Below are 288,358 nucleotides of genomic sequence, written 5' to 3' on the forward strand. Positions count from 1 at the left end.
GAACCTCACAAACTGTTGTAACCGCTTACCGGGGGTCCCGTGGAAGCCGCCAAGGCCACGAGCCATTGGACCACTACTCCCAGCAACCCTTGTGGCGAGCATGACGCCACAGCACTAGAGAGGTGCCAGGAGGTGCTCAAAAGGCACTTGGAGCCCCAGGGGGAGCGGGTGCTCTTAAATTTTCTGCTACTAAGCCTGCAAGCCTGAACCTCACAAACTGTTGTTGCCGCTTATCGGGGGTCCTGTGGAAGCCGCCACCACCACGAGTCACTGGACCACTACGCCCAGCAACCCTTGCGGCGCGCATGACGCCACCGCGCTAGAGAGGCACCAGGAGGCGCTCAAAAGGCACTTGGAGCCCCAGCGGGAGCTCTTAAATTTTCTGCTACTAAGCCTGCAAGCCTGAACCTCATGAACTGTTGTTGCCGCTTACCGGGGGTCCCGTGTAAGCCGCCACCGCCACAAGTCACTGGACCACTACTCCCAGCAACCCTTGCGGCCCGCATGACACCACCGCGCTAGAGAGGCGCCAGGAGGCGCTCAAAAAGCACTTGGAGCCCTGCGTCGCGGGATGCGCATGGGCGATGCCGGTAGAAGCCCGGGACAAAGGTTGGCCGTCTTAGGCCGTCAATGGCCGAAGGAGGCCGGGCTCTCTCTCTTGGCCCCTTGCGTTTGAAAGATAAAAGTGGCGAATATCCTTGCTGGAACCTGTCCTCCAAAATATCATTTCCCGGCTTACTACTTTTGCTAAATGCTATTGACTCTGGACTGTGCTGGAACATATTAAGATTATTGCCACAAATTGGGTTAATTAACTATAACTGTTTTAGACACCCCCTTTAAACAAACTGATTGTACAGATAGAGCAGATTTGACAATACTTAAGATTTTGGAGGATTTCTTTACGGTTGAATTTTTGTTGATACAAGCCCTGTTTATATTTCTGCTGGAGTAGTACTGGGGGGGGGGGGGGGGGGGGGGGAATAGGAATTAATATTGCGCTGTAATAATCACAATTTGTTGAGGTTGTCTAAGAATTTTCTGGGAATTGGCTTAGTAATTATAGTAGGAAAAATAAATAACCATGAGCAAGCGAAAGGGTGCTGCTGGCACACTTGATCACTTTATAAGAGCAGAATCAGTATTATGACATGACAATGAACTAGCACAAAGAAGGTTATCACTTGACCCCTCGAAACTCCAAACCCAAAGGCAATCTGGTACATTCTTGCCAATGAATGCCTTACAATTAAATGTGGACAGTGGAATTGAAATCTCCCATCCGATTTTATGCAATCCCGTAATAGAGCCAACTCAAATTATAAAGGGTGCTCCAGACGCAAATACATCAGGGACCCCTGGGATATCCACACGATTAAGGGCCCAAAAATTTGTGGGATCGGCGAAAGAGAAAACCAAGAGTTTGCAGAGAGGAAAAAGACTTAGTGAAAAGAAAGGGAAAACGGTGATAAGAAGCAAAGGTGAAACCAATGTGTCAGGAAACGATGAGGTCACGTGTAGATCATTTGGGGTGCAAACAGATGAGGATAATTTCTCTAACTTAGGAAAAGAGGACGATGCAGCTAGAGTTATAGAACAAATGGTGGTGGATATTTTCAAAGGTGCCATGGATTCAGTTCAGACCCAAATAAATGAATGTATGGATGCTAAAATGAGGGCTATGGACAGCAAAATCGACCAGTTAAATCTGACCATAGCGCAATTAGGAGCCATGATTGGGATGGAGGCAGAATAATAGAAGAAGGGGCCAGACTACTAGCAGATCTTAGAATAACAAGTAAGGAAAGTAAGGAAGTCCGCGGAAACAATCAAATCCCTAAGCAACTTAGAATGGAACCGAAAAATAGTGCTGGGACGGGGAGAGAAGCAGAAGAGTCAGGGTACAAAGAATTGCAGAGGAAGACTAGCACTCGTGCTGAGAATAGAACAACCCAAGCGGGAAGAGATAATCCTATGGAAGTAGTATAAAGTCCAAAAGGGACTGATTTGATACCAAACTCTGATGTTTTGAATCTACCACCCGCTACATGCCCCTATGTCCTAGTACTAGCTGGTGTACCAGTCCTGAGAATAGACCAAATTGAATCATAGTCTAATCTTAGGAACAAAGCAGTAGAGTGGCTCTCCAAGCATAAAAAGTTTAATCCACACAAAATGAATGAAATCCTGATGGTGCGCAGGGTAGGGTGGGTGGGGAATTCCCCTAAGAATATACTAGGAGATTGTATTGTTATAAATTGTAGGCACCCACATACAATTTGTAACTTGTTGGGAGCACATGAAGAGACATCAATACAGAATACTAGTATTTGTGCCCTACCATTAGGCTTTTTTAAAATAAATCTGTTGATCTAGGAAGAAGCAACAACCCTGTTAACTTCACATTTCCTGCGACTTTTAATAGGTTCCAAGAGTTATCATCATTAGAGGCGGTTGATTGACTTCAATCACCAAAAGATATATTAAAAGGAATCCAGAATGTATATATGGAGAAGAAATTAGGGAGAGGAGACAATGTACTATCCAACAGTTATTGCGAAGAAATGGAAGTAGGTGAAGAATGTGGTGTGAGAGGAACTACATTATTGACTGTGAGAGCAAGTGAAACAAGTGAGAATACACAAGCAAGGGGGGATAAAGACACAGGTATTATGCTAAGGGATGGGCCAGCGAAAGTCATATGTTCCAAGGGGTCTGCAGTATTAAAAATAATCTCATGGAATATTGTAGTTCTTGGAAGGAATGTTAGCGACCCTGAGTGGAATGATTATATTGAAGGGAGTGACATTTGTATGTTACAGGAGTCATGGGCTTTGCAGATTCCACACAGGGTAGGTTACAAAACTTTCTTTGCGGCTGCAGTTCCATCCGTAATAGGAAGGCCCTCTGGGGGCCTAGTCATTTGGGTTAAAAGTGACCCTAGATATTAGAGTCATGCAATTATGCATTGGCTCATTAGATATACTTGGACTAAAAATAGCAAGCAGACAGGAGGATACTGCACCTATATAACATTTATAATAGACCTTGCCCGGCTTCTAAGGCGTCTGTAATCATAGAAAAATTAGACTCCATTCTAAATTCACTTGAAACAGATATAAGAGTAGTCATAGGTGGTGATCTCAACTGTAACTATGAACCGATGACAGGGCTTGGAAACATCTTAGAAGATGAAGATATCGCTAATAAGATCCCCATAATGTAGAATCAAAAAATGGTTCTGTGTACTACTAGCGCTCCAAATTATGAGAGTAATGATTGGACATGGCCTGAGGGCATGCAATGGACGCTTGCCATCAGATCTATCTAAGGCCCCAACCTTCTGTAGAAGTAAGTCCCAGAGTAAAATTGATTATGTCATTTTATCTTTTGACATCTGGCCGTATGCAGCAGATTTAAATATTATCCCAAGAGTAGAGAGTGATCACCGTCCGCTTGAGTTTGATTTCCATAATAGACTGTTGCTCAGTTCAACCGAGAGCAACAGTGTAACCCATGTGAATACAGATGACATTCTAGTTAGCAATAACCGTTGCTCAGTTAAATGGGCATATATGATGGAACATGGTGAAATACTGGCAAGTGTGAACAATACATTTGCAAATACCTTTTGTAGATATGTGATCACACTAGAGGAAAGGAAAATATATTTACATAAGGGGTTCTTTAAAGAACTTATCCCGCTGGTAACAAGAATGCCTAAAAGGATCGGCAGAGATGGAAATCTTCAATTGGCAGGGAAAGCTTGGTATAATAAGGACTGTCGAATAGCTAAGACGGTGTTAGTACATGCTATAAAAACAGTGATACGCTGTTAGTTAAGGAAGCTAGATTCAAATATAAGAGAGTACTGAGGAAATAGAAATTTTACATGGTCAATGTGTCCCCTGCTTGTACCCCACGTTTAGTGTATGTACATGTCACCCATGCATTTTCCCTCTCATGCCTGTGATAATGATGCCTCTGCATTTCCGTCTCACATTAGAATGTCAGTTACCAAGCCTTCCATGAAAGAAACGTTAATTCTGCACTGAGGCCTATGTTGCCAATGTATTGAATGGTGCACGTTTAAAAGTCGAGATGAACCCGTTTTGTGGCCCAGCCTGAGCCAGTTTCTGAATTCAGGTTCCTTGCCCCCAGACACTCTGAAAGCTGCAGCTCAGCTACGTATCCCTGACCTCTCGCATACTTCTGGCTCAGCCGAGAGGGGCCCAGCCCGGGGTGCCTAGACAGTATTTTGCACACAGTTATCTGCTTGCTCCACAGAAACACATTTCTGCCTAGTGAGGAAGGTAAACAGAACCCGACTGCAGAGATAGGGCCTAGCCTTTCTGTCTCCGTTTAAGTGATATACAGAGCTTGTATCCATAGAAAGCCTATGGCCCCCACGCAATGCACGAAGAAATATATGCACACACTGGCTCTTAGTGATGAGCAACCTTTGCTTGAGCGACCTTTTACTTCAGATAATACATCCCCGGATCCAAGATATCAGATAATACCAGACGAGCAGGTCGTTCTGACACTGAAGGTCTCTCTACTAGATCGAAAGTCAGCTTCCCCCAGTTACACGTTAGTTGCACGTCATGACCAAGATGCGCACACAAGTAGGGTAAATGTTCCAGCTGGCCATGCAGACCCCCTCCATGTATCCACCCACCTATGACTCACCTATGACTCCTCAAGTGAACGCTCACATGTACGCCCTCTTGCACTCCCATATGCTCTTATCTCTCTCTTTCTCTTGCTCTGCCTGGAGCGCTCCTCCTTCTCTATGCAATCTAATGTATATTCCATGTATAAATATTGTACTCGGTGAATAAAGTTCAGAAGACCCTTCCTGAACCTTAGTGGTGATGGAACCCGATTCTCCCTTAACTTGAGTTACTGAAATAAAGCCCTTTTGAATTGGACACCACAGACTCTGCCTCTCATTATATGCATGACCCATTGTTTAAGTATAGAAATTCCGACAGGGTAATATTTTATTTACCACATAATTATGGCGCCCGAATAGGGACAAGTCCCCCTCCCCACGCGCCGGTGATGTAGGTCCAGCCCTTGCCCCCTTCTACAGCCGTGACGGACTTCACAGTGTACACGCCAGCGGGATTTCCTGCTTACTCCCTCAGGCCCACGGAGGAGACGGACTGCGACCAGGCATCCACACGAGGCGGTGAAGATCGCGGATCATCCCAACCAGAGCCCAAGCCGTGAGAGAGCAAGGTCCGAGGTTTCCAGAGGCCCACCTGTTCCGAGGCGCATGCGCAGCAGTATCGAGTTCACGCAGTATCGAGTTTTCCGAGGCCTTCAAGTTCTGCTTCCCGGTGAGTACCATTATTGGGAACGCATAAAGTTCAAGACGGGTTCATTTATTTGAGCCCGGTAAAGACGTGTCTGTTCCCACAGGCACGGTAAAGACGTGTCTCTTTACGAGACCGGTATGGCTGTACTGTATTCCAGTGCATAAAGTTAACAGTTTTCAAGTTCATGTTTTTTTCCCCATGTATCAGTTAGAATGTATCTGTTTTGATGTTTTAGTGTTGTAGTGTGAATGGTTGTTTCAGTCAGTCTATTTTGGTGTATATTGGGTTTTCGTTAAGTTAGTTTCAACATGCCACTGTTTTCGAAATTACGTCAGATAGGGACCAGGAAAGGGATCCTCGAAGAGTCAGTTCCCGTCCCGCCTAGAGACACACCTGGTCATTTTATGTATAATAAACATGGGCTAGATGCCATATTGTTTTTAGACTTGTGGGTAGATTACACGAAGGATTTAGAGGAGAAGTACAGATGGCCTGCCTCAGGAACATGGGATTCTGAATGCATTATGAAAGTAGAGGAAGCGCTATGGAAAAGGAAAGTAAGACCGTCCCAGAAAGATGCCATTGAGTTATGGCGTAAAGAAGCGCATAGGAGAGCAGAGAAAGAATTCCACCAAGCAGAGAGAAGTAAACAAGCAGCGGAAAAAGCCAAAGAAAAAGAACTGCGGGAGGAGGCAGAACAGGCCGATAGAGAAAGAAATGCCCTTGTTGCTGGTATTTATCCCGTCCTTTCAGAAGAACTAGCTAAAGGGACCCCCTCAGAAATACTCCGTAGGTCGCATACGCCACCACCAGTACCCTTTAGAGTACGTAGAACAAAGCTGACAGCCTCGGAGGCTTTTATTTCCTCCTATCTAGAAGAGCCCGCACCGGACTATGTAAACGCACAATTCCCTCCGCCCCCACCACAGGATCAGCTTTTACAGCTTCAACTTCCGCAGGTCGTGAAAGACGACGTAGGTCCCGGGGCAGTGGGAGGGGGGCCACCGACAACGCCACGAACACCGCCAACGACACGAACACCGCTAGGGCTAGGACCACCACGAACGCCACAAATGACATCAACACCATTTAAGTATGTAGGTGTAACAGTTCCACGTTGTATATACGATCCAGTACCAGGAGAGGGTTCAATGCTCGTGTTTTCACTAAGATTAAGACATGCCGCCGACTATCTGGTCACATTACCAGACATGAAGGAACACCTAGATAAAATATACCATTTCATTAGAACGGGGGAGGGACCTGAGTGTATAGAAAAGGCCATGGACCACAGGAAGGTGGAGGTTAAGAACTTCATTCTACGTTTTATGATTAACTGTCTGATCAGGGAACAAGACCAACCAGACAAAGATGTAAAGAAAGGGCTGATGGATTGGAGTGACAACATAGCTGCCGGTCGGCATGATAGACTAGGACAGACAGAAATTATGTACAAGAAAATACGAAAGGAGATCTTAGAAATACACCGTGAAGAGTCTGACGGGAAGTATGAGTCATCATTGGAAGATCTTGAGCCAGAAACGGAGGAAAAGGACAAAATTAATTACGTAGGCAAAGCACAACAGTTTGACAGGCCCAAGTGTCTCGACTACCATTAACAGGGACATTCTATAAAAGAAAGATATTCCCTTGAAAATCTATTCCAAGCTACTGAAAAAGCACTGAAACGACGGGTAGAGAGTGAGAGACCGCACACCCCACACGAACAGGAATTGGTCCGGTAAGCCGTCCAGTGGGTGTCCAATTCTAACATATATAGCAATGACATAGTGGCCCAGACTTTCTTGAGCCTTCCGCCGAACGAACAGCGTTTGGCTGGTATTTACATGGTTCAACATTTAATAACGTTGTACGAGAGTCAATATTCTGATCCTGGTCACTTGTATAAATTACTGGACGATATACTTCTAGAAAGATGGACAGGCCTAGGTACTGACTTAATTAATGTCATTCTGGACCAACGACATAAGTACTTAACTTCTCTGACCACATGCATGCTTCCCGCCCCACACCACGACAGAAAGAACTTATACATAGACGGACAGAACCCCCTACGAGAGGTACATCCCGTCAAAAATGCAGTGGGTGACCTTCAGCGAGTGTATGTTTACACACCCTTGACGAAATTAGAAATACTGGAAATGAAAAAGATGCTGCCCTGCCATGATAAAGACCCGGGGGGGTTTCACCGAGAATTAAAAGACATTCTCCGCATAGGGGATTACACGTACGCTGACATTATAAAACTATTGAAAGTACTGTTGCCTGCTGGTATTTATGAAAAGCTTAAGGAAAAAGACTGGGAGGTGGGAGAGAAAAAGATAAATTGGACAGAATTGGAAACAGAGGATAAAGCCAGACTCCCTGGTGTTGGTCTTGGGGAAAAAGCTAAAGCACTACCTGAACTCCTGAAACAGGTTTTGCCGAGATTATTGATTACTAAAAAGGAAGATTGGGATGCTATTTCAGCCTGTAAACAGAAACAAGACGAGGACACAAGTGATTTCTATTCTAGCTTCGAGAAATGTTTTTCTATTAATAGTGGTCTTAAGCCCAGTAGCGAGTCATATCCGCATCTTTTCGTGAGCAAATTAGTAGAGAATTCCTTACCCCAAATAAAGAATAGAGTACTGAAGGTTGAGAGTACTTGGCAAGCAAATAGCACATTCCCAAATGTTGCAAATGTTACAATATCACCAGAACAGAATTAGAGATGAGCAGGATCATGAAAAGAGACGCATGAAAGAGACGAAAATGAAAGTGCTGGTTGCCCAATCGGTACCAACAAACGTGAACAAAAATGGCAAAAATACCACGACACCTGTCAAAGGGAACTGTAATTATTGCAAGCAACCAGGTCACTATGTAAATGAATGTGCTGTCCTGAAACACAATATAGCTACAGGCAAGACAAAGGAACGACCGCATCCTCCTAGGCAGAATAGCACCCCACAGAACACGCAACAGACAGTAGCAAATTTTCCACCTCCACCACCACCTGTTACTGCCCCGACACAAATGTATCAGTACACGCAGTCAGACTATCCAGAATACCAACAGTTCTCATGAAACAGCCTAGAGAGGGAAGTTGGCTTGCCCCTTATCGAGGTTCCTGTCGATCAAGAGGGTCCTTATTTATTTATTTATTTATTTTTAATATTTATAAAGCGCAGCATTTACCCGTGGGCGTCTTGGCGCTAATGAACCAGTTATTTGAGACAAACTGTAAGCGAAGGAAGTGATCATTGAGTGAACAGCCAGGTTTTCAAAAGTTTACGGAATTGGAGAAGAGTGGGACTTTGCCTGATGTTTAGAGGTAGGGTGTTCCAGAGCTTGGGGGCGGCCACCAAAAAACGCCGGTCGCCCCAGGTGACAGTTTTAGTGCGGGGGATGACCAGTTGATTGAGAGTAGCCGATCGTAAGGCTCTAGTGGGTTTGTGTTGTTGTAGTTGTTCTTTTAAAAAGTGAGGTCCTTGATTGTTAAGTGTTTTAAACACAATACAGAGGGATTTGAAGTGGATTCTTTTTCGCACAGTGAGCCAGTGAAAATCCTTTATGTTATTAGAAATAGGTTCATATTTTGTTTTGCCAGAGAGCAGACGTGCTGCCGCGTTTTGAATAGTCTGCAGTTTGGTGATTACTCTGGATAGAGCGTTGAGGAAGAGACCATTACAATAGTCCAGGGATGAGAGGACAAGAGAGGTGACCAGTGTTTTGATGGCTGAGTCAGGAAGAAAAGGGCGTATTTTCCTGATCATCTTTAGTTTCAGGTGTGCTGTGGACACCGTTTTGTTGGCATGGTCCATGAAATTTAGACCCTCGTCGAAGATGATACCAAGGTTCCTGACTTTGGCAGTTGGGGTAGGAGGGGTACCGAAGGTCTCTGGCCACCAACTTGATGGCCAGGCTGGCGAGAGCGGTCCGAAAATGAGTACCTCGGTTTTTTCAGAATTTAATTTAAGGCAGTTGGTAGCCATCCATTCTCCTATGTCTAAAAGCCCTTTCTTGAATTTTTCAGCCACTTGATCTCCATCCCCTTTGATTGCCAACACTAGTTGGGTATCATCGGCGTAAGAGGTTAGGCTCATCCCGTGTGCTTTGATGGTTTTAGCAAGGTCCGACACATAGATATTAAAAAGTGTCGGACTCATGGATGAGCCTTGAGGTACTCCACATGGAGCGGAGAGTTGGGCCGATTGGAAGGGTCCTAAGATGACAGCCTGCGTTCTTTTGGCAAGGAAGGACGCAATTAAGTCTTTGGCAGTGTGGCAGATGCCAAATCCCTCGACACGGTCGACCAAGATGGTATGGTTGACCGTGTCCAAAGCTGCTGATAAGTCCAGCATAACTAGAATGGCTGTGCCTCCTTGGTCCCTGATTACCCTGTTGTTGTCAGCAGCCTTAATTAAGGCTGTCTCTGTCCCATGGTATTTACTGAATCCAAATTGCGTGTTGTCCAGGAGATGATGTTTTTCGATGAATTCGGAAATCTGGGTATTCATGGTTTTTTCAATCACCTTCGCCATGAAAGGGAGGCTCGCGATGGGACGGTAGTTTTTTAGCTCGCTTTTATCCAGGGATGGTTTTTTTAACAGGGGTTTTAGGAGAGTATTTTTAAGGGGATCTGGGTAATTACCTGATAGGAGAATGGAATTGCAAACCTGAGTGAGTACTGGTATGATAGAGTCCATTACCGGCAGGAGTAATGAGAGTGGGCAAGTGTCCAGGGGTGATCCTGATTTGATGGTGGACAATGTGGTTTTTATTTGGTCGTGGGTGACTGGTTGGAAGCTGGGGAACATGTTAGCTGGGGGTAGGGTGGGGGGGTTGACTGTCCTCAAAGGTGAGTTAGCGGAGAAAGCCTGGTAGATATCGTCTACTTTGGTGAAGAAAAAGGAGGCTAGAGAATCACATAAAAGTTGCGATGGGGGAGGAGTGAGGTCGGGGGAGTTGCCTGATAGTACTTTAGTGATTTGGAACAATAATCTACTAGAATTTTTAGCTTTCTCGATTTGATCACTGTAATAGTCTTTTTTAGCTTTCGCTATCATGGCTTTGTAAAGTGCCAGGGCTTCCTTATAAGCTGTTTTACTGGCTGTGTCATAATATTTTCTCCATAATCTTTCCTTATTACGATTGATTTGTTTTTGTGCCCTTAGTTTCTCATTGTACCAGGGGGCAGTTGGTTTAGATCTATTTCTGGATAGTTCTTTGGTAGGGGCTGACTGGTTTGTAGCCTGGCCCAACCAGGTATAAAATTGCTGAAGAGCTAAATTGGGTTCTGTGGACAGCGTTGGACGGGTGTGTTCCAGTATTAGTTTCAGGTCGTCCTGGTTAATATTTTTCCAATCTTTGAAGGATTGTTTGGGCATGAGATGAGGTTTGTTACAGCAATGATTGTTGGTGGTTATAGTTGCAAAAATTGCATAATGGTCTGTCCAAGGCATAGGTAAGATGTTAGTTATTTGCAAGCCTTCTAAATTAGAAAATATGGGGTCCAGGATGTGGCCCGCTTGGTGGATGGAGGACGTGACACGTTGTTTTAGCCCTAGGGTTTCTAGATCGGAAATGAGGGCGACTGAGTCAGTTAAGTGACTTAGATCTAAGTGAAAATTTAGGTCGCCTAGAACCGTAAAGGCACTTTCCGTGGCTACTGATTCCATCATGGTGTTAATACTGGATAAGAATGCCGTTTTAGATCCTGGAGGGCGGTATATCAGATTATGTACATAGTCGTGTATTGGGAAAGGACAGAAAATTTCTGATTGACACAGGGGCAAGCAGAACTACAATCAGCCATGACGAGGTTCCAGGGGCACCCCTTTCAGGCTCACAGAATGTTTCCCTGGGATTTTCAGGAAAGCCTATTGTTAACGAAGTATCGAAACCAGTTTCCCTAGGAGTTGGTCCATTGTCACATACTACAGACTTGCTACTTACTAAATCATGTCCAGAAAACTTGATTGGTATAAAGACATTGAAAGAACTAGGAGCAGTTACATGTTGTTCTCCGGAAGGAGTACGACTATTCTTACGTGATTTTAAGGGACATTATGTGTTGAAGGATTTTGACCACAGACTCCAGAATGTACCACAGCACCTATGGGCACAAGGTCTGACTGACGTGGGTTACATGCACATTACACCACACCGTGTCACTCTCAAAATAGGAGTAGTACTACCACGTATCCGACAATACAAGTTACCACCTGATGCCGTAGTAGCCTTACTGAAAATTGTTGACGAACTCATTGCACAAGGGGTGGTAGTGGAGACTGACTCGAATGTATGTAATTCACCTGTCATCCCTATTCTTAAACGAACAGACCCTGATGCACCACCAGTTTACAGACTAGTTGTGGACCTTCGAGAATTGAACAAATGTGTAGTCCCTCAATACCCAGTGGTCCCAGACATTTCTTCATTACTGACTGCTATTGATTCTGAGGCAACGTTCTTTACTGTTATTGACTTGAAACATGCCTTTTTCAGTGTCCCAATTCATCCAGATAGTCAGTACCTTTTCAGATTCAGTTTAAATGGACGCAGCTTTAAATTTACGAGAGCTCCCCAAGGTTTTACAGAGAGTCCTAGCATTTACAGCCAAGCATTAAAAAGACAGCTGGACAGTATTCATATGCCTACCAACACTGCACTGCTCCAGTATGTACACGACATCCTAATCACAGCACGATCAGAACCAGAATGCGAAAATGCATCACTGACAGTCTTACACTTTCTGGCAGACAAGGGGCACAAAGTGTCCCCTTCGAAGTTGCAATTCTGTGCACAGCAAGTGGTGTACCTTGGACACTTGCTGTCCAAGAGGGGAAGACAGCTGACACAAGAACGTATTCTGTTAATTGCTAATCTTTCACAGCCTAAGACACAAAAGGAAGTACGGGCCTTCATTGGCCTCACTTCATATTGTAGACAATGGATTCCACAGTATGCCTATCTAGCCAAACCACTCATACAGTTGACAACACAGGAGGCAGCGTCTTTGACGGTCCTCCCTTAGACACAAGAACACACTTTGGCATTTGAAGAATTAAAAAGAGCCTTATGTCAAGCACCAGTTTTAGCGACTCCTTGTTACAGCAAACCTTTTATGCTTTTTGTCACTGAACGAGATGGAACAGCACTATCTGTCCTTACACAAGATCAAGCAGGAAAACACAAGCCTTGCACTTATTTTTCTAGTACACTGGATCCAGTGGCCCAGGCTCTGCCTGCGTGCCTGAAATCAGTTGCAGCAACAGCCCTAGCCATATGACAGAGTGACTCCATTGTGCTGGGACATCCCCTGACAGTCCAGGTACCACATGCAGTGGAAGTTCTCTTGAACAGGACACAGACACAGCACTTGACTGTAGCGAGACTGACAGGATATGAACTGACGTTATTTCAGCCACACATAGAGATCAGACGATGCAATATTCTCAATCCTGCTACACTTTTGCCCTCAAGTACAGTAGACACTGCACCACATAACTGTGTGGAAATAATGACTACAGTAACGAAACCAAGACAAGACCTGACAGATATTGCACTGCCAGACCCTGACCTGACACTTTATGTAGATGGTTCATGCATGAGAACAAGCACAGGAGAGTTAGTGGCCGCATATGCCGTGACCACTGATACTGAAGTCATAGAGACACAAAGAATAGACACACTGTCAGCACAAGCAGCAGAGCTCATCGCTCTGACACAAGCCTGCATAAGAGCCAAGAAATTGAAAGTGAACATTTATACAAATTCACAGTATGCATTCGGTGTTGTTCATGATTTCGGAGTGTTATGGAGAGAGAGAGGTTTCCTGACCTCTCATGGGGCTAAAATTCAGCACGGTCCGCTTATTCAGGCTCTGTTAGAAGCAATACATTTGCCTACAGCCATAACCATCCTGAAATGCAAAGCACACACCAAAGTTACAGACACCATTTCCCAGGGCAATGACCTGGCAGACCGAACTGCTAAACTTACAGCCCAGACACCGACAGACATGACAAAGACAGAAGTACCATTACCGACTAAAAGCATGACAGTCAGGGATCCTTCACAAGATGTACTCGACATACAGACACATGCCACTCCAGACGAAATAAAGAAATGGACTGAAAAAGGAGGGGTCCAGACTGACCAAGGTTGGATGACTAAAGGCAAAGCTACATGGTTTCTCCCAGACTCTATGGTACAAGTCATCATAAACACAGCACATAGTCCAGCACACTTAGGAGAAAAAGCAATGCTAGACAGCTTACAGAATATCTGGTTTAACAAGCACCTACGTGCAGCAGCGAAACAGAAAGTACGTACCTGTATGATCTGTTGCCAGTTCAATCCAGGCAAAGGCATTCTGGAGGAACAAGGTGGATTTCATCCTCCTGACCATCCTTTTGAAGTCCTCCAGATGGATTATATCGAAATGGACAGATGTAGAGGTTACAAGTATGTCCTGGTAGTTGTATGTGCACTATCTAGATGGACAGAAGCGTACCCAGTCCCAGATTATACTGCTGTGACCACCGCCAGGCAATTGGTGCGTGAGTTTTTTCCCAGGTATGGATTGCCCCGTGTCGTGTACTCAGATAATGGTCAGCCATTTTCCTCTGAATTAATGAAACAAGTGTCCCTTCTGTTAGGATACCAGTGGAAATTTCATTGTGTACGACACCCTGAAGCAGCCGGACTTGTCGAGCGCCATAATCAGACACTTAAGACGAAATTAGCAAAGGTCTGTGCAGAAAAAGGCGTGGATTGGATGGTAGCCTTGCCGGTTGCCCTCTTTTACATGCGTATGGTAGCTCATTCCAGAACAGGCCTATCTCCTTATGAAGTGGTTTTCGGTAGACCACCGAACATGTGGGGTACGCCTATGCCTAAGAAAATAACTGATGTTGACAGTAACATGCTGACAGATTACCTGGCTTCCTTGATGTCTGCACTACTCTCTTGTCGTTCACAGGTTGCCGCCGCCTTCCCTGACAACACTCAAGTGAAGGAGCACACCATCGTCCCTGGTGATCACGTGTATGTTCAGAATTTTGATCGATCAAGCCCCCTCGAGCCGCGCTGGAAGACACCAAAATTAGTACTGCTCACCACGAGGACTGCCGTCAAAGTCGAAGGACGTAAAGGCTGGCTTCACGCCCAACACTGCAAGAAATTCTTTGGAGATTCCGGAACTTTGATCAAAACTAAAGACAGTGCCGATAGTACTGACTCTAAGCCCCTTTTGCTAGAAAAGACTCTGCAACAAGAATACAGGTCCAAGTTACGGTCTAGTAAGTCAGACAGCGTTTAATTGTTTAAGTCCACTAGGTGGTGAATCGGTTAGACAGGTTCCTGACATGTATAAGATCGTAGACCAGAATAGCAAAAAGAGCAGAATGAAAGAGAAATACTGCAAGATATTACGCAGTAGATGTATAGTAACTCTGATTTTTATGTCTCTTCTGAGTATAACTATAATATGTATCAGCTTGACACTACATGTTTTCTTTCCTCCTATTGCCTCACGAATACACTCTTTCTTTAATGACACTGTAGCGCATACATTCAGTGATCTGCCTCCCCATGAACTGTCATATCGACTAGCCCTGCGCAACAATACTTTTATTCGGATGTTGCACCGTTCTCATCAAACAAGCAATGCGACAAATTGTTGGGTATGTGGCCAACTCCCACCTTTTCAAAAGACGAAGGGAGTACTGCCCTTCTTCCCTTTTCCGTTCTCCCACAATGGTTCGTGCGGAGCATGGTTTGCCTTAATGTCATCACTAGACAGAAAGTCCACAGTTTCCCAGGGCAATTGGATATGGGGAGATTTGAATAAAGTAATGAATGAGGCATGTTTCCCAGACGAAGACGGACTTCCACAAAGGAAGGGGACCGATCTAGAAAATGAAAAGTACGAGCAAGGAAATGCTTCCCTTAACTTCATGATATTGAATGTTCTGCCCAAGCAAAATGTAGGTCCACCGTTTATAAGAGTTCTACCAGTAAAAGGTGATTTGTGCGTCAGAAAGAAAGGATCGGTACATTTGGGACACAGTGAAAGTAATACTGTAGTCGAGTTTAATGATCAAGGAAAGTCTTCCTTCAACACATCTCGCCATTCCTATTTTATTTGCGGTCAGACAGCCTAAGCACATCTGCCCTTAGACTGGGGTGGAACATGCTATATATCGTTCCTTCTGCCCCCTGTCTTTCTAGCCCCATCCCATTATCATCGAGATTCACGACTAGAGCATGTTAGACACCGGAGAGAGACCGATTCCTCCGTGATTGATCAGACAGAGACAGCTTGGGAGCAATATACAGATTTCAATAGAGGATTCTTTTTTTTCATAGGTCCCGCCCAAAACAGTAAACTCATACGCAGGTTAACAAGAACTCTAGAAGCAGTAGTGAATGAGACTGCATCTGTCCTGGCTAACTTGACCGAGGAGCAGTCTGCCATGCGACTTGTTGTTCTTCAGAATCGACTTGTTCTTGACGTCATCCTGGCAGATAGGGGCGGGGCTTGTAGAGTGATCGGCTCCAGTTGTTGCGTGTTTATTCCTAATAACGCGCCATCCGTGTATGCAGCAATAACAAGGCTCCAAGATTGCTCACGAGATACATCAAGACCCAGGCACATGGACTTGGTCCGGTTGGCTCTGGAGTGTAATATCGGCATGGGGATGGAAAGTATTGTCGTTCCTAGGAATGATACTGCTTATGATATTCAGCTGCTGTCTCTGTCTGCAATGTGGCCCGGTGATTTGCGGCCTGTGTGCCACTGCCTGTATTCCCCATCCACGTATACGAAAGAAAAAAGACAAACAAATGATGCTGTATGATCAGATATAACATAACATAACATAACATGTGTATTTGTAAAGCGCACGTTCACCCAGAGGTTTCTTGGCGCTGAATAACAGAATATACGGTCTCATGAATATAGATGTGTCCTGAAGGGCACAGTAGGGGACAAGGAGGGAATGAGGAAATAGAAATTTTACATGGTCAATGTGTCCCCTGCTTGTACCCCACGTTTAGTGTATGTACATGTCACCCATGCATTTTCCCTCTCATGCCTGTGATAATGATGCCTCTGCATTTCCGTCTCACATTAAAATGTCAGTTACCAAGCCTTCCATGAAAGAAACGTTAATTCTGCACTGAGGCCTATGTTGCCAATGTATTGAATGGTGCGCGTTTAAAAGTCGAGATGAACCCGTTTTGTGGCCCAGCCTGAGCCAGTTTCTGAATTCAGGTTCCTTGCCCCAGACACTCTGAAAGCTGCAGCTCAGCTACGTATCCCTGACCTCTCGCATACTTCTGGCTCAGCCGAGAGGGGCCCAGCCCGGGGTGCCAAGACAGTATTTTGCACACAGTTATCTGCTTGCTCCACAGAAACACATTCCTGCCTAGTGAGGAAGGTAAACAGAACCCAACTGCAGAGATAGGGCCTAGCCTTTCTGTCTCCGTTTAAGTGATATACAGAGCTTGCATCCATAGAAAGCCTATGGCCCCCACGCAATGCACGAAGAAATATATGCACACACTGGCTCTTAGTGATGAGCAACCTTTGCTTGAGCGACCTTTTACTTCAGATAATACATTCCCGGATCCAAGATATCAGATAATACCAGACGAGCAGGTCGTTCTGACACTGAAGGTCTCTCTACTAGATCGAATGTCAGCTTCCCCCAGCTTCCCCCAGTTACACGTTAGTTGCACGTCATGACCAAGATGCGCACACAAGTAGGGTAAAGGTTCCAGCTGGCCATGCAGACCCCCTCCATGTATCCACCCACCTATGACTCACCTATGACTCCTCAAGTGAACGCCCACATGTACGCCCTCTTGCACTCCCATATGCTCTTATCTCTCTCTTTCTCTTGCTCTGCCTGGAGCGCTCCTCCTTCTCTATGCAATGCAATGTATATTCCATGTATAAATATTGTACTCTGTGAATAAAGTTCAGAAGACCCTTCCTGAACCTTAGTGGTGATGGAACCCGATTCTCCCTTAACTCGAGTTACTGAAATAATAAAGCCCTTTTGAATTGGACACCACGGACTCTGCCTCTCATTATATGCATGACCCATTGTTTAAGTATAGAAATTCCGACAGGGTAATTTTATTTACCACATAATTGTACAAGAACAGGCCAAGGCTTTATGGGACGAAGAGATTCGGTCTGACCTTCTTATTGCTTCTAGGAACAATGACCAAATGTTATTTTGGAGATTAGTAGCAAAAGGAAACAGGAAAGAAAAGGGATTTAGGGATGTTTATCTAGATGAGATTACCTGGATCAAGCATTTTACTAAGTTGTATGGCGCACCAGAGGACGATGTGACTATTTCAGATGATGAGTTAGTGCTAAGTCAAAACGAAGGTAAATTCGATTTTGACCTGCAAGAAGCGATATTGGCAATTGACCAAGTTAAAAATGGGAAGGCCCCTGGACTGGATAGAACCCCAGGGGATTTATACAAGCATGAAACTAGTGTCTGGGGCCCCTATATTAACTGTCTGTGTAATGCTGTAGCTGCTGGTGTAGATTTTCCGGATACATGGAGGGGGGTGGAAATTCTCACAATTTTTAAAAAGGGGGATAGGAGTGATCCTGCTAACTATCCCCCCATTAGTTTAATAGACATTTTACAGAAGATTTACGCAAGGCATGTTTTAAACCGTATTAATATTTGGATCGAGGAAAAAGAGGTTCTTACAAAATTCCAGGCAGGGTTTAGAGCCAAAATAAGTACCATAGATCAGGTCCTAAGGTTTTCCTGCTTGTGTTGCAAGTATGTTAATATAAGAAAGGGTCATTTATACATAGCCTTTGTAGATCTTAGGGCTGCGTTTGATCTTATTCCTCGAAAATTGTTGTGGAAAACACTCAATTGCCTAGGACTACCAGCAAACCTTGAGAGCAGATCGTGAGGTTACACGAAAATAATTATGCTAAGGTTAGGTGAGGTCCGCGCGGCAAATTAACAAGGCAAATCCCAATAAAGAGGGGAGTTCGCCAAGGCTGCGTGTTGGCGCTTACATTATTTTCTTTGTTCGTCAACGATATTCCATCTTTTCTGGAGGGCTGTAAAAATGATGCACCAAAATTGAGGGAAGAAAGAATACCAGCCCTCCTTTTCGCTGGCGACACTATACGTATATCGCAAACACCCAAGGGATTGCAATGTTTATTGAATACATTCCAAACATATTGCAGCGAAAAAGGACTTGAGATCAATACAAAAAAGACTAAGTATATGGCTATAAACCCTCACAAAACATTTAGGGAAAATGTGGTTTTAAATGGTCATAAATTGGAACATGCTAAGAATTTTAGCTACTTGGGTGTTTCCCTGGACTCTAAATTATCTTGGAAAACCCAAATTGAAAAAAGTAAAATGATACTAGCACAAAACATGTTACCGATTATGAAAAGGCATGGAAATAGTCTTAGCCAAGCAGTTTCGCCAGCACTAGAGGTATTTAAGTTTAAAGCCCAATCAGCAGCTTTGTATGGAGCTGAATTATGAGAGCCCTCGTGTAAAAAGATTTTTGAGGTTGGTGAAAAGAAATTTTACAGAGCGCTACTAAGACTACCTGTTCGTACACCACTAATACCAGTTATTCTTGACCTGAATATAAAACGTACCGACCACCATGCGATTTTGAGACCACTAATACTCTGAGTTAGACTTTTGTCGACACCCGAGTTGTCAGATTACAAGGATGGTTTAAAAGAAATTATGGAACTGGACAACAATAATAGTATTATATGGCTCAATCATGTTTGTCACAGAATAAAGTCCTCTTTGGACCAATTATAAGCAGTCAAACACACTTACATTTATCACCATACTAATCAGTACATTCTTTCAAATTTGAGCAACACTAAAGATGATCCGAAAATAGTAAGAAATCATAAACAAGTACACAATTTATTATACTAAAAAACTTTTACATTAAAAAAGGATAAACAATATATACTAATACAGTATATGCAGGATATTGTATTTTTATATTCTTGCAGATGTTCCTTATATTGTAGGAATGTAAAAAAATGTTATCCTGATGAAGGTGTTGGCTTGGAATTTAATTTGCCAAAACCGAAACGTGTCGATGCCCTTGTGTATTGGGATATACTAAATCATTGGACTGTACAACGTTTCCAATTTGATAGATATACTTACAAAATTGGAATATGATTTACTGTAATTGAATCACAGTATCCCTTTCCATCTTTTAACCATTGTGTTGTTTTTGTTCCCACTCTGTGATTATTACCTGCATATACTGTATTAGTATATATTGTTTATCCTTTTTTAATGTAAAAGTTTTTTAGTATAATAAATTGTGTACTTTTTTATGATTTCTGACTATTTTCGCATCATCTTTAGTGTTGCTCAAATTTGAAAGAATGTACTGATTAGTATGGTGATAAATATAAGTGTGTTTGACTGCTTATAATTGGTCCAAAGGGGACTTCATTCTGTGACATATTGTCTTTTGGAACCCTACCCCTTTGGCGTTTTGGGTCCCTCTCTTGAATTAGAGGTCAATCATGTTTGTAATTGGTTAAAAGAGATCGATCTGTCACACTTTTGGGATGATCCGTCAACATTAACCCAAAATGAAAAAAATATGTTAGAGTTAACATTTTGGGCACACATGGATCGTGGTAGGTTAAATGAAATAGGGAATGGATCACTAACAAGCAAGTTTCTTTTGTTTAAAGATAGTGCTCGCTTTGAATATTTCTTAGATGAAGTACATCCACCTCTTGCTAAAACACTATATATGAAATATAGATATGGAGTCTTGATGACTAATACAAGTATAGCAAGGTGGTCAAATGACAGTAAAGATCAGTGCACTTTATGCACTTGCAAGGTTAAAGAGGATGACCTGCATATTCAGTTTTTTTGTTCTGCTTATGCAGTCCCTAGGAAAAGATGGATTAGACCACTTTGTCTAAATTTAGGTGTGAGATCTTGTAGAGGTGCAGAAAGGATTTTAAAGACTGATACCAGTCAGGTCATTATTTTTGGTATTAGTAGGTTCCTTTTAGCCACAAATTTTTTAAGAGCTAAATTAGGTCTCAAATTGTAGTGAAGCGCTGTTTGAGACACAAAAGCTGTATTATGGAATGACAATGTAATTTGTACTATTAATGAATTCAAATGTGTATATATATAAATATTTGATCAGTTCATATGATGGATTGTTCAGAATACTCATGGGCTCAATCACAAATATTATATGTTTTTATTATTATAAATGCCTTTCTTAACTATTTATATAAACAATTTTAATGATAAACGCCCTGAAAATTTTCCCTCGAAAATAGCCACTGGACTGCACTTTACCCTATTAGATACCTTGTAATAATGTTATTTAATGTTTGATGTATTGGAATATGCTGCTTTTATGTATCTTTTATGGTACTAATGTATCGAAATAAAGATTATGAATGAATAATAATTTAAAATACATTTCGATAAGCATCTTGTAACTTAATATAATGGTCTTTAGTTAAAATTACAGCTGTGTAATATAAAAATACAAATAGGAATAGATCTTCAACATTGGACCATATAAAAGCTTTCTATTTCTGCCCGGACTGCATTGATAACAAATCAGTACTTTTAGTAGAAATAGGATATTTCTGTGTAGCGATTATTATAGGTCCTGTGGGGCCTCAAGACTAAAACGCATAGTCTTTTTGTAATTCTGGGCTATTTCTTAGTTGCTTGTTTGCATTATCCAGAAATTCTACAAGTTTGGTTATCACTTGTCGCTGTGCATTGTTTGATAAGTGGCTGATGGCCGATGGTAATGTCCGTAACCCCTCATTAGTCCACAGGTGCCGAAGACAGACATGCCAACGCTCCCGATTTCAAGGCTAGTCTCCCGCCTCCCGATTCCTGCAAGCAAAAACCCGATGCCAGGGGGTTTCAGCTGACAGGGCTTGGTTTTGTGTAAAGTGCCAATTCTTCCAGCAATAGTCAGAGTGGCCATGCAGGGGCTCTAGAAGGGGTGAAAAACCAACAAAGCGTCATTAACAAGGGAATGGTCTTTTAAAGACCTGTGAAGTATTGAGGGGGAAGGCGGGTTGTGTGTGTGCACAGGAAGCTATTTTAGCCCAGGCTGTCACACGGGGGTGGGGGAGCAGGAGCATGCACTGCCAGCAACCTGCCTGGCCAGTGCACAACACTTGCATCACCCTCTCTCTGCCTGCCATTGCGCACCATGCTTCTGAAAGGTATGAAAAACACGTGCATTTGTGTTTCAAATGCCAAATCCTGAAGCAGCACACTTCCAAAGCCCATACATGCCAGTAATCCGATTCAAGGCCCCATTCTCCCGATTTAAAAAAAAAAATCTCTCTCTTTGCTCTTCTGAAATGTTGGCATGTATGCGAAGAAGTGTTCTGCGATCTTCAAGGAGGATAAGGCATATGGAGCAGGTGGGTTATTGATTCCTGAGATTGTCCACTTAATAAACATGTTTTAGACTCGGTTTTCGCTGTCCACGGAGGAGATACTTCTAATGACGAAAAGGAGCCCATCCGGTACTGCGGGTATTTCGTTTTGTAATAAGGTGAAAATAGTTCCATGATATATTTTTTTGGACCTTTTCTATCATAACTGCTGAGAAGCAGGTGGGGATGTTCTCTTGTTGTAGCAAATGCCTTGTGATCAGATTCAAAAGATGTAATTTTTACTTTTCTGTTCAGAGCTGTTTTGAACTGTGGGTGCGGTAGTTTTACATTCTATAGCTCCAACGAGCCTGTTTGCTCCAGTGCTTCAAAGAGGGCGTGTGCGCGTACACAGTAGGCGCATGCTATTTCGAGGCAGGTATAAAATGTCAGTGATCCTTGCTCAGCTATCCATGTAGAGTGCAGATATTTTATTATGCAGGCCTGTGTGATCAGTTGGTCCCTTAATGCAAATTTCATCCCGATCTGGGCTGGCAAGGCATTACATGGTTATTTAAATAGCGTTCTGAAAAGGGCACTCTGCGCGTTATTTAAAAAAGCCCCCATTTTCCCCAGGTAGGCCTCTGATCCATATGATAATGTTGGCACTAATTTGGCCAAAACTTTTTCCAACTGTGATTCAAAGCACATTTTTTTGGCTCAAAATTGTTCGAAAGGCACATGGCAATGAAACTAGTTTTGGTTAATGAATTTAGATGTAGTTGGTAGCCTCCTTTGTCGTCTGGCCAGCATCCCATATATTTATATTTGTTCACGGTGGTCAGGCGGTGGTTGTTAAGCTACCAGTGGTAGTGTTTTTTTCTTTTTCTGGCCTAAGATAACTATATTGTTTTTATTGTTATTAATTTTCATCTTGTTTGCCTGGCAAGGTGTGTCTAAGAGATCTAGCAATCTTTGTAACATTACCAGCACTTGGCTTAGCAGGACGACATTGTCTGCATATAGCAGAGAAGAGATGTGTTGGTTAGCTAATATTGGGGCATGACTGTTTGCATGGTTTAGTGCAGGAGCCAAGTCGCTCATGTATAGGTTAAACCCTGTTTGACGCCTTGTTCCATGCTAAGACCGCGGTGTGTGATCCTAATTTTACTCTGGCCCATGTATTGGAGTAGAGCAGCAGAATGCCTTGTAATAGTGGATCTAGGATTTTCCAGGCTATAAGTTTGGACCATAGTAGACGACTATTAACTTGGTCAAAAGCTTTACTGTAGTCTATGAAGCAGCAGTACAGCTCTTCTTTCTTCTGTATTTGTCTGGTTGCGAGCATCCTTATGGCCACCAGGTTGTCTATGGTGCCGGGCCATGTTCTAAAGCCGGTTTGGGTAAAGGGAAGCAGGTTGTTTGTTTTTGCCCAATCTTGTAAATCCTCGAGTAGTAACAAGGCAAAATATTTTGCCTCATTGTCCAGTAGTGCAATGTGTTGATAACTGTCTGGGAGCGACATAGGGCCTTTTGGGATGAAGAATCAAGCCTTGCCAGGATGGTGAAATCATGTGATTAACTATGCATCTCTTGAATAGATTTTCCAGTATACCTGACCAGAAATTGATGTTGTGTTGGTAGACTGAAGCTGGGATGTCGTTGGGGCCTGGCGTACTGTCTGCTCAACATTTTTGAATTAATGTTGCTATTCTGCTGGCGTCAATGGTTATTGCTTATTGATGATGTTTGGCCACAACTGGCATTGAGATAAGCGGTGTAGAGTTTTGTTTGCTTGAGATTGACAATTGATTGGGTATTATAGATGTAGCTTTATATAGTGTGGAAAATTGCTTTTTCCAATTTTCTGCAGTGACGTTATTCCCATTTGTCGCAGTTGCAATTGAGCCACTGTTCAATCCATCTATAATTATCCAGAAATGTCTTGCATTTTTCTTCCGACATGACATGAACAATTCGGTATGGAGCGATACTTCATAGTCTTGTTTGGCTTGCTGGATTTGTTTTTTTATGTTGGCAACGCAGGGTTTCAACCTCAACGGGTAAGTTGAGATTTGTTTGCGTTTTAAGAGATCAACCCTTTTTGTTCACAGTCTTTTTTAATATCCTAAGCTTTTTTTGTGTACCAGGGTTTAGTGTTCGTGAGCTTTACAGGAGCAGTGCCTTGTTGGCTGGTGGCCAGGGTGGTGAGCAGCTCTTGCACTAGCATTTCCCAGTCTATGATGGTGTTGATAAAAGGCCTCCCCTGTGTTTTCCAGTTGTCGTACTTTGTGACCGCTTCGGTGCTTCATTTAATCCGTCTCCAGTTATATTGTGCTTCTTTTGAGCCTATCACTGTTAGTATTGAATTGGAATTGATTGAGGTTCGCAATAACCAAAACTGTGGCATGTGATCACTTTCACAGCGCAACTGGATGGAGTAAGTTTGAATGGAGCTGAAGAGAGTAACAGAACTAAAGGTGTAATCCAACACTGCTGACCTTTTCAGGCAGTGGCGAGTAGGGCAGGTAGGCTGGTTTTCTAGAAAGCATCTGTTCAATTCTCGCAACAACAAGGCCTCTAGGGCGGCAAGTAGGGTATACCCCAGAGAGTCTGCTCTTTCCGGTCGTCAGACTTGTGAAGGAATCAGCCACTGAATGTCTGCTTTTTTTTTCTGCAATGCTTCAATGGGGATTCTGTAACAGAATTAAGTTGAAGTCTCCAGTTAGCAGGAAATGGGCATTTGTTTAATTGTGTTTAATGTCCATTACCAGTTGTTCTATTTTCTTCACACACTGCTGTTTCTCTGCAGCTGATGAATGTATGTAGGTGTTTATTAAGAATAAGTTGCAGATTGTATACTTGTGTTACATTTTTTGATTTCCACACATAGTAAGTATTCATGGCCCATGACGTGCTCCCTGCCTTTAAAATCCCATGGGGCTGAAAGAAAAATTCAAGGGCCCCCGTTGCGTGGCCCTTGTGTATGATCTAGTTGCGGGGGAATAAATCTTGCAGTATCCTTCTATTAATGTCTCCTTCTCTCGTCACAACTCCTGAATACATATAATATTGTGCAAAGTTAAAAAGGCCATTGTCTCTGGATCGCTTAGAAGGTTTTCGGGGCCTGCTGCATTCCAGGAGACTACGAATATTGCTGAGCTCTTTGTCTCCTTATCCGGAGTTTGCTTTATTGCAGGCTCTAGTTGCATGACACTGATATTTTGAGCTGGCCAGTGTTTGCACAAGCAAGCCCCAGTTCTCTGCGTTTCTAGCAACTGATGCTTGTTTGTGGTTAGACTGTCTTGACATTGATGAACCTTTTCTCGTTTGATAGGTAACAGAGAGAAGTCGGGGTTGTGTTCCTTATTCACAAATGCTGCCAGGTAGCGAGCTTTGTTTAGAATTGAGATCAAAATACCCCATTCTTCAAGTATCTTTTGATTTTCACAGATGGTTTTTGCTGCTGCACAGGAGACTCATGTTACTGCCATTGCCTATTTGTCTACTAAGAAGTCTGACAGGACAAAATGAATCAATATGATGTCTTTGGATTTCAGGTGGCAGAGTTTTGAGTGTGCTGCTAATGAATGAGTTACTTACCTTCGGTAACGATGTATTTGGTAGAGACATAGTCTAGCCACAGGTTCCTTAACTTAGCGACTATATATACCGGCGTCAGACTGGAGCCGGAAAGCTTTCTGCTGCAGCACCGGGGGGCGGCACTGCACGACTCCGCCCCGACGTCGTCCATGGACATGATGTAAGCGGAGCCATATATGCCCCTCCCAGCGCGCTGACGTCAGTTTTCTTCAACTTTTCCGCGTCACAACGCGGACCCACCAACAAAAACTGTGAGAACATGGGAACAGTGTGCAAAAACACATGGTTTAATGTATTGAGAAGAGAATGAGAACTGTTAAATGCTTCCTTTCTTCAGAAGAACCTTAGGCTTGTTTAATTAACAATGTTTTATGATAAGAACTTATAACAAGCAATTTTGGGCAGGGGTTCTTCCAGTAAATCAGATTGCATTTAACTTCAGACAAAACATTTAGGAGAGGAGCAGTTCTCTGGAGTGACACAGGTAAAAAGGCACACATTAGAGAGAGTAAGTTCTGTAATTAAAACGTTAGGAGAGGTAAGTGTTTGTGCTTCTCTTGCAGGTTCTTCCCTAAATTTGGGATCACATTTAAGAGTAGAGCAAACCTGACAGATTGAAGTGCCCACCTCTTAATTGAGGATTATAGATCCCCTCCTGGACAGTATGGCGGAAGGTTTAGAATTAAAGTCCTTAACCAACATCTCAATAGTATGCAGGAACAATTAAATAACACCATAGAAGAAAACAAGTCTTTGAGGGAGGGAGTTAGGAGATCCAGTCGAGATTCCATCCAAACAAGACATAAATTAGATGAGTTGGTGGCGTCAGGTTCAGTTTTTAAAGAACACCAGTCTTTGCCTAGTAACTCATCCTCCTCTAACATTTCCACTCAAGTCATTCATGCTATCTTGCCGATCATTCCTCTGGCGCCTCCAGAGAGATTTGGTGGACACCTCCACAAGGCGCATATCTTTTTGACGCAGTGTTCCTTGCACTTTTTGTGTCGTCCTGTGGTTTTTGCTGAGGACCAATCTAAAGTGGCATTTATTCTGTCAGATCTGATTGGTGATGCAGCAGCCTGGTCAATGTCTCTGGTAACTCAAAATGATCCTGTTTTGTATAATTTTGAAAATTTTTAAGTCAAATTTTCCAGGATATTTGATTGGTGCTCCGCCTTCCAAGCAACAGATGAGTTACTTGAGCTTGATCAAGGGAATAGAGATCTTGTTAGATATTTAGCGCATTTCAATAAACTGATTGTTGAAACAAATTGGCCAGAGGAGAAAAGAGCTGCAATTTTCTACAGAGGGTTAAGAGATGAGCTCAAGGTTGCCTTAGCCCAAATTCCCGAAGATCCACCGAAGTCTTGGAACTTATTGATTTAGTGTTACAACTGGATCACAGATTGAGTGAACATGGTAATGAGAGAAGAAAAGATTTCGCCCTCGGCCTCCTCATTTTGAGCGGGTGAAACCGGAACATCACAAGGTTTTAGAAGGTGTATCCTCAGAAGAGCCTAAGCAGATTGGATCTGTCAGGGGCCCTTTGACCAAGGAAGAAAAGGCACGTCAAAGAAGTGGTCAGGTTTGTTTGAGCTGTGGATCAGCAGGGCATTTCGTAAAAGAATGTCCCAAAAAGCCTAAAATGTCTCTGCAGGGAAAAGGTTGGCTTAACCCGTAGAAGGAGTTGCACAGGTGGAAGCAACGGTAAAGTCAGCTCCAGAACCTCAACAGATAGTGAATACTCTGCAATCTGCTGCTCCTCATTTGGTGGTCTCTTTCACTGTAAGATTTTGCAGTATGGAGATAAGAAAGGTCTACCTAATGACCGATTCTGGGGCCACCGGGAACTTTTGCGACATCAGATATGCTCGGCAGAATGGCATTAAGTTTGTAGAAAAGCAGCTTTTGGAGGCAGTCTGAGCAGTGGACGGAACAAATCTATCCTCAGGCCCTCAGGAGTAGGTTAAGTTAACAAGTTTAAATGGTCACACTGAATTGATAACGTTCAATTTGATTGATGCACCCCATTTTCAGTTAATTCTTGGCCTTCTTGGTTAACTGAACTGATTCAATAAGAAGGAAGCAGAAAAGGCCAGTTTCTTCTCCCCTATTTTTTATTCCAAAGAAGGATGGTGATCTTCACACTTGCATTGATTACAGAGCTTTGAATCAAGTAACAGTAAGAAATCATTTCCCTCTTCCCCTGATTTCTGTGTTGCTGGACCAAGTAAAGAATGCCAAGGTGGGTACGAAATTGGATCTGCGGGGAGCATATAATTTGATAAGAGTGGCTCCCAGTGATGAACGGAAGACGGCATATTGAACCCGCTATGGATTATTTGAATACCAAGTAATGCCGTACGGGTTATGCAACACCCCAGCCACTTTTCAGCATTTTATGAATGATGTCTTAGGAGAATTCTTGGATAGAGTGACTGTCTTTTACATAGATGACATCTTGATTTTCTCGAATAGTGTGGAGGAACATGCTCTTCATGTGAGAGTCACCCGAACAAAATTGCTGGAAAATCACCTCTATGTGAAGTTAGAGAAGTGTGCATTTCACGTAGAAAAGGTTGAATTTCTAGGTTTCATGCTTTCTCCTGAGGGAGTCAGTATGGATTCCGCTAAATTTAAGGCAGTTCAAGAGTGGCCTTCTCCCAAAAATGTGAAGGAGATCCAAAGCTAGGATTCCTAGGATTTTCAAATTTCTATAGACGGTTCTTTCCCGACTTTTACCACAAGGTGACCCTCATTACTTGTCTCCTGAAGAAGGGAGTGAAATTCATCTGGGGTACGGAGGCTGAAGAAGCCTTCCAATTTAAAAAAAAAATTCTTTACTCAGGCCCTGGTCTTACTGTACCCAAGAACTGATGATCCATTCTATGTAGAGGCAGATGCCTCGAACATAGCAATTGGGAGAATTTTGTCTCAGCGACATCCAAACAAAGCCCAGTTGCATCCTGTAGCTTAATACTCCAGGAAGTTGACCCTGCCAGAGTGTAATTATTCCGTTGCAATAAGAAATTGTTGGCGGTAAAATGCGCATTTTTAGAATGGCGACATTACTTGATGGGAGCCAAGCACAAGGTCACTGTGTTTACAGACCATTGAAATTTACAATTTCTCAATTCTGCTAACACCCTAAGTGCCAGACAACTGCGATGGTCCTTGTTTTTTGCAGACTTTAGTTTTGTGATAACTTTTCGGCCTGGTGCGAGTAACGCTAAAACAGATGCACTCTCAAGAATCAACGCGAACTTCCAAGAAGCTTCTAGGGAGTCACAATCCATAATTCCGGAAGAAAAAATCATGTAAGCCACCAACAGTTCACACTTCTCAGCTGAAATTAAGGAGGCTATGACAATCTGCAAAATGATTCAATGGACCCAAGAAGAAGAAGGTAGAGAAATCAAGAATGGCCTTCCGTACAAAGACGATCGTCTATTCCTTCCAACAAAAGAGCTCCAAGAAAAGGCCTTGAGATCTTGCCATGATGACTTGCTAGCAGGTCATAAAGGAATCCACAAGACAGTTGAATTAGTGGAAAGGAACTTTTGGTGGCCAGGAATGAGACCACAGATACAACAGTTTGTGACCACATGCGAGCAGTGTTTAAAAGGGAAATCAGACCGAAGGGCCCCACAAGGGTTGTTGATGCCAATGCCATCTCTACCACACCCTTGGCACATGGTTTCCATGGATCTGATTGTTGATCTTCCCCCAAGTCAAGGGTTTACTACAATTTTAGTGATGGTTGATGCATTTTCCAAGATGGCACATTTTCTTTCGCTAAAAAGAATCCCCAACGCACCTCAATTGGCTCAATTGTCTTCCCAACACATAGTAAGGTTACATGGAGTTCCCAAGGTTTTGGTTTCAGACCGAGGCTCACACAATTTATTTTACACTTTTGGAGAGCCTTCACTAAAAGGCTAGGAATTTATGCCCGCTATTCCACTAGTTTCCATCCAGAGACCGATGGCCAGAGAGAGAGGGTCAACCAAGACATAGAACAGTATCTACTGCTTTATCTATTTGATCAAAGGGCAGAGCGGTCAGAATTAGTTTGTCAGCAGAATTTGCCTATAATAATGCTGAACAATCCTCCACGAAGAACTCCCCTTTCTATTTAAATTATGGTAGGGACCCAAATTTAATACTAGAAAAGGAAGAAAGTCCAGTCCCTGCAGTTGAAGAGTTTGTGAAAGAAGTGCAGAATTCCTTAACACGAATTAGAGAGAATTTAACTAAGGCAAAGGCTACCTATAAAACTCAAGCTGATAGGAGAAGGAGAGTCTATCCAGTTTTTAACCCGGGAGATAAAGTGTGGCTCTCTACAAAAAACCTCAGATTAAAAGAAAATCATACATTTCAACCTCGATTTATTGGCCCTTTTCAGGCAGACAAGATGCTAAATCGAGTAACAGTCAAAATCCATGTACCTTCCTATCTTAAAGTGCACCCAACATTCCATGCTTCGTTGCTTAAGAAGAGTCCACCGAACTTTAGAATCCATGTATCTCCGAAACCAATCTTAGTAGATGCTGCAGAAGAATTTGAAGAGCACAAAATTTTAGACTCAACTTATAGGAAAGGAAAATTGCACTATCTGATCGATTGGAAGAACTTCGGTCCAGAAGAGGGATCTTGGGAGCCTTACACCAACATTCATGCTTCAAGACTCATACGAGAATTCCACAAAGCCAACCTAACAAAACCAAGGTTGGGGGAATGTTTTTTGGTGGGGGGGTACTGTCAGGAACCCCCTAATTGGCTCCAGTAACCGCGCAGGAAATATGTTTATACCCCTGTAAAATTACCTACTGTCAAGTACCCGCGTTGGAGAAGACTAAGTCCTTGTTGGAGAGTCTTTCTTCGCTCTGTTATGCACGAACTGAAATGCTCCGTTACTGATGGACAAAACTCGACTGCACCCATCTTCTGTAGAGATGCGCAGTCTAGTAGCGCTTCCCAGAGACACTTCTGAACTGTTAAAGCGCCTGCGCGATTATCACGCGGCGCACTTTAACTGAAGAGAAACTCCTGACAGGAGCGTTTTTCACTTTAAGCTTCATGTCAGAGTGAAAATTCAAGGAGAACTTTGATTACGTTGCAGTTAGCTGTTCTGAAGGAAAGTAGAAAAGGCTATTTATTTTATTCTTGTGACACTGTTTCTAACTCAAAGTTAATATTCCCTTAGCAGAAAATTACCACAGTAGAAGTACTGGAAGAACGTTTTTTCCTTTTGGGTAACCTGGAGCGAGAGAAAGTGAAGAACCTTTTTCAAGGAAGTAGCTTCTGCGAAGAGAAGAACTCCGAACCGCAAGTAAGCGTGTTCTGTAAACCTTCACTGCCCCATAGTCAAGAGGTTCTTTAGTTCAGTGGGTGAAGAATTTGTCTTCCCTCGCGCTCTTAAGGCTAAAGGTTAATCAATAAAGGCGCAACAAACTTTGAGGCAAGACTGTTATCATAAGCGCTGAGCTTTGGAAAAGACATTCCTTGCAAAAAGTTAACAACAAATTATTTACCAGTTTCAAATGGTTTAATGTCTTGAGAAGAGAATCTGAATTGTTGAATGCTTCCTTTCTTCAGAAGAACCTAATGCTTGTTTAATTAACAATGTTTTATGATAAGAACTTATAACAAGCAATTTTGGTCAGGGGTTCTTCCAGTAAATAAGATTGCATTTAACTTCAGACAAAACATTTAGGAGAGGAGCACTTCTCTGGAGTGACACATGTACAAAAGTACACAGAGAGACAGAGAGGGAGAGAGAGTAAGTTCTGTAATTAGAACATTAGGGGGCACATGCATCAATATTGCTTTTTGCGATTCCTTAATTGCGAAAAATAAGGAATCGCAATTAAGGAATTGCAAACTGCAATGCATCAAGAAATTGCTAAAAAAAATTGCGATTTCTTAAAATTCCTTAATTGCGATTCTCTAATTGAGAATCGCAATTAAGGAATACCTCCCCATCCATTGCCCATAGGAATGAATGTGAAGACATTCTTAATTTGCGATTCTCCATTAAAGAATCACAAATGGGTGCAGGGGTGTCCAAAGGACACCCTGTTGCACCCCTGAAATCTGCCTATAAGTACATCTTGCACACACACATGACCCAAGGGCATGTGTGTGTGTGTAAAATGGAACTTTGAAAAATGAACTTTAGTGCATTTTTCAAAGTTTTCGCAAATTACCATGAAGGTCAACTTCATGGTAATTTGCTCCCCTTATTTGCGAATTCGCAAATGTTTTAAGCTTGAAGCATTGCAATTAAGGAATCTCAATTTGAGATTCCTTAAATGCAATCGCAATTTAAGAAATCTCAATTTTGCGATTTCTTAAATTGCGAAATAGGAAAAAAATGGTGATGCATCCCAAAAATTTAAATTGCATTAGCAAACGGCCGAATTTTGCAATTCGCACCATTTGCGAATGCAATTTACAATGATGCATGTGCCCCTTAGAAGAGGTAATTTGTGTGCTTCTCTTGCAGGTTCTTCCCTATATTTGGAGAGGAGCCAGCATCAAGAGGCAGTCTCTCTTGTTTTGTCTTCCACTTCCCCTTTCCCCCGGCCTGAAGTTGGTGACCGTTGTTATAACCTGTCGCAGGCTTCGGCAGGAGGGATTTGGGGCAAGTTCATCTGCTCCTGAGGGGATCGCATTCAAGAGTAGAGCAAATCAGACATGGGGTGGGCTGGGAAGACCCACTGGGCCGTGTCCCGTCGGCGTCGCATCGTCTCTGGAACCAGAGTCGATGCACAGAGCCGGCGCAGAGAAAGAATCCGTTGGAGAAGACCCGACATGAGTGTCCTCCAACTGTTTGGGACCCAAAGGAGCTCCAGGGAGAGGTCGGGACCCAAAGTACGACTGGAGCGCAATAGAATAAAACTCCATTTGGGCATGTCTCGTGCCAACCCCTGGAGAGGGAGGGTATGGAAGAAGCGACTGCCGGGTGCCCTTACCTGGCATGGAGCAAGAGGAGTGGGCGCCAGCAGTACGTGCATGGGAGGAAGACCTCCATGCTTGCGCTTACCTGCCTTCAAACGACGTTTGCGGGAACTACCTCTGGAACGAGCCCGGTCTGGTGAGGGAGAGCAGTGACGCAAAGGTGCTGGACCAGACAGCAGTGCAGCCAGCAGTTTCATACGGCGCTCTCTCAGGGACTGGGGCTTCATCCTCTGACAGGCGTCGCACTCTTTGCAGTCGTGGTGCACGCCGAGGCACCACATACAGATGAGGTGTGGGTCAGTGCCAGACATCCGACGCGCACAGGCTTCACAAGCCTTAAAACCTGAAGGCATTGCACACTGTTCCGGCAACAACAAAGGTGTCGAAAAGGCCTAAAAACCAGGCAAAGGAACTGCTGGTTTTCCAGGATCCACGTCGGGACAAAGAAAAAGAAAAAACTGACGTCAGTGCGCCGGTAGGGGCATATATGGCTCCGCTGACGTCATGTTCGTGGACGACGTCTGGGCAGAGTCGTGCGGCGCAACCTCCCGGCGCGCAGAGGTGCTGCTGTGGAAAGTTTACCGAATCCAGTCTAACGCCTGGGGATATGGTAATGTAAGGAATCTGCGGCCTGACGTCTCTATCAGATAGTTTTGTTATGCTGTCTTGGTTCAAAATATCGCCATTTCCTTGTGAGACTTAGTGAGGATGCCATATTGTTGTTCGTGCCTGAACTTCTTGTTCAATCATGTATTGAGATGAGCCAAGGTATATATTATTGTTATGAGTTCTTATAGTTGTACTTGATGTAATCTCCTTCTATTCTGGTTTGAATGTGCAGAATGAGGATCTCTGTTGATACTTTTTATTTTCTGTGTAAAGATCATTTTTTGTCTTTTACCGCTGCTTTGCCGCCTACGGCCTGGAGGGTGGCCTGGGACTTTCTGGAGGCGGCCATCCCCATGCTTTATTGGGGGGGGGGGGGGGGGGGGGGGAGGTGACACTGTCTAAATCCGGACTGGTGTATATATGTTTGCTCTATTCTCATTGTTGTCCGATTTTCATCTGCCAGTTTTTTTGGGCAGTGTATTTGTTGAAGACCTGATACCTGATAAGATTAACTGTTCTTTGCATGCTGGTTGGTGGTGCTGATCTCTAGAGTCGCTGAGGGTGAGTTATCAATGGAGTTTTGCCCTGTGGGCGTTTCCTGTAAGTGTCTAATATCATTGCCCATGTTGTGTCTTGCTATTACTTGACCTGCTTTTTGTTCTGTTTATTAAGACGCTTCTTATTTCGGTTTGATAATTTAACTGATAGGGGGTGACACGAAATGTCCGGGAAGGCGAAGGATTTCAGTGAAGTATTCAGATCCCTTGTGTTCTTTTCTCCTGGTCTCATGAGATCGTTGTTATTCGAGTTTGGGAGTTCAATATTACCCTATGATGGATGAATCTCTGCATTCACTACCATGATGTTCTTCTGAGGGAATGAGTTACTGCAAGTGGTGTGATTTTTTTTTGTAGACAACACAGTTAAAGGCTGACTGAACGGGTACCATATTAATGAATACATACTTCATTTAAGGTTCAGGAGCGAACAACCTGCATCTTGGAACACGTTTTATTTTTTTTTAATTATGAGAACCCCGTTCCCAACAGATCTTGGGAAATTCTAGCCACGTCTGGGCCAGCCTCGCAGTAGGCAAACAGTAGGAAGATGGGGGAAGAGTTGACTACTTACTAGGTAACTTTTCCCTTGAGTGTGAGCATCAGAAATAAGACAAATCTCAATTGGAAATCTTATGCTCATGAAAGACTGTTTTTTTCCCACTTAAGTCTTTGACATCCCTGAGGACTCAAACGTTGAGCAGGAACAGCATGTTCCTCCCTTCTTGTGCTCAGTGACATACAACTTCGCCTCGCCTTGAACGAAGATTGTTAGGTGGGTCTGTAACAGACATTTGCTTCCTGCAGTCGCAGCATAGATTGACGCATGTGGTCTGTGAACGGGGGTGGGAAAAAACACTGGGGTCAAAAAGACACGGCCCAAAAAAAAGTAGAGCTTTGAATACACATTAAAAAGAAGTATAACAAGTTACTTACCTTTGGTTACTTTCTTTCTGATTGTTACTCTAGCCTCAGATTCCTCTCTTTAGAACAGTGTTTTCTAAACTGTGGGTCGCAAGCCCATTTATGGGGGTTCATGAAAGTCCAAGCAATAAATAAAGATGCCTTTACATTCTGTACTTATCTTGTAACATTTGCTGTGCTTCAAAGACAGAGGTCAAATTTCAGGCTATGTCTTCTGACAAACTGCTGCTTATTTTTTTTAACACGGGGATTAGTGTTTTTAAACTCCTCTCACTGCATTCAGAGAAAGTAAAGTGAATTATGTGCCAGTCTAGCTGGGGAACAGAGAGTGTGAGAGGAAACGCTGTAGGCTGTAATCTTTCTAGCACATAACAAAATATAAATACCTGTAAATGAGGTGTACACATTCAGCAGGTAGGAAAGCAGAAATAAAGTAAATTTTTTTAATTCTGAAGTGTGATGGAAAGCAAGATTTTAATAGGATTAAACAAATCAACACCCTTCAATTGGCAATGCACAGATGATAAATATTCACTGATACCCGATTTCCACACCTCACTTATATGCAATATAGGTTTATCTGTAAAACTGTATGCCTGTGCAATTTAGTGGAAATTTCAATGAAAAATGTGCTGGCTGTAAATGACAGTGCGCGGCCACACAATGCTTTAGCTATATTAAACAAATCGCCCACCTCATTTCTATTAAAGCTAGGTGGGTTGTGGAAGTTTGTTGTTCTAAAAAGTGGGTCTTAGTTTTAAGAAATGGTTAGTGGGTCTTAAAAGAATGGGAAGCACTGCTTTAGAAAATCCATACATTTTTATAGTAGCACTTCCACATGCTAGTAGTTGCATAGTGAAGATCTGTACCACCTTAAAAATGTATGGAGTTGAGCCGCATATAAGCATCACCCCTGTGCGTTGACATCAATTTAATCAACACCTTACTTCTACGTGGATCGTTGAACAATATGCCAGGATAGTGTGTTAGATTTTAGCTTGGGGCCCCTTTTTTTTGCAACACATTTTATTGGCTTTATGAAGATAAACCACCACAGTGAAACATAGCAGCAAGTAACTAGAACAATGGCACAGTCCATTTCCCCAGCCTTCTCTCACTCCCCCTCACAGGACCCTTCCCTCCTGAGCTCCCACTGCAAGCTCTCCATTCTGAGATAACTTCCATCAGCCATTCTATGGTGGTGGTTGGCCAAGTCCTGGGCCGTAAATTCCTCTATAATCTGTCCGTCTCCTCCAGTTCTTCGCCTGCTTCTGGGAGAACCCCCTAGCCTTGTACACTGCAAGTTCCCTACTCATAAACCAGTTAAGACCCTTACTCTACTGCTCTACAGAGGGAGAGTCACAAGCTTTCCAAGCAGGTGCAATATCCTGTTTGGCCACGGTAAGGCCCAGATGTAGCACAAGTAGGATGTATTGATCTTCGTCTAAGTCTGTCGTGATGAGAAGGGCTAACTTCGGATCAAATGGGACAGCTATCCCAAAACCCACCCATACGCATACGCAGGGTCATCTTGTACACCATAACACCATTCGTTTTGGACCATGAGGTGTGGGGCCATGTAGTACGATTCAATGTCCGCTGCAGCAATACCCCCATTGTAATTAAAATGTAAACACTTCGCTAGGGCTATACATGCGTGTTCATAATTCCACAAAAAACTACGGAGCCTAGACTGTACCGGACAAAAGAAGGGATGTGGCAGGGCATAGGTGCTGTTTTCTAGTTGGTACAGGAAGGGGGGAGAGTCACCATCTTAAATATGGCTAATCGGCCCATAAGAGACAGTGGAAGTATTGACCACATCTTGAGATCTCCTTGCATTGAGTCCATCTGATATTATGCTCCCATGCCGTGGACGCATCCATGGTGACATAAACCCCCAGATACCGAAAGCCCTAAGCGGCCTTAGTAAGGTCAGGTTCCTAACTCAGGTTTTAGGTGTGGGTGGGGATCGCAAACAGTAGATTTGGCCAAGTTAATAAAAAGACCCGTCTTTTCCTCAAGATTTGGAACATATGAAGAGCCCTGGGGCCTGTGGTCTCTGGGTCTGTCAGAGAAACATAAACATCATCCGTTTAAAGATCTATCCTATCCGAAACTCCACTCAAACGCCCAAATCTGAGCATCAATATGGAACCACTAAGCCAACTGCTCCATTGCGATGGCAGAACGGATAGGGGACAGGGGGCATCCTTGCCCCGTTTGCCTCTGGATGGCAAACTGCTCTGTCATCACAGAGCCCACCTAGACACAGACAGTGAGATTAGTAAGATTAGTTTAGATTAGAGAGTAGATTAGATTAGAGAGTAAGTAAGATTAGCGTATACCAATCGCATGTAAGCGGCAGCAAAAATTAAGGTGGCTTAGAGGGATATACAAGTGTGACCAGCCCGCCGAACCGAAGGCCTTCTCTATAACCGGTAGGAGAACTGCCACCGACACCCCCCAGGCAGTCAGAGAGGGCTAGAGCATTATACAGCCATCTGATGGTGTGTCTAGTGGCCTACCCTGGCATGAATCCGACGTGATCTGGGTGGACTAATAAGGAGATCACAGTGGTCAATCTGTTTGCCAGTGCCTTAGCTATGATTTTAACCACTGTATTTAGGAGGGGGATAGGATGATATGAGGAACAAATAACCGGGAGAACCCCTGGTTTGTGAATTATTATTATTTCAAACCTGCGGACATCAAGGGGCAACAGCACTTTTTACACCGCTTCTGTTAGCACTAGTGCTATGAATTCCGCCGGGAAGCTATTGAGGCCAGGCGTTTTCCTAGAATTTTTACATAAGGCCACCGAGAGTTCCTCTGCTGTCAGATCCCCCTTTAGCATTTGCCTCTCCGTTCCAGCTGGGAATATAATTCAGAGTAGCAATGTGGAAAGCGCTGGCCGATGTCTGCTCCCCACTAACCGTCCTGTTCTGTCAGGCATAGGATCGGTGTACGCTTGCGTAGATTGGAACAAAGGCAGTGGAGCAGTTTACTCGTCTTGTCTTCCCACTGATAAACATCTTCAAATAAGTGCTTCAGGATCTCTTGAGCATCAGCCAACTACCTTATCAACCCTAGGTCAGGATCTACTAAGCAACGGCCCCTAGGACTACTATGTGGGACTCAAGATCGCTAATCATTTGTTGTTTCCTACCTGTTGTCCAGCTGATAATGACCCCTCCGAGTGGGGCTTTGAAGGCCCACTATCAGAGCCAGGAGACTCCACAGAGTGTTTGTTTTGGATGTAATATGTGCCAATGGCCTCACCTATGTATGTGGAGCATGTAACGTCCCAGTGTCCAGGGGGATAGCCACCAGCTCAACCTGGGTCTGTGGCGTCTGGATAAAATGTGTAAGGCCATCATGCTGTGTACGTCTGCCTTGGGCAGAAGAAAAAAGTCAAGACAGGATGAGGAGTTATGTGCTTTAGAGTAGAATGCATACCATTTTTCCCACATATGCAACTGTCACCATATATCAACCAAGTCCATTGCCTCTCTAAAGGTCGCTATCAATGCTCACCTGGCGGAAGCATGGTGCCCCCCTGGTATCTGTCCATACAGGTGTCCATCACCCTGTTCCAGTATCCCCCCATTATGGTGAGCCCTCCTGGAAGATCCCCACCATCAGTCCTGTTATCGCCTCTAAAAAGAAGCAGTAAGAATGGTGTGGTGCGTAAACATTTACTAATGTCAACAGTTCCCCATTATTTGAAACATATCTGTCCCGTTGATCTGTCTATTCTTTTGAGACCAAACAGGAAAGACTCCCCTGGAACAGAACAGCCCCCCCCCACCAGCTCCTGACAAACTCATCATATGCCGGTCTGTACCCCTAAAGGTCCAGGTAAAGAGTGTTATTCTCCACCAAATGAGTTACTTGAAGGAAAGGATATCTGCCTGCAATCACTTTGCAGCCCTAAAGACCGCTGTAAGTTTGATCGTATCCAGGAGGTCATTAACATTCCAAGTTACTAAGTATAACTGGTCTGTTGGGATGTTTGTATCATGAGGAACGTGAAATCAGCTCCCATTTTAGTATCCAAAGGGTCCCACGACTGTTTGATAGCAACAATAATCATATTGATCCAGTAGCCTGCACTCTACCACCGTCCTCCACAGCCACACCTGCCCTTGCCGTATGGTGGGTAAACTTGTCCAGCATTCCTTGTTTGCCCCGTAGGGACACCTTATCTTTGACCATGGTTAACACCGGGTTATGTGGCAGATTTCTCCCCTATCCAATGTGACCCACCAGCCCCTGGGGAGACCCAGAGCGGCACGAGCAGCTACGACAGGGTGGTTGAGCAAGAGGGGCTCGACAGAAGTCCTCAATTTGCGGTCCCACTGCTCCACATTATGGTCCACAGCACAAACTGCACCCTATTTAGCACCCCCACACCCAAACAGAAGGTCCCCCTGGAGAGATGCATACAAGTGTACAGACCACAGCCAATCACCACAGGCTCAGAAGGCACCACTAGGCACCGATCTAGAAGCCTTCTCCTCCCTCTTCCGAAGGTTCCTCAAATCAGCACCGTTGGGATACTCAGAGCTCCAGAAAGTTTCCCTGGAGTTCCTCTCTTGCACTAGGGCTGTCTCTGGCTCACCTCTTGCTCTAGGCCTTGCCCGTCACACAGGCCGTCACACAGGCCCCAGCAGCTCAACACACTGCACCAGGCTAGTCCTCCCCAGGAGGCCGGTGCTGTCCCAAACCAAACTTCCTCCGGTTCTCTGTACTAGATCCTCGGCCGCAGGCCGCAGACTATTAAGTAGAACCCCACCCCTGTTGCTAAGACAGGAGGTCCTCCTGATATGGTAGGATGATTGGAGAGCAACTGCTCAGTAGCTCTGGGTACCACGGCCACTGTGTCAGTCTGGGGCAATTAAAACAACGTGTGCTTGGTCTGTCTTGATCTTACTCAGAACTTGAGGCAGGAGAGAGAGCAGTGGAAACACATAAAAAAGTCCTTCATTTCATTCCAATTGAATGTATCTCAAAGCAAATGCATTCAATGAAAATCCACTGCGCCATACAGTCGACACTTCATATTTGATTGTGGAAGACAAATAGCCAGGGAGAACCCCACTTGTCGAAGATGCTCTGAGCAGCTTTCGAATGCAGATGCCACTCGTAGTCCGCCAGATGTCTGCTCTGGTATTCAGAGACCATGCTAGGTGACTGGCTACCAGGAAGAGGCCTAGCTGCTCAAACCACTTTCAGAGGCATAGTACCTCCTGGCAACAAATGCAGGCTCTAACTCCTTCAGCAGGTGTGTTTAAGAGTATCTGTACCAGCCTCGCTCTGATGGATGTCAGGACGACTTTTAGGGACAGATGGCTTGCCCAAAGCTCCAGAAGACAAACATGGAGTTGCTTTTTTGCTGATAACCATTCCGCAACAGGGACATCTGCCACAACCATGAAGTCTGGGTGGGGAAGGGACAGCGGCATACCGGGCCAGGATGACATTTGTTTATCACCGGGCCAGGGTGATATTTGTTTACCACCACAGAAGATGCAGAGGAGTCTCATGCAAGATCTGGATGAGTTGGGAGGCAGCCCTGATGTTGGTCCCACTATATCATAAGGTTACACTGCAGGACCTGCATATGCCATCTTGTGTTTGGGACAAGGAGGATGCACAAGAGTCCAAGAAGCCTTTCAGCTATACCCACCAAAAAACCAGGATTGAGTAAGAGATGTCTCAGATCTGCAATTTTAAGGATGCTATCTGCGGGGGTGGTACAAAAGGGGGTGGTGGTGATGGACGGAGCATCCGAATCAATCAAACACTCACACCCAGTCAAAAGATCTGGGTTTAATCCATCACCGTTCTTTAGCCCACTCTGCCACCCCAGTTCAGACATGGCTATAAGCAAATCAGTCTGACCCTGTGCCTCATGGGAACAGTCCAGCCCAAACTGCCAAGCCATGTCTTCCCTGGACCGGAAACAAGCTTCCGAGGACCAGTTTCTGGCATTCCAGCCGTCTTCAGCCCGGCTTGCTTGAATCCAGTGGCAAAGTGAGCAAGGGACTCACGTCTGAGCATACCCCGCCACACTCATGGCGGCCAAAAGCGGTACAAAAGGGGGTGGTGATGGACGGAGCATCTGAACCAATCAAACACTCACACCCAGTCAACAGATCTGGGTTTAATCCATCACCATTCTTTAGCCCACTCTGCCACCCCAGTTCACACATGGCCATATGCACTCAGTCTGACCCTGTGCCTCATGGGAACAGTCCAGCCCGAACTGCCAAGCCATGCCTTCCCTGGACCGGATTCAAGCTTCCTAGGACCGGTTTCTGGCATTACAGCAGTCTTCAACCAGGCTTGCTTGAATCCACATGCGCAGTCTCGCTGGCGAGATTTAATGATTTAGAGGGCTTTCATTCAAGGGCCTGAAGCCCCGCCCCTCTTTCCCATTGGCCGGCGTCACCGTTTATGCTAAACGGTGGCCAGCCATTGGGAAAGAACTTTTCATGACGACAACGACTTTTCTCTTTCACAGACGGTCCACTTGGATGGGCTCGTCTGCCTTCCTTCTGCCGTGAAAGGTTTCTTATCTTTATGGGGCCATGTGTTTCAAACACATGGCCCCATAAAGACAAAAAAGCTTTCACGACGGAGGAAAGTGAAAGCGGCCATGCTTGTTTTGTAGTTATCTCTCTCCGTAGCCATGATGGCAAAGCGGTAAACAGGAATCAGTTTTTAGTGGCATTGCCTCTCCCCAGACAAATATTACCAGCTTTACTGGGTGTTCACGCTGACCATGTATGGGGCAAGATATTGAATTTCACCAGAAATGTTTTGCATTTTTGTCGGTGAGCCCCTAAATCAGACTTTCGATTGGTTTATGAGCCCAGTTGTAGCTTCTGGACAGCTCATATTACACTCGGCTTAAGCACGCCCCGCTGCTCCTCCTCCTCCCTCACTCACTCACACGGACGGACACTGCCGTCATGCACAAGTGATTGCCCCTCCCCCTGCTGCTGAGGCCCGGCTGGAACCCCTTCCCTCTGGAATCTCAGTGCACTGCACACCCCGCCCGGCGGGGACGCATGGGCGGAGCAGCCGGGAGCTGGGATGGGACCGAGGAGGGAACCGCAGAAACAGCAGACGAGGCACGAGGAGGGCACAGACTGTCTGCAGGGAAGGGCTCGGCTCCAGACCCAGCTCTGTGACCCGCACGCTGTGCTTGGACTTATTTGCAGGTTGCATTTCACTTAAACAAGCTGCTGTCGTTGGGTGATAGACACTAGTGACCTAGGTAATGGAGGATTAGACCTCAGTGAGGTGGAGTAGGCACCAGTGGGCTGCATAGCGGACACCACGGAACTACAGCTGTTGCCAAACCACAGGCAGCAGTGGACTTCAGAGACCTGCCCCTCTTCTCTCTTCCTTATCTGGCTCCTCTAATTTTCAGTGTCTTTTTTTCTTCATGTATGCCCCTTCACCAATCTGTTCCTTCAGTTCTCGCGCTCACTTTCTGCCCCATCAACTTCACTTCCACAATCTTGCTACATCCTCTCTTTCGTAGGCCTCATCCGTATCCATTTTCTTTCTCTTGATTACTACCAGTACCCCCCTTCCCCCACCCTGTATGTTCTCTGCTTCTATCACTCCCGTTTCTGCCATATTTTCGGTGCCCAGATCTCACTCTGCCCTTCCTCTCCCTGTCTGACTCTAAACAAATTCACCCCTTCCAGCTGGCGGCTCGCTTCCTTTCTCGATCAAGTTATGGAGCGTCTTTCCCTACTTCCATTTTGCGCCCTCTTTCTCTTGTCGGATTTTTACCTACCCCAGTGGTTTAAATGGAAATACTGCAGTGTCAGTACTGCTCAGTACCTGCCCATTTAAAGCACTTGGCCCTACCCAGCAGGTAACTGCGGCTTTCCAGGGAGATGCTGTCCGACACCCCAAGTGACGTAGCTCACTAACACCCCTAACTTGTCTCTCAGGCAGCTTACTTTACCTACCTGCCAAGGTGTGTGTTTGTCATTTTTCATGCGCAGAATCTATTCTTAAACTCGCCTGACTGGCGGGTCATAGTTTTGCATTTTCTTGTGCTGAGTAAACTGGCTTTAACAACATTGGATGCAATTTACGTCACATTGTATCTCACTGCTTGCTAAGTCCATGCTATGCGCTGTTCGGAACGGCAACGTTGTTTGTTTTTTAGGGTTTATTTGCTTGAGTTTGAGCCCAAACTACTCCTGATTCGCTGCTACAGTTTTATGGTTCACACCTTTTCAAACGTACTCCTTAATTGGGGCTTGTGTCTCTCCAGTAACTGCTTTTGAGCTCCCCACTTTGTCTGATTACTGACAGTGATGTTGGTGTACATATCTTAACAGTCAAGCGCCGATTTGGATACTGCTTTGCATGCTGCATGTTGTAGTATATATTTTATTGTTAGCACTCTAATTTTTTTAACTTGGTAAGTTGTCTTTATTGATTTTCTGGATCCCTCTGCTGTTGTCTGTATATGGTTTTTACTTTTGAAAATGTCCCTTTATCGTGGTGGTGTGTCGTTCAGATTCTTAAGATTGTTAGAGAGTCTTCTATCGTTTTGTCTTTTTTTGTGTGCTCTTTTGATTCACCGATTTTTGACTGCGTGCCGCCACATGGCCTGAACCATTCAGTCGATGTAGTTCAGACATTTCGTTAGGGTTATTGGTCACTGTTTGCAATCTCAAAGTTAGATATGCTTCTTATCGCACGAGGCTTGCTTCGAAATCTCCGCCTCTTGGATTTGGTAACATCACACTGAGTACTGTCCATTGAAAGTCTTTTTTTGTATGTTCCATAGTAATGCAATTATTGACAAGGGGTGCACCAACAGTTTTTATTTTGATGCAAGATTTATGTTGTATATTCAGTCTCATTTCTTGATTTATTTTTTCGTATGGGCAGATAATTTCATACATTACATTTTTGTCTTGCATTTCGAGAAACAGGTGTCTCCATTCTATATGTTCATTTTGAAACAAACATTTGCAATGCAATAGGTCTCGCAGTTACACGAGTTAAAGCTATTGGCAATGTAAATGACAATGCCTTTTATTTACATTTTTAAAACGAAAACAAATATAAAAGGCATTGTTATTTGAAAAGTCAATAGCTCAAACTTGTGTAAATACGAGACCTATTGCATTGTAAATGCTTGTTTTTTATTGCTGAGGACATGACTTTTGTCACACAGCTAAACATGTCTGCATAGGCAGAAAAAATACAGAGAAATGATGGGACGATTTCTGGATCCCGTGATCCATGCTATGTGGATTTGTATAGCACATTAACCACCTGAGAAAGTATCCAGACGCTTGGGCAAGGTGAAGAGCCAGGACTTCAGCTTCTTGCATAACTCAGTAAACGAGAAGTAGGCTCTGATGTGTAGGGGGAGGTAGTTACATGTCCAGGGTACGTTGTAGGAGAATAAGCAGCCTTCAATTTTGCTTTTGCGGATGCAGGGCATGTCTGCGAGTGAGGGGAGCATATGGGTCTGGTGGATTGGTAAGAGTGTATACGGTTGTTCAGGTATTCTGGCCCCGTATTGTGTAGGGATTTGCATGTGTGCATGTTCCATGAGGTGCAGTAAAAGATATAACAGTTGTAAGCTGGAACCTCCATGGACGCAACTGGTTGCTCCTTGAAACAGTGTCACCTAGCACAGGTCATGGGAGCTTGTGAAATTGTCCCAGACCAAGCTGAACAAGCAATGGCATAGCCAATAGGTCTCACCTTTGGGACTGCATAAGTGTTTAACCGTGTATAGTTTTATAGATCCGTGTATTTTTGTATAGTGCGACCCGAAGAGTAAGAGCATTTACATGGGCACTAGTTACACAAGGTCACATTAATTTTGTTAGATAGGGTAGATTATGTGATTTGCCCAAAATCACAGGAGGTTGAGCTGACTGCGAGACTCGAACCGGGTTCCCCAGCTTCTAGATGGAACGTTCTACCTATTATGCCACATCCTCTCAATGCACCTTCACATGCTCTATTCTGTAGGCTTGTTTAAAAAGCATACTACATTTAAAAGTCTGGCCTATGTACTGCCTCTGAAGTTTCAGATGCTCTTATGGACATGCAAATATCCTCACTGCAGTGAGTGTGGATGCAACAGATTGGGTGATCTATAAGGGCCTGCTAAGAGAATTTGCAGCTCAAAGCTTCTCAGGGTTAGGTTAGTATCACTGTTAGGTTAGCGCTCCTTAAGGTCTTCTGAGAGCATGCAGCAAGAGACTTATGGTGGTTAGAGGGCAGGATGAGGTTAGCTGTCAAAAGGCATATGCCTTTCTAGGATTGCCTGTGGTCTGGCATGACTAACTCAAGGCTGGCACAGGTATAGGCCGGATTCTTTAGAGGTGGCTGAGGTAATGAGAGAGCCAGATCAGACAGTACCTTCGAGACAGTCTATGATGGTGAGCTGAAGACTGGGTGCAGGCTGAGGGATTCTCTCAGGCCAGTAGTTAGATACATAGATAGACGGTGTGCTCAGGAGGGGTGACAGAAGATCTGATGACAGAGAAACAATGTACTAGCCTCTGCCTTCATCTTGCCACTTGAACATTTTGCTGGAGACAAGAAGACATAGCGTATGTGCACACAGAGGGGCAGAATGGCTCCATTGACGCCAATTGGCCCAATCTGCTTTTTAACAATGTTGGGGTTGACTTCCGGGATACATGGGAGCTTGAGGGATTGCTGTCTACACTGTATTATTTGTTGTACTTTACATCTAACATGTGGAAAGCGGTGCTGCGTGCATATTTAAACTGCTCTCAGAATTTAGACATGAACACATACCCCATGAATTCTAAAGCTCTACTGGTTGTGTTTAATGTCCACCATTAATGTTACCAAGTTATGTAACATGAGGGCTACCCTTCCACCTTGCCAATTTTCTCAAAGTGAAAGGGGCACATGAAAAATTGAAATCCACTGGTGTAGGGTGTATGGAAGGGGTACTGGCATGGTGTCCTAATAATTGTATGGGGAAAATTTACTCCAGCTTCTTATCAATGGAACACCCAACTGGAACATAGCGACTAGATAACAAAATATTTGGGGAGGGGGAGCATTTGCACTGTGCATTGCAGCAGTAGCGAGAGCGTGTACAGAGGTCTTTGGACTTCCAACACGTAAGATATAAATCTGAGTTTAGCATAGTGTGTGCCGCCCAACTTGTATTCTGCGGTTTCTGAATTGCATCCATATATAGGAAGCAACAAGTAACATCATACCTACAACAAGTCACAATTATTGAGTTCTGTTTGTACTGCAGTTGCCAGATTTGTATCTGTAGAGCTGAACTCAGCACTCGGTCGGTCATCTCGTTGTTACATGTTTTGCAGCCCCTGTGATAAAACTGCGCAGTGCGATTCGGAGGTTAGCACGCGCCCTTCGACCTCGCAGGCTGTTGATTGTGAGTTATTGTAATGGACAGCACTAGTGTCTCGATATCAAATGATTATTGCTCTGCGAGCACCCGGCAATCCACCATGCAGACAGCCGGCCGAGAGAGGAGAGGCGGGAGAGCGCCGACGCCGAGCCTCAGCACCCCCCCCCCCCAAGGAGGTAATCTAGGTGAAGGACAAGACTGTTGGGGAATGGCCCATTCATCTTGTGTTGCGCTCGCGGGCTCTTGGAGGGAGCCGGAGCGAGACTGCGGATAATGCCAGGTCAGTCAGGGGAGCTCACCTCTGACAAGATAGTGGTGGCTCAGCTTTCACTTCGGAAATTAATGAAAATGTTCAGAGTTAATCAAAGAATGGGAGGGGGGGATTGGGGGCGGGGCGAGGAGGGAGCGTGTGAAGAGGGGACGGAGAACAATTGCACCTCTGCTTCAATATACATGTCCTTGGTCTAGAGACGGAAAAGGGTTTTCAACGTAAGGACTTCCAAGTCTGACCTCCCTCGCCACGAGGCTAGGTGTCGTGAGGGGTCCCTTCAGAAGCCATAGCTTTGCACTCCGCCACCCCAATTGACCGTAAATATAGATAGAGACCCTGTTTTATATCCATGATATGTTAAGAAACCTTAAAGGATAAAGTAACATCTCAAACTGGCACACATGAGTTTACAAGGATTCCATAGCATCAAAATGTAAAGAAAATTACTACTGTGATCGATTCCACGATCGGCAGTCTTCACTTTCGAAGCACTGCACTCGTGCTTGTGGCAGCGTCCACCTTGCGGGAGCGAGCAGCGGCCATATGTTTGTAATTAATGTGGCCGCGCCGCTGCTCACTCCCGTAAGGTGGATGCCACCACAAGCACGAGTGCAGTGCTTCGAAAGTGAAGATTGATGGCTAAAGGAGGCCCTCCTAGTGCAACGCATGCGTGCTGCCTAGGCGAGACCTAAAAATGGTTAGGAAACATGACAAAGACTCTTAAGAAATGATCATCACAAAAGGCTATTCCTGCTGTAAAGTATCCCTATTCCACACAATTTAAATCGGTTTTATTATCAGGATGGCTTCATTGACCTACCACAACAAGCATTGGAATAGCCAATAGGCCTCGCCTTTGGGACCTTATAAGTGTTTAGCCATGCAGCAAATTTTCCTGGGTGTTGTGCAGCCAGGAACTGTAGAGTACCAGTACGGTTAGATAACAGTGCATGCAGGGGGGGAAGCTAAGCCCACTTGTTGAGTACCCGTATGGTTAGATAACAGTGCATGGACGGGTAGCGAAGAGAACACAGACACGGAACCATACATCAGGCCCATTGGGCCTCTTTTCATAGATGGACAGGCAGGCTTTGATTGATTGATTGATAGATAGATAGATAGATAGATAGATAGATAGATAGATAGATAGATAGATAGATAGATAGATAGATAGATAGATAGATAGGTTTATCCGACACTCCTAAAATTGGGACAATCAATGTATCCACTACTATTCAAAACACTAGAATAAATGAAGATGGCTCAAGACAATAGTTCAAACTTAACACAACTAGAGAAAGGAAGCACATATTACTAATCTACAACCTATTTACCACTAACCTTGGATTCCGGAGTAGCGTGCTAATCACTGCAAAGCGCTTCAACACCTCGTCTGCGGTAGTGGCGATATATAAGTACAATTTACATATTTTTGGTTGGGTTGGTTGAGGTGAAGGGGGCAGCCTTTGATAAGCAGAGACAGTCCGGGCTAACGCGGGTCATCAGCTCACATTAAGGGAGCAGGGTGTGGATTCCAGCCTCCAAGCCAGATACAATAAAGTGATCTCCTTATATGGTAACGCTTTCTTTCGTTCTTTCGCGGTAGAATACAGTTGCAGAGCTTCTTTGAGCACCTCTTGGGAAGGGCTGGGCGGAGTGTTGTGTGTATTTACCACAGTCATGCCAGACAAGCAGCGCCAAAACAGGATGCTGCAGGGAAAGGGGAGAGCGCTGGAAAAAGTCACCACTGCAGGAGCAGTAAAAATGTAAATGTTAGTTTGTTCAAAATTGCAAATCTCCGAAAGTTCTTCAACGATTGCTTTGAAATTTTGACAACGTTGGATTCGAATACGCGCATGTTTTTATATACACAAAGTTGGATTCCAATACGCACGTGTCGAATACGCACATGTTTTTAATCGACAGCCCGAACAGACACATAAAAATGTCAATGTTAGTTTGTTCAAAATTGCAAATCTCCGAAAGTTCTTCACCCATTGCTTAGAAATTTCTCCACAAAGACCCAATTTATCAGGATTTTCTCTGCTGTGCGCCACTACGCCTTCCTTTGGATTTTTCTACTGTTTTTGCATTTTTCTGATTAATGAAATTTTCAAAATAAAACAGCTTACACAGGTAATCGTGCTGCCCGTGCTCCTGCTGTGGTAAGCAGCTCTGTGCAGGGCAGGCATACGACATTATGGAGCGTAGTGGGGAACATGTTGAGGGTCACGGATTTGTGAACATGACCAGTGCATTAGATAACAGGTACTCAAGTAATGAGTGCTGGCACTTTGAACCTGAAAGCAAGAGTGTCCCACCTCGCAGAAGGGGTTCAAGATGTGCAATGGGACTGGGAGATGATCAGCACTTCTCAGTAGGAAACACGCACTCTGGTAGAGTGAGTATCTGCATTTGTAATAACAAACAGGCACTCTTGGCTAATGAGTACCAGTACGTTCTAGAAGCAAAGTGTTTTCTAATGATTGACAAGGTTCCAAGATTCATACTACTGGAAACTAATTCTTTGCAAATACGTTACTTGTGAAACAACATTTGAAATAATAATAAAAAAGCATCTAACATATAGAAGCAAGCCCTCGGCTGAAAATGAAGGCGAGGTTGTTTTGGAAAGAGTCTTGTGCTGAAAAGAGAGCCGCACTCATAAAATGGGCGCTGCAAGAGCATTGAAAGCTGCTTGGCAGTACATAAAAAAAAATATGAACAAGCGTGAGGGAGCGTAGCGCGGCCGCGAAAGAAGACAAATGCACTCGTGCCTGTGCTGGCATCCGCAAGCAGTGGCGGCGTGAGAGCCATATGTTTTCAATTAAATGAGCAGACCGAAGGCTAAAGGCCCTCCTAGAGCAGCGCATGCACGCTGCCTAGGCGAGACCTATAAAGGCGGTCATTTAATCGTATTTCAATGATTTAAAGTTTGTCCAAAAGTTGAATATGCTCTACACTTACTTTCTCTGCAGTCTCAAGTAATTGGTCATTAGTTTGTTGGTTGTGTTAACTGTGTCAGTCACTTAACTGAGCACTTAAATTTGTTAGACTTCAGAACAAACTGGATTCGTCAAGGATGCAGTCAAAAAGTTTTTCTTGCCACAAATGCCAATAATCTTAAAGTCTATTACAGGGAGATCCACAGCACCAATTCATACTTGCCGCTATGCAGCTTTTGTTTTCTGGTGCCACTGTTACAATTTGGTTGTGGATTTACCACTGCAGGGGATAATCCACAACAGAATTGCGACTGTTCATATACAAGCCTTTATAGTTCTGCTCTTCACTTGACTTTAGGCAGTGTCAAAACTGTGCCTTTTCTAGCTCCAGATAATCTAGAGGCAACATAAATGAATACAAATAACTGGTGTGTGATTCCATCAATACATGTATTAAGCTTTTACTTTTTATCTCTTCCATATGACTTCTATATCCCTTGTTGCGCTTTGAATGGACAATGCTGTCAGTCTCCTCAAAGAAACATACTGAAATCCAAACAGTGTGGTATAAATCCCTCTCAAAGCTCGTATGAAAGAAAAGACTAAGTCAAAAGTATCCTTTAGTTGATCAAAAGCTGGTGATTCCTGCTATGTACAAACAATGTGTTAATCTATTTCATCCGTTTTTTTCATGAAGAAGCCAGACATTAAAAGTTGTCATTTTGTTGGCGTCGATTCTCCAGATACCAAGCACTTGGACTGAAATATTTGTAAAACATGGTGCATGTGGTTTCTTTGTCGACATTTTCCAGCCCTGAATTAGCACAGACACAAACGAGAGGGCGTGCTTACTTCAATCGACACACAAGTCACAATGAAGAATTCACTGGTACTGCTTCTTTCAAACTAGTTTACATGTTTTGGCTGCCTTTTCATCACAGCCAAAAAATCAGACACTGCAAACCATTACAATAACAAATGGAGCAGAAGCCTATGCACACTTGGTGCCAACGACTGCACTAGAAGCCAACTCTTTATAGACCAACCTTTCAATCCTTCTCTATGTGGTGCAGGTAGTGGTGGACAGAGTTTAACTGACTCTTAGAGTACTAGGCGCTACCATTACAGAGTGACAATGCCCAGATCTACATCCCATATGTAGGAGTAGGATTGATCCCCTATACAACGATATATTCAGTCGCAATATTATAGAACTGGGAAATTTTCCAGAAACCATGATTTCACCACGAGATAATGACTTATTACATCTTTTCATTTGCAGGGGAATGTTGTGTGCAAATGGTAGAGTATCCAAAGATCGTCCAGACTAACAAAACTCTGTATTAATGAAAAACAATGTTACCTGATTCAGCATGTTTTCATTGGAAAACAGAAAAGCATTTACTACTGCTGTTCAATTATCAGTAAAAAAAAAAAAGAATTCAAGAAATTAAAGTGCTGTCTAATTTTAAAATCTAGTCTGAAGATAAGATCAAAGGTAGTGCAATGCCTAAAACTAAAAGTAAAGCTTTCCAAGTGGCAATTAGCCTGAATATGATTAAGAGTTGCATATGTTTTGATGAAGTGCAGACTGCTAAAAAGTCAGATAAAGAAAACGAGAAGACTATCAAATACTACTAAGAAACGCAGAAACTACTCCAATTCTTGAAACAGACTATTAAGAGGGTAAACAAAAATTAGAAATTGTACGATAATAACTTTTCAAAAGTGTGTGATGTGATCGCAACAAAACATTTTGGAACTTCCGGCCACTAATGCAGCATGGCTTGGGAAATGTGAATGATAGGGTGCGGTATATTGTTGGGGATGAAACGTGAGTGGAATACCTCGAGAAGATGTAGTCAAACTGGTATTGAGACACCCCAGAGGTAAATGGAGATTATCTCTCAGTTCTCATTGGAGTCTGTAAAGAAAACAAGTGTGTCTTCAAAACTCGGCCAGTCACTATAATCTACCAGGCATCATAATTCAAACAAATTCAGACTAGTAGACCACGCTCTACTTTTTGGTGATTCTAAGAAAACTAAAAAACAGGGATCTTCCCTGAAAGCTGAAGATTATAAACGCCATATTTAAAGAAGATGAAGAGACTGCACCTCAAAACTATAAATTGATCAAACTGCTCGATATGGTGAGAAATTCCTCTCCAAAATAATCCTGGCGGCTTTGAAATAGTGGAGAGCAACTGAATATATAATCCAGATTTAACAGGGAGGCTTCAAGGAGGGACATTCTACACTAGGTGGTCTCTGCTATCTTTTTTGGGCCACAGCTAGGAAAACCATTGAACAAAAGGATAAACCATTTTGTTACTTTGTGGTCTTCCGTACGGCTTTTGACTTGGTGGATTATAATGCCTTGAGGGAAATGTTAATGAAATTCTAAATCCCAAGTATCTTATCTAATATCTTGCAAGAGTTGCACAGAGGGAACTGGACAAGAGTAGAACGCGATTAGGAGTGGGACACCTCACATAAAATAACCATTAAGTATGGGTTGAGACAGGGATTTGTGTTTACCCTATTATTATTTTCGATCTATCAGATCTTCCATCACAGTTAGCAGGAACGGTGAGCTCCAGTCTCAAAATGGGTGTCTCACAATTCCCATCTCCTCGATTCAGATGATGTTTGTTATGGACAAGACACATATTTATCTCAAGAGGAAATTAGTAGAGTTTGATAAGTATTGTACTAGGAACAAATTGACAAATATGGATAAAAAAACAAAGGTTATAGTTGTTGGGAAAGAAAAGCCGAATTATTAATGGTTACTTGGAGATACAAGTTCAGAAACATTACATATCTACAGAAGTGGTTTTGTAAAAAAATGCAGTGGAATGAACATATAATCAGTAATTGCTTGTGGACTTACTTCTATGTTTGGCCCTAACCAATTTAGTAAAAAGGATGGTGGTCCATCATTAAGACAAGTTTTCCCTTACTCGACAATTACACAGCCACAATTTTATACAGTGAAGCAATAATAGGCCGAGTGGTAAATAGGAATTGGATTGAATGGAAGGAAAGTGTTCAAATAATCTGTTATGCCTCCCAAATTATTCAATGATTAAGGCTATAAGAATAAAAAACAATCTAACAGCATGGACTTAACCACTTGGATGCTAGGCGTTTTCCCGCTGTGTGCTGGAAAATGCCATTTTAGTGGCACCATGACGAGCTCAGCTCGTCATCAGCACACGACCCCCGTGGGTGATGACGAGCTGAGCTCGTCATCAGCATTGAAGGGGTTAAGTTGCACCAATGAAATATAATTTTAGAGAAGGATGGAAAATGATGTAAATCAACATTTTGCCTTCCTCTGAAAATATAAGATAGTGAACAAAAGTGGGAGCAAAAAGGTTTACATGATGCATGGAAGATGCCATACAATTGAAAAATAAAAACCTAAGTAATGGTATTAAATCAGAGCTGCGATTGTTGACAAAAATACCTTTTTTGGGAAAATGATTAGTTATTTGAGAGCTAAAATATCATTGTAGAACCGGTCGGATTCTTGGCACAGTACCAATACCTGGATATGAGGCAGGATGTGTTGAGGTTGAGAATAGGGTTGAATACTTTCCATTCATGCTCAAAGATAAAGACAACATTTTCGAGTCATAACTCCGGAAGCCGTCATGGCACACAGTGCTCGTGTGCTGATGACAGCTCCCGGGCGTCATGACCGCACCCACGATCGGAATGTGCCGCAGAATCGCGGCTGTGCCCAAGGGGTTAAACCACTATTCCAAGATGGAGGATGCATCAGCAGAAATATATTCACTGAAAAAAAACACAAAGATTTCAGGGACGTTATAGTAAGGTTGATGTTTTACCCACACAAAATTAAAGACTCAGGGCCTAAAGTAACTTAACGGCCAAACTAGTTTCTTCAGGTAAGTAAAATTAGAACTTCTGAATTTCTATGTTTTGTGTGGGTAAACCGTAATCTCCCCCTAACCAGAGTGACTTTCTATTTTTTTCTAATGTAAACGAATACATAATTACTGCACATTAATTCAACCCTGTGGTTGTTGGACGTAGGCCAACCCCTCCATATGCATACAAACCCATGGCCTTTGGGCGAGTGAGGTGGGGATATGGTGTGAGGTTTTCCACCTCCCAAATGGGCTTCGGATCTGCAGATCTTTGATTCGCGCCCTCAAAATATTTTTGGGGCTATTTCTTGCCCCCTCAATTCATCTTATGAGGTCAGGATACCTGTATGCTACCCATGAATCCCTCGCATGTTTTATTTATTTATTTACATAATTTTTATAGCGCAACAAATACCCTGGGGTGTCTCGGCGCTGTGGAGCTACTGGGGTCAGTCATCCTCTTACTGGTTAAATAACCACGTTTTTAAGAGCCTGCGGAAGCTCATCAGGTTCGGGGCAGTTTTGATGGAATGTGGCAAAAGATTCCAAAGTTTTGGGGTAGCCACCAGGAAACGTCTATCTCCCCAGGTGGCCGTTCTTGTACGTGGCACGGTGAGGAGGCTGGTATTGGCCGATCTTAATTGCCGTCTAGGAGTATACGGCTGAAAAGCTTCAGTCAGGAACCTGGGTCCTATGCCGTGTACTGCCTTATATGCAATGCAGAGGGCCTTGAATTTAATGCGGCTCTCAACTCTCAGCCAGTGGAGTTGACGAATGGCAAGAGTGGTGGAGTTGCGGCGAGGAATGCTCAGGAGAATCCTGGCGGCCGCATTCTGGATGGATTGCAGCTTTGTTATGACACGCTTCTGGGTGTGAAGAAAGAGTGTTTCCGTAATCCATTTTGGAGAAGACTAAGGTAGAGACCAAAGTCTTCCCAGCTGAAGGAGGGAGATAAGGCAGCAGCTTCTTTATCTTTTTCAGAATAAAGAATGAAGACGACACAACCTTGTTTGTATGGAGGTCAAAAACCAACTTGCTGTCAAAAATGACTCCCAGGTTTCTGGCTTTTTCCACTGGAACAGGTGGATGGCCGAGCTTTTCCGGCCACCAGCTAGAAGACCATTCTGGAGAGAGTTTTCCAAAGGTCATAACCTCGGTCTTGTCCGAGTTGAGCCTAAGACAATTGGAGGCCATCCAGGTACTGACCTCAAGCATAGCTCTCTGGAAATTGGCTGCCACAGTGCAGCCGTCCTTGTGGATACCCAGGACCAGCTGGGTATCATCTTCATAAGATGTAAGCCGTACTCCATGTGCCTTTATTACCCTCGCTAAGTCCGCAACATAGATGTTAAATAGCATGGGACTTAGCGAGGAACCTTGTGGAACTCCACAGGGGAGTGCAGAAATGGGAGAGTAGAAATCTCCCAGCCTTACTGTCTGGGTACGGTCTGCCAGGAAGGATGAAATGAGATCCTTGGCCAGACTGCTTATGCCCAGAGCTGTGACACGGTCGACTAGGGTGGCATGGTCGACCGTGTCAAAGGCCGCTGACAAATCCAAAAGGATGAGGACAGCCGCCCCTCCCTGATCCATAATCGCCCTGATCTCGTCAGAGGCCTTTATCAGGGCGGTCTCTGTCCCATGCCCTTTCCTAAAGCCAAACTGCATTTCATCGAGAAGTTGGTGGGTCTCAACGAACTCTGAAAGCTGTCTATTCATCATGGATTTGCATACTTTGGCGGGAAAGGGCAGACACGCAATGGGTCTATAGCTGGCGACGGCTGTGGGGTCTAGGGAGGGTTTTTTCAGAAGGGGTTTTATAACAGCCTTCTTCCATATACTAGGAAATTGGCCTGTCTGAAATGCAGTGTTGCAGATCTCCATAAGGGGGCGTGAGATCACTTCTGTGAGTTTTTGCATCACAGAAGGAGGGCAGGGGTCCAGAGGGGAACCCGATTTAATGGAGGAGATGAGAGTGATAACGTCATCATGTGAGGCAGGTGAAAAACACGAAAAAGAGTCATAATTATGATGAGAAGGTACTTCTTTCACAATACCGCCTCTGTGTTCAGTTTTGATATCACCCTCAAATGAAGCATATATATCTGCCACCTTTGTGGTAAAGAAGGTGGATAAATCATTACAAAAGGTCTGTGAGGGCTCAACCCCAGGGCCAGAGGGGGGGGTGGACAGAGTCGTGACAACGGAGAACAGCTCTCTGGCAGAGTTGGCAGCGGTTTCAATTTGTGCAGAAAAGAAGACCGTTTTTCGAGCCACAATCGCCTTTTTGTAAGTCATAAGGGCATCTTTATAAATTTGTCTAGCTATGGGGCAGTAAGCTTTCCTCCAGCGCCTTTCTAGATTCCTACAGTGTTGGCGGTGAAGTCTTAAATCTTCATTATACCAGGCAGCCGAAGGAGATGCTCTATTAGGTCTCATGAGTTTCTCTGGGGCCACTAGATCGGCGGCACTTCGGATCCAATCTTGGAAATCTATAGCTGATAATGCTGAAGAATTTCCTCCCTGAGGATGGGAGGAGGCAAGGGAATCTAGCATCTGAGAAATGTCAGCGTTTTTCCAAGCACGCGTCCCCACCCTAGTTCGGGGTCTGGGAAGTGAAGAACGTACGGCCCGCATATTTTGCTGAAATATAATAGCCCTGTGGTCTGACCACATGATGGGAATAATGTCCAGCACAGAGATGTCAGGATCATTGGTGAACAGACCATCAAGGGTATGTCCAGCTTGATGTGTAATGCCCTTAACTAATTGGTGAAGTCCTAGATTAGAGAGGTCAGTAGTTAGTTGAATTGTATCAGAATTATCCTTCTCTTCCAAATGAAAATTAAAATCTCCAAGTATCGTATAATTTTCTGAACCGACGACGTTATCATTCAGGTCAGAGAGAGTGGAGAGAAAGGCGTTAGGAGGGCCAGGGGGACGGTATAATATTATACCCTTTAGGGCTTGCTTGGGGTTAATGCTAATAGCAAAGGCAGCAGACTCACAATTAGCAGAGTTTATAGGGTCGAGTGTGGTACGGTATTTGTCCTTGTAGATAATTGCAAGGCCACCACCTCTTCCTATGGGCCTATCATGTCTAGCGACGCTATATCCGTCCGGGATAGCGTCGCAAAAATCCGGGCCTGAGCCGGCATCTGCCCATGTCTCAGTGGCAAATAGTAAATCTAGTCTAGATGTGGATCCACGTCCCTAAATATCTATAAGAAAAAAACTCCCAAACTACTGAATGGATTAATATCAAATTACAAAGAGGTTGTTTTCTGGACCAACATCTACCTTTCGGCCTAATTTGATGTAATCTCGTTCGGCGGTTCCGGATATAGCAGCGTCTAAAAATTGCAAAAGCCCCATAGACACTGCATAGGGAAAAATGTAGCTTTGGGCTCTCCCAAAGTAATAACAAGCATTACCAGTGAAATAGGTCTCCCATTTCTTTAGAGTTAGAGCTAATGGTGTTGCACATGTAAATGTTTTTTACTTAAGAGTTTTGAGTGGATGTATGTGATGGCAATTGTTTTTTTAAATGAATCTAAAAGAAAGTGCATTGGGGTGTGTCCAAGATGGCGACGGTGTCGCATCTCTTGGAGCTCCGCCAGACTTCAGAGCCCGAGTCAGCAGCCTACTGCGGCTTGTGGCTCGCAGGAGACATTTTGCAGCATGGAGCTAGCCGTGGTCCACGGCTACAGCAGGGGGTGGGGGAGGGGAAGGGGTGATCGGACTTCCAAGGCCTCCTACTATACAGGTTTGAGCACTGAGGCCTCCACCCAACCCCCAATGATCTAGACTGAGCCCAGGCAGAGATCGCATTGGGCTCTCTGAGAACTACCTGATTGGAGGGAGTGGGGACAGACTTTGGTGCTAGCTGCATCTTTCCTCTATTCTACGCACTTAGACCTACTTCAATGGCCTCGCACCAGGCTTACCACTACCCAACCCCGGTGTTACTTTAACTCCAAATCTTCAGGCGAGCTCCCCGGCGCACGGCCTTCTGCGGCCCTTTGGTGGTGGGCCGGACAGCCTCCCATTGGTGGTGCATTGGGAGTAGAAATCAACACCCCTCTTCTCTTTCCTTCCCCTCGGGTGGAGAGGGGGTCGACAGTGGATACCAGCCTGCCTGCGTCGGCCTGCTTAGCTGAGTCCTTGGAGATGGGCTTCTGGAGGAGTGTGCCGGCCTCCCTGCGGTGGGAGACGCTAACTTAGGAGAAAATGTCCACACATCGCCAAATAAAGAAGGACCTCTCGGTAAAGGATATGTTCGCCCGCTCGGGCATGAAGAAAGCAGACGCAACAAGGGGGAATGAAGAATGGGGGAGGACTCAGAGGGCCAGTGGTGGAGAGGGGAGCTGAGAGGAACCCCCGCTCACTCAGGCGGCTGTTCGATACCCTCCGAAATGATTTTGGAGCTCAAGCGCAATATTGTCCTGGACATAAAGGGGATTAGGCAGGATGTTGCAGTTCTCGACCAAAGGATGGATTTGCTGTAGTGGAATCAAGATGCCTGAGAGCAGGAGGTAGAGGCCCACTGCAGGGAGCTTCTGGAACTCCAAGATCAGAACTCTAACTACGCTATCCAATAGAAGACTTCGAGAATCGTTCTAGTGGTTATAATATACGTATTAAGGGGGTTCCAGCATGAGCCATCTCATCTGACTTGGAAGGATTCATGATCCGCCTTTTCAAACATGTGACACCTTCTCTGCAGGATCAGGAGATTTTCTTGGATCGTACACACTGGGCTGGGAGGCCGCCGACCGCGCCAGGCCAACCCTAAGACATCCTTACGTGCCTGCACTACCACAGACAGGAGGCGGCAATAATGGCGGCGACAAGGGACATGAGATATATTGACTTTGAGGGAATCAAGGTTGGACTGTTCCAAGATCTGGGCCCGACAACCTTTCAGAGACTTAGGGCCCTGAAACCCCTAACCGACCTGCTCTGAGCTTAGAACATTCAATACTGGGGTCACCCCTTTCAGCAACAATTTCTGTGGAAGGATGAGACCCGGTCGATTCTCACTTTGGCAGAGGCCTCTGCCTTGCCAGAAATGCCAGAATTGCCACAAGCTGCTCCGCTGGGATCTCAATCCTGTGATCTTTCGGACGAGAGGCAGTGGCCACGGCGATCAAACAGACGGGGCCGAAAACACCAGCGACAGAAGCAGGCAGCCGCAATTGCTCACAAGGCGTTTTCCGGGCCTAAATCTGGCGACCATTGAAAGATCAAGGGATTACTTTTCAGATACCTCAAGGCAACTAACGTCCTTTCCCCATGTGAGAATTGAGGTGCTTTAGCGCAGCGGACTCCCATTACTCAGTTTTTGGGTTATTCCATTCTGGCAGAGCTCAATGACCCACCCAACCCAACTTTCTCAGGCACACCCTGCAGAGACACAGAGCCCAAATTGTTGAGTGAACTGACTCCCGGGAGGGAGAAGTTGTTGGACTTCTTGTTTTTGCTATGTTATTTGAATATGTTTATGGTTGCACTCTCCTCCTTTCACCCCATATTATTTATCCTTGCCCCGTTCAGTGGGGGAGTAGGTGGGGGCGGGTCGCTTGCGTGAACATGCAGCAAGGTATGTAGTTACTAAACATGGTGTCTGTGCTCAGTCTTAACGTTCAGGGCTTAAATTCCCCAGCAAAGCGGCTTGCAATACTTTTGTTCCTCAACGATGCCAAATGAGACATATGCATGCTGCAGGAAAATCACCTACTCCAGCCAGATTGGTGGCGGATGGTTCGACCAATACTTTTCATCAGGCCCCGATAAGAAAGCTGGAGTTGCCATCCTGATCGCCACACATTTTGCGAGGAAGGTGGAGGGGGTCATGGTGGACATCCCGGGTCGGGTTTTGCATTGCACATACAGATACAGAGTATTCGGTACACAGTGGCTATTATTTAAGCCCCCAACGATCAGCAGGAATAATTTATCTGGGACGCCCTGGGCCACATACTTTCTACTCCGGACAGCAAGATGGGAGTGGGGGGTGACTTTAATGTTATCATGGATAGCCAACGGGCCAAGTCTCACTCCTAGACAGGGCAGGACAGGAGCCTCAACATGGGCATTAAGGACTGGCTGATTGAAGCTGGCCTCATTGATATTTGGAGGCATTTGCACCCCACAGAGGTAGACTACACATTCTACTCGGCAGCCCACAGCACATATACCCAAATCGATTACTTTTAGTCATCAATGGAGCGCACGCCGCTAGCCCCTTCTCCGGATCGCCCCTCGGGACTCTGGTACTTGTAGTTCTTTAGTGGATCACCCAGGTGGATGCAAGTCGGTACTTGTAGGACTGATGAATCTCTAGACCCGATACATGTCCCGGGTTTTAGGATCTCGCCCGAGACATGTCTCGGGTTTCGGGATGACTTTCCTCATCAGTAGAGAAAGATCATTAGGGGTGGAAGAGAAGGCCGCCACACAACAGTCAAAGGCCTCGATGCCAGAACCGGCACGCAGGTGCGTCGTCCAAGAGCCCGTAGGCCAAAAGCTCAAGGGAGCCATATTGTGTTTAGTCATCAATGGAGCGCACACTGCTAGCCCCTCCACCGGTGTCCAGAGTTGGCCTGCAACTTTGCATTTATACTTCGGAACTTTTGAAATGCGCACTCGCTTACAAGAAACTGCATTTACTGTGATGCTCCTGGGGTTACCCGCTGGTTGGTGGAGTGGTGTGCGACCTATCGAACCCTACTTAAATATGGCTCCCTCGAGCCTTTGAGCTGACCTACACTCTGCTGATGAAGGACAATAATCCTGAAACACCGGTGTCCAGAGTTGGCCTGCAACTTTGCATTTATACTTCGGAACTTTTGAAATGCGCACTCGCTTACAAGAAACTGCATTTATCGTGATTCTCCTGGGGTTACCCGCTGGTTGGTGGAGTGGTGTACGACCTATCGAACCCTACCCAAATCGATTACTGTCTTACAAAAGCTACTACCACTGCAGATACGGAGGGGAATTCTATAAAACCTTTGATCCCCACCTAGCGCCTATACTCACTCGACTATACAATTTATTTGATACACAGGGAATATTGCCAGATTCGATGAATCAGGCCTTCATCACTGTAATTTCCAAGCCAGGTAAAGACCCCAAGCAATGGGCATCTTACCGCCAGATTTCATTGCTGAATGTAGATGCAAAAATCTTTACCAGCGTGCTGGCGCCATATGTTCAAGGGATCAGACCCCGACCAAGCCTGTTTTATTCCTGAACGTGGGTGCAGCCATAATACTAGGAGGCTATGTCATCTCATGGATAAAACACAACGCTCTCTGACACTGGCGATAATGGTAATGATTGATGCCTAGAAGGCATTCGATTGCATGCATTGGTCATATCTTTATCGGGTAGTACCAAATAACCTGAGGACAATGGCGGTGGCGGCTTGCGAAGGGGATAAGAAATCTCGGATTCTTCAAAACGCATTGGCACTTTAAAGATACATCGTATTTTGGAGACGATTGTGACATTCACATAGCCATTGAAAAATATTTAAAAAGGTGGCGTCCCCTCCACACCTTTATGAAGAACAAGTTAAACTTAAAGACTGCATACAGCCGCCCCCTGCCTTACTTTGACTTCTTATACACCTCACAGCATACAGCTATCCTAATCACTTTAAGAATAAGTAATTGAAATCTGGTTCCATCGTTTTCGGCAAAACACCAGATCGTGTGACAGGGCATTGCAATCCTGTAGAAGTACCACTACATCCACGTTTGTCTCTCAGAAAGATTCGCACTCCAGGTTTAGAGTTCCTATACCGCACTGTATCTGACTGGTCCTGAAGAAGGTGGTCCGTACTCCTGTGCTTTCCACCGAAACGCGTCAACCATCTCCCTTTTTCTAAATCTAATGACTTTGGTCACCAATTGGACATCAGACTCAATGCTATAGGATATATTTTTTGTTGTTTTTGTGATGGAATGGATGTTTAGGAAGAATGTATGTGTTGTGTGTGTGCGGCTCTTTACCTGATTTGTGCACAATTAATTGATTTATTGTTCATATGAATCTGTACAACTAAAGACATATTTGCATAGTTTCATCGTGGTGAACATTTCTCCAAAGCCTCCGTGAGGAATGTATATATTTTTATAAGTGTTATATTTGTTAAATGATAAAAAGAAAAAAAAGACTTTTTTACTGATAAATGAAATAAAATGAGAAAAAATGTACATTTTGTGTAGACATTGTTGGTGTATGCCCTGTGTTTGAGATATAATTCCCAAAAGTACCTATAGGTCAAGAGGGAGCGTTTTCCAGTTGTCATATCTTTATCGGGTGCCTAGGCCCCCGATTTCGAGGCTGGGTACAGGCGTGTTTGCGTGAACGGTATTCAATACGCCCCCTTCCCTATCGAGCGGGGAAACAGACGGAAGGGGTCCCCCCCATCTGCCTTTCTTTTTGTGCTTTACATGGAGCCCTTGGCGAAGAGTACACAGGGAAATGCAAGGATGACCGGGATTAAGATGGGAGGGAGAGCGCATAAGATTATGCTATCCGGAGATGACATACTCTTGACTCTTACGGATTCAGTTCAATCCTTGCCAGCAGCCATGACGGAATTCATGGAATTTGGATGTGCATTGGTCTTCAAACTTAATACGCAGAAGTCTGATCTTAGACTTGAAGTTGCAGGAACCAGAGCAAGCACTTCTTTAGGCACAATTTCTGCTCCTCTGGGCGACTGTGGGAGTCCCATACCTGGGCTTACAAATCTTCCCGACAATCAAAGCCACAGTAGACCACAATTATGGGAACCAATTAGCAATGGCCCGTTCAGATCTTACTAAACGAAAGCAGCTAACCTTATCGTGGCTAGGGAGGCTTGCGGTGGTTAAAGTGCACTACTCCCCAAGGTGTTTTATGTAATGCAAACCTTACCCATTAGGCCTCCCCCACAAGCTTTAGATCAATTGCAGAACATGATTTTGGACTTTATTTGGAAAGGCAAACGGGCGAGAATGTCCAGATCTCGGGCCTTCATTGCAGTGGCAGAGGAGGGTCCCTAACATTAGCAAATACTACCAGGCCACACAAGTGCGTTACATGGTGGAGAGGTCCCACACACTCACCGAAAAGCACTGGTGCTTTATAGAAGTGTTAACAAAAAGAGGGAACAAGATAAGGGTTTTAAAGGTCCAGCATACAGGCCCTGGTACATGTAACAAAGTATGCTGTTCCTGAGGGGGGTTGACAAGTCATTGGGGCAAGATCCAACAGGTTGCTACCAAGAGGGAGGAAAAGGGAATCCTTCCTTTCGGAATTAGGGCCCTCACACTCCCAGCCCGCTGGGTATCATGCTTTATCATTGGGCATGCTCCTTGACAGGTCAGCGCTGCAATACCTGACGGGCTGCAATACCCGACGGGCACCCTCAGTGGGGGCTCTCTGGCAGAGATCTTTTATTCCTTGCCGTTAGGTGAGGTGTGTGTAAGGGGCCCTAGAGTGTACAAGTGCAGTGACGTGGGTTCTCAAAGACCAAGTGAATTAAAACAGGGAAATGGGAGAATCAGGAAAACTAATAATAATCCGGTCTCCCACCCGGATTAAAATAAGTGAAGGTGACTGTATATAGTGATGTTATAGGCAGCTGCACTAGAATTTATTCAGTGAACAGGTTTCTTGCCCTAATAGTCCAAAAAAGGATCAGGCCGCAATTCTTCAGGACCTAAATTGAGAGTTAGGCTCCACACTAAATTACTGGTAGTGGGGTGTAGTAACCTAGTTATTACCAGTATAGTCGCACCAGTGGTGTGTGGTGTCCGTTGGAGCAGTAGCAATCTAAAATCTAAGACTGGCCCCATAGGATAGCGGCAGAGATCGGACACGTTGAGTTAACGTATGTCGTCGGCTCACGCCCACTCGGCGGAGGACCTACCCTGTAGTGCCGGTTCTGGCCCACTTGGCGGGACCTCTCCCCAAGGCCTTGTCAGCCCCCCTCAGGAGCTTTATATATCAAGCCATCGCGGAATACACATATGAATGGTACCGTGGCTGCCCAAGCCCGGCAGACCAGTGGGAATATACATATCACCGGTCACAAGAGCGACAATGGGCATCTGGGACAGGAAACAGTTGAAGCACAACCTCTCCACTCCGATCTCCCTGCAGACCCCGTTTATAGGCATCTGGAATTCCCAAGGCGCTGCAGGGTTCCGGTTTCAAGGTATGGCAGGACGCCAACTACAAACGAGTGGAAGACTTATTTGACACAGACGGGCTCATGGGCTTTGCCCAACTACAGACACTACCCACTCCCAAATTCAGCAAAATGGCAATATATAGCGGTGGCGCATTGCGTCACTCGTCCATGGATCCAGCCCCATGCGGGTAGACCCCTACTACCCTGTGAAAAATGGCTTATCACGAGGAGCTCCTACAAGAAGCTGCTCCCAGACATATATCCATTCTTGACACAACCTGTGAGTCTATTGCAGTCACCCGCAAGGGCTAAATGGGAAGAAGAATGTGAACACCCCTTCTCTGACAAGGAATGGATTGATATCTTACACCAAGCCCAAAGTTCCGCCCTTAATACTACTAGCAAGAAAATGCTACTCAAAATAGCCCATTATTGGTACTATACACCGGCAAGTTTGGCCAAGTGGAACCCGAGAGAGAGTGGGCTATGTTTGCGACAATGCCGTCAACAGGGCACACTTATGTATCTTCTTTGGCAAAGCCCCAAAACAGAGGAGTTCTGGACAGAGGTTCTGGATGCTATTAACATGACATTCGACACGGACATACCCAGATTCCCCAGTTACACACTATTGGGCCTCCCAACCCGCTTACATACCCACTGAAATTACCCAGGGGTAAAGTATGAACATAATAAGCAGCTCTTCTAGTCAGATGGGGGACCAACAAGGTACCCACGCATCAAGACTGGCTGCTTAAAGTATGGGAAGTCTTAGGGATGGAAAAGCTGACAGCTGTGGTCACTCAACAGCTACCACGGTACGACAAGATGTGGCAACCTTGTATAACCTATTTGGCGGATGAATTCCGCGAGTTGTCTTGTCCCCAATACCTGTAGATTCTGCGCTGGACAGCCCCTAACACACTCCCGCACAACTAGTCCGCAGATACATGTAAGAAGCAGAGACATATTCGACAGACAAGGCTCCCTTGGGTGATCCGCCCTCCATGCCTCCCTTTATCTACCAGCTTCCCTTTTACCCCCTGTTCAATGTTATTCTGTGTTACATTTTTCTTTTCTTTCTCAGTTCCATCATCATGGTACATGCATTCAAAAGTCGCAACCACCGGCCACTGGTTGTAGGTGGTTGTCTTTGTTATAACTTTTTGTCAGCTTTTAAAATCAATAAAAAAAATTAAACATAAAAGGAAGTGCGTTGATCTTGGGATCTAGTGGATATGGCATGTCCTGGGAAACAGTCAAACAATCCTGGATTCCCTTTTGCAAATTGATACTATGCAGTGAAGGACTTGACGTGAATGCTCTATTATATAAAGGGAAATACCAATTATGGACATATTGAGTCCAGGAGAACTTTAGTCACCTTATTTTACTCATGGGTATTTAAAAACGTTAAACAGCACGATGGTGCTAACCTCATCAGGTTTCTAATACCACGTTGGGCGGTTGCCATGAATCTGGTGGAATGCCCGCCATAGATCCACAGCGATCAGAAAAGAGAAAACCACCACTTGTAACCGGTAGGTCTGTGGTTGGCACCAAGAGTGCAAGCAAAACACTTCCAGATTGCTTTAAGTCCCTGTATGTATGGTGGTCCATCCTAATATTTATCAAGTGTGAAGGAATAGGTTTGTGAATGTAAGACATTCCATCCTAATGAAGATGCACCAAGTTAGTTTGAGGGTGTAAAATTGCACAGATGGCCCGTAATAGGGATGGACAGTGAGGATGTAAGAACCAGGATCTAAGCAGGCCCATCCTAATGGAGATGTAGACAGTGTCAGGGCTTAAGTGCCTGGACGGAAGGCTGTTTATCCTAAAGACTATGTTCAAGTTCAAGTTTAAAATTTGTATAGCGCACTACTCACCCAGAGGGTCTCAAGGCGCTTGAGGGAGGGGAGGTACTTTACTTATCGAATATCCAAGTTTTTAGTTGTTTCCTGAAGGAGAGGTGATTCTGTGTAAGGCGGAGGTGGACGGGGAGAGAATTCCAGGTCTTGGCCGCTAAGTAGAAGGATCTTCTCACCATGGTGGATCTTTGGATGCAGGGAATAGTGGCGAGGGCTTGATTGGACGATCGTAGTTGGCGGGTGGGGGTGTAAAAGGACAGGCGAGTGTTAAGGTATTCGGGTCCTAGGTCGTAGAGGGCTTTGTGTGCGTGGGTGAGGAGGCGGAACGTTATTCTCTTGTTGACGAGGAGCCAGTGGAGGTCTTTCAGGTGACCGGAAATGTGAGCTTGTCGGGGGATGTCTAGGATGAGTCTGGCTGATGAGTTTTGGATGCGTTGGAGTTTTTTCTGTATTTTGGCTGTGGCTCCGGCGTAAAGGGTGTTTCCGTAGTCCAGTGGGCTTGTGACCAGTGCATGGGTGACCGTCTTTCTTGTTTCGGTGGGGATCCAACTGAAGATTTTTTTGAGCATGCGTAGGATGTTGAAGCATGATGATTAGACAGCGTTGGCTTGTCTGGTCATCGAGAGGGAGGAGTCAAGGATGAAGCCCAGGTTACGTGCGTGGTCTGTTGGTATGGGTGCGTTTCCCAGGGCCGGTGGCCACCTTGAGTCGTCCCAGGCGGAGGGGGATGGTCCTAGGATGAGGAATTCCGTTTTGTCCAAGTTCAGTTTTAGACGGCTGTTCTTCAAACACTCGGCTACTTCTTTCATCCCTTCGTGTAGGTTGGTTTTGGCGGTGTTTGGGTCTTTGGTGAGGGAGAGGATCAGTTGGGTGTCGTCTGCGTAGGAGAAGTGTGGCTCAGGGGTTAGAGGCGGCAGACCTGGAGCTTGAGTTCGGCCCTGGACCAGGGTTCAATTCCCCGCCTCGGCAGGTCTTGGGCTCAATAATTCCACGGACTCGATAATTCTCGCTCCGGTGCCTCCTCGACTCACGGGTTCACACTCTGCAACTCTGGGCAATAGCTTGCTTAATCTCCACATCGGCCCCTCGCGGTGGGATGCCTGGCTTTAACCTTGTGGATACCCTGCCAGGGTTATCTCACAGGGGAATACCAGGACGGGTTCCCTAAGCAAGCGCGAAGATGCCCCAGGGTAAGTCATGCGCTATATAAGCTCTATACATTTACATTTACAGATGATGTTGAGGTTGTGTTGGCGCGCAATGGATGCGAGGGGACTCATGTATACATTGAAGAGGGTGGGACTGACTGATGATCCATGATCCTTGTGGTACACCGCAGATGACTTCGGTGGCTTCTGAGGTGAAAGGGGGGAGGCGGACTCTCTGGGTTCTTCCGGCGAGGAACGAGATGATCCAGTCCAGTGCTCTTCCTTGTATCCAGACGTTGCTGAGGGGTTGTATAAGGGTGCTATGACAGACTGTGTTGAAGGCTGCGGAGAGGTCAAGTAGGATGAGGGCAGCTGTTTCTCCGTTGTCCAGTAGAGTTCGAATGTCGTCTGTTGCTGCGATGAGGGCGGTCTCGATGCTGTGTTTGGCTCGGAAGCCGGACTGTGAAGGGTCGAGGGATTTGTTGGATTCGAGGAAGGCGGCGAGCTGACGGTTGACTGTTTTCTCAATGACTTTGGCAGGGAATGGGAGGAGCGAAATGGGGCGGTAGTTCTTAAGTTCGGTGGGGTCTGCTGTGGGTTTCTTCAGGAGGGCGCTGAGTTCGGCATGTTTCCAGCTTTCCGGGAAGGTAGCGGTTGATGACGTCTCAGAGATGGGGTGCGATAATGGAGTCTGCTTTGTTGAAAATGTGGTGGGGACATGGGTCGGTTGGCGATCCTGAGTGGATGGAGTTCATCAGGCGGATGGTGTCTTCAGTGGTGATTGGGTTCCAAGCGCAAAGGTTGTTGGAGGGGGGTTTTAGTTCGGAGGTGGGTGGGGTGGACTGGTCTCCAAAGCTGTTATGAATGTCAGCGATTTTGTTGTGGATGAACGAGGCTAGAGAGTCGCAGAGGTCTTGGGAGGGAGTGATGTCGTTGGTGCCGGCGGTGGGGTTGGTAAACTCTTTGACGATGTTGAAAAGTTCTTTGCTGTTGTGGGCGTTGTTGTCGAGTCGATCCTTGAATGCTGACTTCTTGGTGGATCGGATCAGTTGGTGGTGTTTGCGGGTGGCGTTCTTGAAGGAGGCCAGGTTGTCAGTGGTTGGGTTTTTTCGCCAGGCTTTCGAGGGTGCGACTGATCTTCTTGGATTTCTTAAGGTCATCATTGAACCAGGGGTCTTTTTTGCTGCCTTGCTTGATTTGATTGTTTTTCAAGGGTGCTAATTCGTCAGCGCTGTGGGTGATCCATTGTGTGAGGTTGGTGGCTGCTTGGTTTGGGTCCGATGATTTGGCAGGAGGGTTTTGGTGAAGCGATGTGAAGAGCTGGTCGGTGGTAATTTTGTTCCAGTTTCTGCGGGGAATTGGTTGTGGGTCGTAGTCTTTTTGTAGTTGAAGTGAACGCAGCTGTGGTCCGTCCAATGGAGAGCTGTGGTGTGATTAAAGGAGATGTGCTTGCTGGAGGTGAAGATAGGGTCGAGCGTGTGCCCGGCATAGTGGGTGGGGGTGTCAACAAGTTGTTTGAGTCCGAGATTGGCGAGGTTGTCCAGAAGGGTGGTGGTGTTGCTGTTGTTCTTTTCCAGGTGGAAGTTGAGGTCTCCCAGTAGAATGTAGTCCTCGGAGGGGAGGGCGTGTGGGCTGATGAAGTCAGTGATGTCTTCGCTGAATTGTGTGCGGGGTCCTGGTGGCCTGTAGATGAGGGTGCCTCTGAGTGGGGTCTTGGGGTCGGTGTGGATCTGGAAGTGAAGGTGTTCGTCGGCTGCGAGGTTGTCGTCGGAACTGGTTGTGATGCAGATGGTGTTCTTATGGACGATGGCGATGCCTCCTCCTGTTTGGTTGATGTGGTCCTTTCGGATGATCCTGTAGCCGTCCGGGATGGCTATGGCGATGTCGGGCGTTGATGAGGCGTTCATCCAGGTTTCTGTAAGAAAGGCGACGTCTGGAGATGTGGTGTCAAGTAGGTTCCAAAGTTCAATGGCATGTCTGTGGACCGAGCGGGTGTTGAGCAGGATGCACTTCAGGTGGTTAGTGTCGGAGCTCTGTTTGGAGTTTGTGGATTTGGTGAGGGTCCTGATGCAGTCGAACTTGCAGGAGTGGCAGGTGAAGGGTCCATGGGAGTGTCCTGGGGCGGCTTGGTAGCAGTTTGGGAGTCGACCGGGGTTAAGTGCTGAGAGGGTTGCGGCATCGTACGTTATGCGAGTGGAGTGGATTTTGCGGGGGCCAGGGGGTCTGGCGCTGGGCGCGGACGGGCATAGACAGGCTTACCTTTGGCGCACCTTCGGCGCGCATGGGGCGCGTCCGCTGCACGTGAACGCTGCGCGTCCGCTGCACGTGAACGCTGCGCGTCCGCTGCGCGTGAACGCTGCGCATAAGCTGTTCTGACATAAGTGGATAGTGGGGGGGCGGAGCGAGGGAGGGGCAGCTGGGAGGCGGGAGCGGGGTGGAGAGGCGGGCTGGGAGGCACAACAACAAGATGGCAGCAAAAACAAAAGCAAACAGGAAGAGATTGGGGCACGAGCAGGGATAGGGCTATGATGTGGGCAGAGGCGCAGGCACAGATTAAATGAGTAAGCAATGCGAACTTGCAAAAGCGCTCAGATGACTAATATGCACACAATCAAATATACGCGATGTGGGCTATGCAAAATAGCGTTACGCTATAATCAGGCAATGCTGCAATTCTAAATAATCAAAGCGGAGCAGTCGGTAATGGGAGCAATAGCAAAGCAGAGCACAATAGCGTAAGTAATGGGAGCAATTGCGGTGAGGCGCTACGATACCAGCTGGAGCCAGGGAGCGTGGGGAGCGACCGCTTCTGAAGGAGTGTGCTCCTCTACCGTCAGACCATCTCTTTGAATGTGTGAGTAATGGGAATAATGTGCCTTAATCCCACATCCGACAAGGTGGTCCTAATATTATCCTGCCCTCCAATACAAGAGCCCGAACTCTCTCATCCCAGTCCATAGTCTGCTACACTTGTCGCCCCTTCCATGAGGACTGCGTGGGATGATTACAATTAAGAATTCACTGATGCCGCTGCCGGAAACAGAGGTAATTATGGCAGTCCTGGGGGGACCTCAGAGAGCCGGGCTGTGGGCCAGTTACGTGGCAGCCTGAGGTGGGAAGCCTGAAAATGACAGGCAACTGGCGATAGCGGGTGAGTGAGAATATAGGCTGGACAGTGAGACCCAAGCTTCCCATTTACAAGGAGGAGTGAGACATGAAACTGTGAGGGGGTGAAGGGAGGCGGAGTAGGGTAGAGGGCTAGGGGGGCAGCAGGAAGAGAGCAAAAGAATGATTGACTGACAATGGAGGGAGTGTTAAGGAAAGATGGAGAAACAGTAGAAGAATAAAGTGAGGGAAATCTGAGAGCGAGGGAAGGAGAGAACATTTGAGAAGGAGACAGGGAGACCATGAAAGAGAAAGAGTAGAAGGGGCAAAAAAGGACAACAAAGAAAGAAGGAGACAGAGCAGGGCAGGAGATACAGCAATCGTTATAAAGAGAGAAAGTTAGAGACCGAGAGAAGAGGGGAGAGAGAGTAGGAGAACAGAAAGGAGAATACAAAGAAACATTAAAGTGTATTGCATGTGTCACACAGTCACAAGAGTAGGTTCATTCACCCACTAATTTAGCTCACCAGCCCCATGTTGGAGTGATTCTTTGTTGTGCTGCCCGTAATGGTTAAGTGTTACACAAACAAATGATGGACGGAATGCTGAATAAATCATACATTCACCCCCAGTCAAAAGTGCCCTTCATCAGCCAGGCTAGCTTGAATCCAGTGGCATAGTGAGCAAGTGGACCACATCTGGGCATACCCATCCCCCTTAGGGTGAAAAGTGTTACGTAACCAAATGATGGACAGAATGCTGAATAAATGATACATTCACCCCCAGCCTGTAATGGTTATGCAATGTGCAGCTATAACCCTGGGCGTCAATTGGTTAGATAAAAGGTATATGGCGTAACAGACAGAGCTGCAGATGGTCACTGGGGAACCAGGTTCGAGTCTTGGTGTCAGCGCCACGTTCTATGATTCTATCCAAATCACTTAATCTCCCCCATGCCTGCAATGCAGCTGGTCCTTATTTGAAGTGCTCCAATACCTTCAGTTGATATATACAAAACTGCAACAAAAACAGCCAAATCTCTTCAGTGGTGGGCAGCTGTACTAATATCATCCGACAGCTACGGAAATTAGTGCCTATCATTTCCCAATCTATGCTACGTTCCATCGTCGCAGCTACTGTGATTTCACGCATAGATTATGGAAATGCCCTCTACCTTGGCCTACCAAAAACCTTGATAAATAGGCTACAGGTGGTGATGAATGATGCCGCTCGTCTTATCTTCAGACAGCCAAGACACACTAAAGCATCCCCCCTGATACAAAGCCTCCACTGGCTCCCTATTAAGGAGCGAGTGGAATTTAAAAATCTGTGCATCGCCCATAAAGCCATCTATGGCATGGCACCTGCTTACATCAAAGATCGCCTGGCAATGTATAGCCCAAAGAGAGCTCTTAGGTCCTCAGACTCTCAGCTATTAGTCTGCCCTCGGTACAAACTTGCCACCAAGGGCGGTAGAGCCTTTTCGGTGCTGGTTCCGCATTTATGGAACACACTACCTGAGCCACTACGAAAGGAAGGAAACCTCCTACGTTTCAGAAAGGGGCTGAAAACGCTGTTGTTCAGGAGAGCCCTGTGAGCCACGTAGGCTTGTGGATGCCCTCTGTACTGTCAAAGTTGTTGTTTACCATCGATTCCCGAGCGCTTAGAGGCCTGTAGGTGATTGAGCGCGCTACAAATCAAAAAATAACAAAAAATAGATGAAAAAACTAAAGTAGCACTTCATTGACAAATTCTGTAAAGTGGTGCTAATGTGCAACATGACGCCGGGTCATAGTGTGCATTAAGGGGGGGGTCCGAAACTTTTCTAAAGGAAATGAGAAGCAAACTTAACATATGCACAAAGTATATCAAAGTTCCCAGCAAAAATATCAAAATTTACTCCAGCTAATCTGAGCGCAGTGAAGTCGGAACATCGTAATGCAGTGACAAGAGCAGTGCAAAGAAAACCAGGAATGACGGCAATGACTAGAGGGAGGGCATTTGTCTAAGCAAGGAGACACAAGACTATTAAAATCTAGACTAGCTAATCTGAGCGCAGTGAGGTGGAAACATAAGAACAAACATAACCATAGAGAATGCAGTGGCATAACAGCTGCAAAGAAAACCAGCAAGGACGGGCAGCAATAATGGGAGGGAGGGGGTGTGCCTGTGAGCGAGGAGGCAACAGATGGCCAACCAAAAGAAACAATCTGATGTCCCGGAGGGAACCAAGCACCCATAGGCGAGGCAGATGGACACTATTGACAAACCACAGTAATTTCCAAAAGGCAGGCCAGCCAACCAACCAGAAGTGCTAGGTGGAGCTTAAAGCCCATATTCTGAATACAACATGTCTCGGGGAGACTGCGCAAGCGCTGCCTAGGTAAGACCTAAAAATAGTTCAGTAGGACTAGGAAGGTAGGGAGCAACAGAATGCCACTGAGCAACTCGGAGTAGAGGTACATAATCTGAGAAGGAGCTAGGCGTGGTATGTGGGGTTGGTGGTAACACTTAAAGCAATATATCACAAACATGACAGGTAGAGTTGGGGGGTGAACCAGATGAACTGGGTAATGAAGCAAAGCAACACAGACAACTGGTGTTTGTTGGGGGTAGGCAGCAGGGAGGTAAGCAGCACACTGGCAAGAAATCACATACACTGACAATGCAAAAAAAAAACAAAAAAAAAAAACACGCATTTCCTAGCATACACACTGTGAAAGGATACAAGTCATACAATTAATGGTAAAGAAGCTATGCTCCCAGGGAATGACAAACTAAAGAGGAAGGCAAGCCATTTAATAGGAAACAACTGTCAAGAAAACCAACCAATTATAAGTCATTGGCTAACCTAAAGACACCTTTACTTAATGATCATGTAACACAACAGGTCTTTTGACTAGAGCGATCTGTCAATGAAACCTAAATAAGAATTTGTGTAAGTAATGATACTCACAAGTGCATGACTATTTTGTTTTCAGACACTAGAGGAGAGTGTAAAGCAGACCATGCCAATCGACAACAGAGGTGCAAAACCACAGTCATTTACAGGAATGCCAAAATAATTCAGGTTGAGGTGCACATTAATTCAAAGAGAATTTACCACTATTTATGTGCAGTGTTTCTGCTGCACCCTACAGTAGGTTTACTTGGCACAACATTGACACTGCTTGGTGGAATAGCACCATCCAAGCAGCAATACCCTCAAACTATGAGGACTACATTACAATCTAAGAAGGACGGACAATGTCTGAAAATTCTTAATATCGACAGATATTGGTTTTTGTACGCCTGTAAAGGCAAGTGGCTTAGGACTAGATTTTGAGGCATTACAGGCAGGTACCCATACCAATTTTTATGGAGCACTATAAATGACCTGCAGGGCCGATCTGTATACATGCAAGGTGTCCCCTTTTTAACAAATCACCTTTACTAGTGTATCTTAAGTAATCTTTCCATGTAGGCACAAGATACACCATGCTCTTACCACTGCCCCCTCTGAACCACATTGTGTGATACTCTGGCAATGTTTTTTTTTCCGGTGGCCTACCGTCCCTGTTATGCCTAACTTGGATAAAGGTTAACTCCTTGTACCAAGCAATACAACAGTTTCAATGCGTTTAAGGTTTTAATGTTGATATACAGTACTAGGCTGACCAGTATTTTAATGGTAGTGTAATGGGGCCGAAAAAAGCCTCCAGGGGCTCATATGGCATTGTGAAAGTTACAAAAATCGGGACTATTTGGGACAAGTGCCTGGTTTAGGGGAGTTTGAGGCCAGAACATTCTTTGCCTTTAAGACCTGAAGTTACCACGCTCTATTTCCTGGGAAATCCAGGGGACTACTATTTTACGCCAGCTGTGGAAAGAGGACTCTCCTCTTTGGCTTCTAGTAACCTGATAAAGTTGCAAAGGAATACTTGGCAATATACAAAAAAATCATATATAATCCTTTAGCAATATAGGGAAAAACCATATGAAGTCCAGCGATGTGTGGAATACAGTGCTTTTGGGGACATTGGGTGGCTGAAATGAAACATTATGCCTGGTGATCAATACAGAAGACTGCCTACAAACCTGCAAAAATTCACTCCAGATATTCTTTCCTATTTCCTTCTCCCTTGTTCATGGGTGCTGTTGAATTAACGTGCAGCAGAATAGATCTTCACACAGCTGAATTTAGGTTAAAAAAACAGCCCAGGTAGGCCCAATGAGGTGCAAAGAGCTTAATACAACCACCAGATTAAAAAACAAAGGGCCATAGAAAGTAGAGCACCAGGGAGATGAGTCTGATGGGCAGACTTGGAGTCAACTAGGTGAAGGGAGCAAGCAGTAGGGGTGAGAGGAGCTCAAGGGTCAGGCTTCAAAATGCATGATTGATGCATTGGGAGCAAAGCACAAAAAGTACTAAGTGGGATACTTCAGGCAAAGTAGACATTAAAACGTCTTCCCCCGGTGAAAAATGTGGATGTCTCGGTGTTGGGCAATGTCAATTCCCACACCCCTGGAAACTGTTTAGAGTTCATACAGTGAGAGGGGAAAACAATGTTCTACAATAGCAACTGGTAAAAATCAAGCATAAGTAAACAAATAGGTTCACAAAAGCTCTTTGTAAATTAAACATCTGGGTAGTAAAATCTGATAAATCTACAATAAACACTTCATGTAGGTTGCAAGACAGACCACACACAAAGGAGAATGTCAATAACTTAATAGTTTATTAGTCAGTCAACAATATTACAAATATTTAAAAATTACTTAATATAAATAGTTGGCAGCAAACTATTCCATTACAGAGTTAAATTACCAGTACAACAGACAGACTGGAGATTTAGACACCTGGAAGTTAACAGTAAAACAAATTAAATAGTTAACCAAAAAGTGTAAGCTGTGGGCGATCACCTAGTGTCCATAAAAGCATGGGTACTCTGTATTTACTTTTTCATTTAGAAAAAAATAAAAAACTACTTTAACACCCCATAAGGAATATAAAATTAAAATCAACATAAGTTGCATATCAAAGAACCATGTATAATTACAATCCAAACACTCTGTAAACCACTTGTGCGATTCTATACAGAAACTCTGAAGTAGAAACTAGTTGCTTTATTACAAAGATTTTAGCTCCAAAAATAATTCAACATGAAATAAACTTTAGCAATTAGCATCATAAAATTATATTTTTCCACATAAAAATACAAAATAATATTAATGACAATATGAAAAATTATTTCAAATATTTTACTATTAAAATCAAAAACAAAATCGAAATAAAAAACACAAACACAAAATAGAAATATGCATGAAAAAGTCTCTCCTTTTGTTAGCAAAACACTATCCAAAATAACTACAATCATTTACATCAGTACAAAGATTTCTGGATTTAAAAAATATTTGCAATGACAAAAGGGGTAATCTTTTCTGACAGTAAAAAAATGACACCGTGGATAAAATCTGCAAAATATGCAATGAAAAAAATAAATTTGCATTAAAAAGGTTTTACACTGTTATTTTTTTTTATACAAACATTAGAAACAGTATTGCACATCACAACACAGAATCGAGGTTAGTCAGCCTTCCAAAATGTGTTATATTCAAGTTTTCTAGCATCTTTGAGGAGAGGCTTTATGCAGCCAGATGCAAAAGGGATTAAATATCAAGTGTTTTCCATACACAAATATATAAATGCTAAATGTTTCCTTCTTAACAAATAAATGCGGATCTTTTAAAGTTTTTTCTCCCTCTACTGTCATACTTTCGGGCAGCAATATGCACATCAGGGAACAGAAGTGAAGCATTAAATTACAAAAATACAATTGAAATCAAGTAGCAATCTCCTACAAAAATAGTAAAATAAATATGATTTGTAAATTAAAAAAATCCAATACAGTGTTCAACAATTAGAACATAAGAACTTGGTACAAACACATACCGAATACAGGGTTACTATAACAGTTGTCTTCAGTTGCTCTTGACAAATGAAATGACGAGAAAAATTTAACTTTTACCCATGCCAAACAATATCTTTATGTGCTATGTTTCTTCTTCCTTTTTAATGTTTTTTTAAAAGGGGATGTGAATGTCAACACTTCCATTTAATTGTACTTTCAAATTCTTAGTTTAAATTCAATGTACTTCAACACCTCTAGTTTTTAATTTTTAAAATATTGAACAGAAAAATATTTAATTAAAAAATTACTTTGAGTTAAATATTTAAATTATTAACACTTTCTTCCTAAGTCCAAAAATTGAGGTATAGCAAAGGAGATGTCATCAGTCAAAAAAAGTGTGCCTTTAAAATAGCTGACTGTTGAAAGAATCACGGATACAAAAATAGTGCATAACAAATGTCAAAATGGATTAAGGGATTGGCAGGGTTAAGATTAGAAAACAACGCTCCAGCAAATGTGGAGGATTAGGTTAATTAACAAGGAGACAGGCTTGACAAATAAATTAGAAAATAGCTATTCTTAAAACAGCATAAACGTTAAACATTAAAACCTTTAACCACAACCACATTAAAAACAGCAGTCAGACATGAACCACAATGTACAGTACAAAAAAAGCACACTGTTGACAACCAATATAAGATCAACACTTTGCTTACAAGAAGGATTGTCACAAGGGACTGTGAAAAGTGGTAACCTTGTACTTGTATTTGTTTAGACTCCTACTTCTGCACTGTGTGCTATGGTTGCAGAACAAATCCATTTAATAACTTAACTTTGGGGGCTAGTTGCATAAAACCTATACTGAGCAGATTAAACACCTCACTGCTTACGGTAGGTCTTCAGTGTTCATGAAGACATTAAGCAAATATAGCAAGCAAGGTCATTACTTCATAAAAGAAATACAAGATTACTATTTAGGATGTTCAAGTAACAATTTTCATGTAACAGTGACAACAGTTTGACAGAAGGCAACAATGTGCACGGGACAGACATGCAAACATCTTCCAAGCCAATTTTCACTGTTAAATGTATATTTTGTTGGATATGCAACTAGCCATCTGTATTAATATACACTGTCTCCATTTTGACTTCTTTTGTTTTCTCTAAAGCATTTTGCAATCTTATGCAAGCAAATTTTAATGTATTAAATAGTTTCACGTTTGGTGACTGGTTAGCAGTGTGCTGGCCATCTTTGGTTTGTAGAGGAAATCTTAACCATGACATTTAAAGGGTTTATATTTACTTCCTTCTGCTTCAATTCAAGCTCTTTTTTCAAATGTGTATCTATACTACATCACTCAACATGAATTATAACTGCACACCACAAACAATTGCACAGGGATTACAATAGTACATCCAGTCTGCATTAATCGAATTCCACTACCGACCAGGTCACACAATGGCTGCACTTACTAATCTAAAACGAATTTGCATATTGTACACATGTAGGACAGCTTTTTAACTTGAGTCACAATAATGCATGCAAGTATGCGGTTCGTAACAAATTGTAATTTGCTCATGCTACCTACTTTTATATAGCTTTGTTGAGCATTTGCAATAACTTACCCTCTGGTTAGTTAGTTAATATTTATAGTGCATGCATATGGTATAGGTAAGTAAACATGCAAGTTTCTTCACATTCTAAAACTATGGCAGTTTATGCCATATTGTGCTGCCTGCATTTTAACTACAATGCAGGGTCTTAAACGTTTTCAATCCCGTATTAATAGGTGGCATCAAACACCTATATAGCAGCAAAGCTAATACAGCTTGTGATTAAAAATGTTTAAAAATAGCTAATAAATCAGATTATCTTGAGGTATTCTATCTTGCAAGTCAAAATGGAGAGCAAAAATCAACCCTATTTTTTTGTTTATGTATACACTGAATATAGCGACAATAAAAATAAGTTTTGTAGCAGACATATTCCATCTCTATTATTTTGCTACCTTTGGTAAATAACTGGGGCAGATCTTGAATTAAAAACCCATGTTTAGAAATAAGTGCACGCTTCACCCACTAAATATAGCAGCAGACTGTGCCCCTATGCAAAACATTCTCATATCTAATTTTAACATTACATATAAAAATAACTTGGAAAAAATACAAAAGAAAATTTTATTTTAACATGAAAATATCACAAAAATTAGAAAGCCTGAGATGTGGGGTTTTGGTGAAAAACAAGAGGCTTGTAGTGTTTTGGCTGCTGATAAAGATGCATGTATTGATAGCTGGGGTGAAAAGCAGAAGAATGCACTTATTTCTTCTGCATGTCAGTATCTTCAAACAATAAGCCACATGCACCACTTTTTCCTTTCGTATCTGCTGGGGCATTATAATCAGTTCCAACGGAAATGGATTTGTCGAGGCCGGTCAGCACCTTCCTTTACCAATGGCTTATGGAATTCCCGTCCAGCACGTGAATGGATATTTGCCCAGCAAAACTCACAGTAATACTGCAGGCAAGTAACATTGGCACAGAAGAAAGGAGCAAATTTTCCACCGCACCGTGTACCCTGGCATTCATCACACATCTGATCATCCAGCACATATGGCTTCACCTCCACCTATTAAAAAAGAAAAAGATGCAACATTTACCATGACTGATGTCATTATTTCATCATTTAACACTACTAAATAATAATATGGTGGGTTTCCATTGTTCTTAGCGTAAGCCTGAGAGTCAACAATTCATTATCTCACAAAACAATCATTCTTATTCCGCTAGCTTGTACCCCTTTCAGTCATATTCATGGACTAGCATACTCTTTTAGCGTCTGTCCCAGAGAGACACCAGACATGATTACAGATTCAGAAAGGGCCCTTATATTTGGACAGTGACAATTTATTTTACCAACTAGGTTTGCGGGGAGAACATCAGAAGATGTAACTCCAAATTTAGATGAAAAATATCCATTTGGTAAGAAACAGCATTGTCTTGTCCTTCTGGAAAATAGCTGATTTTCTAGAGAGGACTGCATTAAAAAAAAATCAGTCACATTGTAGGTTGTCTAACTGGCAGACGTATGTGCAAGATCTCACAGTAACAAATCATAATCACATTTTGCAAGCAAACCGTCTTGGGGACAAGGAGTGTCTGTAATTTGCCAAACACAACATGGAACATTTGTATGTTGAGTAAACTCCGAAACAAAGTATTTATGAGGTGAACAAAAATACATGGTTAATTGTTGTAAAGCCCAATTCCAGCCACTTAATCTTTTAGTGTTTCGAATTGGTCTCATTTGACTGCTGAAACAGTCACAAATCCTACAGATTCCAGGCAAGCACAATTACTCCAGAAACAAGGGACTATGGTACACTTATGTGGAGCACTGACTGAGCTGAACTCCTTTCTGAACATGACACGTTGATACTGAAGCACAAACCAGATCACAGTCCACATAGATTTATCATGTCCCTCCTGATATCTTTCTACTAATACAATGGCCGACCAGTTGGTGGTATGCGGTTATCAGCACGCTTTGTACTTCACAGCAACTACTTAATTCCTGCTCTCATTAGAATTAGGAATGCTACCTTTGGTTTCGGGACAATTTTCAGCCTCCTAGAACAGGGACACAGTCAAGCAAAACTTTTCAGATTCCCAAGGAGAAGGAATTTTTCCAGGCTTAATAGTATCTGTTAAAAAGGAGACGGGTGGCACCAGAAAACTGGAACAAGTCACAAAGAAACAAAAAACGTGGCAGCTGCCCATGCAACATATGAATTGTGAGTCAAACACGATTTGTGGGACTGTCAAAGCGCAACCCATGTACTGTCAACCAAGACTTGAGGGATGGTGTATGCTTTCTCAGTAAACACCTTCCATGCTGAAACTTACTTTGAAAAACTAATCAACGTGACTATTTGGACTAATGGTGTGTTTACAGTATCAACATGTTACAATTTAGGATCGTGAATTTTTTGATTCACAAACATGCCCTTTGTTGGTAGGAGAGTCTAAGGGGACAGTGTAAGCACCATACTGATTTGTAAAAATAATTTCAAATGTGTGTTTTGCTACCCTAACTGTACCGCTGAGGATGTGCGATCTTGTAAATCACTGCTGCCAGCAACTTTGACACCTCGTCCTTTCTGAATATTGCAGTATTTACCAATACTACTACCTTTTTGTATAGAGCTTAAATAAGGTAACATAGCTTCGATATATAAAGCGACACAGTTTGAGAAACAAGGAAGCATATGATATTCTACTCTCCTCACATAGCGAGCAAAATACATTAAATGTTGCTTCAAGTACAGAAAATAATATAACTTGTGCAGTTTCCGGTTGGTGCATGAAGCTATCTAGCTAAAGATAACTAAGGAAGGTTGTGACTAGAAGGTAGTCATTGACTGCATTATGTGAAGTCTTTTGTACCACATCGTCACACCAACGAGTTATCACAGCTTATGCTGCTGTGTTGTACGGTGCAATCAGTCAAATTCTAATGTGCTAGTCAGGTCTGCAGGCATCTTCAAAATTCAAGCCTACCTATTTTTATATGTTGAGAAAAGCTGCAAAAAAAGAGTAGCCTATACCCTATGCAAGCAATCATCCAAACTAGACTGAACGGAACTAGAGATTAAGGGGTCCATTAGGATGGCGGGCGGATTTCCCCCGCCAGGTTGGCGGTAGCCACCACCAGCCTGGCGAGGGGCAATCTGCCCGCCATCCTTTCCTGTATTCCTCCAGCCATATTAGGACCACGGTGGAAGAAAACACCGCCCACCACTTTTCCGCCCCGGTCGCCTTGCGGCCGGGGCGGAAAATGTTTAATATGGTGGCGGTGTCTATTAGACACCGCCAGCCATATAACGATGCAAGAGTGCAATGCCTTGCCGTAGCGGCAATGCGGCCATGGAAAGGCAGGCGGTCTTCACTCTGGGGGCCCCCTGCGGGCCCCCAGAGTGAAGGTGAGTGGGGGGGTGCACACGGAGGCCTGCCGTATTGCAAATGAAAATGCTGTGATGTATTGTCAGCATTGTGGCGGGCGGTGCAGAGAGCACCACCTGCCACAATGCTGAGAATACAGTATGTGCCCGCCACTGTGGCGGGCACATCCTAATGGCACCCCCGGGACCCCCGCCCTTAAGGCAGGCGGTCCCATTTTCCGCCAACCTAATGAGGCCCTAAGTAAGAAGAAGAATTACTGATGCTTAGATTTTATAATGATCAATCAACACATTATTATGAAAAAGCACAAGACTAATAAGCAGGGCTTTAAACTGGGAGACAGTGAAGGGAAGACAATGTAGAGTAGATGTGTCCATATTTTCTTTTGTTGGAATTAGGACAGCAACATTTTACACTGTTATAATGGATTTTCCTGGGCAATCTGGGGATGTCAAAGTGTTTCTATAGTGAAAGAGGAAGAAAACTAAGGACTGTTGGAATGGACCTGGCCAAGTAAAAAAAAAATATTGGGTGTTCACTGAGCAGTTTAAGATGGAAAAAACGAGCTCAGATTTGAACCTCCATGAATGGGCGAGCCTTTAAAAAAGCTAGGATTTCAAGATACCTGCAAATTTAAGGCAGTAGCCCCAGCAATTGTAATATATATAGCACTTACTACCCTCGACGAGGCATTGATTAGATTTGCGAAGAGTAGCACGCTACTCCAGAACCCGAGATTAGATTTAAATAGTTAGCAGATTACTAATATGTGCTTCCATTTTTCCCTTGTGGATTAGTTGCGATAGGTTTGTAAAGTTCATGCATTTGTGGGCTCATGAATTCCGTAATGTTTTGAGTAGGAACAGAATTATCACATTCCTAAATAACAGATTTCAGAAATCTGTAAAGCCGCCATAAGGAGATCAACACCCCTTTACCAGACATTATTTAGATTCAGATTTGTGTGCTGATGAACAAGCAGGTCAAGCCTCATTAAGGAATCATTTTGCATAATGAATAGAAATTTCTGCATTTTGTTCTTGTTGGCGGCAAAGTTTTGTGGTGGAATAAGCTTGCTCTTTTCAGTGCTTATGACCATTGATGAGGATCATGTGGAAGAGAAGGAAAGCTTTCTTGCTTGTAATCATAGTTGTATTCTATGGTAATCCTCAAACTTATAAGCAAGTAGGCCTGGGTGTTAAATTCCGTTCCGCTAGCGGAATTTGGGTAATTACGCGTTCCGCGGAGAACACGAAATTGCCCAAAATTCTGTGTTCCGCGACTTCTTGAAATTGCTTGCTTGTTCACGTTCTCAAAATGCGTGTTCACGAGAGATTTCCCTCCCGAGCAAGCAAACAGCGATTGCGAACAGGAAAAAAGCATCGCAAACAAGCAATTACTCGTGTTCCCGGAATTTCTACGTGTTTGCAGAGATTTTTTACTGTTTCGCAAAGATTGCGTAACGCAATTACGCAAATTCTGCCCACCCCTATAAGCAACCAACCCACCTCCCTGGAAAGGGGCAAAGAACAGCATTTTCTATAAAGGCTTGCATTCCTTACCACTGTACAAATGCGTGTGTATATATTTTTTTTCTCCAGGATCTTACATGTGGGCACGTCAATTTAGTGCTTACGACTGTCTATGAGAATCCCCTGGAATAGATCATGGATGTCATGAATGCTCCTCTAGGCATTTTGTGAGCCCACAAAGTGCTAACTTGAGGCCAAACAGTAGTATTTTTCATTGGTATTGGGGGGCACCTATGCTAAACTGTACTTTCATACCTTTGATGCTGTGAATGAATATGTAGCTGAAAGTACGCGCCCTTTCATTTGGTAGACACCCAGAAGTCTTTGCGTCTTACAGGCAGTCTCCACGCGAAACTGTGCTGTATCCATGCTTATTAATATCGTCAATGTGTGCAGGTTCACAATATAGCATAATTTCCTTATTTTTTTCAGAATTGAAAAAACACTGACTAGGAGTGTCATTGGGTTTTGTGAACTATCATAGGTGGATATTCTGGGCTGGTAAAGCAAATACATATAAGTAATGCTCCTTCCTTATAGGTTTTGATAGCAATTGGATGGGATTAATGCAGGACTGGATAGCAAGCCCACCCATCGCCCGATCAGTATGGGGAATACGGATAGCAAGCTGCCCAGGGAGTCACGCCACCTGGGCCAGATACTGTCCTCGTGCTGGATGATGCACTTTTGCCACAGTGCTGGTCGAAGGCTCCAGTTAGTCTTCCATGTAGGGATGAGTACTGAATAGTAGCCCAGTCGAAATTTGCAACATTTTCTAGACAATATCCATGTACTTATTTATTTTTTAAAGTAAGAATATGGACATTTGTAATCTGAACAGTTCAGTTTGAGCGCTGATTTACATTAACATGCTGTTTGACATCTCGTTCTGGGGCTCCACCAGATGGCCTGCCAAACTGTGACCCACATGCTGTTTGAACAGGTGTTGCCTATCATAAACATGTCTAGCACTCTGTACTGGACCGGACCGCCAACCAGCAGTGTATTACTTGAGAGCCAAGCATATCTTCAAAGAAAAGTGCCCATTAGCTGGGCAAAAAAACACAAAAAATTCTTCCTACAAAGACTCCACCAGGTTTGCCTGTTCCACAATATCATCATAGAACTTTTCCAAGAAGGTCTTGCAGTGTAGCTTGACATGATAGTTAAATTTGCAATAGCAATACATTTTGCCACAAGTACTGCAATTCTTTTCCCCACTGGGAAACTACTACTGTGTGCTCAACTCTGAATTACGCAAATAGCATCACTTGCCACAGACTGTCATAGGTACCAGTGTTGACAAAAAAGGACCAGTGCCTAGCACCAGAAACCACCGGCTCAAACTGAGCACTGAGGGCGCCAGCAAAGGTATCTGGTTTCCAAACAGGTCTACCATACAGCCTGTTAGAGCTACTGAACTACCTCTACTAAACATTGTTGCCTCAGTAAGAGATCTTCCGCAACATGAATTTAAGCAATCCATCCATTACTTTTTGTATATTTCAGTGTGTCGCCCTAAAGTGGGATGGGTACACACTGTGCCACTGGAACCAAGCTGTACCTGGCTGATTGGTAAAAATATTGGCCCGGGGAAGACCTGGCCTGGCAGTTTGGGCTGGACTGTTCCACTGCAGCAGGGTCTAGACTGATTTGTATATGGCTAGGTCCAAACTGATTGAGCATGGTATGCAAAATTTCAATCGACTGGGATATGGTGCAGAGTAATTACCAATGACTGAGATTAATTCAAGCATTTCATCCATCACTTTTTGTATATTTCAAAAAATCTTCCGGCCAGCAGCATCAATCTTTCTACTATCCTGACCAGAGGGCTATGACCTCTTAGATGTTGAAGCACACTTTAACATTTTACAGACTACAGATCGGAATCTAGATGCAAGTACTTACTACAGTGGTTTGTATTTTTCAGAATTTCTTTGTCACCTGCTGCCACCAAAATAACACAGTTTCTTCTGTGAACTCCGCTAAGCTACAGACTAAATGCAAAAGATATCTAGGAGCAGATTTCAATAGGCGTCATGGAGGTATGCATTTGAACGATGAAGGTTTTAATAAGAAGGAGAGGCTGCAAAGGAACCTGAAGCGAGACCTCATAGAAGGTCTTGCAGGCAAATGTGTCACTGCTACAAAAGAAAGGATAACCTAGATGGAGGATGTGAAGCTATTCATGGTGCTAATGAACTTATGTTGAATGCCTCAATATCTAGCGTTTCGACAGAGTGCACTTAGTTAATGGTCACAATGCAGACTTGGGCATTTAAGGTCTCAAAGCTCACAAAGGTTAAGCAATTGCTCGAGGAAGGCTTCATCAGCCTGGATTTAGGCCCAAATCTCTGTACTGGGGTGAATGTATGACATTGTTCTGCATTCTGTCCATCAACTGTGGTTTTAGCATTTGTCACCCCGAGTGGGATGGGTTTGCTCAGACGCGAGTCCCATGCTCTCCACACCACTGGATTCAAGCAAGCCAGGCTGAAGACAGCTGGAATGCCAGAAACCGGTCCTCAGAGGTTTGTTTCCAGTCCAGGGAAGGCATGGCTTGGCAGTTCGGGCTGGACTGTTCCCATGAGGCACAGGGTCAGACTGATTTGCCTATGGCCATGTCTGAACTGGGGTGGTGTGGAGTGCAAAAAAACGATGGATTTAGGCCCAGATCTCTGTACTGGGGTGAATGTATGACATTGTTCTGCATTCTGTCCAACTGTGGTTTTTGCATTCATCAGCAGTGGCTTATGCCATGTATATGATGGTATAGGGGCGTACCAAGCAAAGTGTAAAAACTGCATCCAATGGGATACATGGATAAGATACTTACCTGTAATCTTAGTTCTCTTCCAGGGGTATCCTCATCATAGTCATAAGCACTGAATATTCGCGCACATGTGCGGGGACCCCAGAAATAATAAAAAGGTTTATGTGGAAACCAAGTATGCACAGATACATATATATATATATATATATTTCCCATATCAATGCAGCCCCCAATGGAGGCTAAACAATGTAGTTGCATATATAAAACACTTGCATTTTCTAATATATAAAAGACACACAAGGGCAATTATCACTTAAACTCTGTCTTTTAATAAGTAAAATACTCCTAACAGGCAAAAATTGGCAATAGAAGACATTGTTAGCCCACAGGCTGCATTGCTATGCCTGAGCAGCACTAAGATTTCACTAAATGGAATAAAGCATTGCAACTAAGAAGATATTGGATTCAGCCTTTTCTTTCTGCGAGGTGAGGTATATAATTTTTTATATTTTCCGAGGTACCCTTGCATGGGCGGAAATATTCAGTTCTTGGGACTATGGAAAAGGATACCCTGTACGAGCAATATGAACCAATCAGTCCCAGATATGCATATTAACAAGGTACCCATGGTGGTTCCAAAAAGCAAACAAAGCTTGATCCATTACTAGAGCTACCAATGGAGTGCAGGGTAAAATTGCAATAAAAAGAACTTTACAGTCACTTCCCACAACACAGATCTCTCCCTCCCTGCACTCTACGACAAGCAATTTCAGATTTGGGAGCAACAAGTGTATGAGAGTGGAGGACTTATTTGGCAAAAAAGGAGTTATGAAGTTTGTGAACATACAAAAAAAAAAGGACTTCCCTGTAATCCTAGTTCTCTTCTAGTGGTATACAAATCAAAGTCATAAGCAGTATATTATCCCTGCCCAAGTGCAGGATCCCAGAGCAAATATATGAACAATAGTTATTTACCTGTAATCTGTGGTTCTCCAGTATTGGTGTCTTTCATAGATTCACAAGCCTGAATCATTCCCCGTGGGAGTCCCACGGTACATAAAAAAAGCAATAAATATGCCCATAATAACCGAAAAACCTTGGTGACATAAAACCAGGTAGTTAAGTAGCTCAAAGCTACCAAGAAAAAAGTTCCTCAGCTATGACTATCATAGTCATTAGTCCTAACTGCAGCCAATTAGGCGACAGCACCCACCAGAATGTTCTCCTCAGAGGCTCAGGCACTCAGATTTTCTCGCACAAGAGTATATCAAAGAGATGAGAGAGAAACAAGCCTCTGAGGGGAGGTGGGCGGGTTGCATGTGAATCTATGAAAGACACCAATACTGGAGAACCACAGATTACAGGTAAGTAACTATTGTTCTTCTTCAGTATTTGGGTGTCTTTCATAGATTCACATGCCTGAATCAGAGTAGATAGTAGTACCCAAATAATTCTAGGAAGACGCTATTTGCAACATAAACCTGCATATAGAAAGCATATGCAATCACATACTAAGAATGCTATAATATGCATAAATACATGTAAGCTTGCAACCACATGAGAATGCTACTATATATTAGGCATGATAATAAGCGTCTGAGAAGCAGTACAGAGGAGGAGGGAAAAACAGAGGCTCACCTTATTTGAAAAGATTGCGAAGAACCGCTTGTCCCACTGACGTATCAGCATTGCTGCCAGCCTTCAAACAGTAGTGCTTGGTAAAAGTGTGTCTGCTGGACCAAGTCGCTGCTCTGCAGATTTGCTGAAGAGGAACACCAGCAAAAAGAGCAGTCGAGGAAGAAACCGCCCTAGTAGAGTGCGCTCTTGGAGTTGTCTGCAAAGGTATTCCAGCTTGTTGATGGCAAAAGTCAATAGCGGCAGAAATCCAGCGAGCTCTGGTCTGTTTAGACACTGCATGTCCTTTCCGTATTCTTCCGTAGGCACCAAACAATTGATCTGTTTTACGAATGGTAGAGGTCCTTTGCAAATAGAATTTAAGAGAACTTCTGATGTCAAGGGTATGCAACGCTTTTTCTGCAGGGGATAGCGGATTAGGAAAAAAGGTTTTTACGATGACTGGTTCGTTAAAGTGAAAGTCTGAAGGTACCTTCGGCATTAAACTGGGATTTGTGCGTAGCACCACAGAAGTGGAAGTGAACTGCAGAAAAGGTGAATTTATGGTGAAAGCTTGAATGTCGCCGACTCTTCTAGTTGAAGTCAAGGCCAGTAGTAGAGCTACCTTCCAGGAAAGAAATTTGAAATCCACTCTATAAATAGGTTCAAAGGGGTGCCGCATGAGCTGCGCTAGTACCACATTGAGATGCCAGGATGGAGGTGGACGACGGACTGGAGGAAACATTCGAAATAGCCCTTTAAAAAATTGTTGTATTATCCTTGACTAATCGAGAGAATTGGAACCATCTTGTCAGGACCTTAAAATAGCCGCCAAAAAGACCTTTAAGGTTGAATGGGAAAGGCTTGATCTTGCTAAATGTAAGATAAAAGGTAAAATCTGCTCAGGTGTTGCGTGACTAGGGTGAACATTGGCAGATTGACACCATATGCAGAATCTTTTCCATTTAAGTCTGTATGTCTTTATCGTGGCAGGCGCTCGAGCGTAATCCAAAACTTCCTTGCAATCCGCAGGGATATTTAGATGAGCGAATTCAAGATGCTCAGGCAGCTAATTTCAGAGATGCAGGGTCCGGATGGCAAATTTGACTGTTCTGAATGGACAGGAGGTTCGGTATTGGTCGAAACTGAATGGGATCGCATTCTGATAGGAGGAGAAGTTCGGTGAACCAGAACTGACGAGGCCACCTGGGAGTAATGAGAATTAGGCGACAAGGTTCTCTTCATCTTCCAGAGAACTCTGGGAACCAAAGGTATCAGAGGAAAAGCGTAGGCATATATTTGAGAACAGTTCATCGAAAACTCATTCCCTTGAGATTCCTTGTGGGGAAGCCAGCTTGCAAAGAATAGGCAATTGGTGCAACGATTGGTCACAAAGAGGTCTAGATCGGGATGACCCCACTCTTGGAAATCTCGATCCACCGTCGGTTGATGCAGTTCCCATTCGTGAGTGGATACCTTGGACCTGCTGAGGGAATCCGCCAGAACATTAGAAACTCCCGGCACGTGAACTGCCGACCGATTGATCCTGTGCCGTATTGCCCCATCCCAGATTTCTTGGGTTTCTTGAGAAAGAATAGCCGATCTCGTTCCTCCCTGCTTGTTCAAGTAATGCATACTTGTAGTATTGTCTGTCCCAATCAGTACTGTGGCTTCTAGAATGACTGTTCGAAATGATTTCAGGGCTAAGAAGATGGCTCAGAGTTCCAGCCAGTTGATATGCCACTTCAGTTGTTGAGGACTCCCTTTTCCACTGACCGTTAGCCCTTTAAGATGTGCTCCCCAACCCTCGAGGGACGCATCTGTGGTGATTGTAAAATGTGACGTTTCTTGAAGGAATGTACATCCCTTCTCTACATTCTTCTTTTGAGTCCACCAGAGGAAGGCTTCTCGCATCCGAGGAGTGACCTGAATGAGATAGTCGAAAGATCCTGAGATCTGTAACCATTGTTTGTTGAGTTCCTCTTGTAGGGGCCTCATCCTGGAGGTTGCAGTTGGATATTAAGGGGATGCAAGAAGAAATCATTCCTAGAAAGGACTTGAACTGTTGAACTAAAACTGACTTTCTTGATCTTAACTTGTGAGCTAGCTTGCAGATCTTTTGCTGCCTTTCGTTTGAGAAATAGCCTGAATCAGTTGCGTATCCAATGTTGCCCATAAAAACGTTTGCCTTTGTGAAGGAACCAGAAGAGATTTGTCGAGGTTGATAGAGAGACCCAGCAACTGAAATAAAGACAGACATCTCTGGACATGTGTCTGGAAGTACGCATCTTAAAAAGGTAGAGGGTGGACATGTGATCCCCAGCCGACAGAAGTTGTAGAATTTCTTGAAGCGTTAACATCCGAAAGGACAATTTCTTTAGGTATTTGTTGAGGGAGAGAAGATCGAGAATGGGACGCCATTCTCCCAATTTTTTCTTTATCAGGAAAAACTTTGAATAAAATCCTGTTCCTCTGCAATTGAGGCACTTTTTCGATTGCTCCTTTTTGTATCATCAAATTTTTCTGGGAAAACAGCTCTTTGAGATGATCTGGAGGTGGGCCTCTTGGGGGAAAATTTGGAGAACTTTTTGAATTCTAGAGCATGGCCTTTGGATACGATGTCTAGGACCCACTTGTCCGATGTCATTGAGGACCAATTTGAGTAAAATTGTGAGATTCTTCCTCCAACCTTTACACGGGACTGCGGTAGAAGAGGTGACAGGTGGTGGTTTTCATTGCTACTTATTTGAATCTCTTCCATGGTAGGATGGCTTCCTTTTATTTTGCAAATAGGAAGTGTTGCGTTGGCCATACGATTGCTGTCCTTGTGACTGGTATCGCTGATTACCTTGATACAACTGGTAGGATTTCTGTTGGCTGTAGCTCCCTCGATTGGAGAACGATCCAAGTCCTTTTGCACCCCGAAAGGGCTGCTTACAAAATTGCAAAGTACCGAGAGATCTGGCCGTTTCCGTGTTTTTCTTGATTGTTTGTAGGGCTTCTTCTACGTGTTTTGCCGAACAAAGCCTCTCCATCAAACGGTATGTAGATTATCTTTGCCCTTACCTCCCGGCGAAAAGATGTAGCCTTTAACCAGCCTTGCCTACACAGAACTATATATATAACAAGGGGTGGTGAGGGACAGAGTCTCTGAATTAAGCAGAAAACTCACCCAGTCAAGAGATCAGGGCTAGATCCAACACCGTTTTTTAGCTCACTGCACCATCCCAGTTTCAGAACTTGGCTGTATGCAAATTAGTCTGTTCCTGTCCCAGTGCATGATGGGAACAGGGCAAACCAAACTACAAAAGCCAATTCTTACACTGGGAAGGAAACAAGCTCCCGGGGACCGGTTTCTGGCATTACAGCCGTCTTCGGCCCGGTTTGTTTGAATCCTGATGGTGCAATGAGCAAGGGACTCACATCTGAGTATACCCTTCCACGCTTAGGGTGGACAAAAATATATATATAACAAGGGGTGGTGAGGGACTGGGTAAGAGTGGTCTGTTTAACTCAGACACTCTGTTCATCACCACCCTCTTTTCTAAATCGTTTTTGGCCACTATAGGTGTGGCAGGGTATACTCAGACATGAGTCCCTTTCTCACTGCTCCATCAGGATTCAAGCAAGCCGGGCCGAAAAAGGCTGAAATGCCAGAAACCGGTCCCTGGTAGCTTGTCTCCTTTCTGGTGAAGAATTGGCTTGGTAGTTTAGTCTGCCCTGTTCCCATGATGCACTGGGCCAGGGACAGACTGATTTGCATATAGCCAGGTTCTGAGCTGGGATGGGGCAGTGAGATAAATAACGGTGATGGATCAAGCCCTGATCTTTGGACTGGGTAAGAGTGGTCTGTTTAACTCAGACACTCTGTTCATCACCACCCCCTTTTCTAAATTGCCTACACAGAACAGCAGCACACGGCTAGCTGTCTGAAACCTGTGGATGCGACATCTACGACCGAATCAATAATCTCCGCAGAGATACGTTCCACTTCCTGTAAAATTGTCAGAGCTTCAGCCTTTGAAGGTTCTAGTAACATTTCGATATACAGTGAAATGTCTGACCACATTTGTCGGTCGTACCGACCCAGGATGGCTAGTGAATTGCCCACATGGACTGTTGTCGCTGCCATGGTGGAGACTTTTTACCCAATTGAGACCAACTGTCTGCCGTCCCTGACAGGAGGGGTTGTGATTGGAGAAGATGGATTCCGAGCCCGTCTTTGAGCAGCTTGCACGATTATGGAGTCAGCCTTTGGGTGCCCTATGAGGCATGCCGGAGAATTGTCAGGCGCTTTATACTTCTTGTCCAGCCGGGGCAAGACGTGAGAGAGACAGGAGTTGACATTACCTTCAATCCCTCCTTCCATATAAAGTCTAAAATGGGGATCGTCCGTATCTGCCTCCTTGGCTGATCTTTAAAATCATACAGGAAGCATTCTTCCTTCTTAGTCTCTATGGGAATAAGGAATCTTTGAGCTGCTCTCTTCCATGAGGAGGTGGAAGCCTCCAATATCCACCGGAGGAGAATCAGCAGGAGCTGGAGTTGAAGGAGAAGGGGTTTGAATTTGGTACTCATCCCACTCCGACATAAGAGATCTTTCATCTACTTCACCCTTCTCCCTATCATCACCCGATGAATGTGCTTCAGAAGAATGATGTGATGAAAACAGTGAAGATGGTCTAGGAGACCAGAATGCTGAGGTGGAAGCTTGAGCAACAGGTGTAGGTGGCACAGACTCTGCCGATTCAGAAGGCAGGAACCGGCCGTAATAGTCGTCTAGCATATGTTGGAGATTGTTCAGTAAAGCTATAGGCATCTGAGATGAAGGTATATTATCCGGAGGTAGGGCCACAGGTTCAGGAGAAGGTTACTCATCTTGATCATCCTCCTGATACTTAATGAACAATTCTGAAGGGCTTCTAGCTGTTCGAAACCTGTCATCCACCTCAGAGTCCTCTTCACTTTCATCTGAATCCAGTAGTTTTCAGGAACCTGTAGAGGTACCTTATGTGGAGAAAGATGCAATGGAGATAGGGGTTCTATCATAGAATCAAGTCTCTGCAATAAAGAAGGTATCGTCGTAGACGGTGTAGATGTTATAACCGTAGACACTGACCAGACTTGCAGCTCGGTACAAGAGGACAATTACAGAGTCGACGCGAGAGCCGTCAACTGGGCCGTCGATGATGGGACTACAACCAAAGGCGAAACAGTCGACAAGTAAGTTTCCATCTACGTAGTTGTCCGCGGCGACGATGAGGGCTTCATTGACGAGGTAGTCTTAGTCGAAGATACAGTTGCCGATGACGATTTAGTTCTCGGCGACGAGCTTGCCGTCGACGAGGAAGCCGTTGATGAGGCAACCTTCGAGGATGAGGTGGTCGTAGACGAGGCAGTCAACGAGATTCTTCTAGTCTTAGTCGTCGATGGGACATCGACAATAGATACGGTCTCTCTCATCGTCGAGATGGGTCTTACAGAGAACGGGGATGGTGCTGACGACATGATCATTTGAGGCTTCGGGGATGAGGTCAATGTCGATGTAGCTGTTGCGTCTACGGAAATCTTAGTCGACAAAGGAGTCGTCGACGATGGGGTCTTCTTCTGAGGGAGAATCTTCTCAGAAGTTAGCTTAGAAGGTAAGGTTTTTACTGCCTTTCTCTGGGGCGTGGAAGGCAAATGCTTCCCAGTAGCAGGTGGAGTAGCCTTTTTGAAGTGGAAGGCCCTTCAGAACCTTTTGAGGGTTGTGGTTTTCTCAACACCTTGGCCCCAGGAGAAGAAAAAACCTCCTCAGCAGCCCTCTTCCTAGACACAGATGACCCAGAGGCAATACTTCCCACTTCAGAAACGGGATTGTCCTGGTCTTTAAGCTTCTGTAGCCACAGAAGTAGACTGTCCTCTGTTTCTGAGGGAAGGTCCTACATATCTTGCAGTCTCTCACCTGGTGATCCAGGTATAGGCAGCAGATGCATTTCTTGTGGGGGATCTTCAGAGAAAAGCCGGAGCTTACCACAAAATTCACGAGGCCTGAATAAAGATTTCTTTGAAGAAGACATCCAAAGTGTAGAAATTCCTGAAGAATTGAGAAAAACTGAGCAGAGCTCAGGGAGACTCCCTTCACACGACGTGCAGTAGAAAACCTGAGAGCCTGAGACTCTGAGGAGAACATTCTGGTGGGTGCAGTCGCCCGATTGGCTGCAGTTTGGACTATGTATAATGACTACGATAGTCATATGTGGAACTTTCTTCTTGGTAGTTTTGGGCTACTTTAATGTTACCAAGGTTTTTTGGTTATTATGGGCATATTTATTGCTTTTTTATGTACCGTGGGACTCCCACTCCGACAACGGGGAATGATTCAGGCATGTGAATCTATGAAAGAGACCCCAATACTGGAGAAGTATAAATATACATACATATACAGGTGTATGCTTTTATGATAAATTAGCTATAATTTACAACACCATACACCTAAATATGTATGTTTAGCTACATATATGTCCATATGCAGCCTCATCCAAGAATCTAAAACAATAGGGTAACCAGCCAAAAATTACATCAAGTATATCTGTGAAACAATAAGTCTCAGAAGTGCACGTAATAGAGATTATACACTGTAAAAGTGATATACCAGAAAACTCTTTATTTACCAAAATAAAGAAAGATAGATATTTGCAGGCAGTTTAGCCCATAGGCTGCATAAGAATAACTGTCTTCGTACAGAAAAGACATCTGGCACCTTGCCTTTAAGGCTTACAAGAATCTGAGCACTTTGCCTTTAAGAACCTCAGAGCACTCTGCTCCCAGCATGTCCCACAGGCGAAATTTAGATCGGTTCTTTTTTGTAAAGGCGTAGTAAAGTTAAAAACAACTAGCACTCACATTGCTCGTCCGGGGACGCAGGAGGGATGCTTATGACTTTGAGGAGTATACCTTGGAAGAGAACTAGGATTACAGCTAAGTAACTTATCCTTCTCTTCGAGGAGATACTCATCAATAGTCATTAGCAGTGAATAGGAAGCCCATACCCACACTTCGCAGACGAGCAATCCAGAAACTAGTACTAAACAGACCATAATATTTTTGATAAACCGACTATCAACCAAATAAATTTCTCAAGGATGCCCAACCTACTTGAGCAGCATCTGCCAGAGTATCTGAATCCAAGCAGTAATGGCGAGAGAAAGTATGAAAAGACCGCCATGTAGCTGCTTTACAGATTTCTGCAATAGGAATGTTCCTTAGCAGGGCTGTAGTAGAGGCTTTTCCTCTGGTCGAATGTGCTTTAGGCTTTCCCGGAAGAGTTTTATTAGCCAACTGATAAGCCAAAGAAATACAGGAGACTATACATAATTTACAAACAGTCTATCTGTCTCTCTTATATGTTTTGTCTTGTCCAGATACAATTTCAACATTCTTAAGATCTAAGGAGTGCAAAGCCAGGTTAGGGAAAAAAGTAGGTGAAGTGATTCCCTGATCAATGTGAAAATCTGAAACCACTTTTGGCAGGAAATTAGGATGAAATCTAAGAACCATCCTATTTGAATGGAAAACAGTGTAGGGCTCCAGCTCCCAAGGAGGAGATGGTGCTCATACTGGTGGATATAACTTTTTTAGCCCCTCCAGAAAGTCCTTCACCACTGGCATCTTGAAAAAGGAACCCTGCATAGGAGACTTCATATATGCCGTAATTGCAGCTAAGTGAACTTTAATAGATGTGAACTGTAAGCCTGACTTAGCTAGATACAAAGGATAAGGCAGAATGACTTGCTCCGGTCCTTTAACTGGGTCATGACCATTATTCAAGCACCATATGGAGAAACGCTTCCACTTGAAAGCGTAGGAAGCTCTGGTAGAAGGTCTCTTAGCTTCTCCACTGTAAGTCCAAGTGCCCTTATTGCAGGACTTCAGGAGCCATGCCGTCAGCCTGAGTGAAGAGAGGTTGAGGTGAAACACTCTCCCTTGGTTCTTGGACAGCAGGTCCGGACGGCAAGGCAACCTCCATTGTGGGACCTCGGAGAGTTGTAGAAGGTCCAGGTACCGCCATTTGCGCGGCCACTCCGGAGCGATCAGCATCATCCTGGAGTTGGTCTTGTAGAACTTGGTGATCACTGCCGGAATGAGAGGTAGCGGAGGAAAAGCATAGAGTAGGCTTGGAGACCAGCTTATCAACAGAGCATTCCCGCTTGAACCTGGTTGGTGAAACCTGGATGCGTAGACGGGGCATTTGGCGTTTGTTGCGTCTGCGAACAAATCTATGTCCGGAATGCCCCATCTTTGAAAGATGTCTTGAGCTACCTCGTTGTGTAGCACCCAGTTGTGCGCTTCTACGAACTCTCTGCTGAAAAAGTCAGCCTGGACGTTTAGAACACCTGGCACATGGACCGCCATGATGGTCAGGTTTCTCGTCAGTAACCACTTCCAGATGGTTAGCACCTCCTGAGAAAGAATTCTGGATCTGGTTCCTCCCTGCTTGTTCAGATAAAACATTGTCGTGGTGTTGTCTGTCTGAATCAGAAGAGAACTGGACTGAAGAGACGGGAAGACCGACTTGAGGGCTAGATGTACGGCCCTCAATTCCAGTAAGTTGATATGATAGCCCTTCCCTATTTCTGACCATAGACCCTGCACTTGAAGGTGATCCATGTGAACACCCCAACCTTGTAGGGATGTCTCTGTTACTATGGTCTGAGTTGAAGTCTCTTGAAGGAAGGGAACACTTTTTATCAGATTCGATCTTTGTCCACCAACTGATTGAGTCTCTGGCAGACTCAAGAAGAGTGATGCGATCCTCCCAACCGCCGGAGGCCTGAACCCATTGGTCCTCCAGAGATTGTTGTAGGGGACGCAGGTGCAAGGGGGCATTGGGGACTATGAATATGCAGGAAGCCATGGACCCCAGGAGAGAGGATACTGGTCTTACTGTCGGGTAGAGTGACTGTAGGAGATGCTGGCACTCATCTTGATCAATGAAAATCGTGTTGATCCTAGGTATTGAATGTTCTGAGTAGGGTTGAGAATTGATTTTTTTAAATTGACTCAGGCCCAGCTTGTCCAGTAGTTGGAGACTGAAGTTGAGATGCTTCTGAAGGAGGGATGGAGAACTCTTCAGAAGTCAGTCGTCCAGATAAGGGGGAATGAAGATTCTTTGCCTGCTAAGAAAGGCCGCCAACATTGCCATGCACTTTGAAAAAGTCTGTGGAGCTGACTTGAGTCAGAACGGCAGAACTCTGAATGGATAGGGACGCCGAGCAATTTGAAAACTGACAAACTTCCGATGTTTTCTGGACACTGGAATGTGAAAATAGGCGTCCTGTAGATCTATGGAGCACAACCAGCCTCCTTGACGCAGATGAGGGAATATCTGCTGCAGAGAAAGCATCCAAAACCTTTCCTTGCGGATATGTACGTTCAGGATACACAGGTCCAGAATTGGTCTGTACTCCTCTGAAGGACCTCTTTTTTCGACCAGGAAATAGCGAGAGTATGTTCCCTGGCGCTTTGTTGAACCCGAACATACTCTATGGCTTTCTTTAGCAGAAGATTTTTTACTTCCTCTTGTTAAACAGGATGACACAGGTAGATTCCTCCTCTTGGAGCATTAGTGGTGGTGGACTCTTAAAACCAAGATGTAAATGTGGATTATTATTTAGTAGATATCCATTCATGACAATATTGAACACCCATTTGTCATTGGTTGTTTCCACTCCTCCAGATGACCAGTGATACTTTCTCCTACCGGAGTGGAAAACGTGTTTAGAGGAAGCACTCCCTCATTATTTCGGTGGCTGCTTTGAGGTAGGGATCTGCAGCTTATTATTTCCTCTCCCTGGTCTTCCTTGGTGAAAATGAGACCGCTGCTGCTGCTGATGACCCTGTGACGACATTGCGAAGTTTGACCCCTCTGCTGGAATGGTCGTTTATCGCAGGAGCGAAAAAGTCTACGAAATTCCTTCCTCTTCTCCAGCCCTACTGCTTTCACTGTGTCCAGTTCCGCTTTCATCTTCGCCATCTCATCATCTGCATGGGGCCCGAAGAGGGAAGACCCATTGAATGGCAAGTTAGAGATCTTCTGCTGAACCTCAGGCTCATGGCCAGTACACCAGAGCCACGCAGAACGCCTTGAACAGATACCATGCGAGTACCCGTGTGCAGCCAGATCAGCTAAGTCAGCCGAGGCACTAATGATCTGATTTAAAACAAGACCTCCCTCTTGAAGTATTTCGCGGAAACCTTGCTGGTCTTGGGGTGCTACGTGCCGCACTAGCAAACAGCTGACACCTTGTGAAGCTCTCGCCTCCCGGCGAATTAACTCCAGAAAGTATCCTTCTAATTGGCACCCCCGGGGACTCCTGCCACCAGCGATCGATAAACATGCCCAGCAAGACTCACCTGGCCGATTTTCAGCCTGATCGGAGATGCGCTGCGCCTGCAAATCACCTGGCACTTTTCAGCAGGGACTGCCGACGGAGCCTGCCCTGTGTGGCCGCCGGACCTGGGGACTGCACGAGCCCGCAGCGCCACAAGTGGGTGCATGCCTTGACCGAGACAGGCCTCAGCGCCGGGAACTGGCGCGGCTGGTCGCGCCTTGGCCCCCGTGACCGCAGCCGCACCATCTGTGGACCCCCTCCCGAGCTCGGGGGAGGCACACCGGGCTGGTGGTAAGCGGGGGGGGGGGGAGCGTCCCGTTGCCCCCACGAGGAATTAAGACCGGGATCACTGTAGCAGGCCCTGGGCACTTGAATGCCTGGTTCGCCCCTGCCTCCCGTCCCACTGCCGGAATCTGAGCTCCAACGTTGAGCTGTGGAGGCCACTTTTGGCAGGCCTGTGACTGGAGTCCTCCTGGTAACTGGGACGGAGTAAAGACATCAGCTTACCCATATTCTACCCGACCGGTGGTGGATACTCGCTGCGCAGAAGGCCTGCCTGCTTTATTAAATCCAGAGAAGCCCCCCCCCCCCAGGAAGGGGGTTCACCGTCCGGCGACCTGCCCCCCCCTGCAGTCCCTGCAATATTCCTGCTTACTAAGGGACCTCCCGCACTGACGGCCCACAGCGAGCTGCGGCCCACTTTTTGTACTTTGGACGTGGTGAGTAGCCACCACAGCACCGAGCGAACGTCGCTGGAGAGGGACCGCGTAGCGGAGGAGTAGCTTTGTGTGGCACCAAGCGCCTCTGCGCCCTATTTCCCCTACTGCGGGGCTACCATCCTCCCGCATCGAGGGATATTCATCAGACCTGGCCGGACGCCACCATGGGCAAGTCAGATGCCCGCCAGCCCAAACTCACCTTTGAGGTCCCCAAACGACTCACCAGGACGGGGCAAGAGCCATCCACACAAATGGACAGCAATGGGCCACTTGGGGCCCCAGCGAACAGCCCCATGAGATCCAGGACATTTTGCGGGAGGTCTGCCAGGGATTTGCCACAATTGCGGACAAGTTGTCATCTCAAATGGATGCTATAGTCATAGAGCGCATAACAGAGGCGGAGCGACGTATATCAGACTCTGATGATGCGACTGCCAGACACACCTCACAACTTGATACGGAGTCATAGCATCTAAGAACGAGGATTTAGAAGCGAGAAGCCGACGGAATATACGCATCTTAGGCATTCCGGAATCGACCAACACCGGACGCATGGAGGACTAGGTCGAGAAAATGCTGCTGGCTGCGGTGGGGACTGAAGCCTTCTCCCCCCAATTTATTGTTGAACGAGCGCATAGATCATTAGGCCCTAGGCCCAAACCAGGAACTGCACCGAGGCCTATAATTACTAGACTCTTAAACTACAGGGACCGAGACGTGGCGTTGCGAGCAGCACGCAGCAAGCAGTCGCTGTCCTATGAGGGAAATTCCTTCACTATGTTTCCAGACTTCACACCAATGGTCCAAGAAGAGCGGCGTAAATTCCTGGTTGTCAAAGCGAAGCTGCGCAAGGCCCAAATTGACTATGCCCTCCTTTACCCAGCACGACTGAGAGTCACTCATCAGGGTCGGCAACACTTCTTTACAAAGCCACAACAGGTAGACGAGTTCCTCAAACACCTCAGGCAATCAGCACGCGCTGAAGAAGGAGAAGCAGAAGGCCAGCAGTCGCTGATGGATGGCGAAGAGAGGGAAGAACAGTAATGCACCTTGGACTGTGAATATCCTAAGGTTGTATCGTGGTAACGGAGTATTGCCGAATAAGCTAGGGATTAATGCTATTTGAACTGTGTGTAATTATGGGCTGGCGTCCCCTGGACAGCTGGACGCCGACTCGCCGGGCCCCCCTGAATGCTCGTTGGGGTTGCAACGTTGCTGCACCTGGCTCTGAGAGCTAGGGGTGCGTTGTGGTGCCGCCTGCATTTACCCCCACAGAGAATTCCCCCCCAATACCTTGCCAATAATTATGGTGAGGGATGTTCTTCTTTCTTGTTTGGATGAATGGGCGGGAGGGCTGGGTGGGTGAATCATGCTGGCGTGTTGGGGTTGCTTTAGTGGGATGGGGGAGGGGCTGGGAAGGGGAACGGGACGTTGAGAGTTTGTATTATGGTTACTACCAGCATTTGTGAGACAAAGACATGCATGATGTTTCTCGGGCAAATTGGAGCACAGCACATACTAATTCGTGATATGCTTCGGCACAGAACACGAAGGGTTGGCACGGCGCCGCACGGTTGGATTTATCAATCACATGTCTCCATGGCTAGTAGCCCGGGTGAGCAATTTAATGTTCTCACATGGAATGTCCGGGGGCTGGGGGATCCCAGAAAGAAAAGGCAGATATTATCGTACCTAGACAGGCACCACACCCATATAGCGATGCTACAAGAAACGCACTTCTCGCCTCTATAAAAACTACCACATTCGCGTCCCGATGAGCCATGCATAGGGTTTTCCCCTCATATTCGACTTATGCTAGGGGTACAGCCATATCAATCAAGAAAAAAGTGGCATTCCAACTGGTGGGATCGGTTGGTGATGACCAGGGACGGTACTGCATGATCTGGGGGCGTCTAGGTCTGGAATCTGTTACACTGGTATGCTGCTATGGACCTAATGTAGATGCCCCAGATTTCTTCTCTTCCTTGTGGGAGGCGGTGCGACAGGTTGGATCCAATCACATTATATGGGGAGATGACTTTAATGTAACAAATACTCCGGCCCTAGATAGGTCACACCCTGCCCGCATCATCGCACTAAGGCAAGCTCCACACTCGCGGACATCATTGGGGATAATCACTTGTTGGATGCGTGGAGGCATCTGCACCCCAAGGGCAGGGAAGGTACACACTTCACGGCTTACGCTGCCACCTGGGCACGACTAGACCTTTGGCTTGTGTCCCGGGGGCTGGGCCCCGCAATTTGTAAAGCGCGACACCTGGCTAGGACTTCCTCTGATCATGCCTCTGTTTGGCTTGCTTTCTCATATGCAGATTTTAGTCCGCCGCGTAGCGCCTCAATACACGCATGCATGCTCTCCAATACAGTCTTCCAAGAAGAGCTGCGTGAGGAGGTGCAGGATTTCTTTACAGGAATCAAAGGATCGGTGCAAAGCGTAGAAACTATATGGGAAGCTTTTACGGTTACCATTAGGGGGTTCTGCATTTCTAAGGGGTCGGGAGTACTCAAAGACATTCTCGCCACACTCTCCAGGCTAGAGCGCGAGTTGCAAACACTAGAGGCTCAATTATCCTGCGCGCCGGATTGTGAGACACAAGAAAAATGTAGGTCCAAGCTTAATGAATAGTTAGAAGAGGCACAGAGGGAAACACGCTTTCGGGGCAAACACTGGCAAGCTCGCCGCTATGGAGAGGGGGGACCACCCTGGTTAAAACTTTAGCAGATGTAATCTGGAAACCACGTTACTCTAACTATGTGATAGAGATGGAGAGGCCAGATGGATCGCGCTGCTGCGACACTGCGATTATACTTGACGGCTTCACTAGCCATTATGAAGCCCTATACACCACTTCTGGCACCCAAGACCTAGCTCTTGATGACTACCTGGGAGATGTAGCCCATTGGGAATTCCTATATGCACAGTTTGAACTGGACGAAATGCGCTAGGCCATAATGGGCCTTCAATCCAGCAAAGCCACAAGAATGGATGGCATACCTATTGAGTGTTATAAAACTTATATCGATGTGCAAGTCCCTATCCTTTGGGAAGTCTATGAAGAGTCACTAAACGTTGGCACTCTTCGCCCCCCTCCATGAGGGAAGCACTCATTATTTAATTGCTGAAACAAGACAAACCGGCCCATATATGTGGCTCATATCGGCCACTCTCACTTCTTAATTATGATGTTAAAATCTTAGCTAAACTCATCGCTAACCAAGTGAGTCTTTTGTTGGGACATCTGATATTATCGGACCAGTCGGGGTTTGGCTCGGGCAGATCTACCTCCCATAACTTGAGAACCCTTTTTACACTGATGCATAACGTTGCCCCTGAACTGCCACTGGCTGCGATTTTTTTAGGCGCAACGAAGGCCGTTGAATGGAGGTATATTTTCGGTATAATGAAGCGCATGGGCTTCCCACCTCTGTTCTTATCTTGGATCCGCCTTTTGTATCATCAACCAGGAGCTAAGATACTAATCAATGGCCAGCTGTTCCAGACATTCTTGATCACAAGGGGTACACAACAAGGGTGCCCATTGTCCCCGCTGTTTGCCCTGGCGACTGAACCATTGGCGGCGCGGCTTCGTCAACACCACAATGATATGGGCCTGCAATGCAACATGAGACAAATATTGATCTCTATGTATGCTGATGACATTACACTTTACGTGCAAGATCCACAACATAACTTGAACACCCTAATGAGAGAATTTATTGTATTCGGCCGCCTGTCCGGGGTCCGGATCAATTGGGGGGGGGGGGGGGGGGGGAGTCTTGTCTCTTCCCACTGACGGACGCGGTGGCGCGATTTCCCTTGGACTATCCACTGGAATGGTGCGAGGAGGAATTACGATACTTAGGGATTGGAATCACCAGGAACAATGAAGAGCTTACGAGACTCAACTACTGGGTGGCGCTGTCTCTTATCACTGACAAAGTTGAACCTTCCCAGCAGAGGCAGTTCTCCTCAGATTTTCCCAGCACAAGTGAGAAGGACATATCCCTAATAGAGAACTGCTCTGCCGGGGAGGAGGGTGGGTACATGTGAATCTATGAAAGATACCAATACTGGATAACCGTAGTTACAGGTAAGTAACTGGTTTTCTTATCCAGTATTGGGGTATCTTTCAGAGATTCACATGCCTGAATCAGAATAGCAAGCAGTAAACCTATACATGTCGTTTGCGGAAGGTAGGAGACAAATCTTAATTCTACATATCCCCCACTCATCCGGAAGGTTATAGAGCACTAGAAATGTAAATATACATAAATGCTGAAACCTTTGAAATGAAATAATTATATTCAGAAAACATACTTCATATTAAAAACAGCACTTGACAATCAAAACATTATAGTGGATTATGTTATACTCTTATGTAGGACCTTGGAAGTCTAACCTTAATGAAGATGTTGCAGCACAGCTTGACCCACTGCTGTATCGTCCTGTGATGCTGGTTGCAAGCAGTAATGCTTTGTAAATGTATGAACATTCTTTCATGTGGCAGCTCGGCAAATGTCCTCCAGTGTGACACCAGCAAATAGGGCTGTCTATGTCGACATCATTCTGGTGGAATGCGCTTTCACCTTTCTGACTAAAGGCTTATTAGCTTTTTCGTGACAGAATTGTATTAATGAAGATAACCATCTGGCTATTGTTGCTTTCGTCACGGCTTGCCCCAATGTGACTTGACCATAAGCAATAAATAATTGGTTAGATTTTCTGACGATTGAACTTTAGACAACGTTTCACATCAAGAGAGTGCAGGGCCTTCTCTGCCGGGGTGACTGGATCCGGGAAAAAAGTCTTTAACTTTACCGGCTGGTTTAAATGAAATTGAGACGGCACTTTGGGAATGAATATTGGATTTGTCTTAAAGTGACAGTCTTTAGAGAAATGAAGGAACGGTTCTGAAATCGTGAAAGCCTGAATTTCACTAACCCTCCGGGCTGAAGTGAGAGCTAGTAAAATAGCCACTTTCCAGGTTAAAAACTTCAGTTCAGTTCTGTGAATAGGCTCAAAAGGTCTCCTCATTAATAGACAAAACGACATTGAGATCCCATTCAGGGGGTGGTGGTCAAATTGGAGGAAAGGCTCGAAACAATCCTTTCAGAAATTGCTTTATCAGTGAGGAAGAACATAGTGATGGCTTGTTCGAACTTCTCCTGAATCTGGATATAGCGGCAAGATGCACTTTGATAGAAGAGAATACTAGACCTGCCTTGGCTAGTGATAGCAAGTAAGGAAGGATATCCTTAGGTGGAGCCTGAAGCGTATGAATATTATTTGCTTCACACCAACAACAGAAGCGTTTCCATTTAAAACGGTACGTTCTGATAGTGCTCCGAGTACGGGCTTGAGACAGAATTTCTCTACAGTCTTGAGAAATGTTGAGATTCTTAAACTCTAAGAAGTCAGGAGCCAGGCGTGCAAGTCAAGCGATTGTGGATCCGGGTGTAGAATCTGGCCCCCTTCTCTTGTCAACATTGAAAGTGTCGGCTTGAGACGAATTGGAGGCTGCTGAGACAGCAGGAGCAGTTCTTGGAACCAGTACTGCCTCAGCCAGCGAGGAGCAATGAGGAGAAGAGTGCAGTGTTCCCTCTGCATCTTTTGAAGAATCCTCAGTATTAAAACGGTATTGAGGGAAAAGCGTATGCATAGATTCCTGACCATCTCATGGACAGGGCATTCCCTCTTAATCCCCGTTCAGGAAATCTGCTGGCGTAATGATGGCATTTGCTGTTCTGTTGCGTCGCAAACAGATACAGAGTTGGCGTGCCCAACCTTTGAAAGACTCTGTTCACCTGTTCTTGTTCCAGCTCCCATTTGTGGCAACTTGCGAAAGATCTGCTGAGGATGTCGGCTAGGGAGTTTTGAACCCCCTTGACATGCTCCGCTCTGAGGGTTATGCCATGTTGTATAACCCACTCCCACATCTCTTGAGCTTCCTGTGATAGGGAGAGAGAGTCCTCGTCCCCCCTTGCTGGCTTGTTGATGTAAAACATGCTGGTGGTATTGTCCGTACGCACCAGCACTGAGGAATTTGCAATTCTCGGAAGGAATGCTTGCAGAGAAAGGAAAATGGCTCTTAATTCTAGACTGTTGATGCGTTTCTGCCAATATTGATGAGACCATCGGCCTTGAATTTGAAGGTCCTGGAGGTGACCTCCCCATCCTTCCATAGATGCGTCCGTGGTCAGGATAAACTCCGGAATGGTTAGAAGGAACGTGAGACCTGGAGACAGGTTGCTTCCTTTTGACCACCATTAGAGAGCATGTCTCATTCTGGATATTACCTTGATGTAATCGTCGAAAGACCCTCCATTTTGACGCCATTGTCGGTGCAACTCTTCTTGCAGCGGCCTCATCCAGAGTCTTGCAAATGGGACTAAGCGGATCGCTGAAGAGCACATCCCCAGAAGAGATGCAAACATTCATCTTAACATGTTGAGATTAGTCTTGCCAGTCTTTGAAGTCTGTTCTGCCGTTCTGAGACAAGAACGCCTTGCACTGTTGGGTGTCCAATAAAGCTCCCAGAAAGATAAATATTTGGAGTGGGTGCAACTGTGACTTCTGTGCATTGAGAGTGAGCCCTAGATTTGAGAATAGACGAAGGCAACTTTTGACAGATTGTCTTGTAGTCTGTTTTGATGGTCCTTTGAGCAGCCAGACGTAGAGGTATGGGAAGACCTGTATTGCCCGAGACCTCAGAGCTGCAGAAACTGGGGCTAAACATTTTGTGAATATTCTTGGTGCCGATGTCAGCCCGAATGGGAGCACCTTGAATTGAAAGTGGACGCCAGTCACCGTGAACCGTAAGCATTTGCGATGTTTGGGGTGTATAGGGATATGGAAGTAAGCATCTTCCAAGTCCAGAGAAGCCATAAAGTCCCCTTCGTTGAGGCAACTGAGCAAATCTGTCAACGTCACCATGCGAAAACTCTGCTTCTTTGAGAATTTGTTGAGTCTGCGCAAATCCAGAATCGGGCGCCACTCTCCCAACTTTTTCTTTATGAGAACCGAGAGTAGAATCCTTTTCCTTTTTGCTAGATTGGAACCTTCTCTATTGGATTCTTGCAAAACATGTGTAAGGCTTCTTTGAACAGTAAGTGAAGACGAGGGGGAGGGGGGCCCTTGGGCGGGGTCGTAGGTGGTTTCTTTAAGAATTCCAGAGTGTGTCCTTTTTCCACCAGGTTTAGGACCCATTGATCTGATGTGATGTTCCGCCATTGTTGGGAAAAGGAGCATATCTTCGCGCCCACAGGGAGGGGAGAATGTTGGACTGGCGTCCGGCAGAGCTCATTGACGTTTGTTGGAATCTCGGCCTTGATTATTTGATCTTCGTCTTCCGCCCCGATGAGAGAAATTACTGGAAGTAGATTGCCTGTATGAAGATTGGTAATACGGCTGTTTATACTGAGAATGGTATTGCCTGTTTTTTTGATTGTGGTAATTTCCCCTAGAAGAAAAACCACGACCCCGTGCTACTCTAAAAAAGCCTCTCTTATATTGCAGGGTACCAAGTGATTTCGCGGTGTCGGGATCAGTCTTAATAGCAAGTAGGGAGTCATCTATGTGCTTACCGAAGAGAGTCCCCATCGTAAGCCATATCAAGGATTTTTGTTTGCACGTCCGGTCTGAAGGAGGTTGCTCCGAGCCAACCATGGCGTCTGAGGACCGCAGCACCCGCTAACTGTCTAAAGTTAGTATTTGCAATGTCCAGGGCGCAATCAATTATCTCTGATGCAGCCCTCTCCGCTTCAAGCACTATCTTACGTGCTTCCTGTTGACGGTCTTCTGGTATCAAATCTATGAACTCCGACAAATCTGACCACATCTGTCGGTCATAGAGGGCAAGAATTGCAAGAGAATTTGCTGCCTTGATGGAAGATGCAGCATTGGTGGAGAACTTCTTCCCTATTAAATGCAATCTTCTGCCCTCTTTATCTGGTGGCGTAGAGATTGGAGTGGATGGATTCTTGGACCTCTGTTGCGCAGCTTGCGAGATTACAGAGTCCGGACGCGGGTGGCCCACCAGACAAGATGGAGTTTCTGGTGGTGCTCTATACTTCTTTTCAATACGAGGAAGGACTGCAGGATTAGAAGCCGGCGCCTTTATAATCTTAAAACCTTCCTTCCAAATGAAATCTATGATAGGTATAGCCCTGGTGATTTTCCCATACACCTCTTTAAACTTGTGCAAAAAAACAGTCTGACTTCTCAATAGAAACTGGCAGCTCAAATCTTGCATTTATTGTGAAAGCCGCCAATGTCCTCAGGTGGAGAGTCAGAGGGTTGCGGCCAAGGAGGCAAAGGCATGGGGATTATGTACTCATCCCACGGATGTCCAGTTGTGTCGTCATGAGGCAGCTCGCCTTCCTCTCTTCCAACTTCTTCCAAAGAGGAAGTATTCTGATCCTCTTGTGGTGTGGGGTCTACAGTGTGTCTTGGCGACACTGGAACCTGCGGTGGTGGAGGCATAGGTACATCCGCCGGTACAGAAGGTACGGTTGGAGTGGGCTGTGTAGGTAGGAACCTCTGGCGATAGTCCGCCAACATGGCCTGTAGGTCCTGAATCAAAGAAGGGGGTAGAGGACTGGTCTCCTCAACGCGCATGGGATGCGTCTAAGTACTCCGACAACGTCATTCCGGCGCTAACGACGCCGACGACTGACGCGGAGCTGCGGACGACTCCTACCGACGCGCAGGGGTATTGCTACGCAAAAAAATTCCGGATCCAGTCTGACGCCTGGGGATATTCTAAGGTAAGGAATCTATCACTAACGTGTCTCTTTCAGATGTGGAGCTCTAGATGGTGCCTATAAAAAGGTGTAGACAACTCCTCTTGATAGAAATGCTCCTGAATATCTTCTTCATCCTCTTCCTGATATTGTATCCATAATTCTGATGGATGGCGAGCAATCCCAAAGGGACCTTCTTCGTCTCCATCCTCCTCATCAGATTCCTCCTCTTCAGCATATGTTTCCAAAATGTGCAATGGCAGAAGCAGAGAAATATTAGCATAGTCCTGCCTATGATAGGTTTTCAACTGAAAATGAGTGTATGCCACAGGTGAAGCATGAGACACTGGAGGTAAAGCAGGCCAGGCTCTTGCAGGTGGAGTTTTGGAAATGACGGGACTCTTTGTTGATTTAGGCGTCTTAATCAGATGTGCTGAAGGCGGCTGGATTGTCGTCGACAGAACCGCTGTCGACGGTGTTACAGCCGGTTGACTTCTCGTCGACGAGACCTCCGTCGACGGAGCTGTCGTCGACGGGACTGTCGTCGACGGGCTCTTCTTCAAAGATCCAGTCGTCGAAAGGCTCTTAGTCGACGAGTTCTTAGACGTCGACGGGGCTTTCGTCGACGATGACTTCGTTGACGATGGAACGGTCATCGATGATTTGGGTAAAATTGAAGAAATGTCCTTAGACCCAGAAGATTTCTTTGAAGAAACCTTGGCTGACACAATAGGTGATGTTATAGCAGAAGTAGACACCGTAGTAGAAGAGCTTGAGGTGGTAGAAGTCACAGAGACTGTGTGAGAAGACACCAGTGAAACAGTTTTTGCCTGGGCTTTACTCACAGTTTTAGACGCTGAAGATCCTGAAGGGGGAGCCTCCCCAACCCAGTGCAGGCCGTAATACATCCAAAAGAAAGGAGCACCCACGATTGAAGGCCTCACACGGACGTGACTTATGTAACTTCTTTATACGCAGGTAGCACACCAATAGTCTCGTAGCGCACAGCTTCAATCGTGGTTGTCCTTTCTTTTGGATGTATTATGGCCTGCACCGGGTCGGGAAGGCTCTCCCGCATAAGAACGGGTCCAGTGCTGCAGTCACTCAAAGCGGCAACGACGGAACGACGGAACAACGTGCGACAGTTCGTGAGGAACAACAAAGCATGCCAACAGCCCCACAAGTTGCCCAGCGACCCACTGTGGTTTGTTTAAATTTGGGAAGGAGATGGTATAGCGGCACCCCAAAGGGGCTTTGTGTGGGGAGAACTGCAAGAACCATGATGCACTTTGAGCAAACGCCCAGTGGGCAGGACATTACTAACGTACTTAACAAGCAAGACGTGCCCGTTTCTCTTCTAGCAGCCGTGTCAGTGAGCAAGGGCGAAGATGCCTGAAACGTTTGACGGATTTGTGGCTGTTTAAAACTAAGCTGTGCGCTACGAGACTATTGGTGTGCTGCCTGCGAATAAAGTTCTATAAGTCACGTCAGTGTGACAGTGTGAGTCTTCAATCGTCGGTGCTCCTTTCTTTTGGAGATGGAGAATATATATATATATATATATATATATATATATATATATATATATATATATATATATATATATATATATCACACGAAAAAGACTGAGCCCACAGCTTCTGTATCACTTCATGCTGAGACTTTATTGCTCTGATTAGCGTGGCAGCAGGAACAACTATAACACCTTACGCGTTTCAGCGCACAGCGCCTTGTTCACAGGTAAGTTGGATTAAATATTGTGTCCAAGTGGTCATGTGATCTACGTTTCCGACCACGATTTCCAGAATGCATTATTATTCAAATTCTCAGTTGGGCTTGACTTCGTATTTATATACTGCATTAGTAGCGTTATATAATATAACGCTACTAATGCAGTATATAAATATAAATATATATAAATATTTGCTCCGAAATATATATTACCTACTAGCGGTCGCCAGTAGGTATATATAGTTAGGACCTAGTTAACATAGGAAATCCCCAACATTCTATTAGGAATACCTTTGGTGCCGATTGAGGAATCTGTCTGCGTGTAATGTTCCTTAAATTTGCTCATCTAGGCTCCGCTCCTTCCCTGAGAGTTTCGGGGGGATTCGTCAAGCAGGGGCCGAGAAAAAAGGGGGGTCCCAAAACGTGTTTTCCCCATGTTAATTTCCATAGGGACCTTTAGACACGGCTACAGCCCGAACGGCTGAATGGAATTACACCAAACTTGGCAAAATGGTAGGTCCTGGTATGCAGATGTGCCTTTGCTTTGTTTGGTGAAAATCCCTCCAGTAGTTCTTGAGAAAATTTAATTTTAAGTTTTTCAAATGGCAATTTCTATGGGACCTTTAGACACGGCTATAGCCCGAACGGCTGAACGGAATTACACCAAACTTAGCAAAATGGTAGGGACAGGTATGCAGTAGTGCCTTTTCTTTATTTGGTGAAAATCCCTCCAGTAGTTGTTGAGAAAATTGAATTTGAGCAAATTACATATCTATATGCGCTCAACATTCTATTGGGAATAACTTTAGTGCCGATTGAGGAATCTGCGTGTAATTTTCAAGAATTTTGCCCAGCTCCGCTCCGCTCCTTCCCTGAAAGTTTCGGGGGGATTTGTCAAGCGGGGGCCGAAAGGGGGTCCCAAAACGGGGTTTCCCCATGTTAATTTCCATAGGGACCTTTAGACACGGCTACAGCCCGAACGGCTGAATGGAATTACACCAAACTTGGCAAAATGGTAGGGCCTGGTATGCACATGTGCCTTTGCTATGTTTGGTGAAAATCTCCCCAGTAGTTCTTAAGAAAATTGAATTTGAAATTTTTCAAATGGCATTTTCTATGGGACCTTCAGACACTGCTACAGCCCGAACGGCTAAAAGGAATTACACCAAACTTGGCAAAATGGTAGGGACAGGTATGCAGTAGTGCCTTTTCTATATTTGGTGAAAATCCATCCAGTAGTTGTTGAGAAAATTGAATTTGAGCAAATTATATATCTATATGCGCTCACCGTACGCGCACCGTACCCTTACGTGCGCGAGCGAGTTTCTGATTGGCTGGCAGTCGACTGTCAACATTCCAAACTGTCCAAATCAGGAAGTGTTGGCCACCATCTTGTTTTTCAGGAGAACTGAGGCACAAGAGAGCCCAAAATAAGAGTGGAAAACACGAAAAGGGGGCAGGGCAGAGACCCCCCCAAACCTCTAGCCATTCTCATGGGGTCCCAGAAGGAACCCAAGGGGAAAAAAAAAAAAAAAAAAAAAGGAAAAAATAGAGGGGTACGCACACTGTACTCGTACCGTGCGCGTACCCCGCGATTTAAAAAAATTATAATAATTTTTTTTTTTGCACTTGGTGGTCCTTCTGTGACACCCTGGGAAGGGCTAGGGCTCAGGGGGTCTCTACCCTGCCTCCTTTTCACATTTTCCACTCTTTTTTTGTGCTCTTCTGCCTCACTTCTCCTGAGAAACAAGATGGCTGCTCAGGTGGTCCCAGAAGGATAACATATATAAACGTTATCCGCTAATAGAATTAGCATTTTCAAAACCTTTGAAATTTATTGCAAAAAAAATATAGGTTTCACGCCCGATATAGTTAGGAATTAGCATTTAAAAAACCTTGCAAATTCACTTAAAAAACCATAGGTTTCAGGCCTTATATAGTTAGGAATTAGCATTTTAAAAACCTTGCAAATTCACTTAAAAAACCATAGGTTTCAGGCCTTATATAGTTAGGAATTGGCATTTAAAAAACCATTGAAATTGCTCCTATATAGTTAGTTGTACTAACTATATTTCGCGCACCCGCAATCCACTGCTGATGTCACATATTCCATCATTCATGACATGGTCAGTGACATCACTGATGACATCACTGATGATATCACTCATGACATCACATTTGACATTACTGATCACATCACTGATGATATCATTCATGTGATAATACGATGCACCTCCTCACACTCTAATATAACCTTTGATACACCCAGTGTTAAATACAGACTACCATTCTTGAAACCATTGACACACCAATACCAGTTACTACATACGCACTCACTGATTCCTAGGTCTACACACACATTCACTCATTCACCCATAGAATCACTCATACATACATTCACTTATCAATACATCACTATCATATGCACTCATACACCTATACAGACACTCACACACTGCCACTCATCCATGGAGTTACCTAGTCAGTCATGCAAAGAATCAATCACACTTCCATTTCCTCAACTATACAGTTATACACACACAACACCTTACTTATTCAAACATATACTAACACATACCTACTCTCTTATACAATCACTGATACAAGTACACAATGATCCATACAGCCACTCGCACATTCACTGGCTCTCATGTATAGTCATTTATATATGCCAATTCTCACATGCACTGTGTTTTACATATGTACTTACTTGGACATGTAGCACTGAGATATCCATTCACTCACCAACACACCCATGCACACAGTCAACCACCCATATAGCTGTTTCCACATGTACTCTTGAACTCATACACCTAGTGAATCAACTGCTCACACATCTATGCACAGAGTCACACACCTCCCAGCCACCCACACACACAGTCTCCCATTCAAATACTTTGGCAACCAATCAATAACCCATATAGCCACTCATATAGCTACTGATCAACACATGCAGCAGCTTACACAACAACAGACATACTGATGCACACATTCAGACAGTTAGTCACTAACCCATGCATTTAGTAAGACACAATTAATCACTCACTCATACAGTCAGTCACGCACCTAGTAAATCCTTCATCCAGACACTTCTACATCCACTCATTCTTCAATATGTAAAACATATTTAAACTTTACAGAAACATACAGTCACTGGATGATGGCATCAGTGATATCATCAGTGATGTCAAATGAGAGGTCATCAGTGATGGCATCAGTGATGTCACTGACCATGTCATGAATGATGTAATATGTGACATCATCAGCAGTGGACTGCGGGTGCGCGAAATATAGTTAGTACAGCTAACCATATAGGAGCAATTTCAATGGTTTTTTAAATGCTAATTCCTAACTATATAAGGCCTGAAACCTATGTTTTTTAAGTGAATATATATATATATATATATATATATATATATATATATATATATATATATATATATATATATATATATATATATGCTATTTGCTCCAAGATCCCGCACGTGGGCAGGGATAATTCACTGCTTATGACTATTGAGGAGTATCCCCTGGAAGAGAACTCCTAAGTTATTCCTGCAGCGCAATTGCTCCAATTCAATCAGATTACATGCTGGGTGCTACAGCCCAAAATTTAACAGATGGCAAGCAGACACCTAACTAAATATGAACAGTGGCTTTTCCTCCACGTGAAAGACCAAAGCTAACTTCAGAGATGAACGCATTCTTTATATTCCAGCCTAGAGAAGAGAAAGTCAGAAATAAAATGGGAAACTGTGATTAGGAGAGCACTAACAGGAGATGAATGGAAAGAGATAAGCGTCTAAGCACACAACACTGCCATTACTGCATCAAAAAGAGACACTAAGTAGAATAGCCAGAATCCGTATTACACACCAGAAAAACAAAGTGGCACACATGCGACCCAGAGAAGAGCACAGATGGCACACTAATTCACATATTACTGCAATGTCCAAAGTTGCAGAGATGCTAGAGCGAGGTCCTAAACACTATTCAAGAAATTTCCTAGACTAACAAGCCCAGATTCTTGGTATGTATTATTCTGAGAGGGGCCTGTAAGCAAATGCCCATTACACTATAGGAGAAGTAAGCTCATGTCTTTAGCATTGTGCTGAGTGAAACTATTCATCACAAGATTATGAAAGAAAGCAAACTTCCCAACATGAGAGTTATTATACAGAATCTGAAACTATTTGGGCATGGAAAAAATCATGGCCACAACAGAGCAAACAACATTATAGTATAAGAAGATATAGACACCATTTCAGAACTACCTATTGACTAAGGAAGAACTAGAACAACAACAAAAATATTGGGAACAGACAGAGAGAAAAACGGCCAACGACAACAGACAGAAATAACTTTTGTGGCAGAAGAAAGCACCCAAACCAAGACATGTAGAATTAAGTGAAAACTGGGTGTCTGCTTGGGAGGCAGGTATGACGCACGCTGGGTTAACTAGAACAGGTTACACTTGCTGTCCGGTGGCTGTGGGCAAACTTGGTTGCAATTCTATTGTCTATAAACTATCATTTTCAGCACAAGAAAAATAACCTAAAGCATAAATTAAACATACTTACTCGTTTATCAATATCGCCATGCTGAAGTTGAACGAACCGAGCACTAATGGCAGCAATATAACTTTGCTGATTGGAGAAAGCAACGCGGCCAGCACCTTTCGGATATTTCAGCTCTGGATCCGTATCAATTCCTGCATAGCAAACTCCACCATAGAGGCGATCCATAATCATAGCCAATTCCACTATAAAAGCGAAACAAACATACAAGATTTTGGTATATACAGAAAGTCTGTCAAAAAGAAAATATACGTTTCAAATTCTAATCAAATATTTTTTAGACATCAATCCAAATATGCGATTTATTCATTTTAAAATAAAATTTCAAACCTGAATCAATTTAAATTTTGCAAACAGATTTCCAACATGATCATGCACATTCTAATTTCGCAGCAAGTTTTCATCATGGGTTGATCACTTACCTGGTGCACTGTACAAAATAAAAATGCTCAATTCATCTACGACCTTGAAATTCATGACTAAACTTTCAAAACAATGCAGTTAGATCACAAGCAACTGCATGTAGTCTTAACTGAGATCTAACACTAGGTATCTTTAGCAGACAGAAAGCGGAAAAGTGAAAGGTTAGGAGGAAAGTAAGATAGACCACAATAGAAGCTAAAAAAAGGGAATATACAGCTAGAGTCCAGGAGAATCACGCTCAGTGTAAGAAGAGCAATAGATGAATATATGACATGGTAGACCCAATACAAAGTCACTCATCTCTATCAGAGTGCAAGGGAAAACTATGGTGAGAGCACAAGCTGCACAGCGGTGACCTCTGATGACTGCGGTGCATCCTGTGTGGAGATATGTATGGAAAAATGCACCAAGTCTAACGTTTATGGCCATCAATGAAGTTCATGTGATGCAAAATGTAATTCTTCTTTGCTGTGCAAAGTAGGATATGTATTCTTCACCATGACTTTAAAATGGATGCTTTTGTCACGCAAGATATGAATGTCAGTGCAGATAGCATCAATCCAAAACAATACAATCTGCTTTGCACCAAACTTCAAATTAAGTACTCAACTGTAAAGAGTCTTTCAACATCCAAAGACATTCAAAACTCAGATCAATTTCAGAAATTAGATGGCACAGCAGGTGACTTCGATGGAATGTAGGCCATCAACAGCGATTTTGTCAAGGATGCCCGCCACATTACAAGTCCTCCATAGCCTTGAAAGAGGAAAAGGGATATGTCAGCCCGGTTGTGGAGCTCACAACTCCTCTCGTCTGGTCATTAAATCTAGAGTCCACTTGTGCAAGATTTTGATCCTTTCAGCCCAATATATTCAGTCGGTCTCCTGCATACATTATATTGTAATTCTGTCCTTTACGCAAAGATGGTCAGGTAAACACTACACAAAAAGGAGGGTAGACCGTCAACCAATTTATTGTCTGGGTAGCATTCCACCTTTTGAGAAGGCAACTGTGGAACGTCCCAGGCAAAAAGTGAAAGTGTACCAGAAAGATGGCATAAACCATTGTGAAAGAATAAACATGAAATGTCAAACAAAGACTCAGAAACATCATTAATTCGCAGAAAGACTTGGAAACGTCAACTCTGCTGCACGGTGGAGTGTTGGGGCTTTCGGCACCCTTAAAGTGATAAGGCACTTTTTCTGCATGTTGTACTCCTTGCCTAGAATAATTCACTTCAACTCTCCCACCCCCCACCCCCCCTCCCGTCCCCCACCTCACAATTTAAAGGAAATTTGTACAGTAAACTGCTATGGCGTTTTAAAACCATTTTGTTTTCATAGATAGGTATCTTTGCTGTACGTGTGCGAGATCAATTGAAAGCGAATGCTGTGCATTTTTTAGTATTCAGTTTCTTTTATTTTTAGGTTTGAGGTTTAGGTCTGTCCATTACAACCACTAGCTTTCTGCCACCATCCTCTTTCAGACATTGGCATGAGACTTTGTCTTGACTCAGCTGAGTGGAGTATTCATATTTCATCTAATGCTATTATCTGTTTTGTTGTATCCTTCTATATCTTATCAAGTGCTTGCATTGAACTGCCAGAGGGGCTACTTTACAACTAGTCTTCTCTACGGTTCTGCTGACTGCCTATCCTGTGTCTCACTCTAAAGTGCGGACGCTGCAAGCATTATTACATTAAATACAGATGTATTGGTTTTGCCAATGCATGTTAAAAGTTATGTTTGGAGATCCTGTGCATGCGTGGTGCAAATAACGGTCTTTGAATATTAATGAGGATTCCTTGATAGAGGGGACATACTTACTAGCTAGGGTTATAAATGTAATAGTGGACTGGCTTGTGCTTATATAAAACTGCTGAGATGAACACTTTTAATTTTAATAAAGACTTGGAGTGTGACTTATGATACTCAGACTACTAGTGGGGCGGAATCTGAATGTCGCATAGGGTGAAAGGTGAAGTACCGCCATCAAGAGGGGAGTGGGACTCTAACATGCCTGTTACAAAAATTAGAGGCCGAACCTCGAGCCTCTGTGTATCAGAAGCAAACGGCCTCAACCCAGACAGTTGGACCAAGTATCTCCTGCATGCCCCGTAGCACTCTGAACAGGGTACTTACTGACAACATAGTGTTAGAAGGTCTAAAATGTCAACACTACAGATTTAAGTAACAAAATAAGCAGTCTTGGAGGAGGCTCACACTGAATGGGGCTGAGGCACTTAGGGGTCTAGTGTGGGAAGCTTCACCCATGGGAATGTATGCAATACCATCCTGGAGGGAAAAACATTCAAACTCAGAATTCCTATAGATACTAATAGTAATGTGAGAGGACTGAATGAAAACCTAATTTTCAAGCGGATTATATGGGATATGTGGGGGTCATATCTGGTGATTTTAAGTGGGACAGCTCAATCCTTGTCTAATGAAAGACTGAAGTTCCTTGGTAATCAGAAGAGACATACCACTGTATCAAAAGCAACATAAAAAAGGACTGTATCAAACTTGAATAAAAATAGGAAAGTCTAAGAACGCTTAACACAAGAAAGGGATCAGAGGAGAAATACAAAACTATCCAAAGTGCAATAGAATGAAGAAGGCTGGGTTGTACTGAAGGAAAAAAGTAATCTTACTTGCATCCAGAGTTTCTCTGGCTGTTCCCTGGACATCCAAAAGCAAAAGTTATTTACCTGCAATCGGTTCTTGTGATTCTCTGAATCGATGAAAGCTAGATTATTCCTGTATCTGCACAGGATTCACAGCACAAGCGAGAGAAAACATTAAATGAAAATGCAACTGCCCGAGCCAATTATTCGTAAACTTATTTAATTTGCAAACATATCTAAATCAGTCAAAACACAGCTATATTAAACAAAAGGTAGATGGAACCTCCGAATAGGTTGCAGAAAAACAAAAACACACATATACACACACTTAAAAGTTAAATAAGATGCCAGTCTTTTCATCATGTAGTGTGGGTTAAATGTCTGCTTTGATCCTAGTCTGAGAGGCATGAGTAATGTACTGATTTCAGAGACGCTCCTTTTAATATCCCAGTGACTGATACTAGATGATAAACTGCACCAATTACATAATGGATCAGAAGAACTCATATTTAGACCCAGGTCTATGAGTTGACTCAGATTTGACTGGAGTTCCAACTGAAGCTTTTCTGCAGACATTCCCCAACCAGCTGTCGAGGGATAAATGAAGATTCCCATTCATTTATTGTCACCATACTAAGGACCAACACTTAAAGAATAATTAATTTGCTGATTTAAGGCCAAATGGTAAGAACTTGTACTAGTAGGGTCAATTTCATATCCAAAATCTATCTCTGGAACGTCCTGTGATACTTAGAATCTGATGTGATATGCATCGTGAAGGACAATGGATGCCATTTTGGCTCCATGATGGTGCAGGAAGATCTAATAGATGGCCCACACCCTGCATTTTTGTTTCATCCACCATTGGGTTATTTCAAGTATAAGACCAGCCCCTACTATAGGCCAGAGTTTCTTTTAACTCACAAAGTACCTGGATTACACATCCTTGTGGTTTTGGTACATCACATTCTCCTGTCAAAGGCATTTAACTCCATGAATCATGTGCTCAAGAGCAACATCTTAGGGGATAGGTTGGGTGGAAATCAGAACTTGTGTGAATTCTTGACAATATCAAGCACCAAACTTCCAATTTTTTCCTCTCCTGCTCCACTGCCTCCCATTCACTGTGTGCTTTGTGGTGGTGGCAGGATGGAGGAGGCAAAGCTTAGAGGTGGATGGGGCATTCTGACCTGCACACGTCAGTTAGGACTCTCTACCTGCAAGGGTTTGATAATACTTTGGAAGCAGTTTTTCACACTGCAATTGCTGCTGTATCTTCCACTACGCGAGATAGAAGCGGTGTTTACCACTGCAGTACCCTTTCAATTGGACCTTGAGAGTGTTTGTTTATCTCAAGGCCAACCTTAAATTAAGGTTTCAGTTTGTCTTCAAGCATTACATTTTTTAATCTACAAGTGTACCAAACTCTCCACAATCTTTTGTAACACCTTTGAAGAGACAGCTGTGAGCAAATGCTTCAGTGAAGGGAAATAAATGACGTGAATTATCAGGTTTGCAGATTCCTATAAAGCAATATAAAAAATCATATCTTCCTTCCTGGCATACTTCAACTTACGGTATTTCTCCTTTGAAAGGTCAGCATATTAATGACTTATACAACTTGGTTGTAGCTTCCTTAGAGGAAAATGTTGCTAACAATACTCATCAAAAGTGGCAATCTAGCACACTTTTCCTGGAGAATTCATCTTTTTGCTTTCCTTTTCCAAAAGAAAAGTAAAATGTAGATCCCAGAGCATTTTATTGTTGTAGTAAAAAAAAAAAAAAAAGAAAAAATCCTAAAGCGTGTTCTCTTGTACATATGCTTTTGAATGTTTTTTAAAAAATGTTCTGGCTGTCCTACACATGTACAGAGATTCTATTGTTACGAGATGGCCACTTCACCAAGTTAGTAAACGTTTTGGTTTACCACAACAGCCAGAGAGTAAAAAGTAGAACTTCCTCTCTATCAACAGTTTGGTGCATATGTTTTCTTTAAGCTCATCTACCCCCAAGTCTGTTCAATAAATACACTTAAGAATCCAAAAAGAAATTTATATTTACCTGCTCTTAATGGCCTTGGGACACCTCCAACAAAGATAGTTTTTCTTGGATCAAGAGGTTGTGAACCATCCATTACAAAGTCGCTATCACTCAGATTCCAAGGACGAATTTGAACCTGTTAAATAAAAAAACACGAATGGACCTCATCCACTTATAAAAACTGTGCCTCAACTGGCTGTTCACTGAACTTTTAAGCACAACAGATGACAATATTTAAAATTTCTAGATAGTCCTACCAATCATTAATTCACAGCAATGACACAGTCACACTGCAACTTCAAGTAGACTAGGGGTCACCAACCTTTCCTGTAATAAAAGCTACTTATAAATCAGTGGAAATCATCCCGAGCTACCAACATTATTAGTGTGGTAATCCTGACCACAAACAAGATTATATTAGTGGCCACCATCTGCAAGATTACCAGCACTACTGAGTGCACCATGGGTAATACATAACAGTGATGCCCCTGGTACCAAAGAAATAATGTTAGCAATGCGTGTCCCCAAAACCATATGATTGATCACTGCAATATCAGCTTTAAATATATTTCCTGGAAATTCAACTTTTTCGCCATTCATCAGCTTATGAGTTCTGGAGAAAAAATAAAAAAGCATTTGTCTTGCTTACTCACTTTCCTATTTTGGCATGCATATGTAAATTCAGCCAATGAAAAACTAATTTAGTTGGCTGTGTTGCTGAAGGAGAGCTAATTATAGGCTGCAGGAAAAGCTACCAATAGCTCACAAGCCACTCGTTGGAGAAGGCTGAAATAAACTATCAACCAAAGACATTTACAGAGAATCAAGGCAGCACTGTCCTTCTACATTTTCCCTAGAGTTTGACTACTGTAATTATTACCACAAGACTTGGTTATGGATGACAAACCATGCATCTCAAAGGTCTAGCTAGGCTTCAGAAAGTTAAAGTACTTATTTGGAATCTTGGTTCTCCATCAATATTATCTGTAATATAATTAAACTGAGCGGTATTAATTCAGAAAGTAAAAAAGGTAGCTATTACGATCATTGGCAGAATTTTTACATTTATAAGTGAGCTTTTGGGATTTTAACTAAGTCCTTTTTTGTAATAATGTTTCACCAGTTATCCCTACAATTGCAACTTCAGAAAATACACCCCTCTTTGCAGACATTTCTCCAGTGGTAAATGGTATTTTAAGGTAGAAGCATCCCCCGAATCCAGATTTTGTTAACCAAGACTTTGGATTTTGCAACCATGAGTTGGAATCATCTTTTTAGTACCGATTTCTTCAAAATGGTGCATGAATCACGCTGAGAATATCCCCACCCATTGACGAGATCCCAGAAACAAATAGTTGAAAAAGACACACAAAAAATGGCCCTGCTATTATAAAGACAACAAATGGTGGTCTTTATCACCATTAGAACTACAAAAAGAATCGTAAGGACATCTCTCCATATCCTATAAATGCAATTCTCTGAAAAAGACCAGAGTTGCAGCCAATAATTTTTTGCTGTTAGGATGGCACTACTAACATTTACATCAGCGAGGACTCCATTATTTCCTTGCCCTGCAAGTCTTTTAGATGTATGCATTTATAAAAGTGAAGCCCAAACTAAGCTTTGCTAGGTAACATAAGTCAAGACAGTACTTTGTCTCCAAAGAGCTTGCTCTAAGATAGCCTTTCTGAGCGGTCGGCCTCTGCATTAAGTGTCTCAGGCTTCTCCAATTAAAGGTAACAGGCTTCACAAAATCTTTGATGATACACAGTTTGACTCTGCTAAAGTTTACAGGTTCAGGCTCAAATTCAGATTAACATATCAACCTTAAACTCTAAATGTTTTTACTCACTGGTTTGTCTTTGATAGTAGGGCTAGAAACACAAAGATACAGCTTCCCATCTTCCTCAATACAAGCGTCAATCAGAACCTGCACAGAACTCTCCTCTTGAAACAGAAGAAACGCATAACCTGTGGCAATCAAAACAAAGAAAATTGTTTTTGAAACAGACACGAATTTCACACTTAGTTATACCCCAAACATTTAGAAATAGCGAATGAATTCGCATAACATACCTTGTACACATCTTTCGAAAACGAAGCAAGCCAGTTTACCAAGGAAACCAACTATGCAGTTCTAGTTACTCCATATATTTCAGAACACCAATATCTCTATATAGGAGGCTGGCTTAGTAAATATAGTACACACATATGCAAGTGGTGCACCTGCACTAATCCAGGCAACCCATATGCTGATTTTAGTGTTCTTCAATAACCATAGAAAGCTCTCAATGTTGTAGCTGTGGAGAGCAGCCTTCAGGCTCATCTTGAATGAGTGTTAAACAGCTTGTTTTACCAGTTCGCTGTAGTGCAAGCAAGTTAAATGAAAAAGAACCACACAGTGTTCATATAAAAATACTTCTATATATTATACAACACTTACGAACACATTAGTATATCTCCTACCCAGAGATATCAACACAATACACAAGAATACTTCAAAGGCAGGTAAGTAGCACACAATACAGTGGTATCCAGTGGGAGACCAAACCATACACCAAAATAATGGAATGCGAACTGCAAAGGGGAACAGGACTTGGACCAGAGGACCCAAAGGAGCCAGGGACACAAGGAACCATCCTATGTAGGTACCCAGGAAGCCCACGGAAGCTGTGGGCAGAGTGGTAGAGCAGCTGTGTGCCCAATGGAAGTCAACGGAGACATCAGGGTTGCTGTTTTGCAACAGAGAGGCCCTTCTCAGAAGAGCCCAATAATTCCCTTGGAGGACAGCAGGTTAGAGAGCTACCCCACCTGTGGATGTCCCAGCATCCAGGTTACCTACACCAAGGAAAGCCAGGTACAAAGGGATGAAGAGACATCGTAAACCTCTGTAAATGAAAATGGAAGACTTGGATGAAAATACCTCTGGAGAAGACGACGAAGAAGTCCAGTGGAATCCAAGGGTGGATTCTGGAAGTGAAGAAACTTCAAGCAGAGGGGACAGTCTATGCCATTCGAAGTGACCAGGAGGCACGAAGACACAATGCCCACAGGTGTCGGGAGGTTCAGAAGATTTGACTAACCTTGTTGCTGCAGCTGTGAGGACCAGGAAATGTTGAGGAAGACCAGGAGCCATGCACAGGCTGTCCCACGTCAGATGTTTGTGAGTAGGTGGTCAGTGCCCGGCGGGAGCACCAACAAGCCATGGTAGCCGCAACTGGTGTGGAAGACGAAAAAGGAGCAGCACTGGGACCAGCAAGGTCCAAGTGACTCAACAACAGCGGGAGAGTCAGAGCAGGCCCAAGCAAGCGTTGGAGCGTAGAATACCCTCAGGAGGACACCAAGGCCGAAGGCTCAGGAGTCGCAAGATAATATATAAAATAATGTTAGCAATGCGTGTCCCCAAAACCATATGATTGATCACTGAAATATCAGCTTTAAATACATTTCCTGGAAATTCAACTTTTTCGCCATTCATCAGCTTATGAGTTCTGGAGAAAAAATAAAAAAGCATTTGTCTTGCTTACTCACTTTCCTATTTTGGCATGCATATGTAAATTCAGCCAAGGAAAAACTAACTTAGTGGGCTGTGTTGCTGAAGGAGAGCTAATTATAGGCTGCAGGAAAAGCTACCAATAGCTCACAAGCCACTCGTTGGAGAAGGCTGAAATAAACTATCAACCAAAGACATTTACAGAGAATCAAGGCAGCACTGTCCTTCTACATTTTCCCTAGAGTTTGACTACTGTAATTATTACCGCAAGACTTGGTTATGGATGACAAACCATGCATCTCAAAGGTCTAGCTAGGCTTCAGAAAGTTAAAGTACTTATTTGGAATCTTGGTTCTCCATCAATATTATCTGTAATATAATTAAACTGAGCGGTATTAATTCAGAAAGTAAAAAATGTAGCTATTACGATCATTGGCAGAATTTTTACATTTATAAGTGAGTAGTCAGGAGGACACCAAGGCCGAAGGCTCAGGAGTCGCAAGAGGACCTTGAGCAGCTTAAAGATGAAGGCCAACAGTGCAGAGGATGTGGTGAAAACGCTGATCTTGGAGTGAAGAGATGCTGGAGGATAGAGCTTCTTGTTGCCCGAAGACTTCTAGATTGCAGAGCCAACAAGCCTTGGCAAAGGCAAGTTGACAGTGCACAGGGGGTTTGGTCCCAGCAGTTCGGATGAGGAATGCTGTCCTCAAAATTGCAGAGAGGACAGGGCAGGCCTCGAGAGAGTTGCAGAACCACACCTGTGTTGCTGAGCCTCAGGAGGTCCGTAGGTGCCTGCAGAGTCAGGTCGGGGAGTGACTTCTTCACTCCAAGGGAGATTTCTTCGGGTGCCCTTGATGACCACAGGTCTGTTAAAGAACCTGGCAGAAGCACAGACAACCAAGAGCAGCAGGAGTCTTTCTTGGTGCAGTCTCTGTTCCAGGCGAAGTTCAATGAAGTCCAAGTGTCCAGATGGTCGAAGAGCGATGTATTTTTAGGTTGGAGTCTTGTTGCACGACGAATCTTGGGACCCACCTGCAGGTAAGCCCTTAAGTACCCCAAGGAAAGGGTTGGAACAACTCTGGTGTCCCTCCCAGGAGGTGCTGGATAGATGGGAGGATATTCCAATGTCCTTTGTCCAGTTTCACGCCAGAGCGGGAGCCAAGGGCTCCATGAACTGTCTCAAACTGAAGTATGAAAGGAGGACACCAAATGTGCCCTCAAAGCAGTCTGGTGCCGCTGGAAAGCGCCCCACTCCAGTTCAATACACTAAGTCCTGTCTGGGAGGGGTCACACCTCCCTATAACAGGAAACCTATTGTTCCACCTTCCCCTGGTCAAGCTCAGCAGCAGAAGGGAAGAATCGGATATGTGGTCAGCAGCAGCACTGGCTTACTGTCAGACCCTCCCCTGAAAGTCTGTTACTGGGAGTACAGGTAGTACCCAAGGGAGCCCCCAGTAGATGGGATCATACTTCCAACACTGGAATCAGTGTTGGGATATGACTAGGTTTGGTGCAGCTACTATATAGTTCGACATCTTGTAATGACTGATGTCCACTATATGCATTGCAATGGCTGACCGCACTTCAAAGCCTGGCAAATCAACTCAAGGGTATGTAGGGGTGTCCTGCTCATGCAGGGACACCCTCACACTTCTAATCAAGCACCCTACCCTCAGAGTTGAAGAGCCTGCCATATGGGGTGACCTAGATTTTAAGTGCAGTGACCTCAGATAAGGAAACTATCTGTTGTGAGAGGTGCAAGCACCAACTCAGGCTGCAATGGTAGGCCTGTAGTCAGTTTAAGTGAACTCCCATGGGTGGCAAAATACATGCTGCAGCCCATGGGAGACCCCTGGTGTACCTATGCCCTGGGTACCTTAGTACTATATACTAGGGACTTACAAGGGTACACCACTAGCCAATTGTGGATGCACTAAAGTACTTACCATGGTCAATATAGGGGAGAAAGCCCAGTGAATGGGGTCCTGATTAACAGGATCCCAGTTAGAGGAGGTCAAAAAACACAGACAATAGGCAAAAAGTGGAGGTAACCATGCTAGAAGCATCCTACTTTCCAACACTCTTCAAATAAAGATTAAAACCAGAAAGGTCAAAGTTTTTAAACTACAAAAGACAGCAAGAGTGTGTAAGATTAATCAAAGAATTCAATCCACAAAAGGACATTCAAATATTCATTGAGGCCAGCAATCAAGTGTGGCACTTCAGTATTTAGCCAACAGGTTTACTAATTTCAATAATTTGTAGTTCCTTACAACAATGGAAAAGCACGAGGTCCCAAAAAGTAATGTTTTCATCCCGCTCTGAACCTCAAGACTCATGGAAATTTATTTGGGCTGGAACCTACCTTGAAATATGTTTTTGTCCTCTTATATTAGCAATCAGAATTAATTTTATGTAGACTTGTTTAAAAGAAAGATGAAAAACACACACATCACACATCGGGCTTATCGGATCTAGGCTAGACTATGCCAATGCCCTTTTCTTAGGCCTTCCGGATTACTTGATCAGCGCTTGCAGGTGGCACAGAACTCTGCAGCCCGGGCAATCTTTGGTCTGCACAGACGAACACGGGCTTCTGAGCTGCTGCAGACGCTTCATTGGCTACCGATCCGGAAGCGGATTGTTTTCAAATCCCTGACGCTGGTGCACAAGGCTCTGTTTGGCTCAGGCGCAGGATATTTGAAGAAAAGATTGGCTTTCTATTGCCCTGCTCGCTCATTGCGTTCGGAATCCCTTTTCACTGCTGTGGTTCCACGCGTGAGGAAGGCCCGTATTGGGGGGCGCTCTTTCAGCCTCAAGGCCTCCCAGCTGTGGAACTCGCTTCCACTGGCACTCCGTAGCACTCCCAATTTGCTTCAATTCAGGAAGAATTTGAAGACTTGGCTTTTTAATCATTCTGTTTAGGTGGGCTTTTTTTTCTTTCACTTTTGGGTTCTGTTTTTCTTGTTATGTTGATTATACACTGTAGCTGCCTGTGGAAAGCGCCGGGACACTCTTTTAGAGTAGCCGAGCGCTATAAAAATGCACTTTAACATAACATAACATAACAACTGGTCCTCTCAAGCAGGCCAAAAGCTCATTCACCCAAAGGAAAGGCAGGCATGGTGCCTGGATGAGGAATCTTACCATTAGTATATATATTTAAAGGACAGTCACTGGTGGGCCAATATAGACAGTAGTGACTGGTGAAGGTATGTACAGACTTCAGAGTTGACTTAAGTGTGGGTCACACTTTTTTGAGAAGCCTTTTTGGCTAAATTTCTAAGAAAAGTTGTTTGCATTTTGGAGATTTTCCTTTCTCCCTCATGGCAATGCCAGGGATGAATACAGAGTGGCTTGTCTCTCTATTATAAGTAAAGCCGTAAAATAGCTTCTTGTGTTCCTGGTTCTGAATCAATATTTTTTATTAAAATCATACACAACTCACCCATCTGTTCAGCGTGTCAACCATTGAACGAGGGGATTAAATTAGAAAATTCTCTAAAATCGGCCTAATTCTTCATAAGGAACCAACTCTCTAGCAAACAATAATGAGTTTCCATCTCCAGTGATGACTAGCAATGAGGCTTAAAACAATGTGGTGCTTTTTTAGCTTGTTTTCTAAGCAATTTGTTTTTTTTGTGCCCAGAAAGCATGTTAGTTTACAGCTGCTGTAATGTAGTTTTGTGTAGGGTATATTTTTTTCAGTCATCTGAAGAAACATTTGGAATCTTTGCGCTAGAGCAGTGGTTCTTAACCTTTTGATTTCTGTGGACACCCTCAGTCATTTCTGGAACCCTGAACCCTCCACTGAATCATTATTGTAATCCGGGGACTCCCTTTAAAAAATTACTGGAAGACTGGGACCGCGGCTAAGTATTTGGATGATTTGAACCTCAAAGCAATACAAAATCGAGAAACAAGGATTTATGAAACAAATACACAAATGATTAAATATTTTATTCAATTCCCAAATATATAGAAGAATAAAAAAAATCGGAAATCATGGGAAGGTTGGAGCTTTTCCAAGATTAATTGAGGCCACTCATTATCCATAATTTATTTGGTTTGTTGCATTTGCACTGCTCCCACCATCAATCGGAGGATACTAACTTAATTTTTAGCTCAAAATTCAAATTCTGTCGCATTTATATTTTAAGAAATATAATTTTACATTTTGCTTATTTATATACACTTAATCAGTTACTAATATTTAATTTCCTACGCAGTCATCGTCTCCGTCGCCTGCATTACAGGCTTAGAATCACTGCTCTAGTGGGCTCCTATCAGTAAAGGGAAAGCTATACGTTAAAGAAGAAAAAAAAAAAAAAAGGATGAAAGTATTCCTTGGCCCTCCCACATAGCAAGAACAATTGTTACTTACCTGTAAACAGGTGGCTCTCCAGTATTGGTGTCTTTCATAGATTCACATGCTTGAATATTCCCAGTCGTCGAAGTGGAAGTCCCACGGTAAATAAAATAGCAATAATGCTAAATATAATAATTTATATAATAAATATATGTACATATAATACATGGTAAAGAATAGAAAACATAATAGGAATCTCAAAAAACCATTCTTACATAGGAATGCATGTTAAAGAGAAAAAACTACTGTAACACATTAGTATCATTATGTTAGTCCAAATTACAGTTAATCAGGCGTCCGCACCCTCTAGAACCTTCACCTCAGAAGCTCAAGCCCTCAGATTTGCGTAGCACAAGTAATAAAGAGCGCATGAGGAGAAGAGAGCCTCTGAGGGGAGGAGGGTGGGTTGCATGTGAATCTATGAAAGACACCAATACTGGAGAACCACCTGTTTACAGGTAAGTAACAATTGTTCTTCTCCAGTATTAGGGGTGTCTTTCATAGATTCACATGCGTGAATAGAATAGAAAGCAGTAACCTCCAAGAACTGAGATTGCAAGGCAAATAAATGGAAGAAACCAAGACAGTATCAGAATAATACAGTCATGTAACATCATAGCAATCACAGTAAAACATCAAGGAGGGGGGAAGAGAGGCTCACCTTATTGAAACAGATGGCGAAGCACTGCCTGTCCCACTGCGGTATCCGCTTCATTGATGGCCTCTAAACAGTAATGCTTTGTGAAAGTGTGCCTGCTGGACCATATCGCTGCACGGCAAATCTGATGAAGAGGCACACCAGCAAACAAGGCGGTGGATGAAGACATCGCCCTCGTAGAATGAGCCCTCACTGAAGACTGCAATGGTTTACCAGCTCATGGTGGCAGAAGGCAATGGCTGAGGAAAGCCATCGAGCAATAGTTGGCTTGGAAACAGGATGTCCATTACGGAAACGTCGGCAGTTCTGGCAATATAAAATTTAAGGCATCGTTTGATGCTCCGCCGGAGACTTTGGGTCCGGAAAGAAAGTTTTAAGGAACACAGGCTCATTCAAATGAAAGTCTGTCGCTACTTCAGGTAGGAAAGAGGGGTTGGTGCGGATCGCCACTCCGTTAGGCCTGAACTGGAGGTAAGGAGGCTTGATAGTGAAAGCGTGCAGGTCACTCACGTGGCGAGATGAGGTCAAAGCCAAAAGAAACGCAACCTTCCAAGTGAGGAATTGGATATCCGATTTATGGATAGGCTCAAATGGTGACTTCATAAGTTGGGATAGTACAACATTGAGGTGCCACGATGGAGAAGGGCGCCGAACAGTGGGAACTTGCGGAAAAGTCCTTTGAAAAATTGTCGTATGATTCTGGACGAGCAGAGGGAAGAAGAGCCATCATGTCTGAAGCGAGATATAGCATCTAAGAAGACTCTCAGGGTAGAATGAGAGAGTCCTGACTGAGCAAGGTTTAAGAAGAATGGAAGAAGCTGCTCTGGAGTGGAATGAATGGGATGGACATTGGCTGAGACACCAATGGCAGAATCTCTTCCACTTGAGTTTATTAGTCTTGATGGTAGACAGAGCCCTAGCTTGAGCCAGGATGTCTCTGCATTCCTGAGATAAGTTCAAATCTGCGAATTCAAGGTACTCAGGTTCCATGCCCACAATTGCAGTATGGAGGGATCCGGATGGCACACTAGGCCTCTATCCATTGATAGTAGGTCTGGACGAGGGCGCAGAGGAATGGGCTCGCATTGGGACAACAGAAGCAGTTCTGAAAACCATGCCTGCCTGGGCCACCGAGGTGCGATCAGCAAGATGTGGCAAGGTTGTCTCCGCATCTTCCACAGCCCCCGCGGTATTAATGGAATCGGCGGAAAATCGTAAGCGAATAGATCGCACCAGTCTATCAAAAGGGCATTCCCGAACGACCCGGGGTGGGGATGCCAACTTGCATAAGACGGGCATTTCCGATTCTCCGGTGTTGCAAAGAGGTCTAGATCTGGGTGACCCCACTGGTGAAAGACAAGATCTAGAGTCTGCTGATGTAGTTCCCATTCGTGCGTTGAGGAAGTGGACCTGCTTAGAGAGTCTGCCAAAATGTTGGACACGCCCGGAAGGTGGACGGCTGTCTGGGTGATCTGGTGGCGGAGAGCCCAATCCCAGATCGACTGGGCCAAGTGAGACAGATGAGGAGACTTGGTTCCCCCCTGTTTGTTCACGTAGTGCATACTGGTGGTATTGTCCGTTTGGATTAGCACTGACTCCCCGTGAACTACCGGGAGGAATGACTTGAGCGCTAGGAAGATCGCCATCAACTCCAGCCTGTTGATATGCCACTTGCGCTGGGGCGGAGTCCACTTGCCCTTGATGGATAGGCCCTGGAGATGAGAGCCCCACCCCTCCAGGGAGGCGTCTGTCGTCAGCGTGAGATCTGGTGCGTGAACGAGAAAGGACGTTCCCATTTCCAGATTTGAAAGTTGCGCCCACCAAAGCAAGCTCTTTCTCATGCAGGGTGTCACTGCGACAAGGTCGTTGAAGGACCCGTAGACCTGAAGCCATTGTAAGTCCAGTTCTTCCTGAATGGTACGAGCGCGCAACCTGCAATTTGGGATCAGTGCGATGCACGATTAAGCCATTCCCAAGAATGACTTGAACGTCCAAACAGAAATGGACTGTTTTCTTCGAATGAGGGTGACCAGACGAAGGATCTTGTGACGTCGCTCGTGGGAGACGAACGCTTTGGAGAGCTTCGTATCTAGGATCGCTCCCAGGAAGGATCTGGTCTGCAGAGGTGCAAACTGCGACTTTGACGTTGATGGTTAACCCCAGGGACTGAAACACCTGCTGGCAAAGGCGAGTGTCCTGATGTAGCTGATGGTGGGATTGAGACTTCAGAAGGCAATCGTCCAGATATGGAAAGATTTGCACGCCTTGGAGACGCAAGTGAGCCACCACAGGAGCCAGTACCTTCGTGAACACCCGAGGGGCTGAACGCAGCCCGAAGGGTAGTACTTTGAACTGAAAGTGCATTGGTCCCACCTTGAAACGCAGGTACTGGCGTTGTTGTTGGATAATAGGGACATGAAAATATGCGTCCTGAAGGTCTATGGTGGTCATGTAATCCTCGTTGGATAGAAGACGAAAGATTTCCTATAACGTCAGCATGCGGAACGATTGGGACTTTAGGAACTAGTTGAGAGCCCTCAGATCCAGAATGGGTCTCCAATCCCGGTCTTCTTGAGTAGGAGTAAGAATCGAGAGTAAAACCCCTCTCCTCTTTGATGTTTCGGAACCACTTCAACTGCACCTTTTAACACAAGAAGACGAACCTGATGGTAAAGCTCTTCGAGGTGCGGAGGAGGTGGGCCACGAGGAGGCGTGCATGGAGGAATCTCTACGAACTCTAGGGTATGACCCCGTCGTACAATGTCCAACACCCATCGGTCCGAGGTGATCGAGGACCACTGAGAGTAAAACGGAGAGATTCGACCTCCAACATTTTAATGGGAAAAGTCATTGGCGTTTAGAGTTGGATCCCCGGTAAGAGGACTTTCCTCTGTTAGGCCTGGAAGACTGCTGGCGAGATTGCTGAGTGGGCGTGTAACGTTGGCCGCTCTGATTGTATGAGCTGTATTGCTGCCCACCTCGAACGTTGGAAGAAGTGCCGCGTCCGCGCGCACCTCGAAAGGACTGCTTCCGAAATTGAAACGTGCCCAAAGACTTTGCCGTGTCGGTGTCCTTCTTAATGGACTCTAGGGCCTCATCAATATGAGAACTGAATAGTGATTCTGGATTGGACTTCCTGCCGGAAGGATGTGGATTTTAGCCAACCTGGTCATCAGAGTGCAGCCGCACTTGCAAGCAGACAGAATCCTGTATTAGCCACATCGACTGCACAGTCGATCATTTCTTCTGACGTTCTCTGTCCATCTCGCCCAGACAGATGTAGAAGCCATCGCAGTAATGAGCTTAATTCCTTCCAAACAAAATCGATGATGGGAATCGTGTGTGTTTGTTTATAAGGTTTGTCTTTAAAATCATAAAGAAAACAATCCTCCTCACGTTGTGATCTTGGTAATTCAACGCAGAGCTGCTTTATCCATTAAAAGATGGAAACTGGCGATATCCACAGGAGGTGAATCTCCAGAGTTTCCTGGCTGAGGTGAGGGTGTTTGTGCACGATAATATCCGGGTCACCTGCCTCATCCGAATTGTCAGGGACTTCTCCGTCCTCACGCTCTGGAACCGCCTCAACATCCGCATCCTGTGGATAGACTGTGGTATGGATTCTAACAGAAGTTTGGACCTGCGACGAAGTTGCGGGTGGTAACACAGGTGGCAGAGAAGGTGGTGGCAGCACCACAGCAGCCGGCGATGGCGCCGGTGTACTCTGCGGCGTAGCTGGGAAACGGCGGTTATAATCATCCAGCATATGTTGGAGATTTGAGATCAAAGTTAAAGGAATGGTGGCCATAGGGACTTGAACCAGCTGTTCCTCAGACTGAGACTGTTGATCACCGTCACCTTCGTCTGAATCCGAGTCTTGACACTTAATTATTAAGTCAGATGGACTTTGTGCCGCTCCAAAGGTATCCCCTTCTTGTTCTGAGTCAGTGAAAGGCTCAGATGTAGTGGCAAAAATTGGAGAAGGTGGTTGAGGCTCAGGATCAGAGAGCTGGTGACACGGAATCTTCTCGCGACGATGAGAAGATTCTGAAGTCTTCATAGGTACTAACAGCAGCGAGGCAAAGGAAGTCAGTGCCGCCGTCGACGGTGCCGTCGTCGATAACGCCGATGATACTGGCTTGCTCGTCGACGAAGATGGTTTTGGAGAAATCATCGTCGACTGAATCATCTTCAGGGCCACCGTCGATCAGCTGTAGACGAGGCCGTCGACGTAGCGATAGTCGACGCCAGTGTAGCCTCCGTAGACGGAGTCTTAGTCGCCGAGGCTTTGTTCGACATTGTCTTCGTCGAGGATTCTTTCTTCTTAGTCGACGAGGAAATGGGAATCCGACGGAACTGGCTTGGAAGGCAAGGCAACCCTCGTTGACGTGGAAGCTGTCGACGAGATAGTCGTCGATGAAGAAAAAGCTGATGAGGTGGTCAGCGTCGTCGAGGATGTAGCCAATGCTGTTCTCGTCTGAGCGCTCGTCGACGCTCCCATCGACGGCGGAACTTTAAGAGGCGTGGAAACCCCTCGAGAGGCAGCAGAAGACGCCTGAGAGCCAGGTCTCGTGGGCGTAAAAGTGGTATAAGTGGCTGAAGACGCCACAGAAGCTAGAGACAAGGCCAACTTTATCTTTTTGAGGAAAGGAGATGGAACATCCTGTAAACTACCACGTTTAGATGCTGCTGAAGAAAGTCCAGAATGAAAACTTTCTGCGTCTGACAGGGCTGAATCCTTGTCTTTTAGACATTGAAGCCAAAGGAGAAGGCGGCCTTCCCGGTCCTTCAGAGCCCTAGTAGAAAAAGTTCTACAGAACTTGCAGCTGCTAGCCTCATGATCAGGGTATAAACAGTATATACACTTCTGATGGGGGTCCTTTTCAAAAAGGCGTAGCTTCCCACAAGAAGAGCAGGGTCTAAATAAAGACTTCTTACTTGACATGTTGTGAAAAACACTGGAAATAGAGGAGTAGAGGTGAAAAACTGAGCAGAGCTCAGGGAGACTCCCTTCACACGACGTGCGGTAGAAAATCTGAGGGCTTGAGCTTCTGAGGAGAAGGTTCTAGAGGGTGCTAACGCCTGATTGGCTGTAATTTGGACTAACATAATGACACCAATGTGTTACAGTAGTTTTTTTCTCTTTACCATGCATTCCTATGTAAGAATGGTTTTTTGAGATTCCTATTATGTTTTCTATTCTTTACCATGTATTATATGTACATATATTTATTATATATATTATTATATTTAGCATTATTGCTATTTTATTTACCGTGGGACTCCCACTTCGACGACGGGGAATATTCAAGCATGTGAATCCCACTTCGACGACGGGGAATATTCAAACATGTGAATCTATGAAAGACACCCCTAATACTGGAGAACAATTATTCTAATGCTTATTACGATCGAGTAAGAGTCTACAGTGCAGAACTAGATTAATTATTTTTTAAAGACCCCCCTGCCCCCAACGAGAATATCAGACTCAAGAGAAGTGAGATTTTAATCAAAATGAAAGGCGTGATTGACATCTGTAATACCAAGCAGCTGGTAGAGGTCCTAAGGTGAGAGAGACAATGCTACCTTAGCCATGAAAATGTCGACTACGTTATCACAGAGTATCTGTGAGGGAGCAGTAACAGAATTGGGTGCAAGAGTGAGGAGTGAGGGTCAGGTAATTAGGCATTTTATGAACTCACAGTATACCTGATAATTTGATTTTTCAGGCCTCCTTCGCAGACTAAGACCATTAATATGGTTCCATCTCAATTTTTAATCTGCTAAGGCACCATACACCATGCCACTATTTTCCCAGCAATATGTTGTTCACCCCCTTTTGTGAAGGAGTGCCTTCAATCAAATGTCAAATTAGACATTCAGTTTGGTCGGTGTTCCATAGGTTGTAAGTACCAATGTAATGCTTAGCCTTCCATAGTGCAAAAAGATTTGCATACAGCGGGGTCTAAACTGGGGTGACATGGTGAGCAAAAGAACAATGGATTTAACTCAGATCTCTTAACTGGGGTGAATGTATGATTCATTCAGCATTCCATCCATCATTTGTTTGCGTAGCACATTTGGCCTTTCATAGTGGCACAAGGTAAAGAGTATGCTAGAATGGTCAGACAGATGTAAGAAATAAGCTACTTATTGGTAGCTACAGTTATCTAGCACTGGTATGTTCCACGCATTCACATGTTCAAATCATTCAACGCCTTAATGGTGGGAATCCCTGGCAACTTTACACAGCAGTAAACTGCTAAAATGGAAACCGTCCAGCAACAGTGTTAGTTAAGTAGTACACCCACCTCAATTGAAACAACCTAAACTACAGCCAATGAGGTGGCGGTGTTGAACTCTACTCACCCCCACCCCCCCCACAATGGATCAGATTGCATAACACAAGTATGAAGGTGGCACATGATATACAGTGAGCATCTAACAGGGAGTGGGGGATGTATATGGATCTATGAAATACCCTACTGCTGGAAAACTATCCGGTAGCTAATCATGGAATCTCATCTACTCGCATGCTTGAATCAGAAAAGCAAGCAGTACACTTCTAAATAAAGCAGACAAACCGAAGTCGAGTCAGTCGAAAGATCTTTGCATTTTCTAGATCACCGCAGATGCATCACTTTCTACATGACAAGACTAAAGACTTCTGATCAAATGCACGTTTCTTTTGGCCACTGAGACATGAATGGTCCATTATCTAAGCATTTAATTGCCCTTGGCTGTCAGCCGGCTTTACTTTTTACCACAGTAAATCTCAGCACCCGTTTCAAGAAGATAACTGTGCTTCTAAGAGTAGCATAAAGATTGTGGGTGCTCTCTGAGCAGGAGTGCCTCAGACATTTGCCACGCCATCACATCAAAGAGCAGACATGATTTTACCAAGATCTTTTGTGTGCAATTGACACTTAAAAGAGGGGTAAAAAAGGAATTTAAGTGAAAATACAATGAGACTTTGGGCATGAACTTAGGTTGGGAGTGCAACATGACCTTGACAAAGGAGGTATGGCTCTTTTATGGTGAATGCTTGGAGATTTGAAACTTTCTTTGCTGAACTGAGAGGCAGTAACAGTCCATGAGATGCATTCATAGTCTACAGAAAGTTCTCAGTCGATGACAATTTAGGAGGTCCGTGCCTTTTAGACACCTCTGACAAAGGCTTGATCTCGTCCTTGGAGGAGGTGGATGGAGGATCTTCGGAGGTAAATTCCAGTTGAAGAAGCACCACAGACTTCCTTTTTGCATAACTTTTGCAAGATGTCTGCAAAAGCACCACTTACTGAATCATCTACAGACAAGGAGGTATTCCCTTTGGAAGGGGGAATCTCTTCTACAGAGCCAACTTCCCTATCCTGTGCTTAAGTGTTTTGGTTGGCAGGGTGGGGGTGATGAGGGGGTTGGTGGTGGAAAGGGCGCGAGGTGAAGAGGTCTTCAAGTTTGACTCCTTGTGAGAAGGATAAAAAGAAATACAGCAATTGGACGGGTCAGCTGTATAAATCTTCAGGACTTGAGATCTATTTTTCTTTCACTACCATGGTGACACTTAGGAGAGTTCTACTGGGACAGATGAAAAAACATGAAAACCCCTTAAATATAACTTCTTTTTGGAAGTTGAAGTCAGGGCTGGCTCTAGGGAGGACTAAGTAAAAGTCAATATGCAAAAAATGTAAGGCCAAATATAGCGGTGCTCCACTCTGAGACTTCCTCAAACACGATGTGCAGTAGAAATCGGAGCTATGGTAGTGCTGTGAAGTTTGGGTTGTTTCCAAATACATGGATGCGTAGCAAAACAGGTTATTGGGGTTTTAGCCATTTTAACAATATTTTCTGCTATTTAACATTGCTTGGATTTCCACTCTTGAGACATTGAATGATTCAAGCACATTAATCTAATAAAGATCCAGTGTTGGAGGAAAAAAAGCTACTTCCACCAAGCTCACAAGAATTGCTAGAATGCTGGTAAGATATCAAAACTGAGCACCAGGTTATTCCCTCAGAAAACATTAACAGTAATAATTTATCAAGAAAACTACCTTTGGGGGGGAAGTAGGACTTGCTTTCTGCTTTATGTGGCCAATCAACGACCAGAGGGCCAAATCGCCTGAAGCTGGCAGTAATTTCATCTGAAAATGGAAAGCATACACAAAACATTTAACAATGAAACACTTTCAAACATTAGATTTATACAAGAACAAAAAACATAATTATGAATTCTAAACTGGAATGTAAATTTTTTATTTTTGCCCCGTTTACAATAAACTTAAGTTGGTTGTAAAGCTTGAATCTAGGAGCGCTACCACAAATATTAGAATACATACTTAATAGTACCACTGGTTTCTAGTCTTTGTGCTCTAGCTTTTAAAACTTTGTTTTGAAACCAGTCTTACTCCTAAAATTTATAACATCTTTTTAAACCAATTTCATGTCTGTAAAGCTTTTCAGGCTAATCACCTCTTTTATTTTCTCCATATTTGGAGCCTCAGTAAACTGCATATGAATGTCACATTCCACCATGCATTCCCTAACCTAATTGTCTAGGGTGGGTATTCTGCCAAGAATCCCCTACTTGGTGATCTAAATCCCCATTCCCTGAAGGCAAGGTATGTATGTCCCCTTACTGGTCACAGGTTGAACATTCCTCCTCGTAGAGGGTGAACAGGAGAACAGGAATCAGCTAAGTTGGACCGCAGACGATGGAGATGACCTCGCAATGACCGCAGATTGCTCCCCTCAGAGCACGGAAATGCATGTGTATTTAAACGAGTATTCATACTCCAGTATCGAGGCTTCAGCAGAGCTGACATTTATTGCCTCCATGCTAGCGCCGTCGCCTTATGGACAAATAATAAACAAGATTTGCACCATGTATGTTCAGGCCTTGTACCGATATATGTCAAATGGCAGTGTTTCTCCCTGAGCCTAACCTAGCCATGTGATAGTCCCTTTAAAAAGGATTTTATTTCAGGGTTTTCTAGTTAGGAGTAGTTTGTTTTTAGATTGTAAAGAAAACCAATTCAGATGTGTGGTTAGTAGGTGCAACTAAAACAAACGTGGTTTAGGATCCGGTTCACAGGTGTGACGACTTCGTGTTTATGACTATCAATGATAATCCAGTAATGGAGTTATCAATGCATGAAAGTTTTCTAGGCTCACAACACAAGTCCAGTGTGCATGGATTGCTGAAGATAACTTAGTGCATATCATTCAAGGTTTGAAGCCCATAACATACAGCTTAGGGATAACAATTAAAATATTTGAAGGGAGAAGTGAGAAAAGCATTACGTTTGGGAAAATAAATGTGAATTATGTTCAAAAAAGGTTGCTTTCACTTAAGAGAGCAAGTCGGATTAAATACATATTTAAACTTAATAAAAATCTACTTCTTCGCATCCGATGTTTCTGAATATTGGGTTGCACCATCCACCTCTCACTGCACATCCAGTATGCATATTTAGAACTTAATCCAAATCCCATAAATCGGATGAAGAGCAATATATACAAGATACATGAAGGGAAAAAAAAAATTTCAGCAGAATCCTCCCACTAGAGCAAATGAGGTAGAAATAAATCCTATCGCAACAAAAAGTGAAACAATTCTGAGAAAATGTATGTGATTCAGAGCAGTTAAAGGCCGAACTGGTTTGATGACATGTTATGCAAATTTGTAGAGTGCAATATCACCGGTATCCTGGCGATAAGCAGGAGTGAGCATAACTACACCTAGGGTCGAACAGTGCTACTCAAATAGCAAGATTTTCAGTTTCCAGCTGATTTCACAAGGTGAGGAGGAGGTCCTTCTGTGTAGTGGCATGTACTTCCACACTTGAGTGATGTAGGAGAAGGATTGACCTCCAGATCTGGTTTTCCATATGTGTAGCATTTGTTTAAGTAAGAGTCCAGACGAATGGAGCGGTCTGGAAGGTTTGTGAAAGCAGATACGATTGAGGTATGTTTAGCCAATGTTATGTAGTGTCTTGAAAGTGTGGCTGAGGAGTTTGAATTCGGCTTGTTTGCGAACGGGGAGCAGGTGGAGCGCCTGGTGTAATGCAAGTGCAGTGTAAAAGGATAAATTACTTACCTGTAATCCTAGTTCTCTTCCAGGGGTATACTCATCAATAGTCATAAGCACTGAATAGTCCCGCCCACATGCAGGGACCCCAGAGCAAATTAAATATATATATATATATATATATATATATATATATATATATATATATATATACGGCTCCAGTCGCCGAGTCACAACCACCGCAGCACCAAATCGAAGAGTGCGTCGTCGTCAAGGACTGACTCGACCAAGTCCTTATGTATAAAGCAATCCTCTACCCACAAGCACAGGAAGACGACGCCATGTTCTGCTTTTGTCAAAAAAGTTTTATTTTACAAGTCGGCTGCTGGGACGCGTTTCGCCTGTTCACCAGGCTTGTTCACTTAGTGTCCACTTCGACGACTGGAAATATTGAAGCATGTGAATCTATGAAAGACACCAATACTGGAGAACCACCTGTTTACAGGTAAGCAACAATTGTTCTTCTCCAGTATTAGGGTGTCTTTCATAGATTCACATGCTTGAATAGAATAGTGAGCAGAAGTAGTCGGCCTTAGGCTCGAATCAGCCATGCATAGCATGAAAAAACTCAAAGGCATGATGTAGTCATGAAAGTAATAACAATAGCCATAGAAAACCATAAAGGCGGAGGGACGACAGAGGCTTACCTTAGTTAAAAAGATTGCGAAGCACCGCTTGCCCCACTGCCGTATCAGCTTTGTTGATTGCCTCCAGGCAGTAATGCCTCGTGAAAGTGTGCCTGCTGAACTATGCGGCTGCTCGGCAAATTCGATGGAGCGGTAAGCCGGCAAACAGGGCAGTAGACTATGACATAGCCCTGATGGAATGACCTCTCACTGAAGTTTGAAGAGGCTTGCCGGCTTTCTGATGGCAGAAGGAAATTGCTGAAGAAATCCAGAGTGCAATAGTTGGCTTAGTAACAGGACATCCTTTGCGCATTAGTCCGTAGGCAATGAACAGTTGATCGGACATGCGAAAGGGTGCAGTCCTGTTGATGTAAAATTTAAGGCATCTTTTAATGTCCAGTGAATGTAAGCGTTGCTCTGCCGCAGATTGAGGATTAGCAAAGAAGGTTCATTAATGTGAAAATCAGTGGGCACCTTAGGCACAAACGCTGGGTTGGTGCGAAGTACAACACAGTCAGATTTGAATTGGAGGAAAGGAGGCTTAAGGGTGAATGCGGGAATATCAATCGCGCGTCGTGAGGAGGTCAAAGCAAGGAGAAGGGCCACCTTCCAGGTCAGAAATTTTAAATCCGCTTTGTGGATAGGTTCGAATGGCGCATTCATTAACTGTGCCAACACAACATTGAGATGCCAGGTAGGAGGAGGACGCCGAATGGGCGGGAACTTCCTGAGTAGTCCTTTGAAAAATTGGCGAATGACTCTGGAAGAGCAGAGCGAGGAGGAGCCATCCTGACAGAAACGAGAAATTGCCGCCAAGAAAACTCAAAGTGGAATGGGAAAGTCCTGATTGAGCCAGTTGTAAAAAGAATGGCAGCAGCTGAGCTGGAATGGAATGAACGGGATGGATGTTGGCAGCTGTGCACCAGTGACAGAATCTCTTCCACTTTAGTTTGTAAGTCTTAACAGTAGACTGAGCTCTCGCAATGGCAAGAATGTCCCTGCATTCTGGCGAAATATTCAAATGGGCAAATTCAAGGTGCTCAGGTTCCAAGCCGATAATTTGAGAGAGGAGGGGTTCGGATGACAAATCTGCCCCTTGTCCATCGTGAGGAGATCCGCTCGAGGATGAAGGAGGATGGGCTCGCACTGTGAGAGGAGCAGCAACTCCGAGAACCACGCTTGTCGACGCCATCTGGGAACGATCAGGAGAATGTGGCACAGCTGTCTCCGCATTTTCCACAACACTCGAGGCACCAGCAGAATCGGAGGAAAGGCGTAGGCGAATAGATCGCACCAGTTCATCAAAAGGGCATTCCCGCACGATCCGTGGTGGGGATGCCAACTTGCGTAAGATGGGCATTTTCTGGTTCTCTGGGGTTCCAAAGAGATCCAAGGACGGACGACCTCATAGTCGAAAGACTGAGTCGAGAGTTGGCTGATGTAACTCCCACTCGTGGGTCGAAGACGCGGACCTGCTGAGGGAATCCGCTAGAATGTTGGAGATGCCGGGCAAGTGAACTGCAGTCAGGGTAATGTGGTGACGAAGTGCCCAATCCCAGATCATCTGAGACAGCCGAGACAGGAGAGGAGATTTGGTGCCTCCCTGCTGGTTGACATAGTGCATACTGGTGGTATTGTCAGTTTGGTTAAGCACCGATTCCCCTGGATCAGAAGATGGAACTATTTGAGTGCCAGAAAGATGGCCATCAATTCCAGCCTGTTGATGTGCCAAGAGCGTTGAGACAGAGTCCACTTGCTATTTATGGACAGCCCCTGACGGTGCGCGCCCCATCCGTCCAAGGAAGCGTCCGTGGTCAGAATGAGTTCTGGAGCGGTGGTGAGAAAAGAAGTCCCTGCAGCAATGTTGGACGGTTGCGCCCACCACTTGAGAGCCGCCCTCATGCAAGCGGTTACTCTGACCAGGTCGTTGAAAGAGCCGGTGACCTGACGCCACTCTTTGTCCAATTCCTCCTGGACAGGGCGACTCTTTAGCCGGCAATTTGGGATCAGAGAGATGCAGGAGGACGCCATCCCCACAAAGGACTTCAATATCCAGACTGAAACGGACTGTCTTGAACAAATAAGAGTCACCAGGCGGAGAATCCTAAGCTGACGGACGTGAGACACGAATGCCTTGGCTAGTGACGTATCCAGAGTGGCGCCTAGAAAGTTTCTGCAGGGAGATGGGTCGACCAGAAACTTCTCAGCATTGATGGAAAGATGGAGGGAGCGAAATACGTCCCGACAGAGTTGAGTGTCCAGAGACAGCTGGCTGCAGGATTGCGTTTGGAGGAGGCAATCGTCCAAGTATGGAAACATTTGGAAGCCCTGCAGACGTAGGTAAGCCACCACTGGAGCCAAGACTTTTGTGAAGACACTAGGGGCGGAGCGTAGGCCGAAGGGCAACACTCTGAACTGAAAGTCTCTTCATCCCACCTGGAAGCGCAAGTACTTCCGATGCCGTGGAACAATTGGCACATGAAAGTTGGCCGATGGTGGTCATGAAGTCGTTCTTGGAGAGAAGATGCACGATCTCCACGAACGTTAGCATGCGGAAGGATAGGCACTTCAGATACTTGTTTAGTGCTCGTAAATCCAGGATTGGACGCCAATCGCCTGTCTTCTTGAGGATAAGGAAAAAACGGGAATAGAAACCCATCCCCTCTGAGACTTGGGAACCACTTCAATGGCACCTTTTTGGATCATAATACGAATTTGCTGGAAAAGTTCCTTGAGGTGTGCTGGAGGCGGACCAGTTGGAGGAGTGTGAGGTGGAAATTTGACGAACTCCAGGGCATGGCCCTTTGATACAATATCCAGTACCCAACGGTCCAAGGTGATGGAGGACCATTGTGAAAAGAACAGGGAGATTCGACCTCCAACTTTGAGCGGGGAAGGCAAGTCATGGTCTTTTGGAAGCGGATCCTCTATAGGAAGACTTCCCTCAATAGGATTTGGAAGATTGGACACCCAGAATCGCCTTGAGACTTTCCCCCTGCTGGATCTGGCCACTGTCGAACGCCTCCTCATAAACCTTAAGTCAGGCTCACCCTTGGATGTGGCCCCACCGTCCGCTCTTAAAAAGGTACTGGGACGGTATGTCTCGCCATAATGCATGTCATCAATACCTCTCTGGAGACGGGAGTAGTGCCTCCCACCTGGAAGTTGGCCAAAGTCAAGGCTCTTCTGAAAAAACCTAACCTTGACCCCGATGACCTAGCCAACTACAGGCCTATCTCCTTACTACCAGGACTCAGCAAGATAGCCGAAAACATGTGAACCATGTTTTATCGTCTTTCATAGAGACCACAGGAGCCCTCCACCCCTCCCAGACGGGATTCAGAGCCAGGCAGGGGACAGAGACCGCGCTGGTGGAGGCGACCAGGAGCATCGTTGATGCTGAAGGCTGCGCTGCGGTGGTCCTGCTCTTAGGGGTGCCGTAGTGGTAAGGGGGAGACCGCAGAGTGCGATGCTGCCATATTCTATTCGCGGGAGGACTAGTGCTAGTACTGCAGTTTGGAAGTCTTTAGCTGGGAGGAAGGGCTTGAGTTTCCTCAAGGTATTGATTTGGAAGTTTGCTCCCTTAGTTGCTTTGCTGATATGTTGCTGCATGTTGAGATTAGTGTCAAGTGTTATGCCTAGAGATTTAGCGGAGTCCACGATGGTGGGTTGGACATTGAGTGCGGTTAGGTGTTTAAGCCAAGTTTGGGTGGTAGAGATCTTTGCTGGAGGTGCGATCAAAAGGAACTCTGTTTTCAGAGCATTGAGTTTGAGGTGATTATCGGCAAGCCAGGATTGGGTGCTTCTGACCGTTGAGTTCAGGAGCAGAATGTCTTTGGGGGATTGTAGTTTGAGATAGAGTTGGGTGTCGTCGGCGTACATGTGAAAGAGAACATTGGATGATTGTAGTAGCGTGGTGAGAGGTTCCATAACTAGGTTGAACAGAGTCGGGGATAGAGAGGATACTTGGGGGACGCCTAGCGATACAGGTATTGGCAAGGACATCATGTTGTTGCTCTTGAATTTCTGCGATTTGAGGGCTCTTTTCAGTCCATCAGTCACAGCTTCTTTCCGTGCTTTTTCAAGTGACAAAGCTTTTGACTTTAGCCCCTCACTGACACCATAGCCCACGTCTTCATGGTATGAACCATCCTTCAGCTGGACTTTCACAAAAGCACAGACCCCAACGTAGAACTTGCCGTTGTTAAGGTCCACAAAATCAACTCTAGATCATTAATCATGATTTATGTTTCTTTACTATTTCAAATGTAAAAGATTTACAATGCAATTGTGGCATATTTGAGCCTAGTAATGTTTTTAGGTTTCATACATGTATATATATATATATGTATATTAGCTATAGAGATATATATACACACATATAATGTGTTATTGCTCTGGGGTCCCCGCATGTGGGCAGGACTATTCCGTGTTTATGACTATTGAGGAGTATCCCCTCGAAGAGAAGGTTGAGAGGGATTCTGGCTTCGGAGTTCTGAATGGTCTAAAACCTTGCAGTTAGTTTTGGTGATCCTAGCATAAAGGTGTTCCTGTAGTCTAGCTTGTGCATGACGGTTTTCCAGGTGCTAATTAGGAGCCTTTTGAAAATATTTCTCAGCATTATCTTGAGGCTCATCGTGTGGATGCTGGGGATGGGTGTCGGTCTTCGCTCTGCTGGACAGCAGGTGGAGTCTCACAGTGGTGCGCTCTTCCTGAAGACCACCATGCTGGGGTTGTCGGTGTTCAGTTTTAAATAGCTGGTCTTAATCCAGTGGGGTAATTCAGTCATGCAGGCATGGTTTTTTGCTGTCTGTGTGGAACACCTTGTTGTGAGAGCAGATGATGCTGGGTCCAGGCATTCCATGTGTTGAGGTGGAATTGGCTCAGGGAGAATCCATGCATTACTCTGCAAATGATGTCACATGTGTCCGAGGTGAACATTATGGTATTCTGAGAAGAGTCTTGATGATTTTCTCCAAGACCTGCCCATGGATGTTAGTAGGGAGAGCGTTCAAGGGACCGCTGAGGGTTTCTATAGCAATGGGAGGACAGTTACCTGCTTCCAAGCATCTGTGAAGTTTACAGAAGAGAAGGAATTCAGATTTGGTGTGAACTGGTGTTGATGAATTGTAGTCCTCTGGAGTAGGCATGATGTGGGGGCACAGGTACAATGGGGCCCCTGAGCGGATAGACTTCATAGTGGCAGCGTTTTTTTATGGGGTGATAACCGGCCATGTGGTGACTGAGTGCCACAATTTCTCTAGAGGGTCATATCAATCAATCAATCATTTATGAAGCGCACTACATACCAGGAAGGGTCTCAAGGCGCTTAGGGGGGGGAGGTGGGGGAGGGGCGAGGGGTACAGATCGAACAGCCAGGTCTTGAGTATCCTCCTAAAAGTCAGCAGGTCTTGGGTCTGTCGTAGGCTCAGTGGGAGGGTGTTCCATGTCTTGATGGCGGGGTGGGAGAAGGATCTCCCACCGGTGTTTGTTCTTCGGAAGCGCGGGGCGGTGGCGAGTGAGAGGTCGGCGGAGCGTAGCTGGCGTTTGGGGACGTAGAAGGAGAGCCATCTGTTTAGGTAGGCTGGGCCGGTCTTGTGGAGTGCCTTGTGTGTGTGGGTGAGGAGCCTAAAGGATATCCTCTTGTTGACGGGGAGCCAGTGCAGGTTTCTCAGATGGGGGTGATGTGACCGTGGCGTGGTACGTCGAGGATCAGTCGTGCCGAGGCGTTTTGGATGAGTTGTAGTCCTTTGATAAGCTTGGTCCGGGCTCCCGTGTAGTGGGCATTTCCGTAGTCGAGTCTGCTGCCGACGAGGGCCTGGATGACTGTCTTTCTTGTATTCGTCGGGATCCATCTGTAGATCTTGCGGAGCATGCAGAGGGTGTTGAAGCAGAAGGAGACTGCATTGACTTGCTTGGTCATTGAGAGTGTTGAGTCGAGGATGATTCCCAGGTTGCGTGCATGTTCGGTGGGTGTCGGGGCTGTCCCCAGTGTAGTCTGCCTCCAGGAGTCATTCCAGGCTGAAGGGTCGGAGCCAAGGATGAGGACCTCCGTCTTGTCAGAGTTCAGCTTCAGACGGCTGGTCTTCATACAGTCAGCGACGGCCTTCATTCCTTTGTGGAGGTTGGCTTTGGCAGTGATGGGTCCCTTGGTGAGGGAGAGGATCAGCGGAGTGTCGTCGGCGTAGGAGATTATATTGAGGTCGTGCTGTCGGGCTACGTGTGCGAGCGGGGCCAGGTAAATTTTGAACAGTGTCAGGCAGAGGGAGGATCCCTGGGGTACGCCGCAGATGATCTCTGAAGCTTTGGAACGGAATGGCGGGAGGCGGACTCTCTGGGTTCTGCCAGAGAGGAAGGAGGTGGTCCAATCCAGAGCCTTGTCTCGGATCCCTGCGGTGTGGAGGCGTGCGCGTAGTGTACGGTGGCAGACTGTGTCGAAGGCGGCGGAGAGGTCTACGAGGATGAGTGCTGCGGTCTCGCTGTTGTCCAGCAGGGTCCTGATGTCATCTGTGGCAGCGATGAGGGCAGCCTTGGTGCTGTGGTTGCTGCAGAACCCTGAATGGGAAGGGTCCAGGATTCTGTTTTCTTCGAGGTATCGGGTTAGCTGTCTGTTGGCAGTTCTCGATGACCTTGACCGTGGCCTTGGCAGAGAGATGGGCCGGAAGTTCTTGAGGTCTCTTGGGTCTGCCTTAGGTGTTTTGAGTAGGGAGTTGATCTCTGGGTGTTACCAGATCTCTGGGAAGGTCGCAGTCTCGAGGGAGATATTTATTATGTTGGGCAGGTGGGGTGCGATGGAGCTGCTTCCTCTGTTGAAGACGTGGTGCGGGGAGGGGTCTGACGGAGAGCCGGAGTAGATTGTGCGCATGGTCTTGATGGTGTCATTGATGCTCATGCTGGCCCAGGCTAGCAGGTGGTCTTGGTCGATGGTGTGCGGAGGGTCTGTTGTGTTGCTGTCTGTTGTGTTGCTGTCTGTTGGGGCTGTCTTGGTGTTGAAGCTGTCGTGGATGTCTGCTATCTTGCAGTAGAAGAAGGAGGCGAAGGATCCGCACAGGGCTTCCAAAGGCGGGATGCCGGTGTTGGAACGTTCCTTCATGATGTTGAAGAGCTCTAGCTATTGTGTGGGTGTTGTCGAGGAGGTCTTTGAAGGAGGTCCTCTTGGCCGCCCTGATGAGGTGGTGGTTGCAGATGGCATCCTTTTGTGCTGCGTGACTGTCCGGAGTTTGTTCACTGTGCCATTTTTTCTCTAGTTTCCGGCAGGCTTGCTTGGAGTCTAGGAGTTCTGGAGAGAACCAGCTGGCCCTCGGGGAGGGAGGGGAGTGGGGGAGTTCTTCAGCTGGGCGAGGGTGTTGGGGCAGTCCTCGATCCAGCGTCTGAGGCTGTGGGCAGCGACGTTGGTGTGTTGGAGGGTGGGCTGAGAGCAAGGTTTGCGTGTAGTTGGTCTTCGGTGATTTTGCTCCAGCAGCGGCGGGGGATCGGTTGGATGCGGTAGTGTGTGGTGTGCTTCTGGAAGGCGAAGTGAATGCAGCGGTGGTCGGCCCAGAGGAGTTCGGTGGTGTGGCTGACAGACGTGCAGGCTTGAGGAGAAGACTGGGTCGAGCATGTGGTCGGCGGAGTGGGTGGGCGTTGTGAAGAGTTGCTTCAGTCCGAGGTTATCGATCAGGGTTGTGGAGTTGTTGTAGTTGTTCTCAAGGTGGAAATGCATGTGTTCGGCGGTGCTGAGCGCGTCGTCGGTGCTAGTTGAGACCCTGATGCTGTTCTTGTGGACGATGGCGATTCCTCTTCTGACTCCGTTGGTGCAGTCTCTGCGGTGATCTTGTAGCTGTCTGGGATGGCTACGGCGATGTCGGGTGCGGAGGAGTTGTTAAACCAGGTTTCTGTCAGGAAGGCGACGTCCGGGGATGTTGTGTCGAGCAGGTCCCAGAGCTAGACGGCATGCTTGCGTGCGGAGCGGGTGTTCAGTAGTATGCATCGGAGGTGGTTGGGGTCTTTCTTGGCTGGTGGTTCGTCGGCTCGGAGGCTGGTGTAGCTACGGTTCCAGCAGGGGATGGGGCCGTGTGTGCACGTTTCGGGGAGGCCTTGAAACAGGTCTGTCTCCGTCCGGAGTTGAAAGCGTGAGGAGTGCTGGCGTCGTAGTGGTGGCGGTCGTCGTGTCATGTGCGGGTGCCAGGGGTTCTGGCACTGGACACGGTCTAGGCGCGGACGGGCTTGCCTTAGGCGAGCCAGAGGCGCGGCCCACAACGACCGGCATATATGGGGAGGTGGGAGGGAAGAGCAGCTGGGAGGCGGGGGCAGCTAATGGGCAGTGGGCCGTCAGGGGGGCGGGCCACAGGGGAGAGAGACAACGAAGGTAACAGAAGGTAAAACGGGCACAAAATCGAGGGAAAAACGAGTGGCAAAAAGGCAAAAGGGCACAAAAAACGAGTGGAACAGAGGGAAAAAAGGGGAACAAAAACAAGGGAAAAATGAGTGGCACAGAGGGCAGATACAAAACTTTTATAAATATAAAAAGAAATTACAAAAGGGCACAAAAAAACGAGTGGAACAGAGGGTAATAGGGCACAAAAAACGAGTTGAACAGAAGCAAATGGGACACAAAAACCAGGGAAAAACGAGTGGCACAGAGGGCAAAAGGGCACAGAAATACCGGAAAAACTAGCGGCACAGAGGCAAAATACAGAACACTGAAATACAGGGGCAGCTAAGAACAGAAGGCAGAACGGGAAGAGAGGCACGGGGGCAGCGAGGGGAACAGAAGGGAAAACCAGGCAGAGACACGTGGGCAGCTAGAGGTACAGAAGGAAAGACCAGGCGGAGAGAGCACGGGACAGAGAGGGGAACAGAGGGAAGAAAAAGGGGCACGGACCATGTACAGGCAGCGGGGGAAGACAGACAACAGCCGTCCCAGACACAGCAATGAAAATACAGGCAATACAATAAAAGCAATAAAACGGAGGATGAACAAACCTACCTACGGCCTACCACTGGGCACCAGGGATGAGGCGCAGTTGGTAGCCTGCGGGTGGTGGAGGGCCTCGGACTTCCTCAGCAGCGGCAGCTGAGGCAGGGAGACACAGGCATTGCTGTGCGGAGGGGGGGTGGGGGGGCTACCTGGTGGGGTCAAGGGTTATGGCTTGGCATCAGCAGAAATATAGGAATACAGCAGTCTGAAAGCCAGAGCATCTGTTTAGACGAGACCTGTGACTAGCACCTAGAAAACAAGGCTACCATCCAAACTGAGAAATGTACGGCAATATACATATTTAGGTTCCGATTAGAGTTTATTTAAAATTCCTAACTTGTGGAAATGAATAGGCTACCTAAAGTAGCACTGAGAAAGAAGATCTACAAATATTCAATATCTCTTCTATCACTATAAACTCAAAGAAGAAAAGGCATTAGCAAAGACAAGTCTTGCCTTTGGGACCTAGTGGCTTCGCAAATGCCTTTAGGAGGTAATGTAGAGCATCGGCAAGCATTTGCATGGCAAAATTAAAAAAGTGAGTAATGACGCTGCTGCGTCATTTTGACAGCATATCCATGAGTAAAGATGTATGCAAGCGTGAGTCATACAGGCACGCCACGCCCACAAAATGATGCAGAACCATATTTTTTTATTTACAGATTCAGGATGAATCATTAGATTAAAAAACACAAAAAAGCAGTAGTATGAAGGTGCTTTTTTAATTTTTTATTTAAAGCAGCGATGCTGGCAGCAATTACGAACAGTATCACACACATCACCCTTGAAATGGTAGTTTTATATCAATTTCCAGCGCTGTTAAACATTTTGCCCACTAAGAGAATCAAAATATTTAAATGTGCCACTTCGAACATGATGTGCAATAAGAGGGGTTCCTAAATTGAGAAAGGTGTAAATGTGTTTTAGAATACGGCATTGGCATTACTGCAGTGCATTTCGGGTTGAAACCTGTGTTATTGCAATTTATAAATCTAATATATTTGTCGGTGTATCACACTTCTACCAAAAAGGTGTTATATTTAGTCATGTGTTTACACATGAAAATCAGGATGTCAGGTTAACGTGCTAGAGACAGCATCTAATCGTACTCTTCTCGGCAACCATGGTCTAGTCTCGCAAAAAAAAAAAAACAACAACAAAAAAAACAGCTGACTGGCAACATTTCGGCGTTTATAAATGAAGGACACAACAGTAACTGGCAATCAACAAAGAATCCTGCAATACAAGTCTACCCTTTACATAGTCATACCACAGGTAAAATGCAAAGTCAGAAAACAAGATGACATGACATCACAAAATTCAGTAACCAACACCCCAAAAGGACATACACGCACACCTCTCCCAAAGCACTGGAGGAGCTGCAGTTCCACTTTAAGTTATCCTAAACTTTATTTCTGTTACACCAAACGTATACTGTAAAGTTCTTTAACTTTTATTTAATACACGTTTTGCTATTTTATCAGTAATAACATAAAAAGTGCTAGGCTTCATTCCCAGAACTGATGAGCCAATGTATTCATTTGCAAGTGTGAGACCAGACCGACATTTCATTTTCCATAGTCTCTATAGTCCAGAGTAATGAACATGAGATCACTGGTACATATGAGAACCCCTTCGCTTGAACTTGCATTGGGATACATTTTAAAGAGTTTGTTCTGTATTTAAGTGTATTATTATCTTGTATTTTGTAGGGCCTTTATTGCAGAGTTTACATTTACAAGTTTGTAAATCAACATTTTAGGTACCAGGTTTTGTTTTCCATTGACTTTCAGATTCTCACCTTCGTCTATATCCGGTGGCAGACCACCCACAAACACTTTGCGTGAAAATCGCTCGATCCGCTCTCCATTTTGATGACCTGGATAGCAATTAGGTGAATTCAGGACACCACCTTGATCGTTATGGCCATCATCCAGCAAGCCATCATCTATTGGGAACAGGGAAGAACGACCTTGAAAACAAAAGCAAAATAGTTAAATTTTCACATTGACTGGAAATCCATGATAATAGATAGGCTAAAGGAAACTATGAGAGACTCAATAACGCTAATTTGGGAACCATTTTCAAATGGTTAAAATACTAGACATTGTTGTGCGCGTTATTGACTTCTTGACAACAGGTTATCACATCTTGTCACAATGCAGTATCTCGTGGTTTCAAATTTTTCTGTTTGTTTGCCCACTCAAGCCTACATACAACAATCCTATGGAATTGGTGCAACTACATGAACAAATAAAAAGATCAGAAAAGTGCCATCTAGGGGGAGGCCCTAGTTATGGCTACAAAAAATAATACAGAATACCACGCAGTACAATCCTAGAGTGAGCAAACCTTTCTAAATCAGAATCTGATCAAACGTTACCATTTTGAGTCCAACTCTAAACCAGGCATTGAAAATGACTACCTAGAGTGATCTAGGACAGGTATGTCCCAAATGGTATAACATTATCTTGTCCCTAAAGAGAAAGCAAACAGAACGTTTCAGGGATGGACTGTCACAGCAATAAAGAAAGAAGGTAATAAGTTACTTACCTTCCAGTATTGGTATCTTTCACATGCTTAAATCATTCCACATTGTCGAAGTGGGAATAGCATACCATGGAACTTCCACATGGACAGCAGGAAATGATTCAAGCATGTGAATCTATGAAAGATCCAATGCTGGAGAAGAAAATGAATTACCTACCTGTACATGTGGTTCACCAGTATTGGTATCTTTCATCGATTCACATGCTTGAATCAATCCCAGTCGTCGAAGTGAGAGTCCACATCGACAACGGGAAATGATTCAAGCGAATATATGATGATACAACGAATTCCGTTGCAACGCATGCCTTTACCACGCATGCGTTACAACGGAATTCGTTTAGCACGCATAAACCTTTCACCGACTATTTGCGTGGTGACGTCATACGTCGTTAAAAAAAACGGCATTTTTTTACCGATTTCTCTTAATCGACTCTGATGCCGACGTGACTTATGGTGAGTTGTTTTATTTGGGGGGGAGACCCCCCCAAGCCCCCTCTTTTTTTTTTTTTTACTTTTACCACATATGCCTTTACTACAAACATCGTAGTAAAGGCATGCGTGGTAAAGGCATTAGTTGTAACCACGCATGCGTTGTACTGCATGCATGGTTAAAGATTTCGTGGAAACGGCTTCGTTGTAAAAGCCGTTTCCTGATTCAAGCATGTGCATCTAGGAAAGATCCAAAACTGGAGAAACATGCTTGCAGCATTTTTACGTCCTAAACTAGGGTATTAACTGCTATATAAATTGTGCAACACAATTAAAAGAACCATATCTCAGTCATCAGTAAAGGCTTTTGATTCAGACTATCAGCAAAAACACACATTTTTCAGTGCATGCATCAAGGTGTAGCAAGATCGAAAATGTTCAAGGCAATTAGCATAAAGCTTTTGAATTTCTCTTCCGAGTTGTCATACAGACCTTAACTCTAAAATAGACTCAATCAAAATTTGGACTACACCTCACGAGGTGTAGAGGTTCATTCATGGTGGTGGAAAAAATGACAAGCCTGTGAGCAAATGAGTAGGACAGTGCCCCTCCTTTTCAGGTGGAAGCAGTTACCTCCAAGAAGATAATTTGTAGGTCCTCATGACAAACAAGCACTCTTAAAGCAAATAGGCCTCGACTTTTACCTTTGCTAAAGAAGAAGATTCATTAGCTTTGCCAATGTTTGTTTTTGGGGGGGGGGGGGGGGGGTGCAACTATGCATACGTGCATGTCTCATGGCACCCGAGAGCCCCAATGTCACTATGCTCGCTTGCGTGCGTCATGATGTGATGGCCATTTTTATTTTTTTATTTTCTACGCTGTTCCATGGTGGTGTAGGACCACAAAACTAAAACAAGGGGGAAGAAGGGTGAGCAATTAACGATCTTGGAGATGGGAAAGAAAGGACATGAGAAGCAACAGATGACCTAAAAGGGAGGGGCAAGAGAGCAGGTGGGGATTTCAGTAGGGAAGGAGCAAGAACACAAGCACTGCCAGTGTACAGCGTTGAAAGAAAAGCACAGTTTGCTGAATACAAACTGGAATGATACAAACTGGAATGATACAAATTATCCAATCAGAAGGATGATAAAGAAGGTATGCTCCAGGGACAGACAAGAGAAAGGAAAGCTTTCAAATAAGAAACAAGCAAGACAGTCAAAAAATTAAATAAAAAAAGACAACCAATGGTAAGCAAAGGGGCTACCCACACAATGACTGTTTAAGCTGTCCGCAATAATTTTTTATTTTAACAACTGTAGGTGAGGCAAAAAAAAATTAACAGAACTTTGGGCCAGCTCTCTTTTGCTTCAGTGAAGTGCCTTTCAAATTTGAATCAGTTATGCTATTAGCATTTGAGATGGTTTAAAAAGTAGGCAATCTCTGTGAGGATTATGGCCCCTCCTCGTAGCTGCCCATTCATCACAAATTGGCAAGCAGTGTGTACTCCCACCCTCCCAGGAGCTTTCATGTTGGTGCAAGTAGGATAACTACATAGCTTTACATACGGATGGGAATCTAAACACTGCTTTGTGAGCTCCACTACTAGGATATTCTTGCCTGTTCAATATGTTAGAAAGGTCTCAATCAAGAGACTACAGGACGTATCAACTGCTCATCACCACAGTGATACTGTAAACTACTTCACAAGCAAGACAGTCACTATCCTGCATATGCATCTAAACACCTTCCTTAACCTAATGAGCGGATTTCAGTGTACCTCCCTAAAAGCTGTGCTGGATCATAATTTTGTGGACCAGTAGTGACGTTCTCCAATCTGGACTGCAGTCTCTGACAATACAATTAAGCTGGTGTTCTCTCATAGGCACGAGTCTCTTTCTGAAGTCAATTGGTTTGCTACTTTCCAAAGCATATGCCTGTCCCAAAACAGAACACTGTTTTGTGGTCATCCATGTGGGTACTGCATGAGCAGTGAGAATGTGATCTACTCTGTTTGCAAAGTGGCTACTAGCTTAGCAACAAAGGTCTCTGTTGATCTCAAGTAAATTATGCATAATTTGCTCCTAATCCGCCGTAAATTTTAAATGGCATCTGTAATTATCCGCAACTACTACAGGATAGTCCAACGCTGCATTTTCTGCCATCACCTGCTGTGCATTTGCACATAAGCAGAACTAGGCGACAAGTCGCGGACTCTAAGCGAGTCACATAATGATTAGGGTGGTGGAGCGATTACCACCATTATCACTTACAAATATGGCTACAAAAAGGATAAGCGTGTCCATGGGGATGATCATTGTAGTGAGCCTGGCAGTTCTAGAGTTTAAATATCACAAAAAGAAGAGGGATTAGAAAGCTACGTGGAGACGGCTAAGTGTATGGGAAAGCACCAATTTTGTAAAACTGCCCTCACACACAGCAAGCTGTCATGCTTCATCAAAGGGCTGCTAACACACCTCCGCGCCAGCCAAACACTGGAGGTGGAGGAATAGGGAGGGGAAGACAATACAACACAAAATGTACTTATACTTATCCCACCCAGCCACTATACGAAGGTTCTGGTATTTTCCTGGATTCAACCATTTGTTTTTCTCCTCTGGCCCCAGCCTCCCACTGACCAGTAGGGCTCTGTCTCTCAACAGCTTACCTGCAGCACCAACTAAAAGATCATTCAGAATGCCCTCAGCCTAGCTGCATAAACTGACCCCTCTTGCTGTATGGCATGTTTACTTATGCCAAACATTTACATGAAGACACAAAAATGCACTAATTTAAACAAGTAGTCTACCTAACAGTAGATAAACATATTACCACAGGTTCAGATGGAAACACAGAGAACCTCAGAAATATATTATAAAAACAAACACCATGTAAAACATACAAGGATATGCACAACTAGAAAAAGGCGTACAAAAATAAACTACAATGATGAACTGTGTCACTGCTTAACCTAAGTAGTTTAAAGTCTCTTTAGACTGACTTGACAAAGTTGTACACCAACTACTTCCAAATAAAGGCGCCAAATAAGCCATAAAGGATTTGTGAAATGGAGTACTAAATGTCTCTTTACCAAGCCATGTGCATACCTACAGTGAAACAAAGCACCTGGCTGAAGAGGGCTAGCACTTAATTTTCGGGGCATTGATTCGTTCATGGGCTGCTACAGCAGATAGAGGAATGAAATGTGGCTTGGGCACAATGTTTGCATTCCTAACTCACATAAGTAGACGGATTGGAGAGTAAGTAAATATACTACATACATGCTATCAAGCGTTTAAAGGAAATGAAGAGCTAGGCAGGTGCTTGCATATGCAGAGGATATATATCAGACAATTATTCACAACATCTAAGATTACTAGGTAATCAGGATTACGTTTACTATAGAAAGTGTATTACCTCGTCTTCTCCCATAACTCCTTGCTGCATACAAACAAAGGATACATAGTTAAATGTCAAAAGTACACTATTTACAGCATCTATCAAATGTAAATCATTGTTTGCATTTCCAATAACTGCCACCCAAATAATTCAAGGAACATGCAATGTGGACTACATCTGAGGTTTTTGCTAAATTATTTTCAAAATCGGCAGCGCTAAACTCTACCACAGTTCATTTTTACAAAAACAAGCAGCCACGTCACCTGTGAAACGTGACCAATGAAACAAGTATTTGCAATGCAATAGGTGTCACATTTACAAGAGTTTGAGCTTTTGGCATTGTAAATGACAATTACTTTTAGGTGTTGTTTTTAAAACAAAATAAATAAAAGGCATTGTCATATACAATGCCAATAGCCTTAACTCTAGCAAATGCGAGACTTATTGCATTGCAATTCCAGGGTCCGTGCTATAAAATAGGAGAGAACGTGTCCTGCCTGCAACAGCAGGCAGGACAAAGCTATTTGAGAAAATAGTGTTCGAAGGCTGCAATTACAGCCTACTGAGTAACAGCACACATAACAGGGGATATCGCCATAGGGGGTTCCAAAATGAGACACGGATGTACTAAGGAAGGACTACTAAGCCTAATGACCAATGAACAGCTACAGTTTACAGTGGACAATTACACAAGCCAATGAAAAATATGGGCGTAGAGTGGACGGAACTTCAAGTCCCTATCTGAATACAGCATGCCACGCAGAGCAGCGCATACGCTGCCCAGACTCTACTTGAAAATAAATTGCTTTAAATTCTGTAGCATTCATTTTTCAGATGATTTTGTCAGTACTCCCTCCTCATTGCTACTGCACCATTTGGTAACTAGTAATAAATATGGCAGCCATCTTAGAATGGTATCCTACTTCTCTATTATGGTTTTCCAATTCAAAGATGATTTATACGTAATTGCAAAGTGGCCTGACAATACTGAGGAATGAATGCTAACAAAAGCAATGGACATTACAGAAAATAAAGCAAACCTGGTTTCCCGTCTTTCAGGTGCTTTTGTCTGTGCTTCTGTACAGTCGTTTTGATGCTTATACAACATGTGCCATACAAATCCTGAAACCTATTTGCTGTGACACATGCCTGCCATTTTTGAAATTTAAAAAGGTTTCCATCCTGCCGTCCGATCCTTCCTTGCTTCTGTTACATGCTAGTAAGCTTCAAGAATAGGCTTCACCAACTGGGAAGAAAGTTATAAGAGAAGCACCACCGTGCATAGCTTAGGAAGCATGGTGGAGGACTTAAAACTACACAATACTGAAGCACCGTTTTCCTGTCCTATCTAACAAGTGATTCACTGAACACTTATTTTTAGCCTCTATAACCCACAGACTATCTTTCACTAGGTTATTCCCAGCATGCTGTGTGCTTCTTAGTCTTTTACAAAATAATTATCTTGTTTCGCCAAATTTTCCGCAGATTTGAAGTGATGTGCTTTTTCAGTTAAATGTATGTCAGTAAACATGTGCCACGAAGTAGGATCATACACTTGGGCACATTTAGACAAACTATTTATTATAAGCGCAATCATGAGGAAACAACGGCATCTACTTATTTCCAAACATCTCTTGCGGCTAAAACCATCAAGGGACTGCTTGAGCGATGTGAATGGGTGGAAGAAAATCATAAGGCCTGGACAAAGTCAGTGGAAGTAAAAACAGTAGTTTTTGATGTAGGCAGGAAGTAAACAGACACTTTCAACATGCAGTAGAAACGCGGACACTTCTGAAGCTGCTGGTTTTTTGGGGGGTGAGGGAGGTTGCCCTCTCTTGCTTGGCCTATGACTGCCAGTGACCAGTGTGCTTGGTCAGACGTCTCCCTTTACCTCCTCTCTCGGCATTCACAGCAGACTCCACAGAATCCACACAAACCTCCATGAGAAAGCCATTTTCTGCCATTTCTAAGGATTAAACAAGGGCTATGCAGGCCGCTACTCTACATTTCAAATTTGCAGCAAGGTCCGGTTGTTGCACCTATCGTGGCACCCTGCATGTACCGGTAGCTGCTAAGCGCAGCAGGGGGATCTCTTGGGCCTAGCCCCCATCCCAGGAGGCTTGACTGCACCTCAGCACGCTGCCCCATGGGCCCACCACATAACCAAGCATTTCCCCGTCAGGATCACTCCTGCCGTCCCACCAGGGCTGCTCCTCACCTCTGCCGTTCGTAGCAGCCACGTACCGTAGCCAGTTTCCACCGACGGCGATGGGGCATGCATTTCGTTTGCAGCAGCGACTCGTTCCTCATACAAGAGGCCACCACTACCATCGGCAGCCCCCCAGGGAGTCAGATTGGGTAAAGCAAGGCTGGGACAGGTGCAGGCAGTCTCCCCCCAGCTCAGGCACGGACTGCAATGCTTCCGCTGGGTTGCCCAGCACCGCAGACCGCACTCTGTAATTTTATGCCCACCACAAGGCTGCAGTTATTACAGCCTGAGGGGTTCTACGCAGGCCCACCACCAAGGCCCCAGTCCGTGGCTGGAGGCCATCTCCTCCCCTGGCATCAGCGGACAACGACACATTTTTACAGGCAGATGGTATCCCAATGTCAGCAGTATATTGGGATTGCCGGGTCTAGGCCAGGGAGCTCGCCGTTCAAGCATGCGCCGTTGTCGGCATTTAGCCACACCCCTGCCAATAAAAAACAAGCATTGGCCGTGCGGCAGTAAAGCTGTGTGGCCGTGAAAGCGATCATCTTCATTTTGTAAAAAAGCGGGGGCCTGCGCGATTCCCTTGCGGAAGCGTGTGACCATATGGCGCTGCGCGCTCCTGCAAGGAAATTGTCAAGATGTTCACGCGTTGCATTGCAAGCAATGCAACGCCTGCACGTTTTTGCTCCCAAAGCCGTGGCGATGGCTACAGGTCCTTCTCCTATGCAGCGCATGTGAGCGCGTAGGCGAGACCTAATAATGCAATACGTTTAAAATGAAGGCAGCAGCTCCTGAAAGTTGTTGTCCAAGATAAGCTGTAGCGTGTGGTGCAGCGTTTCATGGAGAGAAAAAATGGCTCCTTTAGCAGAATATCTAACAGCTGTGCTTAGGTTTCAAACAAAGGTTTGTTAAGAAAACAAAACAAATTCGATCCACAAGCGCAGTGTACAGGAATGTCTGTAAGGATGTCTAACAAGTAAGATTTAAGCAAATGTCCCCTTTTCCTTTAGTAGCAAACACAGCCTTTAACTGATGCATTTGACGCAATAAAAATAACTAAATTACAAGGATATTTGCACGAGAAGTTAGAGAAATTATAAGGTTTCACAATCTCAAAATCCTATGCCAGATATTTGATTTCAATATACCGCACCAAAACAAAACCTTGTTTTGCTTTTTTAAAGGCTCAACTGCCAACACGGGTCTTCATATTAAATTTCACATTAGTGAAAAAGAATTAATGAAACACTCGGCATATTATTAAATGTCCCCCACAGGCTTGACTTGGTGCGTGTAATATCTGCACACAAACAAATCGGAAAATATAGTATAGGAAATTCTATTACTTTCTAACAATGTGATCAGTTAGCTTTAGTGTCACAAGAGAAGAGTTTCAGTTGAGGCACCCAAATGAGTATTGCTAAAAGGCATACACTTCATGGAGACAGAAGCACATGCAGGCTAGCTCGAGTTATGGTTGGGACCCTGGCTAGAATTCGTTTGCAAGCTTGTCTTCATGTTAGTAACGGCATCCATGGAAAGGGGGCCGCTGTTTTTTTTACTGATAAAGCAGCCACTTCTTGTAGTGGCATTTATTTACTTAGAAGGGCACATTTAGTGACTCGTTAACAGCAGGCATATAGCCACTGTCATACAAGCCAAGCAAAGGGACAAATATAGCAAACCCACCACCAATCTCAAAACATTTCTAAACATTTTTCGATAGAGGAAGGTCGCTGATCTATATCATTTAAACTCCAAAACCCAGAAAACTAATAGAATAGTTTTGACCCGAGAAAAAAGTTCATTATCGCTCTTCTCCAACAAATGGTCTGTGTTCCCATCAGTGTGGGATCCTTCAAGGATAGCCTAAATATCAATCCTGATCCCTTTAATAACACTTCTCACTGGTAAAGAAGGACTGGGAGGGGATTACACATTTCCCGACAGATCATTTATATAGCATCAAATCTTCCTCCTCCGGTACTTAATCTAAATCTCCTTTTTATACTTGGCACACAACAGCACTTCCCTACAAGCAGAAATAACTACAAGCTGCTACTACTCGTGCTCAGTTAGCAGCAATTGCCATTAGTTCACAGCTGACAGAATACCTGCAAGTCTTGCAGATGGAAATAACAGGCTGAAACAAATTGGCAGCCTGACGCCGCAACAGGATCCAGGGCCAAATGTTTACTTCAAGGAGGCGGTAGCATATGGGAGAACAGAAAAGATTCTTTCCCGGACCGGACGGATACGGAAAGTAGTTAAGTGAAGTAGCCATTGCTCCTAGCTCCTTGCATAAACATGCTTTTCCTTACTGGAGGGCAGCAAGAAGTGTGGAAGTCTCATCCAGCCAATTCCAACATGTGGCACCTGACTTCCTTCCCGCCCAGTTAGTTTTCTCCAAGTACGCCATTGCAATTTCCAAATATTTGCATAATGCTAAATGTAACAGTAATGTAATTTAATGTAATGTAATGTAATGTAATTCGTTTTTATACCGCGCAACTGTCGCTCCAAGGAGCATCTAGGTGCCACTGAATGACCCAGAGATGTATAAAGCGGTCAGGCTGCTTGTGTGAACTGGTCCGCCTTTCACACTAGTGCTCTAGCGTGGGTGTCCTGTAGCTTAAAAATCCAGGTTTCAAGTGCCTTTCGAAACTCAGTTTCCCTCTCTAATGCCCGAAGTAGGGGGGAAGGGCATTCCAGGCTTTTGACCCTAAAACTGGTAATGATTTACCTCCTCTCGTACGGAGTCTGAAAGCTGGCACAGAGAGCAGATTAGCATTTGAGGAACGTAGGGTGCGTGTTGGGTGATACCTAGAGAACTTCCTCCGTAGGTACTTGGGCCCTAGGGAGTGGACGGCTCTGAAGGGGATGATCAGTATCTTAAAAAGGACCCTTTTGATGAATGGTAGCCAGTGTAGAGTGTTTAATGCTGCAGTTGCTGATGACCTCTTCGGCCATTTCAGCACCAGCCTGGCTGCTGCGTGTTGCACTATCTGAAGTTGATGGGTGACCATTTTGTTTGTACCTGCATATAGATTACAATAGTCTATCCTTGATGCCACCAGGGCAAGTGTTATGATTTTCCTTGCCTCCAATGGAAGATCGAAAAACTTCCTTAGTCCCTTGATGATACTGAAACATGTCCCTGCTACTTTCAGTGCCTGTTGCTTGAATGACAGGGCGGTGTCTAAGTTGATCCCCAAATTACGAGCCGAGTCGGTGGTGTGAGGCGGTATTTCTGCCTTCTCCGGCCACCATAGTTTGGGGACAAAACCATTTTGTGGACCCATTGGCATGATCTCAGTCTTGCCCGTATTACATTTCAGATGGTTCTCTTTATCCAATCGAATGTAGCCGTCAGGCAACAATTGAGGTTCTCTTCCCAGTCCTGAGTGTCTTTATCAAGGACCAGGATCAGTTGGGTATCATCGGCATATGCCACCACATCAATGCCAAATGATGATATCAACCTGATCAGAGGGGTAGTATAGACGTTAAACAATGTCGGACTTAGACTGGACCCTTGTGGCACTCCCATCGTCAGTAGTTTCTCCTTTGAGCTAAATTCACCCAAAGTAACCACTTGTCTCCTGCCACTCAAGAAGTTCTTAATCCATTCCAGGACTTTACCGGTAATGCCAGATGCTATTAACCGGTTAATCAGGATGGCATGAGAGGCCGTATCGAAGGCCGCCGACAGATCTAATAAGATCAGGACGGCCTTCTTACCCTGGTCCAGAGCCATACGGATGGTATCCGTGGTGAACAGGCTGACTCGGTAGAGTGCTGTGCTCTAAAGCATGATTGATTAGGGTGCCACGCCTCACTGTCTTCCAAAAAACGTGGTCATCTGTTTATTTGCAAATGACTCTGATCTTACACAGTACAGGGAGTAGTGAGATTGGTCGGAGGTTAGATAACGTGGTGGGGTCGGGCAGTTGTTTTTTCTGCAGCGGTTTAACCGCCGCTAGTTTCCAATCTGGGGGAATGTTCGCGGTGGCCAGTGAAGTGTTTACAATGTCATTGATCACAGGATTAACAACCTCCACAATCAGATGTAGGAGCGCATGGGGGGGGGGGCACGGATCAAATGGTGAGCCAGATTTGGCCGCCAATATTGCCCGGTGTGTCTCCTCCAAGGTAATTGGGCAAAAGGTCGCCAGCTGGTCGAGCTCGTGACTCCCCTTGCGGCTACCACCTCCTGCCCCTAAGACAGGAACTGCGAAATCCTTCGTAAGCCCCTGTACTTTTTCCTCGAAGAAGTCTGCAATAGTATCGCAGAGACTCTCTGAGTGCGGGATGTCTTGCACTAATATTTTGGGTTTATTAAAGCTGTTTACGATCTCAAAAATGGCTTTTTGTTTGTTACTAGCAGTTTCAATTGCTGCTGTGTAAAACTTTATTTTAGCTTGTTTAATCAGTGCATGGTATGCACTCCTAGCTGTTTTATATTTGCTGCGCTCTTCATCGCAGTACCCTTTCCGCCATCTACGCTCAGCTCTTCATACCTCCCCTTGTTTGGCTTTAAGCAACCGGTCGAACCATGGAGCTGATTGTCTTTTGGCGTAGCCTATTTCTGCTTCTCATGGGGCCTACTATGTCTTTAAGTTTGGACATCCATTCACAAAAAATGTTATCCGTGTCCTGTGAGTTGGGGCCTACAATCCCTAGCCATCCCTGCCAAATCCCATCACGGCTTTCCATTCCTCCTGTCTACCCAGAGTGCTTTTTCCCCCGACTGCTTGCCCTCCCTAGTCCCTTCTACTGATAGGATAAAGGGTAGCAGCACATGGTCCATCCATGTTTGGAACATGGGGTATTTGGCCTTAAGCGCATAAACATTGGTAGAAATACAGTCAATAATGTGGCCTGCCTCATGGGTAGGCGGTGTGGTAAGAATCTCTAGCCCTAGCACGTCCATAGTGTCCCTAAAAGAAATTGCTGCCGCATCTGTAGGGGACTCCAGGTGGATGTTAACGTCCCCGAGTATCGTGAAATTAGAGAACCGGAGTGCCAGGGTGCTCAGAGCCTCCCCAATACTCTCCAGGAAGCCCTTGCCTGGGTCCGGGGGAGGGGGGGGGGGGCATATATCAAAGCACCCGCAAACAAAAAAGTATCATTGATCTTGATGTGAAAGCCCATCCCTTCGGCCTCCTTCAGCTCTTGTAATTCAACCAGGGTGCAGTTAAGTGAGTCCCTGTAAATAATTAAGCACATTATTCTTATTTTGCACAGACCTGCCACATTCCAGTAGGTGGTGGGCAGTGCACGCACACACACACACACACACACGAACAGATCCCTAAAACCACTCGTTAGAAGAGTTCCCTGGGAACTAGTGGGCAGAAGTGCATGGTACCTGATCTAGGGACCATGAAGTCTACAGAAGACATCACCAACGGTAGCCAGTCTTGTATGCCATAACCTAGAATGGGATTCTCTGCTCTCTATTATGCACAGCTCTCACTGTGGATCAGGGGAATCAGTTCGCTGTTTACAGGTACAATTTATTTATTTATTTAAAGGTTTTGTAAAGCACGTAGTAACCCAATGAGCATCCCAGCGCTAACCTGCATCTCCAGGGGTTTCAGCCGTCTAAAGAATTATGTTTGAGGGAAGAGGAGAGTCTTTAATGATTTCCTGAACTGGAGGTTCCCAAACAGTCAGCATAGCTCGGGTAGGGCCTGGGCACAGCTCAGCGCGGCTAGGGTAGGGTAGGGCCTGAGCATGGCATGGCTAGGTCAGAGGCTGGGAACAGGTCAGCACGGCTAGATTAGGGACTGGGAACAGGTCAGCACGGCTAGGTCAGTACTGGGAGCAGTGATCACTGGTGCCAAACAGTGGCTAAATCCCACCTTCTTATATCAATCGAAGACAATAATGGAGAGATTCCTGGTATTGCATCTCAGGGTAACATATTATACACTGGGGAAGTCCTTCCCAATTTTTAGCTCTTGCACCACAAAAAGGAAATAGTTATTGCCCACCAGACAATGAATTGGTTCCAGGAATGTTTCGAAGAAATGACATGCAAAGATAGGCGTAACATGCACTAGCAAAATAAAATAAAAACCTACAAGAAACAGCAATAAGCAAACTCTTACCATTAAGCATTAGAAGATTATCAGACCCTGGATGAGGGTAGCCCAAACGACCTGAAAATGAAAACACAATTAAAATAGAGGCTTAACAACTGGTCGATTAAATATTAATAAAGTACAGCAGTTAACATGATGACTGGAACTCAGTCTTTAGAAACGAAACCAGCGTGAATTTCCACCAGCTAGTGGTAAGCCCATGGGTCGTACTAGGCATTTTCCAAGGGCCTCCTGCTTTGGTGCTATACAATTTCACCACAACGCACATGGTCTTTGTCAGACCTTGTTTGAGGGGGTGATGGGGAGACAGAGACTACCTGGCCCCAACTGTGGTGGTTGAGGACATTTGTTACTGGTGCCCTGGGCTCATCCTACCAGGACTCTGCAAACTTAACCAAGCACAACTTTTTCACAATTGACTCTCAGAGAAGCAGGGAGGAGCAATCAACCGTTTCTCAGGAAGGCAGTGGTGGGGAGAGTTTAGGACAAATGCTAATAATACTGGACAGCCAAGCAACAGACAATACCATTTTCTAGCCTAATGCTTATCTTTGGGCTAAAACAAAGTACTGGTCGCACATCAAAATTAAATACAGAGCAATTAATGAATTCAGAATCAGGTTGTATTCCAATTTTCAATCTTCCGTGAGGCGATACACACTTCGGTACCCTCCCTCTGATAACAGAGAATCCTAGGGTGTACAAACCTCTGTGGGTAGCTAGAACAAGGCAGTAATTAGGCATAGGCACAGTCAATTCAGAACACCCTAAAGCTTAGATGTGCACACCAGTTCAATCCGCTTTCACCAATTTAAGGTCACTCTGTAATGTAAAGTAATATGTTCACATAGCAAACTTCCTTCATCTTCTTCAGTCTCGTTCCACTTACAATTTAAGCCCCAGAGTGAGATTTATTCTATAGATGCAGTTTGGGCAATGCAGGTCAAACAGAGTGCAGAATTGAGGAGACATCTTCTGAGCTCTCGGAAGCGGACATAAACCTGTTCACACAGCAGTCATTCGAGTACTCTGTGAAGCACTGCCTTTCTTGGTCATGAAGAATTTTGAAGTTGAACAAAGTGAGGTGGTTTGGATGCCATCTTTATACACCTTTTTCCAGATAGGTGATGTGAATCCACTGTCTAATTATTCAGAAGTAATTTTGGTTGCTTTTTCAAATTTCAATTTCAGACACAGTCTTTTTTCCAAGGTGATGGCTCACAGCAGGCAGTAAAGACGTCTCCAATGAGGAGAATACAAATCAATGTCACACTTAAATGTGAGCTTTCTGCACCTGGTTCTCATCAGCCTTCCTGAAGCAATAATCGAGAGCAGACAAAGGGGCAGGTCTTGACTACAAACTTTACATTGATCAACTAACTGCAGTCTTGCCCATTCCAGTGGTCCCAGTGCTCAAGCTCTCAACACAGTCCTAAATGTGCTGCAAACTCACTGAAAATGCCTACACTTAGAATGTCAGTGCAAGGATCTGGGGTTCCCAGAAAATCAGAACTTTGCATTACTGAGCATGTCACTTTTACATCCAATTCAAAAGGGTATATCTGAATCACCTTCATGTGTCTTCAAAGGATGTATTGTTTTAAGGCGAGTAGCTTGTTGCACTTCAAGTTAAAAGCATGAGTTAAGAGCATTTGACAGAGGATTAAAATACCACCTACTGCTACAGAAGCATATTTTAGTAGCGCAAAGCACAGCATCTAGTAAAACAGGGCAAGAGGAATGGGGATTATTTGGGTACACAGTGACTGAGAATGTCACATGCAAAACTAACTGTGTGATATGGTATAGTGCAGTAAAGATGGGGAGATGCAGGCTGAAGGTTGCCATCCATAGAAAGGTGGATCTTAAAGGATCTTTAAAGCCATAAATGAACCGGTCATGCTACAGTAAGTTTCAAATACTATTACTAGTTTGGCTTGTAATGAGGCACCTGTATTGTTCTAGAGTTGCAATGATTAACTGTTACCAAGGTATGGCCAGCAAAATATGTCATCATTCCACGCAGGTGACTGTTATAAAACGTTACTAAAAGTGGGCAGTTAAGAAAATGTGTGGGGTTTATACTGGGTCACATCATTTCTAAGCAGACAAAATTCTTAAGTATATTTCATATACAGTAATCCTACACATTGATACAAAGCAGTCAGTCGACTGAAATTCGGGACTGCCCATCCACTTCAGCTTTCATAGTCTGCTTTCAGTAAAATAATATTTGTACAACTAATTAGTTGCATTTTCTTGCTGCTACACTGTTAGACATGGTAAAGAAACTCTACTCATCATATGGCCCTCACTGATCGGAACTCTGACCTGGGCGAGTTGATATGTATTATCCAGATGCTTTAGGTTTGTTTTCTGGCCTATGTGAGCACATACGCATTATCCAGGTGCTATACATTCTACACCAGCTAAAAGTTGTAACGAATGGAGTGATGTCACAGCAAATCATAGTAAAGTACAGCACCAGCGAGGGAGTCCACTCTTTCTTATGCTCTTTGTTGAGAGAAGTAGCACCTCCCTGACCATCGCATTTGGACACGTGCATCGTTCTGGGCAGCCAGAGAGTTCATATCATTGTACACATATGCCATATCGTTATACACTGGCTCCAAGTTGAACATTTAATTGATCATTCCAAATCCTAAATTAAACAGGTGAGTCTTTGGTGGTCCCCATCATGCCCAATACTGAATAGGCTAATACAGTTAACTGCTTTTGGTAGTATCTTTCTGGTGTCATTTAACTGGGATACATTTTAGGAGTAATAATGTTCCCTTGTAAAAGGAGAACTTCCAGGAAGTGGCTAGAAAGCTGGACTCCTTCAATGCTTTCTCAACATCCATATTCACTAAAGACTCGAGCATAAAACAAGATAATACTTATAAAAGGGAATACCCATCATACCTAGAGCACACTTTTCCACAAGTCCTACACGATCAAGGCCCGAGCTACCTCAACAACCGAATCAACTTCTACGCTCCCAAACGCCACCTCCGATCAGCCAGCCACGCCCTCGCCGCCGTCCCACGCATCCGTAGAGCGACAACAGGAGGAAGGTCCTTCTCCTACCTGGCCGCCAAGACCTGGAACTCCCTCCCGGTCGTCCTGCGCCGGACCCAAGACCACCTCGCCTTCAGGAAGAAGCTCAAGACCTGGCTGTTCGAGCAGTAACGCCCCCCCCCCCCCTCCCTAAGCGCCTTGAGACCCCACGGGTAGGTAGTGCGCTCTATAAATGTCTTTGATTGATTGATTGATCTTGCCTGACAAGGTTGCTATGGGGGATGGTGGGCTGTGTGGCGGAGAGGGAAATCTGCCAGATTAAACTTTTAGACAGGCCTGACTCACAGGGATGTGTTGGTGTCCACAGCTTGAATCTTTAGTCATGTAAACAGCTGTCGCTATGTATAAAATGCCCCTCTGCATGTTGGCAATGACTGCTGCTACCTCCACTAATTCATACAGCATGTTAAGAAAAATTACGTGAAATGGAAAACTGTCTTTCAGCGCTATATTCTAGGGTGAAATGCATCTTCCAATGTTGACACAAGGAACACTGCACACAAAAAACACACACAAAAAACACAAGTGATGTGAATCGTTAGGTACATTCTGGTGGTTAGCGAGCTACAGTTTGGTGGCGATTTAAGTGTAACTACACCAAGTGGCATAATTAGAGGAATTTCGTGTAACATGAAATTCGCATTACCCAAGCGCAACTCAAATTTTGCCTAGGCCTACTGGTATCCAGGTTCTGCACCTCTGAGGATTAGACCTGGTGGAATGTACAAAATGGGCACTGCTATACGTTGTAAATTCTCCATTCTAGTCACACAGGAGTCCTGTATCTGGCACTTAAACGCTATCTTGGATCAATAAGACTAAGGTTCAGGGCAGGATACATAGGTATGCACAATCTCTCAACACTGCAGTGTTGTTCCAGCTCAGACATTCTGGGCCCTCCTCAGCACCTAGGTAGTTACTTTTACAACGAAGACCAACTTGCATGGCGACTTTCATCATAAACTAAATTTCAGGAAGAACATTTCCAATAATTAACCGATCTTATGTGCTCAGAGATGCCCTCCGGTGCGTGGTGCACCATCCTAAGTTTAACTAGGAATATATTGATTGTACCTAAACAGTATTCATTAGAAATGCTGTACGGATGTTTCGTTTCAAAAACTTATTTCGGTCGCGGGGACCATAAAAAGTAGACATAGAAATAAAATAATGTGCATTATTAATCAATGGATACATGATTAAAAGACACTCCATAGGTAGTACAAATTCTAACTTTGAGTCAAATTCAGAGATTTTGCCAGACAGCATAGGGGGAGAGAAAGGGAGGCAATGAATTAAAACAACAGGAAGGGAATATGTCGAATGTGATACAATCGGCATGTAACTAGAAAAACAATTCAATAAATAATGTAAAAAGGAAAAATTACACTATTTACAATCAAATCCAATTCGTCAAGAATACATCTATATACAAAGTAGTATAAAAATAAAATCAGTATCTTGACCGGAGCTCTAGGGATCAGATATACAAATATACTGCCGGTACACATTTTATGACTTTTGACCCTTTTAAATAAAAGCCCATCTTCTTCGCCACGTTTTGATTAAATATCGTGAAAGAGCAAATAAAATGGGTTTGGCTGATCATATTTTAGAACCCGAAGAGCCTCTCTACAATGCTCAAAACCCAGATTCCGACAGAGCTGTACAAACCAGTACCACCTCGCTTTTTGGTAACCAGGGCAAAAAAATAGGACATGCATTTCTGTTTCCTCTTGTGTAATGCATACAGGGCAACCCTCCTCTTTCTGCCCAGCCCATTTATTAGTAACCACACGTACTGGCAAGGTGCTTTATCTTAACTCTAGATACAATTTCTTTGCGACCGGAGGTAAGATGTCATCCAGAAAAATTTCTAGCTCGTAGTTGTCCCTCACTACAAGAAACTGTGTTGTCAGGAAACCCAGTTTGGAATTTGTATGCATGGCTTCGAGCTTTAGGGTGCGAAAGTTCTTAGGTAGTAAAGCTCGGGGAACTAAAGGGCTAGTAGTGCCTGGGGTGCTCCACAAAGAAAGTTGACCAAGCTTTTCACACTCATGTTTCACGTGGGCAAACCAAGAAACCTTTTTCAACAAACCCAGGTAGGATAGAAGCTCTTTTGTCTCTGCCTGATATGATGCTAATTCGGGAGTTGCCCAGAGTCTTCACCAGAAGGTTAAAGGTTTTAGGGTAATCTCATCTTCGATCGGCGAAATACCCAAGTCTAGTCGTAGGGGAATTAGCGGGGTACCCGCTGGGAGACCCGTTACTGGTCTTAAAAATCTGTTCTCAACTACAGCTAAGGTAGAAGACGAACAGTGCCCTCATAATTCTGCCCCATACAAGGTGGCTCCACGCGCTTGGGCCCTATACATTTCTAGCGCAGGACCAATGGGTTTGAAAGAGGATTCCCTGGCTAATTTGGCTATACTCCCGGCAATCTGGCATAACTTGAGCTTAGCTTTGGCTATATGTGGCGCCCACTGCATATCTTCTGAAAGGGTGACACCAAAATATTCGAAGACAGGCACCCTTTCCAAATAAGAGCCGTTCAATTGTGCATTGGGACGTGTTGTCTTAGGAGGGTTGACGATCATGATTTTGTTTTTTGTAGTATTAACAATCGCCAAACCAGGGGGGGTGGGGGGGGAGGAGCTTCGCGGGCAAGCAAGATGGCCGCGTAAGCTCGGAGCTCCGCAGACCCTTTGACCCTCCGCAATAATCATGCTTAAAATCCTGTTCCACGTAGGTGGATTCCGACTGCTGACGGGTCACTGATGCGGAGCCTGCCTCCCGCTTTCGAATCGGAGGTTCCTACACTGAGCTACGTCGTGTGATGTCCCTTGCCAAGGAAGCGCCATTGTCTCCTCGGTCTCCGTCACTCCGCATGATTGGGATGCGTAGTGCAGGGTGGTGAACCCCGCTGGCGGAATTTCCGATACGGCCGTGTCTCCTACCACTAGACTGTGTTCCACATCTGTTCTACAACCTCGGCCTGTCGCACCTTGGGCTCGGAGCTGTGTGTGGTGGCCCCTCGGTCTCATCGGACCCAACATGGCGGGCAAGGGTGACCCAGACAAGACATCGAACAAAGGAGTCCGTGGCAAGTCCCAAGTGCAGCAGAACAGGATTGATAGATATGCCCAACTGCGCGTATCGCCTGCACCGGGGGTATCCACTAAGGACATCCCTTCATCGGGCTCGCCAGACGGGTCAGAGCCCACCCTCAGTGACATTATGGGAGCCATCTCGGGCATACGAGCTGAAATACAGAAACAGCACGAGGTCTTGACCCACAAAGTGGACACATTGGCGGTGGATCTCACCCTCATCAGAGCTGATCTGGGTAAAACCAACGATCGGGTGAAATCGCTGGACTTAAAAACCTCGAGCCTTACCACCGACGTCTCGGACCTGCAAACCGAGGTCCGCACCCTACGGCTCGCCTCGGACCAATTCTCCAGGAGACTAGACGACTGTGAAGGCCGTGCCAGGCGACAGAATGTCCGCATCATTGGCGTTCCGGAAGGGTCGGAAGAGGCATCGGCAGACCTGTTCGTTGAGGACCTGATACAGAACCATCTTACTCCCCCGGGTTGAGCAAATTCTTCTCGGTGGAGCGAGCACATCGGGTGCCAGGTGGCCCGCCAAAGTCGGGCGCGGCACCTAGACCCATCATTGCTAGGTTCCTCAACTTCAGGGATCGGGACGCAATTCTACAGGCGTCCAGAAGGCACGGATCGTTACAGTACCAGAACTCTGAGGTGCACTTCTATCCTGACTTTACCAGGGCGGTACAGAGACAACGGCAGAGCTACGGGGGAGTGAAACGGCGACTGAGGGACATGGGACTCAAGTATTCGATGATGTTCCCGGCCAAGCTGCGGGTCGAGCACAACGGCCGAGCATTGTTCTTTGACTTTCCGGACAACGTAAGCGAATGGCTCGACACTACCACAGCATAGCGACGACCGGGACAACAGTGAAGGGGGCGCCGCTGGTGGCGCTGACTTGTGAGAACTGGCTCTACTACAAGGACAATGGCAGTTGGTGGCCCTGCTATATGTGACATTCGTCCCTTTTCCAGTGTAATAGCAATTGAATTTCCTGTTGTTTCATGGGGGGCGGCGGGAGGTGTCCGCGGGGAATCCTACTCCTCTTGGGGCTTTTTGTAGACTAGTTAATGGGGCGACAGGCACACTGCTGGTTGGGGGGGCTTTTTAGTCTGCTGCAGGGGTGCAGGGTGGGGGGTGTTTTGGGACAAGTTCGAATGTCTCTCAGTGTGGTATGGTTTTCTTTCTTTCGGCAAAGGGTGATGTATATTGTTGCACTTTTGATTCTGCAAGGGTCTCTCGGGCCGGGTGGGGGAGGGTGCCACGATGACGGGGGGTAGGAAATTAAAAGTTATCAGTTGGAATGTCAATGGGTTGGGTGACCGAATCAAACGGGGAATTGTGCTACAAATGCTCAAGCGTCACATGCCTGATGTGGTTTTTCTACAGGAAACACATTTGATTGGGAACACATGCAAGGCGCTCAATCGCAAAGGGTACAAGATGGTGGCACACTCAGGGTTCACTTCAGGCTCTCGGGGGGCGGGCGTTCTTGTCCGGGCTTCCCTTCCGCTGGAGATTGACGTCACTACGATAGATGATAGGGGACGCTACGCAGCGGTGGCTGGGCGGTGGGAGGGGAGGGCCCTCATCCTACTTTCAGTTCTACAGACCAGCACGTTCCATGGCCTTGGTGGCGCCATTTTAGCTTTGCCTGACGGCTTACTTATTGTTGGGGGTGACTTCAACTCGGTCTGCTCTGGCACCCTGGACCGACAGCCGTCTAGAGACCTTCGCCACTCTCAACTGTGGTTGCCCACGTTTATAGACTCGATGGGCCTTGTGGATAGTTGGAGACTCTTGCACCCCATGCTTCGTCAGTACTCCTTCCTGTCCAGCGCACATGGTAGCTTGTCCCGTATAGACTACATCCTTACCTTGGCAGCTCACGCTACGGCCGTGTCTGAGGCTCGTTTTCTGGCGCGAGGAATTTCGGATCACTCGCCGCTCCTGGTCTCCTTCGACTTCGATATCGCCCTGTCGGTGAGACCGGCAACGGTCAATCCTTGGTACTTTCGGAACCCAAAGATCCGTGCCCTGCTGGCCAAGGCTATAGACCTTTACTTCTCCGAGAATGAGGGTTCGGTTGGGTCGGCCGCGACCCTGTGGGAAGCGTTCAAGACCGTCCTGAGAGGCGAGGCATTTGCTTTAATAGCGGAGGCCCGTCGGAATAGAGATGCCGATCTCCTTTGTATCGAGGAAGAGATCTTGAACCTCGAAGCCCAACTGGATCCTGAGACTAACCCAGACCTCCTTCATGAGCTTTCCCTGAAGCAGTTGGAGTACCGAGATCTCGCTACGAATGCCGCCCAGACCATGGCTAGGGAACAGCAAGGCCGCATCTACGACGTGGGTGACAAGGCTGGCAAGCTGTTGGCCTGGTTGGACAGGAGGGAGTTGGCTAGTCGGGTTGTACCTGAGATCCTGGGGGCGGATGGAACCCCTGTCACTGACCCTTCCGCCATTGCCGAGTCTTTTGCCGATTATTTCAGGGGCGTCTACACCTCCACCTCTGACTGCTCAGAGGCCGACTCGGCAGAACTTCTTTCGACCGTGGATCTTCCCTGTCTCTCTGAGGCGGATCGCGATGATCTAGACAGGGATATATCTTCTGACTAGATTGCCCTTGCGATCCGCTCCTTGAGATCTGGCAAGGCGCCGGGTCCCAACGGAATCCCGGCTGAGCTCTACAAGATACGGCCTGATGTGGTCTCCCCGCATCTCCGTACTATGTTCTTGGAGGCACGAGACGCCGGCGTTCTCCCCCTGGACCAGAGGGTGGCCACTATTGTAGTCATCCACAAAGACGGTAAACCAAGGGATGTGTGTCAATCGTATCGACCTATCTCCCTCCTGAACACCGAACCTAAGGTCCTCGCTAAATTGCTTGCCAACCGACTGGTTGGGGTTATTGGCGACTTGGTGCACCCGGACCAGTCTGGCCTTATTCCACACCGCAACACTGCCCTCAATCTGAGACGGCTTCATGGCGCCCTGGCTAGGGCGCACACTCTCACGGAGCCAGCTGTGCGGGCATCCCTCGATGCCACCATGGCGTTTGACTCCATTGAGTGGAATTACCTTTGGGCAGTGTTAGCTTTGGCCCGGTCTTCCTTAGCTGGGTGAAACTTCTTTATGCCAGCCCGATGGCTAATGTATCTGTGAATGGACGCCTGTTGACGTCTTTTGCTCTTCACAGGGGTACCAGGCAGGGCTGCCCCCTGTCGCCTCTCCTTTTAGCCCTGGCTCTCGAGCCCTTGGCGGCTAGGCTACGCTTCCACCCCGACCTCCATGGTATCACCTGGGCACCTGACTTCGAGGACCGTATCTCCCTGTACGCAGACGACATCCTTCTATATTTGACGTCCCCGTACAAGTCTCTCATTGTTGCCTGTGACGTGCTCAGACACTTCGGGAGATACTCTGGCCTGATTATCAACTGGGCCAAGTCCTCCCTATACGTATTGAAAGGGGACACGCCGCGCCTCCCCAGAGGCTGCAACATTCAGGTGGCCACGCAGGGCTTCAAGTACCTAGGGATCTATATCTCTGGGAACCCGAAGGTTCGATACGACCAGAATTTGCTCCCCCCACTGCAGCGCCTTCGACGCGACGTGGAGGGTTGGCATAAGCTCCCGCTCTCCCTGCTTGGCCGAGCGGCCCTGTTTAAAATGATGTCCTTGCCCAGACTCCTGTATGCCCTACAAAACACCCAAGACCCGGTACCGGCCCGATATTTCCGGGAAGTTGAGAGCCTTCAGCGGGCCCTACTTTGGGATGGCCGCCCTCGGGTGGCGATCGCGAAGCTCACGCTCCCGTGGTATGACGGGGGCATAGCGCTACCGGATGTACGTAGGTATTATTGGGCCTCCCAGCTTGCAGCCCTCAACCACGGGTTTTATGGGCCGGTGAATAGCCCCGGATACGCCATGGACAGGTGGCTTATGGGCGGTGGTAATTATTACCGAGCCCTGTACTCCAGATCTCTGGATCGGCGGATGTCCGGTCCCACGAAGACGGCCGTATCTATTTGGCGCACGATCACCAAGGTGCAGGGCTGGCAGGGCAGACTGACCAGCTTCACTCCCCTGTATGAATCCGATATGTTGGGCAGACTATGGCACACCAAGGGCTTTGATAAATGGGACCTCATTGGCATCTCTAGGGTGGGGGATGTGATTTCCATAGGGGCTATCAAGACCTTCCCCCAGCTACAGACTGAGTACCAGCTGGGTGCCTCGGAGTTCTTCCGATATGCCCAGCTGAAGCATGCCTTGCTTTCTGCTACCACCCCGGGGGAGGATATCCCGGAAAGCTCACCGCTGGAGGACAGAGTGCTGGACGGCCATATGCCCGATAGCGCGATCTCACTGTCTTACAAAAAGCTAATTAATGTCCGCACTGACCTTCTCCTTGGGTTGCGAGACCAGTGGGTGGCGGATGGCCTGGAGATCGACGAGGAGGACTGGCAGAGTGCGGTGTCCTCCCCTAAGGAGGTTGCCATCTCATCTCGGCTTCGTCTGGTCCAATTTAAAATCCTGCACAGGGTATACGTTACTGGCCCCCGCCTTATACACATGGGTTACTCGCCCGACGGCCTCTGTCGTCGAGGCTGTGGTGCCCTCGCCACCTTCTTACACATATTGTGGGAATGTCCGGCCATAGCGTCCTACTGGAGGAGGATTCACAGGGTCATGAGCGAAGTGTCGGGAGTGGGGATTGTGGCGGAAGCACGTAGGTGCCTCCTCAACATTTGGGAGCCAACAGATCACAACACAGCCCAAACTCAGTGGGTGACCCTAGGCAATATGGTGGCCAAGAGAGACATCGCTCAGAGGTGGGGAGCCAGTACGGCACCCCTTGTGGTACAATGGAAAGCCAACATGGATTGGTGTATGTTCCGGGAGAAGACTGTCTATGCTGCCAGGGGTAAACCTAACAAATGGAACAGGGTGTGGGGTGCTTGGAACTCTTACCGGGGCGATGTGTGCCTGCCCCCTGAGCCTGCTTCATTGGATGAGCACCTGTTACTGTGACCTACGACACCGACTGTACACGATAACTGATTGATCCTGTATTTCCCCCCCCCCCCCCCTCCTATCATCCTCCACTCTTCTGTACTTCTGAGCTGCTGGTCTCTCTCTCCTCCCGGCCCTCTACTCCTTGCTGTATTCTTCTCCCACTGCCACTTCTCGGCGCCACTTGGCGTCTTTCTTCTTATCGTTATAAAATTATAAAATAAACCTATAATTTCCTGCCGTACCTGATTTGCACTACTATGCTCTGCCTACTATGCTGCCTTGCCTCCGGGATGTTAGGCTGAATAGCTGTGTGCTCTTGTGAAATAAAGGTTTTCAAAATAAAAAAAAATAAAAAAAAATAAATAAATAAAAAATCGCCAAACCCCTAGTATTACTAAATGAGGCGAAACTATCCAATAACCTCTGGATGCCCGTCTGTGTTTTTGATAGGAGGAGGGTATCGTCAGCAAACATCAATGCTGCCACCTTGGTGTTTGCTAACTTTGGGGCATCATTATTTGCTACCTCAGCCAGAAGTGGAATTATTGCGTTGACAAAGAGGCAAAACAGGGTGGGTGCAAGCACACAGCCCTGTCTTACACCTCTGCCAACTGAAAGCCTGCTAGTTAAATCTCCTCCCCTTCCACATCTACCTTTAGCATAGGTGTCATCATGCAACTTAATCAAGATGTCAAGTAGATAAGAAGGGATCCCCATATCTCTTAAACCCCCCCACAATTTGGGTCTGGGGAAGCGATCAAAAGCAGTTTTCAGGTCAACAAATATCAGATAGAGGCTGCCACCCTCCATTGATACTGTCTTCCATGTGATTAGTTGGAATCTAAACACTTGGTCGAATGTGGAGGTATTTTTCCTGAATCCTGCTTGGTATGGGCAGATGTCATTTTCTTCCAGCCAAGCCTGGATTCGATCCAATATTACACGAGCAAACAGTTTTTGTGTGACATCGATCAAACTGATCGGTCTATCGTTTGCTGGGTATAGCGGAGAACCCTTTTTAAAGATTGGAACAATTTCGGCCCCAGCCCAGGTGTCATGGATGGGTATGCCGTTCATGATGGCATTGAATAGGACTAGAAGATAAGGGCCCCAAATTGACGGTTCATCTCGGAACATATCCCCAGGGAGCTTGTCTAACCCTGGTGCCTTTCCGGCTGATAGTCTTTCTATTGCTAAGGTAACCTCTCAAAGCGTTATTCCTTCGTAAATAGCATTTGCCGGTCTACTCAATGTTGCCAGATAGCCATCTGCACATGGATTTCCCAAGCAAAACGTACCCCTAAGGTCTAATTGGGGATCCTGTTCTGCATCATTTGCATACAGAGCTGAGAAATGCTCGGTCCACACTTCAGCAGGTAGGTTAGGTTCACGGACAAGGGTACCCTCCTTACATCCCGTTATTATTGACCAGAATGTTTTCATATCCCGAGTCAATAGGGCAGATTTAATGTTTAGCCATTTATTTTCTTCCCAGGCTAATTTAGCACTTAAACATCTTTATAGTCGGCCCATCTGCTTTTAATCAATAACTTTCCATCCCCTTTAATAGCCTCCAACAACGCGGTCTTGGCCTTACAACATTTACCATCATACCACGAATGCGGTGAGTCATTGGTTCTCCTTGAGCAACTAATGGGATTTAAAATATCAGCTAAATTATCTATAAGCTGATCATGAAGTGATGCAACCAAGTGTAGATGGAGTGGGTTAGTTCCGTCAGCCCCAAGCATCCTTAGTTCCTGCAATATCGGGACAACCGTTCCATAGAGCTCTGACAGTTTCTCCGGAGACTGTTTCATTGCCCCCCATTTTATCCTTCTCCTATCGTTGGTCAGAGTTAATCTGTCATCAATTTGGGTCTCACTAGGAGGGGATATACCAGAGTCTGGGACCCCAAAGGATCGAGACAGAGAATTATGGTCACTATCCGTCCGTGGGATAAACTCAAAAAAGTCCTTCACCCGATGCCAAGAACTGCACTCAACCATAATATAATCTATTTGGGAGGCCTGACCGGTTCTGTTAAATGTCGGCCTACTCGGTCTATCCAAAGGGGTACGGCCGTTGCAGGCCCTCAAATAGTGGGTTAGTGCAATGGCATTAATTTGTAAAACCAGAGTTGACCAGGATTTTGCTGGATACGTTTGGGGGTCAGGTATAGACCACTGTAGGTCCTCCTCATTAGTGGTCTGTGCCTAGGAGGGGTTCGAAGTGGCAGTTTAGATCTCCACCGACTATCAGGCCTGAGTTAGATGGCACCCTCAGAATGAGGAGATTTAGTTCCTCCAAAGTTTTAGATTCCTGACCGAGTGGTACAGGGCGGGAATAGATATTAATAATTACTAGTTTCAATTTAGATGGAAAGGCGAGTAGTACTGTTTGGATATCTAGGGAGTGGGTATTCAGGGAGGTAGGATAGCAACCCACATGGGAAGCTACCCATATAGAAAGTCCACCCGACGGCCTTCCTCTCCCCCCGTACTAGCAGGTATAGTGTAAGTAGCAAAACCCACACTTGCACAATCATCTCTTACCCATGTCTCCTGGAACAGACAGACATCAAACTGGTCAACAAACGCACCCCATTCGGGGGGGGAGATAACTTAGCCTTAATGCCTGCCAGGTTCCATGATAGAATCTTAAGATCTCCACGTTGCCTTGGTGTTTCATCAGGGTGACTAGAAGCAATTTCTGATGACATTTGGGGATTAAAGAAATTTAGGACATCCGTGGGAAAGTTAGTTGGGATAATTGTTGCGGTAACCAACAGCAAAATAAGAGATGAAGATACCCCTACCCCAGGCGTAATCCCAACGGATATATCCAATTCTGGATTCGCAACAAACATGGATGACCCCAGGAGGTTCCCTAAATTTTTCATCACATTCCCTTCCTGTATGTCCATGCCATTCAGTACGGACATACTAAATCCCTGCTAAGGTGGACAAAAAGAAAGCTTTGGGAGCCTTACTCCAATATAGCTGAAGCCATTCCCCTGCAATCGTCTTTTATGTCCTATAGATCATACTTCTAGGAAAGGAGATAATGATGTTTCAACTCATGGTTTAGAGCCATGTCCAAACAGACTCACATGAGAGTACTAGGTGTAATATGCAAGTTATCATGGAGACAAGCCATTTTTCCAAGTGTAACTACAATGGCAGCACACAAGAGAGTTGTTCTTTGATAGTCTATTTCTTTTAAGTTTCTCAGATAAGCTATATTTCAATTATCAGTTTGACAAAATATTTGTGAGCAGACTATACCTAAAGTTGTATGGGCAAAAATGTGATCTTATGTTGAGAGGAAAAAATGTTGGTAACCTCCCAATTACGCTTGCCTATTTTCAGAAAATAAATGTGGTCATGTGAGGTTTATGTTTTTCCACTCCTGCCTGTGCTACGTTTTGGGCACCAATTATTGCATTTCAGCCACATTTTACTGATGGGCTAATCGAAATAAGATTGTAACACTTAGTTTAACAAATGTTGGTTAAATGAAGCAGGATGATAGCTGAAGTTGTGCACCCTTTGCAAGTATGCACTCGATGTATAGGCACCGACTCCTCTAAAGATACAGAAAGGCTCATGTGCATCGTTGGGCCAGACAAAGAGGAATCTTGAATTGACGATCCCAACAAAGAAAGTACACCGAGGGCCTTTGAATAAAGAATCGCCATTAGAGGTTATCCATTGCAGCTCAACTGAGGCTGGGAAGAAAGCAAGACATTCCCATTTAGCATTTCACACTTTTGTTGGAAAAATCACAAAACTTCACTTTATTAAAAATAGTTTTATTTAACTGGTCACCTCTGATGGGTTGATCCGAGGGTTGCATAACTTTTGACAGCTGAATTATATTTGTACTTAACAATTTCAGATAATCTCCTCTTGTTTAGCCTATACATGCAGAAAAAGTGAAGTTGAAATTGTTTTTTTCCGCTCCATTGCAGGCGAAAAAGCTTGGACAACTGAATTACACCCACCCCTTGATTACACTCCAGCAGAATCAATTTACTTTGCATGCAGATGCCAGTACAGAACGCAGTTTTTTTTCGTTATGACTACAGCCAATATATTCCTCTCCTAATGCATAGCAGACAATGAAGTGGTAAGGACAGACTGCAATCACATCCAGCAGTTGGATAGCTGTTGCACTGGATGTCTACCCTCAGTATATCAGTGGAAATCCATTAAATGGTGCCAATGTTGCCAAAGAGTGTTATTGTTGTGTGACTGACTTCTACAACACCTCGAGATCAGAACATTCAAAACACAACGGTAGCGTTAATGAACTCACCTTTCAGCGGATCATGCTCTGCCCTCATGATATCAATTAAAGAGTTCTCCAACGAGTGCATGTTCAAACTGTCGTACATTCTATTTCGATCCTGTAATGAAACAAAATAAATATCCATGTCAAAATGCAGTAAACTTTTGTATTTGTCAAGAAAACAATGGGGTACACCCACTACTTCAAATTAGGCCTGTGAGACCTTATATATGTTTAGCCACGCAGCACATTATCCTGGGAGCTGTGCTGCCAGGAACTGAAGAGCTATCCAATTACAACACACTGGGTAATACACTGTGATTCAGCAATACATACTTGCCTGAAGAAACATTTGTGAACACATATCAAGGCTTTTTAACGCACAGACACAATGACAAGTGCCTCAATGCAAATCAACAGCACTATAACATTCTGTATGCGACTGCATCACTAGGGTATTGAACAGCCCATGAAAAAAGCTGTGAGGTACTTTCAAATGGCAGAGACATCACATCACTCCTGCCCAAGCCTCTATTCACCAAGCACCCTTCTCAAGAGTTTTCCATTCAAAACACTGCTCGCACTATCCGTTTATCAGCAAGCCCCAGACACCTGGGCTTAGGAGCAATGGACATATTATTATTATTATTATTATTATTAGCCGGTTTGTAAAGCGCTGGAATCTACTCCACAAGGGAGTATCTCTGCGCTGTGGAGCTTTCATAAATGGTAGTAATGCATACGAAAGACCAAGACAAAAGCACAAAGAGAGAAAAGAGGAATAACAGGAGGAAAAAAGATAATCACAAAGGGTCAAACATGCCCAAGGAGTTAAAAGACCAGAAATTCAGATCAGCCCTGAAACAGAAAAGTTTTCAATTTACTTCTGAAGCTGGAATGGTTCGCACATTGTCGGAGGGAAAGGGGAAGATCATTCCAGAGCGTAGGACCAATGACAGACAGTGCTTTGCCACCCTGTCTTGCCTTTTTATCCTAGGCACCTTCAAAAGCAGCGGATTGCTAGATCGTAGACACCTCATGGGAGCATAAGAAACACATTTTTCTGCTAAATATGAGGGCCCTAAACCATTGATTCCTTTATGGACAATACAGCAGACCTTAAATTTAATCCTCCGACGGATAGACAGCCAGTGAAGCTTTGTCAGAAGGGGCTTTGAAGGAGTTCGGGGGTGGGGGGGGCATTTAAGACCAATCTGGCAGCTGCATTCTGAAATACTTGGAGTCTATCTAGTACTCCTTCATTGGCAGATGCTAACAGGCCATTACAGTAGTCAATACGACTTAATACCAGCGCCTGCACCAGGGTCTTCTTAGTAGAATCAGGCAAGAGAGGAAATACCTTGCGGAGAAGGCCAATCATGCGAAAGCAGGTCACAACTATATGGTTTCCCTGTTTGAATGTTAGTTCCTGCTCCTGCCGTACACCAAGGTTTTTGATCACAGGTTTTGGCTCGGGTAATGGGCCTAACTCGGTGGGCCACCAATCAGGGCCCCATAGTAGCTTGGCCTCGCCGAAAAGCATCAGTTCCGTTTTTGTAACATTACACTGGAGGAAGTTTGACGACATGCAACACGACACTGCTTTCATCCCTTCAGAGAAGGATCGTTTTACCTCTGTAGTTAGAGTAGTAAAGGGAAAAAGCAGTTCAGGGTCGTCAGCATATGAGACTAAACTGAAGCCAAAAGCTCTCATGATCTTAGCAAGGGGGGCCACATAGATGTTAAAAAGAGTTGGGCTTAGACAGGAGCCCTGTGGCACCCCCTTAGAGATCATGGCCTCAGAAGAATAAAATTCCCCCATGCTGACACGCTGAGAACGTTCAGAGAGGAAACTCTTCAGCCAGTCCAGTGCAATGTCCTCCAGTCCACTCTCAACCAGGCGATCGATAAGAATAGAATGAGATACTGTATCGAATGCTGCCGATAAATCCAACAGCACCAGGACAGCCGAGACTCCCCTGTCCTGGTACATGCGGAGGTCGTCCGTTATCGACAGCAAAGCAGATTCGGTACTATAGTTCGGCCTAAAGCCAGACTGAGAGGGATCCAGACTTCCAGATTGTTCCAGGAAGTTGGAAAGATGTTTGTTCACATGCTTTTCGATTATCTTACCCAAAAAAGGGAGCAGAGAGATAGGACGTAGGTTGGCAAGATCAGTCCAAGGTACGGAAAGATTTTTTCTAATAGGCCTAACCAAGGCCTTTTTCCATTCTCTTGGTACACACCCAGTATCTAACGAGAGGTTCATCAGTTTCACAATTTCAGGACTCAAAACTTTGCCAACTACACCCATAACATGTCCTGGGATTAAATCGGACAGACTACCACTTTTGATAAGATCAATCAGTTTTCTCCACCTCCCACAAGGTTATATTAGGGAAGCTAGAGAAGGTAATCTGACGAGAGCTTCTATTAGCCTTGGAGAAAACAGTACATGGGTCAATAAGTGCATTTGACACCACGATTTTGCTGTAAATTTTTTCGATCTTCTCAGTAAAGAAAGCTGAGACATTGGCACAGAGTTGTTGCGATGAAATGTCTAAGCTTTCACATGCCACGGGTTTAAGGAAGGAGTTTAAGACATGGTATAGGGCTTTAGGGGCATTCCCTGCCTTATCTAGTTGCACCGTGATGTAGTTCTTACGGGCAACTTTAATGGCTTTGTGGTAAATGTTCATGGCTGTATGATAGCTGGATTTATCCAGCTCCAAATGAAATGTTCTCCATACTTTCTCCTTTTTCCTGACCTTTTGTTTTAGAACCCGCAACTCCTCGGAGAACCAGACTTCCTGTTTCCGGGCCGGCTTTTCTTTGAACAGTTTTTGCGGGGCTATTATTTCAACCGCTCTATAGACAGCCTCTTCATAATTGTTAAGAGACAAATCAATAGTATCGGTGTTTGCCGATTGAGGTGCGACAAATATCCCTTTAAAAGCATCCTACGATACTTTATGCCATGGTCTACGCAGAAGCGGAATCCTTGACGAGCAGTTTGCTATAACCTCTTGCTCAGGTATAGTAAATTCAAGGATTCAGTGGTCAGTCCAGCTAACCTGTTTCGGCTGAGAGAATATCGTCTGTAAGGAGTTAGATAGAATCAGGTCCAAGGTATGCCCCGCCTGATGTGTGGGACCAATATTACATTGTTTTAGAACAAGCAAGGACAAATCATCCAACAGCGATTGAGCCTCCACGTTTCCTCTCAACTCGCTATGAATGTTAAAATCCCCAAGCAGTAGGAAGTCTTCGTCCAAGTCAATGTAAGGTGGCAATATTTTTATCAAAACCTTGGAAACCTTTAGGACCAGGGGAACGGTAAACTAGCCCCCCTTTCCTAGAGGTCTTAGGTGAAGTGCCCATTTTGAACACTATCATTTCCAAATCGGGATTATTATATTGGTCTAAAATCGAGATAATGATGTTACTTTTATGGACAATGGCTATACCTCCACCCCCTTTGGTCCGCCGGTCCATTCTAATGATCTTATATCCCTCTGGAATGCCCAAGGTAATAACCGGAAGGGAATGAGGCTTAAGCCATGTTTCAGTGAGGAAACATAAGTCAGGTTTATAAGAGGAGATGGTATCCCAAACCTCAGTGTGGTGATTAGATAAAGATCTGTCATTGCATAACATATTTCTCCAAACCGGACAAGTGTCCTCTTTAGCTATTCGCATACCAGATGGGAGAGCTTTTTTCCTCAAAGAACAATCTATTAGCGGCTGAAAATAGCAGTGTCTGCATGAAAAGGGTCCTTCAGGGGGAATATCATTTTTGATCGTGCATGCATTCACAAGAGTAGCCCTTATATTATGGAGGGATTGGAATGAGTAACTCACCCTACATACAGCAGTGTCGCCTTCATTTCCTGACATAGCCATAGCCCCCAGCCCCTCGCCCCGTCCTGTCGCGGACGGGCACAGACGGGCTTCTCTTAGGCTTGTCTTTAACGCGCTCTTTGGCGCTCTCCAGCACGCGATCGCTGCGCGCTCACTGTAGTGGGAGGGTTAAGTAGCTCTCTGCGTCCAGAATCTAGAGCGCTAACCGCTCGTGAGTGGGGGAGGTCCCTGGCTCTGCTATCGCACCCGAGTCAGAACGGGGCGGGGAGGGTCAAACACACGATCCCAGAGTCGGTTAAGTCGGCTTTTTCCCCACGGAAGCGCTATCTAAATAATGTGATAATGCACCCAGTCGGTTTTAAAAATAATGCGGCGAGATAAAAACTTCAGAACCTGTATAACAAAAAATGGTTAAAAGTAGCACACAATATCACAATTTATAACCAAATCATAGACAGTCAATCAGTAACGCTACTGTGAAAGCTCCAAGCGGGTTAGGAGACACTGCCACTGTCTCTTTACCACATAGCACCAACAACCAAATGGTCCCAATTGTCAGGTAGAGGGGAAATAATTGATCAACAGAGACAGCATCAGCATCATTTAATCTCCGTGTACATAAAAACAAAAAAATTAACTTGACATTGTGGAATATAACTGGCTCTTTTGTAAAGCGTTCCAATAGCTTCGTGTCAGTTAAGTTCTTGCTCTACAAAAAAGCCCCCAAAAATGAATCTGACATAGTCTAATGTAACGTGCGTTCATGTAACGCACTTAAACACCTTCAGGTAGCCAGAGGTCACATTATATAACAAATAGCTCAGTCCCTGGGGAGCTACTGTGAATGTTCTCCGAAATTAGAGCACTGAGAGGAGGAGGATGACAGGAATCGACAAAGGGGCAGGCATGCAGCGACATGGGAGGTGGCAGGGACGAATACTGCTTCCATTTGTCAGGAAAAGGGGAAATAATGAATAAACTGGGTGGTGTAGGCATCAGAATCTCTGCGCTCCTTAAAACCAAAAAATTAACAAGGCCTTGTAAAGTGCTTTAATACCTTTGAGTTAGTCGAGTTCAAGCTCTTTTAAAATGAGACAGGAGTTGCCCAAGCCTTGCCATTAACTTACCTGCAAGGTTGGGCTGCTGAAGTTCCAGTGACCGAGGCTCGTAAAGCAACAAGCAGCGAAGCAAGAGGGGATTTGGGGGAAATCTTAGCACTTTGAAGTTAGAGAAAACTAAAAATGCGATTTCAAAAACAGTCCGAAGTGTCTACATTTCATCTCTGTATTTCAATAGAGAGATGACAATAAAGGCCCTATTTGACATAAAAGAATGTCAAAGAATGTAAAAGAATGTAAAAGCTGTAAGGCTTTCCCCAGGGATTTCTACTTGCCACAGGGGCTGAACCATATGCACCGGAGAGACGGTGTTGAATGCCGCCGAAAGGTCAAGCATTATCAGAACCGCTGCCCGCCCTGTTATAACTGTGCACAAATACAGTTGGTAGCCGCAATAAGGGCAGACTCTGTACTGTGACTGGCGCGGAACCCGTTCTGAGAGAGATCAAAGATCTCCTGGGATTCAACATACTTCATCAGTTCTTTATTGATGAATTTCTCCAGGATCTTAGCCTGGGCGTGGAAAAGGGAAATTGGGCAGAAATTCTTCAAATCCAGGGGGGTCAGCGTTAGGTTTTTTAAGAAGCAGTGAAACAAAGACTTCCTTCTGAATGGCCGGACAACTACCGGATTGAAGCGTGTTGTTAAACACCTCGTACAGGAATTTGAAAACTGGTTCCGGAGCCGATTGGAGTGTTGCAGGAGTGCATGGAGCACCCTGCAACATGGAGCACCCGATTTTAAGCCCAGCATTGTTTGCTGAACCGTGATCTATGGAAAGGAAGAGAAAAGATTCTTCTAACAATCCTGAGTGGAGTCAGCAAAGACCGGTTCCTCCCCTCCAGAGAGGACCAGATCTTGAACAATCTCAAGGACCTCATCTTGAAAATAGATTGAAACCTTATCACAGAATTCTTGAGAGGACTTCAGCAGCTGTAGGCTCGGAGGCTCAGATATCTCCTTTATGACTTTATACAGCCTCCTGGAGGAATTGTCAGCCAACGTAATCTTTTTTGTAAAAAAAACATTATTTGGCATGAAAGATAGCTTGTTTATATTTCCATAGAAGAGTTTTCCGCTTTCCTTTTTCACAGACGTATGGGTTTGACTGCCAATTCCGCTCTTGTCTGCGGCATTTCTGCCTAAGTGACATGAGCTCTGCCGAAAACCAAGGGGCTGAGGGTTTCATTCTTTTGATAACACAGTTTTTATGCGGAGCGACAATATCCAAGGCCGCATTAATCCACACACAGAAACTCTGCTTTCTAGCATCAGATACCGTTGCTAGAGCGGTTTACCAGTTTCCAGCTGTGATTTTCTTCACACACCTGCAGCATATATGCTTGGGAGAGGAACCCTTTTCTCCCATTCTAGGCGTGTCAAAAATACTTTGCACCCAATTAGCCACTGATCAACCAGCGAAGCGGCTGAACTGTCTCAAGACCAAGTTCTTATGGTTAGTGAAAATGCCATCCAGGGTATGACCCACGGTATGGATCGGAGATTGGCTCGTAACCCAGGTGTGTCATGAGAACCAGAAATAGAACAGGGTCATTATCCTGACTGTTGTCGAAATGAAAGTCAAAGTCCCCTAAGATGGTCTATTGAGCGATGATAACAATTGGTTTCAAGATTTTACACCAAGTCTCTGCAAACTTATATCGCGGACCAGGCGTACGGTACATCAAAAGGCCTGCAAAAGTGTAATTCTCGGATACCTGAATCCCAGAAGAGGCTGCCTCCAATGAGATGCCCGGGCCTCTCTCGATAGTACTAAGGGTACAACTCAAGCTCTCACATGCCACTAGTGTCAGGCTGCCTCCCCTATGACCTAAATGGTTACATCTAAGTAGAGTGTAGCCAGGAGGGACAGTGTCTAGTAGGTCAGGCCAGAATCATCCCTAGCCCATGTCTCCGTGATGAAAAGACAGTCCAGGTTGAGTGTTTGAATGGTCAAGACAATTTCAAATTTATGCTTTAGCATGGAACATGCGTGAATTAAGATCACAAAGATAAAGCTTAAATGGGGAGGTATTATGGACTAGGTTCACAGACCGTGGATGGACTAAAACACTGTCCAATCCCTATTTAAATTAGCCAGAGTCTTGTGCAAGTGATGGCAACCACAAGGGTGCCTGGACCAAAAGCCAGAGAATTCTCTGAAATCAAAACGGTGAGGCCTTCGCGTCCACTGGTACACATAATCAAGAGGAATGATCAATGAATAGTAATAAAAGTAAAGCTAGGGTGTTATATATCGTTCCAATAGACTGGTGACACATCCATCCAAACTAATAAGACTACTATACAGATTTTAAACCAATTAAAATAGTAATAGAGAAGGACATAAGTTGAGTATTTAAGAGGACTGAACCAACCCCCACCCTGTGGCACACAGTGTCATACTATTCTCCATATGCTTGGTGCACAGGGGTAATACCGAAGTCGTTTTTCCAATTATTAACCTTTCAACTTTGAAATACAAATTTAAATAAGGTGAGTGAAAGATCTCATTGTTGGGACAAGGTTAATATAATGGTAAAATGATATAACACTAAGATTGCTCAAGTTTATTCAATTTTTGGAACTCCCTTTTGTACGTAGAAAACACACCCATTTGAAGACATACGCCACTCTAACCTCCAGAATGTGACCTTGCAGGTACCTCATAAAATATCTAATCTAAATAATGAGCGGGTTAGAGGAGACTTCTCTGAAATGTATACTCTGCACTGCCAACATACATTGCTAATAAGCCCTTATCTTTTGGTTTGTTAAATGTTACTTTAGAGTAATTTTCCACATTCGGCGTACAATATTTGGACGAAAAATTACATTTCATATTTTATTTGTTCAGGGATCCCGGTTTCCAACTGACAGCAATGTGTTATTAGATAGTGATTATGTCTATTGTTTGATTCCAGAATTTGCTGCTTCCTGAAAGTAGATTCAATTTTCATTTTTTTGCAAGTGAAGCAAACGTTAATAGTGTAGCATACTGTAATCTCTAGTACACTCACTTTGCTATGATCATGAAGCTACTTACGCCTCTTCATATTTATCCATTTATGCATGGAGTTATAACTTAGAAATTGCAGGCCTTGAGCTGATCCGCTGTTCTTGATAAACCAGTTGTCTAAACTGTAGCTTTTAGAGGGACAGACTGTCTACCTGCTTGTTAAAGTACCATATATAGCACTATCTTACATGGAAAGTTTCCAGATACAGTTTTGCATCCTCAGATTGTTGTATGCATTATCAAGAAAGCCTCCTCTGTGTTCCCATGAAACAACAGACTTAAAACTTCAAGTCTTTGGGTCGCATTTTCTTCCAAATGGACATCTTACTTTCCAACGTCTGCATGCTTCCCCTCGGAGCACAGTGCACTTTATCTAATGCAAGTTTGCCTTAATCACTTATGGTTTTGCAAATAGTCTGGATCCTCTTTCCAAAGATCACAACCTCTTCTTTTAAAAGAAACCCCTGCAACCCAACAATACCCAATCTCCTGAAACTCCTCTTTTAATACAGTCAACCATTCCATGAATGTACATATCACCTCTTCTTATACCAAAACTGCTATTAATGTGATCCATCAGACACTGGGGTAAATTAATGGAATGATTTGTTTGACAGCAGAATACTAATCTCAATAACCATGTGGTGGTAGCAGGGGTGGTGTGTGGGGTGCTGGTGGCAGAAACGAGAATACCAAAATGGACAAAACTGCTCTAAACTACCACCTTACTGAAAACCACTCTTACTCCTCCATCCACTTTACTGCTGAGCGATGTGCACAATTATATGATACCCACATCTTTGATTATTACACACACAACATGGAACACACTTGCCAAATAGAATAAAAAAGAGAACATGATTCCACATACACCGTGTAGTGTAGAGGTAGTGAGCGCTATAAAATTATTACAACACTTCATGGTGTTCACAAGCAGCCAACACACTGTTGCTCACATCCGTGCCTTAGTCAGGGTGTTACAGTTCCTGAACTTAACTGTCAAAACAAATCATGCATGTTTGAAGACACAGAGTAAATCTCGTCATCATATTTTTTCTATCAATGCACACAGGTCATTTTGTAATGTCACTTAAGCTAATATGGGTTCAAGAAAGTTATTTTATCATATATAGTTGATAAAAAATATTTAACCCTCTGTTGTATATGTATTTATAAGTTTCTGCATTATGCTATTGTTCTTGGCAGAATGTACTCACAGTATGTTTTCCATGTCCACTGGTTTATGTCACAGCATTCTCTTCCAAACCTTCGGAAGTTATTTATGTGACGTCATCCCTCCTGCCAGGCATTCCGCCCTTTCACCCTGTCCTGACCTGACCTTTTCCCCTCTTTCCCGTGGGCTTTTGTAATTCATTCGCTTATAATAAATCCTTCCTAACTCCACCTTTGAGAGTCCTTCTTCATTTCACAACAACTTGGCGACGAGGATGGGATGAAGGTCCACAGAAAAGAAGAGAAAAATATTTGGAAAAGGAAAGTTATTTTAATCAGACCTGGAGGTGAAACTACAATGCTACGGTAATCTGAGAGACAGCAAGCTGACGCAGTACAAGAATTACGAAGTAAGTGCGCATCAATATATTAAACTTGTGAGGTAGATTACCGGCAGTGCGCAGTCAACAGATTTCTGACAGGAACACACAGTGCATGTCAGGAGTGATGTAGGGCTAATTCCAACATAGTAATTGGGTTAGACCCAGAAATGTCATACCGACGTGCGTGCAGCCATTTTGGGAACTTAAATGAAATCTGACAAATTATCGGCGCATTATCGTGCATTAGCTTATTGAAATCGGAGGAAATTTTGACATCTAAAACAAAGTGAGTCATAACGGCATTGCTAAGTCCAAGTAAGACACTTATATACAATTCAACCTGGCAGAGTTGGTGATGTAAAATGCAGATGGATATTCTGAGAATGAAATAACTAATATACGAGATAATTGAGGAAGGAGAAGTAATCTACTTGTATAAGGGATGAAGTGATCTAACATCCTTAATAAAAAGGAAATATAAAATAGTAAAAGCAATATGGGGCAAAGCAACAATGTATGTGTACCACCACTCTTCTTGGATGAGCCAGGAAAGTCACAAATGAAATGGAAGAGTTGGCTGAGAGGATTTAAAAATTATATAATTTCAATTGATGGAAAAAGATATGATGCTGAGAGGAACAAAAGCACTACTTTTTTGACTTCTGGGAAAAGCAGGGCAGGAAATATTGGATAGTCTTCCTGAGTATGAAAGTCCACCAGGGGTTTTCATACCATTAAATGAGTACCAGGAAGCGATTAAGAGACTTGAAAAACAATTTTCAGAAGAGAGTAATAACTTGGTAGGAAGGCACAAGTTTGCATTGAGGAAACAAGAGGAAGGAGAAACCATTGAGGAATATGTTGCAAACTTGCGCGTATTGGCAAAAGACTGTGAATTCGAGGAGATGACATATATATATATATATATATATATATATATATATATATATATATAAGCATGCAGAAATCCTACTCTACAAGAAGTACTGGATATTGTTAAGGGTATTGAGAGGTCGCTTATATCTACAAAAGAATGATCCTGCACCAATTCTAATGCTAATGTGTTTAATTTACAGGGGGAAAAGAGATACGATAATAGAAACTACTTAAGAAATAAGGGTAACAAGAAAGCTGATGGTAAACATTTATGCTGTTTTAGATGTGGATCTCAGGAACACTTGGCAAACTGTAAAACGTGTCCTCCCATAAGCAGAAAATGTGGTAAATGAAAAAAATATGGTCATTACACTACTTTATGCAAAACGGAAAAAATGTTAAGTGATGTGAAAGTTACTGCTTTAAGTGAATTTTATGAGGATATGTGTGCAAATATAGTCCTGTCAATAGATCTAGTTGATGGAAAAGTTAAAGGACCCATAGGGAAAGTGATGATTGGCGAAGTTGAGTTGCAATTTACTGCAGACTCCGTATCGCCAATAACAATAATACCAGATACCCTATTTGATGAAAAGTGGCAAAATGTCACATTTAATGACACTGATGTAAACCCAAAGGCGTTTGACGAGTTTGATAACGACATGGTTGGTTATTTCAATGACACTCACATTTAAAGGAAGAATAATAGACACTACAATTTATGTAGCTAAACGTGGACGAAATTTGGTTGGGTGGAAAGATCTGGCCAAACTGGGGGTAATATTGAAACCAGGGGCAGAAGAACCCATAATTCTAGATGAAAATTATAAGGGGTTCAGTCAATGTGAAACAGGATGGTGATAATCTGAAATTATTATTAGGAAAGTACAAAGAAGTCTTCAAAAATGAAATAGGTTGTGTCAGAGGTTTTGAACATGAAATAGTACTAAAAGAAGGTGCGGTACCTGTTAAACAATGTTAGGTCAGTACCATGGTCTGTGAAGCAAGAACTGAAAATTTTTATTGACAAACTATGTAATGAAGGGGTCATTGAAGCAACTGACGCTGCAGAGTGGGTGTCAGCAATTGTTGTATCGAAGAAAAAGAAATCTGGTGAAATCAGATTATGTATTGATCTTAGATCACTCAATAGGAACATTTTGGTAAATTGTCACCCACTCCCTAAGATCCAAGAAATACTGACATCTATTGCAGGTTCAAGATATTTTTCGTTAATCGATTTAAAGGCAGCGTACCACCAGATGTGTCACACGGAAGAATCCAAAAAATTAACATTTATAACTCGGTTCGGAGCATTTAGGGACATTAGAATGCCTTTTGGACTTGCGTGCGCATCTGGAGTATTTCAGAAATTAATGGACATTCTCTTCGGCGACATAAGAGGCGTCGAAGCATTTCAGGATGATATATTGGTTCATTTCAAGGATGAAAAGGAACACTTCAAAATATTGGAAAAAGTGTTTAAAATACTGGAGGAGAAAGGAATGACTGTAGCAAAAAACAAATGCATCTTCTTGGAGGAAAAAATTGAATATTTAGGACATATTCTGACATCGGATGGGATCAAACCTAAAAATGACCTTCTGAAAGCAATCAGAGATACCCCCCAACCTAAGGACAAAGAGTCTGAAGTCTTTTATGGGCTTAGCGAATATTATTCTAGGTTCGTACCAGCTTATGCAGACAAAGTAGAGCCATTAAGAAAACTTGTGAAAAAATGTGAGATACCAATGGAATGATGAACAAACAATGGCGTTTGAAACCATAAAGAAAGACATAGCAGAGGCTTCTGCTTTAAAAACCATTTGATCTTACTCTAAAAAATGTAATAACAGTAGGCATTGGTGCAGTGTTCTGTCAGAAGCAAGGACAAACTGAAAACACATACATTTATTTCGAGAAAATTAAATGACGACGAGAAAAGTTACAGCACCATAGAACAGGAGACCTTGCCTTGCGTGTGGGCTGTAGAAAAGTTGAAAACATACTTATGGGGGAAAGAATTCGAATTGGTCACAGATCATAAACCGTTGATATATAGGATGGATGGTTCAGGACCCGGAAATGGAAAGGTAAGTTCAAGATTAATAAGACTTCTGTCTAAGTTGCAAGAGTATAACTACAAGGTACGGCACATAAAGGGAGGTCAAAATTACAGAGCAGATTGCTTGTCAAGGCTACCAATGTTGTATACGTATTTATTAGTTTCTGCATTATGCTATTGTTCTTGGCAGAATGTATTCACAGTATGTTTTCCATGTCCACTGGTTTACGTCACAGCATTCTCTTCCGAACCTTCGGAAGTTATTTATGTGACGTCAACCCTCCTGCCGAGCATTCCGCCCTTTCCCCCTGTCCTGACCGGACCTTTTCCCCTCTTCCACGTGGGCCTTTGTAATTCATTATCTTATAATAAATCCTTCCTAACTTCACCTTTGAGAGTCCTTCTTCATTTCACAACACCCTCCCTCCCAAAAACAAAAAGTTCCAGAGTTAAAACAATGCAATGAGCATTTCATTGTATACAAGTTATTTTAAAGTAAATGAAGCAATAAAGCTTTCGTTATGTTTTTCGTTTATGCCCGTGGCCATGTTAGGTAGATGAGGCAAAACTTGGCTAGATTAAGATTTGAAACAGCTGCTGGAGCTGGACTGTCTTTTAGGTATAGATTTTTCACTCATAAGAACGTTCCCTCTCTTTAAAAAAAAAAATTCTAATCAGAATGTAAGCAGGGGAGATTGGTGGCAAGGTAGGTGTTGGGGAAGCGTAGCATATATCTAGTGTCTTAATTGCACAATGTGAAACTAAAAACTTGGGATTAATCTCAGCTTCTCCATTTAACCAAATTGTGTGATTTTAGGCAATTGTTTGATTTCACTTGATCTCCTTTTGCTTCATTATCACATGAGGACCTCGAAATGCATTGCTTATAAATGTGTGCTGTACAAAACCTGCTGTGTTGGATTTAATAAACTATAATGTTACTCATATATACCAGAAACCACCCAAAGAGTTAACAAAACCACTGACTTGCCTCTTAGTTCACTATTGCCATTGTTGAAAGGGGGGGGGGTGGGTTCTGAGGGATTGTTTTTACTAAATTCAATGCACTGATATAATCTGATGTACTAAGGCGGACTGGTTCTGCATGTTATAGAATTCACTTTTTGAATTCTGAACGGACTAGATTAGACTTTTACATTTTTGCTGCAAGAGGTCTTTAAAAATGAAGGGGTGTCTGAAGTTAAGCAGTGCAGGACACCCTAGTTACATCCTTTCTTTAACTTCAATTAATCTTTACATTAATAAGTACATCCTTTCTTTAACTTCAATTAATCTTTACATTAATAAGTAGCAGTTTTAAGAAACTTTTAATGTTGGTTCTCAGTAGAGTAAACAGCAGCCAAGTGCTGCTGTTGACCGGGGGGGGCGCATGTACAGGTCAGGAGGGCCACATGTGGCCCCCGGCTGTACTTTGAGCATCACTGATGTACAGCATACCATGGCCAATAAAGGTTTAGAAAGCTACATTAAAGGTAACTTTATGGCACACCTGGCTGCATAGACCAGGATACAAACCTTTAAGGTAGCTGTTGTAACTATCTCAAACGAAGATCGATTTGACATTATAGTGGAAATCTAAACAACATTCAAAAGCAAAAAGCCTCTTGTTCGGGGAGAGGCTGTATCTCTGATCGCTAAGAAAAAGAAGGAACAGCAGGCTGAATTGGAAAAAGTCGAAGAGGAAGTGATGAAATTAGAGAGGGAGGTATCCCAGGTGGTGACACCTGAGGGTCTCTACCAACTAAAATTAAGGCAAGATTAGTTTGGTAGCCTCGCAAGGGACAGGGCGCAGATTGGTGAGATTCAGAGCAGGGTCTACGAACATGGGGACAAAGCGGGAAGGTTTACTGCGTGGCTCGAAAGGAGGGAATGGGCGTCGCGGCTGGTGCCAGAATTACAGGGGGAAAATTCCAGTATTATTGTGGACCTGCAGGCTATTGCCGATAAGTTCGCAGACTACTATTGTGGGATGTATAGTTCGGCAGGTGTGTACGCGGAGGCGGAGAATAGAGAGATAGAGGGAATAGAGTGATATTCGATTGCCCACGCTATCAGGCAAAAATCGGGACTCTCTGGATTCCCCCCTCGCAGATGACGAGGTGGCACAAGCCATCAGAGGCGTGCACTCCGGGAAGGCCTCAGGGCCAATAGGCATTCCCACAGAACTCTACAAATTGAGGTCCAATAGACTTGCTCTATTTCTCCGCTCTATGTTCGAAGAAAGCAAGGACAGGGGGCATCTCCCATATGACCAGCGAGTGGCCAATATTGTGGCCATCCATAAGGAGGGCAAGCCCAAGACGTGCTGCTCGTCTTATCGGCCAATCTCGTGGCTGAATGTGGAGCCTAAGGTCCTGGCAAAGCTGCTAGCAATGAGATTGGCCAAAGTCATTACCACCCTGATACATTCGGATCAGTCTGACTTTATGCCGCATCGGAATACGGCTCTCAATTTATGTCAGCTGTACGGGGTCCTGGGTAGGACCCCAACGATTCAGGAGCCAACAGTGTTGGTTTCGTTGGACGCCACTATGGCATTTGACCGAGTCGAGTGGCCCTATCTCTTTGCTGTGCTGGATAAACTGGGCTTTGGCCCGTAAATTATAGGCTGGGTACGCCTTCTTTATTCTGATCCGATAGCCCGAGTAGTAGTAAATAACCGCAGGACTTCTGACTTCCATCTGGGCAGGGGCACCAGACAGGGTTGTCCCCTGTCCCCGCTCCTTTTCGCCCTGGTCTTGGAACAGTTGGTGGCATGGGTCCGACAGGACCGTTCTACACGCGAGATGCGATGTACAATGGAGTGGGAGGACAAAATCTCACTCTATGCTGATGATATTCTGCTTTATTTTACCAACCCGAGGGGATCCCTGATCTGCTTTTTGGACGTGTTTGCTATTTTTGGGAGGTACCCGGGTTTCGCGATAAATTGGTCCAAATCGGTGCTTTATGTGTTCAGGGGCGACCCGCCAGTCGTTCCGGACACTTGCCCGATACAAATTGATCCAGTCGGATTCAGATATCTTGGTATCTATATCATGCTTGACCCAGGGCTCCGGTACACTAACAATCTGAGCCCCCCCCCCTCCCCTGGTGGGATTTAGAGGCGATGTGGTGCGCTGAAAGGCTCTCCCGCTCTCCCTGTTAGGCAGAGCAGTACTTTTTAGGTTTTGCCTCGCGAAAAAGATGCGCTCTGCGCATCTTTTTTGCGCAGGCAAAAACCTCTTGAGATCTATATGGGAGACAGGAACGGCCTCCGTCTTTCATTGGCTAGCTCCATAAATGGAGACTAGCCATTGGAAGACGGGCCTGTCCGTCAATGCCGGACCAGACACGGGGGCGTTCCCGAGATTCTTTGGCTTTTGCCGACGTCACGCGACGTCAGGCGAAAGCCGGGAACGCCCCCGAATCTGTTCCGGCATTGCCGGCACCCGCCTTCCTGCTCCGGCCGTCTTCTGCGTCTCTCCTCCCCCTTTCCCGCCCCCTCCCGCCCTCCCGCTCATTAATACCTGCTGCAGTTCAAGAATGCTTCCGAACCTGGAGGCCAAATTAATGACAGGCCATTCTACAAGAATCCTATCAATGGAGTGCTTAACTTTCTGTAGATTTAACATCTGAAAGCATTTGATCATATCACTGGGCAGTGGAGACAACGGGGTCCGGTTTGCAGAATACACCATTTAAATCAGAATTTCGCCTTTGACAATAAATTATGACGTAATGCAGCTAACACAAATGTAACGTGTGAAACTGCAGACTGTTATGTTCAGCCAGGATTTTAGGACTGTTACTCTGCACTGTGAAATACTGTTTTTCGCATCAGAGTGGAGCTTCAGGGTGCAGAGTGGAGCTTCAGAGTGCAGAGTGGAGCTTCAGAGTGGAGCTTCAGAGTGCAGAGTGGAGCTTCAGAGTGCAGAGTGGAGCTTCAGAGTGGAGCTTCAGAGTGCAGAGTGGAGCTTCAGAGTGGAGCTTCAGAGTGCAGAGTGGAGCTTCAGAGCGGAGCTTCAGAGCGGAGCTTCAGAATGCAGAGCGGAGCTTCAGAATGCAGAGTGGAGCTTCAGAGTGGAGCTTCAGAGTGGAGCTTCAGAGTGGAGCTTCAGAGTGGAGCTTCAGAGTGCAGCTTCAGAGTGCAGCTTCAGAGTGCAGCTTCAGAGTGCAGCTTCAGAGTGCAGCTTCAGAGTGCAGCTTCAGAGTGCAGCTTCAGAGTGCAGCTTCAGAGTGCAGCTTCAGAGTGCAGCTTCAGAGTGCAGCTTCAGAGTGCAGCTTCAGAGTGCAGCTTCAGAGTGCAGCTTCAGAGTGCAGAGTGGAGCTTCAGAGTGTCAAGAGCAATGCCAATAGCTCTAACTTTAACAAAGGCAAAACCATTGCATTGTAAATGCTTGTTAAAATGATGGCTCTGCCCCGGTTTTTATACAATGGATCCAGTCCCCGCTTCCTACTTTAGGGAAATAGAGGCCCTCCAACTGCAGCTACTCTGGGACACTAAACCCCGCATTGCATTCTCTAAACTTATCCTTCCCTGGTACGACGGGGGGATAGGATTGCCGGACCTAAAAAAATATTACTGGGCTTCCAAATTGGCAGCGGTGAATCACGGGATATATGGGCCTCCAGGTGACCCCGGGTACGCTATGGACCGTTGGAAGCTGCCGGGGGGATGACTACACCAGAGCAATATATGCCAGGCCCTGCAGGTTTCCACTCACAGGTCCCACGGCGCATGCAGTCCAGGTGTGGCACGCAGCCAACGGGACCTCAAATGGGAGGGGAAGCTTACGCTCGCCACCCCGCTTTGGAATTCGGAGAGGTTTGGGAATCTTTGGAAGTCCAAGGGTTTTGATAAGTGGGACCTCATAAGGATCACAAATATAAAAGACGTCTGGGGGGAGGGATCACTACACCAATTGATTCCCTTAAGCTACAATATCAACTGAATGACTGAGTACTTCTGCTATCTTCAGATCCGACATGCATTGCTCACACACATTCCAAGGGGCACAATTCTCCCGAACGCCTCTACCCTTCAGGACAGAGTGCTAGATGGACATCTCCCTGAGAAAACCATCTCTCTAATATACAAGACATCTCCCTGAGAAAACCATCTCTATAATATACAAGAAACTCAAATAACATGGAGAATCCACTAGCTCATATAGGACGGCACTGGAATGAGGACGGGTTGCAGCTGGATGACGAGGACTGGCAGGGAGCAGTTTCCTCCCCGCGGGTGGTGGCAATTCAGATGAGGTTTAGACTGGTCCAACTTAAGATTTTGCAGAGGTCATAGGTCACAGGGCCCTGTCTGGTCCGTATGGGCCGCTCGGAGAGTGCAAGAGGGGATGTGGGGAACTGGGGACGTTTACACATATACTGTGGCACTGTGTAAGTGTGCATGCGTATTGGGGTGAGGCCAACCGCACGCTGTGGGCGGTCCTGGGAATGGAACTGCAGCCAGAGGCCCGCAGGTGCATACTGAATGTCTGGGAGCCGACAGACCTGAACACATATGAAAAGCAATGGGTAAAGTTGGCATTTATGATAGCAAAGCGCAACACAACTGTGGGGAGCCAGCCAGCCGCCCCGGATTGAGAATGGAAGGAGGACCAAGACTGGTGTAAGTTTAGGGAGAGGTCAGTCTACTCCACCAGGGAAGTGGTGTAAGGTCTCGGAGGCTTGGAAGCACTACAGGGGAGACATTTGTGCCCCTCTGACACGTCAGGAAGAAACAGACGCAAGAGTCACCTTGATCCACTAACTGTCATAACTGTATAATACTCTGAATGTATGGAATGTCACTGAGAAACCTGTAAGATTTTTGAATAGGTCGTCTGATCTGTTTTATTGATTTCATTGTGTAATAAAAAGAATTTTAAAAATAAATACAAAAAAGCCTCTTGTTTTCCTTTCCAGATGTCAAAATTGGATAAGCACTTCCTTCCAAACATTCTTAAAGCCTTGCCAATTAAGTGGCCGAACACCGTATCAACGTTTGCTTGGCATCCCAATGCATGTATCTGATCTTGATCTCCCTGAAAGGTTGACAAAGTCGAAAAAACAGATTAATCTGACCCAATTTCACGATTGGATTTGTTGTTAGACTATTCAAGAAATTAGAGGGATACTAAAAAAAAAAAAAAAAAAAAAAATAACGAAATAAAAGACTCCACCACTACTGAAGACAAAGCTGCCGACGGGTGGCTTTCTAAAGTGGAAGAGTCAGGTCAGGAATGGATACCTAACAAGCAAGTCTTCTGACCATCTTACATACCATCAGTCCCAGTTCCTGGGGCAGAAGGTATGCACTGTAATGCCGCCAACACTTTTTGGTGCAAAGAAAAACAGAAAGGTGTCTATCAATCACATCCAAAAGCAGTATGCGGAACATTCGATTAAGTAGACCATGTGGATGCTAAAGGTCCTCTAGATTAGTCCAGTACATGTTCTGCCTATTATGGAGATACAAGAGTATGGTAGCTTTGAAATAATTGTACCCATTCTTGATGCTGATGAGCCTTCTGTGTCTCTCAATCTTTACAGTTGGTATGAATCACATCAAGTAATGATACAAGTGTGTTGCAACCACCATCTTCAACAAGGGATCAATTACTACTTGTGCTGACAGGTCGGTGCCGTAGGATCGAATCTCAAACGGAACTTTGTTTCAGCTTTACCATTGTTGTAAACCCTAAATTACCATTAAAAACAATGCATATCCTACCACGCTACACGAAATGCGTGCAGCAAATTTAAACAATCCCTCACCCAAAGGAAAAAGATTCTCAAATCCCCGATAGCAGGTCTGTACTTTTAAGGTAGAGGAGGGGCAGATTCATACGGGCGCGGTGACAGGAACTGAACTGGAGCGAGGTGGACCAGACACACCGCGTTTCTCTTGCGGGAGTGAGCTGGGGCACCATCTGTTTGCAAGATAATTACAATCAGATGCTCACCAAAGCTCGCTCCCACAAGGGAAATGCCAAACGTGCACGCGTTGCAATAGAAAATAATGCAAAACATGCACGTTTATGGCCAAAAAAGCTGATCGATTCCAAGAGGTCCCCTCCTATGCAGCAAATGCGCACTGCAAAGGCAAGACCTAAAAAAAAATCCATTAGGTACTGAAGTGTATGAAGCTCAGATTTTAAAGATCAGTACAACGCTATACAATAGGAAATAAAAGTTGGTAGATTTTCCTCTCTCCTCCATAGATCTCACCTATTTCATGTCACGCACTGAGCGATCCGGAACGATATATAGTCATGCATTTATAACAGAGAACAAAACTACAAGGGCACATGAAATTAAACAGTATAATCTGACAAACATAAGGACAGGTCACAAACTAATGTGATTGTGCAGCACATTAGAAAACGTAGGCCTCTAAAAAATACATGAACAACAAACATTTTTTTTTAAAGCAAAACAAAGCTTTATTTTAGAATCTACCAAAACAGGAAAAGTAGGGAAATTCCTCACTGGCACTTCAGGGGATTTTGTTAAGAATGGATGACTGGTCGTTTCCAGCACCTCATGTATATCACTGGGGTATTGTGATAGCTCTATTCACTTCTCTTTTGTGCAAAGTGCCTGATGTACATCACCGAATGTAGAATGGTGTTCAGAACCTTGCATATTTCCTACTGCCATTCAGATAGCCAGATGTTATTAATATGTTTTCCATGTGTTATTTCCTTATGCACTGAGCCCCAAGTTCAGGCTCAACAGCCATTAAGCCAGAAGCTAAGTGTAATATAAAGGCCAAACAAGATCAATTAAAATATCAAGAATAGTACATTGCCATTCAACCATGTACATGCCCCTTTTGCCTGTGTTTAAACCAGACAATTCATATAGACGTTTTAGACTCTAGAAATATTATAACACATACAAGACCACCTGCAGCGCAAAACATTGAAAGTACTGGACTGATAAATTTAGTTAGGAAAACAAAAACAGACCATTAAATATCTCAAATGATTTCTTCAAAATATAAAGCCTGAATCAAAGCACACATTTTTTTTCTTTCGATGTACACATATACTAGATTGCATTCATGGTATAAGAATAGCCCTGGGCTCTTTGCTGCAAGAACAATGTATATCTTGCAAGACAAGCCAGAGGTGGTATATACCGATATGTGCATCACTGACAAGGTTTTCATTGAACCTTTAGATACAGTCGACAAATTAGAGATACTTAGCCCAGCTTGGCTATAAAGCCATATACAAAAATAAACTATAGAATTGAGTTTATTGTGATTTTCCTTGGATATGAATTCTCCAGCAACAGTAAAGGAGTAGAACCCAGCCTCTTACAGATGTGTGCTACTTTACAACCTCCAAACACACTGAGAAAGTTGCACACGCAGATACGGTTCATGACCTTTGGAAGAGCTTTACAGCTGGTATGAATCACATCAAGTAATGATGCAGGTGTGTTGCAAGCATCTTCAACAATGAACCTGCTGCAGCGATTGCTACTTTTACAACAACTGCAGTCTCATATGCAGCTGATAGAAGCTATATCAATTGAGATGATGAGGAGGAGTCTGTTCCACATGTCAAGACTGGACAGGCAATCATAAGAGGGAGAAATTACCATTATTTGATTTAGCCAACAGATGGCTTGCTTCCTGTTCCTGGTTCTGTAACAGATATAGCTTTCCATCAGGGGCCTACATTTGGATTGCTCTTACCATGTTAGCGCTCATTTTATGATTGTAATGAGGTCTCATTTTTATATTAGTGCATGAAAGCTTTGTTCCTACAAGTCTAACACCATCTCCTTCGGTTTAGAAGTTGAAACCACATTCTTCTTAACACAGAACCAAAAGGGATTACTAAACTGTTAACATCACTAAAAACCTGGTGTTTGATGGAGTTATTAGGAAAAAGGTCTCTTATCAATGTTGTGCCCAAGAGGAATGATTGAAATTCCTTGCGTTTTATTAATTTCATCATCGCTCTTGGTCCCTTTGTACGTTCAAGGAACATAAACACTGTGTTAAACAACTGATGACTAAATGGAGCTCTTCACTGGATGCTGAAGATCCATACCTCAACATAGAAAATTGCCAGGAGCGGTTTAGTTTTCATCATTATGGGCATTTATTTAGCCGCCGTTACACAGGCAGAGCATTGTGGGACACCACGGAATAATATTGCTAAAAGCTTTCAGAAAAGGTACTATTTCCACTGATGACTAATGACCACCCTGCGTTTTATCATTTTTAGGAGCCGGTAACACTGAAAAAGATTTTGTTTACCAGTCACATATTAATTTATTGACCACAGTTCATTGATTATACTTTGAACATGGTTATGCATACTGGAAGGAAACAAATAATGTTTTTGGGGAACTAGAGATTGGCGAGATACCTTGCTCAGAACTAGCAGGATTCCTACAGAAAATATATTTTTAAATAAGACTGTGCACCAAACAACTTGAATGAGTTTTCCATCCGTAAAGATTCAATAACAGTATCAATTACAAAAATGAACGACATGTTACAAATTGAAAAATGAAATGAAGCATCACTGATAGTTGTTTGAATGATAAAGTGCTGAATGGAACATACAATCTAACACTATTTAGTTCAGATGGTATAGTTGTACGGCCCATAAATACTGACACAGGTACGCACAGGTTTCTTCTTAAAGCTAGTCGGCTGGAAACAAACAGACCAGAAACTCGGTATAACACATTCTTCTAGGCTTACGACTACTTAAAGTGCTGGGAAGTTGTACCAACGAGGACTGTTCACAATCTAGTTTGAGTGGTGTAAAATACAAAAATAATTGTTGATACACTGATCTATGCTGCCTTAAAGGAAGAACAAGCATACACTGCGAGAGAAGCCATAGAAAGAATTAGGGAAACAAATAAGCAAGTAATGTAAACCACTTTCAAAGTTACTGACAATGGCTTCTAAACTCTTTCTAAATGTATTTATACTTGTTCTACCATCGCCTCGTTAGACTGAAATGCTTCATAAGACAAGCTAAAATGCTGGCATGGACAGAACTGAGTTATGCACTACAAACTAAGTGCTTAATTTGCTGTGGGAGCTCATAAATGAACTCGTCTTTCTCCCTTACAACCTTAATTTAAAGCAGACAATTTTCTCTCAGAAAAAAAAGTATTATACAATCTTCTTTCAAACAAGGAGCTAGAGAGCACTCCTTTTTCTGTTGCTGAAGAGCCACATACTATGTGGCTCTTACATGGAAAACTTTCTCTACCCATCACTGCCTTTCATTATATACATCACTTGGATTATATAAAAGCATGCATAACACATTTCTACAACACTCACGGAAATTCCCTTTTGAGTATCATTGTCTAAGACGACCCTGCCTTCATTAGCAAATATTTGTGCACTATTGCTCTGTGACACTTGGTTCTTTGTGATTCTTGTAATGGTGCTTGTAATCCTTTGAAGACCAAACTTGCTTGTGAACTGCTCACACCAGATTGCTTCATTATCATACACTTAAGAAAAGGCTCCTACATAACTTGAAACTAAGAACACAGCCGTGGGTTAGCCCAGGGCTTCATTTATGTGCCAAATGTTCACAAATAGTAAAATGTTGTGCAATTATATTTTATCCGCACCCCTGAAGATTTCTGAAAGGGCTTCATGGCCAAAAATAGATATGACAAATATAAAGCTTTGATAACTTAAACTAGCTCATTGCAGTTTTAAGACACTGCGCCTCTGGTCTGGTCGCCCCCCTGCTCCTCTCCGCCTACCTGCTAACAGAGTTCCGACGCCGCCAGCAGCGCCCCAGCCGCCGCTGGGCCGCCCGCTCTGCCGGTCCCGTTCCCGCGCCTCCTGCCTGCGGCCCCGCCCCCGCCACACGACTGGTTAACCCCTTCCCGCCTCCCAGCGGACCCGCCCTCCCTGCTCCCCTCTTATGACGCCCCCTCAGCGACCGCGCAGCGGACGCGCGCAGCGGGAGCACTGATTGAGCGCCGAAGGTGCGCCAAAGGTAAGCCCGTCTGCGGCCGTCCGCGCCTGGACCGCGCCCAGTGCCAGGACCCCTGGCCCCCGCAGTTCCCAGCCCACCCGCCGGACGTACGACGCCGCCACCCTCATCGCACTCAACGACGGACGAGTCCCGGGATGCTACCGTGCCACCCCGAGACGCTCCCACGGACCCTTCTGCTGTACCGCCTGCAAGTTCACCTGCATCCGGACCTGCCTCGCACCAGCACCCGCCAAGACGAACACCAGCAGCAACCACCTCAAGTGCATCCTGCTCAACACCCGCTCAGTCCACAGACACGCCATCGAACTCTGGAACCTCATCGACACCACTGCTCCTGACGTTGCCTTCCTCACGGAGACCTGGATGACCGCCTCCTCAGCACCCGACATCGCCATCCCAGAGGGCTACAAGATCACCCGGAGGGACCGCACCGCCAAGCAGACGGGAGGAGGCATCGCCATCATCCACAGGGACACCATCCGCATCACGACCTACACCGACGACATCCTGACTACCGCCGAACACCTACACTTCCAGATCCACACTGACCCGAAGACCACCCTCAGAGGCACCCTGATCTACCGACCCCCGGGACCACGCACCGAATTCAGCGAGGACATCGCCGACTTAGTCAGCCCGCATGCCCCCCCCTCCGCTGACTACATCCTCCTGGGGGGACCTCAACTTCCACCTGGAGAACAACAACGACCGCAACACCACCACCCTGCTCGACAACCTCGCCAACCTCGGACTCAAGCAACTGGTGACCACCCCCACCCACCTCGCCGGACACACTCGACGCAGTCTTCTCATCCAGCAAAGACATCGCCTTCAGCCACGCCACAGGACTCCACTGGACGGACCACAGCTGCGGCCACTTCACCTTCAGAAGAACGACGACCCACCACCACCAGCAACAGGTCGCCCGCAGAAGCTGGAGCAAGATCACAGCCGACCAGCTCGCCGCTTCCCTGAGCCAGCACCTTCCCGCCAGCTCAGCGAATCCCAGCCAGGCCGCCGACAACCTCACGAAGTGGATCAGCAACTGCGCGGACCAACTCGCCCCACTGAGGACCCCGCCCAGCAGACCCGGCAGCAAGAAGGCCCCGTGGTTCACCGACGAACTCAAGAGCTCCAAGAAGAACTGCCGAGCCCTCGAGAAAGCCTGGAGAAGGGAGCCAACACCGGACAACATGACCACCCTCAAGCTTGCCACCCGGTAGCATCACCAACTGATCCGCGACACCAAGAAAACTGCATTCAAGGACTGGTTGGATAACAACGCACACAACAGCAAGGAACTCTTCAACATCGTGAAAGAGCTCTCCAACCCCAACGCCGGAAACAACGACATCACCCCATCGCAAGAACTCTGCAACTCCCTCGCCTCCTACTTCCACAACAAAATTGCGGACATACACAACAGCTTCAACACCCAACCGACGAACGCCACGTCCAAATCGACCGAACCACCGCCCCCCACCACCACCCTCCGCGCCTGGACTCCGATCTGCACCGAAGAAACCGTCCGCATGATGAACTCCATCCACTCCGGATCTCCGACCGACCCCTGCCCTCACCACGTCTTCAACAAGGCCGACGCCGTCATCGCACCCCACCTGCGGGACATTATCAACACCTCCTTCACCACCGCCACCTTCCCTGAGAGCTGGAAGCATGCCGAACTCAGCGCTCTACTCAAGAAACCAACAGCGGACCCCACCGAACTCAAAAATTACCGCCCCATCTCGCTGCTCCCGTTCCCAGCCAAAGTCATCGAGAAGACCGTCAACAAGCAGCTGGCCGCCTTCCTCGAGACGAACGGATCCCTCGACCCCTCACAGTCTGGCTTCCGAGCCAACCACAGCACCGAGACCGCCCTCATCGCTGCCACCGATGACATCCGAACCCTGATGGACAACGGAGATACAGCGGCCCTCATCCTACTAGACCTCTCCGCGGCCTTCGACACCGTCTGCCACCGCACCCTAGTGCAGCGCCTCAGCAACGTTGGAATCCAGGAGAAGGCGCTGGAATGGATCATCTCCTTCCTCGACGGAAGAACACAGAGAGTCCGTCTACCACCGTACAAGTCAGAGGCCACCGAAGTCATCTGCGGCGTCCCCCAAGGATCCTCGCTGAGCCCAACCCTCTTCAACGTCTACATGAGCCCCCTCGCGGCCATCGCACGCCAACACAACCTCAACATCATCTCCTACGCCGACGATACCCAGCTCATCCTCTCCCTGACCAACAACCCCGCCGCCGCCAGAGCCAACCTTCACGAAGGAATGAAAGAGGTAGCCGAGTGGATGTCGACCAGCCGCCTGAAGCTGAACTCGGACAAGACGGAAGTCCTCATCCTGGGATCCTCGCCCTCCGCCTGGGACGACTCCTGGTGGCCCCCCGCCCTGGGCACCGCACCCAAACCGACAGACCACGCACGCAACCTGGGCTTCATCCTGGACTCCTCCTTCTCCATGACCAAGCAAGTCAACGCCGTCTCCTCGTCATGCTTTAACACCCTGCGCTTGCTACGGAAGATCTTCCGGTGGATCCCCACCGAGACCAGGAAGACTGTCACCCAGGCACTCGTCACCAGCCGACTGGACTACGGCAACGCCCTCTACGCCGGAACCACCGCCAAGCTCCAGAAGAGACTCTAACGGATCCAGAACGCCTCAGCCAGACTCATCCTCGACATCCCACGACACAGCCACATCTCTGGACACCTAAAAGACCTGCACTGGCTCCCGGTCAACAAGAGAATCACCTTCCGTCTCCTTACCCACGCACACAAAGCTCTTCACGACCAAGGCCCGAGCTACCTCAACAACTGCATCAACTTCTACGCTCCCAAACGACACCTCCTATCAACCAGTCACGCCCTCGCCGCCGTCCCCCGCATCCGAAGAACGACAACAGGAGGAAGGTCCTTCTCCTACCTGGCTGCCAAGACCTGGAACTCCCTCCCTCCCGACCTGCGCCTGACCCAAGACCACCTCGCCTTCAGGAAGAAGCTCAAGACCTGGCTGTTCGGGTAGCAGCAGCAGCCCCCCCCCCCCCCCTCCCCCAGCGCCTTGAGACCCTTCGGGTAAGTAGAGCGCTCTATAAATGCCTATGATTGATTGATTGATTGATTGAAGAGATACCTTTAACCACTGAGATTAAGTCTGCACTTCAAACTGCCTGCTTAGCATCTGAGATCCAGCAATTTCTACACAACCCAATCCCCTATGCATTTTGCAGATCTATTGCATACTAGGTCGTGTATCAACCACAACTAGCATCACCCATCACAATTTTCCAACACCTTCAGTGTCACGTCATAAAATGCTTTAACAGCTACAGTTGCTCTTTTGCCAATGCCGTAATCATCTCCAATGTCACAACTTCAATATTCTATTGCATCTTGATTTCAGACAGTTGGCGAGTCAGAGTATCACTGCACTTAAGTTTCAACATTTCTGATTTTCCTATTTACAAGTGGGACTTTCATCGCCTCAGTATGTGCATTTCCTTTGGGGTAATGCAAGTTTCAATCTGTTATAATGATACAAGCTCTGTAAAACAAGAGTCTTCCAATCAGAAGCAACTGCGGTTTGTCTGTATAGAAATCTTCAGTCAGCATTTAGTTTTAATCCCTTATGGATTATTCCTGGTTTTTGCACCAAACTGCAGGAGTGTGGAATTCAAATAGCCCGATGCCCAGAAAATATTGTTTGGGGCCAAGGACAACAAACTGTTTAATGTATCCCTGGGATAAGTAGCCCTAACCCCACTGCAGCACAAACCCTTTGGCTGCCAGTTTACAGAACCACATTATGGATCAGACAAAGGCATTGTTAAGGTAATATTCGAGTCCATAAATTAATGTTGAAAATAAATCGGTTTAAAAAAAAAAAAAAACACACACACACACACATTGCCACAGTCCCTAGCACGGAGCAAAACAACCTTGTGTGCTGATCTTCTCCTTGTGAAAGGCCAGAATGCGGTCACTAACAGTGTAGCCCACTGATAAATGGAGAGGGGGGTCGAATTGTTATACAAAACAAAAAGGTCTTGCTAATGCCAACCCCAATTAGGGTCCCAATTCTTGAAGAAAGTCACAAAAATGCACCCATTGTAGGTGTCATTGCATTAGTGCATATCTAGTGCATAGTGCTTTCATAAACTCACAAGTATTTACATTAGTAGGCCAGGAAATCTTACTCCTAGAAAATATTTGCGAACTGCATTTTAGCACGGACAAATAAGTATGTGTAAGATTTGCGCAGGCAAACATTTGTTTAGTGTTTTCAAGTTCACTTTCCTTCTAACCATTTTTCCCCAACCCTGGAAAAAGTTTTACTTCTGCCCTTGTCAGGAGTAAGTTTTCAAACTTTCTCAGGATGGCAAAAGATTAGAGAAGAGCTGGTGAAAATCGATAGCAATCCGACCACGGAATTATTGCTTGCTCCAACCTCTAGCCCCAGTACGTATATTGGAAGGAAGGTGGCAACATAATGGAATTCCGAATATTCAAACCCTACTGTAGTATTACCCTTGGCATAAATCAGAGAAAGGCATTATCAGAGCTCTTAAATAATGGGATTGCTGTCAATTTCTAGCCGCACTATGTGGCTCCAAAGGGACACGTGGACATTTTTATAGAATAAGTAGATTTATGACGCAGCGTGTCCCATGGCCAAGTAGATATATTATTAAATTCCACACCCTTAAAGCCCCAGAGTTTAATTAACGACACGGCATTTCACCTTGCCGTTGTATTTCTGAAAGCGCACAGACATATAGATAGATAGATAGATATTAATTAGACTTGCTTCACTATCATTCCAGGGAGTACTTAATCGTGACATTTTTCAGTGTAAGTATCCCTTATTGAAATTCATGTTATTTTGAATGCACATTTCTAATTTATAAACGCATGATTAATTTAGTATGCTTTGCACACGTATACCATGATAGTTCAACAAGAATTCATATATGTATTCATATGGTTGATAATGCTTTATAGATGTATGTGAAGGTGCAACAAGGTTAATATGTCATTCTTGTATTTGACTTCAACTGATGCAAGACCAACAGTTTCAAACTAGTGTGAAATGTGAATATACACTGATTACAGACACATAGAAATAAGAGAAAATATTCGACTTCCTGTGAGAATGCGATAGAGTAAGCGAAGTTAACAACACTTTCAGTGAAGGTCACAGGCAGGCATCTCACTGTGACACCATAGCTACAGAGCAGAGATAGACAATGATCTTCTTCACAAGGACAACACTTCAGTTCTATTAAAGTATGATGGCGATAGGCCACCATAGTAACTTGCAACAGGGTGTAAAGCAGCTGAGCTAGAGGCTTGAACGGGTTGGTGGATAGAGGTAAATTATCTTGCAGGAAAAGAAAGTTTGACTCACTGTTGTAATCCTCAATATTCTGCTGGTTTTTATTGCCTTGGTTTTGTTCATTTTTAAAGCTAAAACTATATTTCATGCACTAGAATAGAAAGAGGATTTTAATAAAGTTATACAAAGTAGCCTTGTGCATTCTTGTGTGTCTATTCATAAGAGCTTTGGAACCTACTAACAAACAATCCTGTGAAGTCTTTTTATTTATTTATTTAAACTTATAATGTGCACAGCTACCCGCAGTGGGTTTCCCGGCGCCAAGGGACAGACTAAAGAAGAAGAACTAACAGACTGAATTTACTGGTAAGTAGCCTCTAATCACTGCTGAAAATGCCAAGTTTTAAGTCACTTACGAAAACGAAAAAGATTGGTTTCCGTCTTCAAGGTCACAGGTAGAGCATTCCAGAATTTAGGACCTAGATGGGAAAAAGAGCGGCCTCCCATTTTTGCTAGCCTTAATCTGTGAACGGAAAAGTCACCATTCCCATAAGATCGCAGATTGCTACTCGGCTTGTAGGCCTGAACTAGGCCCTGAAGATATTTAGGGGCTGAGCCTTGTTTGATCTTAAAAACGTGACAAAGGGCTTTGAATTTAATTCAGCTCGGAATTTTGAGCCAGTGAAGGTCACAAAGTGCAAGAGAGGCAGATGTTCTCCTATGGACATTGCGAAGGAATCGGGCAGCCATATTCTGGACTACTTGAAGTTTCTTTATCGTTGTCAGATCGGCTCCAAGATAGAGAACATTGCAATAGTCCAGGCGTGAAACAACCAATGCCTGGACTACAGTTCTCTGTGTGGAAGGGGGAAACATCCACAAGATTTTTTGAAGCCATCTCAAAGTGGCAAAACAAATAGAGGCCACCTTCACGGCCTGCTGTCTCATTGTGAGTTTATCATCAATGAGAAACCCGAGATTGCATACTACAGTAGCGGGCTGAGGGGTAGGTCCCATATCGTTGGGCCAATGGTGGGGGCCCCATAGATTCTTTCCCTTGCCCAGTATCACAACCTCGGTCTTGTCACCGTTTAATTTCAGGAAATTGCTCTCCATCCACTCGGAGACTCGAGTCAGATCTGCTTTCAAAGCTGATATTTCATTGCACTCCTTGTTAGAAAGGGAAAAATATAATTTGAGTGTCGTCAGTGTAGGAATATAAAGTGAGACCGGCTTCCTCCACAATAGTGGCCAGGGGTCTCACATAAATATTGAATAGTAAAGGACCAAGTATAGACCCCTGGGGGACGCTGTGCGCCGACGGACAAACTATAGAGGAGGCAGAGGCAGAAAAGACCTGAAAAGTACGGCCACTTAGAAAAGAGGCTATCCAGGCTAGGGCAGAGCCCTCCACTCCCAGGGACCGAAGAGTCGCAAGGAGGATGGAATGAGACACAGTGTCAAACGCAGCGCTCAAATCAAGAAGAATGAGAGCAGATGTTTCTCCGTGATCGACACTGTGTCGCAGACTCTCGGTAACTCCTAGAAGTGTGGTTTCGGTGGAATGATGTGCTCTAAAGCCTGACTGAGAGGAGTGTAAAAATCCCGAGCTCTCAACAAGGTGGGTTAATTGCGTATTAATATGTCTTTCCAGGGTCTTTGAAAGAGCAGGAAGCAATGAAATAGGCCTGAAGTTAGATAAGTTGGCAACATCTGCTCCAGCCTTTTTCAATAAGGGGATAATCATAGCATGCTTCAACTCCTGTGGAACATGTGACTCAGCTAGAGAGGAATTAAGAAGTTGCATTAACACACGACGTGAACCAAGGTCGAGTTGTTTTGAAATTATGACCGGTGCCGGGTCGCGTGGGGAGCCAGATTTAATGCTGTTCAAGCAGGAGGAGGAGACATCGTCAAAAGGTGACCAGTCTAAATTTGGCCGTCAGAGAAGGCAAATTATCTAGGGTCAATACTGGCCCTGGCAATAACGCATCATCAGGATTAGAGGGACTCAATGAGTCGTAGATATGTTACACTTTTGCTATGAAAAATTCTGCAAATGAATTGCATTTAGCCTCATCTAAGGCAGGAGGAGCAGGTACCAAATCTGCTCCTGTTAGTTTTTTCACCACAGAAAAAAAGAGTGCGGTGGCAGTTTTGGGCGATCGTGACAGTGTTGGCAACATAGGCAGCTCTGGCCATTTTGCATTGATTATGATAGTCTCTGAGGGCTTCCTTGTAGGCCACTTTACGGGAAGCGGAGTAAGAACGTCTCCATTTCCTTTTAAAGATCTCATACGCTTTAAATCGTGAACCAGGGTGCAGGAGGACGATGAGATGGGGAGTTCTTAAGTGTCAAGGGGAGAAACTTGTCAACAGCAGTGCTCAACCATTTGAATACTGCGATGTTCAACAAAGATAGACGTATCAACGTTCGGTAGGGTATCCGTCAGATGCAAGTTAAAATTAGTTATGTCAAGTTTACTCCGACGTATGAACTCATCCTTACTGCTATTACCACTAGTCCTGATTTTAGTCCGGGACAGAGAAAAATATACAGCATAGTGGTCAGACCATTCCAAGGGACAGGCAGAGGGTGAACATTCATACGGGAGGTTAGAGAGGACAGGGTCCAATAAATGCCCTGCAGAATGTGTTGGCCCTGAATTACATAACAAGATGTTAAGAGCTTCCAGCTCAGATAAAAACAGTTTACTAACATTGCATTGAGCGTCATCAAAATGAAGGCTCAAATCGCCAAGGATGGTGAAATTGGCAGCCTTCAAAGATAGTGAAGAAATGGTTTCTGCAAAGGACGTCGTCCAGGCATGAGAATTCCGAGGAGGGTGATAAATCAGGAGACCTGACAAAGTGAACTGGGGGCTAATTGCTAACTTGAAATGTCCAGCTTCACATCCGAGCAAAGGAAAGGCATCAAATGTGCAGGTATAATTGGATTTAAAAATTATCGCAATACCGCCTCCTTTACCAATATCTCTATCCTTCCTAATCATTACATAGTCATCGGGGATAGCCATGGCTATATCCGGCCCCGAGCTCTCGTGAAGCCAGGTTTCCGTAAGAAACATGGCATTGGGTCTTTCATCGACTAGAAAGTCATGAATGTTATTCTTATGTTTAGGAAGTCTTACAGGACTGATGGTTACCCAGAATGCACCATCCTCATGTAGTGCTTAGGTGGTTTGTGGGCTACGGTCCACCCGGTTTTCTGGTTCCAGTTAAGTTGGCATTGAGCCTGCACTTTAGCCAGAGAGTTAGAAAACCCAGGTTCGAGGCTATATTTTTAAATGAAGTTATTAACAAAATGTATCAAATGCATTCTTATAATGCAAGACTGACATGGAAAGTAAATTGGGACCAGAGGTCTTGAAGCAAGAATGAGATAAAGCCCTCACCTCAATCTCAAAGTGTCAAGTAAATATTTCAAGGAGATTAACCAATAGAGCATTAGACACTAGTAAGAATAAAATTCTGAAGTAATTTTACATCAATATAGAAAATTGAACTGACGAACTTTAAAATCAGATACCTTAGATAAGATGAACTACTAAGTTCATCTTGTCTAAGGTAGCCAATTGAATAAGAAAAAAAATATATTTGATGGCATCTGGGTATTAGAGAACTAATGAATGGGAGCTTGTAAAGCACATACGGTCATTCAAGGGCATCATGATGTAAAAAGGATAACCAACAAGAATGGAATTATGCAGAAGAGGTGAGTTTTGCCTGCTTTCTGAAGCAAGTGATCGTTTTCCATCTAGTAAATGTGAAGGAGAAAGTTCTATATAATTAGAGCACCTGTAAAACACCAAGGGAGAGCCAGAAGTCGCAAACTGAGGTACACCCAAACAGGGGCAAGGTACTGGACCGAAGAGAGCAGTAAGGCAATTCAAGGAAGTAGATTTTGTAGAGAGGGGGACCAGGCTCAGAAGGCGTAAGAAAAGAAACCGAGCACCTTAAATTGAACTAACTTTGAAAGTATAATCCAACAAATCCTTTCCTAGAACTCCGAGACTGCATCAAATCAAAAGCTGTGCCCAAGTTGCATCAATCTATTATAAATCCCCTGCATCTTTTAAACATAAGAGGGCGAAACACCGAGAAAACATGAATTAGCAAAACCACAAGTGCTTTCAGGTGTGACGAATAAACAGGAGAATTTTCTATGAGAAACCTCATTTAAAAAAATAAAATAAAAAAATAGAATTCAAAAAGCACGCACACTAGACTGAATTGATTTGCAAAGCTAGCTTAAGGTTTTTAAAATCGTGCCAAAAACTACCACTTACCTGCAAGTTATTTGCATTGCCACTTGGGAAGAATTTTGGACAGATTTCCTCCTGTGTGAAATGAGGAAAACCATTATCTAACGGTCCTGTGCCGACCCACCACCTCAATCCATTAGTCTACCATATCCAATACAGCAGGCAGGTCACATAAAATAAGTTAAGTGGTGTCCCTTGTCCAAGTCCAATCTAAGATCACTCAAAAAGGCAACCAGTTAGTTCTTAGTCCCAATCCAGGACTAAACCGAATTTGACTTATATCTTAAGATTTTTTCAAATATCAGCCAAGATATTATGCAAGTCATAACTACCAATGGAAGGCAGGAGATACGAGTGGAATTGGGCTTTTTCAACTGTAGCTTTAATTTACATGCCAAGTGGAAGGGAGTAAGCTTTTTAAAGAATGGCCTGTACTAGTTTAAAGAAAGGACTAAGCAAACTATATTATATTGATGAAACTTACATTTGTGTGAAGGGGAATATAAAAACCCAATAATCAAACAAATCCTGTGTTCTTTAGGTACACCTGATAACCAAACCATAAATATGGCTTCAACGAAACAGGGGAATGAACTACAGCAATTCAGTTAAGACGGATACCATGATTTAATGAATAGAGGACCACTCAAAGCAGCAGAAGAAACTGGGAATACAGAGATCAGAGTCCTATATCACAAAATAGTGGAGACTTCTCCTAGTTTCATAAGATGTTCATCCAAGACAACATAGAGATGTAATCAAGCGTTTAAGCCCAAAAGGTGAGGTTGAATGCTGCTCCTTGAGGAGAGATGCTACAAATTTCTTCCAATAAATAGTAGCTTCAGAAACCCCGCTTTTTGAAATGGCATTTTGATACTTATGTTTTTATGGTGTGTAGGATGTCCAAAAAGACCTCGGGGTCAAACCGTGCGTAGACTGTAACCGTGCCAAGTCGGATACGGAACTCTACCTTGTGTGTCTTTGATGCCCGGAGCACGACCACAAACCGAAGTCATGCTCCGACTGCCGAGTCATGGCGCCAAAAGCTTGGAGGGAACAGACCCTAAAGCTGCTTGCGGCCTTGCATCAGGTGCCTCGGAAATTTCCCCACTCAGGGTCGAAAGAAGATTCGAGCAGCGCTTAGGGGGATCCAAATCTTCATCCTCCCATTCCAAATCTTCGAAAGGGTCCGGTAAGAAGCATCATAAAAAACATAAGTCGAAGCATGCTTCGTCATCGGCCCGTCTGTCACCAGCCGAGACGGAGGAGGCTCATCGTTCAAGGCCCCGCTCCGAAGAGCGGGTGCATGGGTCGGCTCAGTGTTCCCCTCCCTTTCCTGAGATAGGAGCGACCCCACCCAGTTAAATTAGTTTTAGGACGCCATGTGCGCCATATTTGGGTGGCATGACCCTGCCAGCGCCTTTGGGTCCCGCAGACTCAGGTGAAGTATCGCCTCTGGGTTCAGTGAGGTCAGCTCAGGGATCAGTTCCCAGATCCTGACCTAAGCAGATTGTACTCACTCAACCTTCCCCAACGCCGCATCCGACGCAGAAACCATCAACGTCACTGGTGCCCAGCTGCAGGGCCACCTCCATCCTAATTCAATAAGGCATGGAGACAGCCACGCGTCCACCAACGCCGACGGAGCCTTGGAGTCTATGTCGTATGCTCAGCCTTAGTCAGAGGGGCTAGGATTGGGAGGGGCAGCAGGACCCCATAGAATTCCCACTTTATGCAGAGGAAATGGACTGGTACGAGTAACTGTGTGATGCCAGTGTCTTGGATACCGCTCCTGAGCTTGGCATACTTTCTCCTCCTAACCTGGCTACAGAGAAGGGGGCTTCCTTCGCTATGGTGGTGCCTAGATCTTGGACCGGCAGCTTCCTACTGTAGCGGTCAAGACCAATGTCTTGACAGAGGTCCTGCAACCTGGTGTCACAACTAAGGAAACCTTGTTGCCAATTAATGAGGCCTTAACATACGTTCTTCTGAGCACCTGGTCCAAGTCCAGTACAGGGGCTCCTGTGAATAGCACCATCCTCCACCACCACTGCCAGGCAACCCAGCTTTCCTCTCATCAGAGCCCCCGCGCAGCCACCGAGAGGTTGGTGGCCCAAGCCTCTACTTCCGGTGGCACGGTCCCTTTAGCACCCCCGGATACAAAATCCAAAACACTGGATAGCTTTGGCAAGAAAATCTTCTCTTACACCAGCCTAGCATTGTGGTCGATAACACAGCATGCCTATTTGGGCTGTTACTCCAATGTAATGTGGGAGACTGTTGCACTAGTGTTGCCACAAGTCCTGGAGGAGGCCCAGGCTGTCCTCTTACAAGCTGTTGTAGACGGGAGAGATGCAGCAAAGTTTTCCATGCACTGTGGCCTGGACACAACTGACTCGCTGGGCAGAGTGATTTTCTGGTCTATGGCCGTTAGGCACCATTCCTGGCTGAAAAAGTCTAGCTTCTCTCGGGATGTCCAAGCCAACCTTATGGAAAGGCCCTTTGATGGCTCTTGCCTCTTTGGAGATAGGCAGACACAGCACTAGAGCACTTCAAGGAGTCGTGGGTTATTGGTAAATCCATGAGGTCTCAGTCTCATCCTGTGCTGCATCAACTTTACGCTTATTTCATGGCTACAGAAGGGGTTTCAAGCCGCGCCAGCCCTACCCTAGCCAGAGAGAAGCACAAGTTCTGCAACCTCTACGCGGCCATGGGCATGGATCGCCCAGACCCAATGTCGGGCGGCCAGAAGTCATATCAAGCCACAACCCCCGCCTCCAAGCCTTCCTAGGCCGACCCTCCCAGATCATGGGCTTCCAGTTGGTGGCAGGATAAGCCATCACAGTCACCACTGGAGGGATATCGACTTGGACAAATGGATTTTGCAGATAGTCTGAAGTGGCTAGTCTCTCCCCTTCGAGACTACCCCTCCCTCGAAGCCTCTAACATACAATCAGATGACAGAGGATCACTTGGCTTTGCTTTGAGAGGCAGTCAAGAGACTCTCTTGGTCAAGGAAGCTACAGTGTGTGTTCCGGGCCAACATGCGATTGCTATTCCCGCTATTTTCTGTTCCACAAAAAGGACAGGCCTTTGTCCTATTCTTGACCTCAGAGCCCTCAACTGCTTCCTCAGAAAATAGAAGTTAAAGTTGCTCACTCTTGCTCAGGTTCGGTCTTCCCTGGACCCAGGAGACTAAATGGTAATGTTGGACTTGCAGGACACCTATTTCCATATCCCCCTTCTGCCTGCCCATTGCTGCTACCTGTAATTTATGGTGGGCTACTAGCACTTTGTTTACGGATCTCCCCTTCGGCCTCACTCGTGCCCCTTGGGGGTTCATCAAGTTGATGGCGGTGGTTGAAGCTCCTCTGCGGAGATCAGGGGTTCCAGTGTTCCCCTATCTTGAAAACTAGTTTTGGAAGGCGGGCTCGCTCCCAGGCAGTCGTCTCCCATCTCCTGACGACTGCAAACCTCCTGCATTCACTGGGGTTCATGATCAGTGTGCCAAAGTCACACCAGACTCCCTCTCAGACACTCCCTTTCATCTGAGCCGTTCTGGACACGGTGCAGTTTCGGGCCTATCCTCCAGAGCAGTGAGTCCAGGATATTCAGGCTAGGATACCCATGTTTCAGCGTCTGTCCTGGATTTCAGTGAAACGGATTCTGAGGCTGTTGGCACCATGCATCCTGCTGGTGAATCATGCCAGATGGCACATGCAGATTCTGCAGTGGCACTAGAAGTTCCAATGGGCGCAGCAACAAGGAAATCTCAGACCTTGTCCTCGTCTCAGACAGAACTTCAAAAGAACTGCAGTGGTGGTTGGTAAACCATGATAGGGTCAAATCAGACGCCTCTCCCTTCCCTAACCAGATCTCACCGTGGTGGGGTGGGGTGGTTTTCTGGGAGAGGTGGAACTCAGAAGTCTCTGGTCTCCGGAAGTAGCCAGGCTCCACATCAAATTGCTGGAGCTTCGTGTGATCCATTGGCACTGAACACCTTCTTACTATCTCTCAAAGGGAGGCTAGTTCAGGTGTTTACAGACAATACTATCGCCATGTGATAGTACAACAAACTAGATAGGGGGGTCGTGGACCCTTTGTCAGGAGGCCATATGCCTCTTCACTTGGCTGCGTGGTACGGCCTGGAATGAAGGTGAGCGGGGGCCGCGCCTACGCCATTGTCAGGTGCTGAATTGCTGCTTTAGCTGCCCCCCACCCGCACATCGCGCCCAAAGAGCGCTTGGGCGCGCGCCGCGCTTCAGCAGTCACTGCCCTGAATGGGGGGACCGAGTTGGGGTCAGGGCCTTCTGGTCCCCCAGACTGCTGAGAGGGGCGCAGAGGGGCAGCCAGCTTGATCCCTCGCATTGAGCTAACAGGGCGGACGGCCCAGCTGTGCAGCTCCCTCTTCCTCCAGGTCCAGAGTGCTGCTGGATTCCCTGGGAGGTCGGGATCATCAGCCCTGTTGGTACCACTTTGCTGCAATTCTTAACGAACGGAGGGAGGGACCGCGCAGACTGCCTCATTAACTGATCATTCGGCAACCCTTGGCTGCCTTGCCTTGTCACCGGCAATTACAGAACTTGCCTTCCTGCAGTGAGCTGGAAACGCCCAACAAGGGCAGCTCATCAACAGCCTCTCTATCTTTCTCTGCACATCAGTGCCTGGATTCACTGGATATGTGCTTGGCTAGGTGGGTTCAGGGGAAGCACTTGCCAGAGTGTTAACCCATGACTCAGATCCTGGATAAACAGACTGAAACCTCTATTCTATTTTCTGGTCACTCACAAACTTCAATTCATCCCACCAAGTTGTGGGGCGCTGCTCACGCTCTTGTCTCCCTTGCATCCCTCCGTGAAGGCTACACTTACAACGACAATGGGGATCCAGTAGCTTGTTGAGAGCCTGGGTGGGTGCTCTTTCACATGCTGGGAGCGTTTATGCACCACTCCCGAATCCTGTAGTCACACATTCCCTCTGCAGTACAGGATCAAGCTTATACACCTGGCTTTCTTTCTTGCTGGAAGCTGGCCAGGCAGTCCTCACTGTAGCCTAAAACGTATAGAGCTCATGCTGCTTCTCTTTGTGTGCTGGATTTGTAGTAATTGGCATCACGATCACAAACTCTGCTGCTCTCCACCTGTTTTACCTCTGGTTTCCTGACTGTTCATCTGCCCCACCGATCACTTTCCCTCCGCGCTCCTTCCACATTCTACGGCAGGAGTCGCAAAGATCCTAAGCAAAGGACCCTGCCCTTTGGGAAAGTTGGGGACAACACCACTGAGGAACCTCCTGCCATGGCGGACGGAGCCCAAGGGGCTGAGGACATGGACGACCTCCCGTCACGGTCCGCGGCGATGCTCCAGTAGATAAGGGCGGGATTTAAGGCCCTAAAAAGTAGATTTGATGCGCTGGATAAGAGCTTGACAGACATGAGCGCCAAGTTTCAGGCACACGACCGTCGCTTGGATGTGGCGAAGGCCCGAGTATCGGACATCGAAGACAGCAAGGCGCAGTCCCTGAAACGCCTGGACAGAGTGGAACAGATCCTGAAAGAGGTTGCGATTAAAAATGAGGACCTAGAAGTGCGCAGTCGGCGCAATATCTTGCGCATTTGAGGTATACCGGAAACGGAGACTACAGGTCGTATGGATGTCTTCGTGGAACAATTGCTATCTGATCTGTTTGGCAGGGAGGCCTTCACTCCGGGATTTGTCATAGAACGTGTGCATAGATCACTGGGCCCTAGTCCTAACCATGGCCTTCCTCCAAGACCCATCATTGCGAGGATTATGAACTTTAGGGATCATTTTACGTCTGGGAATCTGGGACTACGATACGGTATGTTGTATCCGGCTAGGCTCAAGGTGGACATGGGGGGGGCAGGTCCCACATTTTTGACACTCCAAATGAAGCACAAGAGTTGTCACATTTACAAGAAAACAACAATGAAACTGTGATTGCAGGGTGTGTCTCTTCTCCTCCACAGAGCGGCTAAGAGGCCAGCATGAAACTGAGGTAATAGAAATTTTCAGGTAGCCAAAGTGTCCCCCAACTCGCACCCTGTCCATGCACCCATGTTCCTTGTAGGTCGTGTAACTTTCGTTCTGTTCATGCTAGAGAGACGCAAATACATTTGCGTCCGTCCTTAACATGTTAGCTATCCAACCATACCAAGAAGTCCCGTTAGTTATGTTCCTAAGCATACGGTGCCACCGTCTTTATGTGGTGCACTTTTGAAATTCGCACACGTTTTCTCCATGTTTCCTGACTCAGTCAAACTAGGCCCTTAACGAGGCCTCTCTGCCTCATCTCTCCTGTCTCCGAAAGCTGCACGCATCCCTGACCCCTGCCTTACTTCCTGCCAGCGCGGCGGTGCCCGGCTCGGCCTGGACTGCCTGCCAAATTCATGTTTTGCCTACAGGTATCTGCTCAGCCTCCTCGAAAACACATTCCAGTCTAGTGAAATGGGTAAACATATCCCCGGCTGCAGAGCAAAGGGCCCGGCCTTCCTGTCCTCCTTGCAAGTGATTTACTGAACCCGTTACCATGGTAGGCCCATGGCTCCGCTCATTGCACCAAGACCCGTATGCATGCACTAGCATTCGGTATTGAAAGGCCCCTGCCCGAGAGACCTTTGTTTCAGACACTACATCCTCCAAACAACAGATATCAGATATGCTATAGGTACAGGTTGCCCTGACACTCCAGACACCAGTCTCCTCCACTAGTGCTAAAGTCAAAGCCCCCAGTTTCACGTCATACTAGTTGCACGCGCATATAGGCGAAGGGTTTCTGCTGATCCTGCAACTTCTCACTTTGCTTCCACCCACATGTGACGTATCTTGTGACGTTTCTCTGACATGTACAGTGCACGCCCATGTGTACGCCTCTTTTCACGCCTCCTCTTACGCACATGTGTTCTTATCTCTCTCTTTTCACCTGTTACGCCTACTGTATTGGATTCATGTGTAACGATTCACTATATATAATGTGTAATGTTAATAAAACGTTGAATGTCCCTTCCTGAACCTGCGTGGTGATGGAACCCGATATCCTTTGCTTCGAAGCATAATATTAAAGCCCGTATGACTCAGATACCACGGACTCTGCCTCTCATTTTAATGAGCTGTCTTGTATTGATAATTATATGGAAAAATTGATTAGGTAAAACTTATTTACCACAAAACTTTTCTCCAATACGGGAACTGGTTAGTCAGACATTATTATACTGGTTGTCTGTTTGTGTTGCTATAATGATAATGCTTTTCATTCATCGTTGAAGTCGTCACTTGGTTGGTGATGTACTCCTCAAGGTATACACCTGGTTTTGGTTTTTGGCTCTGCAGATACGGCGGTGCCTTTTCTATGGTTTGATACTCAGACGTGCATTTTGCTGGCACTGCAAGTTGTTTAGTTGGTCATGGTATTGCCTCGCTTGGGAATGGGCGAGGCTGGGGGGGGGGGGGGTGATAAACTATTTATGGTCACAAACATATTATGTCATACTTAGCCAATAAATTAGCCTTAAACACATTTTTTTTTAAAGTTTACCTTTCGGCCCCTTCTGCTTTTCTACAGTTGCCAGATCAACCATCACCATTAAAGCCCCCTATTGTACAAAAAATCCTAAAGGGGCTTACACATTTGTTCCCCCCACTCACATTTCATTATGCCCCAGAGGACATAATCTTAAGTGTGCCCCATTTGAGCCACTAAGAAAATTACAAAAAACTATTTGATGGACAGAATGTAGATCAATGTCTTACATTCACCCCAGTACAAGGATCTGGGCCTAAATCCATAGATTTTTGCACTCCACACCACCCTGGGTCAGATAATGGCTTTATGCAAATCAGCTCTGACCCTGTGCCCCATGGGAACAGTCCAGTCCGAACTACAACAGCCATATCTTTCCCAGACCGGAATCAAGCATCCGAGGACCGGACCGGTTTCGAGGTAACACCTCTCATCAGCCCGGCTAGCTTGACTCCAGTGGTGTGGAGGCTCTGGGACCCACGTCTGAGCTACCCCAGTACACTCAGGGAGAAAATTAAAAAAAACAATTTGATGGACAGAATGTAGATCAATGTCTTACATTCACCCCAGTACAAGGATCTGGGCCTAAATCCATCGTTTTTTGCACTCCACACCACCCTGGGTCAGATAATGGCTTTATGCAAATCAGCTCTGACCCTGTGCCCCATGGGAACAGTCCAGTCCGAACTACAACAGCCATATCTTTCCCAGACCGGAATCAAGCATCCGAGGACCGGACCGGTTTTGAGGTACACCTCTCATCAGCCCGGCAAGCTTGACTCCAGTGGTGTGGAGGCTCTGGGGCCCACGTCTGAGCTACCCCAGTACACTCAGGTAGTTCGGACTGGACTGTTCCCATGGGGCACAGGGTCAGAGCTGATTTGCATATCGCCATTGTCTAACCCAGGGTGGTGTGGAGTGCAAAAAACGATGGATTTGGGCCCAGATCTTTGGACTGGGTTGAGTGTGTGACATTGATCCACATTCGGTCCATCACCTGTTGTTTTTGCAAATTCCGCCCTAAGTGCGCTGGGTATGCCCAGACGTGAGTCCCAGGCACTCCACACCACTGGAGTCAAGCTAGCCAGGCTGATGAGGTGTTACCTCGAAACCGGTCCGGTCCTCGGATGCTTGATTCCGTTCTGGGAAGGACATGGCTTTTGTAGTTCGGACTGGACTGTTCCCATGGGGCACAGGGTCAGAGCTGATTTACATATCGCCATTGTCTAACCCGGGGTGGTGTGGAGTGCAAAAAACGATGGATTTGGGCCCAGATCTTTGGACTGGGTTGAGTGTGTGACATTGATCCACATTCGGTCCATCACCTGTTGTTTTCGCCATTTGAGCCACTGCACAACTGTCCGCTCTGGCTGCTAACCATCCAAACAGCCTTTTTAGTGGCAATTACTTCTGCCAGGAGGGTGAACGAATTACAGGCTCTTCCTTTTAAACCTCCTTACCTGACAGTCTTTCCAGACAAGGTAGTGTTCCGCACTAGGGCTTCTTTTTTGCCTAAAGTAGTGACACCTTTCCCTCTATGGCAATCTGTTACCTTGCCCACCTACTATGCTCCTCCACATCAATCTATCGAGAAAATAAAAGTATCCACCGTCTGGACCCTAAAAAGATTATCGCTCTACCTAAACCGCACTAAAGAATTACGAGTGGACAACCAACTATTCGCTGGGTATGTTGGCGCAAAGAAGAGACATGCTGTACAAAAGAGGACCATATCACAGTGGGTTATCCTTTGCATTAAAATTGGTTACGCTTTGGCCACAAAACAACCTCCTGAACGCCTCAGAGCACATTCACCCAGAGCTAAGACAGCCTCCAAGGCCCTCCAGCGCGGTGTCCCTGCCATTGACATCTGCCAGACAGCTATGTAGACAGCTATGTACGCATCCCTGCACATGTCTGCCAAGCATGAATGCCTGAATAATTAAGTCTGCAGAGTCCTTCAAGACTTTTTGGTCTAACCTTTTCCGCAGTACCTCCGCCGGGGAAGATATTGCTTGGGAATCTGTTCTAAGATAAGGAAAATGCGGCTAGATGTCACCATCAGATGGACAAGTTACTTCCCTTCGTAACACCTCATCTTGTAGAGACATGATCTAGCTGCAGACTCTTTACCAACCCACCCATCCTCCCTGCACTGCGGATAAGTTCTTCATATTAGGGCTGAGCCCTTTCAGGGCCCTAGTTGTCTTTTTAACACACCACTGTTAAGTAACTTCATAGTTCAGCGCTTCTGGCATGGAAAGTTGTGAAAAGTAATGACATCAGCGCGCCGAGGTGGCGCCTATACAGACAATGGGGACGTCACAACGGCGAACTCAACACCTAGGACATCACACAGAGTCAACAGACTCCACCTACCGGCACGCAGAGGTACTACCAAGAAAAATCTTCCAGATCCAGATGGACTTCTGGAAGTTCGAAAATAGGGAATCTGCAGCTAGATCATGTCTCTACCAGATAAGGCGCTACCGAAGGGAAGTAACTTGTACACAAGTACAACCATGTGATTTCGAGCGCATTCGCCAAACGAGTTCATTGTTAAACATTGGCTTACATTTGGAAGCAAAAAATGGATAGCAATTTATAATAACATTCTAACATGCATTCCCATACTTTCCAATAAAATGGTATTCAACCTGTGTGGCTGGGCCTATCGCCAGGAAAAGAAAAATCAACAAGGAGACATCAGAATGGGACCATGCAAACTGACCGATTATCCTGATGTGGAGAAGCTGCAGTATTTAGACTTAGACTGGCAACCTAGAAAACCTACCAAATGCAGACATTTAAGATACCTGGAAACGCAGGGGCTTGCCGAGTGGTGTGACTTGCATTCCACATCGTTTGCTTACCACCATAGAATCCCCTTGGCTTTTAAGTTTCAGAAATACTGGAGGTAGGGTTCCCTCATTGCCAGTAAATCCACAGCCTGAATAGTGTAGCAATTCACTACAGCAGATGAAAGGAAATTATGATTTAGCACATACACTGCCAACTCACATGCCAAATCTACACCCAAAAGAATACATTTCCTCTTGTCATGCCTCGTTTTCAGGGAGGTATGCAGAAAAACCTGTGGATTAAGGGGTGTGTGACTGGCCTGATAAGAAAATGGCACGGCTCCTGAACCATTTTTCTTAACCCTTTCCATGCGTCGGACGGCCCCCGGCCATCTGAAGTCAAGGTGGGTGTGTACGTCGGACGGCCAGGGGCCATCCGAATCGCGCACAAGTGGAATTTTCCCGCACCGCAGGGGAATTCCACGCACATTCAAGGAGTTAAAATCCATATCCGGAATTCAGTAGGATTTCTGCCCTCCTTGCCCTCCCAGGGGCAGATTGGGGTAAATTCTCCAATCTTCTGACTGAGGAGGGTGTTGGGGAGACAGACTGTTGGAGCTTTAGAGGTAGGTTGTCAGGTCGGATAGCTAGAGATAAGCAATTGCAAAAAAACGTTTTAAATGTAGTCTCTCATGTCTAGTCTGCTTTTTGCCACCAAGCGGGATTTTAGGTGTGTATATTGAGGGAGGGGGATGGGGGGGGGGGGGGAGAAGAGTCCTGTCTGTCTCTCTCTAGGAGTGGGAGCATGATGTTTGGGCCGGTGACCCCCACCCTTTATATATTAACAAAAATCCCTGGCGCCTAATGGGCTTTTTGGCTCCCTGAGTAGGGGGCAGATTGATGTAATCCTCTACCCCCCACCCCTCCACACCCACACCCCACCAATCGACCTCCGGGACTGCTCCTGTTCTTCCTCATGGGTTGATCCCTGCTTGTTGGATCACCATCCGGCAGTGAACCTTAAGCAGGGATGAACTAGGTAGTGGTATCACTTTAAACACTAGCTCATATCATTTTAAACAGTAGCTTGCTCACTTTGTCAGTGCTCGGAGGGCTCACAAATGTTCCTACGAGTACCGTTCAAAGTATAAGCTGAAGGCGTAGACTGCAATCACTTTCCCACTGAAGTCTGCTGTCTGCCCAGATTTCCACAGAGTACAAAAAACCTTCAGGAATCACTTGATGCATCCTGAATCCAGATGGATTTTTGCATTGCATTACATAGGTAATGTGGAGGACATGAAACGCTCATCCACCACGGCTCTGTGATTTAAAAAAAGCATGAAGTTCTTCTTGAATCAGACAAATCTGCTTTTTTCCAAACGCTGTGGCTTCAATCGTAGAGACCCAGTGATAGTGTTGGGAAACACTTTGCACACTTTCAAATCCCATGATTCAGATACATACACACTGTTGTATATATTTCAATATCCAACACCTACTGGCACAAAACTAACAATAACAAACAACCAGCAACATCTAATTAGCTACAAAAACTCATATCAGCAAAGTGACAAACGAAAATATTGTTAAAGTGAACTCTGCTTCAGCAGCACAGCTTGAAAATCGGTTTCTCTTAAAACTGCCCACAGTTGAAGACTAGCAAGCAGTAAACAAAACAACAACAAAAAAAATTGTCAGCAACTCTGAAGAACAGACAAACTAACTGCTGGGGTGTCTACAGCTCATGGCAAATAGGGAATTGGGGCTGCGCAGCTGCCGTCCAACCAATCCACTACAAGGAACCCCATCACCCCTGCTCAAAAATTACTTGCCAGCCTTCCAGCTCAGACATACACAATTTGATAACAGCTCAGCATGGTTGAGTCTAGCTTGAATTTTTATTTTAAAGGGCCCTTTGCAATATCCCAAAGAGACGTTTTTAGCTCTCTCCTACTCCCAACTATAAGGAGTTTGCTACCGGAGACCGACTGTGTACAATAATTAAAAGGGGCTTTAACCCCTTCGCTGCGGCGGGAATTCCGCCGCAGCGCTAAGGGGGCGGGGGGGGGGGGGGGGGGTCGAGCAGCGCTCGCATGCTTGTGACGGAGCCGCTCCGTCACGAGCCGCTGTTGAGCTGTGCTCGTGACGGAGCGGTTCCGTCACGAACGCGCCCGCTCAATGGAACGCTCAGCGCAGGCGCGAAAATCGCGCCGCGCAGGCACGCCGAGCGGGCCATGACGGAACCGCTCCGTCATGAGCACAGCTCAACCGATGCACATGACGGAGCGGCTCCGTCATGAGCATAGAACGGGTTAAGTCAGCCTTTTGCTTACCATAGACTTGCTTTCCTCTCAAGCTCATTTGCTTGATTCGCACTTAAAGGTTTTCCTTCCTCTTCATGTGTTTTTACTGCCACTGGAGCGTTACACCTTTATGAACATTATGACTGGATGACTTGTATCCTTCCTCTTCTTACATTTATTTTGTGTTTTGTTTTTAGTACACCACGGGAATGCGTGTCTTTGCTACCCATCTCTCGCGTGAGGTACTTCCGATTGTACACTCTCGCATACCCTTTGCCTCTCACGTCCACCAACTAGTATGTGGATTAAATCCATCCCCACATTATGCCACCCCATCACATACCATCTAGCATTTTAGTTTCTTCTTTTTAGTTTATGCTGAACAACAGTGACAAATATTGGCAGAGTCAATAGCCATACAAGGGAAAAAACAAAAAGTAAGATCTACCGGCTTAGCCAGTGATTTTTCTTCGCATCTAGCCAGACAGACAGCATGAGAATAGCAAGCCACATCATGGTTCATGATGTCCTTGTGGCTTTGCTGAAAAAGGTCTTTGGGTTTAGCTGCTGATCATAAATCATCGAGGTAATTATTTAACATATGGTGAAAAAGAACGAGACAAGGGTTGAAAAGCGAAGAAAGTGCGGCGAGTTCCTATACGGCATGTTTGCATCACAGCTAAACTTGCTTCTACACCCAAGCAGTCTTAAGGCTGGGTGGCATCTGGATGAAAAATCAAAGGCAGAGTTTCCAGTTTTATTATTTTGTGTTTCTATGCAAACAGATAAAAAAAGCACTATCTTCAGAATGTGGAGGGACTTTACGTCCACCCAAGGACACCCTGAAGGAAATAGTCACTGGAAGCTGCATTTGCAGATTTTTGTTTTCTCTTCTACATTGTAGTCATGTAAGGTCTGAAAGCTTTAATCTACTATGTGAGCATTATAAAACACCCAGGCACTCAACAGCACCAAGAGATGGGGGAGCAAGAGACCTACATTTTTGTTAACTCCTCCTTCAAACCGTGCATTTAATCGAATGGGAGCTCAAAGACAGCACAGTTCTACTGAGAGGCAGTCTTTCTTTACTGATACGAGATGCTGGTGAACTGACAGATTTACAGTAAAGTTGATCTGAGTAAAAAAAGGAGTGCATTCTATAAAAGACACAAGCTCATTCAATTGGACATTTGCTCTCCAATTAAGTCCTTACTCTGGATCTCCATCACATTCAGAAGGTCCAATAAGAAAGGGAGCAGATCTAGTCACACTGATTGAGTTTAAAGACCCTAAGCACGCCTGAGCATCTTTGAGAGCACAGGAATGCAATCTTGTAACACAATTCTCATCCATGTATTCCAACGATCCACAGTTTTAGTTTACCTGTCCTTGTACAACAGTGCAAAAGCAATTCCCGATTTAAACAAAAAACCACACACATCCACCTACCAAACATTGGTAGCCTGGTGACACCACTTACAAGTAAACTCCAATAGTCAACCAAAGTCACTCAAAACCAGCGCCAAGTGCTTGTTTTCTTCAATTTAATAATCTACTAAAGAAATTCAAAGGAAAAATCGAGGTGGTGTGAGCTAGAAAAGTATGGTTACATCTCAGTTGCTTTATTATACAGCAAGGATTATCACACACATGCATGCTTGGAGAACCAAGATAAATTAAAGGCATGATGGTATAAGAGGCAGCCTCCCTAAACAACCACCTAAAAGCAGACTGCAGACTTATCATTTTAGATACACAACATGAATTTTATACAAATAAAGAGAAGCATTGGCAAAGCCAACGGATTTAGCTTTGCCAATGTTTTTTGTTAACTGCCCATTTCCCAGTGTTGTCCTATGGGAGAGATGGATGGGTCATGCAGTAGTGAAAAACTACTTTTGAACTTTTTCACTACCAAGACATGTAAAACCTAAAAGTGCATGCTTTGCCTTTTGAATATGTTGCACCCTGCTCTCTGGGTTAGAACGGGCCAGCCTTAGGGGTGACATATGTATAAAAAGAGAAGGTTTAGGCCTGGCAAGAGGTCGACACAGTAGTTTGAGCTGCACACACAGGCTCTGCAACCACAGGCTAGATAACTTGTTAGAGGACTGCTTAAGTGGGTGGTACAAGCAGTGCAGTAAGCCCACTAGTAGCATTTAATGTACAGGCCCTGGGCACATGTAATGCACTATACTAGGGACTTATAAGTAAATCATATATGCCAGTTGGCTATATTACCATATTCAGAGGAGACGGCACATGCACTTTAGCACTGGTTAGCATAGGTAAAGTGATGAGTCCCAAGGCAAACAAAAACAAGGTCCGAAAAGGTAGAGGAGAAAGGCAAAAAGTTTGGGGGGTGACCCTGCAAAGAGGGCTAGTTTTCATAAGCAGGATTAGCGCACACACACCTATCCATTTACATCTAGCTGCAGTTGTAGCCTACCTGCAAAATGGGGAACATTTGTTGAGCAGTAAAATCCCCATCATTAAATCTTTCCTGGAGTGCCTTTGGTCATCCCACGAGGAACGCCTCCAGCCCCGGCCTAGAATTTGATTGTAGTCTTCATTAGACTTATGCGGCCCCGTTTTCAACCATTATACTCATGTGTTATGTAGTTCCTGTCATGGAAGGTGGCTTTTTCAGTGCTGCCCTGCTGCCTGCTGTTCCCCTGCCTGGGTAAGAACTGCACCTGCATCCCTTGAGCCAAGATGGACTTAAAGGGCTTGCTGATTTGCCTCTTGATCTGAAGTCTCAGGGATATAAAAGACTTCCAAACCTTCTGCTGCTGCACCTAGACTCCGGCATCTGGGAGTCTACCCTCCCAAGTGGTGCTATCCCAGTCTTGGACCCTTGGAAGAGAGGCCTAAGGTTTTGCTTCAACAAAAAACACACATCCTCTCTGGAACAGTATATTACCTCTGTTGCATGGATCAGAACCAATGTATTGCACTCTGTACCACAGCACCCGGAATAGACTCAACCTCCACTCCACTGCAGGAGCAGTAGCAGTGCATTCGGAACCAGTGCATCACACTCTGAACCGATGCATTGCCACCACTGTGTGGCTCAACACAGACGCATTGCTTGGGCTGGAACCAGCATTTGACAGCAATGCAGCCTGGATCAAGGTACTTTTGTTCAGAGGCCTAACTGGGTCCCTGCATCCAACCCAGCGCTCTGTCTGAACATTGGACTTTGTCCCCGAACAGTGCGACCAAAAAACCTACATAATTGCTTACTGCTGCTAAGTGCTATTTTACAGCTTTTTCTTTAAAAATTCATATCTTTACTTCTACCTATTCGATTTTTTGTCATTATTGCCTTGATTTATTTATAAAAGTAGGCTCTATTTTTCTAACCTGTTGTCGAGTCTTTTTGTGGGGTTTTCACTGTGTTACTGTTTGAAGTGTTGCATAAATACTTTACACAATGCCTCTTACGTTAAGCCCCACTGCTCAGTGCTGAGCTACCAGAGGGTGAGAACAGGATAGTTTAGGATGGGTTAGTGACTTACCCGGACTAGGAATGTGGTTCCTGCTTGGACCGGTTGCATATCTCTGCCAAATCTGAAACCCAATACCTTACCCCTGCTTTCTACAAATCTAACACGTAGCAAGTAGCAAAATTTTATAGGGGTCTTGGTGCTTGCTAATGCAGTAGTGAACTAACTTTCTAATTTGGCAGCGTAGCAGGCACGTTTAGTGGTTTTACATACCTCATGCAGGATGTGCATACATTCTTCCGGAAGTATGAGGTAACCAAACACAAAGGCCTCATGTGCCAGATTGCTAAATTGAGTTGGGTGTGTATACCTGAGCTAATCTGGATACGGAGATTGAAGATTTGGCCTCAGAGGAACTTTCTAGTGCAACTGCACGGACATCTCTAGAAGGGCGACTACCTTGCTGGGTTTGCCAGAAGAAACATGGACACTTGATTTTTCCTGACCATATATGGAATCTGGGGAGGTTGAGAAATAGGGTAGGTAGATATCACCAACCAGTAGTTCATCCATGGTGCAGTGCCCTCGAATTGTGGGTATCTAGAAGTGAAGCTTTATCATTTTGCATTTGATGGTGGCAAACAGATCTAATGGAGGTGTGCCCCCACTTAAAAAAAATAAAGCAGTCAAAAATGTTTGCTCTGGAAAATAAAACTGTTACAAACTAGTTAAGTCTGGTGAATTTCAGTAGTTTTGCACGTTTGAGCTTCAGTTATGTTTAGCAACGCACACAACACGACATAGTATGTGGTTGAATACCTTGAAGAAAACAAATTTGGCAACAGAACAGATACACAAAAAAAATAAAAATCAAAAGTCAAATCTAGAATATCATGCCAGTCGAGCAGGAGTTATCTTTTGTGTTGCGAGTTCCTAAATACAGCGAGTTTGTCATTTTGCACATTTAAGGCTCAAACAAACTGCTTCTTTGATTGTTTTTTAGAATTAATACGAAGCCTCAAGTGGCTTTGGGTCAGCCTCTTAGCTATCGGCCTATTATGCTCTAGAAATATCAGCCACTGGTGAGACATTGACATTGTACATTCTAGACCGTCCCACAGATGTATTCTGGTCTGTTTTTCTATTGGCTATCTGGGTCAGTATTTCCACCTCCCCAGGAATGCGTGAAGACTATTTTACTCCTGAAACCAGTCCATGAGTGTCTTGGTAATACGTGAAAGCGAAAACTGACCAAGGTATCTGAAAAACTGATGATACAGAAAAGAAAGGAACCCTTCCCCCCACCCCTTCCAATAGCATCCATTTTACAGATGCGCTTGCTTACTACACTTGCTTTCCAGTGCTGCTAGAAAAACTAGTATTTGGAAAGTCAATGGGTCTGACGTCTAAATGTGTATTTGCTTGTGGTTTGAGGACGTGCACAAAAAACAGACAGTTTGGCTTTGCCAAGTTAGTTCTTTGACCATGACTATTTACTAGAACTGGCCCCATGTTCTGTAGCTAATATTACACAGCCAAAATTGATTAATTTTGTTCAGCATATATTTAATGACAGGCATGTTTAGTCCATCCAGTACTATAGACCGCTCCCGAGCGAAACGATAAGCTACAAGGTTGCTCCTGTCACGGTTCTCCATCTTTTCATATTCTCTTGACGGTGAACTTTGAAATGGTCCCAGAAAACCTCGTGGTCTCTCCGACCTGGCTAAGTATAGAATCGAACTAGACGCTCGTCCAGAATGATAGTCACCCTACACGCCCCACGCCTGCCCGCGCTCCTATCTGAACTTTACGCGGCTCGATCCTCCATGGACCCTCATAATATCTGTACCGCATAACTGCATCTGTCTGTACATGTTGTAAAGCGCTCTGATACCCTCGGGTCCAGCTAGCGCTATATAAAACTCCTAAAATAAAAAATATATAAATAAAATAAAAATAGAACGATTATAAAGAAGCATGTGCAATGCAATAGGTCTCGCATTTACACAAGTTTATGCTATTGGCATTTTTAAATGACAATGTGTTTTATTTATGTTTCAAACACCAAAACATAAGAAAAAGCATTTCTATTGCAAATGCTTGTTAACTTTACCTCTGTGCTCTGTTTTTCTAGTCCAAATGTGGTTGAGAGAGGGGGGGGGGGGAGTGGAAAATTGCCTCTCCGTTTTGGGTCGTGAAAGAAAAACTTCCATGGGGACGGTGGGTTGAGGGCAGTGCACAGCCAGTCCTTGCCCCATAGAAGGGTTTTCTCCACACCATCTCAGGTACCTTCCGTGAGTTTCGTCTCACATTGCAGGCATGGGAGAAAAGGTACTTTACTCACAAGCATATGTTCACTGCTGCACTTTTGTGCATGACACTACTGTTGAATACGACTGTGCCACTGCAGTTACAGCAATTTGAAGAGCATTTTGTCCTGCAAATGCATTGAGAGGAACTTTAGTATCATCCATGGGTTATAGTCAGGTTTATTAAAATTCTCTGCACCACCACATTTTTCCTCATGGTGCCTAAGTAGAAGACCAGAGTATAGACTTGCCCTTATGCTACGAACACTTACTGTAGCTAACCAAAGTGCAGAGGTTGCTTGTGAGTACCAGGTGTACGTGTTTGGCCATTTGTTTACAGCTCCAGGTGGGAATATGTGCAAGCCTCTGTCTTTCAATATGGAAGACGAATTTATCCAGGACAGTCAGTTAATGCATCCACTTAGCATACTTCAAGAAAAAACTAGTGAAGATTTGTTGAGAGGGACAGGTGATGTACTGACAATCCTTCTGTGCCTTGTATTAGAATGCTAGTAGTGATAGGGTTTCATTTAGTGAGAGGATGGGAGAAAAATAAACATGCTACTGAATTAAAGACCTCATACCACCTGGGTATATGGATGGATGAATGAAGAGTGAAAGATTGGTGGTGTGAAAAGAATCACTACATGGCTTCTTGCAAAAGTAGTGGATGCACAAGGGTCCATGTAGTGTGAGGGTGACATTTCTCTCAAGAGTTTGGCTCGAGTTGGTGCTGATGTCAGCACGGAGAGTGTTGCATAGCCAGTGTCCTTTTTAAGAGAATCGTCAGCATTTTGAACTGTGGCTTGCCTTGGATATGTAAGGGGATTAACCTTTGGTTGAAGATTAGAGGCTTTTAAGGTTCACTGTGGTATTGACGTGGATCCAGAGAGGAGACTTCAAGCTCAGGGAAATAGAGGACTGGGGTGTTTTGCATTTGGAGATGGAAAGTTTGCTGTTTTTGCAACCGAGGGAGAATGAGTCAGGAAGCCAGAGATAGGATTCACCTCTCTGGGCCCAACTGTTGAGTCACCAGTACTGGTTGCCCTGATATGGTTATCAGCAGGGGCAAGGCACACAGAAGAACCAGCCACTTGACCAAGCATCGGTAAACGTTACATTGCAGTGACAAGGTTGGAACCATACTTGATCACATCAGCATTGTATGTGATCATTCAAAAAGAACCATAAAGGAGCAGAGTATCTATGTGTTTTGATCTTTGTTAATTTGCATTCCTTCTTGCTTTGTAAGTTTCTGCCCCATGATGCTTCTCATCTATGAAAAGCAGTTCATGATGGCAAACTGTTGGGGGTTGAGCAGGATAGCAGCTGCTACACCTCTCTGCCTAGTCCTGGCATGCTCTTGTTTTCACTGCCCTCCAGGGTCATGAAGACATGACTATAAACTAAACATTGCTCTAAAAGTATTTTTTGAAATTTACATTATTTTCCCTTTCGCTACCGCATATGTAACTAATAGTAGGCAAAGGCGGAGTAGGGGGGTCAAGTCTGTCTTGTCATCGGTGGTAAAATGGTGAGTGATGCCACTTCTGCTACCGTTGACATTTTGGAACACCTACATTCTCAGGTCCAATGTTTGAGATCAGCCGTGGTCCCATGACCATTTCATAACCCTCCACTTGAAACACCATGAAACTAGAGCCATGTTTAATAACACTTGACATCTATTGAGCATTCCTCTAGTACTCTCTGACTACATGGATTAACCTTCTGTTTGAAGCCTACCTTATTGTTGTAAATGGCCTCCGAGGGGGTTGCGTGAATCAAAATGGCAGTGTGTGGCAGGCGCTGTAAATTGACCTATTTTCACATGAATCGAAAAAAAACGTGACACTTCCTGAGAACATCACCCGGAATTCCCAACAGGAGGACCACTGTACTCTGATAACACCGCTTTGAAGTGCCTGGAGCCGGTGCTGGAAGTGTTCTTCTGAGAATGTCAGTTTCCAATTACCCCAATTTATTATAAACCACATATGCTAGCTTTAACATTTCTTCGGCGTTTCAAGCTTTTTGTCTCCACGCCGCTTGGTCTGAAGCCTTTTCTCTTGGCTGGGTAATAACTTTTCTTTTCAAAACACTGCATTCCGTGTCTTCGTCCAATTGCCCCCCACTCCCTGCTTGAGTGCCACTACATTTAACTATTTTTCACATCCCCTGACGCCACACCAAGTTTCCAAAACGATTGCTTTTGTTCGAGTTAAAGCAGAACCCTCTATAAAAATATTTTGAGCTGAAATAATTGCGAGGAATGCTTGCTTTATTTAGGGTTTTTTTTTTTAATGTGATCGTATCATGTTTGCGCATGGAATCCAATTTCGTGTCCCTGCGCCGTTATGTGGTGAATACATTAAAGTTAGCTCTTCATTCACTGGAAAACACGAGCGTTGGTAGAAGACGATCTCACCGGAGATTTTTATCCGTAGTATAACAGGAAAACATAACCCTTTGTTTCTATAAGAAGATTCACATTTCCAAACATAATTTACACAACATATGTTGGCATGGAGCGGGTTTAAAGAGCCATGTCAGAGAGGATGCCCTGAAACACAGTGTGCACGGATTGGTCCTTTGGGTGCATGACTTGAACATTCGAGGAAACTGCACCGTCGCCCAAAGTACTTAAGCAGAAACTAGTGCATTCCTTTTTTTCTTGCTCAAGCTACAAATCCTAATTTCTATACCACACAGCAACATACTGGGTCATTTTGTTCTCCAACTATACTGTTCAGGCAAAACGTAAGTGATTAACAAGAACTTGTGTCTTCTTGCACAACGCGAGATATGCCGCCCTCCGTTTCGCAAGGAAAAGAAACGGCTTTTGTTGCTTCAGTGTAAAATGGATGCAAAAATAAAGAAGAAGAAGCGCAAGTGCGCGCCATTGCGAGCCATGTGTTTCAATTATCGGCCCGTGTCTGGGCACGATAATTGAAACCACGCGACGGCCTATTGGTGTCTATTACGCGCACCAACCGTGTAATAGACACCAATAGGCCGTGGGCGGAGCAACGCGCCCCCGCCTTTGGCCAATTGCTTGCAGTTTTTCATGAAGACATGCGCGCTAAGGCCAATAGGGCAGCTTAAAAGGAAACGCACAATCGTGTGCAATTCCTAGGTCAGCTACCCAAACCCCCGTTTTTCACTTACTAAAAGGTCTTGCGACCTGCGCGAGCACTGCTGAGCAGTGCAACGCAGGTCGCGAGACCTAAAAAGGAGTATAAACTTTCAGGCTCTACCTCTGGTTGCACTCAAATCTGATTAAAAATACGTTGTTTAAGTCCCTTAACTAATCTGCTTGGTGATCAGAGGAGAAAGGGGAGACCTCAGGAGCTAAATATTTAACATCCATTTTTTGGAACTGTATAATTGGTCATTTGACTTCTACAGTTTGAAATGATAACCTTTTCATCGACATGTGGGACACTCTGGACAACTGCACTGAAAGCAGTTAAGAGGTCTATCATCCTGAACAGTGAGGCTTCAAATGACTGCCAAAAACAAAACAAAATTCTGTGAAAACAAAAATGCTCTGCTTGTAAGAAATATTCCTTTTTGGCACTCTGCAAACACCCTTTTCCTACAAATACACTTTGTAACTTATAAGAAACATGACAGCATTAACTTGCACGGGATTAAACAAAAAGATTGTGCCCCAACCTTTGAAATTGAAATCTTGCTATTACAATTCAGCATCCTTAACTTCTGGAACTTGGAATTTCACAACACTTGCTTATAACAAGTCAGGATTGTGTCAATTATGTCTAATGGTTTCATGCAAAGATCTCTCCTTTGCTGGTGTGTGCGATGAACAGTGATTATATCTGTGGGGCTCCAGGAGACAAGGTAAGTCAGGCTTAAGCCTCGCTATCTAGGAGTTCTCGGTCACTTAGAAGGGGTGCCGATTTCCCTTTCAAAGTTGGGGCCTGGGTACCTGCTTCAAACAAACTGGCTGCTGTTCAGATCGTCTCTGGATGGTTGGGTCCCAGTGTCAGAGTGTGTTCTCTGGAAGGAAGTGTGTGGTGGCACTGAAGGGGATGTGGCACCATCGTTTTCACCACTGCACATTCTGCTACTATATTTGCGCTTGTGGCCTTGTTCTGTGCCTCTCCAAGACTAGAACGGATTTATAGTGTACAAGTTTAGTTCACTGAAATAGTTTGCTGAGATGTTGGAGGTTTGTGTAGATTACTGTCTCAATGTGCTACTCTTTGCCATGTCTGGGTATTACTTTCCCAGTATGCCCTAAAATCAATGCGGTGTGAATGTAAATGCCTATAAATGCTGAAATCTGGTTTCTAACAGAAAAGGAAAGAATGAGAAGAACCGCCACACACAGGGAAACAATGCTCCATTTCCACTGAGGCAAAAAACGTGAAGATTTTCCACTAACTGCCCTAGCTTTTATACATTTATTTAGATGAAGCTATTGCTCTTCCAAACCCAATGAGATGTTTTTTTTAAAACAATGTGAAGTTCATACAGCCTCCTGAACCTAAGCAGTCTTAGAAAAGGTATCTCCAGTCATGATAACAAGATAGGTTGAAGGAACTCTGAAGAAAACTGTACTTGAATGATCACTGTGGTGGTACAGCAAGACTGTTGTGGTGTTCATTATCATGAAAGGAAGGCACACGCCAATAGGTGAAAGTTGAGGCTGGATCTCATTCAACAACCTATAGGCAGGCGATAGTGACAGAACGCACACTAGGAAAAGGCCCCTTTCTGCTACAGAAATTCTTTAGGAGCTTAAAACAAGACATGAGGGGATAAACATAAAACCAAGGGGTATCAAATATCTACCTCTCTTGCCACACAGACTGTTACACAAGGAGCATGATGTTGCCATCTAGGCAATTTTACATTACAGTTAGCACTAGAGAAACTCAATGGGTAACCACAGTTAATCATATCTGCTTCTTCTGGACAATCTGAGTAAAGCATTATCCTAGTAGATACGTTCGACTCACTAAGATACAAAAGGAAAGGCTAAGATTTATGCTCTGGGATGTGAACTGCATTCCTGTGAATCCTCCTAATATAACAAAAAATAAGCGCCTTCCACACGATGCTAAAGTTAATCTAACTAGATACATTTTTTAAAGATGCCAAGGAAGTAGTCAGCTACAATGGTCATCTCTCTCATAACGTCTGAATGTATACCAGGGTGGCCAACAAAAGAGCTTCAATCACACCAAAGCCCACATAACTGTCAAAGAAATAAACTTCTACGAGTGGGAGGACCAAAATCAGAGAGAAGGCAGTCAACTGGTGGAACTATTGCATATAACGACACAGGAACTGGCTGATCATGCTCAGGGTATTGGATCAATCCTAGAAAGGAATTTTAAGGGAAGAGCAAAGTGCCAGAAATCTGAAAACATATAGCAACCTGGAAAAGTACACTGTTGCCGATTTGTTTCCCTCAACGGTTGCCTTCCTCTGCTTCGAACCAAAGAGGCAGTTCTAGGTCTAATAGTCAGAAAGAATGTCTTTGGCAAGCTGTAATGTTTTTGAAGCAGACGCACCTGGAATGAGAGATCAAAGAACTTACGAAGAACACTACTTACCTTCATGCATGACTTCACTTCCATCACAGAATAATAGCTATCACATGTGAAATAGTGTCGCGATGAGCAAAGTGAGAAACCTAACAGTGTTCTTGCAACACAAATACAAAGGAGATAGGCCTAATCAATATAGTGGCATATGGTGCAGACATAACCCTCCAATCACATGCTGTCAATATATCCAACAGTTTTTCTTCCTTTTTTCAAATGTATTTATGACTTCCGTGGTCGATTGGGGACACTTACTCTTTAGACAACCGCTTTGCTTAGGGTAAAATGCTAACAGTAGATGGCAGAAATCTTCAAATGCAAGCTTTCCACTAAAGAAGTCCAAGAAGCTATCAAAATCTTGCCTTCTACCAAGGCTTCCGGAGACGACTGTCTAAGGAATTTTACCAATACCTACTGTTTACCCCACTATCGCTCAATGTCCAGAGTTCAACAATGTTATGATTGCTCTTCTCCCCACACCCAGTACAGGCTCTACATATTGTTAACTATCACCACATTTCCCATAGTAACTTATATGTGAAAATCTTAGGCAAAACCTTTTAGGGATATAAAATGAACTGGGAATCCCAGGGAGTTGTTAGGACATCTAGGGACACCACTAATACCAATGACAGGACGCAGGTTTGTCATGAACTGGTACCGCCAGATCGGCAAGAGTAGTGGAACTGCCAAGGTGGCACAGAATTTATCGTGGGTTTTGGTCCAGCTCGCCTGAGGCTGCCTGCTGGACCACTGGTCTATGGCCTGAGACATTGTGGGCTGAGGACCAGGAGACTTGTTCAAGCTTGCCGTGGGGTGGCACAAGGCATGGTGTGGAGTGAGGGCAGCAACTGGCAGCGGCCATCTTGGATCTCATTGGAAAACAGAACTTGTGCGAGACTTTGCACTGATATGGGGTGGCTTTGTTACAACCGAGATCCACGCCGAAGGGAAACAGCCAGTCAGCGTGGTTCCTGGAGCAAGAGATGCAGCACAAGATCTGTTCCTAAGAAAACTCCATTATCTGGAAGGGTAGGTGAGCGTGGCCTGAATTCAAGAGTACACAGCAGAACTTGACTCACACAAGATAAAGGAGCTCTTTAATTGGGGCATAGACCCCTTATGAATAACTAAAAACCACTGGAAGTGACTCAATGTGGGTTTTGTCAAGTGCCGTGCATAACCCAGCTTCTCCATTTATCTTTGTTAGAGTGTTTGAGAAAATTTGGCAGTGATTTGGGAAACCTCCTATTGGGTGTTGTCTGAAAACTTTGGAAGAGTGTCATTGGAAATTTGTGACAAATCTCAGAGTAACAGTGAACAAAATTGTTTTAAGCAAGGGATAGGATCAGACACGGTCTGTTAAATGGGTGCGTCATTGTGAAATAACGAGGAAGTATGGTCTGGAATGTAGCCTGCTCATTTAATAGGCATTAAGAGAGACATGGTTTACATAAAAATAAGTTTACTATGAAAGACGACTCAGTGTACGAATTACTACATCTCTGAGTGTTGATCTGTTGGAATGAGTCTTACTCTGCAAAGAAAATTTATTTTAATGACAAACAGAAATTTTAAATCAACCCAATTCTCCACCCAATTCCGCCTTACCAGATGGGTCAATCATTCATGTTTCTGCCACTTGGCAACAGAGGCTCAAATCAGGTGCAATTCAGTTAACAGTTAACTAAGAAAATCATATATTCCTAAGGCTATGAAGGACCACACAGTTATCAACTAGTCTCCACAGAATATGCTACACTGAGTCTCTTCCCTCATCTCCCTGTTGCTTGTCACAGTTTGCTGTTAATCTTCCGTTATGTCTACTATACCAAGTGCAGGGTGAAAAGAAATTGCACTTTACTCCCAATCAAGTACGGACCATGATGGGGTTTGATAGAAGACAGGATGCTTAAATACCTGGAAGCATTAATGAACACAGGTCTGCTTAACACTGCTTTGAACAATCTGACAGCATCTCCTGCAAAAAATAAGGACTTACTCCTAGTGGGCAAATGGTTACAATGGTGATAATAATGAGACAACTGTCCGCTGGGTATGCTACCAATGCACATCTCCAAACATGTGAGTAATATAGCTAGAAATACCAATATTTTTTTAGGGGCAGGACGGAAGTCACAATGTAATATTCAAGTTAAAGCCACGCTGCGGTGTATAATATGAAAAAAAAAAAAAAACAGAAAACTGTCAGAAACAAAAAGGAATAGATCTCAACCAAGAGGCAGAAAAGAGGGGGTCGTCTCTTAACCTACGCCACACTTGAGTTATGACAGCTGTAGTCAGGACAGATTTCGTCTGACGAAGAGCAAGCAGTTCTAAATACAGTCTAGCCATTTTTAGGACTATGCAAACTAGAGGTAACAGCCACCCTCTTGAGTATTTCAACCGGCATGAGTTCCCACATTTTAAAAGTCTGCAGAACACTTGGTTTTCAATGTGATATCATCAGTGAGTGTGCAGTGCTCAAAACTCGATATTTCATGTGATTCACAAAGTCTATTAGGAGTTAGTGGAGTTGTAATTCACTTCCAAGACAGTAAGACACAAGGTCAAAACCCGATTCACATAGCTTTTCTGTGAGTAACTGCGCCTTTCTCCAGGGTTAAGTGTTACTTACTCACAGGAAAGAGGTTTTTTGTGATCATGCAACACTTCTCTCCTTCACTTACACCTTCCTCAACTATAACCTGCTTAGGAAGCAGCACCCGATTTTTACTGTTCCCCACCTAATCTTTCGCGTAATCATTGGAATGCAACATTTACTCAGACAATATAATTTGTATAAAACTGAATATATCTACAAAAAACATACAATATAATTTAAAATGAATTGCATTTGGCTGCCACTCGAGAACAATGGATCTTCAGCAGGTGGGTTGCAAAGGCAAGATGTCGTACAACAGGAAAACAAATTACATTTCTAGGGGTTTTAATTGTGCTGGATTCAAAGTGCAGCCTTTTTTAAAGTCAGGATAGGAATTGCTTCTAAATTGTATTGATCATAATTAGAATTACACTAAATCGTCTTTGAGAAGTCTTTAAGCATCTCAAATATGGCGAGGGTTTTATTTGCGATCTGACTGGTGTAACTGGTGATGGTTTTTAACAATCTAAGATTGTCGCAGCCAAGTGTGCGGCTACAATCTGCCTACGTCAAAAACAACAATTGTTTACGGTCATTCCCAAACCCTGGTTTGAGGACATCGTTTTTTTACAGCGAACGTACACTTACATTTCAAATGTGGAATTAAGTTCCACCTCCAAGGTATTACTACTTACTACTGAAAGTACATAAACGACAAAGGAATGAGCCAAGCAAAGAAGGTGCTCACCTCTCACAGCACAAGAGAGGCAAGAGCAAGTTGAGTAGTCTACTGCATTTCCTTTTTAGGCTAATGCTGTACAAACAAAGAATGCTGAAAAAAAGGTATGGCTGCCCTAAACATAATATATTTAACCATTTACAAAGTAATGTAAGTTTGAAAATAGACATACGAAATATTGCAGGATCAGTGCACAGAAGAAGTCAAACATCTCTACGACTGGAAATGCTTTCCCCCACACTACATTCATTTAGCAAGTTATGAGAAATAGTGAGTAAGTAATGCATCTGAGCAACAGCTGAAATTGAACTACTATGTTTAGCTTATGAAAAGCCAAAGCGAACTTACAGCTACACTGGACAGTAATCAAACTGCTGTTATGATTAGTGAACAGTTTGTGCTTCTGCTTAAAATAATTGATCAACCTTCTTTTGGGTGGGTCTTCTTGTTAGCTATGCCTTTTAAAAGTAGATGACTTTTCCACATCTCTACCAGAGTCCTTTCATGTGTTTTTCTCCAGACAAATTCCCAAGCATTTTTCATTGTAGTTAATGGTAAACTCATCCCCAGTGCCATGTTGAAATCTACAATAGATACCCAATTGTGGAACTTGGGCAAGTATACAAGAAATGGGTTTTGTACATCAACAAACGAAAATTATCAGCACAATGGAGGTTATATTATACAGTAGAGTTCAGAAAATGCATCCCAAAAAAAAGTCTGCAAACTGCCATTTAGGAGGCCGACTGGGCTAAAGAATACTGTACACTCGGTACAAACAGACTAATTAATCAGCCTATAAATGAGTTCCCTGTTTTACTAATGCTACCCCCATAATATCTTTGGGGTGCAAAAAAACACCTGCTATAAAGCAACTACATTCCTCTGATCAATCATGGTCTACAGACTGCCTCAAGCATGCATATGAAGAGGAAAGGGGATTGGAAGTTCACTGTAACAAATCCCTTATTCTAGAAGTTGATCCGTTTTTTTCCACGAACCCAGGTAGATTCTCTAGTCTTGGTACAGATCAGGCTTTTTATTCTTCAGGACAATACTTGTACAGAGAAAAAATGTGTACAGTGCCAAACGATAGATACAATGTCATAGCCTTCTTAGTCTGCCCACCCAAAAAAATAGAAAGGTCACATCAATTTACAATACACATGGAGTAAAAATTCAGTTCAGACTGCACAGCTAAACATAAATAGGCATATTTTATAGAGAAAAAAGTAATAAATACGCCTTTGGCTACATACCATTCTTACCTGTAAGGGTAAGAGAGAGTTGCTATTGTTGTCTGTTCTGAAGACATTATCTTCAATCCATGATTTGGGGGTTAGCGATGGAGCAGAACGGTTAAATTTAGGTGGTGCAATGACATTTCCAGAAAAGGGTTTCTTGAGAGGGGAGATTTGGTTCATAGTTCCCGGAATTCCAATATTCCCAGTTCTACGATCCCGGCCATGCATTCCTCCCCAGGACATGCTTCCTGTGCTCCAACCACTGCCCTGGTGACTGCTCCAAGGTGACTGTTTCAAAAGTGGCTAAAAATACAAATAAAATAAAAAAGAAGAAGAATAAATAAAATGAAAGCTTGCTAAAATGTTGTAACAAAATTCTTACAAAACTAAATATATGACATATGATTTTGATAACCAAAAAGGTTTCTGAAAATGTTAAAGAACTGTTGAAATGACCACCCTTTATCTAGTACACACACACACACACACTTACGAGAACCATGATCCTTGAATACCCCTTAATACAAATCAATAAGCTCCCTTGGTGATCTTGCAAAAAATGCCATTTTACTTCTACTACATAAATGCCCACAACGTAAAGGTATGGACGTAAAACTGAAAATTACAGTTTTTAAATAGCTCAAAGGTTTACAAGGACATTTTTTTTTAAATGCACCATCGAGAGAATTTCAGACTTTATGTACAGCAGTTTAGGTCTTCGTGCCCTGACTACCAATTGTATAGCAAATGAAGTCTAAATGTTCAAGATAAACAAACACTGATCTATATAATCCTATTATCATAACCTTAAGATGAATCAAAACACGAATTGACACTATTACAGCGAACCATTCAATGCACAGACACTAAAAAGCATAACTTCCACGTTTAAAAAAAGTACAGAAAATTGTCATTTAAAACGTTATTAAAAATGTCAATTTAATATGAATTCTGATATTGCGTACAAGGAGAAAATATTGATCAAACATTTAAATAAAAACCTAAGTCACATGATTCTAGAAAGGCCCCATTGAAGCCTAAGTGGTGAAGACGGCAGAGGAAAAATATCAACTCCAACTAGTCACTTTTTTTTTACGCCACAATTCAACCTGCCAAAAATTATAGTTTAGGGGTCCGTTTCGGGTCGGTAGATGGGCAATGGTCAACGTCAACTGAAGCATCCTATAAAGATATGTAAGCCCTAAATAAAACATTCCGTAAACCGTATTCGGTCAAATGAAATGGAACTTGCAGTGTTACAATGTCTGGGTAGGAAAGGTGTGTGTGTGTGTATGCACCAAACTTCTTGACAACTGGCAATTAAGAGACTGGTATTTGTATTTTACTGTAAAGGGAAATTGGTATAAAAAAACAGGCATTGGCATCATCAACAGAGAAGCGCGTAGCTTCCACACAGGGTATTCGTGACTAATGTATCTAAAAGTGACACCCAGCAATAATTACGTTGCAACGCAGAATGGGTTCAACCAGGAAATAAACATCACAAATGGACAGCGTGACACGGTAGAGAAAATATTAGGAAATAGAACAGTGCTGAAACAAGGGCGCATTTCTGGAGGTAAGTGGGAGGACTCCATGATCCCTTTGTGGCTAGACAATTATGCCCCCTGTCAAATATACTCTCCACTACTACTTCACTGTTTGCATTAAAAAGAGTGACAAGATGTAGGCTCATTTAACAAAACAGGAACATAACCTACGTGTGTCATTTCCAGGTCTATACTTTAAGCGTGTCGCAATGTCAATTTAACATCAATAAGAATTACTGAACGCTTAGATATGTAAAATAACATTGCAAGCTTGCAAAGAAATGCAGAGAAGGCTATTATGGGCTGTGATTGCAGAGACGGTCGCGGGCATTTGCGAACACATTATATAATTAAATCCCATAGCCCCTTCTTATTATGCGAAGTTGTAAAAAGGTCAGGGTTCTGTGAAAACCGCAATGCAGCGATTAAACGGTTTATAGCAACTGCGCCATTATCAAGTCGGGTTTTGATGAAGGTTTTAAGCGTCACAAGAAGCAAAACACAAAGAACGAGGTTGTTTCAAGAAAGCGCGAGTCATTTAAGCCTAGCTTTAGAGTTGGATAATGTGCTCAGTATACTTTTAAACTCCGCTTGCCAACTGTAAACGTGGCGTTAAAGGTGACAACATTCTAAATTCACACAACTGACTAAGTACCACCAGTGGCAGAAAGACCGCACATGAAGATTATAGAAGGTATAGCTGGCGAGTGCCATCCCCCAGACCTACTGATTAAGGTAAGATGTTCGGCTCGGAACCAAATCGGCTATCACTTGGAAAGCGTGCTCCTTGGAGGGACACAGCTTATTACACCGAGCAGAGCGTCACGGAAATAATTTAGAGAAGCAACAAAAGGAGAGAGAGTATATGGTTGCCTGATGCGCACTAAACACGGCCAATGGGGTGTGAAATGGAGGCAGAGCTGCTGAAGGAGCAGATTCCATCCATTCACGGGGAGCTGTCAGATCAGGACCTGTCATGCACCACACGCCAGCGCAAAATACATATGCCCAGTGCCACGTATGGCGCCGAGTGCGCAGGCCAGACCCCCGGCCCTCTCCCTCCCTGCGCAGTGAGGAGGCACACCCTGCCGGCTGCTGAGCTGTCAGTGCCGCGGTGACAGGTGCAGCTCGTGTGAACGGGCTCCGCCAACTGTCAGATTCTGGGGACGGGGCCACCCGAGTAACCGAAGGGGTGTCCCCTATACTGAGGGGGGTTCTGTCACTGTAGCTTCACCACCCCACCCCCCCCCCCCCCACACACACACGACACAGGAGTATTTAAACATGGAAGGAGTCCTAGTTCTTGCCGTATAATGAACACAACATGTATTTTCACCATTCTGCCCCAATTCCACCTTTCTCCCTCAGTTCGAACAGCCCATCCACCAACCGTTTCTGATCCTGTCTCCCGGTGCCAGTGACAAGACGCCTCAGCCACTCGCCCAGTCCTACTGAAGCTACTGCCCCTCGGTGTGTGCGTGTTTTGGGGTGCAGGCGTCCCCAGGTTATCCACAGTCTAACAAATACCATTCCCTCGCCTACAACAAACCCCATAACTCACCCCTCAGCTGGTTCTGGGCCTCTCAGATCCCTGCTGTAGTCGCCCTACGGAACCTTCGCCTCCACCCACCTTCGTTCTAGTTGCCCTTCACATACTGGTGGATGTATTAAGCATATCTTCTGCCACCCTCTTCCCAGCGTTTCTCACCTGCTGCTGGTTGTAGTTGTTCCGCTGCTGCTGCAGAAAGGCGGCCGCAGCCTGGTGCTGTTGCTGCTGCAGCTGTGGACTGGCCGGGGAGCGCCGGTTCTGCGGCGGTGGAACACTCATCTGCGGTCCGGAGAAGGGTCCCCCGAAGCCGGCCGGGGCCTGCAGGGCGCTGTGCGGGAAGCTCTGGAAGAAGGCTGCGGGGCTCAGTCCGGCTGAGGAGGAGGGCGGCGGGTAGTAGGCGTCCTGCGACTCCTGCAGCAGTGGACCTCCGCCGTTCCCGGGGTGCTGCATCGGTGGTGGCGAAGAGGTCTGCACAGACCAGGGAGTTCCGAAGCCCGGCAGAGGAGGCGGCGAAGAGCCTGCGGAGGATCCTGCGGCAGGTGCCGGACTGTGCGGCTCCGGCAAGCCACCGAAGGGGGACTCCATGCCGGGGATGCGGGGAGGCGAGGGCGCAGCATGGGCCGGGGGGTCGACCCCCTCGTCTGTGGACAGCAGCAGATCGGCGGCGCCGCCGCTCTTAGGGGAGGCGGCGGGCAGGTACTGAAGTTCTGTCCCGGATTTGCCCAGCTCCTGGGGCTCGGTCTGCGGGGGCGAGGGGTGTGCGCGGGTCCGCGGCGGCCGATAGTCCCCTGCCTTGTGGGGTTTCTCGTGGCTCAGCAGCGGCTCGTCCTGCATAGGCGTCCCACCGTTCTGGTGGTGCTGCGCTGCGGCCGCCGCAGCCAGGAAGAGCGAGGAGACGCCGCCGCCGCCAGGGAAGAGGGCAGATCCCGAGGCGGAGAGCGGATACGCCGATCTGAAGCCGCCGCCGCCAGGCAGGTTAGCCGTCTGCAGGAGGCCGAAACCGTAGTCCCCCATGGAGGAGGGAACGGGCCGCCGCGGTGCCGGGGATCACCTGCGGACGCACATATATGTCAGGGAGCCGGGAGCGGTGTCACACACCGCGGTGTGTGAGGGGGGACTTAGAGGAGGACAGTCTGCCTGCTCATGAGGCAATAAACACTGTGCGTGGGGCGGCCGGGCGCGGTATATAGGGTTTCTATATAGCAGTGTACACTGGCTCCAGTCATTTGGGCTTTCCGAGACCTTCTTTCTGTCTATGTCTACTTCTCTGCTTCCTCCTTCACTTCAATGGCCAACCCCTCCGCCCAGGCAGGGGGTTAAAAACCCCGGAACCTGCGTCAAGGCGCGTCACAATCCACACCATCCCTGTCCGCCCGCTCCTCATCCATAGTAATGAGCCATTGCTTCAACCCCCGGAGTGTTTTCTAAGTGCGTGGCTGTCCCCGCCCCTGGCTGCTGCAGGGTGCCATCTTGGACAGGCAGAGGGCGGGGACGTCCGCACCCATGCCCATGACACACTGTTTTCTCTGTCTGTCCACGGCTCGTTTGACAGATCTGCGCAGACCTTTAACAGAGCAGGGCGTATGCCCAAATAAAGAGGGAAGTAATCAAAATAAAATAAAAAAATCCTCAAGGATTCAGTCAAATTGCACTCCACTAGCTGTCGCCAGCTCAAGGCACACCGTGGAACAAACGTTAGTGGCGTAATGTCACGTTTAACCTTATATTTCCCCCAGAGCCATTTTCAAAGTTTATATTCATTTTCACTCATAACACTGCGTTTTTATTGTTGCATTTTATGAAGTAACAGCCTTTCGATTAGAATTAAACCCGTTGAGGAAAAAATTCAAAAGCATTGCTTAAATGGGATCGCCCATCCAAATGTTTGGAAAACGCATGTGAAACATTACGCGCGGTACTTAGCGAATCAATCACATAAATGTAAAATTGTGCCCTTCAATGGACAGCTGTTTGTCACTTGTACAAATAAAAGACCCACTCGGGCTTTCCGGATTCTAGTTTAAGCACGTTAATCGCTTACAAAGATGGTGATAGTTTATACCTGCTTGAAAGGTAACGATGGCTGGTCTCCTTATGTTGTTTTGTCATTTTCTTATATGCTGCACACTCTATTCATTAAATCTACACACTGCACCTTTGCCCGGTAGTATGAAACAAGGCGAAGGGCACTGAAAGCGAATTTTGGCTCGCTGCGACACTAAGCGGTTAGCTGTCGCGGCCATCTTTAAATTATTATCCATCCATATTGTATTGCTCTGATAATAGTATTTGTATATCGCGAACCTAGCCACAAAAACAGCAGAACGTTGTACAGTGGTGACATGCAGTCAAGATTGATAGAAGTAGCAGGTTACTGGATTGCAGTGTTCTTTAAAGAGGTTTTTCAAAGCTTTCCTAATTTGGAGCTGCGTTAAAACGGTCTTAGGGAATGTTATTTAGTTGGGGTTGAACAGAGCTCTCGATAATTATTAATACTCAAGAGATTTACAATAATTTATTAGAATTAAATGTTTTATAACGTAATGGTTTATCGGCCATTAGAATATGAACAGATTAATTTTACCCTGTGAATTAAACAAGCCTAAAAACATTGTGGTACGCTTATTGGGTAAAGTACTATGATCAATCTTGAAACAGATGTCGTTCGAACAGCTTTAGGACCAATTATTCAATTTCAGCAGTGAGAGCTAGAAGCCTATCAAAATGGACGGCCCATTTGCCACCGTGAGAGCTGACGAGGCACGATTGCAACACTTTTGTCCTTTATTTGTTTCACTACTGTAGCATTTACTTTGTGGGATGCGGGGAAAGTGGGCGTGGTTTCCACGTTCTCATGTGCCCTCGAGGCTCTAGTAGCACTGTGCTACTGACGTGTACGAATGACATCGAGCTGCAGAACAGAAGGTGAAAGGGTTGAGTCGGAGACACGTGCGGAGGATGGGCACGCGTCAACAATCACCGAGGCCCGTGGGAAAATATAATGGTTTTCCTGATGACAGCTCGAGCGAATTAACCAACCCTCTGCGTAACAGACTAGGGGCGAAGAAAGGGGAGGGGGCAGGGGGGGATTTGATTTTTTCCCATTTTTAAATGTTGTTTATTTAGACCGTGGTCTATAAACAGTCAACATAGTTACATACATAACTACATCCTAAAACATCCACCCATAAAAATAATGTAAAACGCTCCATCATTATGCATGCATTTTTCCACAAATCAATAGATAAAAGGTCATACCACCCAACAGACTGTTGCATTTTAGTTGGGAGCCCTTTTAGGGACTCCCCTTTTGTGGTTAAAAATCTTCGTTATCTACATAACAATGATTTAGCCCCACTCTGAATCTCAACAGCATTTCTTAGCTTTGGGCTTGGCAGGGCCTCGATATAGGGGAACACATTGTCATTACTCCAGCCCTTAGCCCAAAACTGGGTACTTGCCTACCCACCTCCCTCCCCCCCAAATAAAGCAGGTCCTCCTCTCATGCTATTCCTTATGATAGCACGCAATTCCTGCTTGGGGATCGACTGCCCTTCCTACCACCAGTCTGGCGCAAATAACAATTCAAAATTTGCAAACATTCGTGACAAGAATTTTCAATTCTATTAAGGACTAGGAGGCGAGGATTATGCTAGTCTCATTTCTTTATTTAGAAATGCCCAGCAGCCATGTAAAAACCACATTACCCAGAAACACTTGGGTCATAATCATAGAGTCTGTACTATAAATAGCCATGTAGACAATCCCACTTCCTCTTTCTTTGGTGAGAAGGAATTCCAGCAGAGCAGAAAACAGTAAATGAAAGTCAATACAAAAGCAAACCCCAGTCCAGGGCAACGAAGGAGAGTTCAACACAGCAATTGCCGAAGGAAAAACAGGAAACAATCCGCAAAGAAGAAGGCAGGACCATCCACGCCGCACCGTAGGGACATCATTTGGGATCAGATCCTGAAAAGAGATACAAAGCCGTAATACACGTCCATCATACACAGGAACATGTTAAAGAAGGGTGGGTAGAGAAAACAAGTCAATGGCAACATTTTAACACAGAGTAACCTGGAACATTCTTCAGTAAGTATAATATACAAACAATGGGTGGGATAATCCTCGCCTCCTAGTCCTTAATAGAATTGAAAATTCTTGTCACGAATGTTTGCAAATTTTGAATTCTATTTCAGGACAGGAGGCTCCGAATATGCTTGTTTAAAGCTTATCCACCACAACAGAAGCAACATTAGCAATAGGCTTAAAGTAAAAGGTCTTGAAAACAGAATCCAATGACCAGTCAGCAGCCTTCATAATGTCCCACAAGGTGACTCCCAAAGAGAAGGCCTTAGATACCATGGCCCCACGGGCAGAATGAGCACCAAACACAGAAACATCAATGCCTGCTTCCCCCATAAGCCACCGTACCCAACGAGCCAACGTGGCCGGAGTAACGGGGTGAAAGAGTTTCTGCAATGCAATCACTAATTGACCTTGCATATCAGAGCGAAGAAGAGAAGTACTCACCTCATAATCTTTAAGGCATTGGACAACACAAAGGTTAGGACGAGCAGGAAAAGAAGGGTAAGAAATGACCCCAGTATTGGTTTTAGTGCGCCTGGAGAGGCAAAATGTAACACCCTCAGGAGTGAAGCTACGTCCAGCAAGATCCAAAGCGCGGACATCTGAAACCCGTTTGCAGGAAAGCAAACACAACAACATAGTAAGTTTGGCCGAAAGTTGTTTTCGAGTTAACAAAGAATTGATCGGCCAGGCTTCCAAGAAACGTAAGACAACTGAAACGTCCCACAAAGAAACATATTTGGGACGTGGAGGAGTAGCCAGACGAATACCTTTGAGAACCTTAGTCACAAGGGGATGTTCTCCCACAGGTTTCCCATCCACTGGAAGATGACCTGTTGAAATAGCGGAACGGAAATTGTTGACCGTGCGGTAAGCCAAACCAGAAGAAGAAGATAGAGAAGCCAAAAAATTGACAATCAAAGAGACATCAGCTGATGTCGGATCAACTTGCCGTTGAGCACACCAATCACTCCAACGTTTCCATGAACCTCTGTAATGTTTGTGAGTACCTGGGGCCCAGGCGTTGCTGAGAAATCTGGTTGCGTCCGCAGAAAGGCCTGACACCGCCCAACGTTCCCCGAAATCCTCCACGCCAGGAGAAGGAGAGAACCTGACTGAACCAGGGGATGCGGATTCTGAAGCGGATCTAACAGGAGATTCCACTTCCGAGGAAAAAGAAATGGCAATGCACATACCATTTCCAGGAGAACTGGGAACCACGGCTGAGCCCTCCACAGAGGAGCAATCAGAATCAACTCCGCCCGAAAGCGTGTTGCATAAGCCAGAACCCTGGGGATCATCATGAATGGGGAAACGCATAACATAGGGATGTCGGCCACGGTTGAAGGAAAGCATCTGTGGCAAGAGCCTCCGGATCCGGTCTCCAACTGAAGAACTGGGGCAGTTGGGAGTTGAGACGGGACGCAAAGAGGTCGATCAGACAAGGGCCCCAATGAGCTGGCGAAACACACGAGGGTGGAGTCTCCAGTCGCTGAAGTCCTTCAGATACCTGGAGTTCCAATCCGCCACAAGATTGCGACAACCAGGAAGGTACTCCGCAATAACTCTGATCTTGTGCTGAAGACAATAGTGCCAAAACTCCTTGGCAATCTCTGCCAACAACCTCGACCGAGTCCCTCCCAGCTTGTTGATGTATCGTACTGCTGATACATTGTCCATCCGGAGAAGTATGCAGCAGTGGGACTGAAGAGGCAACAGGCACTTGATCGCGAACGACCCCGCCAGCAATTCCAAACAATTTATGTGGAGTGAAAGTTCCTGCAGAGACCACCGTCCCCCTGTCGAGATCGGGCCGCAGCGGGCCCCCCAGCCCCAACGACTGGCATCCGACTCGATCACAATCTCCGGAGAGGATCCGAAAAGAGCCCGGCCGTTCCAGGCGTCCATATGATTCAGCTACCATTGCATCTCCGACTTTGCCTCCTCCGAGAGAGGAATTAGATCGGAATATCGGAGACCCAGTTGAAGATGCTGAATCTTCAGACGCTGCTTCCCTTAAGATCGCTTGCAGGGAAGACGCTAAGAGACCGACAACTCGTGCTAACGATCTCAATGACACAGTCTGACTCGAGATAACGGAAGTCAATTCCCGTTTGATGTAACGAATCTTCTGATGGGGCAACAGAAGCTGACAAGTGAGGGAGTTGACCCTGAACCCAAAAAATCTATCACTTGAGTAGGATGTAGCACAGACTTGGGAACATTCACCAGAAAACTGAGGGACTGAAGAAGGTCGATAGTCCACTCCAGATGAGTCATCAGTTTGACAGGACAATCCGCCAGAAGGAGGATGTCGTCCAAATAGATGATTAAACGAACCCCGTGACTGCGGAGCGACTCCACAACCGGACGTAACAGCTTCGTGATGCACCAAGGTGCTGACGAAAGGCCGAAGGGTAGAACCTGATACTGGTACCAAGTCCCCAGCCACTGAAACTGCAGAAAGCGGCGGTGGGGACGGAAGATCGGAACAGAGAGGTAAGCATCTTTGAGGTCCAGACGAACCATCCAATCCCGTTCCCGCAGGAGATCCCTCAGCAGATGGATGCCCTCCATCTTGAAGTGACGGTAAACCACTCCCGCATTGAACTCCTTCAGATTGAGAACTAACCTCGATCCCCCTCCCTTCTTCTCCACCAGGAAGACCGAACTGGCAAAACCCCGAGGGTGGCGCACTGTCGGCACAATTGCCCCTTTCAGCTCCAGAGACTTGAGTTCCTCTGTGATGAACTCTTGACTTTGCTTTGAGAAATGAAGGGGAAAAGGAGGATGGGATTGACGCAATGGATGATAGAATTCGATTTTGAATCCCTGAACCGTCTCCAGTACCCATGCATCGCTGGAGATTGAGCGCCAATTGTCTAGAAAATGGCGAATCCTGCCCCCCAGAACAACACTGCATGCAGGAAGAAGTCTCACCTGAAGTGGCGGAATCCTGATATCCTCCGGAAGCGCCACCGGAACTTCCTTTCTTATATAGGCCACGTCCTTTTCTGGAAAGGTCGAAATTGGAACGTTGGGCGTAGCCCGAATCTTGCTGGCCTCCTCTATGGGACTGATACCCTCGTTGACTGGGTGGTTGTTGACCACGGCCGGACGAGCGTCCCCTGTATCGTCCGGCCCTGTTGAAAACCGGACGCATGGCCCGCTTCAAAGATGCCTGGGCTTTGTCAATGCTGCTGAAAGTACTGACAAAATGAGTGAGCTCCTTCAAAAAAGGTTGGCCGAAAAGGAGGCCCTGAGCCGAAGCCCCTGCCTCGGAAGCCGAAAGTTCGGCCAATTTTGGGTCCAACTTGAGGAGAATGGACCGCCGACGCTCACTAGAGAGCGCACAGTTGGCGTTTCCCAGCTGACAAATTGCCCGCTGCGCCCATTCAATCAACTCATCAGGGTCAACTGTGGAGGAGGATTCCTTGGCCAGGAAACCTAGATCCAACATCTTAGTAAGAGGTCCCAGGAGATCCAAGACCTTGTCCTGACAAGCCCGCCAGGACCGATCCAGACCCTTCTTGGGGTCCTTTGCAAACTTCTTTAAGTAGGTCAGCATGGTAGGGTCGACCTCAGGCGTGTCCGCTAGGTTATCCGCCAAATCAGGCCGCGGATATTCTGAGCGGAGACGCGCACGAACGTCCTTATCAAGTGGTTGACGGATATGTTGTTGAACATACTCCGCCACAGCCGGGGAGGGGAGCCACGCAGTGGAATGCTTCCATTTCTAACGATAATGGCATTACTCCTAGTCCTACTCCCTCGCCTTCCTTCAGTACAAATGAGGCCCCGCCTCCCACCCAGACCCACCCCCAGCATAAAAACTCTGCCCGCCCCCACCTCCACCTGTACACAAACAAGCCGAGCTAGCACTCAGTTGAACCGCACCGGGAGGGAGGGAGGGTACTTGAAGGAAGGCGAGGGAGTAGGACTAGGAGTAATGCCATTATCGTTAGAAATGGAAGCATTACCTCCCGTCCCTCCCTCGCCTTCCTTCAGTACAAATGAGGACATAGCAAGCAGAAGAAAACAGGGACGGACAACTGAGTGACAAAGAACACAAAACAGTGCCCAAAACACAGCAGATCAACATCCCTGGCCTCGCAAAGAGGACAAGACTCTGAGGCCCGAACCCCCACCAGAGGAAAAGCCACCAAGACTGCGGACCGAAACCAACAACCCCACGGAGCGGGGGAAGGCAAACACCGGAGTCGGACCAAAGCGAACAAACAGAGTCCACCACCCGGAAGGACACCACAACCAGCAGGCACCACAGCAAAAGAGGCCGGACAGCCAAACAGAGCAAACGAGACTCCACAGCCAAGGAAGGAGCAGGACAGAACACAGGCAAAACCACCCCATGACAGAGCGAAAACGCCGAGCCACCGGAGGGACAAGGGACGGAACCGGACCCAAAACCAGCAGAACCATACAGACCAGACAGAAGGGAACGCACAAGACAGGGCCCAAACACCCCCAAGTGCCCCGCAGGGGCGACAGCAACCAAAAAACAAGGCCCAAAAGCCGAGAGTCGCAACCCAAGTCCCAAAGGAGCCCAAAGGGCGGACCGGACAGGACTTCCAACACAAGCAGCAAAGACCCCGAAGGGAAGGACACGACAGGGCAGGGAATCAAACACACCAGACCCGGTAAAGAAAACCAGGCAACAGACCCCAGGCAACATGCAAGGAAGCCAGAAGCACCAAGAAGCAGGAAAGCCGCCCCCCTGCACCCGCAGAGGAGCCACCGACAATCCCAGAAGAGCCCCAGAAGGAGCGAACCGCTACACAAAAAGGAGGCCAGCACCAAGGGAACAACACCAGAGCAGAACCCCGGGCCGAAAGGGCCAGCAAACACCAAGCATAGGACAGCCGAGAGGAGGACCGACGGGAAGCCCGCAAGCCACCGCCAGCCGGCCGAGAACCCCCAACCCAGCCAAGGCCAGCTGCACAACCGCCAGGCAGCAGGGGCAAGCCCCGCACAGAACCCAGGGGAAGGGCACGGAACATCAAAGGGCACGGAACCCCAGGAAGGAACCCTCACTGAGCCCAACACAACTCGGACAGGAGAGGAAAACAAGGAGTTCAAGGCCAACAGGGAGCAACCAACCCCCTAGAACAGACCCACAGGGCCCGAAAAGCAGCGAGGGGGAAGGGGAAGGCACACAGAAAAACCCAGAGGCCAAGGAGAGGGCCAGCCGCCGACCACCCCAAGACCCGGGCCCCTGGCCCAGAGACCAGAACCGGGCCACCCAGGCGCCGCAACAGGACCACCACAGGGAGGCCCCAACGACCCACCAACAGGCTGGACACAGGGAAGGAGTGAGAAACCCCAGGAGGAAGGAGGGACCCAGCACAACAGAACAGCCAGCACACCGGCCACCCGCCAAAGGCAGAGAGCAGACAGCCCCAGCACCCAGACCAGAGTCCACAGACACAGGACACAGGAAACCAAGGATCAAGGACCAGAACCTGGACCAACCCGACCACGGCACAGGACTAAGCCACCGGACGACAGACTGAGCCAACACCCACGGACCCGCAGAGAGCCCCGAAAGGGCACCAGGGCAAGCCCGAACGCCACAAATCCGTCAGCAAGAGGACCCCCGGGAGACCAGCAGGAACCAGAACCGGAACCCAAACAGAACCCAGCAAAGCCAAGGACAGGCTGGCGATCGAAGCCACCAAAAGCGGAGCCGGAGGAGCCAGTGAACAACCGGCCAGAAGGCAACATTGGCCGAGCCACCAGGAGAGCACCCCCGGGGACGGACCGACAAGGGCAGCAGGGACAACAGACCCCGGAGACCAACCCAACAGGAGCCAGATGGACAGGCAGAGAAGAAGAAAACGAGCCCAGGCAACCAGAAACACCACAGGAGCCAGGCGCCCCAGGACCCGCAGCCACAGGACCGCCCAAGGAGCCCCGGGACAAAAAGGCCCAAACCCACGAAGGAAGAGAGACCAGGCACCCGGACAAGGGAACGGGGCCGAGCACAGCCCGAAGACGGCACCCTGACAAACCCCAGGCCCAGAGAGGGGATCAGCGAAGACACACCCCGGGCCACCAAAAGCCCGAACACCAGAAGAACCACAAAAGACCTCCTGAACAGACCGAGCAAAAAGACACTCCAGCCGTAAGTCGCAAGAGGCCGACCAGAGAAGGAAGAGGGAACACCCCTGCCGTAAGATGGAGAGCCACGAGAGCAACCGGACATGCCGGAAGACCCAGGCTGAAGGCCCGAGGCCGAAGGGGAAGGACGCAACCCAGAAAACGTGCATACCACACGCAGAGCCCGCGGAAAAACCGCCCGAAAGGCCAACACACGGAAGGGAACCGGCCGAAGCCAGGAGCAGACCCCCAGGAGAACCGGAACAGGCACAAAGCCGCCGGACACCATAGCCCCAGCAAAAAATCGGGCCGAAGCCAGGAGCAGACCCCCAGGAGAACCGGAACAAGCACAAAGCCGCCGGACACCACAGCCCCAGCAATAAAACGGAGCGGGCCCCAAACCCTAGCCCCACCGACAGGAACCCAGCAGAGGGAACAAAAGGCAAGCAAACAGGACACCCAGTCCAGGAGAGCCACCCAGCAGGAACCGGAGACGGGCACCGGCAGAGGAACCCCAACGAACCGGAGGAACCGGCACCAAGCTGACCCAGCACCCATGAACCACCGCACATAGGACCCTGTCAACAGAAACGTCCCGCAGACACAGAGGAGGAAATGCCAAAGACGACCACCCACTGACAGGGAATGGACCAGACAGCAGTGACAGGAACCCAACAGGGCACGGCACCCAGAAAAGGAGGCAGCAAGCCAGGGCGAACAAAAGGCCAAAACCAAGAGCACCCGAAAGCCAGAGGAGACACCCACAGCGGGGAGAATGGAAAGGCCCCAGTGCAAGGCACGCGGGAAAGGCAGAACTCCCCATCCCAGGCAAGGCAAACAGAGGGCCAAGGTGGCGACACCCAGCCACCCCGAGCCGCCGATGCCAACTCCATGAAACCCAACATCAAGGAGGGCACAGAAGAAGCAGAGAACAGGCCAACCAGCGCAACAGCAGCAGCCAAGCAGAACATCAGACCCACCAAGCAGCACGGCCAGGACAGAGTCCGGCAGCACAGCGGGAGGAAAGGGGCGACCACCACCAAGAAGCAAAGCCACTGGAGGAAGAGAGGGATGAGTAGCACAGAAGCTAAACCCCAGACACCACCCGAGCGCGCAAAGAAACCCGAAAACTTTCCAGGATCAACACAGCGCAGAAGGAACACAGAGGGCAGAGGAGAGACCGCCCTACGGCACGACACACAGGCAATCGCCAGCCGGGCAGGCCACAGTGGACAGAGCAGCGCACAACAGTGGGAACAGCATGGAAAAACACCACGCACGGGCAACGCATGCCACACCCATAGCACCACACACCACACCGGGCACGAAGGTCAAGCCCTAATCAGAAGGGCCGGGAACAGCAAAGAAAGAACCCCACAGTTCCAGCCCGGCAGGAAAAGAGCAAAGCCCCCCCAACCCCCGACCAGCGCAGGAGTTCAGCGAAAAAGTCATGACAAGAACCCAGCGCCCTACGCAACGCCAAAGGCGGCAGAAGGACCCCCCAAATCCCAGGAAACAGCCCCGAACAGGAGCCTCAGGATGAAGATGGGAGGGCACAGAAGCCACCCGCCGAACCCCAGAACACTGGACAGAGCAGCCTCATCCAAGTCAAGCAACAGAAGCAGACACGAGAGGCAGAACACCCCCATACGGAGCCCATGCGGCCAGGGCACCCCAGGGGGACCGGAGAACCAGCAGCAGGGAAGAGGCAGCAAGCCCCAACAACCCCCAGCGACCCAGGGGCAGACAAGTGCCAAGAGCACCACCCTTTTTGAGCGCAAGCTTCGCATGTATGAGGCCCCGGGTTCAATCCCCGGCATCTCCAGGAGTCACTGTTCTGTATCTTGGCTATTTCCAGAAGGCTAGACTGCCATCTTAAGGAAACATGGAGCAGCGGCCGGAGACGCACCCCAGGCAGCCAGAGCCCGAGCCACCAAAGGCACGAGAACCGCCGCCAAGCCACAGCACCAAGGGCCGCACTGCAGGGCAAGAGAACCACCCAAGCAGGAACAAAATAGGAAAACGGGCCGAAACCCGCCCTACCTGGCCTCCGAGAAGACAGCATACCGGGAGGAGGCAGCCACACAGCCCGACCCGGAAACGCAGCCCCAGCCACAGGAGGACTGCCGGACACCGCCGAGGATTCCTGAGCCACCGCTCCGCCCCCACACCACGAGGGAGACGAGGAGAGGAGGCACCGCCAGGAGAACTCTGCAGAGGGCACCGCCGTAGCAGAGAACCAGACCGAAGACTCCCCGGCACCGCCACAGGGAGGAGCTGAAAGGTAAGTCCCACTAGGGAGACAGAAAAAAACAGGTGGAGGTGGGGGCGGGCAGAGTTTTTATGCTGGGGGTGGGTCTGGGTGGGAGGCGGGGCCTCATTTGTACTGAAGGAAGGCGAGGGAGGGACGGGAGGTAATGAGGATGCACTATGTCTGCAGGCTCGAAAGTCAAAACAGGAGGGTGACTAGGAGCATCAACAAAATGTTCCTTACACTTTCTTTTCTTTGGCGGTGGAGGAAGAACCTCAGAGGAGGACGAGGAAGAGTGCTGGTCATCACTGTCAACTTCCACTGGAATAGCTTTAGATTTAGAAGAGGATAAGGTCTGCGCCAGCCTGCGAAAGTCAGACGTATGGGGATTGCCAGGAGATTAAGTGGACTTCTTGGAAGGCACCCAACCTTGCTGCTGCGCATATTTTGTCAAATGGCGCTTAAGGGGCGTAATGGCGCGTACCAGCGCTTTATTCATTGAATGTTGAACCCCTTTGTCCAGGGCCTCAACCAGGTCCTGCTCAAAGAACTCGGACCCCTCTTCCTCATAGTCACCTTCCTCCTCATAGTAATATGAATCACTCGTGGCACACTGGTAGTGTGTAATCAAATTGCCCACTAGGTGACTAGAATATCCTGTATGCCAGTGGCAAAGTCTGAGGGAGTGAAAAAATCTCGCAGCAAGCAAGATAAGGCAGAAAAAACTGCGTGTAAAAACTGTTAGAGGGTGGAGGGAGGCTTGCTGACAACACAAAAATGCTCACTCTCGGCAAAGCCTATGCAAATTATACGACCGGGACTCTATCCGAAGCTCTGGTGTCAAATGGGGTCAGCTGTGAGGCAGTGGGCGTCTTCGTCCTTCTGACGAACTCGGAATGCTGGCGCTGCACTGTAAACAAAGACAGCGTGAGTCAAGCCGCTCATGTGCGGTAGCCGGCCGGCTAGACAGCTCGGGAACAGCTCGCGCAAGACGCGCGCGAGGCAATTCCACCTCAAACACTCCTCTCCACAAAGAAAACGGGACACAGGCGGCACGCGCCCGACCCTGGGAGGTGACACACGCTCCATGCCGCGAGCGCCGGTCGAGCCGAGAAGACGCGACTAAAGGCAACAACAGCGCGGGAGAAGCGCACAACAACGCGGCAAACAGCGCGAGCAAAGCGCTAACAATACACGTGAAATAGAACAAGTAAGCAAGTAATAACAATATGAAAGCACTTAACTGGCTGCGGAGCAGCAAAGAAAGAGGAAGTGGGATTGTCTACATGGCTATTTATAGTACAGACTCTATGGTTATGACCCAAGTGTTTCTGGGTAATGTGGTTTTTACATGGCTGCTGGGCATTTCTAAATAAAGAAATGAGACTAGCATAATCGGAGCCTCCTGTCCTGAAATAGAATTTAGTCCACAAATAAATAGATAAAAGCTCATACCACCCACCAGTCTGTTGTATTGTAGTTGGGAGCCCTTTTAGGGACTCCCCTATTGTTATTAAAATCTGCCTATTGTACATACCATATTTAAGCAGTTCATGTTTATCAGTAGAATGGCTTGATCCCGATTAATTCTATTGCTGCTAAAAACTGACTTTATAAACTTTCCGTTCATCTAAAAACTACAATCAGTCTATTAAAACACGTATCCCTCTACATTTTACTTTCAGTCCATCTCATTACTGCTTTAATCTTCGTATCTACTTAACAAGGATTTAGCCCAACTCTGAATCTCAACACAGCATTCCTTAGCTTGGAGCTTGGCAGGGCCTCAATATAAGGGAACACATTGTCATTACTCCAGCCCTTAGCCAAAAACTGGGTAGTTGCCTACCCCCCCCCCCAAATAAAACAGGTCCTCCTTTCATGCTATTCCTTATGATAGCACATAATTCCTGCTTGTAGATTGACTGCCCTTCCTACCACCAGTCTGGTGCAAATAACAATTTAGTGCAGAGCTTCCCCAATATACTTTACACTTCAAGGGCCCAGTCAGCTCACTTTTCTCTATCTCTTTTTTACAGGGGTATGATATTTTAAAATCACCTTCCCCATTTTATCTCTGCCTGCAAAAAATGTAATGTAGTTTGCAACCCCTGGTAGCTCTAGGCTGTAAGCTAGCATTCTACTCTTATGGCCTGCATCATGGTTGATGGTGGGAGAGCAAGGAGCTGCTTTCATATATTTGCTCTCCTCAGAATTCCAATCCAATTTGCCCCCTAGGATTAGCCCTTCCACCACATACTGACGTTGTGAACTTACCATTGAATTGAAAGCTGGAAGTATGGGGTGTAGGGGCGACCCTCCATATTTCTGGTTAAACTGTTTCAAGCCCCATACAGAGAATAAGACATTGATTTTAATGCTCCTTTGTGTTATTTCCTGTTTAACTTGGTATCAAACTACATGCCCAGATATTTATATTTGTCGACCACATCAAATTTGTCCCGACCCAGGTGCCAGTTAAAAACCCCCTTTCCTTTCCCTAATTACATTTTTTTAGTTTTCCCCAAATTAACCATACGTTCTTTCTGTAAGCAATCATGGAAAATATCCAATTTCCCTTTGAGCCCCAACTCTGTCATATCCACTATCACCAGGTTGACTGCATATAATAGGCAAGAGATGTGGGTCCCACCCATCTTTGGGCATAAACCACCATCTTTATGTAGATGTGTTTGGTAGGTCTGAAAAGAAAAGGGAGAATAATAGAGGGGCCAGGACACAGCCCTGCCATGGGCCTTTCCTTATCTGGAGTCTCTTTGATTAGGTTCCATGGACATCTAAGATCACTCAGGCCCAGTTCTGCCTGTGCAATTCTTGAACAAGCAAGAGCAACGCCTTGTTGATACCGAGCCACTCTAGCTTAACCCCAGAAATTTAAGTCCTTGGCAACCAAATCCGAATTAGACAATGCCAAGAGTGAGGGCATCTGCGCTTCCCTACTAAGAAGCATTCAGTCCTCAGTCTAAGCCCTCAATTATCAATAAAAACAATGGACACCCATATAACTCTTGTAAACACCATGTCAGGGTTCATTGCTAGCATTGACACGAACGTAGCAGACTTAAACAGCCTCAAAATACAGGCCCAATAAGCAGCTGACATTCTATGTGAGGACCGGAGGCTCCGATTATGCTTCTTGTTTTCTTTACTGAAAATTCTCAGCAGCCAATCAGATAAAGAAAAAACAAATAAACACTACAATACCCATAAACACTCCTGGGTACCACATGACAACCATAGAGTAGACACCTATATAAGGAGCACTAGAGAATACTACATCCTCTTTCTTTGCTGCTCCACAGCCAGTTAAGTGCTTTGCTTTATGTACATTACTGATGCTTATAATGCTTTGTTTTATGTACTTTGCTGATGTTTACTTGCTCATTGCATGATAATTGTATTCTGTTGCTGTTCTTATGGACACGATCCGTTTCTTATTGAGCGTTGGTGTATGCGTCTGCTTCGCGCTTCCTCTACTTTCTGCTTGTGCACTTCTCGCGCATTTTACTGATCTGTTCCCTTTATTGTTTCCGTTTGCCGGTTTTCTCAGCATCGGAACTCTTCCTTTCTGTTTTTGTCTGTAAATTTTGTACATACTGGGAAAGTAAGGAGTCAATGCCCCATGAGCCGGCAGGTCGAGAGGTAAAAGATATTTTCCTCTGTTGGATTAAGAAAAAGGAAGAAGAGAAAAATGACTCTGACTCTTTTGAAAGTGGGAGATAAGGTCTAGTCAATTGCAGGTTCAAGGTACTCTTGATTATTGCCAGGTCCTCCCTCAAGCGGCTATGCCGTACTTACTTCAAGTCGTAGTTCTCGCCTCCACTCTCTCCTGCTGCTTCCGTGATAAGAAGGAGAGGGTGGGTGGCGGCGTGTTTATGTGCATTTTATTTGGTTGATTGTTTTCACCTGGCCGCCTTGTGCTTTGGTGACCAGAGTTATGAGTACTAGAATGCTCATGTCGGTGCGTGTTGATAAATGGCAGCCATCTTGCTTTTTCGGAATGCAGAGAAATGATAAGAAAAGCGGTCTAATCAATATCGGCAACGTTTTAGAAGCGAAAAAACATTGGAGTTAAAAGAGTCCTAAATCCTATAAAATAGAGCACAAAAAAGAGAGAAGGGTGTGCACCGATAGGGGAGTCGAACAAGCACCACATGTAGAGCCACCGCGAGTATCAACACGGAGCATGACAGCGTCAACCAGTCGGGCACCTAGTGGTTAACCTGGCAGATCTCCAACTTACAGAATCACAACAACTGGTCCTGGAGAAGGGCCTGGGTTTCGTTCCCACTAATAAAATGGTCATATTCAAAATCTGCCAAGAAAAGTAAGGAATTCATTCTCAAACTTAAACTACGTGCTTTTTTCAAGGACCCTGAAAACAATGTAACCACTGAGGACAACCGAACCGACACGGGATTACGACAACAGTCCACCTTTTCTCCCCTTGATTCAACGGTACCCGTAGAGATACTAACTTTTGAAAAAGCGGTCATGGAGGACCTAGCCAATTTACCGGCTAATGAGATTGATACCTTCCAAAACACCTCAAGGAAAGAGAAAGATGCTTTACATGAACTGGCAAACAATGCTGACATAGTCATAAAACCGACAGACAAGGGTGGGGCCATTGTCATCCAAACCCTACAAAACTATGACAGAGAATGCCGAAAACTGCTCAACGACAAAAGGAATTATGAGGTCCTATGTGAAGATCCGACAGAAGAAGTCTGCATTCGATTCCTGATGATGGTGGAAGAAGCGATAGCCCACGATTGGGTATCAAAGAAAGAAGCGGACTTTCTTATCCAGAAAACCCCAACAACACCGTATTTTTATACAATACCGAAGATCCACAAGGAGGCGGCTTATCCACCAGGCCGCCCCATTGTATCTGGCATTGGATCTATTCTTGAACCCCTCTCAAAATTCGCAGACGCCTTTCTCAGACCCATTGTACAGGCAACTAATACATATTTAAAAGACACAAAAGCGGTACTCCAACTTATTGAGGATATCCCTTTTGACCCCAATACTAACCTCTTTCTTGGGCTGGATGTCGATAGCCTATATGCAAGTCTCATGACCTTGGTGAAGAACCAAAGGGCGGAAGAGAGACCGAAGGGGAGTGCCTGAAATTGATATAAGTGATTTTTCCAGAGAAATTGGAGGAAGGGTTGGTGAATTTCCGCCATAGGAATGGTGAAGTAGGCATCCTTCAGATCTAGTTTGACTAGCCAGACACCCTCTAAAAGTAAATCCCTCAAAAGATGGATGCCCTCCATCTTGAAGTGTCTGTAAATCAAAAACTTGTTCAGCTCTCTTAAGTTTATGACAGGTCTCCAACACTTGTCCTTTTTTCCCACCAGATAAAGTTTATGAATCTTAGCTCTTCTAGGGGAACCTCTATTATCGCTCCTTTCTGAATCATGGAGTAAATCTCTTCCTCTACAATTTTTGTTGATCTAGAGTTAAAGGGAGCTCTCTCTGGAATGAGGTCTGAATGGGTGTATGAGAAAAATCTATCATAAAACCTTTTAAAGTCTTTAAAACCCAAGTGTCTTGAGTAATCAACTTCCATTTGTGTAAAAAATGTTTGAGTCTGCCGCCCACTTTTAAGGGGAAAGAAGGAGAAGGGAGAGTACTCACCTGAAGGGGTGTTGGAGTTAGGTGCTCCACGTAATCTAAATCCTCTGCCTCGTTGACCTCTACCTCGTTGAGGGGAGAACTGAGATACATTGACTTGTTGGTACCCTCTACCGTAGCCACAGCCTCTGGAATAGAGCCTTTGAGTAAAGCGGCTGGAAGAGAGCCCGTCTTCCGGCCCATCCAAAAGGGTTGGTATTAAATACCATTTGCATGTTTTGTTGTGCTTTATCAAGGGCGGTAAAGGTGGAAACATATTTCCCCAGAGATATGATGAGGTCTTCGCCAAAGAATAGCCCTTTAGGGCTTTGTGAGGTTTCTTTATTAGCTAGATCGCTTAATTTTCGGTTTATCTTGGTAAGGACGATTCTACGTCTCTCTGCGTTCATGCCCTCATTAGCATTCCCTGAAGGATGATAGCCCTCTGGCTCCAGCCCCTAATCATTTGTGTATCAGGGCGAGTACCGTTAATATGACTCTCTTCAGCGGAATCCAGAATTCTGGCTAGTGGACCCAGAACATCCAGGAGATGGTCCTGACACCCTTTGAGAGATTTTTCCATCCCTTTTCTTGGATCATGCCCAAGTTTGAAGAGAAACTTAATTACTTCTGGGTCCAGGTTAGGGGTAAAGCAGGTCTTATCCTCAACAGAGGGTTTTGAGCATTCAGCTCTAAGAACGTTACGTGTTTCTCTCTCCATGAGGTTTCTAATCCATTTTTCGAAAAACTTAGCATCATGGTCTTGCGGAGACCATTCAGAACTTCTTGGGTGTTTTAAATTTAATGGGGAGAACATTTCCTCTCCCAAGGGGTTAACAATAGTATTCTTAGAGGATTATGGGAGATCCTCTCCCAAGTAGTCAAATTCCTGACTGTCATTTTAAGATCGAGGACATAAGATCGAGGACATATTCATCCAGAAAGACTGAGGAATCAAAAGAGTCATTGTCTCCTATGTTATAAAGAGCTTTATGATACTTTGTGCCGCCATGGACACCCAGATTTTTTGTGCCGCCAAGGACACTTTGGGAATTTGAGGTGCGGAGACCTCCATTGTTCGTTGAGGGGCTAAAACCTCCCTGAATAGATGAGGTGCCAAGACCTCCCAAGTTGCTCTTTTCAACATTTTAATTTTTTCTTAATCTTTTGCCCCTTATGCATGAGTCATTCTGAGAATGGGGTACTGTAGACTCAGTAATTTCATCCTCTTCGGGGAGTGATTGTTTAGAGGCCATTATCTGAGATAAGCTTCTATCATACATGATTTCATTTCCATGTGGAGAATTTTCTTAAATGCTTCATTATCTAAGTTGGGGGTAGGGGCCATGGGCGTCCGCAGAAATGTTTCCAGGGAGGGGCAACATTTTAACTTCATCACCATCCTCCGACATAGTTGAACACAAGTATTAAATACATTAAAAAAATCTAATAAAACAAAGAGCTTAAATAAACAAAGAAACCCATAAGGGGAAGAGAAAAATCTTGTGAGGCGCCACAGCAGACGACCTGGCAACTACAATAAAACAGAGGGAGAAACTAAAAATGGCCGGAAAAAAACAAAAACATTCTAAATCAGGTTGATGTGGTTCTAGAGCATGGGTACTCACAAACTTTCTCTCAGGGGCCAAATTTACAGTGTGGTTTGTGGGGGCTGGGTCAGTGGGGGAGGGAGGCGGGGCTAGCAACAAAAAAACTATGACCATGAGGTTGAACACATACCCGGCAGCGGCCGTCTTCATCCACTGAGCCACCAGACCCGGCATACACACATCTTTCTTTCTCTTTCTCTCTCTCTCTCTCTTTCTCTCTCTCTCTCTCTCTCGCTCTCTCTGTCTGTCTCCCTCCTTCTCTTGCTGTCTCCCACCCTCTCTCTATCTGTCTCAGACCCGGCATACACACATCTATCTCTTTCTCTCTCTCTCTCTTTCTCTCTCTCTCTCTCTCTCTCTCTCTCTGTCTGTCTCCCTCCTTCTCTTGCTGTCTCCCACCCTCTCTCTATCTGTCTCCCTCCCTCTATCTATCTCTGTCCATCTCTCCCTCTCCATCTATCTGTCTCCTTCTGTCTCTCTCTCTCTCCCTCCCTCTCTGTCTCCCTCCATCTCTCTCCCTGTCTCCCTCCCTCTCTGTCTCCCTCCATCTCTCTCCCTGTCTCCCTCCCTCTCTCCAGCAACGTCTACCTCTCCCTCTGTCTCTCTCCCTCTGTCTCCCTCCCTCTGTCTACCTCCCTCTGTTGCCCTCTTCCCTCTGTCTGTCTCCCTCTGTCTATCTGTCTCCCTTTGTCTGTCGCTCTCTGTCTGTCTCCCTCTGTCTGTCTGCCTCCCTCTGTCTCTCTCTCTTTGTCTCCTTCCCTCTGTCTCCCTCCCTCTGTCTGTCTCCCTCTGTCTGTCTCCCTGTCTGTCGCCCTCCCTCTGTCTCCCTCCCTCTGTCTCCCTGCCTCTGTCTCCCTCCCTCTGTCTCCCTCCCTCTTGTCTCCCTCCCTCTTGTCTCCCTCTCTCTCTCTGTCTCCCTCCCTTTCTCTCCCTCCCCCTGTCTGTCTACCTCTGTTGCCCTCCCTCTGTCTTTCTCCCTCTGTCTATCCCTCCCTCTGTCTGACTCCCTCTGTCTGTCTCCCTCTGTTTGTCTCCCTCTGTCTGTCCCCCTCTCTCTGTCCCCGTCTCTCTGTCTCCCTCCCTCTGTCTCCCTCTCTCTGTCTCCCTCTCTCTGTCACCCTCTCTCTCTGTCTCCCTCTCGCTCTGTCTCCCTCTCGCTCTGTCTCCCTCTGTCTCCCTCTCTCGCTCTCTGTCTCCCACCCTCTGTCACCCTCTGTCTCCCTCCCTCTCTCTCTCTCTCCCTCTGTCTCCCTCTCTGTCTCTCTGCCAGTCTTAGTCTCTGCCTCTATTTGTCTGTCCCTGTCTCCCTCCCTCTGTCTCCCTCTCCGTCTCTCGGTCTGTCTCTGCCTGTCTTCCCCTGTCCCTGTCTCTGCCTCTATCTGTCCCTGTCTCTGCCTCTATCTGTCTTTGTCTCCCTCTCTCCCTTTGTCTCCCTCCCTTTGTCTCCCTCCCTCTGCCTGTCTTCCTCTGTCTGTCTCCCTGTCTGTCGCTCTCCCTCTGTCTCCCTCCCTCTGTCTCCCTCCCTCTGTCTCCCTCCTTCTGTCTCCCTCCCTCTTGTCTCCCTCCCTCTTGTCTCCCTCTCTCTCTCTGTCTCCCTCCCTTTCTCTCCCTCCCCCTGTCTGTCTACCTCTGTTGCCCTCCCTCTGTCTTCCTCCCTCTGTCTGTCCCTCCCTCTGTCTGTCTCCCTCTGTCTGTCTCCCTCTGTCTGTCTCCCTCTGTCTGTCCCCCTCTCTCTGTCCCCGTCTCTGTCTCCCTCCCTCTGTCTCCCTCTCTCTGTCTCCCTCTCTCTGTCTCCCTCTCTCTGTCACCCTCTCTCTCTGTCTCCCTCTTGCTCTGTCTCCCTCTCGCTCTGTCTCCCTCTCTCGCTCTCTGTCTCCCACCCTCTGTCACCCTCTGTCTCCCTCCCTCTCTCTCTCTCTCGCTCCCTCTGTCTCCCTCTCTGTCTCTCTGCCAGTCTTAGTCTCTGCCTCTATTTGTCTGTCCCTGTCTACCTCCCTCTGTCTCCCTCTCCGTCTCTCTGTCTGTCTCTGCCTGTCTTCCCCTGTCCCTGAAAGGCTGCTACAGCCCGAGTGTGACTCTCAGCAGGTCACAGAGTCAGCAATTGCATTGTCATGATCAGAATGTTAATGGGCCGGCAGAGGAGACACAGCATGGAGCATCTCCGCCCATCCCACGCCTCAGGAGAAGAAGTTGAGTCCTTGGGGTGCTGCTGATGCTTTCGAGCAGCACAATTAACAAGTCTTAGGCAGGGGGCGGGAGCTTTAGTCCCTCACAGCAGGCAACAACGATCGGATAAAAAGGTATGCGGCGTGGGTGGGGGCGTTTGGGGAGCGGGGTTAGTGCCAACATTCTTAGTTTAAAAACTGTGAAGTGACAGACCGGATTGAAATTGAAAGTGTAATTCTTATGAAATTCCAACACTCTTTTTGTTGAAGTGGCTCGTGATTGCTATAGCTGGAGATTCAGTGTGGACAGGCCATGCAGCGCAGTAGAACCCCTTACCCTTCGTAGGCCACAGCCCGTTAGTTCCCCCTACCACCCCAATTCTAATGAATATCTGTGAAATATGTTTATCCCAGGCACAAGAGCCGTGGAAGGGGAGCAAAGAGGTCAGTAGACCGAAATGTATACAAAATGAAAATAATGCTGTAAGAGCGGCGCTGGAAAGGCAAAAGGCATGCATAAAAGGCATTAATTAAGTAATTAAAACATGTTTCCCTCAAAATTGACAGAGTAGGGAAATATGTCCATACACTCACGCAGGAAGTGGGGATGGGAAATGAGGAAATCTCTGTAAATTGGAGATCGGAAGGGATATGGGGTGTGGGGGTATGCCACACCAGAAACACACCCTGAAAAGGAAGGGATTAAAACAAGATAAATACGGTAAAATAAGATGAAGTAAGAGTCAACTTATCTGAATTCAACAATTGGCTATATTTTTATTACCGAGCCTCCAGTAAGCTGACACTTCAACTTAGAGATTGGTAGCAGACCAGAAAGCGACCACAGCCCCCTGAGACTCACCCTGGAGTTAACAGCAGCACAGGCAGACATATGTAACTCTGTGGGCTATTTAACAGGGGGTGAATCAGCTAATCTTGTTAGGATAATTAAACAGAGTCTAGAAGACATAACTTAAGATGATGACTTGGCTGGAAAAACAGATCTCTGAAGGTACTTATAATGGTCAAGTGAGTATGCTACAGATATGGGACTCTGATAGCACATTTGAAGAACACATTAAAGAACCACGGGTCAAGTCAGACCTCAATTCCAGGACAATAAAACAATCGTTTCCTAGTGAAGATCATTACAGAGTGCATTGCATGAGCATAAATGTAATCCCACAGCTAGGACAACTGTGACAGTCAAAATTTTACGCAAGTCACACAAAAAAATCATCATCATATGGGAGCAAAAGAGTGCCTCAGACCAAAAAGATTGGGTAATGATATACCAACTGCTGAAGGATGAAAACTAGGCCTGCTTCTAGTACTACAACAACAAATTAAAAAATACCAAAGGCATAAGGGACAATGTTGTTGTTGAAGGAGCCTGGATCAGCTACGTGGAGGAATTATACACAGACCATTCTGCGTACCCCGCTCAAACAACCAAATGGGGGGGTCAAAGACTCAAACCAGAGCTCTTTCCTGGAAGAAATTCCCAACACCTTGGTCCGCAGAACAATAATGTTTATGAAAAAAGATGGTGCATCAGGTCCCAACGGCCATCTAGCAATTGTATTTAAGTGTGCCCTTAACTTATGGCCAAGGCTGGTAACTCCCCTCTTTAATCACGCATACTTAGCAGGCCAAGTCCCACACACATGGAGGGGTTCTACTCTGTGCCTCATATTTGAAAAGGGGACTGGACAAATCCAGCAAACTACCACCTTGTCGCACTGTTGGATTTAGAGGCAAAAGCCTTTGTCTGAGCCCAATTGAAAACAACAAGCAATATTCTTTCTATTCACAGGGACTTGGATCAGAGTAAAAACTGGCCTCAACACTGTCACGCCTAAAATTCATACTTATCAGGGCCTAAAGCAAATGTGTGTTCTTGCCCCTCTCTTGTTCAATTCATACATAGTGAATTTGGGAATAGCTTTGGAAGGTGGCAGGCTCGTTCCTCCTAAGCTGCGCCCAATCAAACTTCACATCATCCAATACACTGATGACATCGTAATATCCGTTGACACTAAAGTAGGCACCCAGATGGCTTTGAGCAATCTAAATGTCTACTATGACAGCAACCATCTCAGGCTAAATCAGGACAATACGAATATTATCATCTTTGGGAGATACAAGAACAAGAAACATATTACCTGGCATATAGGGAATAAGATTATCAACACAGCGAGGAAATACATTATCTGCAAGCATGTTTTTCAGAAAGCTGTCAACACAAAGCCCATCTAAACTCCCTGAACAAGAAAGGTGCAGCAGTCATCTATGCCGCAAACCAACTAAATAGGACACTAAGTAGTGTTTCAGCTATGCCCATACTCAGGGTGATGAACGCAAGCCTTCTTCCTACCCTGCAGTATGGTCACCAGGCCTTCCCTGAATCCTGTGCACCACCATTGGATTCTATTCATTGCACAGAGCTCAAGAAAATATTCCAGCAACCACACTACATCCATCGATTCAGAATCAGACTGGAATTTGGGTTGGCTAAACAAGTATTAAATTGCAAATCATCCAGACTTATATACTAAGTAAGGGTCCTGAAGGCGCCTGCAAACTCTCTAAAAGCCCACCTGAAAGTCATCTTTGAGATCCAAGGCAACTCTTGACACCAGTGCCTTTACGTCCCTCCAAATTGAGCAATCGGTGCTAAAGAACGGAGAACTTCCCTACACAGCCTGGAAAAGGCTACAAGCATTGGAAATGCAATAGGTCTCGCACCATTAGAGTTAGTGCTTTTAGAATTGTTTATGGGTTTTTTTTGTAAATGTTTAGCATTTTTGTTTCCTGTAGCCAATGCTAAAGTATTACAAATAAAAAAAGCCATAAACATTTCTAAAAGCTCTAACTGAAATGGTCTGAGAACTATTGCACTGTGTGAGGGTGAGGGTGAGTGTGAGTGAGGGTGAGTGAGGGTGAGGGTGAGGGTGAGTGTGAGTGAGGGTGAGTGAGGGTGAGGGGTTGAGGGTGAGGGTGAGTGAGGGTGAGTGAGGGTGAGTGAGGGTGAGTGAGGGTGAGTGAGGGTGAGGGGTTGAGGGTGAGGTGTTGAGGGTGAGTGAGGGTGAGGGTGAGTGAGGGTGAGTGAGGTGTTGAGGGTGAGTGAGGGTGAGGGTGAGTGAGGGGTTTTGGGTGAGTGAGGGTGAGGGGGAGTAGTTGAGGCTGAGTGAGAGTGAGGGTGAGTGAGGGGTTGAGGGTGAGGGGTTGAGGGTGAGTGAGTGAGGGTGAGGGGTTGAGGGTGAGTGAGGGTGAGGGTGAGTGAGGGTGAGGGGTTGAGGGTGAGTGAGGATGAGTGAGAGTGAGGGTGAGTGAGGGGTTGAGGGTGAGGGGTTGAGGGTGAGTGAGGGGTTGAGGGTGAGTGAGGGTGAGTGAGGGTGAGGGTGAGGGATTGAGGGGGAGGGGTCGAGGGGGAGGGGTTGAGGGTGAGTGAGGGTGAGTGAGTGAGAGTGAGCGGTTGAGGGTGAGTGAGTGAGGGTGAGGGGTTGAGGGTGGGTGAGTGAGGGTGAGGGTTTGAGGGTGAGGGGTTGAGGGTGAGTGAGTGAGGGTGAGGGGTTGAGGGTGAGGGGTTGAGGGTGAGTGAGGTTGAGGGTGGTTGAGTGAGGATGAGTGAGAGTGAGGGTGAGTGAGGGGTTGAGGGTGAGGGGTTGAGGGTGAGTGAGTGAGGGTGAGGGGTTGAGGGTGAGTGAGGGCATAAACGTATCCAAAATGCAGCGGAGCTGAGTGCATCACATTGTTCAAGGCAAGCTTGAGTCAACGAGTGATCGGAGAGGTAGCTGCTTTGTGGAATATTAATACATTGCGATGTAGTCTTCTTAAAAGAGGTACGTCTTCGACTCTAAATTGGAACCGTGTTGAGGCGGTCCTGGTGCATATGGGGGGGGGGGTGTTGTTCCAGATGCTGGGTCATAGATGGAATAGGCCCACTACCTGTTTTCCTGTTTTTGTTTTGTTTGTTTTTACACTACCTAGCCTTAATCTGCTGTTGTCCTGGTAGTGGGTGTGTCAAGAAGGACCATGTAGGATGCCCTTAAGGAGTGCCAATGTGTAGTGTGGTTGGCGTTAGAACAATGCGTTGCCACCAGCCAGATATAGAAGTATGAGGGCTCGAACTGCAGTTCTGAAGTCGCTTTCTGGAAGAAACTGACATTTTCTTTAAAAGAGAGAGCTGGTAGTGTGTTCCGTCAGCATGAGTCTGGGTTCCAGAGTGAATCTGACTTTCTTTGCGTTCAGTGAAAGTTGTGCTTTGAATTCATCAAGGTTTGTACGGTTTCTTGTTTGTTGTTCTTGGTAAATAATAGCAATTCTATCTTGAGTTAAGCTTTATGTGTAAGCTGGACATTCAAGTCTAGAGTATTTGAGATGTTGATTATCTGAAGCAGAGAAGGCTTTCAAGTATAGTTGTTCATCATCTGCATATTGGTTAATCTTGATAGTGTTATGGTCACTCAGGCTTTGATTGTGTACAGGAGCAGATGATGTTGGGACATAGTCGGGGCGTGGCTTGACGCCGATGTGAGGGGAAGCGTACTCCGGAGCTCCGTCCGCAGCTTCCCCCCAATCGCAATGATCCTGCGATTCTAAGGTGGCCCCTTACTGCAAAACTGGTTGCGGAAATCCTGGTGCATGAGCTGGACTGCTGCTGGGGCGCATTGGTGCTGTTACAAGGGTGTAAGTGCAGCAAAATCACCCGATTGAGCGCTGGGCGCTGCGCATCTAAAATGACGGCAGCGCACTGAGGGGGAGACTTCCACCGGCTGCGGCAACGGGAGATGTGCACTCTGTTTGTGAGCGGCTGGGAGGCGATTCGGCGTGCAGACTCACAGCGGAAAACTGCGGAGGCGGCAGTCCTGGGGGAGAAGTCTGGAGGGCGAGATCGCCTTAACCTTCCTGTGGTGCACTACGCTCCCAAGATGGCAGTTATGGGATGCGGGCGGAGGCCTGATGCCGGCGAAGGTGAGAGGCAGACCGAGGCGGTGAGGCGAGGAGGTGCTGAATGCTGGAGTGGCCGCTGGGACACGCACCTTGCGCCCTGACCTACAGCATTGAGAAGTGAGGTGGCAGCGCTGTACCGATCCTGCTACGCAGCAACAATGGTGTGGAGGCACCGAGGACGGAGGCTGACTGGTGGCTGTGAGGCGTGAGACTGCTGACCGGCGCTGGGTGCTGGTTGAGGAAATCGCAGGCGGCGCAAGATTAACTGAGACACGCCGTCTGACTCTCTGAGGCTCCTTACTGCAGAGCAATACTTGTGGGAAAATAGAAGTGTTTCCCTTTCATAACGGACTTGCTGGGGCTGTATGGCAGAGGGGGAGAGACCACGAAGGCTATGGCGGAGGGAAGAGAGGGGAGGGGGGAGGAGAAATGCGACACGGCGGGAAGGGGAGGGGGCGGAGCGGGTAAAATAAACAACCAAACAAGACGGAGGGAAGAGAGGGGAGGGGGGAGGAGAAATGCGACACGGCGGGAAGGGGAGGGACAACCAAACAAGACGGAGGGAAGAGAGGGGAGGGGGGAGGAGAAATGCGACACGGCGGGAAGGGGAGGGGGCGGAGCGGGTAAAACAAGACGGACGTGCACGCGCTTTTAAGCTCAATGCGCATGCGCATTGAGCTTAAAAGTCACGGGCACTGCAAGGAATCGCCACGATTCCTTGCAGTGTGGATAAAGAGTGGATAAGCCCCCATAGTCTCGCTTGCTCGATGCGCATGCGCATCGACAGGCGAGACCTAATAAACCGGCAGGTGAAAACAACTTCAAGAGTCCAGAATTTAACCTCAATAAAGAACTTGTTACCCTACTCCCCCTGAACAAGTCCTATCTGGAGGGGAAGCCTCAACCATACCTTCATGAAACAATAAACAAAAGGGCCCGCAGAGCGATTCTCTATATGAGACTATTAAATTTACCAGTTACAGTTTTTAATCCAGCATAGCTATCAGGGTGGGGGCAGAGGCTGCAGACTCTGCAAACACAAACATAAATCATGGTTACACCTATTGTGCTGCTGCCCCAGTTAGATCGACCCAGGAGGAGACTGCTGAAACCAATCCTTCAAGCACAAGACATTCACACCTGCTAAGAAGCATCAGCACCCGCCTTCACTCAAGCCAGGCCATGTGTTCTAGCTAGATGTGGAACATTTGTAGATTAACACGAAGCCTTGTTGCGCCTACAAGTGACCAAAGCACAAGTTTCCAGGATGGTACAAAAACTGTTAACTGACTTGTTAACTGACTATTATACTCATCAGGTCTGAATAGATTTACACAGTCTGCAAGGGAGCGTTAGCCAGGTTGAGGGTGCCCAAGGGAAGGCCCACATTCAATTGTGATTATAACTACCCACTAGTGTGGCTGTTAGTGTAGTGGAGCGTGACAAGTGCAATTTACACCTCCTCTAACGTACCGAGTTAGCATGCCCTCACCAGTTCTCATAACCACACTACACATATCTCTACCTCTTTTCAACAAAGAATCCTGTCAACTCAGTCTAAATATCTGAGATGTCAGGATATGTCAGAAAATGACCTACCTTAGCATAATTTACACAAATCACTTTACTCAATGACGTTTACCCCAGATTCCCTTAAAACCAGAGATGTTGGGTTAAATCTTGATTCATGGATATTTGCGCAAAGCACCTTATAGGACATTTTACACCCTTGTCACCTTTTAAGCTAAAAAGTAGCAGGGACAAATGTTTACTCTCTCATTGAACCAAGCAGGGGTGTCCACTTTCGCCCCTGCCGTTCATCATAGCGATGGATCTGTTGGTGCAGCATCTACTGGAACGATATTCTCATCGGGGGATTGGATTCCATCGGGCCCTCTTCTGGCCTCCTTGTATGCAGATGATATTCTTCTGTTTGTCCGGGAAACGGCTTCTAACCTCTCCCCCATTATTCGAGAGGTGGTGCGATGTGGCACTTTATCCGTGCTTGTGGTCAAATTGGCCAAGTCAGAGGTCTTTTCCTTAACAGATGCCACCCTCCCATTTGCGCTGGACTTCCCCCTGCATTGGTGTGAAGACCCTCCTAGCTACCTGGGAGTTCTTTTACATTGTTCCGCTTCGGAAGTTAGACGTCTCAATTACGGCCCGGCTGTTGACAGACTTGCGGGGCAGATAGATCGCTGGATAGCACTTCCTCTATCGATTGCTGGTCGAATTGCGATCATCAAGATGGTGATCCTGCCACGGTTTTTATATCTGTTTTTAAATATCCCCATCCCGCTAATGGTCACTTTTTTAATACTCTTCTGGGCATGCTGATGCAATTTATTTGGTCTGGGGGTCGGGCACGGGTCGGCTGGCAGACGCTCACTGAGCTATTCGCTCGTGGGGCTTTAGTTTACCCGACTTTTATTTATATTATCTGGTCGCTCAGGCACACTATGCTTCTTTCTGGTATCACCCGGATGCACGCCTGCAATTTCTGCGGTCTGCCCACACACAGGCTTGTCCTTATCCTCTCTCTTCTAATCTCCTGCGTGTCCTCGCCAGGACTTCAGCAGATATTCATACCCTGCAAACTACATGCTGGGCCTGGGGACACATTTGTAAATACTTGAAGGCTTACCACCTGTATTCTCCACATTTACTGCTCTTGGATAATCCATGGATACCTCCTACCACCGAAACTTTGCACTCACCCGCTGTGGTTTTCAGACTGTGGGCGACATGTTCAGGGATGGTCAGATGCTCACGCTGGCGAACTTGGAGGAAGGTTGTGACATCTCTGGGTTGGATCACTTCCTGGTGCACAGAACGCCTATGTCGCTCACTGCTGCGATCCGTACTGTGGCTATGGAACCCCCTGAGTTACCACCGCTCACCACAATAGTCACATCACCTGATGGCACACATCTGGTTTCCTGACTGTATCATCTTGCACAAACACTATGCCTGGTGATGGGGGAGGGACGGGGACGGGGCAAGGGCGGCTTGGGAGGATGACTTGGCATACCCTCTCACTGATAAAATGTTGACTTTCTCCTGTGAGCAAACGTGCTACATTTCCAATAACTACAAACATAAGCTTCCCATTTTAAATACATACATAGAGTTTACGTCACCCCTGTGCTGCTTGCGAAGTTGGACCTCAGTAAGCCGGACACTCATCAGAGATGCTCTACAGTGCATGCTGACTTTATCCATTTGGATTGGACTTGCCCGGTAGTTCTAGCTTTTTGAGAGGATGTGTTTGAACATCTAGAGCTTATGGTTGAATCTGAACTCACACCCTTGCTGCTGTTGGCATTATTAGGTTACGTTCTCCCCCTGGGGGCTGGAATCAGACCCTTCACTGCATTCGTATTGCTGCTGGCTAAAAGACAAGTTTCCCTACATTGGGGCGATACTGCACCGCTCCAGGTGAAGGCCTGTCTACGGGATATGATGTACTGTGACACCAACAGTGATGTTTATGCTTCTTTACTACCCCCTACCTCCTGCTATAAAAGCATTTGGCAGCCACTCTCCGCTTATTTGTGACTCCACCCCGAGCTGACGGATTGATTGGCCCACTTTGTGAAGTGGTAGCTACTGTGGCAGCTGGCCAATTGCACTACACTAGGAACTCCTGCTCTTATTATTGTACGTACCTGCAAGGTTGGTTGAATGTTATTGTTTTCTTTGATATCATTTTTTTTCAGGCACTACCATTATCAAATGTGAATGTGCATGACCATAATCGCTGAAATAGGGCTGTATACTCTTTCATGCTATGATTGCTGTATGTTCTGGAAAAACTCAATAAAAAGAGGTTTAAAAAAACAACAACTAAGAAGCAGCCTGCACAAACATAGGAGAAAGCAGTTTGGTTCTCCCAGGAGTGAGTGCCTGCTGTGGGATACCTGGGGAAATGGGACTGCCTCCATCTGGATAAGATTGGAGCTAAGATCTACAAGTCTGTATTCCATCTGCCACAGCATACATCAACAGCCCAGTTAAGACTGGAGTTTGGCTTCACTAAACAAACCCTTGCCAAGCAAGGGACGTTTATTATCTGTTGCTACAAACTAAAAAATGCCAGCACAGTAACTCTTAACCATCACCTGTGGGAGGAAATTGTTACAAGCGACAAATCCCCTGCCAGATACTATCTAACAACGTCACTAACCACTCTTGGCCTAAACCCCATATGGGACAAAGGGCCAGATGTAGGTAGCCGAATACCGTTCGGTAACGGACGAAATTCAGTAATTCCTGCCGTTACCGACCGGTATATTGTAAATGGGATGTAGGAGTTAAAAATCTACCCATTCGGAAAATATGAGTCTGTATTTTTCCTAATCAGAATGTACCAAATCCTTAGTTATCGAATTCTTATTTACCGAATCAGTAAATAAGAAATTGGAAAAAATGTCCAGGGAGATGTAGGTAACCAAATAAATACAGAATTTCATGAAATTCGGTATTTAAGAGTCGGTATTTACCATGGATTGAAAGTAGGTGGTAACCAGGTGCAGGCTATAAAATAAGGCCCCAAAATGCAACAGTGTAACCAGAATGGCGGCATTCTACGTCATAGCAAGGCGGCTACGGCTACAGGCAGCAGGAGAGAGGGAATGGAGAAGGGAGAAGCAAGTGTACAGGCAGAGGATAACACTCTTCCAACTGACTGAGCCAGAGATACTGCAAAGGTACAGGCTACACCCCCAAACCATCCTGGACCTGGTCAGGGACCTGCACCCACTCCTGGAGCACCCAACACCAAGGGCGCACGCCATCCCACCCCATGTGCAGGTGCTGTGTAGCCTACACCTGCTTGCCTCTGGTAGTTACCAGAGTGTGATTGCTGCAGTAGGTGGTGTGTCTTAGAGCTGCCTGTCCCGTTTCTTCACGAAGTTCCTTGAGGCCATGATGCAGAGGATGCATCATTATATTCGTTTCCGTGACACACCTGCGGAACTTGCGAAGACCAAAACAGATTTATATCAACTGGCACACTTCCTTCATGTGATAGGCTGCATAGATGGCACCCACATCCCACTCTGCCCACCTGCAGCCACAGAACACAAATACAGGAACAGGAAGTCAACGCACTCCATCAATGTGCAGGTGATATGCAACGCTGGCAACATCATTACAGACATTGTGGCCAAATTCCCTGGGAGTACTCACGACTCGTACATATTCCAGAACAGTGGGATTTACACGCCTTGTTGCTGGAGAGTTTGGGGACGGATACCTGCTTGGTAAATGACTGTGACACACCCTGATAGTAATAGCAGATGTATGTATCATGAGTATGTAACTAATGGCACTCTCTTTTCCACCTAGGCAATAGTGCATATGCCCTGAGGTCCTTTGTGCTCACCCCCTACCTCAATCCTTCTAGCAGGAGTGAGAGGCGTTACAATGTGGCTCACAGATCGATTCGCAACGTTGTTGAACACACGTTTGGACTCCTCAAGAGCAGGTTCCGCTGCCTCCACAAGAGCGGAGGTGCACGCCAGTATACTCCAATCTTGTGCTGCAAAATGATAGCGACCTGTGCCATGTTGCACAATCTTGCCACCGAGGAAGGCACAGAGGTGCAGATCACACATCATGAGGACATTGATGATGACAGAGAACAGGCAGAGCCCTATGCAACAGGAGCAGCACCAGCAACAGATGGGAGACTGAGACGGGCAGAGATCACACGCCGATATTTCTAAGTAAGGAGACACAGACAGGCTTAGTTTTTGAAGTACGTAGTTTAATTGTCACTACAGCATTTAAATAATACAACACCATGGTACTACAGTGTCTATTATGATGAGTGGGTGGTCACAGTTAACCTCACTGTGACCTGTCCTGTGGGTTGAGGGCATGTTCAACGTTTGCGTCCACGCACTACAGTGCAGGATGCAGGAGGCTGGGTCTCAACGCTTTCGGTGGTGCCTGGGTCAGCAGATTGGCGCCTCCTGCTCCTACGCATTTCAGGGACAGGAGTGCTAGAGCCACTCCTGCTGGTGGAGTCTTCTGTTTCCCTGACACCTGTGTCTCCAGCAGTGGCTGCCTGTGGTGTGAGCATCAGCTCCATGGCAGAGGTGACTTTCTCCATCCCCCTTGACAAATCTGTGCAACAGTGCACAATTGCATCCTGCATGGCGACAGAACTCCGGCACAGCAGGGAGGTTGCAGTAGCAAAGCGGTTCATTGCTTTTGTCTGTTGCCACATACACTGATGATCCCTGCGCCTCTCTGAGTGGTCTCTATCTAATTTGTCGTAGAGAGCACTCATGCAGTGGGTCATGTCAGTCATCCCCTTTGCCATGGACTGCAATGCCTCTGTCATGTTGCCAATACCCTGGTCTATGTTTGACATCTTGCCATTTATACTGCGAACCTGCCTGTGAACTGCTAGTATTGCCTTTGCCTGCAGGCACTGAACTTTTACCATGGTGGCCTCAAGACCGCAGAAGACCCCCTCACCATCTTTGCCTTCACCTCTCTCCCGTGCCCTTCGGCCTCGGGCACTGGCCCGCACAGCTCCTGAATTAGTCTGCTGCCCTGTGTTGTCAGACACAGGTGGATTACTTGGCATGACACCCTCCTCATCTTCCTCATCTGTTGTTTCAAGAATCCTGAGAGGAGGCACATCAAGCCTCCTTGACCTTCCTTGCACAGACGACTGTGATGTTGGTGTGGGGAATAGTACTGCTGGTTCCGACTCTTGTGTCCCGAACAACAGAGGCGACTGAGGCTGTGGTGTGGTGGGTTGCTCAGGTGTAGTGGCTGCCTGCGCTGTGGTTGTGTCTTGCTGAACAGCGCTATGACCTGCTCTGTCTTTTGTCTCTTCCCTCCTCTCAGTTGTCGGTGGCCTCTCCTCCCTCTCCTGTGCTGTACTGTGCGATGACTCTCCTCTGGACAGATATGGGCATTGGGTCAGTGGTGTAGTTCACCTGTGTGTCATGATTAAATCACATTCCTATCACACAGTGCCTAGTCTTCCTCAGCTTCTGGAAGTAGTGTGTCGCATGCCTTGCTGAATTCTATGGTGACTGCATTGATGTATGTACCTATGACTACATCTCCCATGATGCATTGCTGGACATAAGTGAAACCTGTTCTGGAGTGTGATGCAGACACACACAGTGGGGAAGGGGGACAGGGACATGGGTGGGGATTTATGCCCATGCATCTTACCTTGTTTCCTTGCAGCTCTGGCAGAGTGGAGAAGTGTGGCTCAATGGTTAGAGCGGCAGACCCTGATGCAGAGGTCTAACCCGGGACCAGGGTTCAATTCTCCGCCTCGGCGGGTCTTGGGCTCAAAAATTCCACGGACCTGATCATTCTTGCCTCGGTGCCTATTCCAATCATATCCCACTCTGCAACTCTGGGCAATAGCTTGCTTAATCTCCACAACGGCCCCCACTACGCTAAGGATGCCTGGCCTCCACCTTGGGGGTACCCAGGAGTGGACGCCTCATAGGGAAAGCCAGGATGGGTTCCACAGTGGTATTCGTACAAGCGCTTTGAGACCCATGCGGGTGAGTAGTGCGCTATACAAGTATCAATTTACATTTTTTTACATTTCAGCGTCCCCAATCCCATTGATACTTTCCGGTTCCAGGGTGGATTCAACCAGCTCCTCAAGGTCTGTCAGTTTTGGTGCTCTGTTTTTACATCCACCTGTGGCTGCAGCTTCTTTTTTCTGTGCAGTAAGTTTTTTCTTTGTGATGATCCGCAGATCGTACCATCTTTTTTTGAGGTCATCTATGTCCCTGTGGGTGACCTCAATGGCATTTACCTTGGACTGGATGTCAAGCCAGGTGGTACGTTTCACAGACTCTGCAACATGCAGTGACTGTTTTCCAAAAATGTGGGTGCGGTGTTTAACCACCTCCTCAACCAGGACCTGCAGTTCTGCTGGGCTGAACTTGATTTTCCTCCTGCGCTCAGCTGCATCCTTCTGGCTATCCTGGGTCTCCATTCTGCAACTCAGGTATGCTCTGGGAAGCCTGCTCCTCTGTATTTCCTCCTGGTCTCAAAACAGTTCAGTTTCTCTGCACCTGCATGGGTGTGGCCACTCCCAGGTACTGGGAAGGGGTGGTTGCATTTGATTGGTTGCTTCCTCTGTGGCTTTGTTGTGGGTTGTGGGGTGTGGTGGGTGTTCCTGATTGGTTCACAGGCTCACATGGGTTATTTTTATTATTACCGAATCGATATTTACCGAATCGGTATTTTCCGAACCGGTAAATACCGATTCGGTAAATCCCATTCATTCCTATGAGCCAAGAGGACCATAGGAATGAATGGGTATTACCGATTCGGTATTTACCGATTCGGAAAATACCGATTCGGTAAATACCGATTACATATTCCGAGTGTTACCGAATCAGTCAATTTTACCGATTTCTTTCCTACATCCCGTTTTCCGATTCTGACATACCGATTCGGTATGAGTCGGTATTTAAGAGTCGGAAAACTGATTTTACCTACATCTGGCCCATAATTACCAGTTATTTTCAGTTTAAGAGCACGGTAAATATATCCATTAAACAAGCTTCAGCGCTACCCGACAAGCATTCTCATGCCTAGATTACAATAGTTAGCTATAAAACACTGCCACCACAACCATACCTGGGATCTGGTTCTTACTTTCACATCAAAGGAGGTGTTCCTGAAATATCACCTGGGGTGCTTGAAATCTGTTAGATTTGGGGGTCTCTAGTTAGCAGAGGTAGGTACCTTTGACCAAATAGGGACCCTAGCGTCTAGTCAGGGTAAGGGAGTACGCTCCTAAAATAACCCCTGCTCACCCCCTTGGTAGCTTGGCACAAGCAGAAATACTTATCTCAGAGGCAGTGTGTAAAGCATTTGGGAACTGATACAGTAACCCAGTGACAACACTACAGATAGACACCACACAAGTTGTAGTATAAAAATAAGTTTTTTTACATAGACTTAACACAAGACCACAAACGACAAAAATCCACAATACTGTACTTAAAAATGGTAGAATTATCTTAGTTCTCTTAAGATGTAATATGCAACACTTTGAGTTCAGTGTACCTTTGGGTGTAACGCTATACAACGAAAGTGTTGCAGGGAAGGTGATGCGTTGGTTCCTTACACGCAAGAACAGTGATGCGTCAGGTCTCTGCTGATGCGTAGGGGAATGCGTAATTTCTTCTCGGCGTGGGGAGTTGATGCGTCAGTTTTTTACTGTGCTTCCGTGGCGATGCGACCAGTAACGCCTTGATGCGATTAAGATCCGGTGCAATGAACAAAATGGCATCTTCTCTTTGATGCGACACAATGCGTGCGCACCCAACGGCCGTGCGGCGTCTGATGCTACATCGAACCTCTTCTCCGGCGATGCGAGGTGCTGCAGCGATAATGCAACAGCTGCAGCAGAGACACGCTTTCCCAGCGACGACAGCGACTGCGGCAGCGACACGCTTCTCAGATGATGCTGTTGGGTCTGGTGTGACGTCGATCCTCTTCTCCGGCGATGCGAGGCTTGAAATGCGCTGTGAAGCGACAGCGGCAGCAGCGGCGACAAGCTTCTTCTTCATGAGACGCACTTCCAGCTCCTTGACACACGCAGTCCCTCAGAAAGCCCAACACAACTGCAGGCACTTCCAAAGAACTCTTGGGGAGCTGGTGGGTGAAGTCTGTTGTCCCTGAGACTTCAGCAGGAGGCAAGCTCTATAAGAAGTTGATGATATACCTGAAAAAGAAAGTATCAGTTCATCATATGATGAATAACTGGGAGAATAAAATGTGGTACCCCTATTTGGATACACTGCCTAATGCCGGCTTGAGAGCCAAAGTGCTCAGATGGAGAATTGGAGTCAACCACTGGGTATCACATGTAAATAGAAAAGCAGAAATGGTACAATATGATGGTAAATGTCGCTGCGGATTAGATACTAAAGTCCGCCCTTCATCCTACCAGTGAAAGGGACCGCCCGCCATAAGGGTGGTGGTCCCGTGGCTAGCATTAGGATGTGCCCGCCACAGTGGCGCCGCGTTGTTGATTCATCGTGATCAACACACTGGGTGACTACCGTTATTATACTTACCGCTTGGGACTGTGGAACACGGAAATACATACATTCCCCTAAACAGGAAGGATCCGTATCTCAAGATCTTTTGTATTTTCTCAAGCAATTACTTTTGTATTAACGGTGTGGAGATATACTCGGGACCCAACAAACGATTACTGCTCGAACAAAGCAAATGCAACACTCTTAATATGGAGCCCTGTCTGGATAAATTGGATGAATAGGAATAAAAAAAGGATTAAAAGGACCCAAAGGACTTCCCCCTCCCTGTGGTGGATAAACATTGTGCTTTGGAACAAACATTTCACCCTGAAGGAGTTCTGTTTTCAGAACGAAACGCTTTGGCTGGCTTTCTTTTTTTCCCAAAACGGAACATTAAACAAGCATTGAAAATTTACATCAAGACTCAGCGTTTGTATACAAAGACAATAAGAGAGTTATTTAGCGCTCCCATTTTGATTTACAAAGCGGTGTTTTTCCGAAATTTGACAAAAAAGGTAGCCTTGCAATAGTGAAAAACAAAAATGGCTGTAATTCCCTATTAGGACGTGCCACACACATCAGGGATTGTCCTACCGTTTACATACAATGCACACTGCCCTTGGGCCTACCATAGGGGTGACTAATATGCAGAACTGGAAGGTTTAGGGACTGGCAAGTGGGTGCACTTGCCCAGTCAGCATGGCAGTGCCAGACTGCACACAGGCTCTGCAACGGCAGACCTGAGACACCTTTTAAAGGCTGCTTCTGTGGGTGGCACAACCAGTGATGCAAGCCCACCAGCAGCATTTGGTTTACAAGCCCTGGGCACACGCAGTGCACGGTACTAGGGTCTGACAAGTAAACAAACCAAACCAACTAATCATGGAATCACTAATCCAGACATCAATTTACCATTGGGAGAGCATATGCACTTTATCACTGATTAGCAGTGATAAAGTGCCCATAGTCATAAAACAGCCAACAACAGGTCAGAAAAAAATACAGAAGGAAGACAAAAAGTTCAACGATGACACTGCAAAAAGGGCCAAGTCCAACGCCCTCACTTTTACATCTGCCGCCGTGGCAACGCACTGAGGGTAGGAAGTTATGCCAGCAATGTAGCCAAGGACCAGAACCCACGGTACACATAGTGCTGTCTATGCCAATCAACATTAGAGGATTGAAAGACCATGTTTAGCATCAGGGCATTACACTACTGCAGACAGGCCGTCAGTGGAGTGGTGTGGCTCACTGGTTAGAGGCGGCAGACCCGAAAGCATAGGTCAGACTGGGACCAGGGATCGATTCCCGACGCGGCAGGGTCTTGGGCCATGGTCAGCGGACTTGATAATTCTCGCCTCGGTGCCTACTCCAGCCCTGGGTCCCACTCAGCAACTCTGGGCAATAGCTTGCTTAATCTCTACTAACGGCCCCATCAGCGCCGGGGATGCTTGTCTTCACCTTGGAGATGCCCAGGAGAGACCATCTCAAAGGAAAAGCCAGGATGGGTTCCCCAGCGGTATACAGCGCCGGGACGCCCCTTTGCAGGGGCAGCTGTGCGCTTTACAAGTATACGACATTTAACATTTAACATTTAACATAGCCTATTTTAACCCAACAGTCACACAGCTGAACTGCAGATTAGTAAAATATCTTATGAAGGTTGAGTGGAAAATCGACTGCTAAAAACTGAAATGGGCATAGATCAGACACATATGGATAGTCAAGCAGACTCTCTTTATTGCATTTTTGCACACCAAGAGTAGACAAGCACTGTCACTGTAATGCATCTTTGCCCCACCAGAGACAAACCAATGGGCACCCAGGGCACCTGTCACCTAAAACGATTTGCTGACACCAATCCATATTTGACCAGTGACAGGAACCTATGCGTTAGCTTTCCCTGAACTATAGCTTCAAACCCAGGATTGCCCCATTCAAATACCTCCGGCCTTGGCAGTAGTGGTGATGCTCACCTACAACACCAAAACTAACAATTCGGTAATCTATACAAAGAAGAATGTAGCCGGAGCAGGCCTGTAGCCAGAGGTACATGTTTAGAGGGGCATGACTCCAAAGAATAACTACAGAAGGGTTTCGGTTTTCAATAGTTGACATTAGTTTTGTTCCCCACAGTATTTTTTTAATTAAAGGCACAATATGGTTAGATTTTAAAGAATACAGTATATTTTGCAGTTTTTCTAAAGTGTTACTATTTGCTACATTTCCCACTATTAGTGAAGTACAGTGAGCAAGGAACACTAGGACAATTTCATGAAATCTGTGTTAAATGGTATTTGCCATGCACTTATAACCAGTATAATTGCAGGAAACTAAATAGTGCATAAATGCAATTATGCATGGGCCTGTGTACCCTCCCTCAAGACACCTTTGGGGAAAAGTAAGGCAAATCAAGCATTTCTAAGTACATGTTCTAAAAACCATTAACAATAATTGAGTGGGTTTTTAAAGCAGTTCCAAACCATCTTCAGCAAGAGAGACCGCAATGGAACAACCTGTAGGAGAGACAGACAAGATCAGCATAGGATGTTGGGGGAGCACGAGCATAGCCAAGGAAGTGTGTGTGGTGACATGCCCTTCTACTACTTGAAGCAGCAGGAACTTGCCAGGCAGCTGCCCAGTCATTCTTTAAGATCCTTGTATCCAGTACTTAATGTGTGCAGTTGGTTTCAGGTAGCAGGCACCGGCACTTATCTTTAGGGATCCAAACTTATTTTTCACCATCATATTTTGACCAAGACAGGAAGAAAAGAAAGAAAGAAGGAGGAATAGAAATATTGGAAAATGATGACAAAGACAGAACACAGGTGCAAAAAAGATCATGCAAGAATAAGAAAAAGTGGCAGGAAGTGTAGGGTGGTGGAAGAAAGAGGCATGTGCTGGAATCAAGACTTGACAGGCTTAGCATCCAATAATCTCCACATGCAGAATGTCTGGCCTAATTGAAGTCCCATTGGACTATGACCGTAGACATCATGTGCCTTCACTATTTCTGTCAACTCAACCGTTACCAGGCAGAGAAGGGGGTTATTTTAGGTGGAACTGAGGGGTTATTGCTGCCCGGCTGCCATATTATCTCAAAAAAGGTTTTTCAGAAGTATTGCTGATGACCAACACTTGCTAACATTATGTCTTCTTGGTGCTGTTAAAGAATGTTGTTTAGATGAGACGACAGACTTCATTATTCTAATGTCTAAAGTACAATTGTTTGTGGTCTCTGGTGTGTCTCCCTATATTTGTATCCATGCATTAGCGCATCTGTGCCAGTGATGTTGTGTATGTTTTAGTGCCTGTGTCAGTGACTCTGTGTCCGTGTAGCCCTATTTCCCAACTGTGAGTGCTAGTGTCAATATTCAGATTTTAGTGTAAGTCTGTCCTTCATTATCTCCATTTCAGTGTCCAAATGTAAAGATTCCCAGACCAGTATTGGTGCCCCCATGTCCACATGTGTCTCTTTGACTGCCTTTGATCCCTGTGTCAGTTTCCAGTGGTAATATCCCCATCATTTTCCAAGTGTAACATTTCCAGTGTCAGTGCCAGTGCCACAGAATATCTGTGGCTGTGTCTTAGTGGCAATGATTGACTACTCTATTGTTGTGCAAGTGTTCCATTGTCAGCATTGATATCCCTTTGTTCTTATGTCAGTATATTCCTCGCAGTGTGCTTGTGTTGGTATTCCAGTGTTTCGGTCCATGCACTAGTTTCCCCGTGTTAGTGCTCGAGTGCCAATGACCAAGTGTCAGTATGTCCATGCCTGTTTCTCATGCCCTCTTTGCATGTAGCATCTATAACTCAGTATCCCAATACTTGCACCCTTGTTTACTTACCTCAACATTAGTGTTTGTGGACTTATTAGTGTTATTGGGTTAGTGTCTCCATATCACTGTTACTGCATACGTGTCCCTTTATTTCTCTCCCATCATGAGTGTTCAAGTAGAAATGCCATTCAACCTATTTCCCCATCTACCCATGTCACAGTGGCAGTGCCCTCACACCAGTGTTCCAGTGTCATTGTCCCCCGGTCAGTTTTTCTCTGCCATTGTCCATGTGCCGATTTCAGTATCTCAATTCCAATGTACCTTGTTAGTTTCAGTGTCTCGGTGTCAGTGTTCACTTTTCCTTGTGTCTGTCTCTGTACCAAACAGTTTTTCTGGGCAATAACCCCCTGGCAGTGTTGAACTGTCCAATGTCCATGTCAGTGTCACAGTGTAAATTTCAGTGTCTGTGACCGTATGTATGTGCCCCCATGTCAGTGCCTTTGTGTCTGTATCCTAGCGTCAATGACCCAACTCAGCAACCACACATCAGTACCTTGATGTTGCATCCCCCCAGTAAGTGCCGTGGTGTTACTGTCCTTGTATCAGGTGGTGTTGTGTTCAAGCATAAATATCTAACTGTTAATACTCTAAAGCCCCTGTGACAATCTCCCCATACCACTGCCTCATGGCATTGGACTAGCTCCAATGTTTGCACCAGTGTCTTTGTATCCAAGTCAATGGGCCCGATTTACAGAATTAACTTAAGACAAAATCCTAAACTTACTACAATTCTGGTATTCACAGAAGGCATTTACTCATTTAGGGATTCACAAAAGTTAGGAGTCCTAACTTTAATACTCCTAAACTGAGAAAAATCATAACTGTAAGACTTATGGTATTCACAGAAGCATTTAGGAGTTCTAAAGTTAGGACTCCTAACTTCTTTAAATACCAAATGAGTAAATGCCTTCTGTGAATACCAAAAAAGTAGTACGTTTAGGATTTTGTCTTAAGTTAGTGCTGTGAATCGGGCCCAAAATCTCCATGTTGGTGTTCCATTTTCTGTGTCCAAGTGGTACTGTCCCAGTGGAAATTCCCTTGTGTTAGCATTACTGTGGTGCCGGTTTGTTAATGTCCAAATGTGTCCCAGTGTTAATATTTGTGACTCATGTCAATAAATGATTTCCAGTGCCACATTACCAACATCCCCATGCTACTGTTGGTGCCACTGGTCTGCGTTTTAGTGTCTATGACCCAATGAATGTGTATCCATGTCAGTGTCCTTGCATCAGGAACACTAGTAATGTGTCCCCAGTCAATGCCCATGTCAGTATTTTATGTCACAGTCTAATATTATGTCCCACTGTTCAGTATCAATATCCTTGTTCCCTGGCATCCCTGTGTCAGACTGTCAGTGTCTTAGCATAACTGTCCTGTGTCCCAGTATTAGAGTTTGTGTCACATGTCTGTGCCCCAATGTCACAGTTCTCATGTTAGTATTGACGATCCTGTTTTGGTACCCTCTGTTCCAGTGTCTGTGTTGATTTGCGTGTCTCATTATCTTACTGACAGTGCCCATTTGCTGGTGCCCAGTGCTAGTGTCCTCCTGTTAGTGTTTGAGTGCACGTGCCTATTTGTCACTGTCACTGTGGTCACATCAATTCCCCATATGTGTGCTAGTGACAGTGTTGGAGGTCCACTTTAAGTGCCCCTGAGTCATTCTTGGTGCCCCTATGTCAGTTTCCTGGTTTTAGTGTAGGCCCCATTGGGTCACTGCACTAGCCTTAGTGTCTCACATAATGACATTGTTTGCTTATAAACCACTTAACCCATCCTAGGTTGACTTCAAAGCACCAAGGGGAATTTGGTGATTTAAAAAGTTGTTATGTTATGTTATAGTATTTGTAAAGTGCATTGCTGCCCCAGCAAAGGGGCGTCCCAGCGCTAGTCTCAGACAGACAACGTGGCAGGGCGGGGCAGGCAGAGCAGAAGATTATTTAGGGAAAAGATAGGTTTTTCTGGCCACATGGTTTTGAATGCTTCTGATGCTCACCGGGAGGGAGTTCCAGAGTTTAGGGGCAAGAGGCAATAGCTTGGAAAGAGGTATGGGATGATAACGCGTATTGGGAAGCATATATTGAAAAAAAAAAGATGCGAACAGCATTTTAGGAAGTAGACCCTTAAAAAAATGTTTTGAAAGAATAACATGCATTTCATTAATAAGTGTCTTAAAGTGATAGATGAAGCAATATGATTATCTCCTCATCAGGCTAACTTTTCCTAATGCAAATGGTGTAGCAGTTTCACTGACCATTTATAAATTAAATTAAAGAAGCAGTTTGAGATTTGTTTCACAATACAGTGGAGCAGTGCTTTATTTGTAATAAATAAATAAGTAATAGGGCCAAAACTTACTTCGTAGGAGGCTACCCACTTCCTTCACAAGCACATCCCACTTCTACCGATGTTGCTGCCCATTTCCACTACTGCATGGACAATGCCCAAAAATAAGACTGTAAAAAGAGCATCTGCCTTCTTCGAGTGGGTCAAATAGTGCATTTTACAGGCTTAGACCGGTGTTCAATTAAATTTACTAGTAAGCCCATTCATCTGAAATGGCACTTATAAAAGACTTCATTGTTTTTACACCACTGCTGATTCAACCATTGCGTGTATTTTTTATCAAGAGCTGACTAGATTGGTACACACCTGTTTGCAAATTACTCCTTTCTGACAGTAGAGGTTCACTGAAAATTGAGGTATGGGTGTAAACAATAACAATGCCCTATTTTCATTGAAGCAATAATAACTGATTCTACATCGGTTATGGGGAGAGATAAAGTGCAGCTGAAAATATAGCTGTGCATGATGTGTGTGTGCGTGTTTTCCGTATGTATTGTTTGTTGTGTTGTGACGTGTGTGCTATATGCTTAGTATGCAAGGCTAATATGTGCTGTCTTATTGTTGCTTCTATGGCCTTTTTGCTTAATATGTAGTATGCTTAGTGTTATGCTTATGTTGAAGTCTGTGTGTGCTGCATGTATGATTGAGTATGTAAAAGATGGTTAATGGGATTAGTTGTAAATCCTTCAAGAATAGCTGGTTATCCAGCAGGCATAACAGTGTGCTTCTTATGAGCTATATCTACCATGCGGTTGATGAGCTGGATGTGAAGCTTGCAGAGCTTACTGTTTTAATATAAAAGCCAGCTCCCAAATATTTCTTAACCAAGTCACTTAATTCTGCCTACTGCCCGTATTATGCAATATACAATGCACAGTTGTACAATGTACTGCACCATACTGATGTATGTATGTGTGTTGAACATAAGTACTAACACACTGCTGACTAAAAAGTTTTCTGAATCTGCAGAATTTCACATTCTTGCACTGTTGGTTTAATTTACAGGTGTGCTTTGTTTGTTGTAGTAGCTTTTCTAATCCTGTTTTCCTATGCATTCTGGTGTTTGTAGTCCTGAATATATAATAAACGTCAATCTACTAGAAACAGGATTCAATGTAAAAAAACAATTGATAGGTACTTGTATTTCATAGGTTGACTTGGGTGCTCCGATTTGTTTTTAACACAGGTTTTAAATCCAAATGTAAATGCAACCTTGCAAATACCAGATCCAGACAGGATGCTGCTACCTTATTACGGATCACTGACAGAATATCGAGAAGCAAAATATCGACCTGCCAAAATATCGATTGAAAAAATATAGAATGACAGAATACTGACTTCCTATCTAAAAGACAGGAAAGTACAAAAATACAGAATCCAAAATATTATTGTAAATAATATAGTTTGTTAAAATATAGAATTTTTTAAATTTCTTAAAAGTAATGTAAAATTAATGAAATAATAAATATAATTAAGTAAAGGATACTTAAAAATACTTAAATCCCCTTACAATTAAGAAATATTTATTATAATAAAAAATAATTAACATGCATTTTTTTTATACACATATATAATAACTTAATAATATTAAAAAATATTCAATAATTTTAGCGTAGGATAGCGTGAGGGTAACATTTATTATTCACCCTCCTGTGAGTGCAACAGTAGGGAAAGTACTGGATAGTGGGAGGGTAAAAATTACTATTCCCCCTCTAGTGAGTGCATCAGTAGGGAAAACATTGGAGGATAAAAATTACTATTCCCACTCCAGTGAGTGCAACAGTTGGGAAAGTGTTGGACAGCGTAGGGGTAAAAATGACTATTCCCACTCCAGTGAGTGCAACAGTAGGGAAAGTAATGTTTTAATATTTACATGCAAATAAATTAATTATCAATACCAATAAAAAAAAATAATTACTAATTACATAAATATTCGAAAAATAATTAATTATAAATACCAGTGAATACTATTTACAAAAAATTAGTTACCTATTATTAATTAACAAATACATTTTCAATACCAAAAATGAATAAGTAATAAAAAGCAATAATTTATTACCAGTAAATTAATTATCAATACAGAAAAATAAATTCAATAATTAATACATTATAATTAAATTACTTCCCACCATATTCCCCTATAAACCCACAACCCGCTCTGAAAAATAATTTAATACAATTAATATAATTATCAATTAATCAATTAATAAAAATTAATTACCAATTAATATTTAATTAACAATACATGAATTATAAATAAAAATAAATAATGACTTAATTACAGTTAAAATACTTCACCCCCTATTCCCCCATAAACCCACAACCCGCTACAGAACTAAAATGCAAAACTAAATTAAAAATAATTATTAATTCCTAAAAAATATTATTTAATATACTATAATTGAATTACTTCCCACCCCTATAAACCCACTACGGAACTCAATTATGCAAAAATTAAATAACATAAAATTCATTACTTTAAAAAAATTCAAACATACATTACAAAAATATTACATACTTTTTACACATATACAAACACTTGAAACACTATTAAAAGATCGATATTTTAACAACTGACTGTCGATATTACTAACTTCGATATTATTAAAATATATATTTCTTAACTTAATTTCGAAATTCTGCACCACTATATTTTTGCAATTAGATATTCTGTCCATTCTATATAAAAAACTCGATATTTTGTCCAGTCAATATTTTTTTTCTCGATATTGTGTCTAGTCACCCCTTATGACTGATTGTCCTTGACACCCTTCCTGCTTCAAATGTTGTCAGGCTAAAAGGGCTTGGGTGGTACCGGTACCACTGTCACTTCTCTCATACAAGAAATAAAATGCGTACATGCCACTCACAAGTAGCTGCAGTGTTGTGGTGGTTAATTTTGTTAAAAATATACAGCTACTGAGCAGTTGCCTAAGGCAACATGATGCCCCTTGCAGAATGTAATGAAGGACCCCAGCGTATCCCAGATCACACAGATGTTCAATGGTCTTGGGTTCAATGGGGGACATCTGAACGGTTGGCGCCCCGGTACACTGCAGGGGAGCGGCTTTCCTGAGCATGTAACTATTTCTTATTCCATGCCACTGCGCACATTCTGCAATGGGATGGCTTAGAGGGTGAGGGGTCCTCCTCCAAAACTAGAAACCCGGAGGGCATCCTCTGCGCCCCTGGTACTGAGCCATAGCAGGGTCACTGAAAGCATGATTCAAAAAACCCAGTTTTGTCCTGATGCTCTAAAATTAATTACTGGCTCAACTTTAGAGCTGTTAACATTTATTTCATATGCTTTGCCACCAGCACGTCTTTTGTTTTCCTGCAAATGAATCACACTGCAAGGCAAATTTCTTCATGCATCTAGGAAAGTGAATGAGACAGCTGAAGAAGACAGTCAATTTAGAATATTCCTGTGAAGAGAGCCGTATTAAAGAATCCCCTTTCTCCTTGCAAGGCTTCAGTGCGAGGCCAGGCACTGGGTATTCTGGGCATCATCAACAGACAAAGGTTTCTTGTGTTTTAATTACACCGTCAGCCAATAAACAGGCATACCAGCGAGCTGGGCAGTGAGAGCTACATCAACATGTTGGAATAGGAGATGTACCAAAGATGTCATTGCAAATATTTTCTTTATTAATTCACATTGAACTGGAGGTTTTGTCAAAGTGGAGAAAGTAAAACTAAAGGCACTTTTGCTTAAAAATGATAGACTCAACAAAATGGCAGGGTTTTGCTGTCTTAGTTTGGGAATAGAAAGAAAGCCTCCCCTCCCCACGTCCATTACACAGAAACAGACACACACACACCCACCAGCATACATATCAGTGGACCCATATCCAGACACAAATATGCACATCGTTTGGCACCTTGTTAAGGGTACGAAGCACTAAATCACTACAATACAATATACAGACTGTGAAACTGCCATTAGTTCTGCTAAGTGCTGGTCCCAGGCCATAATTTGTATTTCCTGAAATTGACATTGCTGACCCTCGCCCTTCCAAAGCAAGCAGTGGCCTTGCATGTCTTTATCCATTAAATAACCTAATCTCTTAATCCCTGTTCTTCTGCACACATATAAAGACATAAGAGCATGTATTTCTATGATAAAATAAGCTGTTGAAATGAGCATACATTGTATTTTAAGACTGATGGTGGGGGATTCCTTCTTCAAAGAGAAGTCTTGTCAAGTAGTTTTGTGTCTTAAGGAACAAACGAAGAGGGACTTCAATTGCTATGGGGTTAGAAACATATTTACTACTAGCAGCACTACAAGAAACTATCTCACCCACCAATTCTCTCATAGGGATGCAAAATAATTTTGTTTCCTCACTCATCGACTCCCTTCCCAAGACCTGCTTTCCTCTTTTAACAGTGTTGAGGCCACAGTCATAAGATCACAGAAGAAAGAATCCCTGTCTCCCTTCCCAGCCTCAGGGTTGGAGTGAGAAAGAAAATAGGCTAGAAAACCGAAATAAACCTGGACTCATTATCGAATCAGAAAGAGAACCACACAATTAATAAATCAGATTAGTTTTGAGTTTGCCAGTGTGCCTTGCGCTGCTACAGTCCCAAGAGGAGCTGCAGACTGAAGAGAAATGTCCCTGTTTTGCTTGGGGGTGTGGTGGATATGGCCTGGAGATAGGTGTTTCATCCCGCCACCCTGCACACAATGATTACAGTGTTGCTGCTTTCCCTATGCAAAACCCTCTGACCATTATTCTAGCAACGC

The 288,358-nt window shown here is 45.3% G+C and overlaps 2 protein-coding genes across 5 annotated transcripts; both read right to left on the reverse strand.

Annotated features, from left to right (window-relative positions):
• Positions 1-73,999: 73,999 nt before the first annotated feature.
• Positions 74,000-241,939, reverse strand: CPEB2 (cytoplasmic polyadenylation element binding protein 2). 4 transcript variants are annotated; one of them, XM_086964077.1, is made up of 11 exons: positions 240,703-241,939; positions 237,460-237,747; positions 175,751-175,841; positions 160,222-160,272; positions 151,912-151,935; positions 147,320-147,490; positions 133,898-133,987; positions 119,179-119,297; positions 117,348-117,462; positions 112,240-112,421; positions 74,000-77,818 (listed from the first exon to the last, which is right to left on the reverse strand). In XM_086964077.1, the coding sequence occupies exons 1-11, from the start codon at positions 241,555-241,557 to the stop codon at positions 77,591-77,593; spliced, it is 2,214 nt and encodes a 737-aa protein (XP_086820203.1). In that variant the 5' UTR covers positions 241,558-241,939; the 3' UTR covers positions 74,000-77,590. The 4 variants fall into 4 exon arrangements, with proteins under 4 accessions (XP_086820203.1, XP_086820204.1, XP_086820205.1 ...); XM_086964078.1 differs by having other exon boundaries at positions 237,469-237,747; positions 240,703-241,841; XM_086964079.1 differs by lacking the exon at positions 151,912-151,935 and having other exon boundaries at positions 240,703-241,937.
• Positions 241,940-258,350: 16,411 nt separating this feature from the next.
• Positions 258,351-275,367, reverse strand: LOC147725399 (uncharacterized). The gene is made up of 4 exons (XM_086964447.1): positions 274,968-275,367; positions 274,581-274,607; positions 273,615-274,295; positions 258,351-258,520 (listed from the first exon to the last, which is right to left on the reverse strand). Exons 1-4 carry the CDS (start codon positions 275,365-275,367, stop codon positions 258,351-258,353), a joined length of 1,278 nt encoding a protein of 425 aa, XP_086820573.1.
• Between the last annotated feature and the right edge of the window lie 12,991 nt (positions 275,368-288,358).

Source organism: Lissotriton vulgaris, chromosome 3_2, assembly GCF_964263255.1.
Source record: "Lissotriton vulgaris chromosome 3_2, aLisVul1.2, whole genome shotgun sequence".
Classification (NCBI taxonomy): domain Eukaryota; kingdom Metazoa; phylum Chordata; class Amphibia; order Caudata; family Salamandridae; genus Lissotriton; species Lissotriton vulgaris.

Bases quoted from the DNA above. Each gene is read 5' to 3' on its own strand.
- CPEB2 (XM_086964077.1), bottom strand. From the start codon at position 241,557: ATGGGGGACTACGGTTTCGGCCTCCTGCAGACGGCTAACCTGCCTGGC. The intron at 133,988-147,319 runs GTGAGAATCTGA...TTCCATTTTCAG, and splicing joins GCCACCGGATATAGACGAAG to ATGAAATTACTGCCAGCTTC. The intron at 77,819-112,239 runs GTAAGTATGTTT...CTTTTTTAATAG, and splicing joins ATGGCGATATTGATAAACGA to GTGGAGGTGAAGCCATATGT.
- LOC147725399 (XM_086964447.1), bottom strand. From the start codon at position 275,367: ATGGAGACCCAGGATAGCCAGAAGGATGCAGCTGAGCGCAGGAGGAAA. The intron at 274,608-274,967 runs TGTAAAAAAATG...CCACACTTCTCC, and splicing joins TGGGATTGGGGACGCTGAAA to ACTCTGCCAGAGCTGCAAGG. The intron at 274,296-274,580 runs GTAAGATGCATG...ATCTGTCCAGAG, and splicing joins CAGAGCTGCAAGGAAACAAG to GAGAGTCATCGCACAGTACA.